Source organism: Equus przewalskii, chromosome 23 (genome assembly GCF_037783145.1).
Source record: "Equus przewalskii isolate Varuska chromosome 23, EquPr2, whole genome shotgun sequence".
Classification (NCBI taxonomy): domain Eukaryota; kingdom Metazoa; phylum Chordata; class Mammalia; order Perissodactyla; family Equidae; genus Equus; species Equus przewalskii.
Genome location: NC_091853.1, coordinates 19,567,188 through 19,855,545, shown reverse-complemented (window position 1 = coordinate 19,855,545; position 288,358 = coordinate 19,567,188). Strand labels below are relative to the sequence as shown.

The 288,358-nt window shown below is 37.4% G+C and overlaps 1 protein-coding gene across 8 annotated transcripts; it reads right to left on the bottom strand.

Annotated features, from left to right (window-relative positions):
- Positions 1–82,716: 82,716 nt before the first annotated feature.
- PLA2G4A (phospholipase A2 group IVA) lies at positions 82,717–232,577 on the bottom strand. Of its 8 annotated transcripts, none has more exons than XM_070591572.1 (21): positions 232,367–232,577; positions 204,621–204,768; positions 204,160–204,231; positions 200,768–200,926; positions 198,756–198,858; positions 186,161–186,242; positions 160,172–160,320; positions 159,139–159,252; positions 148,029–148,066; positions 144,159–144,300; positions 130,524–130,660; positions 123,113–123,335; positions 122,243–122,357; positions 115,987–116,124; positions 115,809–115,901; positions 111,914–111,985; positions 107,000–107,242; positions 102,868–103,052; positions 92,666–92,861; positions 91,068–91,225; positions 82,717–83,320 (listed from the first exon to the last, which is right to left on the bottom strand). In XM_070591572.1, exons 5-21 carry the CDS (start codon positions 198,786–198,788, stop codon positions 83,189–83,191), a joined length of 2,250 nt encoding a protein of 749 aa, XP_070447673.1. In that variant the 5' UTR covers positions 198,789–198,858; positions 200,768–200,926; positions 204,160–204,231; positions 204,621–204,768; positions 232,367–232,577; the 3' UTR covers positions 82,717–83,188. The 8 variants fall into 8 exon arrangements, with proteins under 8 accessions (XP_070447673.1, XP_070447674.1, XP_008532194.1 ...); XM_070591573.1 differs by having other exon boundaries at positions 204,606–204,768; positions 232,367–232,479; XM_008533972.2 differs by lacking the exon at positions 200,768–200,926 and having other exon boundaries at positions 204,606–204,768; positions 232,367–232,479.
- Positions 232,578–288,358: the final 55,781 nt, after the last annotated feature.

Below are 288,358 nucleotides of genomic sequence, written 5' to 3'. Positions count from 1 at the left end.
GACTATATTGATTTGCTCCATATCTTGGATTTCTAATTCATAATTGGCATTTATAATTGGAATTATTTATCCTCTGATTACACTTACAAAACCCCACATTCTCCAAGATTCATCTGCCTTTTGCACAAAAGGCAATATTAATTACGTTGGTGACAAGAGTCAATTTCTACATTTTTCAAGTTTTTGATAATGGCATTAATCTCTGTGGTTCCCCTCATGGATAAGATTTTGCTTTTAGTTTATATTTTGGTAAGGATGAGAAGTTTAAAGGGCTTCCACTTGGTCCTATCTACAATAGTAGCCCTCAATCCACAATTCACAAATCCACGGTGGGCATTCTACCTATTGCCAAAAATGTCACTTCAACTATGCATTCAAGAACTGGGAAAATCACATAGCATGGGTACATGGACCTTTGGACCCACTGTGAGATGTAATCAGACTGAAACTTCATACACTTTTAGTTGGACTGCAATGGTATTTGACATCATCAGGGATTAGCAATTCACAGACATTTATAACATAAAATTATAAATATATATTAAATATAATCAGTTTGATCAATAATAATAAAGGATTTATAATCCTCTAATAGTCTGAGTATTTCCCTTTCCTCAGTGCACAGTCATGCCTGAAGATGAATGCAGATCCCTTTGGGGAAGGATTTGAAGAGGATTTACAGTGTTTACTTATTACAGTGTCCCAGGGACCTTCGTCAAGGATACTCAACTTTCCCTTCATTGAGGTGGGCCTGGGTCTTTGAACAGCCTCATGTCTGGAAACAGTGAGAGAACATGACCCTCTTTTGTGCAGTTGCAGTCTCAAACCAGTCTTTTCTCCCTAGTCCTAGAGTTTTATCAATTATAAGGTAGGCTGCCAATATATTTTATTGTAAAAAATTAGCTATTGCCAAGAACCTCTATAAGCTGAAACTGATTGCCGCCATAGGCCCCTACACAAATATACCTAACAATTAAGCACTGCTATACGGCCTCTGCCTTGGACATTTGGGATCCCATCATCCCCACTGAACAAGAGTGTCCATTATATTCAGTCCTCTTTGGGCTACCCACGTGTCCTACACACATATCCTCTAGGTTTTTTTCCATTATAAGCTGGCAAAATGTTATCATTCTTTTAATGTTAACCCCTTGGGACATTCTGGGATTTACTTCCAATTACAGATCTAGAGGCAAAGATGGATGTTAAGGGTAGATCACAAGGGGAAAGAGCAACTGAGTCCTATAAGATAATTGCTGGCTTTTCAGGCAAGGGAAAGATAGACCCTTCAGAAAGGGGAGGAGGTGCTGCTTCTGAAAGCAAAGGACACTCGGTTGGTTTTAGAGGCTCAAGTTTCTTAGACTCATCTGAGCACTCTCAAATGTCCCCATTCCCATTCCAGTTCTCAAGGTCCCTTTCCTTAAAGGTTGGCACCTGCACTAACATCTGTTGCCAATCTTTTTTACTTCTTCTCCCCAAAGACCCTCGGTACATAGTTGTATATTCTAGGTGTGACAAGTGCCTCTGGTTGTGGTCAAGGTCCCATTCCTTATCAATCAACATCCCAACTTTTATGTAAGAGATCTGGTGAAGTAGTGGGTTTTAATTACATTGCAATTCTATAGCCCACAGGAACAAATTATGGGTCTGATTCTCAGAAGCATCAGTTCCAAATTTATAGGCTACAAGAGATAAGGGGTTCTTTCTGAACCATCAGTAAGGATTTCTGGTTCTCTGACAAAGGATGGAGCTCAGAGTTTAACATACCAAGCCTTTTATTTTCTTTCTATAACTCTCAAGTGACGGCAGAAGCAGCCAACAAACCTTAAACTCCTTGCAATCATCACTTCTAAACTAGTCACAGAAGACAATTGATCTCCTGAAGTCCTTCCTTTAAGAGACAATTTATCCCAGGCCACTACAAGTCATAGATTCTGGGTATTTCATTTTCCTTTGTCTTTTGAGGTCATTTCATGTTTAAGCACAATCCAGTCAATAACAAATCCCAGGTTCCATCTTTGAGGGTTTGTTTTCTATGGTCACTATTCATACTACATGTTATATCTAGACTAGTCAAAAAATGGAACTCACTTTAGATATGTCAAACAGAAAAACATTTAGTGAAGGGAGTTATAAAGGTGTTTGAGAGGATGGGAGAGCAAAAAGGAGAAAGGGGTTACTTAAAGATGAGGATGCAGTCTTACTCCTAAACCATCCTGTGGTACGAACTTCAGAGGGACTGATGTAGTGCTGCTACAGTTAAAACTGCACAACCAGAGTTGAATAGGAACCCGGGAGCCTATGCTACTGCTGAAAAACTACACTCTAAAAGGCGACTGCAGCTGTTGCCTGAGCACCACCGGAAACAAGAAAAAAAAAAAAAAAGCCATTGTCCCCTCTTCCCATCTTCCAGTTTTCCATTAATGCTTCCTGTTGCAGGACCCAAATAGAAGCTAGCTTGCACTTTAGTCTTGGAAACAGAGTTCTGCAGTTTGCAGGCTTCTACATCATCCCTATACCATCCATGGGCAAGACGGTTGGAAACGGAGCTGTTCAACAAGAGAGAAAAGACCAATAAAATGGGAATCCTACTCACATTTGGGAGCTCATTTCCTTCCCCAACCATATCCATGATGCGCATATGCTATAAAGGCCTATCTTCAACTTTCTGACAGTCCTTTTTGCCTGGAGAAAGACAGAATAAATGCTAAGAGAAGAATAGAGTTGGGCAAGTTGTCTGAAAGTATAAGATTCTTCGGTATTTTCCAGGTAATGTAATTGCTATTTAAATGCATGCCTATACACAATTTGGATGCTCTTTATCAACGGCATCAGGGCAATGCTTTACATAAGCACCTTTGATGATGAGGAACATTTCTTGGCTATCCACTGAAGCATATTCTTCTATTAAGTGGTGTTTTGTGACAGAGAAACGAAGCAAAATGGGTGCTATAGATGAACTTTTATAAAGCATAAGCTTCTCCATTGAGGATTTCAGTCAGGCATCCCATATCCTAATAGAGTTAGCCAACCTCAAGATCTGAGAAAACTCACGTCACTTTTTTTGGTGCCCCAAAATGAATAATACCTTGATCGGCCACTTTATATAAATTCTTCATTTCTTTATAGATATAAAAATCTGATTTCTGTGCTGTGATTCAGAGAGTAAATAATTTCAAGGTTTAACTGGAAATCAAATGTCTCTGACTCAGAGTTGCCAGAATTTGCAATCAGTGAGACTCTAGAGACATAAAAATATGTGTGGTACACGATATTAAAAGCATGTCCTGTTCTGATCAGATGAGATCAAATGGACACAAAATCTTCACTCAGGTATCATACGGAGTTTAATTTACCAAAATACATGTAGAATTTGAAAAGCAAAATTACTTTTATTAAAAAAAATCCAATATCCAAAGCTAAAAAATCCTTGTTCGAAAGCACTGTTTCTTCTCCTCTCTCATTTTGTGTGTCAAATTTTTTATAAAATCTCTCTTATTTCCATCACAAATATTTATTAAGTGCCTACTGTATATCTGGCACAGATATAGATACATGAACTACATCATTAAACAAAAACAACAAAGCTCTCTGAACTCTGTCCTTGTGAAATTTATATTCTAACAGAAAGAGATAAAACAAAAATGCATAATAAAGAAATTTTATGATATATTCAAAGGTTACAAGTAATGGAAGAGAGAGAAAAAGTAAAACAATGAAAGAGAAATTAGGAGTATTAAATTTTAAAGTTCACGATTTTAACTAGGGTGAGTCAAAGAAGACTCAAGAGAAATTTAAAAATATTTTAACCAAATGAAAATACAACTTACAAAAATTTGTGGGATGCAGTGAAAGCAGTGCTTAAAGGGAAATTGATAACATTGGATATATGCATTAGGAAAGAAGAAATATCTGAAACCAATAATCTAAGTTTCTATCTTAGGAAAACAAAGAAGAACAAGCTAATCTTAAAGCAGCAGAAGAAAAGAAATAATAAGTATGAGAGCAGAAATCAATGAAATCAAAACAAGAAACCTACAGAGAAAAATCAATAAAACCAAAAACTGCTTCTATGAAAAAAAATCAAGAAAAATGATAAACCTGTAGGCAGGTTAACCAAGAGAAAAAGAGAGAAGCCAGAAATTGCCAATATTAGAAATTAAAGCGGGGTCATCATTACTGATTCAGGGCACATTAAAAGGATAATATATACTTTAAATATATACAATTACACTTGTCAATTATTTCTCAATAAAGTTTTTTTTTTTAAAGGATAATAAAGGAATACCTTGAACAATTCTATGCCTACAAATCTGATAACTTACGTGAAGTGGACCAATTCCTTGAAAGACACAAATTACCAAAATTCACACAAGGAGAAACAGACTATCTAAATAAGCCTATATCTGTTAAAGAAATTGAATCAATAATTAATAAACTTCCAAAAAAAAAAAAAAACCATCAAGCCCAAATGGTTTCACTGAGAAATTCTACCAAACCTTTAAGGAAGAAAACATAGCAATTATCTACGATCTCTCCCAAAACATAGAAGCAAAGAGAGTTTCCCTAATTCATTCTATGAGGCCAGCATTATCCTAATATCAAACTGAACTGTTAGTGACTGAATTTGCTGCTCCTCCAAGGATATTTTTAATTTGAAAATAAAGATTAGATCTCTACTAGTATGACTATTACTCTCTGTGGTACCTGGATGCTTTTGTACCCCTTAATCATGTCACAGAGGTGACCCTGGGCAAAAGGTTGATCTTTGAACTAAAGGTCAGGAAAATATGAAGAATCTTAAGTAATACAGGACAAGACTGATAAAATTAGTTTCTTGACTTTCGTTTGTTAAAAAGGTTTGAAAATCCTTGGTGTATTCTTGATAACATTAGAGGTATCGAGCCTGCATTTCAGCAAAGCCAAAACCTAATATTCGCCTCCATAAACTGGCCTTGCTCTGACCTTCCTCCCCTTCACATCCCCCGTCTCTTCCTTGACCTCCATATCCTGGAAGCTTCCTGTGTGTGGTCTGGCCTGCTACTCCTCCTTCCCTGGTTTCCACTCCATTCTCTCAGTCTTGGTTCTTCTCTTTCTCTCTACCTCTGCTGCCACCCACGGTCTGGCACAGACAACATCATCCAGATGTGTTGTCTTCCCATATCAAACATCCAGATATCTGGATACCATACAATAGACTGAATTTTTAATTTTCTTTCCAAGAGTTTGACTGTGATTCAGACAGAGCCTCGGTATTGTCTGGTTCAGCTCTGGGAATTGTCAAATTATCTACAAACAAGAATAAAACAGACAAGAGGGTGAGGGAATCCAGTGGGTTTAAAGAGATCACCCTAAACTTGACCTTTGCAGTCAGTTTTACCGAGATAAGAAACATGTGCAAAATCTATATCTTCATTCTAAAACATCTTTTGTTTGGAAACCCAACCTTTGAGGGGGTGAGGTCAGGGAACAGTGGGGGAAATTGTTTCTCCTCTGTAATATGCTAAGAGCTTCTATCCCAGAGAGGGGTAGGAGGATAAACTTCTTCTTTAAAAGCCATTAAGCAAATCATTGGAAAAAGCAGAAACTTGGACTGAATGAGACAATGCAATAGAATTCCATATTCTTTGATGACCTGGAAAAATATTGATTCTGAATATAGGCTATGGACCATATCATTTCCATTTGACTTTCCCAAAGATGCTGCTACCAGATATGGTAATTGGAAATGAGATGTTAGAAAAGTCTGATCCAGAAATTTCAGATAAGAAATCATTTACAAATTGAAAACAAACAATCCTAAGAAATGTATGCAAGCTTTATGAACATTGGGTTAATTCAACTCCTTGATATCTATTAAATTTCACAATACAAAGACCCCAAATTTTTATCTCTTTTCTCCCTTCGAAGATCATTTAACCCATATGCCTACAAACAACAAATACACAAAACACTGAAACAATTCTTGATATGAAACTTATGGGGATTTTTGGTTTTACTGGAGCTGGCTGTGGATTGCAGGAATTATAGCCATTTGCAATCTCTAGAAGGTTTTTAATTTTATGTTTTAGGTTCTTGGCCCTTTTACACATAAAATAAGTATTTTAAGTCCAAAGATCAAATATGGCCCTTCTGCTGTATCCAATCTCTATTCTTCGTATAATTCAAATTTTCAAACATGTTTGTAAAATACAGAAAAGAGAATGACAAACTTCACAATGGATTAGTTGTCTTGCAAGTAGCTTAAGGATTCTTTCTACATTTGTTCTATCAGAGTGATTTATTTTGGAAACATCATCTTAGATCTTTTAAATTCTGTATAAACTGAACTGCTTATGTAAATATTTATGATACCAGCACTCAGACATTTTTCCAACCACAGCTTCTAGGGAAGGTGTTATAATTTAATTTGAGGGCAATAACTGGCTCATTTTATTCTTAACATTACAAAAAACGACCACAAGCTACATCCGAAACATTTGAGTTAAGGTGAAGATAGCTGACATGCACCATTTCAAGCATGATTCACTGTCAATAACCATCATCATGCCCATAAATTGGAGGCACCTGCAAAGTCCCTGAACTATATAGGTCTCTTCTTTTCTTTTTTAAAAAGTCTTGGTATTTTTCCATTGTGGTAGAAAAGACAACATAAATTTGCTCTCGTAGCAATTTTTAAGTGTACATTATAGCGTCAACTATATGCACATTATTAGCCAGCAGATCTCTAGAACTTTCTCATCTTGTACACGATTGAAGAATTCCCCAATTCCCCTTCCCTCAGCCCCTGGCAACTTTCATTCTACTTTCCATTTCTATGAGTTTGATGACTTTAGATACCTCATATAAGTGATCATAGGTCTCTTTGTGTGATTTCCTACTATGTCATGACAACATTTAACACGTACCCATTATGGTATAGTTTTATCAACCAGTTATAGTGGGTATGATGGACTGGTTTGCTCAACGTTATTTCTTGCTGGTTGTGTCTTCTTGAACCATAGACGGTGGAAAACTAAAAGTAAGATTTCCCACACTCACAGATGAGTTTTTGGTTCTGCCACTTAAATCTATTCATGTAAGCTTTGGAAGCAGAAGTGAGACCAAAGCCACATTCCTGGTGCTTTTAGAGGTTGTTTGTGGCAAGCAAAGACATGGAGACATAGTTTTTCAGCTATGGCACATCAGAGTCCAGTCATTTTCTTTGTAGGTGTTGAAAGGCAGTTGTGATAGTGCTGGTGGCAACTGGAATCCATGTTTCAGCATTCAGCTGCCAACTTTGTTGAGGTCAAGAGGCAGTTGGAGCAGTAAGGAGAAGAGTTTCCTAAATCCTGGATTGCAACCACAGCAGATCGCTCTTGATCTCACCAGTTCCGGGGGCACCTCCTGATCCCCCAACTTCCTGATTGTGGTAGAGGACAGCTGCTTCACTCGCAGCTCAGTTCAGCTATTTTATTCTAGGAGTCTTTCATAGTCACCCAGCCTAGTGTCCATTCCTCCCACTTTTGCTATAATTTTTTAGGCATCTAATTCTCTGTAGCAAACCACTTTTCACATAAAATTACCAAAGTGTTCCTCATTCCTCCAAATGGCTCTTGGCTGATCCACCAACTGAGAGGATAATTTTGTCTTTTAACTAGATTCCAGTTTCAACGCCCCTCCCTCTGCCTTCAGGTTATCAGATGCCGTTGGCTTTAATCAATGCCAAGCAGAGATGGAAACTCATGATGAGTTGTTTTAATGCTAGTCTCTCCAGATGCATTGATTACATTGCTGCAGCAAAATGATAAACTAGCATTTCAGTATTTATAAATTATAATTTTGAAATATTATATTAATACTTATATTTCATTTTAAAAGTATTCAGAATTCATTTTTTAAAACCAATGAAACTGAAAATGTAATAGATTTTAAATAGAAAGAAACCTTAAGTAAAAATGTAAATGAATGTATGAATAGATATTAAACACATTCTAGTTCTGACTTAACTATTAGATGATTAATACAAAAAAGTATTATTGAAAAATAGCAGACTAAACACTAATATAAGATGAAGACAACATAACGAACAGTGGAAATTTTAACACGAAACACTATTTCAGCTATTTTAAAAATGCAACCTAAAAGACAAAGTACAACAAGCACGCGTGCATTAAGGTATCAGCTATTTTGTGCAAAATATTTTAAGCTTCAATTAAAAATTCTGATTTTTTTGCCTGTAAGTAGAATGTTGAGGAGATAGTATTATGCCAATCCAAACATTTTCTTCCAACTCTTTCGTCTTCAAATAATCCTATCTCTTGTCTAATAATGCTCAAGAATTCTTTTTGAAGACTTATACATCGGGGGGGGGAAGGGACCAGAGACTGAAATCTTTTATCTTGAGAGTAAGATTTTCTTGTTTAAAGAAAGCATTTCTTGTTCATCTATCTCTTCTTTCGTTTCATTGCGTATAGATGGAGATTTTGATTTAGAATTACTTGTACTGGGGCCGGCCCTGTGGCCGAGTGGTTAAGTTCATGCACTCCACTTCGGTAGTCCAGGGTTTCACTGGTTCGGATCCTGGGCGTGAGCATGGCACCGCTCATTAAGCCATGCTGAGGTGGCGTCCCACATGCCACAACCAGAGGCGTTCACAACTAGAATATACAATTACGTACCCGGGGCTTTCTGGGGGAGAAGAAGAAAAAAACGAAGAAGATTGGCAACAGATGTTAGCTTGAGTACCAATCTTTAAAAAAAAAAAAAAAGAATTACCTGTATTGATTTTGATATGATCATATTTCCATTGTTTGAAAAGTCTTCTAACTAAAATAAAATTTATTCTTTCAATCAAAGCTTCACACTACCCTAAGATGGCTGCTTATTTAAAATCATAAAGTTAAGATGTGTCTAAACCTGTGGACTGCATATCATTTTTGTCTTTGCACATATATTTGTGGGGGATCAGAATGGGCCACCCCAAAACATGTCTCTTTGCCTCCATTGTTTTTAAGGACAAAGAAATTCTGAAGGAACCTGTGACCTTCCCCCTAATTGCCTAAAAGAATTTAAGATAGAAGACCTGTCCCAGGATGGCCCACTGCCATAGACCACCCTAGGGATTGGTAACCTGGGAGAGTCCCTGCCAAGCCCATTTTTATCAAAAGATCTCCTTCGGGTCCCATTGTCTATGGACAGCCCAGCAAACACTTATTTAACGAATATTTATATTTCTATCTCCATGTAAATTGCCTTCCTTCCCTGTGAGGACCCAAACCACTAGCCCCAACATCCTCTTTTGTGTTTAGCTGAAGATGATATTTAAGGTGGCAGTTTTAACCATTCTGGTGAGTTACTGAGCTTTCCTGTGCTTTTCCCATCTAGACAGGTTATAAAGTTTTGTTTGATTTTCTCCTGTTACTCTGTCTCGTGTCAATTTAATTCTTAGACCAGCCAGAAGGACCTAGAGGGTAGAGGAATTGTCTTCCTCCCTACATATTTAACAACTAAGTCATTTAATTTCATCTCAAAAAGTAAATTACTAAGATTTCAGAGTTTTAAAAATAACAGTTCATACCCACAAAACTGCGGTTCTCTAAACACGTCTTACATGAGGACTTCATGCCTCCTTGTCCCCCACATGCATTTCCTTGTTCTACCTCCTCATAACCCTCCATTCTACCCTTTACCTTCCCGACTCTCAAAGGATTGTGCTTTCCTTTCCTATTGTAAAATTTCTAAGAAAAGTCGTTATATGATCATTTCTCATCACTCTAAGCACTTTTATCTTCACGTTTCTTTTCTTTTCTTCCTTCCACCCCTCTTTCTTTTCCTTCTTGTCCCAGGGAAAACAATGCTTTTGCTTCTCACCTGCTTCTAATTCTTTCCCTTCCTGCTTCCTGGGAACCTCTTTCCATCAATTCTCCATCCCCCTTCCCAATTTTCCACCATCTCTAACTTCTTTCTCTCTCTTTCCAAATATGTCAGTTCTCTTTATATTTTCAAAATCACCCTTGACCCTGCTATCCCTATCCATCTCTTTTTTTTCTTCCAGAGCAGTACCATGCAGCGGTCTCAAGCAGATACCCTGGTGCTCATCTTTCTGGGTTTGCAACCCTGCTTCACCACCTCTTAACTGTGTGACCTCCACCAAATTACTTAATCTCTGAGTTTAACATGCTAATGATCATATTGTTATTATTAGCTTATTATTATTATTTTCAAAAAGATTAACCATATTTCCCCCTTTCTTTTCTCCTGTGACCTCACTTCCCTACCAGGTATAGAAGGTTTGAAATTTAGAGTCATGACATAGATATGCAAAAATGAGACTCCGTTTTCTTGTAAGTGAATTTAACTTGCTCATGAGCCACATTTCTATCCTGTAGTAGATAACACTGAAGTTAGCCCTTAGGGGCAAAGAAGGAGCAGCTGATTTTAAAGGTTGCTTCTGGTGCATCAAAGCTCAATTTAAGCCTCCTCCATTTTGTGTGTCGAGTTACACCTAAGAGAACAGAAGGAAGCTCCAGGCAGCCCTACTGTCAGCCTACTTGGTGAAAAAGAATGTGGAGCAGATTTAGCCTTAGAATCAGAGACGGAAATCTTTGTCTTTCGGCTCAACCTCAATTTCATTGACAAAGGCAATGAGGTGTAGCCTACAAGGTGATGTTTTTGACCACAGCCTTATATCTGAGAAAATAATTTCCCTGTGCAACTGCTGTGTCTCTCTTTCTGAAGGATGGATGAGAACAGGGAGAGTACTGTGAAGGGTATTTCATTTATTCTGCATTTTTTAGCTGAATGATTACTCTGTAATATTCTCCATCGCATCTTATTTTAACACTCATCTAGAAAAAATATATACATATTTATTAAAACAAAAAACTTAGATTTTTTAATAAATATAACCTTAGGGTATTGTGGTGTAAGGAAGCCTTAGTGTCAAATGCATTCTACACAGTAGCTGTTAGATTGACCCACACCAAGAAAGCAGCAAAACACGATGTTGGAGAGTTAATCCCTGACTGCTCAGCCTTTTCTTACAATGGAGTGTGAAAGGATTAAAGATTGCATCCCTTGGGGTCAGCCAGGTGGGGTAATGGTTAAGTTTGGGCACTCCGCTTCAGCAGCTGGGTTCACCAGTTTGGATCCTGGGCCCAGACCTACATACAGCTCATCAAGCCATGCTGTGGCAGCATCCCACATACAAAATAGAGAAAGATTGGCACAGATGTTAGCTCAGTGACAACCTTCCTCAAGCAAAAAGAGGAAGATTGGCAACAGGTCTTAGTTCAGGGCCAATCTTCCTTACCAAAAAAAAGATTGCCTTCCTCCTAGGCGTTGCTTTTTCTGATGCAAGTCTTGTCTCTCTTGGGATACTGAAGCAATGCCTACAACAACCTGAATTGCAAGAGGAAAGACAGCTTAAATCAGAGAGACCATCCTGATTAGACAAGACTTCTCATAAAATTCATCAAGTCTAAATTAGATTGAGGTTCTACAATGAAAGGGGGAGGTAATTAGACAGATCAAGAGTAGATTACCCCTACTCTAAGGAAAAATGTGCTTTGGGAGTTTCTTTCCTTTTAAAGTCAGCCAGGGGCGAGCCCGGTGGCGCAGTGGTTAAGTGCACACATTCTGCTTCTTGGCGGCCCTGGGTTTGCCGGTTCGGATCCCGGGTGCGGACATGGCACCCCTTGGCACACCATGCTGTGGTAGGCATCCCACATATAAAAAAAGTAGAGGAAGATGGGCACGGATGTTAGCTCAGGGCCAGACTTCCTCAGCAGAAAAGAGGAGGATTGGCAGCAGTTAGCTCAGGGCAATTCTTCCTCAAAAAAATTAAAAATTAAAAAAATTAAAAAAAATTAAAAAGTCAGGGGGCCGGCTCCATGGCCGAGTGGTTAAGTTCGCACACTCCGCTGCGGCAGCCCAGGGTTCAGATCCTGGACGCAGACATGGCACCGCTCGTCAGGCTACCTTGAGACCGGCGTCCCACATCCCACAACTAGAAGGACCTGCAACTAAGATATAAGACTGTGTACAGGGGGGGTTTGGGGAGATAAAGCAGAAAAAAAAAAAAAAAAGATTGGCAACAGTTGTTAGCCCAGGTGCCAATCTTTAAGAAAAAAAAAAATTAAAAAGTCAGCCAAAACTCACCTCCCCTCCCTATTCATTTTTTCCTATTCCTATAGAAAATAGTATTTAGAAATACCAGTTACATAATTATTTGGATGGCCAACTTCCTTGAACAAAAGAATAGCAGCAGGTGCTCAGGCAGGGTGCAGCTGATGCAAGAGCGAAGACATCTGGTCCTCTGGGTCAGTGTGACACAGGACTCAGAAGTGGGGACAGATGCATACCGTGACACCAAGGCAAATTGATGGCCAGCCACTAAGCCACAGCTGACAAAAAACATCATTTGAGAGTTGAGTCGTGATTATTGCATTTTCCTGTAGGCATTTGAAAAGAAACAAATGTGAAATAATCTATTCTTGACAGAAGTTCGGGAAATAAGTGAACTCATGTACTCAAAATACAAATTGCTCCCTTGATTGTTAGAAAAAATATGTGCATTGCAGTAAACATTTCTGTTTATTTCTCTAATGAATGTTCTAATGAAATAGATTTAATAGTATCATAATATATGACACAAATTCTCAAGCTATACATTCATCAAGCCCATGTGTTTATTCATAGAGATCCTAACACATTTTCCATTACAAATAGAAATTGGTAGACCAAGCTTATCCCTGCAGGTATAGCTAACACATGATATGAGAAAGCATAGGCTACTTAATTTTTTAAATATAACGTACACACAGGAAAAGGCACAAATCTTAAGTAAACAGCTCAAAGAATTTTTACAGAAGGAAACACACCCATCCAACTCTCACTCAGATCAAGATACGGAATATTACCAGCATCCCAGGAATCTCCCTTTTGCCATATGCCAGTAACTGCCACTTCAAAGGCAACTGCTCACCTAACTTCTATCACTATGGATTAGTTTTCACTGTTTTTGATCTTTACTGGAATCATACAAAATGCACATACATGTGCTCTTATGTATCTGTCTTCTTTCCCTCAATAGTTTGTAAGATTCATCTGTGGTATCACAGTAGTTTTCATCGTTGTATAACTCCCTTTGGAAATATATCCAAATTTTTTTATCCACCCCATTGATGGAAATTTGAGTTGCTTGGGACTATTATGAACAATGCTTCTCTAAATATTCTGGTACACGTCTTCTGGTGTACATAGCGTTTATCTTGGGAATAAACCCAGGAGTGGAATTGCTGAGTCATAGGTTCTGGGGACTGTCCAACAGTTTTTCAAAGTCTTGTTACAATCTTAAATTTCCACCTGCAGTCTATGAAAGTGCCAATTGTTCTATATCATGGCCAACTCTTGGCATTGTCAGATTTTTAATTTTTTCCTGGTAGATGTTTAGTAGTAACTCATCATGTTTTAACTTACATTTCCCTGATGACTAAAAATCTTTTTAATGTTTATTGGTCATTTAGATATACTCCTTCGGGAAGCTCTAGTCCAAGACTTTTCCCATGTATTAGATTGTCCTGTCTTTCTTTTACTGATTCGTTAGACTTAATCAAATAATCTGGATGAGTCATCTATTGTATATAATTTATTGCAAATATCTTTTTTATTCTGTTTTTTTATTCATTTTCTTCATGGTTATTTTTAATAAAGAGGAATTCTGAATTTTAATTAAATCAAATTTATTAAGCTTTTCTTTTATAGTTATTGCTCTTTGCTTCCTGCTTATCAACTCTTTGCTTAACAAATCTTTGCCTACCAGAAGGTCATAAAGATATTCTCTCTCTTATATTATCTTCTAGAAGCTTTATTACTTTCTATTTCACTTTGAATTTGATTTTTGCGGCTGGTATGAAGTAGGGATCAATGTTCTTTTTTTCCTACATGGATATCTAGTTGATCTAGCACTATTTATACATGAGACCATCTGTTACAGTAATATTTTGTCTTTGATCAGGTGATGAAATACGTACAGATCTGTTTCTGAATTACTCATTCTATCTCATTGACCTGTTTGTCTATCCTTGAGCCAGTACAATACTCTTGATTGTTATAACTTTTAATAAGACTTGATATTTAGTCTAAGTCCTCCAAATTTGTTCAAGATTACCTCTCTATTCTCAGCTTTTTGCTTTTTGATATAAATTGCAGGATCTATTTAACAATCCTCTAAAAAAAAAGCTACTGGAATTTTAATTGAGATTGCATTGAATCTATAGATCCATATAAAGACAAATGATACCATTTTATCCAAGAACATAACATATTGTTCCATGTATTTAGGTCTTTAATTTCTCTCAGCAACGTTTCAGGCCTTCTGTGTTCTTGTATGTCTTTCGTCAGATTTATTCCTAGGTCTTTGGTATTCAAATTTTTCATTTAAAACTTAAATTTATAATTTAAAAATTTCAAACTTCATCTTAAATAGTTCATTACTAATATATAGAAATACTATTGATTTTTGGATATTGATTTTTATATCACTGACCTTTCTAAATTCATTATTAATTCTAATAATTTATCTATAGATTCTTTTGGATTGTCTACGTACATAATCATGACAACTGAAAATGGCAATATTTTTATTTCTTCTTTGACTTTGATTTCCTTTTCTTACTTTATTCAACTGGCTAGGACTTTTATTAAAATGTTGAATAGGAGTTGTGGTAGCAAATAACCTTGTCTTTGATCTCACAAGAAAATCTTTCAACATTTTATTATTAAATTTGAGGTTGCTATAGGTATTTGTAGATATCCTTTATCAGATTGAGGAATATATTTTCTACTCTTAATTTTCAGAAAATTTTATTTGCAATTTATGAGCAATAAGTGTTGTCAAATGTTTTTATGTATGTATTGGGAAGACCACGTGGTTTCACTTATTTATTTTCTTAATGCATTTAATGCATTTGTGGAATAAAATACCTGGATAATGATGTATTATCTTTGTAATATATCAACATATATTATTTGCTAATATTTGATTCAGTATTTTTTCTTCTGTGTTCATGAGATTACCTGGCAATTTCATTTTCTTATAATTTTCCTCTTTTTGAATTTTATCTGTCTTTTATAGTTATTCACGCTGGGAGGTTTGATCTGATCCAACCTACTTTCCATAGCCAAAACCTATAATTAACTCAATATGTTGTCTCTTCCAAAATACCTTTAATCCTAACAAATAGACACTTACTAAGAAATAAATACTATATTTACTTTTTAAAAAAATGTATTTTATTATTATACATGAAAACCCCAATAATAAAATCAAGTAATCTACATAGTTGATTTTTTATTGGATCACAAAGCAGGGAGGAGATATCAATGGATTTGGAATCAGAGTATCTAATTTTGATATACATGTAAGTAATAATTTTCTATTAGTTTATAGTATTAACTATGTTAAACAGAAAATATGATTTCTTAGGATAAAAACACAGTTTGGTTGAATATTTGCTGATCTGTAAATCATAAAGAAAACCAATTGATAGGTCGCAAAACCTCTACCTTAAATTTTCTGTGACTTTCTTGGGGTGACAGGCACTGTTGCAAGAGAAAAATAAATAAATAAATAATAAATGAAATTTTCTATTGCTTATAATTTCTTTGGAGAATAAAAAAAACCATTTGCACATGAAAGAATCTCAAGCAAGTCTTAAAAGCAAGGTAAAATGCAGTAGAAATTAACATATTGCAAATGTAATATAGACAAAAGACTGAGTAATGACATCTTCATAGCTTACAAAGGACTTTCACCTACACTATTTCATTCAATCCTGGCAACAACCTACAGAGCAAGGTATTATCTTCAACACTATTATTGATGAGGAAACTATCACTGACAGAGTCAACAAGTGGTGAGACCTGGGTTCAGACACAGGTCTTCTCATACAGTCACCCTATCGCTCAATATTTAACGAACTTACCAGTGGTGGGCATTAGCTATGACAGGAGGCATAGTGCAAAGAATAAATCTGAAGTAAGCATTGCTCTCATGGAGCTTATGAATCATGAAGGAGGCAGAAAATAAATCAAATGATCACAATACAAAGTGATAACGTCTATGATGGGGGCAGTGTGGGGTCATATGAAAAATGAGAAGGCCAAAATCAGACCTTCAAGACGGATGGTCAGGAAAGTTTTTCTAAAGAAAGAAACCTCTAAGATGAATGAAATAAGACCTAGAGGTGGGAAAGTACAGCCTGTTTGAGGAGCTGCAAGGAGATCATCATGGCTGAAATATAGAATGTAGGGGTCCAGTGGTCACGGATGAGGCTGGACATTTCCAAGTCTGTATTGTTACTCTATTCTATAGAGTTAATAAAAGAGTACTACCAGTTATTGTAAATGTTTAAGAGATTTATAGGAATGCTAGTTAAGCATATTAGATTGTATTAATAGATTGTAGTTCTCAAAGCAGATTTACTTAATTTCTAATTATAAGCTTATTGATAAAAATTCTAAAAGGACCGTCTTAGTCAGATGTTTTGGATGCCCTGCAGAGATTAGTAGAGACCTGCTGGGTTCTCGATACATGTTTGTGATGAGGAATTATCAGAGGTTTTAAATGAGTGCCAGAAGTAGGCGATGGAACCTGTGACACACCCTGGGAGGGCCAGGCGAAGCTCAGAGTCAGAATCACAGGCAAGGTTGAAGCCTGTAGCACATTTCTAGAACACTGCCCTAATCAGTCAACAGGAAGTTAACCAAGCAAGCATTAGAACACAAATTCCGGGAAGCAAAACTGAAGTTGAAAAAATTAAGAACAGACTAGTACACTTGGACCACACAGGAAGGCAGATGTTGAAAGGCTCTCAGACTCGCTGCCTCTTTATTGCAAAGCTGCACAATCCCCAAAGTACCTGGGTAAATCCCTTTGAGAGACTGCTTAGGATTCAAACAAGAATCTGGCCTTTTTCAATCACGAGCTTGCACTTGGAATGTAGATCCCGTCTCTAAGCCACAAAATGTACAAAGGCTTTTTAAGCCATTTTCAGTCATCTTGCCAGCCCAGAGAATTCTTCAGGGAAAATGTGTTCCTGGGAGCAGAAATGCTTCCTTCATTGGGCAGCTGTGGGGATGCATAATGCTGGACGAGATGGGCCACTTTATCCTGAATCTCAGCAAGGTTGAAAACAGGTGGTGAGCAAGCAGTGCCTTGTGGGAGGAGGATAAACTGTTCCTAAGGTAGAGAAAGGAGAGCATCAGCCATGCCCGTGTTATAAATCCTGTTCATTTACTTTACCTCACTGTCTATTATCCATTTCTATTGCTCAATAGTGCTCATTACGATGCTCCAGGTACCTTCCAGGAAATCTGTACCAAACCTTTTCTATCATCCTTCCAGCTTCCCAGCATGAGTGCAATTGTCACTTCAAGATTCATTTTATTCCATTCTGAAGGCTTATTTTAAATGCTACTTCTGGAATTAACTGTGAACTAACTTATTTCTTAGGTTTAGAAAATAAAGCCCATTTGAACAAATACAAATTTTGGATCTATTATTTCAGATCTTAAAGGTTATTTTTCACAAGTCAAGATAATAAATGTTTTCTAAAATTTTAATTCAACCTCACACCCATGACTTGATAAACCTCTCTCATAGTCATGCAATACTTGCTCACATCTTCAAAAGAATCAAGATAGTTCTAAAAGGAAGAGTAAGGCAGTGCAACCTCTGAGATATTGAAAGTTTGGCACCACCTTTTAGTTCCCTTTGTATTGGTTTTCACATTGGGGAGGGTGTACCTGAGTGATAACTAATCAAACCACTATTCAAATTGCTTAATATCATGAATCCAAATTAGCAAAAACTGGAGAGTTGACTTCTCTATAACAACCAGCTGACTGACTTAATTGTTTCATTTTCAAACCTCGTTAAAACTCTTTTGGTGCCTAGAGAGGGATATGTTGAGTGCACATCCATTGGCAGATTACTATCCTTAGGCATAAGTAGTGTGATGTGTGGGGCACTGACAGGCAACTTGAGTTAAATTCTCCAAGAGTGCTGACATAGTTAGCTCCTTAGGTGTCTCCTATCAGATTATTCTGATGTAGATGAAGTGTGGAGGCAGACAGGTCAGATCTAAACCCTGGCTCTGCCACTTACTTGCTATGAAACTTTCATGAACTATTTCACCTGTAGGAGTCTCAGTTACTTCATTTATGAAATAATACTGCTATGGATAATTACCTTCCAGTACTGAGTGGATTAAACGAGATATTTGTGAACGTTCCAACAAAGTATTTGGTACAAAATAGAGAGACAACACATACCATTTTCTCTGTCAATGACTGGAATCTATGTCTTAATCTTTCGTCTTTATGCATTCTCCACCTCCCTTGCCTTAAATGAAACAAGCTTTCCCCAAAGCCATCATCAAATGCTTATTCCTGCTTGTGTCCACAGGGTTGGTAAGAAGAGAGTATTTTCCCAGCTACTTACTAGTTCTTCCAGACTTTACTCTTCTGCCTGCCTTTGAAGAGCTTTCTTTCTATAACTTTATCTTCTCTCTCGTTGTTGATTTATTTCCTTCTCTTATGGTCATATTCAAATATGTCTTATCTTAAAAAAATAACTAACTAAATAAAAAGCATTTCCCTTGATTCTATGCCCCTAATTACCAAAACAATCTCCTTTTTGACTTGAAAGACAAGGATACTCCTTCTTCCAGATCCTGTGCTAAGAGGTGTAAATAAAATAAATGTCAGCATTCTTGCCCTGAGTCTGTTCATGGTACTGGAAATAATGTATCTCTATTATCATATTTAGTACATTATATTGTGGTTCTGTTTCCTCACTTGTAAACAGGAGATAATAATGGTTTATCTCTTGCTCATGCAAATCTGCTGTGGCTCTGGCAACCCTCCACGGATGCCATGGCCAAGGAAGAGAAGGCTTCAGGGTCCTATGGGATGTTTTGATGAACCTGGTCTGCCACTAGCTTTCATCACTTATGTCCATATCCAATTGACCAGAACTAAGACCGATGTCCCCAAGCTAATGACAAGTACAAGGAAGGCTGAAAATGCAGTTTTTATGTGTTCCCAGGAAGAGAAAACAATGGTGAACAGAGAGCATTATCTCTGCTGAATATTATTATTATCATCTCTTTAATTACTATTCTTTAACTAGTATGTAATTTCATCAAGGATATTTACTCAACTTTATTCAACTTTTTTGGGTTTTTTGTTCCTTACACAGTACCCACTACAAAGCAAGCATTCACTAAATGTTTATTAAATGATTGACTGAATGAATGAATGACTCACTGAGAATAAATGAATGCTTGATTGTCTGAAGTCAACTGCTAATGGCTAAGACTAGAATCCTATATTACAAATACTTCTATTGGGAGACAGTTCTCCATGAGTCTCTCATATTTCTACACATCTTGCAAGTGAGTCACTGGATGCCCTTTGTTTTAGAGTTTTGTTTCAAGGATGTTTATCTAGTGAACAGCTTTGGAAGGTAGAGATAGTGTCTCCCTCCAGAGCTAAGAGAAGTTTTGCTCGCAGCCTTGTATGAATGAGAGAGATAACGCTCTGAAGCAAAGGGCAGGCATGACTACTCTTCAAAGTAACAAAAGTAACACCTAACTCAAAAGCAAAGGGAAAGAATGCTCACTGCCCTTTATAAAAGATACAGGTGCCCAAAGCTCAGAATTCCTTTCCTACAATGCAACCACTTTATGTACAAGTGTCATTTGACTCTCTTCCCATCACCCTATTGGAATAAGGCCTTAGGAGATCAGCACAAAGATGAAGATACTCTGGCCACTGCTATGGCTGTGAAAAATAGGTTGGCCTTCATCTCTGACCCAAGAGTCTCGTGTCTTCTGTCAGCATCTGTGAAACTGTGCCAGGCTAACTTGTTAGCTGGTAAGTAGAGTAAAATTTCAGACCCTTCATAGTCCTTGACAACTCCTTCCACTAGAAATTTGCATTGCTTTGTTTTATATTCATTTTGCTTTGAGCTTGCATGATCTTTGTACTCAAAGCTAAAAATCCAGCATCAAAAAAAGTTTGCCAGATCTCTGCTGTTTTGATCCTTGTTTTTCAGATAAATGTAAAGGTAGTTTCCTGTATTTATTTACAAAAAAATATCGATTTTGTTATTGACGTAAAAAAATTGTCATGCTGCTGACAATTATATGTTTTTGAGGTTTACTAAAAGCTGTTCATGTCGTTACTTTCCCTTGCTAAAGTTACAAAGGTTCCTGTTCACAGAAGGGATTAACAGACATGGTGATTAGAATGATCTAACATACAAGAGGATCTGTTAATACACGGCATGGTCCAAGCAGTTTGGAATGATCCAGAATGTCTTTCCGCCTCCCCTTTGTTCCTGTGAACAAAATCTTTGCTACAGTGCAGGTGTGTTCCTGAGATGGTCGTCCTTGAAAGGAACAAGTACTGTGCCAGAAGCCAGCGGAAGTATTTTTCCAATTTCCCATTGGAGAAGTCGAATGGAATGGTAAATCGTTTGTAATGCCAGATCAGAGCCATGCATTAATGCGTGGATTTGTACCATTCCTTATTCTCTGAGACACTCACTAGTTTGTCTCTTGCTACAAGTTGTCCATTGGAGCAGAAGAGTCAAATGAGAATAAATACACATTTCTAAAGGATCGAATGCGTTTTCCATGGGCTGACAGTGATTAATCCTGTCCCTAAGGAGTTCTTCAACATTGATTCTCTGAGAATCGAATAGCACGAAGCCTTTCTCTGTGGTCTCAATAAGAATGAAAGATTCAAGCTGCTACCTGAGAGAGCAGAAGAGGGATAGTATTTCCTTCTCTCAACCACTGGCAAGTGAGGCAAAAAGCACAGCGATTTATGCTACAGTTATTTGTTTGTAACACAGAATTAGTTTCCCTTCCTTAATGGAAGATTTTTAATGGATTCGTCTACTTGTTAATTTCCAGCAATGGCAATGTTGTTTTCCTAAAGGAAATGGAATCAAAACAGCCATAAAACCTAGGATTTGGAGGAGTTCTAGAAAACTTTTTTCTCTTTTCATTTCAAATAAGAAGTATACATCTATAATATCCAAAAAGAGTCTCAGAAGGAAACAGCTAGTTTAATTTTCCACAGATTACATTTCTTATATGGTATAAGAAATCATCTTTTTATCAACATCTTTTGATGCCTCAAGACACCATAACATGAAAAAGATGTTTATAATACACAAATAATAAAGACAAACTGTAGCACTTTATCTCTGCATTTTCTCTTTTACAATTAAGTTAAGACTAACATACGTCTGGTATCCATAAGCATATTGATCTTTCACAGCAAAAACCCTTCGCCAGGTCAGCTACCATCTCCTTCATGTTCTTGCTGTGTAGTTTGGACTGGGCTGCCAGGAAGGCTGCCTAGGGCCTTACCCAGTGCTGGAAGACAATCATAGTTTACGTTACTCAAGGATGTTACCTAGTAAATAGTTGTAAAATCATGTTAAGATGTCTAAGCAAAATGCTTCCACTGGCTTCTGGCACACTGCTTGTTCCATTCAGGGACGAACATCTCAGGAACATACCTGTACCGTAGCAAAGATTTCATTCACTGGGACAAAGAGGGGGCAGAAAGACATCCTGGCACATTCGAAACTGCTTGGAACATGCCCTGTATTAACAGACACTCTTGCCCGTTCGATCATTCTGATCAAAACGTCTGCTAGTGTCTCTTGTGAACAGGAACCTCATACAAATCAAAGTGAGATCCGTGAACTATCCTCTTCACTCTTGTTTGCACAAATCGGCTCTTTGAGAGCTGACTGGAAACAGGGTGTTAGTAAGTGGTGGGGGTTGGGGGAGGGCAATGAGGTCTTCTAAGGCCCAAAAGATATAGACAACTGTTCACTGATTGTTTTTGTTCTTTATAGCTACCACTCAGTACAAGTTATTTTGGAGTCTTCATTTATTTACTTATATAACTAATACATATTTATTGTAGAATGACTAGAACATATACAAAAGTAAAACTATCTGGCACACCCCCCACCCCCACCCTAATCATTTGATTGTCCTACCGGCGCAAATAGTCGCTGCTGTATGTTGGCATAATAAGAGTGTCCTAGTCAGTTTGGGCTGCTATAACAGAATACCATAGACTAGGCAGCTTATAACAGGAATTTACTTCCCAGTTCTGCAGGCTGGAAGTCAGAGATCAGGATGCCAGCATAGTTGGGTTCTAGTAAGAGCTCTCTTCAAGGTTGCAAATGGCCATTTTCTCTTGGATCCTCATGTGGCAGAAAGATCAAGGGAGCTCTCTGGGCTTCTTTTATAAGGGCATTAATCCCATTCATGAGGCTTCCACCCTCATAACCTAATCACCCCAAAGGCCTCACTTCCTAACACCATCATACTGGGGGTTAGGCTTCAATAATGAATTTTAGAGGGACACATTCAGTCCACAGCAAAGAGTAATCCAATCTTTAGTGGTTACAGCTGCATATTCTAAAAAATTTCAGGCCCCACCTGCAAACACATCTCCATACTTACACACTCCTCTGATTTGCCTTCCCCCTTTCTTTCCTCAATTCTCACCATCCTCCACCCACCGATGTCAGGGAAATATTGTCCTGCTGACTGTGTAGGGAGAGTCATTCTCATTGTCATTCTTGCTGTAGCCCCACTGGCTCAGAAGTCTACCCTTCATCACAGATCCAACCTGGAGATGAGAGAACCAGGCTTTTCCTATGTAGTGAAGTGAATGGACAGTCCCCTGTCATTTTTACAAGTTCAAGATTTCCCTCTGTCCAGAGATTTGGTAGAACAGAAGCCTGCCTGTTACGGGTGACTGACATTTAAGAATTTTCTTTCAGCCACAAATACCCTCCTGCTAACTATGGACAGACAGGCACACACCAAGTGATATAGCAACCACTGCGTCCCACAGAGAGTTTGGCTCAAAGCAGATGGTGGTGCTAGACAGAAGAGATGAATTGGTTGAAACTAACCTCCTCTGGTTTTTGGGTTCTAGTCAAGTGAAGCTTGTTTTCCCCTCACAATTCTCACCCTATGCCAGGTAAACGGGCCTGATTCTAAAATATCTGCTTTATGATCCCCATTTTTACTACCCTTTAACACATCTTCATTTCTCACCCCCTACTCCTTAATGGGATATTGTTTTAGTTTGAATACTGAACCAGGAGTTTCTCTCTAGCATGCAAGGCAGGAAATCAATTTGGTTTAGGATAAGCTGAACTAAAGTCAGCACCACCCTCAGGGCTACGCTGTGGCTCTGCATTTTCCATCAAAGCACACGTGACAATGGATTACCTGTTTAATAAATGCCTCCCGGCCAGGCAGCCCAGCTTTTAGCATCACTGATCTCTGATCAAAGACATACACTCATTTCCTCTTTGCTTCTGTCTCTTTGGTTTCCTCTTCAGTTGCCAAAATAACTTCCCTGGTGAAGGTGACTTGTCTTGATGTTTCCTGACGAACCAGCAGTAGCAAAGGTCACACCTTGCCCTGCTCCATCTCATCATAAGCTTTTCCTTGGAGCAGTTCCCATTAGGTTGGCAAAGTTACTATGCCAGGAAGGCAGGAGCCTATGCCAGGGAGTTGTAGTCCGGGACTGAGCCATCTGTCACTTTGGTGCCGGAGTCATTGCAGGGTCCGCATGCTTTTCTCTCCTACTAACATTTGAAAACAGGACAGTCACATTCTATGCTTGAGTATTATTCTAAAAAATAATGCATTCCAGCCTAAATTGGTCTTGTCTTTAGAAAATGTGTGATCTGTTTCTGTTGAGGTCTCAGATAGTCCAAGCATCACCAACACATCTATTTACTACCACAATGTCTTAATTAGGCACATCTGTACACCACCACCCTAAAAACAACCATCAAAACCGGTGGAATATTCAGAGATTTTATATAAGACTCCAAATGCAGCTTTTTCACATGAATACTGAAACAGATTTGGAAACAGACAAGCCCAGGTTCAGATATCAGCTCTGGCACTTATTAGTTCCTCAACTTTGGGCAAGTTTCAGATTCAATTTCTACATCCGTAAAATGGAGATGATGATAACCACTGCTAACAAGCAGTAAGCCCCACTGTGGCCCAAGCACTACGCTAAGTGTTTTATACCCATCATGTCATTTAATCCTCATGACAAGCCTGTGAGTAAGACAGTTATAATACCCAGTTTACAAAGGAGGATGTTGAGGCTCAGAGAGGTTGAGTGTCCTCGCAGAGTTGATGTGAGGATTAATGGGGTGAACCAAAGTGAAGTGCTTCGCACACTGTTTGGCAACAGTTATCGCTGCTGTTGTTGTTGTAATCATCATTATTGATCCCCTTCTCAAAACTGCCCATTTAATACTTTAGTCCAATTGTACACACATGTCTTGGAACACCCCTTACTTCTTGTCATACTCTTTTTCTTCCTCTGTCACAGCCACCCATCTATAATCTTTTCGTTTCCCTCTCCTAATGAAATTTCTCATAACTCATTGGAAGTGAGATGATCAATGTCTGTGAAACACAAAATATAACTTGTATTCTTCAGCTTCATATTCTTAAAGCAAAAGGCACTTTCTCTCTTAATTGAGCATACTGTAAATACTTAAACACTTAAGCTGATGTATTTCGCATTTCTTGATTTATGGATCTACCAGACAAGACTTCACTTAGGCAAAGTTTGCAGTCCCTTGAGTTTTATCATTTATTTTTCTGATTATCCAAATTATACAAAATTTAAGCACTACAGAAGTAATTAACTTTGAAAAGGAAAGTCCTCCCCACCAGAAATCCATCTTCTGGAGATTACCACTGGTAATAGAATATAACATATCATCTCTCTCTGTATTTTTTCTCCATATATGCCAACCTATTATTGATATGATTTATTTATACACAAACATACAGGTATAAACATACCTTATCTTTTTAATGACTGCTTAGCATTCTGTTGTGTGAATATACCTAAAAATACGTAATTCTCATGATTTGCCTCTTAGGAAGTCAAGCATCTCTGAGGGGCACACACACACACACACCCTCACAGATGAAATATCCCCCATAAGTCTATTACAGCTGCTAGGAAACTATATCATTTTTTTTATTATTAAAATATCTTATTTCTGGATGTGTTCTGCTCAAATGCAAGTAACCTGAGACAGTAACTCATTAAGCGACTAACACTTAGAGTTTGGTGCCTGAATAAATTGAGGAAAAAGGAGCAGAAAAGGAAAACGGAAAACGCAGAAGAGAAACCTTTGCCACTCTAGTTGTTTTCTGAGTGGTTGTTTTCACCGGCATTACATTATCTCTTTCATATCGTCATCTCTAAAACAGCAGATGGCACTGTCTACAATCATCTTAGTGCATCACTCAGCAGTTTAGGCCACCTCCATGCTGCTTTGAGGAAATTTTTCTTAGGTGTCATGGTGAATATGTACTGTCTTTTGTAAATGAAAAACCACTACCTGTACACCTAAAACACGTCTGAGTGATCACAGTTCAGAAAGAAGCTATGAAAGGTACTCAAGAAATAAACCCTTTGCCTTGATCTCCAGAGCATCATTCTCTATGCAAATGAGCTGTTGCCAGAGCTCTTTAAAAGCAGCCCAGCTCTATTATTCCACATCCCTTGTCTTAGCAAGGTGGGAAAATGGTGGCAATGTCTCCATTTCAGAAGGTAAAAGAACAGACCAAAGCCGGGTGCTCAAAATTTTCCAGACTGAAGAATCACCCAGGATGCTTTAAAAATTGGATTTCTAGGGGCTGGCCCCGTGGCCGAGTGGTTAAGTTTGCGCAGCCCAGTGTTTCGTTGGTTGAATCCTGGGCATGGACATAGCACTGCTCGTCGAACCACGCTGAGGCAGCATCCCACATGCCACAACTAGAAGGACCCACAACGAAGAATACACAACTATGTACCGGGGGGCTCTGGAGAGAAAAAGGAAAAAAATTAAAAATCTAAAAAAAAAAAAAATTGGATTTCTAGATCCCATCTCTCAAAAATTAGAGCAGAGCCCAGGAATCTGCATTTAATAGGTTGCTCAGGAGACAAGGTAGCTAATTTGTGGACCACTCTCAGAGAATCACCAAGGGGTCTGTGCTTAAAAGGAAATAATACTAATACCCTTCATTAAAACTTATGTGTTGATTTCTGATTCTGCCATGATGGAGTAACTAGAATTAAACCTCCCCCCTGTGTGTAAACACTTGGAAAACTAGAGAAAATACGTTAAAACAACTTTTTTTTTTCCATACAGTGGACAGTGCAGGACTGACACTGCAAGGCTAATTTAGCTGAGGAAAAAAACAAGCAAGATGAACCCTATAATTACCCCAGCTTTCTTCCTGGAAGCTGTTTCTGGATCGCAGTACAAGGTGAGGGATCCTACACAGAAAATAATTGTCTCAATAGCTTGAAGAGATTGAATTACTGAATTTGCAGAGCAGGATACCAGAGAAGGCGGCCTTATCAGGCAAAGTGCTCCCCAAATCTGCACAGTGTTCCCCTTGAATCTGTTGCTGGAGACCAAGTCATGGATGAGTAGGGTAAAGTTCAAGAAGGCGGGACAAAGGATGACTAGGGAGCAGCAAGCTAGGCAATTCCCAGAGCTCACACAAGACTGGGAGAAGTTTGAGTTCTGTACTAAGTGGAGAGCTCTAAGTGAACATGAGACTCAAGAAGTCAGTAGAGACTTAGGAAGAGTTATGTCTTAGTAGTAGGACTAAACTAGCCCTAACGTAAAGCTGTTTCAAACTTGTCCAAACAAAATTTGAAAGCATCAAGTTGATCTCAAATTAACTGAACTGCCTGAACAGTGAAGTCCAATATTCTTTAAAGAAAGACAACAAATTTCAGATCTCAAAAATGTAATGTTTGCAGTGTTCAATATCCAATAAAAAAAAATCACTAGACATGTTAAGAAATAGGAAGATTGTGACCCATACCCAGGAGAAAAATCAGTCAAGAGAAACAGATCCAGCAATGACAGAAATGGTAGAAATAGCAGATAAAGAGATTGAATTATCTATTATAAATATATTTAACTATTTAAAGAAAACATAAACATCATGCAAAGGGATGTGAAAGATATAAAAATAAACCAAATAAAAATTCCGGGGATTAAAAGAATACAAGGAATGAGTTGAAAACGTAATTGGATGGGGAAAACAGCAGATTAGAGACTACAGAAAAATTATTGGTGAACCTGAAGATATAGCAATAGAAAACGCCCAAAATTAAGCACAAAAGAAAAAAGATGCAACAATAAGAACAGAGACTCAGAGACTTATAATACAATATTAAGCAGTCCCAAATACATGACATTGAAGTCCTAGAAAGGGGAGGGGATAAAAATCACTTGCAAAACTGATTCTCCAATTTATGTAGACATTCAAAGGACCTAGTATAGACAAAATAACTTTGAAAAACAATAAAAGGCTTAACTTACCTTATTTCAACACTTATTGCAAAGCTGCATTAATCTGGACAGTATGGTATTAGTATAAGTAGACATATAAAGATTAATGGAACAGAATAGAGTCCAGGAACTGACTGACACTTATACTGTCAACTGATTTTCAACAAAGGTGCCCAGGTAATTCACTAAGGAATGAGAAGTAAGTAGTAGAATGCAAGACTGAGCAGAATGGAGGAGGCTATCAGACCATAATACAGACCTGACAGTCTCTCCCAGCCCAGCACAGAAATCCAGAGCAAAGATTTCTCATTGGTAGAGTTCTCCATTGTGTGGAAACAGCTAGTTCATCTTGCTAAGTCATTGGTTAGAGGTCACTTTAAGAGGAGCATAGCCTTGGCTACCACTGCCTCACTCAACCATTGACCAATGAGTAGCGTTGGAACAAGGTATCCCTTTAGGAAAAAAAAAATTAACCTTGATCCTTACCTCACACCATAAATAAAAATTAAACCAAAATGGATGATAGTGCTAAATGTATAAGGTATAACTAAAAAATTTCTAGAAGAAAATTTTCATAACTTTGGAGAAAGTGAACATTTCTTAGATCACAGGTATCACAAGCCATAAAGGACAACAAGCATAATCAGACTTCATTAAAATTAAAATCTTTTGCTTTCTGAGTGACAGTGTTAAGACGATGAAACTGTTGTTTATCTGGTAAAAGACTTGTATCCAGATCATATAAAAACTTATGCAACTCAGTAATTAGAAAATAAACAGATCAGTTTAAAAATGGGCAAACGATTTGAACAGACACTTCAATAAAGAGATAAATGTCCAATAAAGCACATAAATAGCTGATTAATATCATCATTCATTAGGAGAATTCATATTAAGCCACAAAAGATATCGCTACACTCCTATTAGAGTGGTAAAAATAAAAAGACTAACAGTACAATGTATTGGCAAGCTTTGGAACCACTTTGGAAAACAGATGGTAACTTCCTTTAAACATACACTTACTAAGATCCAGGAATTCCACTCTGATATATTTAACCAAGAGAAATGAAAGCACATGTCCACCCAAATACTTGTGTACAGATGTTCACATCAACTTTTTAAATAATATCCAAAAATTTTAAACGATCCCAATCAATTGGTAAGTGGATAAACTAATAGTAGCATATTAATATAGTAGAATACTATTTAGTAATAAAAAGGAATGAACTGATAGTACAAAAATATGGATAACTCTCAAAATCACTATGCTGTGAAAAGATAGATAAAAAGAACATATTTTTATTAATCCATTTATATGAAATTCTGGAAAAGAAAAAAACTGGTCTGTCATTACAGAAAGCTTACCATGGTTGCCCGGGGTCAGGGCGCAAAAGAATGACTACAAAGGGGCATGAGGGAAAATTTTGGGGTGAAGAAAGTGCTGTGTATCTTGACTGGGATGGTGGTTATATGAGTAGTTATATATTTGTCAAAACTTACCTAATGATATACTTAAAATAAATGCATTTTCATATGTAAATTATACCCCAATAAAATTATTTTTAATGTCATATGTTTGATATGCTTATGTGTTTAAGTGTTACGTTATTTTATCATTATCCTGGGCTCATCTTGTCTTTGTTGTCCATAACTAGATAATCAGGGGCTGCTTTATAACCTGTTTTACAAAGATAAAGATTTTTGTATAACTTTAAATGTTTATTGATAATGACTTTTCTCCAAGCTTTGTAGACCTCTTCACTGTTTCTATATACTTCTCCACAGTGAGATTTACACATAGCACTTATCTCTCCAACCAGCGACCTCATGACCAGTAGGTCTTATCGTCAGAATGTGTTCTTAGGACTGGCCTTCTCTCCCACATCAGTCATAGGCATTAATATGCTTATCACCCTTGCCAACTGGGCGACTTAGCATACTTAAAAGAAGTGCACATTTCTCTGTTTGATAGAGAAGCTGAACATGTTTTCTCCTAGGCTTTCTGAATATTTACAGTCTACTCTTTACATATCAGTCCTCATGTGACTTTAATCAAGATTACCTTAAATTTATCAATTTATTCAGGAAGAATTGTCAGCTTTTCAGCTTTAATCTCTTTAGGTTTCCCATCCAGGAATACGGTATGTCTTTCTTCTCAAGCCTTCTTTTATGTGACTCAAGAATTTTTCATTAGCTTTCTAAATATTTTCTTAAATATTTCCAAGTATTTTATACTTCTTATTACTATTGCACATGGGTTTTTTTTTTTCTATTATACTTTTGAGTTGGTTTTTGTTGAGATGAAGGAAACAATTGTTTTTATGCCATATAAAACTATTGTTTTATATTTACTTTGCAATTATTGATTTTTTTTGCATACCCTAGTTTTCAGTCATATTATTTGTAAATAATAATTTTATCTTCCCCCTCCAATTTTTACACCTCTTATTGATGTTATTTGCTTATAACATTAGCTAGAATTTCCAAAATAATATTAAATAAAAGTGGTAACATCTTTGTCCTGTCTTTGACTATAATGACAAACAATGCCCACAGTGTTTACCAATAAGTAAGTTTTGGCTATTGGCTTGGAGTATATTTTCCTTACCAAAACAACTTAGTGGCTTACAAAGCTGTTTAATCAGGAATTGATGTTTTAGAAATATTGTCAGCACTAAGACAGATAATGTCACCCTCACGCTTAAATTGCTTCAGTGCCCTCCCATTGTACTGAGAAGAAAATCCCAAATTCCTTACCATAGTCTATAAGATCTGAAGTATTCTGTCCCTGACAAGCCTTCCAACCTCTCTCCCTCTGACTCTGACTCATTCACTCTAGTCTGTTCATAGAACATGCCAAATTTGTTCTTACCTCAGGGCCTTTGCACCTACTATTCTATCTTCCTAAAGCAAGTTACCTCCAGATTATTTCATATCTAAATCTTTCTTTTCATTTAGATCTTGTCTCAAATATCCTCTCCTTAGAAACATCCAATACAAAGAAACTTTCCAAACTCTGATCACGCTCTAACATATTATCTAGTTTTATTTAATTAAAGTCACTTGACATAATCTGATATTATCTTATTTACTTGCACTTTTTCCGTCCTACCACCTCCCAATTCATCCCAACTGGAATACAAGCTCCATGAGAATAGTCTTGTCTGGGGTTTGGCAAACATTTTTTAGAGAGGGTCACATAGTAAATTTTGTAGGTAGTGTGGGCCATGTGGGCACTATTGCAACTAGTTAACTCTGCCCTACTGGCATGAAAGAAACCATAGACAATACATAATGAATGGTCAAGTATTGGACTGTGCTCCAGTAAAACTTTAATTAAAAAGCAGGTAGTGGAATAGATTTATCCCATGCACCACAATTTACCAACTCCTGTCTTGCCTGTCTTGCTCTACACTTCGTCTCTAACGCCTAGAAAAATACCTGGTTCTTAGCAGATAAACAATAATATTTATTGGAAGCCTGAAATCTTTTCATAAATTTATATTTTTATACAGTGCCTTACTCCTGCAGAGTCTTATGTGTTCATTTTCTATTTTAATTAAAATATATAATTTTAACCTTTTTTTCTGCTTGAAAATTCTTTTATTCTGAAAAAAAATGCATTTTATATTTCATTTCAATCAAAGTTTTTAAAAAAATGATGCTGCTATGCTAAGAAAATTTGATGAAAGCATTATTTTAAAAGTGTTTAAGCAGAGTCTAGCTGTGCAGAATTGTGTAAAATCACTGATAGAGTATTTTAAAATGAAGACAATAATAATAATTGTTATTATTGTTAACTATTATAATTAAAGCTTAAAATAGTTTATTGTGCTCTTTGTGTTACATCTTGTACTAAGCAATTAAACAAGTCTATCATTTTATTATAATTCATTAAAAGCTCCTAAGAAATAAAAATCAAACTTGATGAATATATCCCAGCGTGGATTTCATATTTTTAAAGTAGGGTATCATCTTTCAGCTATAATCGTTACAAATGTAGTTGAAATGTTCTCTATTCTCATAATTCTTGACGAATAGAAAAAGAAAAGATAAATCAATATGAAAATTAGCTGTCCTATTGCTACTATTTTGTAAACATTAAATATGCTGAAATCAACTAAGTGGTCATCCAACTTAAGACAGATAGACACTGAGTGTGCAGTCTGTGGATTATCCAGGTCCATTATTCCCCACTCCGTCCCTCCCTCCCTTTCTCCTGTCTTTCCTTCCTTCCCTCCTCCCTCACTCTCTCCTTCCTTCCTTCTGTCTCTCTCTATCTCTGTCTCTGTCTCTCTTTCCTCCCCATCCCTCCCTCTTATCTGGTTGCTGGAATTGATCAGAAAATATAAAACATATGAAGATAATACAAGACACCTGTCAACATGTTTACAGTCCTGACAAGATAGTTGATAGACAAAGGACCTAATAAGGCCTGAAAAGAGATTTTGTTTGTGTGCATTCTCATTATCTAATGTGCATTTCCATTACCTAAGCTGATTATTTCCATTTATAGTGAATGAATAATTATGAGTTGGTATCCATTGCCAAAAAGCAAGAAAAGTATGTAGTAGTGTAACAAAATGAGTTTGAAAAACTTAGTGTATTTTGTCAAAAATTTTTTTTATATTTTAATCCTGACAACTATCAAGAGAAAAAAATGCTATTAATAAGCAAAGCTAACCTGGGTAAACATATGTGACAAAGAAACACTGGGTATGAGTCAGATTAGCTAAGACATGAAATTTTTAAAAATTATATGTTTAAAGTAACTAACTTAAAAACATATAATGTAGTTTTTATATAATATTCACATTTATTTTGCAAAATTTTATCTCTAAAATAATTCTTATACACTTATATATGATCAGCAATCCTATTCCTAGGTATTTACCCAAGAAAAACAAAAACTTGATTTTATACAAAAATCTACGTATGAATGTTTATGTTGGCTTTGTCATAATTACCAAAAACTAGAAACAACTAAAATGTCTTTCAACTGGTGAATGATCAATGTATAAAAAAACTGAATTATATACACAAAATAGAGTACTGCTTAGAAATTAAAATAAACAAATTGCTAATACACCCAACAACGTAGATAAATCGCAAATGCATTATGCTAAGTGAAAAAGCCAGATTCAAAATGCTACATACTGTATGTTTCCATTTACGTGGCAAAAATATAGGGGCATAACTTCAGTGCAATCGCAACCAAAATCCTAGCAAGTTATTTCGTAGATACCAACAAACTGACTCTAAAAAGACTCAGAACAACCAACACAATACTGAAGCAGAAGAACTAGTTTGGAGAACTGACACTATCCGACTTCAAGACTTACCATAAAGCTACAGTAATCAAGACAGTGTGGTGCTGGTGAAAGAAGAGACAGATCAATGGAATAGAACAGAGAGCCCAGAAATAGACCCACATAAATATAGTCAACTGATCTTTGACAAAGGAGCAAAGGCAATACTGCAGAGCAAAGACAGTCTCTTCAACAAATGGTTCTGGAATGAGTGGACAATCACATGAAAAGAACTGAATCTAGTCACAGACCTTACATCCTTTACAAAAATTAACTCAAAATGAACCACAGACATAAATGTAAAATGGACAACTATAAAACTCCTAGAAGATAAGATAGGGGAAAACCTAGATGACCTTGGATATGACAATGACTCTTTAGATAAAACGCCAAAGACACAATCCATGAAACAAATAATTTATAGCTGAACTCCACTAAAATTAAAAACTTCTGCCCTGCAAAAGACAATGTGAAGAGAATGAGAAGACAAGCCACAACTGGGAGAAAAATATTTGCAAAAGATACATCTGATAAAGGACTGCTATCCAAAAAGCTACAAAGAATTCTTAAAACTCAACAATAAGAAAACTAACAATCCAATTTTAAAAAGGGCCGAGACCTTAACAGACACCTCACCAAAGAAGATACACAGGTGGAAAATAAGCATATGGAAAGATGTTCTGCATCATGTCATCAAGCAAATGCAAATCAAAACAAGAATGCAAGACTACTACGAACCTGTTAGAATAGCCAAAATCCAGAACATTGACACCACCAAATGACGGCAAGGATGTGGAGCAACAGGAACTCTCATTTGTTGCTGGTGGGAATGCAAAATGATAAAGCCATTTTGGCAGAGAGTTTCGCAGTTTTTCACAAAACAAAACATATTCTTATCATTCAATTCTAGCAATTGAGCTCCTTGGTATTTATTCAAAGGAGCTGAAAACGTATGTCCACACAAAAACTTTCACATGGATATTTATAGCAGCTTTAGTCATAATTGCCAAAACTTGAAACCAACCAAAATGTCCTTCAGTAGGTGAATGGATAAATAAACTGGGAATATTATTTAGCGCTAAAAAGAAATGAGCTATCAAGCCATGAGAACACATAGGGGAAAGTTAAATGCATATTACTAAGTGAAAGAAGCCAATCTGAAAAGGCTACATACTGTATAACTCTTAAGTGTATGACACTCTAGAAAAGGCTAAACTATGGAGACAGTAAAAAAAATCACTGGTGGCCAGGGGTTTGAGGTTTAGGGGGAGGGATGAAGAAGATGAGCATAGACGGGTTTTTAGGGCATTGAAAATACTCTGTATAATACCTTAATGATGGATGCATGCCATTATGTGTCTGTCCAAATGCATAGAACGTACCACGCCAAGAATGAACCATAATGTAAACTATGGACTTTGGGAACTGATGATGTGTCAATGAAGGTTCATCAAATGTAACAAATACATCACTCTAGTGGGGAATGTTTATAATGAGGGAGAGGAAGCTGAGCATGTGTGGGGGGAGGGGGTACATGGAAAATTTCTGCACCTTCCCCTTAATTTTGCTGTTGACCTAAAACTTCTCTATAAAAATGAAGTCTTGATGAAAAAATATATATGTATATATACACACACACATATACACAAATATAACAGATCAGTGATTGTCATGGGTTAGGAGTGGGGAGAGGATGATTACAAAGAAGCAGGAGGAAATTTAGGGGTGAATGGAATTGTTCCACATCTGGACTGTGGTAGTGATTAAATGATCATATGCTTTTATGGGACTCATAGAACCAACACTAGAAAAGAGTGAATTCTACTATGTGTGAATTGTAACTCGATAAAGCAGACTTTAAAAATAGAAGTAGTTAAGGTAATAAAAGTAAGACTGTTTTTTTTCATATATTATTTATAACTTTGAGAATTAGGTTTTGGTTATAAAACATAAATATTGGGAGAACATCAGGAGTTTTCATTTGCGTAATCTCTGGTTTTAATTAACACATTCCTGCAATTTCTAGACTGTTTAGTAACCAGTATCAAATATATTATCCCTACTAATGTCGACTGGCATAAACCTCAGAATATGGTCTATTTAGCTGGGTTCTGAGAAATGAAATGAAAAATGATTTCAAATGTCAATTACAATAAATAAGTGTCGTTGCTTAGTCTTCAACCAAAGATGGATGTTGATTCTTCCCTTTGTGTATTGCCATAGCCCTGACGTAGGGTGTTCGTGAGTTCTCTCAGTGCTTCTGGACCCACATACAACTGACAGCAATTCTCTGCTGTAAAAAGCTCCCCAAAGAGAATTTAGTGGAAAGGAAAGCAGAGAAAACCACTTCCAGCAGTGCTGGTTGCTGGTGCTTTTCCAAGGTCTAGCATTTTTTGAATCAATAATTCCAACCACAATTAAATACCTTGGCCAAAAGAATATATTTTTATTATCTCTGCCACTTGATATAAACACTTTGATTTACAGTTTTATTTTCCAATCTTTGCTAAAAAAGATTGCAATGATTAAAATTGCTCATATTATAAGTTTCATCTTTTAAGTCATAGAGACTCAATATAAGACCAATTTAAGGCTGACTGACAATTTCACGCTATTGAGTGACATTGGTGTCTAAATGTTGTAGAGTCATGGAACCCCCATGATATTTATTTAGGGTCTTCTTTTTACTTACTACTAGATAGTCCTTTTTCTGTTGCCCTGAGCAAAGATGAAGCGCTTTGACGTCATATGTGGTATGTTTTAATTAAGCACACACTGGCTGTGTTGTAAATTTCTTCCAACACCACTAGGGAAAAGAATTTCTGAATAAAATAATCCGTTTCTTCAGAAAAATACACAAAACTGTAATTATGAGATCATGTTTTTAATTCAGTAGATACATTTATCGTCGTTAGCACATTTAAATTGTGATGTATGACCAGGTTTTAGTTGGGTTTTTTTGAGGAACACTAAAGCCGATGATATTTTTAATAAATGACACCAAAGCCAACCTCATAAATGAGCTGAACTAAATATCACTTAAATAGTGAGCAACGCTTGTAGATTGATGGGGCATGTGACAGCAGGAAAATACCACTTGGCTCATAGTAAGAGCCCAGAGGACAAATGGGTATTACCAATGCATCAGGCAAGAACTAGGGCAGTAGCCACTGATATTAGTAGTAGCACAGGCATGGCTTAGACTAAAATTGTGCACAATGCTGTATCACATGAGTACCTAAAAAGATGTCTAAAAATGTAAAATATTGACCCTACATCATGTTCAACAAGAAGCTTCATCATAAGTAGTTTACTTGAGATCCTTTTAGCTCTCAGTTTTGCAGCATATTGTTCATGGCTTTGCATGTTGATTTGCAGTGGCTCCTAGAAACCCAGAGTTCTGCTTTGCTCTTACAAACTGTAAGATGTTGAAAGAAAGCTGCAAAAAAACTCAGATGTTTATACTCTTAGTCCTATTATGTTCCCAGACTCACGCTGTGTGAGATTATAATTTAGGTCAATTTTTGTTCCTTGTTTCAATTTACCCAATGAAAGTTTCATTTTATGATGACAATAAAGAAATGAAAACAAATAGAAAATGGTCACATTTTATGGGCATTTCATACGTCTCATATTTTATAAATAGTCAGTCAGTAAAAATATTCTACAAGAGACTCTAGGATGAGTGTTATAATGTCAAAAAGTTAAAATGACAAAAATAACTAGAAATAGCCATTGGATTGAAGGAAAAGGTGGTCAAGATTTTTTTAAAATACATTTCAATAACATTTTGGTTAATAAATATCAATATTTTAGAATATTCTGATTGAGAATTTTATTCTTTCAGCCACTTCATAAATGTAGCTGATGGTGGTGTATCTTTTACTAAATAAAAAGAAAGCTAGCAAAGATCATGGTGGGCTTATCTTGGAAGGCAATAAAGCATTTACTTGGTGATCTGTGTAAGAATTGGCATGATTTACACTCTAGCAAAATCAAAATGAAACAGCTTTTCCAAACTCTATCTAAAGTCAGGCTTTCAGGATTAGAATTCTGTTGGGTACTGGGACTTCCCAGCAAGGTCTAACAGTTTATTCAAAACATTAACACAGACAGCATGAGGAAGGACTGGAAAATTGTCCACCAGGAAAAAATTGAAATAGGAACCATGCCTGCATCATGGTGGGTGAGGCATATTTCCATATGGTCTTGGCAACCTCCAATCACAATCTGAGCAGAGAATGACCTCCTAGGAGTCCATTTGAAAGCAGTAGCTTTTACCTTCTGTCAGAGGACAGCAAGGGGGAACCTAAAATGGGGGCCAAAGAGACACATTTTCTTGTGAACTTGGCTTAGAACAAAGCTCCAACTTAGGTCTTGGATGCAGGAGGACTGAAAACGAAACAAAAATGTTGCATAGGCCTGGGAATTTGGGTAGTAGAAAGGGAGACTGGCAGTTACCTGCAAGGTGGAAAATAATAAAGGGTGCCTGTGGTGAGCTCTGTCAGCCTCTCTGGGGCAGTTACTTAACTGGTGAGATTCAGTAGACAGCATTTATTCTGTACCAAAACTCATTTTTTATTCTATTTGGTAGATTACAAAGGGCACTATGGTACAATAAAAAGAGTGCAGACTTTGTAGGCAGAAAACTTGGGTTAAATTCCGGGTCTTATACCTACTAATCATGTCAAAAACTTCTAGCTATTCACCAAAACCTCTTTTTCCTGGACTCCCAGCTAAGTTGCACTTTCCAGCTTCTCTCACAGTTAGTCATGTCACATATGACTCAGTTCTAGCAAATAGAATGATGAGACAAGTGATGTTGATGTGATTTTGACAAAACAAAGATGCTCTAGAGTTGCGTCAGAGGGCAATTAGGCACTTGCCATGTGGTCTGTTGTAGGGCATGCCCTACGCACATAAATAAAGACGGAGCGACTCTCACTGCTCTCCTGAACTCTGTGTTCTTATTTAAGGACAAACTGAGTAGATGCTACCAGTCCCTCTTCCCACTATTAATTACTAGAAACAAGAGAATTTTTTTTAATGTACAAATCCATAACACTCAGGAGAAAACAGGAGGGATTTTTACCCATTTTTAGTTCCCTGAAGGCATTCTTGTTTGACCTATGGGATAGAATTAGGGAAGGTCAACATTTCAAACCCTCATACTAGGTAATGACTACTTGGGAAGGGCCGAGTCAAGAGCTTTCTGGTGATTAATTTGGCTACTTTAGTAGAAATAGCCAAGCAGTTCGACTCTCCATCATCGTGTCCACTCTTGGCAAAAGAGTGAGCCACAGAGGTGTCTTCCTCAAGTAGGAACCAAAAATATGTGCAGACAGCTCAGGGGCAGGACAGTCGGTCTCCTGAGAGTTTGGCAACATCTACCAAGTTCAAAGGATCACATAGCCCAGTGCTCAAAGCTTCTCGCTGAGTCCACGGCAGTCAAAAGCTAATGACACAACCACAAAAAAAGGCCTAAACAAATTATAACATTTTGAAAAATGTAATTTAAATACACCTAAATGAATTTTAAATGAATTTTAAAAAAATAAGGTCATAGATAAGGAGAATAAGAGACGTGGAGTGAGAGAAATGTGCTAAGGGGGTCAAAAGGTAAAAAGAAAAAAAAGATCTTGTTCTTCTGCCAAGTCTTTTTGGGGCTCCAATACTTAGTTTCTTCATAATTAAGATGGAAATGTTAATAATAACGAGAGTTCTTACTTATTGAATGTTTACTATGAGCCAGACACTATGCTAGGCACTTCACATGGAAAAAAAAAGGAAAAAGAAAAATAACCAACATATAAATGAATTTCTTTACCACTGATATCAATCAGAAGTCTTCAAAAATTTATCTTCAACAATGTCTACATTTCATGCTTCCTGATTTAAGTCAGTATTTTGTGCAACAGCACAATCTAATAATACAGTTTTATTGGGACTATATCTTGTTGTACAGAGTACAAAAGAATGACTGGCTCTAGAAATTTCAGTGCAATCTGGCCCACAGGTATGCAACCTGCATGCTAAAATTTGGGGGTTATTTCAGGGTTTAGTTAAATTCAAAGTTAACGGATGAAATTTTTTCCAGAATATCATTATTCAGAAAAAATCTAAAGGATATAAAAAAATTATTACTAACCAAGTCAACAATGTGTATTTTAGGAAAACTAAAGTTGATGAAAAGTATCCACAAAATATCAAAAGTAAACATTGCACTTAACATTAGATGAAATAAGGCAGAATTTTTCTCTATCACTTCTTTTATTTTTAGGAAGATTAGCCCTAAGCTAACATCTACTACCAATCCTCCTCTTTTTGCTGAGGAAGACTGGCCCTGAGCTAACATCCGTGCCCATCTTCCTCTGCTTTATACATGGGACGCCTGCCACAGCATGGCTTGACAAGCAGTGTGTACGTCCGCACCTGGGATCCGAATCTGCAAACCCCAGGCCACTGAAGCGGAGTGTGCGAACTTAACTGCTGTGCCACTGGGTTGGCCCCCTCTAATACTTCTTAATGAAAACACTACAACTGAGGATTTTGCCACAGCAATAAGAAAATAAATGAAAAGTATTTTTAAAACTCTCTAAAGTAGAAATTAACTGAAAACATGAGAAAAAATTTTAAGGAAACCATAAAATTATCCAGAATATCAGAAATTATCATCTGAACAAATGAAGAAATTTATTATAATTCTCCATTAGTCGTAAACTTAGTGTAATCCAAATTCAAATTCCAACAGGATTTTTGAAGGACTTTAACTGGCTGATTCAAAATTTCATGTAGAAAGCCTTAAACCATAAGGATATCAAAGACACTTTTGTAAAAGAAGAACAAAAAATTTATCAGAATGTATCTTGGGGCTGGCCCCATGGTGTAGTGGTTAAGTGCGTTCCACTTCGGTGGCCCAAGTTCAGATCCCAGGCATGGTCCTACACCATTCATCAGTCCTTTTGTGGTGGCAACCCACATATAAAGTGGAGTAAGATTGACACAGACGATAGCTCAGGGCTAATCTTCTTTGAGCAAAAAAAGAAAAAGGTTGGCAACAGATGTTAGCTCAGGGCTAGTCTTCCTCAGCAAAAAAAAAAAAAGTATCTAAACATATTAACAACATACAGAAATTAAAACCGTCTAGTATCAAAATAAGAATAGAATAGCATATCAATAAATCAAAACAAAGAATCCAGAAACAAACCTATATATATATGGAGAATTTATAAAAAGAAAATTGGTATTTCAAACCACTAAGGAAATGATACATTATTCAATAAATTGGCTTGGAGCAAATGAGTATTAATTAAAAAAAATAATAAAGTTAAGACCCTACCTCACAGAAATCACAAAAACAAGTTCCAAATTAATTAAAGATATAAGTCTAAAGCAATTTTTAAAGATAATTATGAAAAATATATGTCTGGAATAAGGGAGCTCATCTTAAATAAGATATAAAAACAAAATATTAAAGGACTAATAAATTTGACTACATCAAAATTAAAGCCTTCTCTGTACTAAAAGATGCCATAAATAAATTTCTAACCAAAACAGCAGAAAAGGGAAATATATTTGAAGTTTACATAACAAGCAAAAGTTAGTATCCAGCCTATAAAAATAACTCTTACAAATTAATATTTTAGAGGCACACAAAAATGGGGAAAGAATGTAAACGGGTGATTCCAAAACAGAAACCCAACTAACTAGTAAATGAGAAGACATGCAGCCTCACTAGTCAGGAAGGAAATGGAAATTAAGCTAAGAACGGGATACCATTTTTTAAAACCATCTGATTAGGAAAAAAAAAAAAATGTTGTACTATCAAAAGATGCCAAGCCTAAAGGGAAAAACACCTCCCCAAAATTGCTTGTAGTAAGTTGGGGTAACCACTTTGGAAAGCAATCTTGTGGCATTTGTTGGATTTTTGAAGGCAAATATCCCCTGTCTCCTCTGTCCCAGTCCTAGAGATCTCTAGAAACCTCCTCCCAGAAGCGTGCAAAGAGGCACCTGTGAGGTATGCAGCATCAGTTAAAATTGCTTATTTGAAAAAAAGGAAGTAAGCATATATATGAATAGATTAATGGTAATTATACCAACATATTATATCCATTCTATGAACTTCTAGTGTATTGTAGAAAAAGTTACTTGAACATGAAAATGCACCATATATTATCATTATACCTTTAAAAATCTATACTGGGTACCATTTTGGTATAGCAATATTTATTTTATGCGAATAGATAGAAAGGCCTCTTAGCTTACACAGTGTTCATTGATAATAATCGTTACCTGGAGGAAAGAGCCTGCAAATTAAATGTGATGGTGAAGTAAGACTCGGTTTTATCATAATATTGCATATTTTACAATGAGAATTCATTCACATATTCATTATTAATTATCTAGTAAAATAAAACAAAAATATTTTGGCATGCTTACACTCAGCTGGAATGGGTTTCAGGGGGTATTTATACTAGAAGCTTAGTGCGGTGGATAGAATAACGGTCCCTCCAAAAACGTTCGTGACCTAATCTGTGGACCATGTGAATATATTATCTTACAATGAAAAGGAGACTTTGCAGATGTGTTAATGTAAGAATCGTGAGATGTGGAGATTATCCTGGATTATCTCAGTGGGCACAATGTAATCATAAGGGTCCTTGTAAGAGGGAGACACAAGGGTCAGTCAAAAGGCAACGAGACAATGGAAGTAGAAAGAAAGATTGGAAGATGCTACACTGACTGTTGTCTTTGAAGATGGAGGAAGGGGCCACAAGCTGAGAAATGCAGGCGGCCTCAAGAAACCAGAAAAGGAAAGAAACCAGATTCTCCCCTAGCATCTCCAGGAGGAATGCAGCCCTGCTGATGTATTTTGAACTTCTGACCTTCAGAATTGTAATATAATAAATTCATGTTTATTTTAAGCCTCTAAATTTGTGGCAATCTGTTACAACAGCAATAGGAAACAGTACAGCTACTTATAACAATAATTTGTCTGTTAATAGATAAGCAGACATCAAAAAATGAAAGAGAGGCTACCTTAAGTATTAAATAGCTTCTATTCTATTTCAGACAAAAAGGTGTTAATTTCAGGATGCGTTTAATAAAAGTTTCTGTATACAGAGACAGTAGATCAAGATACAGAGCAAAAGAGTGAATCTGAATTATTAACACCAGCAACTATTTTCATTAAAAAATGCTGTATATCACTTTTTCATTCCTGTCAGGGAAATTTCCAGTGATGGTATCTTTCTTCTGGTTAAATTGTGGAGATAGTTTTTTAGTACTATCCATGAATAAGTGCTCCTCAGTTCCAACAAATGCATATCTTGGTTGCCAGCTTGCTCATCTTTTTATCAGATATGGGTCTTACCTGAGATTTAGAGCAAATCTTTTACAACTCTGCCACAGAGCAGTATCTTGGCCTTCTAGACGGGGTGTGGACAGACAGGGCTACAGAGCATATGGCAGGGGAAAAGTTATCCTTTTGCAGACCACTCTCAGCTGCTTTATCTTCTTAAACAACAGAAGTCAAGTATAATTTTTGAAAAGGGTTTTGTTTTTAGAGCAGTTTAGGGTTCACAGAAAAAGTGAGAAGGATGTACAGAGATATCTCATCTATTTCCTATCCCCACACACACCAGGCTCCCTCATTATCAACATCTCTCACCAGAGCGATACATTTGTTACAAATGATGAACCTACTCATTGTCACCCAAAGTCCACAGCTTACAATAGGGTTCACTCTTAGTGCTGTACCTTCTATGGGTTTGGACAAATATATAGTGACACGTATCCACCTTTATAGTACCATATATATATAGTATTTTTACTGCCTTAAAATTCTTCTATAGCCAGCCCTGGTGATCTAGTGGTTAAGATTTGGGTTCTCATCACCACAGCCTAGGTTTGTTTCCCAGCCAAGGAACCACACCCCGCATCTGTCAGTTACATTGCTGCAGCTGAGTGTTGCTGTGATACTGAAAGCTATGACGCTGGTATTTTGAATACCAGCAGGGTCACCCATGGTGGACAGGTTTCAGCAGAGCTTTCAGACTAAGACAGACTAAGAAGAAGGACATGGCCACCCACTTCCAAAATAATTAGCCATGAAAACCCTATGAATAGCAGCAGAGCATTGTCTGATACAGCGCTGGAAGGTGAGAGGATGTCACAAAAAAGATGGGGCAGGGTTCCGCTCTGCAGTCCACAGGGTCGCTAGGACACAGAATTAACTGGACAGCACTAACAACAACAAAAAATCTTCTATGCTGTGCTTTATTCATTCCTCCTTCCCCTTTAGCCCCTGGCAACCACTAATCTTTTTTACTGTTTCCATAGTTTTGCCAAATACAATTTAAAAAAAAAGATTAATGAAGTGTACCTTTAAAATCTTGTTTGATTTCAGCTTCTGTTAAAATCAGACCGATGAAACAAATTCACCACTTGCATTTTTCCACTGACAGTATTTTTCCACATTGTTGTCTCCCAATTTATTTTCCTTCATCAAAAAGCACTTAAAATACCAATGACCTACTCCAGAACAAGTTCATGGATGAAAGGCCTGACTGGCTACTAATGTATGAGGTTTATAGCTTATCTTTTTTTTTTTTTTAAAAAGCACTATCTTTAAGTCCAAGCATTTCAAAAAGACTACATTTTACAGAATATTTTGGAAAGTCTGGAGTGAGGGATGCTATTTTTGTGAGAGGAGAGAGATGGAGAGAGAAGAGGTTTAAGATAAACTTGACCATCGATGGGGTTAGTCTATTGTCATGAAATTGAAATATAAGACAAATTGCCCTCTTTTACCACTTCTGCTATTAATGTCATCTTTCCAGTTTATAGTGTTCATCAGAAAACTGCTCTGCTGACAGTCTCTCATGCAGAAATTGCACCGAGCACAGAGAGAAAGGGGGAAGTTCATGAGACCAATAGAACGCAGAGTAGTGGTCTGTATAAGCCAAGCCTTGAGGAAGGAAAATTATTTTTTTTTTTTTAAAGATTTTATTTTTTCCTTTTTCTCCCCAAAGCCCCCCAGTACATAGTTGTGTATTCTTTGTTGTGGGTCCTTCTAGTTGTGGCATGTGGGACGCTGCCTCAGCGTGGTTTGATGAGCAGTGCCATGTCCGTGCCCAGGATTCGAACCAACGAAACACTGGGCCGCCTGCAGCGGAGCGCACAGAGTTAACCACTCGGCCACGGGGCCAGCCCTGGAAGGAAAATTATTTTTAAAAAATTTAAACAGACCATATTCTTTTCTATTTTCCAGGCAATTCAATTTAATCATTTTGTTGAGTTCTCTCAAATACTTGAAGTTCTGTTCTCTCTCAATTGTCTCGGCATAAGCAGAAATGGATAGTGTATAGATCAGGGAGACAGAATTTAGAGTCTAGAGCATCAGATTTTGAATTCCATCTCTGTCAGGTCCTAGCTGATGACCTTGGACAGGTTTCATACCATTCTTTGAAACTTTGTTTCCTCATCTGTTAAAATGGAGTGAAAATACCTCCTTCGCTTGGCTGTCATGAGTGTTACATGAGACACAAGGCTCTTCCCATTATGGTGGGCGCATCCTAAGGTCTCACTAGCTGACAGTTGTTACTATGTTGTTTGTATTTTTTAAATCACTATGATGATAGTGAAAATTTGTAGCTAATAAAATCCACCCACTCATTTTAAGCCAATTTCTTCTTGCTTAAATCTCTGCAGAACCAGACTAATACACGCCATGGCATCTACTTAATTATGCTAATAGGCAAGAAGTAATTTAATCCACAAGGCTAGTCAGGTCCACTTATTGAGAGAATTTATTGAAACGAACAGCTATTTTGGATTCAGTGATAAATCTGAAGAAGATATCCTTTATATATCACATTTTCACATTTCTCCAGTAATGGAACACCCACATGGAATTTCTATCAAGACTGCGTAAAAATAAAAAAAAAAGAAAGAAAGAATTTTTATTCTAGGCTTTTCTTTATGAATGCATGGCTATGAAATGTCACGGAAAAATTTATTATTATAAATGCTGTGTGGATTATATTTTACTATTGTTTTGATCTTTAATTTCTCTTCATCTCCTATCAATATTGCATTCTCTTGTATTTTATTTGGAATTTCGTGGTAATACACTGATTTATCTCTATTTTTATCCCATTTACTTTATTGCATATACTAAAATACACTTTTAGTGTTCGCATGGTATAAGTAGGGACGTAATTTTATTGTTTTCCTTGTGGACAGGCAATTGTACCACCACAATTTTTTTTTAATAATCCATCTTCTACTCTCAGTTTCAAAAGTTTTCCTCTCTCAGATATCAAGATTCCACATGTGTGTTAGGCTGTTTCTGGGTTCTCTGCTTTGCTTGTGTTTGTCTATCCCTAGGCCTGTGCAAAACTTAAAAATCAACATAACTTTATGTGTTTGCAAACTGGGAAAACCAACGTCTCTCTGTGGTGGTTTACAGATGGATGCAATATCTTTACTCTCTTCCTATAGAGTGGTAGGACTCCTCCCCTTGAATCTGGGATGACCATAGAAAATTGATTAATCAATAAAATGCAGAAGAAGTATAATTCTGGGACTCCCAAGATTCAGCATAAAAACCTTGCAGCTTCCACTTGGGTCTCTTAAAATTCTGTCCCTTGGATGGCTCCCCCTTGGAACAGCTGCCATATTGAGGGAAAGCCTAGCCATGTAGAGATACCTTGTGTAGACACGCCAGTAGACAGCATAGTTGAGCTTCCAGCCTTCATTCAGCATCAACTTTCAACAATGTGAGCCAGCCCTGATGGACAACCAGCCTAGGTGAGGTGTCAGATGACTGTAACCCTAGGAAACATTTAACTGCAACCACATGAGACAACTCTTAAGCAAAAACCACCTCCCTCAGCCCATTCAACCCACAGAACAATGAAAAATAATAATAAATTATTCTGTTAAGCCAGTAAATTTTGAGGTGGTTTATTGTACATCAATAGATAACCAGGATACTCTTTTCATCTCCTTAATTGTCTTTCCTATTTTTGTTTTTTCTAGTCTTAATAATTAACTTTAGGATCAGCTTGTAATTTCATTTAAAAAAATTAGGACTGTGAGTAGAATTGATGGTAGACATTAATTTGGAGAAAATTAGTGTCTTTATGAAAAGTATTCCTACCCATAAATGTAGTACATTAAGTTTCCATATATTTAGGTTTCAAAAGGTTTTTAATAATGCCTTATTACTTTCTCCATAAGCATCTCACAGTCTATTACTTTTTTGCATGAACCAATATTGGGACACTACTATCCATTAAAGTCCATAGTTTACATTAGAGTTCACTGTTTGTGCTGTGCAGTTGTATGAGTTTTAACAAATGTATAACATGCAATCTCCATTACCGTAAAGTTTCACTGCCCTAAAAAAAGACTATGGATCGAGAAGCTAACATTAAATTCTGTTACTTACGCGACCTTCTATTCACTGAGGCATCTATCCTCAGAGGAGGGCATGAACCTAAGGCGCAGTATGGTAGCAGGTTCCAGGCTAAATACGAGTCTGTGAAGAATTAGTCTCTGTTATCATCCGTTCACTTAATAAGTATGTTTTGAGCATCTACTAGTGAGGCATAGATCTAGGAGCTGGGAATAGAGGAGAGAACGAAACAAAGCCCCTTCTATTGAAAACTCTAGAGACAGGCTATAAACAAATAAGCAAATAAATATATAGGTCATATTCTAATACATACTATTGTCAAAAATAATGCAAGATGGGGTGGATAAGGAGTGCCAGCCTGGTAGTGGGGGTGGAGGAGCCAGAGAAGGCCTTTCCGAAGAGATGATAATGAGCAGAGATCTGAAGGAGTGTGCATGCAGATATCTAGGACCCAGTATTTCCAGCTAGGATGCTTGAACCAACTACAAACATAATATTTCGTGGCTTAGTGATAGTGACTCAGCTTCAACTAAAAATCTTCCAGAAAAAGTAAAACAACATTTCAAATTTATATAATCCATGACTTTAAAAAAATATTTCCAACTTTACAATTCAATGCCAGAACCAAATCACCAAGAATGGCATCTTAGAATGTGTGTAATTTTCCAGTACTTTATGGTGAAACCATCTGCACTGGAGAGTACAAAGAATCAGCTGCAGAGCAAGGCCCAACGAGCTGTTTTATTGTGGGCTGAAGGGACGTGATTGCAAACTGCAACATAAGAAAATGCTTTACTACGGCGCATGGATAAATGACAAACTACAATGGGGACAGGACATTCAGTGGCGGCCTTCCAGAATGGGGTTGTTCCATTGGAGAAGAATCTTCAGACCAAGCAAAGGCAAAAATCTTAAATAGCCTCAGCAGCTTTAGACAGGAGCCACAATCATTCATCAAAAATGGGCCTAACACATATTCAAAAAGAAAAGCCACAGCTGTGCAAACAGCAGCATCTTCTAAAAAGACAATAATACAAAAATGCCCTTTCAAAATGCCCAAGCAAACACGCAAGTTTATTCCATTTCATATGTCTTGGTCATGCACGTGATAGGCATTCAATTCTCAATGCTATAAGGTTCTGCATGATATGAAACGTTATGTCTAAGGTAGAAGGAACAATTTAGCCTTAAAGACCAAGCAGTTTTATAATGGTGAGTCTTGTTTTGAATCATAAAAACCCTGTCTTAATAGTCTCTGCCATCTTCTGGCTTGAGAAGACCTCTGTGTCAGTTTAGCCTCAAGCTTAGATCTCACACTTTTATGGGTTGTGTTTTCAAAGGAATGCTGGTGGCTGCCAACCTATCTGACACATGCTGATCAGGTAACCACACTTCAAGTAATGTGCCAATGCAAAATTTAATGACATGATTGTGAAACTTGCACATGTCTGTACTAGAGACATTTTGATTTTCTGATTTTGTATTTTCTTTCCAGGACTAATAAAATGCTTCGCCTCTTGGTCCTCAGTTTCTCCCTATTCAGTACCACAGAGTCGTGGGCTTCTTGGAAAGGTTGTCCAGCCTAAGGCAAAATAGAAGAGCAATGTCAGTTGTTTCGTGTTTGCTGTGGATTACAAGTTGTTGAAAGTGGCGCCATGTTGTTTAAGGCAAGAGTTATGAGGCAATTTATACAGGACAAGTCATACATTAAATTTTAAAAGTACCAACCACAATGAGCCAGGCCTTGTGCTGGGTAAAGAACAAAGAGAGAGAAAAAAATAGTTCCTCATGTTAGGTTGACTATGTTGATTTAAACAGCTTAATAGATCTAGCTTGTTGGCAATAGTCTAAATGCAAGTTTAGAAAATCGTGTTTTAGAAAACTAGGCCATATTACAGATTAGAATACAATAAGGATGCCAAATTGAAGATGAAGGAAAAGATCAACAGAATAAGGACCTTAGCTAACATACTGTGACGATTACCAATTTTAGATTGAATTATTCTATCAAATTTTTTGTTTTGAGGGAGATTAGCCCTGAGTTAACATCTGCTGCCCATCCTCCTCTTTTTGCTGAGGAAGACTGGCCCTGAGCTAACATCCATGCCCATCTTCCTCTACTTTATATGTGGGATGCCTACCACAGCATGGCTTGCCAAGTGTTTCCATGTCCACACCCGGGATCCGAACCGGTGAACCCCTGGCCACCGAAGTGGAAAGTGTGAACTTAACGGCTGTACCACCAGGCCGGCCCCTATTCTATCAAATTTCACAGCCATATTACATTAAATGATAAGGGAAAGTTGTCACTAGGGCAATCTTCAATGAAATCTAATTTACTACAGACCAAAACATTGTGTTTGAAATTACTGAGTTCCTATAAATTGTCCTAGCATTGTAAGGCCCAGAAATGAATGCGGAAATGGTAGAAAGATGGGGCATAGGACATTTCATCATCTATTGACAACTTGAATGACCTGAGAGAACCAAATAAATCAGTGTTCTTAAAATACTAAGATTTCCCTTCAAACTTAGAGAAGCTGAGCTTCTGAAACAAACAGGATGGGGCATGTCTGAGTGATCAGTTACAGAACACCTTAGATTATTAAAGTCAAGATATCGTTGCACCTGAGGGATCAGTTGACCCTTAAGACGTGCCTGGTCAATCTATTTCAAAATGGATTTTTTTTTTCTCCGTTGAAGATCTTGGTATTATAAAACTCTTTAAACAAAATCTAGTGTGGTTAAGTTCTACAGGACGGGATCCTAATTAAATGTGGAATTTGAGAAAACATACTTCTAAACTAACATTTATTTTCTGACAAAGGAGGAGGACTGAATTTTAACAATACAAACACACACATACCACACCATTCTTTATCTTTCTTTCTTTATTCAATCTATTAACTTGAATTATATTTTTTGGTTTCAAAAATGCTAGCCCATATTTAAAGTGACTTTATAACCCAAGAAGATTAGGGTCATACCAGATGAGTACTGCCGAAGGCTCTATCTAGAACAACTCATTTAATGCTCACAATAACCCTATAATACATTACCATACCAGTCCTGTCAGATGGGTATTCAGTGCATACACACTTGACTTCAAAAGCATGATTACTAATGAGTGCGACAAGGCATGTTAGACTGAGCAGATGACCTCTTGTACACAGCAAGGAGCCTCTACTAGATCATGACATAGCTCTTTAATATTTTTACAGTCCACTACTTGGCGAGGATGACATGTTTCAGCAGTTAATTATTTTCTTGGCTTCCTCTGGAAATGTATAATTTAAGCACTGATATTAAAAACAAATTTAGACCAGGAAAAACCCAGCAATGTGAACAACAGAACAGAACAGTGAGTTGGATGAAGGCAGAGGTTCACCGATGTCTTCCAAATGTTTAGGACGGTACCTGGCTCATACAGAGTAGGTGAGCAGTAAATATTTGTTTGACAAATGAGTAAATGGCAGTACAAGTTCAAATGGTTGCTTGAATGTAAAGGTTTAAATTGCGTATGCATATGTTTGGGGAAAGGGTCCACACTTTTCATCAGATTCTCAAAAGGGTCTGTGAAATGAGTTATAACGCGCTGCTGCAAGATAGGAAGGATTCCTATGTTTTGAGCAGCAAGTGGGACTGGATGGCCTCTAAGGATTTTCTGACTCTAACCTTTGTCCTCAAAATACTTATATCTTTTATAATGTCAGTATGTTTACATCTCATGGTGTATCAACCCTTAAAGCCTGACTTCTAACCGTGAGATTGAAGTTTCTCTTCTTATAAAGGACTAGTAAATTGTCTTGAACCAGAGGGGAGCCCACAGAAATTCCAGAAACCTATCATAGAGAAGACTTCTAACTCTGCTAATATAGGAAGCCCTGCCCTCTTGCCTTTTTTCTGTCAAGGTCAGGCCACCAGAACAGCCTCAGCGGCAATCCATATGTTGTGAATTTCCAGGAATGGGAGTAGCTTTAATGTGTGGCAACCACATTTTCTAGACTATTGTTTCGTGCGACTAATTGCATTATTATGTATACTTTCTAAACACTAGTTAATGCCCAGAGTCTATAAATATTTTTCCAACTCCTGTTTATATAAAAAGTCTCCTACTGATATAAAAATAAAGTCAAATACAGTTATATATTTGACAAATCTTATTTAAAAGAAGGATGGATTTGTGATGATCATAAATTCTAAACCCAAAATTGGGGACACAAAGCCTAAAAAACAATAATTTTGATTTGTGAATGTATTGCTAAAAGACATACAAAATTCTAAAAACAAAACCACATTAAATTACACCTCTAGTATTTGTTTGTTTGTGATATGGTTAACAGGTAAAGAGGAGATATTACAGACTGTTCTTTGTTATATACATAGAGCTTCAAAATTATCTTGTGTGCCTGATTGTGTTTCAATCTTCTATAAAGGCTAAGAAAAGAGGAAATAGCAGGAAGTCAGGAAATGGAGATTTCTCTGAAACTTGGATTGAAAAGAGCCAGAACGATGAGCAAGTGAACAACGAGGAAGGTCTGTGACCTGAGGGATGGTTTCTCTAGATGAGCAAGGATTTCTCTCAGTCCCCTGGTTCTAAGCCCGGTTCCTCCCACATGACTTGCACTGACCTCCACTATATCCTGGTTGATTCCCTTTCCTCTTTCTCCATCTTCCCCACTTTTTTCTTAAGGAAGTTCTTCTAACCTGGTGCAAAGGTCTCTATTCACAGTGCAAACTCGGTACATGCTGTTCCGCTAAACACATTTGATACCATTTTAATCCTATTATGTAGTCAGGCTAAAGTTATTACGAAGCTTGTATTATTCCCACAGTGTGAGACGAGTATTATCCTTAAACTTGGAGCTGCATGAAAGAAAGTCAGGTGAAACTATGATGTCTCTGTGAGTGCCTCATTATCTCAGCCAAGGAAATGAATGTTTTCTGATTATTCTCTACTGTTCTCCAGCATGAAGTCTGGGTTTCATATTTGTCGACACTTTTATAATTGACCTTCAAGCTGGTTGACAGATTTCAACAGTGACGTTTAACACTGAGGAATAAATCCCCCTCCTACCAACACTGTGCTGTTGATGGTTCCCACTCCCCACTCTCTTAGCTCTGTTATTTATTATCATCTCCTAATATAAAGAACTAAAAGTAGATTAATATAATGTTGGCCTATGAACTATATTAGAAGAAAATGTAGCTTGCTTAATATTTTTGGAAAAATGGAGCAAAACACTAAAATAAGAAGTTGCATTTCTAAAATGATACGGTTTAAATCAGATGCTTCTGAGTCTATATTTTGTGTTTACAAATCCTGGCAGATGTGGATCAGTGTCCATCGACAGAGGCTTTTCTATGGCAATAGATTTTGTCATTTTTAAGGAAGCACAAATATAGAAAACAGGTTAAATTTCACTTTTCTTTTTCTAATATCCAGATTCTTCCAATTTCATATGTTCTGCATGTATACACTAAATATATATGCTTGTGTATCATTCTTAACTGCATACGTATATCGAGTCTATATATAAATTTTACACACAGGATTTTAGGATATTTGTTATTTTTAGAGCACTTACAGAAATGTGAGTGCTTAAAACAGTTTAAAACTATCTTGAAAACTATCAAAATGTTACTTAAATATTTGAACTGAAAGAAGTGGTCTTTGAGAACAGCAAAAAGCTGAGGGTCTCTCAATTGTATGTTATTTTGTGCGAATATTCATGAATTTAAGTCATTCCCTATGATCAGAATATCCTGTTGATAAATGTATTCACATGGAAGATAAATTACCCTAAACCTTATTTATATACTTGTTATAATGGACAATTATATTAACTTAAAATAATGAATTAAGATGTTTGATAAAAGCATAGACCATGGCCTCTGTATATTTTGCCAGAAGGAAGCAGAGAGCTGAGGAAAGTACCTGATTTCAAAATTCATCCAAAATGGTCTAAATGTTAAAAAGAAGGAGGAATGTGAGAGACTTGAATGTCATGAGAGAAATTTAAAGTTAACTGGTCCTGTTATAGGTTTTAACTATACAGTTTCAGTAAAAACATTCATTCATCAGTTATGTATTTTGTCTACTCAATGCCAGAGATGATATATATGAAAATACTTTGAAAAATGTATGTGTGTGTTTAAATAGAAATTTTCTGATTATAAAAATGTAAACCTTTTAACAGTTTACCAAAATAAAAACAGTAGAATTTCCTTCCCTGGATACTATTTAAAGCCAAATAAAGAGCTGCCTGGACTCCTTCCTGAGCAGAGTATGATTCTGTACAACTTTTGAGGTTCCTTTTCATTTTGCCATTATATAAAATTTTCTAAGGCTACAAGATTAATATTGGGCTTCTGCAAACTCTCTTGACTTTGGACTTCTATTTCGTTTTCCTTTAGCAAAGCCGAATCCAATCTAGGTAGTAAATGACGGCTTCAGGACTTCAGGGCTTCAAGATTTTCTCCTATTTCTTTACTGTCTGTTGTAAGATCTGTAGCAATGCCTCAGAGAAGGAGGCTGTGAGCTTTGCATGGTACTCCTGGAACAAATGAATCTTGCCTGCTGTCTTTGGTACTCCCTTGATTATTGCTCACATCTTGAATCATGCTTCATTAGAGCATAACATCACAGTGGATACATAACCCTTATCAATTCAGTATGACTGTGATGGACAACCATGTAACCCAAATGTTCATGGGTTCCCTGACCACGATGTGGGGAAGTCTAGCCATTGTGCCCTCCACAGAGACATGTGGTCTCACTAGGTTAATCAGCACAATGCAATTCTCACACATTAACCATCATTTCAATTTGGGTGAGAAAAATTTAGAGAAGAATGACCTACATGACTGTGTGTTTAGTCAGTTCTCTAAGGCCACAACGACTATATAATATTGCCCAAATTAGGACCCTTTTGAGAGTAAAACAGTTGATGGGAGTGAGATTAATAATCACCCTGGGACCAGAGACATATAGACAGGGACAGTCCCAGGAAAACTGGAAGTATGGCTGCCCTACTTTGAACGCAAGCCCTGGTTCAGTGACAGACAGGAAATGCTGTTGGTGGAGGCACAATGTTAGAGATGTTTATCATCTAGTTCTTTACTGAAAAGGAAAACTACTAAGTGGGAAGACATAGAACAAGTGTATCCATCATTTTTCTTGTGCTCTGTAACTCATTCTCTATTTTCACAAGGTATAATATACAGTATTCTTAAAATTTACTTTCATCATCTATTCCTTTTCTATGATTAAGTCATTTGCTCTTATTTAAGTGCTTTGATTTGGGTGAGCCCAATTCTAGCATCTTGCATGAGAAACCAGCCCAAACCTAGTAGCGTAAAACAGCAGCAATCATTTCTTATCTCTTCCAATTCTGGGAGTTGACTGGGCACAGCTAAGCAGTTCTTACTCCATATATTTCTCTCAAGTTGCACTCAGATGGTGTCTGGTACCAGTGTCATCTCAAAGGCTTCCCCCCTGACATGACTGGTACTCATTGCTGACCATCAGCCAGAACCACCTATGCAAGCTCTCCACATGTGGCCTGGGCATCCTCATAGCATGAAGTCTGGGTTCTAAGAGTAAGTGTCCCAAGAAAAAGAGCCAGGAGGAAGTTGTCTCTCCTTTTATGGCCTAGTCTTAAAAGTCACATAGCCATATAGCATCACATTGACACCAGATGATAATAGGCACAAGGATCCACTCAGTCTCAAGGGGAAGGGACATAGGTACCACCTCCTGATAGGGAATCACAAGGTCACATTGTAAGAAAGCATGTGAGTTGGGAGCTATTTTCATGGCCACCTCTGAAAAATACACTAATCTCAGAGGACATCCAAGAGATGCAAGAAGAAAAAGAAGAAGAACTTGAAAAGGCAAGCAGTTCTGAAATAGACTGAACAATGAGTTGCATATTTTTCTTGAATCAAATTCATATTTTGTAACTTTCTCATTCTTTCTAAATGAGTTATTTGAGATGATACTGCTAATGAAATTGTTTCAGTTTATGCAACGTAGTTCTTAAAAAAGGTGCCCAACATTGCATTAGCCCAAACTGTTGTCCAAAAAATGTGGTACTGGTTAGCTCCACACCCAGTGTCCCAGACTGAATTCCAGCCCTCATTTTCTCTCCTCTGAACTCCTGCCACTGTCTCTTAAGTGTTACCCTTACTTCAGTCTTCTGTCTCTGCAATCCATTTTTGACGTTTGAGTTTGCCCATATATCTCAAAACAGAAAATTCAAGTCAGGAAATGTTTTATGAGAAATATCCAGACAATGGAAGTTAAAGTGTTTAGTTTATTGTATAACCAAACCCAAAATGAACTTTTACTTCCCTTTAAGAGGCATTAAATCCAATCAGAAGTTAAACTTGATTCAACACGCTTTTTCATGGCCTGTAATAACTTTCATTTTCACACCTAAAAGGATTACCAACATAAGATCCATTCAAGTTTTCCCATGCATCCAAACCATTAAATTTAATGATGGATTCCAAAACAGGAGATGAGGATGATACCCAGGGAGATTACATAAATTGTAACATCCCTGAGCTTTAAAGAAGATGTACTTGGAAGAGAGACAGATCCCTGAAGGTGGTATATTTCGCCTTTCTCAGGAAAGATCACAGAAATAACACAATAATGTGTTAGAGTCGGACCTCTTTTTGAATTGCTTTAGGGCAAATTTTGATACTAACACCTAATTATAGGTCTCGCAAGAACGTTTGTAATTATTAATTTAGGGGTGCAAAATAGCATCCTTAAATTTATTAGAATTGATCCATTTCTCAGTAATTGGTGTTATCTGAACTGTACTTCAAATCATCAGAGTCTAACTTTTGAAGAATAATCACCTAAAATTATGATCCTCCAAAAGCATTTGCACAAACTATCCATTTTACTTACCATATTAAAAGTTAAGTTCAAAGCTCAGAGTGACAAGCGGCTGGGAGGAAGGGATGATTGATAGGGATGGTGATAGTGACGACAAAATTCTGGAGAAATGGCTTGTGGCATCACGTGGACACACTTGTCTTGATGCTTGAGGTCAGAGGAGGCTCTGGAGGAGAGAGTAGGCTGGAAATCATGGACCCCTCAGACTCAAGAAGCTGAGTGAGAAAATATGGCCTGGAAATGTCTGGCTTGTAAACCTATGATAATTCCAACCCAGTCCTTGAGGATATATGAAAACAGTTTGAAAAATTTTGTCTTAAAGCTAACTGTTCTGCTTCCTAAATCCTGTCTAATTCAATTCAAATTGTTAACTGATGTCATAAATTTTCCAATGCATCATTTTCATTTGCTAGCAGCTTGGAAAGAAACTGCTTGGAAATTAAGTCATAGTGCGTTTTCCCCTAATTATTTCAAAATAAAGGAAAAATCATCATCTAAATGTAAACACCTGGTTAAAAATCTTTCCAGTCTACCAGCATTAATTTAAATAAAAATCTGTAAACCTCGTTTGCTCTTCCCATTACTGTTTCTAATATAATAATGTTTGCAATCTTGTTTCTGAAATAAATCAGTATTCTAGTTATAGGCAGGATAGCGCTGAGAAAAAAAATGTAGGTTAGAATCCCAAATCTACAACTCCCCAGATGTCTGACCTTGGATAAGTTACTTAACCTTTCTGAGTTTCAATTTTCTCACCTATAAAATCAGAATACTATACTATCCTGTAGTACTAGTAGGAGTAGTACTCAAGTGTATAGTAGTACTCAAAAGTGTAACTATTAATACTAGATATTAACGTGGTATCTCACCAAGGGTCACATAAGAATAGAAAGCAACTATATTCTACCCATAAAATCTGGAGAGCTCTGTTCTTGCAGTGGCAAGCAGAAGCCACTGAAATTTGCTATTGTTGTTGTTATCCTATAAATCCAAAAACCCACAACTCCTGTTAACCATTGCCCTATCAGTGAAAATCTCCATATTCAGATATTTTTGATACCAAACGTGTAAGTCCTGAACTCTGTAGGGGAGGAAGACATTTCCTCTATCCAAAGTGGGTTCGTCTGGCTGGAGAACGAATTAAATTCACATGAGACAGAATAGCAAGAGAAAATTAAACAAAGCTTTATGAGGAACCATGGCCCGGGGCCTTTCTTCCTGAAGGAAGAAAGGGCACAGAAGAAGTGGGGTGCACAGAGTGGTTATATACCCCCAAACAGGGTGTTTCACATATGATTGAAATGTCCCTCCCACAATAGTCACAAGATTGCCCTGTGGCACAGCGCTTGATGGACACAGCAGGTAGTGGTCTGCTATCTCAGAGGGCGTAGCAGGAGGCAAGTCTGTTGTCTTGAGCTGGGTGGTCACAGGTGAGCGCAGCAGTCAGTTCCTAGCCTAACAAAAGATGCTTAATCCTGAAGGAAACGCCAGCGTGGGGAGGGGGAGGGAAGTCAGTTACAGGAGGTTACCAGACAAGCACAATAAACAAATGCAGATTTAAGTCCTTGCCTTCCCCATTGATTAAGAGAATTTACAGATGGAGAGTTCCTTTACAATGTAAATGTCTCTTACAAAGGGCAAGTAAATTCTACTTTTCAGTTGCTTTCCTGTCTGCAAAGTAACTAGCCTCAAATAATCATCATGCCAAAGAGACATATCTTGGGGTGGCCAAATCCAGGTCCCCACAATAGACAGCTAATTTTTGACAAAGGGGCCAAGAACATACACAGAAATTAACTCAAAATGTATTAAAAATGTGTAAGACCCGAAACCAAAAAGCTCCTAGAAGAAAACGTAGGCAGAATGCTCTTTGACATCAGTCTTAGCAGTATTTATTGTGCTTGTCTGGTAACCTCCTGTAACTGGCTCCCCCCACCCCCAGCGTCCTCCTTTGTCTTTTGGCTGGATATGATATTTGGGGTGGTGGTTTTGGCCATTTTGGCGAGTTGCTTGGCTTGCCTGAGCCTCTCCCATCTATACATTGACAAATAGAAATGGCAAGCAATAAGGATATATTGGAGTACATGAGGAAGCCATTTGGTGTAAACCTAATTTGGCCTGACCTTGTGTTTCCAGAAGGGCCTGACTGAGGCTGTTGAGCATGCATTGTATATCTGCTTTAGATATTCCCTATGGCAAGAACAAGGGCCCTTGAGATAAGGGTGCAACTTCCCTCCCCCTCCTAAGGTTGGCATTTCTTTAAGGATTAAGCATCTTTCCTTAGGCTAGGAACTGATTGCTGTGCTCAACTGTGATCACCCAGCTCGAGACAATAGACTTGCCTCCTGCTACACCCTCTGAGATAGCAGACCCACTATCTGCTGTGTCCATCAAGTGCTGTGCCACAGGGCAATCTTGTGACTATTGTGGGAGGGACATTTCAATCATATGTGAAACACCCTGTTTGGGGGTATATAACCACTCCGTGCACCCCACTTCTTTGATGCCCTTTCTTCCTTCAGGAAGAAAGGCCCCAGGCCATGGTTCCTCATAAAGCTTTGTTTAATTTTCTCTTGCTATTCTGTCTCATGTAAATTTAATTCATTCCCTGGCCAGACGAACCCACATTAGGTAGAGGAAAAGTCTTCCTCCCCTACGCTATAAACGTGTGGATTTATTTCTAGGATGTCAATTCTGTTTCATTGATCTGCGTGTCTGTTTTGTGCCAGTACCATGCTACTTTGTTATAGTTCTGTAGTATAGTTTGAAATCAAGGAGTGTGACACCTCCAACTTTGTTCTTTTTTCTCAGGATTGCTTTGGCTATTCAGGATCTTTGTTGTTCCATATAAATTTTAGGATTTTTTTGTTCCATTTCTGTGAAAAATCTCACTGGGATTCTGCTAAGCATTGCACTGAATCAGAAGATTGTGTTAGGTAATATGGACATGTTAACTATGGTAATTCTTCTGATCTGTGAACTCAGATCATCTTTCCATTTCTTTGTGTCTTCTTCAATTTCTTTCAACAATGTCTCATAGGTTTTAGTGTAGAGGTCTTTCACTACTTGGTTAAATTTTTTCCTTGGTATTTTATTCTTTCCGTAGCGATTGTAAATGGGATTTTATTCTTGATTTTCTGCTATTTCGTTGTTAGTATATAGAAACACAACTCATTTTTGTATGTCGATTTTGTACCCTGCAACTTTACTGTATTGTTAATTATTTCTAATAGTTTTTTGCTGGATTCTTAAGGGTTTTTTATATATAAAATAACGTCATCCACGAATAGTGATAGTCTTATTTCTTCCCTCCCTATTTAGTACCTTTTATTTTTTTTTCTTGCCTAAGTGCTCTGGTTAGGACTTCCAATACTGTGTTGAATAAGAGTGCTGAAAGTGGGCATCCTTGTCTTGTTCCTCTTCTCAGAGGGATAGCTTTAAATTTTCACTGTTGAGTATGACATTAGCCATGGGTTTGTCATACATGGCCTTTGTTATGTTGAGGTACTTTCCTTCTACACCTATTTTATTCAGAGTTTTTATCATAAATGGATTCTTCATCTTGTCAAATGCTTTCTCTGCATCTGTTGAGATGATTGTGTGATTTTTATTCGTTTTGTTAATATGGTGTATCACAGTGATTGATTTGCAGATGTTGAACCATCCTTGCATCCTTGGAATAAATCTCACTTGATCATGGTATATGATCCTTTTAATGTATTGTTGTATTCAATTTGCTAACATTTTGTTGAGGATTTTTCCATCTATATTCATCAGTGATATTGGCTTGTAATTTTCCTTTTTTTGTGTTGTCTTTATCTGGTTTTGGTATCAGGGTAATGTTGGCCTCATAAAATGAGTTAGGAAGCATTCTTTCCCCTTCAGTTTTTTGGAAAAGATTGAGAGAAATAGGTTTTAAATCTTCTTTGAATGTTTTGTAGAATTCACTAGAGAAGTCATCCGGTCCTGGAATTTTTTTTGGCGGGGGGGTGGGGGGGTTGGATTACTGTTTTAATACTTTTACTAATGATTTGTCTATTCAGATTCTCTGTTTCTTCTTAATTTAGTTTTGGGAGGTTTTATGACTCTAAGAATTTACTAATTTCTTCTAGGTCATCCACTTTGTTGGTATAAAGCTTTTCATAGTATTCTCTTATAATCCTTTGTATTTCTATAGTATCCATTGTAATTTGTCCCCTTTAAATTTTTGATTTTATTTATTTGAGACTTATCTTTTTCTTAGTGAGTGTAACTAATGGTTTGTCTCAAGTTGTTTTTTACACTCTCGGGAATTTAATTACTTCACCTTCTATGTTCTTATTAATAATATATATATTTTTATCTTTGTTTAATTAGTATTTTTTATTATTGTATTTTTATTTTAATTTTGTTTTAATTATTAGTTTACTTGTTGTTATCTCCCAGTAGCCTTTGAATTCCTCAAGGCCAGGAATATATTTATTATTTTATATTCCTAGTACATCACATAATGCTTAGCTCACATTAGGTCCTTAATAAATAAGTAGACAAAGAAAAAAGAAAAAATAGGAGGAGACAGGAGTTTTGTACAAGTAAACAATGTGTAACTACTGACTTTGCAGCACTATAAAAGAAAAGAAACTAATGGTTATAGAGGACCCCTCTGTGGATAAACCATTCAAATACTGCAATACTATTTTAAAACTTAGATAATAATGGAGTTAAGAGGAGTCAATCAGCTGATAGCATCCCGTGTTGCCACTGCATTTGCATGCAAAATCTCAACTTTTTTTCTGTGATTGGATTGTTTCACTTTTAGAAAAAAATTTGTGTGTTGAGAGTTTTTTCCAGAATAACATTTCTCCTGACCCATGCTTGAAAAATGCGATTATCTGAATAAAGCAGAAGAAACAGGTATGTGCTTTTCTTTCTCCTGAGCAAACTTTTAAAAGAATTACTTAAATTTTCGTTTAAGTCAAAAAGGCTGCCCTCACAATGAATTGTTTTATCTCATCTACTAAAACTGACAGTTACAGAATAACCTCTGAAGGCTTTTTTAAAGTTCATACTTATGCCTCTGATCTAAATAGATAAAATTAGACTAAAGGATTTTTAAAACATTACCTGATTTTACGATAGTGTTACCTTCCTAAATCTGGCCTCATGTCTGTTATTACAGCCTTTAAGTTACAGGTTCACAATTTATTTGAGAGTGACTCAGTCTCACCATGTATTTCTAATATTTTATAATGAATAAACAATACATATATTTAACAATAATATATATTGTTATATTTCTAATAGTATACATAAATATTATATATATGTAATGAATCCCACGTGTAACCATAATGAAGATAAATTCTGTATAGTTTTCACTCAATAATATGTCTGAATCATTCTCCTTTTGGGATTTTGGTATTATACATTTAATAAGAAGCTAGAGGACACAGTTTTCTAAGGAATACACAGCTCTTTATCAATGATAAATAAAACTTGCAGGTAATCTTACTTGTGTTAAACAGAATTTTTAATAAGAAACCATTTGCTGAGAACTTCACAACCTCCATAATAGATAGTAATGGGCTCCTTACTCGAAGCAGAAGTCAAAATCAAAATCTTAAGAAATGAATCCTGTCCTCCTGACCATGACTTGTGGCTCTACACTAGATTCTTGTGCCTGAGGGCAGTTGTCACATCTTTTCATCTTTGCACCCAGTGCTTGAACTTAGGAAGTCCTCAAAAAATGTTTACAAAATTGAACTGTATTCAATTGTTACCGTGTATTACATTTTCATTAACAATGGCTTATGGTTGACACCTGGCCAAGTCCTATGGCTAAATATATTTTTAGATATTAAGATTGGTGTCTGACTCCACAGAATTTGAAATCTAGTTGAAGAGAGAAGAGTAGCAATAGATAATACTGATTCAATGAGACAAAAAGAATGATTTTCATCTTACTAATTGTTGTTTTTAAAATGTGAGTATTAGTAGGTTATTTTGAGTTCTAAATGCATCTCTCCTCAATCCCCTCCTCCGCCACCCGCTGTGAGGATGAGTCAATATTTGAAAGGTACTTAAAACAGTATCGAGCATATACTAAGTGTTAGATACAGGATAGCTGATATCACTTATATGACTCATCTTCCTAGAAACTGGAATATGAAAGTCTACAATGCCGACCACTTTTCTGGTGCCAAAGCTTGCAAGAAAAAACTAAATTCCTTGGTTAGAGTAAATTATATATACATAAGAAGTGTTCAGTCTGCAATAGCCTGATAAGCTATCCTTTCACTTTCCACATTTCATCATTTATAGGGCATACTTTTTTCAAATTTTAACATCTTTAAAATTGGCATCTTAGCATCACTGGTGTCTCACCATCACTGTCAGCCATGTTGCAATCATGACATAGTTGTCATCGACTGTGAATCCACAAATGTGGTTATTCTTGGTAATATGATGGAATAACTGCAACCCTTTGATGTTTCAATCAATAAGCCAATTAAGGACCTTTTGAGGAAGGAATATAAACCCTGATCAGTATCTAAAAGCCTTCCTTTGATACATTCTGGTAAGATCAAGAAAGCTCAGCATCAATATTTGCAGCAGTATCTTGGAAGAAAATCTTAGTAACAAGAGTGGACTAACTATTTTAAGAAGTATGTATATCACCAAGTCTTTATGGAATCATATTGTATGAAAAATACAGATCTCATAAATTTTGAGACAAAAAATTGTAAAAATGTGCTGTAAATATGAAGAAGTTTTAGGAATGCCTTAACCAATTATTTTACTTACATTTTTCTCCTTATATGTGCACAAGAGTGATATGTAATAAAAATCTACATTTAAATACGTTTAAAAGACCTCTTTTCATCAGTATGAAATAAAATTATTTTTGGAAAAGCATTTATTTGCAGTGCTTTCCTAGTGAAACAAAAATACTGGCACATCTTACAGATGACGGCATCCTAGAGTTGATGAATTACTGTAATTAGAGCCACGGTCCTCCTCAGTACCTGGAATAAGCGTGCCCACCAAATTCAATGGCCTTCTCAATGGTCAATGTCAGATAATCAAAGAGAAAATTTGCTCCTAACACCTAATAAAAATGAGTTACCAGAAATATCAATTACATATTTAGTAGAATTGACACTATAATTAAGAATATTAATTCTTAAGAATATTCTGAGGATCTGATGTACAGCATGGTTGCTACAGCTCATAACACTGTATGGAAAATAAATAATATAGTGTAGTAAGTCTGGAAATCAAATTCCATCCCGGATTTGTTATTGTTGTCATTGTATTTTTGTTTGTTGAATTTTCTGAACTAATTTTCTAAAGTGTATATTCTTTGTTGTATGAGGCCACTGAAGTCTCTGATCTGTTAGCTTAGTGGTCAATGACTCAACAGAGACGTCCTTAGATGACTGGAACCAAGAAAGCACTCAGTCTTTAAAATAAAGAAAGAAATAAATAATACTGTATTGAATACTTGAAATTTGCTGAGAGAGTAGATCTTAAGCGTTCTCACCAAAAATAAAAAAAAAAGTCAACTATGTCAGGTGATGGATGTGTTTAACTTGATTGTGGTAATCATTTCACAGTGTATGCATATATCAAATTATCACATTGTACACTTTAAATATATCACAATTTTATTTGTTAATTTTTCCTCAATAAAGCTGGGGGGAAAATTCCTACTTTAACCTGCACCTGCCTTCATGGTCTGATGTGTGATCCTAGGGTCTGAGTTGCATCTCGTATCCATCTCTCCACCCAGTATGCACCTTGTATTCTTTACTGCAAACACACTGAACTCATTTCAAGCCCGGGCCTTAATACTAGTTGTTCACTCTGCTTAGGATTTTGTCCCCCACAAATTCCTGCAACTGGCTCCTCCTACTCTTCAAATTCTCAGTTGAAACTATATTTCCTCTGAGAAAATATCCTTGGTCACATGATCCCAAATAACCCTCATCCCACTTCTCTATATCAACTGGGCTTCACGTTTCTGTGTCACTTTCTTCTGTTTGAATTTGTTTGTAAAATGTCTGCTTCTCTCCCCACCCCATGTATGTACTCAGATTGAGTATAACCCCATCTTTCCTGCCGTAACTTGGTTTTAAAATTGTTCTTGGCATCCAATGGGACCTTTTAATTGAATAAATGAATACTCACACCCACTTAATGAGGCAGATGATGGCACACTTGTTTTACAATTGGAAATTCAAGCTTAGAACCCTCGGCTCAAACGCTCAACTGTTAAATAAACAGGATTTCAAATCCAAGTCTGTTGTCTAGAAAACTTTAATCTCCTCCTAGGTTAGGAAATGACTGTCTTTAAGCAACAGTAAATTACGAGGACACACCACACAAATGTATAGTGTGTGTCTGTTAAGATATCTTTAATTCTAGTTGCTTGGTTAGTAGTAAAAATAAAAAGTAATTTTTAAAAGAATACTATAGTTTTTCACGTGATTTCCGTTTAGAACTACTTGCCTGTATACATGTTTGTAGTATTTTCCCTCTCCTGTTTGCTTGGTTAACTTCTACTTGTCCTTCACATCTCAGATTTGCCGCAGTCTCCTCTTGACTTTCTGTTCTGATTCCGCAGACCTGGGCTAAGCGCCCATCTTCTGTTCACCTCGAGCACCATGGAAATGAATCCTCCTGTTACTCTGGACTGTAAGCACTTGTTTACTTGACTGAAGTCCTTGATCACGGATGTTGTGCCAGCACATCCTACTGTGTCTAGCAGATACAGTAAGTGCTCAAAACTTGTTTAACTGAATACACCATAGTCCTTTAATGGGAATGTGAAAACACCCTGTCCACATTATTAGGAAAATAATCACAATCATTCCATCAACAAATATTTCTTATTGTGGGCAGTGAGGTTACAAAAGCAGCCCAGGCAAGCAAGCTCTCTGCCGTCTCAGAACATCCCGACCATCAAAACAAGTACACACACATATAGTGCATTGGGTTAGATGATGGTAAGATTTTTGAAAATATAATCTCAGAGCGGGCAGGCAGTAGTGTGTGGTTGCTACTTTCACAGGGCAGTCACTCTCACTGATGAATGTCATCTGAATGGAGACCTGAAGAGAGCTGGGAGACTAGGATGCAAGTGTCTGATGAAGAACACACTAGGCAGAGAGAAAGGCATGAGGTTGGAGAGGACTTTGATGGATTTCCAAATTTTGTGGCTGGCACGGAACATTCAAGGGGCAAAATGGTAGGAAATGAGGTTAAAGAAGTAGCCTGGTCATGTGATGGCTTTAAACCGTTGGGTATTATTCAGAATGTGACAGAAACCATTAGAGGAGTATCTTTGGGTGAATCATTTCTGCTGAAGCTTGTCTCTTCTATCACATGTTGACTTCTTGCCTTACTAGAGGAGGTCTACGAGCTTTGTCATCTCACCCTGAGGATCATGTTGTATGGACTCCATTGCTCTAGTCAAGTGTAGAGCCCTTAATAACTTATTATACCATTAAAATGCTTAGGGAATGAATGAATTTTTGGGCGTGGCCCAACATATGAGGCCTGCATCGGTCCTAGTCTATTCTTAAATACTACTAGTGATCAGAGAAAGTCTGATCAACTGCATTGTTCACTGTGCATTGCTCACATTGCTTCTTCAATCTGGAATGTGCTTGCCCTGTCTGTGTCCCTTTCTCCTACCACTGGAGTCAGAAGTAATCAGTTTACGCAGTCATCCTTTCGTCCTTCGGGTAGTGAAAACATCAGTGGAGTTGGAGTCAAAATGCCTGGAACTTTAGTTTCAAAGCATGAGTTTTGGAATCAGACAGACCTCAGTTTGCAACAGAACAATTCGTCTTACTTTTTAACTTGTAAAACAGGGATAAAAATATCTACCCTTCAGGAATTTTGTAAGAACTAGGATTATTTGTGTAAAGAATTTATCATGACACCTAGCAGGTAGCAAAACCAAATAATGATTTTAAAATTTCTAATATGTGCTTGAGGATCTGATGAAGTAACTTCACAATCAGCAGGTACTTATTATGCTCGGTCAATGAGCTTCCCACAGTTGGGTTTACAGTAAGGTTATTTGTGCCTGTGTCTTTTCTCACACTAGTGTGTGTATTCCTTGAGATCAGAACTACAAGCATTAATTTTTAAGCCCAGTACCTGACACTCTGTGTCTGGAAAGGGAGATGTTCAATAAACATGCATTGAGAGCATGAGCAACTGGATCTTAGAGATTTCTGCAGGTGGCTCCGGAGCCAGATAATTGCAGGTGGTCCTCCACCATCCGCGAGGACCTCTTCACCTTCTCTGCCCGACTAGGGTATCTCTAGCTTAGATTTCCCAGGAAAGGTGAGTCTTCCAGCTGCTTCACCCGCTAGCAAGCCCACATTGTCTCTCTGTCCAGAGTATTTTAGGCATTCCCAGTACAACTCTCTAGTCTTCTTTCATGTAATTCATTGAGAGTCTCTGGTGGGAAAAAACTTGAACTACTTCTGAGCAACATCTCATTGATGGGGACTTGCGGGTCACATATGGATTTAATGGATTCCAGCAATTTGAATATGGTAAGGTCCTCAATAAATATTATTTGTTGCTTGTGTTCATCTCTTCTCAGTTAAGGCTATCATTTTATTCCTGTTCCTAATAAGTCATATATTCAACATCCTGAGTTATAGCTTATTAGGGCAGAGCACTTCTGGGAACCAAGTCAGCTGGCTGCTATGCTAGATTTCGTGAGGTGTGTTATTTAAGAAATTTGCTGGAGTCTTTTTTTTTTTTTTAGGAAGCTTAGCCCTGAGCTAACTGCCACAAATCCTCCTCTTTGTGCTGAGGAAGACTGGCCCTAAGCTAACATCTGTGCCCATCTTCCTCTACTTTTATATGTGGGATGCCTACCACATCATGGCATGCCAAGTGGTGCCATTTCCATACCCAGGATCTGAATTGGCGAACCGAGGGCCGCCAAAGCAGAATGTGCAAACTTAACCACTGCACCACCCGGCCGGCCCCTGCTGGCATCTTCACGAGTTTTCACTCATTACTAAGTTGCTTTGTGCACACACTCTCTTACACAATCAAAAGCAAAAAGCTACACTGTTTTCTGAATTTGATGTTACAATGTCAAAATAATGTTTTTTACTTTCAATTGTTTGGGATTGCAATGTTAATCTTTATGGAAAGTTGTAATAAATGATTAAGATACGTAGGGCTATGTAAGCAAACACAATGGATTCCTTAGGAATAATATGGCATTACATTTTATAAAGCACAATTTACTGAGAAAATTTGAAATGAAAACCCTGAAGTAAGTAAAGAGTGCCACAGTGTGGTGACAGCAGCTAATCTCAAACTTTTGTCCAAAGATTTTTTTTTTAAAGCTAAAACAGGATTAATTTGTTGATATTAAAATTTCTTCTATATACTGCAAATTAAAATAAATCTTTTAAATTTGTCAATTGTTTACCTTAAACATTCCCCTAAAATAGACACATATGGCAACTAATATTATTAATAATAGGCCAAAAGTCACACTACTGGTAAATGGCTGAGCAGTATTACAATTTATTTATTTTTTTAAAGATTTTGGGTTTTTTTTCCATTTTCTCCCCAAAGCCCCCCTGTACGTAGTTGCATATTCTTCGTTGTGGGTCCTTCTAGTTGTGGCATGTGGGACGCTGCCTCTGCGTGGTTTGATGAGCAGTGCCAAGTCTGCGCCCAGGATTCGAACCAACGAAACACTGGGCCGCCTGCAGCGGAGCGCGTGAACTTAACCACTCGGCTACAGGGCCAGCCCCCTTAAAATTTATTTTTATTTAATATCAGGTCTTATGCTTTTAACAATTTATAATCTAAGTTAAGGCCTCCACAGCCTAAAAGACACCCCCTCTCCCAAGAATTAATGATCCTGGCTTCACTATAGGGTCAACCACACTGCACACATACATTGAAGAGATCGCATTAACGCCGCAAGCAGGACTGATCAGCTTGGATGTACTTCATAGCCATCACATCAAATAGAAGAGACAGATATGAGTATCTTCCTTCTTCAAACAAGGAAAATAAAACTCAAAAGATTTAGGTGCTAATGTTTATATGGCACTTAAGTGACAGAGATAAGACTAAACCCCTTGGCTTCTGGCTCCAGGTCAGGACATCTGGAGATTAGGAGAACACGTGGGGTTAGACGGCAGGAGAGCAGGGCTGCAGGCTGGCTTCTGTCACATGATTAGTTGTCGAATGTTAAGCGAGTCACTTAAATCCATGAGTTTCTAGTTCTTCTTTTGTAAATAAAGAAATTATATTCACCTTGGCTGTCTTTGTAGACTGTCGTATCAATCAAAGGAAATATAGTACATCAAAGAGCTTTTTAGACTGCAAAGTACTACAAATGTTAGTCATTCTTAGCGGGTTTTTTTTTGCTACCATCACAATATAAAAATGCTTCAATGCTTCAAAAGCTTAGTAAAGGAAAGCATAAAAATTGTTTTAAAAAATTCAATAAACACTGTAATGGTAAAGTAAGCTATTCATTCAAAATTAGTGTTTTTGTGCCAGTCTGAATTATGCACAATCATCAGATCCTTATCAGTGGCCTCTCACTTCAGGATGCAATATTCTTGGCCCAGTAAAAACACTCCTCTATAAACATATTACATGCATTAAAACAGACTCTGTAGCTATAGGAGGTGAGTTTTAAGTATAATTTCATAGTAATTCTCATACTGGATAAACTTTCAAAAAACCCAAATGCTACAGACAAATGAGATTGAGATAGCTCACTTCTCCAGGATCTAACGTTCTGACAAATTTAGATAAGCTTGCTTTTTTAAATTGGCTAGAACAGAAGTCCATCTCCTTGAGAAGCAGGTGACATGAATTTCATAAAAGGTTCTTGCAGGTATTGCTAAGGGTATATTTCCTAAACACCACCATTCAGACCCTCTTCAAATTCTGTAACTCATAGTATCTGGTTTTATTCATATCGTTAGTTATTAATCATAAAATGGGTTCAAGTTCTGAAAAAAGATTATTTATCTGTATCTCTTTATATTGCATTATTGCCAGAAAATTAACATAATGACTTTAAGGAAGTTTTTCACTTTCACAAAAAACATAAACAACTCCGGAAGTTTAAAACCCTGTCCTTAAGTTTTCTTTCAGCACTTGAATCGTTATGGGGTGTGGCCAATATTGGAAATGTGTGGAGAGGGTAAAAAAGGCAATTTGATAAATTTTGGATAAATAATATCTTGGTACAATGGGTAGCAGGGTCTACACATAGTTAGATACATTTAGGGTTTATTCAGCAAACAATTATCGGCTTCCTGCACCTGACGGGTCCCTCTGCCTGGTGAACATCCCGGTCCCTGTGCTCAGAAGTTCTCAGCAAGGTGGGGAGATGGATAAATAAGTAAACCACTGGACAAGGGGATGGTGCTATAATGGAAATACAGAGGGTGCAGATGCAGGAAAGAAACACAGCGGAGAGATGGTCTTTTCGCTTAGGATGAAGGGGACGATGAAAGTCTGAGAGCAGGTAACAACCAGAAAAGCTAGGATTTTGAAGAAATTCCACGCCCAAGGAGAAGATATATAGAGGCATGGTTGTGAAAATCTTCGAAATTGGGAAGTGATTCTCTCTGGTGTGTTGGGTAGATCATTCACTTCTAGGTTTTCATTATGCCTTTCTCGTTACTCCATTATATTGCCGTGTCTCTTTAAATTGTTTTGCTGCAGAAAACAAAATGGTGAATGGTTGAATCATTTTTTTAAACATATGTATTACATTATTGGAATCTAATTACATAATATTATGCGCGGATTCCTAATTGTAAGATGTATCCTGAAGCTCTCATTGGAGAAACAGAGCTGTGTCTGCATCAAAACGAACTGAAGACGTGCTGATGTAGAACAATTTTTGGAAGAATGCTTCCCTCTAGTGGTCAAATGGAGAAATTCACTTACATATGAATATGTTCAGTATGTGTCCGTAAAATCTTTTTTTTTTTTTCCTCCCGAATTCCCCCAGTACATAGTTGTATATTTTTTGGCTGTGGGTCCTTCTAGTTGTGGCATGTGGGACAGCCACCTCAGCATGGCCTGATGAGCGGTGCCATGTCCGCGCCCAGGATCCGAACCAGCGAAACCCCGGGCCACCAAAGTGGAGCCAGCAAACTTGACCACTGGGCCCAGGTCAGCCCCCGGTCTGTAAAATCTGAGTTGAGTTTTATACACTGAATAAATATGCTCTTATTCACTAATAGTTAATGACTTCTTATTTACTTTCAGTTACAGGAGGCTCTAACAGTTAAGTCTTACATCTGTCCTCTTGATTCTCAAGGAGGTAACTTTTACAAAGAAAAATATCCCTCAAGGAAGGCCTTGCATTTGTTAAAGCTTTCATGTACCCTATGTCATTTGACGTTCATAGCTGTCTAATGAGAAAATGAAAGCATTTACTATTTTCCCCCTTTGTAGGTGAAGAAAGAGAAGCATAAGAGAGTAAGTTATTCTTCACTTCGTTCAAGGTCACCAGGCAAAGAATTAAGTCAGGACAACTTTAGTTCTAGCATTCTTTCCTCTCGATGCCTTAGAGACTTGTTTTATCATTAATTATCTTGGTAAAGTTACGAATCCTTTATGTGATGTGAATAATACCTATTTTGTAAGTTTGGAATTTGGAATATATAATGTTTTCATGATGTACTAGTCAGCATAGGCTACTTAACGCTGGGGTAACAAACAAGTCCTAAAACCCAGAGTTTTTACACAATTAAGTTGTATTTTTCATCTCGGCTCAGCAGTAGCTCACATCACGTTCACTTGCATTTCACTGGACTAACCCCTGGGGGATGGAAAATGAACAGGTGCAAATGAAAGGTTTGGGGAAGATTACTCTCTGCCACAGAAGACATATTCTGTTTTTTTGGTTTATTAATGGGTGTACAAAGTAAGGCTTTAGGATCACATGGGTTTTCAAAGCGTTACTGTGCTTTTATTTTTACTTCTCTTTTTTTCTGTAAAGAACCTCAAGATGACAGAACTGGATTAATCTTAATCCTTGGTTCATGGCACTTTTATGGATGGTCCGTGTATGGCCCTCTTCTATGCATGGATACATGTCTGTGTGTGTGTATTTAATAATGTAATAGACACCTGTGGACCTAACAGCCAACATGACAGCTCAGACTTTGGCATAATTTACATGTAGCCGTGTGGTCCCCACTCCATCCATCTGCTCCCCAAGATAACCATGTTCCTAAATACTGTGTGCATTTTCTCTCTCCTTTCACTCTCTCTTTCACTCTCCTTTTAATAGAGTTTTATCTTATTAGGTAACGACTTAAACACATGTATTTTTATTTTAGTTGTTTATCTTAATGTTAGCATTCATTCATATTGCTGCATGTCATCCTAGTTCATTTATTGAGTATTGTGTGATAGTCTTTTGTAAGACTATAACACAGTTTTTTCATCCACTCTCCCCGGGGATGAGCATTTGGAATGTTCCCCAATCTTTGCTATTGTAAACACCATTAGACAAACTCCTCGTGTACCAATGGGGCTTTATCTCCCAATAATTCTTCCTTTAGGGTCAAGCTTATATCCTCACTGGTCTCTTGAAAGCACCGTTCTATTTCCTGACCCTGGGCCTCACTCATGCTATTTCCTTCATCAGTAGGCCTCTGCACTTCTTTCTGTGCTCCTAATTCTATATATTGTATGGGACAAAGTGAAGTTTCACCTTCCCTGTGAAATTTTCCATCACCACCATAATTATAGGATTCTTTCTTGCCTCTGAATGTTTAAATTGCATTTTATCCCAAATAATGTTTCGGTAAATATGATAACTAACATTCACTAACTGCCTTCAATATGCCAGGCATGGACTCAAGCTCTTTACATAGATTGTTTCAATTAATTCTCCATACAACATTGTAATGTGGAGATTATTATCATCGCTATCTTCAGTGCATTAATTACACATTAATTATCCTAAGTTTTTGATCCCTGAAGAGACTCACACTACTCAGTTTATCCTCAGGCAAGGATACAATGTGACAACAGCAGGAGAAAGTATGGATTCAAAAGGGTCCCAGAGTCCAGGCACCGGCTTCCTCGTTCTCTCACCACTGAGTGGGGTTGCACAGGATGCACTTTGTTTCCAGGTTTCAAACCACCATCAGCATTTCTGCAAAGCACCTGCATATGAGGAAGCCCAAAGTCTGTTCTTGGGGAGGAATCTCTTACCGTGAACTGGTCACTAGGTATATCCCAGCTACACAAGCAGCCCGACCCCTGAAACTCCCTCATCTCCCAAACTCCACAAAAACCAGATGCAAATCATAACTCCAGTTATTATTACTAAACAATGCTGACAGGCTGATACATCCTGGTCTGGAACAACACCCAGACCCATACAGAATAGCATTCATCTTTAGTTCACAAGCCATATAGCCTTGGCCAAGGGGCCGTAGCTCTGGGATAAGCATGCAGTCAATCCAGCACAGCTGAGATTCACCCAGGCTGTGCACACAGGTAAGGAAATCAGGTTTAGAGAAGTAAAGCATCTTCCCCAAGGTCATACAGCTGCAGAGTGATGGAGCTGGTCTGATGGACTTCAAGCCCTGAGCTAGATTGCCTTCTTATTCAATTATTCTGAGGTATGGCTTGTGCCATCCACAAGATAGTACGTGTTAAGAACAAAAACTGTTTATACACATCTTTGTATTTCTCACAGTATCTAGTACAGTGCTACATGTAAGTAATATGCACCAATAAACAGCTGGCCAGAATCATGAACACATACTCCCTTAGACAGTGGCAAAGCACCTCACAGCATACAAATAAACCAAGTTCAATGTCATCTCTGCGCCTCTGTTCATGCAGTTACTCCAACTTAGAATTTTCTCCTAACTCTACTCTCATAGCCCCACGAACTCACCCCTAAAGGCTCAAGCCCGTACTCATCTCCCTCTTCCCAAAATTTACATGATCACTAGCACATAATTCAGAAATCCTGAAGGTATTTCCTATCTGTTCCTTTTTTTCACTCCACAAAAATATTACGAATTCCTTAAGGACAAGGGTCTTCGCTTCATATGCGTCCTTCAAAAAGTAAATTTATACTGTTAACTATCCATGTGTCATCCCCATATCAATAGTATTGTGCCAATACCTAAAATGTGCTTTCCCAGGTACATGGTCACAAAATATGTGGTGTGACTAGTCTTTTTTTTTTTTTTTAAATGTAGCCTTTGAACACCTCTAATCATTAGGGAAACACAAATTAAAATTCCAAGATCCTACCCCACACCCAGCAGGATGACTACTATCAAAAAACAGAGAAGAGCAAGTGTTGGGGAGAATGTGGAGAAATTGGAACCCTGTGTACTGTTGGCGGGAATGTGAGATGATGCAGCTGCTGTGGAAAACTGTATGACAGTTCCTCAAAAGTTGAAAAATAGAATTTCTATATGATCCAAAAATTATAGTTCTGAGTACATACCCAAAAGGCTTGAAAGCAGGGTCTCAAAAAATAGTTGTACACGGTGTTCATAGCAGCGTTGTTCACAATAGCCAAAAGGTGGAAGCAACCCAAGTGTCCATCAACAGATGAATGGATAAACAAAATGTGGTGTATACATACAATGGAATATTATTCAGCCTTAAAAAGGAAGGAAATTCTGACATGCTGCAACATGGATGAATCTTGAAGACGTGCTGAGTGAAATAAGCCAGTCACAAAAGAACAAATACCATACGATTCCTCTTAATTGAGCTTCCTGGAGTAGTCAAATTCAGAGACAGAAAGTAGAATGATCGATGCCAAGGGCTGAGCAGATGGGGAGCTGTTGTTTAATCGGTACAGAGTTTCAGTTTTGCAAGATGAAGGGTTATGAAAATTGGCCACACGACAACGTGAATGTACCTACCACGACTGAACTGTATGGTTAAAAATGGTTAAATGGTAAATTTTATGTTAAGTGTGTTTCAACACAAGCATTTTTTTTAAGTGTGACCTGACATCCCGTTGGCCACCAACATCATGGAAAAAGAAACCCAGAGACAGTTTACAGCTACAGGGCAAGAGGGTTAAGTTCACTCTTACTAGTATTTCTGGGCTCCTACTCTTTGAGACCTAGGCAGTGACAAGATCTAGCTGGTGTTTATTCAGATATGTGTACCCAGAAAATGGAAAAATCCTCAAGACTCCCTTCTTTCTCTGCGGCTGTCCAAGGGACCCACACTGAATTGCTGCTGAGAAATTCCAACTTTTCTGTGCATAAAGTTACAGTTCTTTTTGCCCGAGACTTTTCATCACAGTAATACAGGATTTTCAGCTGCATTTAGATGGCTGAACACTCAGGAGATGTCCTTACTCCTTTAAGTATGCTGCTTCCTCTGGCTGTGAACAGGACCAAGTTCTCCAGGGGCCAGACCTTGGCATGCTCTTCTTTTTGGTCCAGAGTGTTTGACCTCCTTTCCCTAGAAGGGGTCGGGAAGGGGGAGGGTGCCTCAGGGCTGACACAGTGAAATCTAATAGTCATCTTCAGCAAGTGATGCTCGAGGGCAAAAATGACGAAGGTGTCCCCGAGAGCATACTGAAGTTGACGTAGAATCATACGTTCAAAGTTATACGCACTTGAGAAGCATTTCAGGAGGCAGCGGATTAAGCCATGCCTAGACCAGAAGGAAACAGCCATGTTACTGAGGTCTAGTGAATTAGTAGTGTGTGTTTGCAAATAGCCTGAAGCCGGGAGGAAAGTGCCCACAGGAAGACTTGCATAAAATGCCGTTCAAATGTTCGTGTGTGTAGTCGAGCTATGGGAATGGTTTAGACTAAACAATGACGGAAGATGTTTACTCTCAACACTTCTCTATGCTGATGAAAACTTTCCATTTAATCCAGCTTATCTGTGATTAGAGGGTGAGAATGGAAGAGAGTAGCAAATCTGGCAGGAACCAGAACATGAAAGGAATGTTAGGTATTTTCTTCTAAGTCTGGTAAGAAGCCATTGTTTTTAGCAGTGGGTTCTAACTGAAAAGACAGTGGCTGGAAAGGTAGGCGAATAACCCTGATTTGAAGGCTGGAAGAAGAATGTTTCAAAGAAAACAGAAAAGAAAATGTTCAGCTATGCCAATTAAAACTTTTTAAGTGAATCACTTTAATTATGTATTTTTCTGATGTTTCTTCTTTCTGATTACAAAAGTAACACATACAAATTCACATGGCTATCTGACTTAAAGAAATCCTCCTATCCTTCTATCCCTTTGTCTTCTTTCAAACATTACCAAGAAGCTAATACTTGCTAATGGTTACTATGACTTCATATAGATTTTTTTATAATACAGATGATATACACGTGTGTTTTCATCCATGTAAATATGCAGTTTTTAAGCAATTGGATCTTTTATACATACTATTACCAAATTTGTGTGTGTGTGTGTGTGTGTGTGTGAGGAACACTGGCCCTGAGCTAACATCTGTTGCCCATCTCCCTCTTTTTGCTTGAGGAAGATTGTTGCTGAGCTAACATCTGTGCCAATCTTCCTCTAGTTTGTATGTGGGATGCCACCACAGCACGGCTTGTGTAGGTTCACACCTGGGATCCAAACTTGTGAACCCTGGGCCTCTAAAGTGGAGCACGCAAACTTAATCACTTTGCCACTGGGCTGGCCCTCCAACTTTTCTTTTTGCTTAATAAGAGAAAGATGTTATGGGCCAGCCCAGTGGTGTAGCTGTTAAAAGTTCACATGCAACACTTAGTTTGGATCCCGGGTGCAGACCTACACACAGCTTCACAAGCCATGCTGTGGCAGGCATCCCATACATAAAGTAGAGGAATATGGGCATGGATGTTAGCTCAGGGCCAGTCTTCCTCAGCAAAAAAAAGAGGAGGATTGGCTCAGGGCTAATCTTCCTCAAAAAAAAGAAAGAAAGAAAAAGATCCTAACCAACTTCACATTTCAAAACACATAAACACTTATTCTTTTTAATGGTCTTAGAGAATGTCTAAGGGTCTTCATCTTTGTGTCTTTAAGTTTGTGGCAATCCAGATGATTTTGTCACCCACAGAAATCACAGATGTTTTTGTAACACATCATGGTTGTTGAAGATTTCTAGAAACAATGTTCACACTCACCACTACTCGGAAATTGCTACAGTTATTGGACCACTGCTAGATCTTTTCATTAAATGTGTTAATAAATAAGCACGTATTTGCTTCATAAATTTGTGTCCTTAACATTTTGATAACTTGTTTCAATATAATTGGTTCCTCTGTAATACTGTGCATCTCATCTTATCACTTAGAGCCATTATTCTGTAAATGAGTCCACAGGCATGATTCGACTGCCAAAGGGCTCCGTGAACCTTTAAACCCCTGGAAGGGAGATGTGGGGGTCTCTGGGCAGAGCCAATACACGTAAAGGTGTTCAAAGTAGATAGAAGGCAGCATATGGGTGGCAGGTGAGTCAACCAAAAGGAACTCAGTTAGTAGCTGGAATAACCAATGGGTCCACTTAAGAAAAGGTAAAACTGACTATGAGGTCCTAGCTAAACGCGCCAAAATTTAGGGAAGGGCACCCCGAGAGTGGAGAGGTGGAATGTAGACGGGTGGCTGGCCAGAAGTCTAATTACACTAACTGAGTAGTTACAGCAGGCATTAGGGGGAGGCTGAACTCTGAAGCCTGCAGGTTTTCCAGGGCTAACTAGGGTAGAATAATAGTTCCAGAAACCACTTTTCTTGGATGGTGAATCTCCTAAGAGTCATCATTCAACAAGGGTTTTCTGAGTGGCTATAAGACAGACATGAGGAAGATGAATCTCCTGACCTTTCAGCATATTGAGGATGATGGCTAAGGAAATCAAAGGTTATTTTATAAAGTTTATAGGTGAGGTTTTCCAGGATGTTTTGTGAATACAGAAGACGAGCATATCAATAAATTTGATGGATTAGGAAGGTAGGAATTGCATACAAGAGATATAATTTTTCCACTGCATGCAGCACTCTCTTCTCTTGGCTTTAATGAATACTGACTCCCTGTGGGAACCTGGCCTAACCACCCACACAGCCTCCAGGGTGGAGGCCGCCCAGCCTGCAATCCAGTCTGACACTGGGGCTACAAAGAAGATAGCCCCCACAAGCCATCCCGGCCCCACCCTACAAGGGCAGTCCAGTGACCTGGACCTCTGGGTTCAGTGGGAATATTGCCCATGGGGTATTTTAGGGCTTGTGATTGGCATTCGCCTTGTCCCCCAAAGGTCTGTCCTGTGACCGGGCCTATCCAGATCCTTGCCAAGTTCTAGATCCTTAGCACCCTGAACAGCTCAGCATGGGCATGCACAGCACGCAGCCCTTCAGCTGACCTGGGGAAGCTGAGTATCTGAGGCCTGTGGAGCTACAGCCTGGCCTTAACCACCTGTATATCTCCAGTGAGGAGGGGCTGCTCCTCAAATATGACAATGAGCGGCATCCACAAATTGGCCATGGTCACTCCCTATTTGGACTTGTTGCCTGACAGGGCCCTGGGCTTCTCCAGTGACCAGGACCCCAGGTGTTGATGCAAATAACCATTAATCGGTCTATTGCAAAGGAAGAGAGAATTTTATTCAAGCCTTACTGAGGACTATAGCCCCAGAGTCACAGCCTTCACAAGGGAAGAAAGAGCTCCAGAGGAGAGTGATTTCCAGCACAGTTACACACCATTTCAAAATAAAGATACATTCGTCAAGTATGACAGGGGTACGTTCCTTCGAGGGTTTAAGGAGATGGTTGTTACAGATTAGCACATGCGCAGCATTCCTTCAACATCATCCTGGTGCCCTAGGAAGGGAAGCATTGATCCCTGTCTTCAAAGAGCAAGTAAGTCAAGCTTCCTCGGTTTAAATAAAGTTCAGTCCAAATCAGGTTCAAACCAGAACAGCTTCCCCATAGACTTGAATACATAAAAAATTTTTCTTATATCATGGGTGTCTCTTATTAGATGACCCACACCCAGCCTGCCCTGCCCCATGCTGGCAAGCCAGGCCAGGATCCTCCCGCTGTGCCTTGAGGAGGAGTACGCGTGTTTGTGTAGGTCAGGGCTTGGAATAAGGCAAATCACTTAACTCACATGATGGGTTTCGGCACATGGTAATGGTTAGGACTCTGCCAAAAATCTCTCCTTCCAACGAGTTACTCCATCTAAAATTTCAGCACCATAGATTTCTTTTCAGAGATTAATAAGCATTCTTATCTAAAACGCAAACAGAACTACAGAACTGTATGCTCTGAGTTGGAAAGCACTGTGAAGTCATCTGTCTCCCACTACCTACCTAGCAAATGAATGTCTCCAATTCATATTCTGTGAAGATGTGAATAACCCCGGTGAAAAGGAATATATTCACATCATAGATTTTATTCCACTTTTGAACGATATCATTGGTAGAAACTTCTTCCCTATTTGGAGCCACACAATATCTAATTCCTCTTCCACAAGAAACCTAGCAGTGGTTTTCAATTCCTATGCCAGTTCTAATCATTTGGTATGGCTGACCTGGGGCACTGTGCCTAGCAGAAATCTGAAACCTCATCCAGATTCATCATAAGAAGGATGCTTCAATGGCTATGTCTGTTAGGTATTCTGGAAGGGAGAGTAGCAATGTATAGGATATGTATTTTCATTCCAAACCAAGACTATTTGAAGACAATAGCTTGAAATAGTTCTACCACCTGTGTCTTAAGTGATTCCCACATAAACCCACCTAGCACATAGAAGAATCTTGATAAATGTGTTTTGAGTGGATTCAAGACATTGCTTCTAGCCCTCCATGAGTCATTTTTCCTTGGATATTGTAGACAATGTCTACCTTAAAACCTTGATGCCATACTTCTCCTTGCCCACCACACTATCGGTTGATTAGGTTTCAGTGCAGGGCTCGCCATTTGTTCCTGTTAAATTTCATCTGATAAGATTTAGCTTGTTGTTACATATAAAAAAACTCATCTGTCAAAATCTGAGCTTTTAGGGGTTTATAAACTTAATATGTCAGTAGATTGATGCCAAAAACAAATCCTAAAGTAATATTAAAATGCATCGAAGGATATAGAATCCACGACAAGGAGGTAATAAGCTTACTCCAGTAGAGAAATCACTTGTCTCCTAAATCCTATTTGAAATTTTACTGATCGTTTAAGATTTAACCTAAAAGTCAATTCTCCATGAAAATTTCCCTAATTACCCTACTTTTAATGAATAGCCCTCACAGCAATTTGTATATACAGTTGTCCCTTGGTATCTGTGGGGGGGATTGGTTCCAGGACCCCACCCCCCCCCCTTCAGATACAAAAATCTGAAGATGCTCAAGTCCCTTAGTTGGCCCTCCATATCCACTGGTTCCACATCCGTGATACAGAGGGCCACCTGCACATAATTTAAAACATTTGTTATTTCATGAGTTTTATTTTCTTTCTATCTTTCACTAGTTTGTAAACTCTTTGAAACAAGAATCCGGGTTCATGCATTTTGGTATCTGTCTTAGATGAAGTTAGCTAGAAAAAGAGACTGAGATGAAGGTTGTTGTGTAAGTAATAAGATGGAGTACTCCTTGGTGAGCCAGTAAGGGAGAGAAGAAAGCAGGATAACCCAGGAAGAGAAGCTAGATAAAGGAATGCATTTAGTTGAAATCTCAGCCTGATCCCAGGGAGAATTCTGGAGTGGGAACAGCATCAGAGACTCCTCCCATCTTCAGAGAAGGAAGGCAGCCTTTTGCAGCTCCAGTTAGTCGTTGGTTGAAGGCTTCTCCCCCAGGAGGCAGTCATGACAGCCCAAGCATATCATCAGCTGAGGGCAATTCTCCAGAGAAGGATGCAGCTATGGGCTTTTAGTAGCTAACACTCACAGCAGCTGGGGGATGGGTGCCCTGACCAGGCAAAGGGCATCTGGGAAGACCACCAACAGCGCTTGCTACAGTTTCCCTCCAGAACCAAGAATGACATCTTACTCACATTGGGGTACAATGAGTGTCTACTGATCTGCATTTTTCAAAGAGTTCAACCAAAAGAGCAACTTTTCTATTCACCCAAATTTTTATTATTGGCTATTACTTATTTTTCCCTTACGTTTATGCAGCCAATGGCGGCATTAATTGGATTTGCAATTTTGTATTAAAGTAATAGGAGGAACACAAAAATCACTAGAATATCATAAAGCTCTATCCCTTAAAATATTTGATGAAAGCAATTTTATAGAATCTTTAGCCTGTGATTTATTTCTTTGGCTTTTATTTAATATACAAAAGGTAGGATTTGCCTTGATCAGCTTTAAAAAAAGTTAAAAGAAGAAAACATGGATCTGAAAAAGGAGCCACTCATGTAAACTTCTTTAATTTTCTGAGAATCCTCCAACTGAGATTCCACTGCCAAAAATTTTAAGTAATATTAACATTTTGAAACAGTGCCAAGCTCACAGAAAAGTTGTAGGTAGAATTTGAAGAGATGTTTTTCTTTGGTGAGCCATTTGAAAGTAGCTTGCTAACATGATGTCCCAACACCACAAAATTTTAATGTGTGTTGACTGTAAATAAGGATAATCTTCTAAATAACCACAATACAATAATCAAAATCAGGACATTAACATTAGTACATAACTGCAATCGAGCCCTCAAAACTCATTGAATCCAGTCATCCTGATGACATCCTTTAGCATAAGAATTCAGGTCAGAACCACACGTTACTTCAGTTGTCTTGTCTCTACTCGTCTTCAGTCCAGAACACCTCCTTAGTCTTTCCTGGATTTCCCTGACCTTAACAATTTTGCATATTGCAGACAATTATACTTGGAATTTCCCTCACTTTGAGCTAGCCTGATATTTGTTCATGAATAGATTCGGGTGGTGCACCTTTGACGGGACTATCACGGAAGCGATGCCGTGTTCCTCTCACTGCATCCCTTCAGGTGGCAGGATTTGTTTGTCCTCTTAAGGATGATACTCATTTTGATTACTTAGCCTGACAAGTTTTTCCACTGTAAAGTTACTCTTTTTCCCTTTGTAATTAATAAGTATTTTTGTAAAAGGGCATACTTTAAGATGATGTAAATATCTGCTTCCTTATTAAACTATTAACTTATTTATCTGTTCATCAAGATAGAGTCATGGTTTCCTGTATTATTCAATGAGTCACAATCTGTTACTATCATTATATGTCTTAATGCTCAGTTTCCCCAAAAGAGCCATTGGAGTCTCTTCAAGCTGGATTTGATGTCTTTTTGACATATTCCTGTCATTCTTTGGGCACTTCCTTGCTTTCTGGCAAAATAAAATGGTCATTTTTTACTTTTCTCATCCTAGTCCTGGAATCAGCCACTTCTCCAAGAAGCCTAGGTTTCTTTTAGTAAATAATGGGGTTTAAAAGCCAAGATGTGGGCACCAGGCGTGCTCCTTGCTCCTGGGGTGTTCTGATCCTAGGCCTTCTCACTAACAAACCTAGGGAATATATATATATCTCTCCACGAGTTCATATTGATACTTTCAATTTCAATCCAACACCCCCCCCCCCAGCACCCCGAGAATACATTCTGGTTTTCTTCATTTCCATATTTATAACTCCATTCTCAGTGATAAACCTGGTTTCCGTTATATTTAATGTATTTAATTATTTGATCAATCTCCCTGTGTATAACCCATCTACATTGTCAGTGCCACCCACTTCCTCTGCCCGGGTGCCCTCCTGACACTGCTCAGGTTGTGTCGTCCTACTTGGATTCATTGTGGCTCCATGACCACCACCACCCCTGCCTACCTATCTCTGCCCCACCTAATGGCTCTAAGATCAAATAGTTTAGGAAAGAAAGGGAGGGGAGGGGAAAAAGAAGAAGGAGAGACACTATGGCCAAAAATTTTATGAATTTTTTCAATATTACAACAAAACTATTTGTGTCTAAAATCTCATCTTTCAGAAGAAATGAAATATATTATGTATATATGTATACACACACACGCTAACTTTTATCTTGATTTTTTTATTACTTGCCAAAAAAGTAACCTGAAATTGGTCAGACTGAACATGGATGAAGCAAAGTAGTGCTCGTGTCATGGGCATGAACAGGCCAACAGGAAAGGTGTGCTTATGTCAAAAGGCAAAGAGCTCAGCCCAAGTTACTGGGGCCTGTTGATGGTTTGGGGGAGGACCAAGAGGACATCTCACTTATCAGTCATTCACTGAAACAAAGGAAGAATGAAAAAATAAGTTTATAGGTTTAATTTGCCATCAAGATGTGTTGCCATCAAATTGGCAACATCGAATTAGTCAAGGAGCCTCTGTTACATTGCAGCTACGAAACAAAAAGCATGTGAACAAAGGGAAAGCAAGCGCCCTACAGTGTTCCAACTTTATAGTTACTAGTCTTTAAAACATTCATCTAATTAGTTTTTAAGAAGTGCTACAGATTGTGATATAAAGGCCACAAGGTCAAGGGCATAGGACTGTGGCTGACATTAACTCTGGTAACCTCGGGCAAATCTCTTAACTTCTCTGGTCTTGCTATTTGATAGGGGTATTTTGAAGGACAAATTAAATATAAATACTCTTGCCATGTTTTGAACAAATAAGTGAAAATTAAATTTTTAGACCTCCCACTCTGCTCTGGGTACACTGGTCTCTTCCCTGTTCCTGAAATATGCTTGGTGCTCCACCTCAGAGCTTTTGCACTTGCTGTTCCCTCTGTCAGGAATGCTCTTCCCTTGAATATCCACAGGTCCTGCTCCCTCAGCCCCTTCCCATCTTTACTCTGATGTCACCGTCTTATTACGATCTTCCTCAGGACCCCATTTAAAATTGTACACCCCCCCCCAAACTTCCCACCTCCTCCCTTCCCTTTAATTTTCTCTTAACACTCATCACTAACATTCTGGAAACACGTGTCTTTTTTATTGCTGGTCACCTCCACTAGAATGTAAGGTCCTTAAGGGCAGGCACTCTTGTCAGTTCTGTCCCCTGCTGTATCCCCAGGTCCGACAACATGCCTGATGGCCTGGAGTGGGCACTCATTTGTCACATGCATAAATCAACCAACGAAAGAATGAACTTTTAAGTGTTCCCTTCTTCTTTAATAATGTTTTTTGTCTTTCCTCACAGGTGGAAATATAAATGAAAGAGCAGAGAAAAAAAAGGCAAATGAATAGAGAGCTTAAAGAAAAGTAATTCAAAAACTAAGAATGAGGAAGCCCTTATATTTGTAACGCCAAGTCTGAACTTAGCCGTTCAATGGGAACTGAAGCCACAGCCGTGCAATACAGACAGACTGCGCCTAAAGCAAGACTTGCAGATACAGCCCTTGCCATTCTTCTGGATTTTTCTCTGAGGCGCTCCCTGGTGCATAAACAGTCCAACATAATGTCAGCAAAGTAAAATGTTAAACTAGAAGTGCTAACATTTTTTTCTACGTGCTGAATAAATATACACCATTTGCTCAACAAATTATGTGGACTTTCTCTTTTAAGAAAAATAACCATGATTTAAAATGGCAAGTTCCACATTTGAGTTTAGGATTAAGTACTTCTGTGTTTGAAAGCCATGAATCTGAGAATCTTTCACGGCAACAGTGAAGTCAATATCTCATTAAGAATAATAACAAAAACTCAGTTGCTATCTCATGCTAATTTGCATATAGATTTATTTCATATATGTACGAAATGTATATATAAATAAAAAATAGTGTTGTCTCATGACATGAATAAATCCAGTCAGTGAATAACAGTCACACACAATGCAAAATCTTACTTATCGAGACTGAACTGTTACATATTGTACAAAGGAACCACATTTTTAAAAAGAGGACACATAAGACAGTTGCTGAGGAATGTCTAAAAAATACAGTATATGTCCCCACATTTGCATCAGGAAATTCATACTGACAGAAAATGCAGCTGAGGATATTTTTTATCATCATTTGTCAACCTAACAAACTTCTAAGGGTATTATTCTCATGCAGCTAAAGAACTGCACCTTGGTGTATTAGCCAGTCTCTTATGATCAGTACTAATATCTGTACTGTGCTCTTCAATCCAGTTGTCATGGAATTTCAAACTGCCTCAGCATCAGAAATTGCTGCCCTTTCCAGTACACAAACTATGCTGTGGGTTTGTTTAGAAACTCCTTGTTGAAGAATCTTCTTGCCTCAACATTACTGAGGGAAACAGAGCAACGAGACGGATTCTGCCTTCTATATTCAATGCTTTCAACGATGGCATTCTTAATCACCTGCAAATGGAGGCAAAAGATGGATAATTAGTGGTGCTCCGAACTCATTTAATCATTGGTTTGGTCAAAACAAAACTCCAATTAATATTTTTATCATACTACTCCTTTTGAAATAGAGAAATCTCTGAGTCATGCATGTGTATATTTAATTCAACATCCCACCATTACACTCTTGTTAAGCTTCTATCCAGATACTCTTCCTTTTCCCCCCAGAGAAAGAACTATTCAGGGAGTGTTCCAGACTTTGTGCTGATAAAATTGGGAATAAAATATTTGTAATATGGTAAATTTGTCTTCATTCTGTCCTTCATGGGGGAAGGTGATAAGAGGGAAGAAACAAGTAATGACTAAATCTAGAATTTATGCTCTTTACAGTTAATGGAAAAGTGGAAATGAGGGGCCAGATGGAAATAAAAGACTTTCCCCAAGTCTAATGCAGAGAGAAGTCATTGCTGAAGAATTGACGTACTTCCTCAGCTAAACAGACAGTTATAAAACATGGATGTCCTCTATCTAGAAAACACCATGCTTTGTGATTTTATTGATGATGGCTATATTTTATTCAGAATAATCTTTATATATACTCAAATTAATGGTGACTATAACCTCTAAGAATTGCTATTGCAGTTATATATTGTTTCTGGTAAGAAGTTAACCTGGTTAGGAACTTTTGGGAAGAAGAGAAATTTGGAATTTGGTTGAAGCAGTTGCTGTGGAGCAATGGGAACGAGCTTTGGAAGAGAGGCCTGGGTGGTAATCTTGCCTCTGATGCCATTTTGAAACCCTGTTAAAATCAAGAAGACTCCGTTCCCCAGGACAGGACTACAGGATTTCATCTAATGACCAATGAGATAGAAGTTTCAGGGCACAGAGGCAAGTCACAGGGATATTCCACAGTTCCCTTTATTCTCTATCCCAGGGGTTAAGCAACACGAAAGTATTACACACATGCTTTTCAGCACTCTGCCATGGCTAGGAAAACTTGGCAAGTCTGAGCAGTTTACGACCCCACGGTCCCCTCCCGCCCAGAGCTGGTGTGGCCCCTTGGCCATGGAGATGTGTGCACAAAGGAGTTTTCCCATCTCACATCCCATCTCACTGGGCAAGGCAGGTTCAAGGACTAGAGGAGAGAGGTGTGTGACCTGGGTGGTGCTCACACGCGATTCATACTCTGTGACTTTGTCAGGCCCAATGGGCAGGCCTCTCTACTCTTCAATGCTAACTTTAAACAAGAAGCAGTGATATTCTGGAAAGAGGGATTTATCATAGGAATGTTACGTATTTATCATAGGATTTATCTGCTCTATGATTTTTTTCTTTTATATATATATATATAATTGTCTTCTGGGAAAAATGGGCTCAAATGTTACTGAGTCTTTTAGGTAAAGCAGATTTGCTGACCGCTTTTTTCCCATGAGTAAGGGAAACATAATTAATTCCCTGTGACAGAAGAAGCTTCAGGCCAATGCAGAAGACCTTGATCAACGACCTGGCCAAGGGCTGCCAGGCACAATCACTTCTTGGCTATGTGAGATCAAGGGAAATCAGCTTAAATCCTTGAGCCTGTTTCCTCTTTTTAAAAATGGGAATAGTAATACTAATTTTGGCTTTTGTAGGGATTGGAGATCATTTATATAAAGGACTTTGCACAATGCCTGGCACATAGGGAATATTCCATAAGTAGCATGTACGTATTGTTGTTGTTATTTTTAAACGGAACATACATGAGGAAATTTAGGAACTTTAAATAGATGCGAGGCTATAAAGTTTACTAGAAATAAACACACCATGCATAGCCAATGGTGGGCTTATTAAATGGTAAAAGTCAGCAAATCTATTCTGCTATCAGACGTCTCCTGCTACATCTTCTTTTAATAATCTCCCTGCCTTTCTGGAGATCACGTCAGCAAGTTTATCAGCTGCTTTCTCCTTCACCATAGCAGCGTGAGACACATCAACTCTATTGCAGAGAAGTAACCAAGTAAAATAAAAATCAATGATTTACTTTCCAAACACCAAAAAGTTTTAAAATATAAAAGACCACAGGGGAAATTATACTGATAATAACTGCTGTCCATTCCTTTATAACGAACTCATGAGCCCCAAAACTCAGCAATATCAGTAACATAAACTAGTGGATTTACAATAATTCGGCCTTGGCAGTTGTTTCTAGTAAACAGGTCATTCTTATAAAAGAAAATGAATATTTACATCTGCAACTCTGAAAAACCCAAATCATATGCGATTAGAACGTGCAAGCAGAACCACTAGGTGGCAGAAGAACGCTATGAAACATTAACCTGGTTTTTCAGATTACCGCAGAAAATACCCAAGTGCCGTGATTTCTAATCCTGTGATATAAACAGAAGAGGCTAAACTCAGCACTGTATCGGTCGCTGAATTCAAACCTTCCAGCATGATACACGGTACAACTAGATATATCCAGAAAGGCAAGATGTCAAATTTGAATCTTCCTGTTTTGAAAATTACATTAGTAATCTTAAATAGTGTTTACATCCAATTTCCTCTTTCGTTTCCCCCTGAAATTCACTGAGATTCCACATCCTTTCTGTCACTGCTATCCCTGTAATAGCCCTCATATCGCAACCTTCTCCACCCCCACTGGCCCTCCCTAAATCTGACCTATGTCATCTTCCACTTGCGCCATTCAAGAGCCTCCCAATTGTTGATCCAGATCCCTTCAATCTTGGGCAACAAAAGCAGAGAATAAGAAAAGAAAACATGCAAAATGTGGATCTCCTCCCCTCCAAAAAGGAACAAATTGAGAGATGTGAGATTGTAAGCAATCCACAAGCAAATATTGAGTTCCCACAGTAGAAAATTTTAAGTGAGCCCAAGAGGAAGTTATAGTACATTTTGAGAGAGATAAAAACTACAAATATAGAAGGCTACAAGAAGATATTCTGGTCTAAATTACCGTGAATTTGTTGGCTGTCTGCCTTCCCAAGAAAAATCGAAGTGTCATGAAAGCAGGGACCCTATTAGGCATGTCATTTTTGATCTCAGCACTTAAACCCGGAAGAGGCACAATAAATATTGGTAAAATTAATGAACACACAGGAGGTGCTCATTGGAGGTTGGAATAAACAGGATAAAGTTCAAGTCATGGGGACAATGAGACTTGAGTTGAGTTGAAGGACAGGCAGGATTTTATAAGTGGAGAGGCAAGACTGGGCATTCGCAGTAGAGGGATAATCTTATGAAAAGGCTAAAGATAGAATGTCATGGCATGTGGAGGAAACATCTGGAAACCAGCCTGGCTGGAAAGGGAGCTGTGTTTGGGGAATACTTGGGAATAAAGCTGCTGGAGAGATAGATGGTTCAAAAGTGAGGAAAGAGCAAGAAAAAAACCTGTGGCCCCATCTCAGCTCCTCGCATCACTGTGTGACTTCCAGCAAGCTGCTGAACAACTATGACTCAGTTTCCTCACATATAATAAAAATCTGACCTCATAGGCTAGTTTGAGCATTCGATATTTGAGGGGGATGTGGTTGGCTTACATTAAGCACTCAAAACTTCTCGTCGTTCTTTTTGTTTTGTGCCTTGTTGTATCCTTAGTTCCTAAAATCGTGCCTGGCACAGTAGATACTCAATAAATACGTGTTGAATTAATGAATAAATAAGATGAAGAGAGATTACAGGCAGCATGAAAGGTAGATGAATTTGGGCCTAATACATTAGGCCATGATACATAATAATCCTCTAAATTATTTTTAAAAAGAAAAAAACTTTAACTTGTACTGAGACGCTCTTATCATGATGAAGTATCAATAAATTAAGTACCAGTACTTCTGCATATGTGCTTTTCCTCATTTAACATCTAGTATTTAACACTTTATAGAATTGTTTGAGAAAGAATTTGAAAAGCTCATTATTATGCATCATCGGCATATGCTGAATAAACTGACACATAACAGGTCCTTAGAATATGCCTATCAAGTTAACAAATCAGTGAGTGGGTCTGCATAACAGTACATTTTCCTGTGATAGCTAGATCAACAAGGTGCTGGAAGAGAGATCTCGGAAGGTGTATCTCCTCCAGATCAAAGCAGCGGTTTGTGAGTAGAGCTTGTGGCCACACCACCTGACCAAACATACATTGCATAGAGATTCTACGGGGTCAGGGACTCTGCCTCCAACCAACAGACAGACCTTGTCTCCTGACGCTTCCTCCTATGACATTAAACTCTTGAACAGTTTCAGCCAGTAAGTCAATGACATTTCAAAAATCATCCATGAAAATTTTATTGCATATTTATTTTAGGTGCTGGGCATTGTGATCAGTATCTAGAGGACACAAGGTAAGTAAGACAAGTCATTGCTTTTAAAGGGTTTAAATTTACACCTAAAAGTAGAAGATAATATGACACGGATAATTATTATCATTATCATATTAGCTGCTTCAATTTATTGAGCTTCTCTTGCATGCCAAGCCCTCAAATTATATTATTTTACTTAATCCTCATTCTGAGCCTATAAAATATGTAGCATTGTTCCCCCTTACAAATGAGGAAAGGTTGAAATTTGGAAAGGTTAACCAACATTCCCAAGGTCACCCAGCCAAGAGGCTGAAAGGATTTGAACACCCAGTTTGGTGTGACTCCAAAGCCTGCGCATTTCCCGTATACCTCATGTCCACCAGGCTAAATCACCAAATGTTAGGTTTCTGAAGAAAAAAAAACAAGCCCAAACTCAGGAAATAACTTGTAAAAGCACTGAGGCAATGTTGAGTGAAAAGGAATTTTGGAGGATTGAGTAAGTGCAGAAATGTGGATACTAATGAGAAATGTAGGCTGTTGTCACAGAGCAAGCAGACGCAGAGCAGAGGCTCTCTACAGATGAACCGGAATTTAGTGTCAGCAAAGCAGGCCAGTGAGGCTTTCTGGGCAAAAAGAAGCAACAGAAGCATACAGCTGTCAGAGACACGGGGGCCTTTTCAGAGCAAAAATTTAAGTCAGAATGTGAATTGAGGATGAAAATTTGCCTCAAGCCACAGTAGTCATGGCTACAACGCTGAAAACTGCAGTTTCGTTGTTATTTACTATCACTTACCAAGAAGCTTTGACTCTGATAGAATATGTCTTCTTGGTTAAAAGCAGAGGTGGGAGGGAGTCATCAAGATAGAGGTAAAATGTCAGTGAAACTGGAAGTCTTACCTGGGTATGAGGTGCATATGCACACACGCACACACACACACACATACAACCAAGAGTCATTTGAACACACATCTCAATGGCCATATAATTTAAGAGGAAACCTACATTCATTCATTCAAAAATATTTATTTACTGCCTAGGCTGCCATTACCTGTACAGACTTGTCTATATTCTTAACTCTGGGCATTTGCAAAGGTCTTGAGGTGTTTCCATCAAGGTACAGGACATAGACACGCATAGGTAAGGTTCCATTTATCGAGCAGCATCTGTCTGCAGCCCACTGTTCATACATCTCCTGAGTAAAGATTCCCTATGCCAGCATAACAGGTGCTGTTACACCTGTTTTGGAGATGGGGAAACTGAGGCCCAAAAAGTTTAAGTAGCTGTTCAAAGCTACACAAATGACCCATCTGAGATCTAAACATAATATAAAAGTCCATGACCTTCCTTCCACACGCCGTGCCAGACAGTTTCTTGGAAGCTATTAAGACCAGTTTAATTAAATGGTTTGTGAAAGATCAACATATGATGAGCTGTAAATCATGACAGTTATTTTCGGAATTCAGTCTAGTTTTGTTCAGGCTTTAACTTTTTCATCTATGTGTCAAACAAACTACTTTAAAGAACGTTTATAAAATATATAAATAGAACTACATCATTCTTTATAGCAAATAGCTTAGCAGGTTTTATATAAACCAGAACTGAAAACAATGAGAGAAATGTGGTTAAGTTACATATGTGTGCATATATATATGCACACACACACACACATATATAATATATACATATATATCTATATATACACAGAGATAGCTATACATATGTGTGTGTGTGTATCCTTTTATTTTCCCAAGTCAAACAGGATATTTATCGATTCCTACAATCTATTTTTTTTTCCATTTGAGGACAACTCATCAAGTTTAACATATTTCATCCCAAGGAATATATAGTTTTGAGTTTATTGGCTTCAAACTGAACACACAGGATTACTCTGATATTACCCCTTAGTTCTCTTCTCTTTGAACAGAATGGGGTTCCATAAAACTCAAGTGTACTTTGAGAATGTCTGCTCTCTTCCTATGAATCATAGAGTAAGATGTCGATTTTCTCTTAATATTCTTTAAATTTTCACCATCACCACAGAAACAATGTAGCCTACGGATTTCAGATGTCCATTGTTTGTAAGATAGCAGAAAAAAGGAATAAATATATTTAGGAAATGATATATGCTATAAATTTCAGTAAGCATAATTTACATGAACTATCACATATTATTCACAAATGAAGGCCGATGAGAAAACATTTTAGAGTTGCAGGAACTGAAGCTTATTGGAGAAAATTTCATATGTCCACAAAAATTAAAGACATTGATTAATAAACATATTAGGTTTAACTGTTGTAATTGCACACAATTGATCATCACTAGTCTCAGGCCAAATTAAATAAGCAAGTAAACTAGACGTGCCAGAATTCTATTAGCTCACGAGATCTTATTAAATCTCATATAAACAGAACACTCATTCATACACCGTGTGTTCTTTTGCACCAGTCACACAGTCTCCAAAAAGACTGGCAAATCAGATACGATGCTTTTCCCTCTCCATTTAATTTCTTTCTCTCCTTTTCTTTTATCCTTTTTTTTTCTACCATGAAAAATCCAATTAGGCTAATGAACTTGGGCTTTCGTAGTTGATAACAATTTGTCAGACACTGATTTGGAACCACAAGCCAACATGATTCCAATTACACAACATTGTTTCTAAGTGCTGAGTTAGAGACTAAAGAATTTCACTTAGAGACAAAAATCTTAGCAGTACATACACTACTGACAGGAATGATTGATACTGAAGAGAATGACTTGTTTCTAAAATTTCTAAAGCGTGATTAGGCTCACATGTGTGGTGATGGACTATAATTAGTTTTCGGGTGGTGAACATGACATAATCTACACAGAATTCGAAATATATTACAATGTACACCTGAAAGCTGCATAATGTTATAACCCAAGGTTACTGCAATAAAAAAAATTTTTTTAAGTTAAAAAAATAAACTTTCTAAAGCAAAGTATACTTGATATCTCAAGGGCTAAAATGGAGAGTCTGCTATTTTGGGTGTCATCCCCGAGTTCACAAAAATAAAGACAAGTAAAAGCATGAGTGTATCCACTAAAACTTGTGATATTTTTGCAGATTAATTACACTTCTGGGACATTCACTTTCCTACTCTTATATTTCCTTTTTAACATTTTCCTTCCTATTTATAACTTATTTTACCATATAATGAATACATTAGATACTTTGGGAAAGAAGCTGAGTATTAATCAATTCTTTCATCCAAAACAGTATAAAATGTGGGTTCTGCCAATTTGGAGGCATTACTTTTCTTATTTGTGAATTTTAGAGGGTTCTTCTGGAGATTAAGAAAACAACTCATGAAAAATAAAATGGTGCGGTTTGGGTGGTGGCATTCATAAACCTTATTTGTATTTTAAATTAAGTAAAAAGAGGTATTGCCATGTCCAGGTGATGGGGAAGCATTTGGCATCGTCCATGGTCATAGGAGATACTTACGTCAATGTTGTTCAGGGTGTTGAAGTGCATCAGATCGTGCAGCCGTTTGAACGCTTGATTTGGATATTGAAAGTTGAAGGTTGAAAACGGTGATTCTGGGTCATCAAAAATATCAAAATCAGCTATTTCTTTCTCTTCCTTAGTTTCTCTTGGAACACCTAAATATCAGAAGAGTCTCAAATAGTGTTATTTTGAAAACTACCAAATATCTCTAAAACCCAGGGAATAAAACACACATATAGTCATAAACACAACACTGGGAGCTCCCACAGGGGTCATGTAATCTGTACTATACACTGTTGGCCCCCACTCACATTCCCTGGGTTTGATCATTTCTGTGTGTCCTGACTGGGCAACTTCCAGTTGTCAGTACCTGCACCTCTGTGCCTAAGGACTTTCTAACTCTCTTTGCAACTTTGGGAGGCTGCCTTGCTCACTAGCAGGAGGCTGGAAATTCTGGTAAATAACATTCCACCCCAGGCAGCAGGGAGTTAGGATATAAATACCCCAGCTCCCTTGCCTCTTGCTGTGTGAGTGAGAAGGATGACCCTGGAGCATAGGTTCTATTCCATTTTCTTAGTTTCCCAGTAGAATCAAGTTCTCCTCGTGCTAGAAGCTTACAAACACATCTTTGTTATCTGCCTTTCTTCCCTTTATCACTTTCTCGCTTCCTGTATGTCCTAGTTCAACCAAATAAACTATGTGCACTTGAATCCTCTTCTCAGAATCTGCTTCTGGGGGAATGCAAAGATGATAGAAAATTCTCTAGGTTTCAAGTACTCCACTGTTCAATAACTAAAAATGCCGGCCAATTCTTCCTTCTCTTGTGTTGAGGTATGACTCATGATACCCTCCACGCCTATTGTTCATTTCGCTGTCTTCCTCCGCCATCTAGAAAACATTTCTTTCTTCTTCATAGTCCCCTCTCAAATCTGCCATGACTATTTTTTGTGTCTTTCCTTGAACAACTACATTTTCTGGTCCTAAAATAATATTATTTTAGGACTGCAACACCCTGCCTGTCAACCTCTAGATCTCCTGTTGTTAATTAATATCTTCCAGGATACAGAAGAGTCCAGAGACTCCTCTGGAGGTGGTAAAAAAGAATGACTGTGCCTTGAACCTGAATCTCTTTTTAATGAAATGTAACATGGCAATCTCAAATTACTAGCCATGTTGTACTCCTAGATTACGTTAATCTTGTGGTCAGTTAAAAATCCCAACATTTTTTGTATGATTTCTTCTGAAACAAAGGCTCCCTTACAAGGGTGATATTCAGAATATTTAACAACCCCTAGGACAAGGGCAACAATCAATCAAAACAAGCATAATCAGAGATTCTGGAGTAAAGCCCCAGAGATTTTTATTGAGCTAGTTGCTGATCTTTCAATTTCTAGGTTGTGAAGAACTCAGAGGATCTTGGGGTGAGAAAGAGGGAGAGTACTTGGGGTCTCAGGACAGTAGCTATTTATCAAGGCAAGGGAAGCGCTCATTATTGTAATAGCTGGTACAGCAGTGCCAGTGGGAATCAGCTTAATATCAATCTTGCTCCTTTACGAGCTTCCTGTTCTGTAGACTATGGCTCATTCCCAACGTACCTGGAGCCTTGTACTTCCTGAAGTTGATGTTGGCCAGAACAAAGTGGATGATGGTTGGGCAATCTTTCTCCACATCAGGATTCTTGGGTTTAAAGACATAGCACTCCTTCAGTCCTTCTCTATCAAACACATAAGGATCAATCTTTGGAAAGGGGAGCTTGTTCATTTTAGCCCACTTTTCTGCAAGTAGAAGTTCCTGTGGGAGAGAGAGAGAAAGATGCATTTGGGAATTTTCCGTCTTCATTTGTTCAGCTGGTCTAGCCATCATTCAATATTCATTAGGTGTCTACTATATGCTACCAGGATGCTCCTTGCTAGGATGAATAATGACTTTTTTCTTAAGAAGCTCATCAATCTCAAAAAAATATAAAAGTACTCCATAAACTCCCTATTCTTATGTCAATTCTTGGCACAAGGCTAGCTCCGTAGGAGGCATTTGAAATATTATTGATGAACTGAACTGAATGAAACTATGTTGATGTAATTGCTAGAGAAAAAAAAATATGCTATTGGTTCTAGGCATTTAAAAGCCATGTGAATGTTATTTAACTCTTTGGAGTCGAACACCCTGATGAAGAAGAATGAGGAGCACTTTAGTTTAGTTAGTTTAGTTTAGTTAATGGGAGTGGCAGATTTTATGATTGTTTCTACATATTAGCTCCCTCCCTGGTACGAAGATTCTCCACCCTGACTAGAATAAGAACATACATGGGACAGAATCACACAGCTGATCTGCAGCTGCTGATGTATAACGTGACCAAGAAAAACATGTGTGGTTTTGGCCGCTGAAATTTTAGGTTTGTTTGTTTCTGCAGCAAAACTTGCTAACACAGTGGGTAAGCACACACAGACACACACACAATTAAATTTAAACTAGAGAATACAAATCAAAATGGAGAGGTGCAGGAAATAGAGCTTATTTCTATTTATATGCAGCCTAAGGGGGAGTGGGACAAATAAGAAGCAGGCTGTCACAATCGCAGAGACTCTGGCGCCAGGTTGCCTGAGTTAAAGTTTGAGCTCTTGGGCTGTGGGCGTGTTTCTTAATGTCTCTACACCCACAATCCTCAAATACAAAATAAGGATGACGATAGTAACACATATATCATAAGAATGCTGTTAGAATTAAATAAATTAATATTTGCACAGTATTTAGAACAGCGCCTGTCATGTATCACATGTTATACAAACATTTGATAAATACCATAAAAGAGAGCAAAAGAGATAAAAGGGAAAAATGAGGAAAGAAAAGAGGAAGAAAGAAGAGAGTTAGGAATGTATTAGGGAAATTTGCAGAGAAAGGCAGTTTTGGGGAGATGATCACTATAATCTTAAGTTTTATTAACTACTCTTGTCATCACATTCAATCATTCCATGAGCATCATTAGTTGTGGATCTAGGTTTCATGCTGGGAGGGGGGACATAACAGTGAGTAAAACTCTTGCTGTCCTGGGATTTATAGGCTGACGAGTGAGAGACAGTAACCAAATAATGCTTCAGGTTTAAAACTGTGGTAAATGCTATGAAAACAGTATTTACCACGAGTATTCACCATGGGATTTGGCAGTATACCTGGACTATTTCCTCAGAGTGTGTATTAATTCATTCAAAAATTATTGTTGAATACCAGCTTTGTTCTAGGCATAACAGAGAAGGTTTCCTTGAATCCTTGGAGATTATAAATCAATGAGAGAAATAAATAATAGATATTATAGGGGCCAGCCCAGTGGTGTAGTGGTTAAGTTCACGTGCTTCGCTTCGGCAGCCTGGGGTTCGCCGGTTCGGATGCTGGGCATGGACCTACACACTGCTCATCAAGCCAGGCTGTGGTGGCATCCCACACGGAAGAACTAGAAGGACTTGCAACTAGGGTATACAACTATGTCCTGGGGCTTTGGGGAGAAAAGAAAGAAAAGGAGGAGGAAGATTGGTAACAAATGTTAGCTCAGGGCCAATCTTCCTCACCAAAAATAATAATAATAATAATAAAATAATAGATATTATAGTGCAGTATGATAGAGAATGGATGAATGTGACAGATGGCTTCGTGCCTGGGCTGTGCAGTCTGAAAAGCCCAGCTCAAAAACAGACACCTTACTAGCTGGGTGATCTCAGACAATCTGCTTAAACACCACAGCTCAACGGGGAAGAAACTATTTTGAGGGCTGAGTATGTAGTGATCTTCCCCTAATGGTACCACGGGGACCATAAGTAACAACAACCAAACAAACAAGCAAGCAGGGACCAGGTCATTCACTATCCCTGAAATAGCAGGCTCCCAATCCCATTTCATCTACATTTTACCTGTTTCTTATTTCTCTAGCAACTCATTTTCTACCACTGTTAAATAAAGTTAATACTATTGTCTCCCTCAGGATTGCTGTCAGGATTAAATGAGATAATGTATTTTTAAAAACTCAGTAATTTATATTTAAGAAAACAGTTACTTTAAAATAGCACCTTAAATCTAGAGAAAAACATACTTTTCATTGAACTTTTACTCTTCTTGATGCTTGTGGAACATCATGAATTTTTGCTTGATCAACTCTCAATGCCATTTACAAAGACATAAAAATCTGGGAGAAAAAAGGACTTAATGTATATTAAAGCATTTATTTCATAAACTATTGAGCTAAATATGATTGTTTCACTGAATCCCTTATATATGAATAATTTCTTGTTTGAAACTTGAGAAAACTTTTCTCACTAACTTTTTTTTCTCCCTGTTCAGTTGAATTATTCAGCTTGTTACTTCTTATCTACCACGGTTCACGATTGTTCATTAAAGATTATTCAATATCAAAATAAAACTGAGAGTTCACTCTGCTTCAGTTGCGTGAGAGCAAAGAAAAGAAAGAGCTTTCTAGTGTTTACAAACATGACTCAAGAGTATGACCAACAATGTGTGGATACGGAGAAAGAGGAAAAGGGAATTGCGTGAGTGAAAGACCAAGCTATTTTTAGACAGCTATTTCACGCTGGAATCAGGAAGTGAAGGAAACTTTCCCTTTCCTTATATGATCCTGATATGGAAAAGATTAAAAACTGATGACTGTAAAGACAGTGATTACAGGATGGAAAAACCATCTGCTCACTGATGTCTCATTTCTCTGTAAAGACTGAGAGACAATGACACAGACTATGAGTAGAGCAGACGAGTTTGAAAAGGCTATTTTAGAAGAACGCAGGGAGCGAAAAGATTTCTGCTCCACGAACTATAGCAACATGCCGGAACTGTGCTCTAGTATAACGATCCTTCGCAGCTGTCGTCTGAGACTTTAGATGCTTCAGATTGCCACAGACTAATTCTTGGTAAACTGACACAGTACTAACTAAAATGATTTTCTGTGGAGATAAAAATCTGATAGCATCCTTCAAAGTGATACTTTGTAAGAAGTGTGTGTTCACTTTTGAGTGTTAAAACATCTTGAAGGACAGAAAAACCAATCTAAATAACAGAAATATATTCAGACTATAATGTGAATGGCATATGTATGCCATTTTATTTACTTATATACATATAAAAATATACATTTAAATATATAAACATGTATTAAATATAAAAATCTATTTACTTATATATTTATGTATACATTAGCTTTTCTCTAGAGGAAATGAGTTTTTTTCTTTGTACAAACCTAGGATATATGCTTTCTAAGATGTTTCTCATTATTTAAAACCTATTTTTAGACTGGGGAGAGGTATGATGTAAATAAATTTACAGAATCTTAAAAAAATAATGAAGCAACTAATCTAAGATAAAATGGATAGAAATTACAATTTAGCATTCATTATTTTGCAATTATGATCATTCTCACTTTTAACAAAAAGCATGTGGGTGTTGGATTCAAGAGCTATATAAGGCAATCGGTGTGGAAATAATTTTCTATACATAATAGTGTGTAGAATTTACATAGCACTTTGCAGTTCACATTTCACATTTCACATTTGCAGTTCACTAAGAGGTTACCATAAATTCACAAAAATATGTAAGGAGAAATTAATGACGGATATATCTCCTCATAACAAGACATCTGATCCTCAATGACCAGTACAAGTGTAGTGGGTTGAATGACATGACGGCCCTCCAAAAGATAAATCCATGCCCTACCCCTCCAGGACCTGTGAATGTAGGAAAACTAATTTGGAAAAGGGGTTTTTGCAAAGGTAATTAAGTTAAGGGTCTAAAGATGGTATCATAGTGGATTATCTGGGGAGGGGAGAGGTGGGGGGCCGGTGCATAAATCCAAAGACAAATGTCCTTATAAGAGACAAATATCCTTATAAGAAAACACACACACAGAGGAGAAGACCACATGAAGATGGAGGCCAAGACTGGAGTTATGCAGCCACAAGCCAAGGAAGCCTGGAGCTACCAGAAGCCGGAAAAGGCAAGGAAGAATTCTCCCGTAGAGCCTTTGGAGGGAATGTAGTCTTGAGGACACCTTGATTTGGATTTCCAGCCTCCAGAACTGTGAAAGAATACATTTCTGTTGTTTTAAGCCATAATGTTTGTAGTAATTTGTTATGGCAGCCCTACTAGACTAATACAAGAGGTAAATCTGCAAATGCTACACGTAATAACACGCAGTTCCCTTCACCAGCTATGGCGGATTGAGGCCCACAGAGCTAATACTTGGACTAGTTTGGTCATGATGGTGTGATCCAACCTAAAAATCCTAAGTAAATCATACGCAGAGGTTCTAAAATAAGGATCATGCTCTAAATAAATCAGGTTAGTGTGGAAAAATACAGATTCTTTCTCTGTTATTTGTGGGTTTAAATGGAATTTTGACCTTGAGTAAAATAGAGGGAGATAAAGTTAATTTAGATCTATTACTTCTATCATTTGTGAAGACTGGCTTATTTCAAATTTTCCCTCCTTCTTTCTTCTTTCCTCCTTCCCTCATTTCCTCCTTCTCTCCTTTTCCCCTTCTTTCTTTCTTTTTATTTTTAAAAGTATGAACCCATGGTTCTCACTTCTCGTCATTAAGCATTTTAAAGGGCAATGAAAAACCCAGCTGGATTTATGTCCAATATATAACAACATTATAGAAAATAACAATTTATAGTGTATTTCTAATCTATTGCTCTCCATAAAACTTAGTAAGGTAAAGGAAAAAAAATGTCTAGTAGTAAACTCTGAATTCTCCTATATTCTTTGCTTGTTCCTCACAAGATCCAAAGCTTTTTTTTCCCCCTAAAATCACATCTGTTTATTTTGCAGACTTGAATATGAAGACCCTGACTTATTTTCTTGACCAACATTAAAGACAAACCCTATTAGAATTCTTGGATAGACAATAATGGTAAACTAATTTTGCATGACATATGTCAAAAGAAATTTGGTTTGTCAAAATGAAACACAGAGCTGCTTTTCTTAAACCAATTAATATTATTTAGAATCATGAGGCTCTTTATATCTAGACTATTATTAGGGGATGCGCCCACTAATCTAAAAAATTATTCCAGTATCACTGACATTGATGTCACCAACTTTCAAGGCCAGTTACAATGTAGATACAATATAAACTGTGATTGCCTTTATCAGAATCCATAATATCCATCATTCTGTATGTCCCTGACAAAATTTGAGATTCAACTATATTTACAAATTACTTATACCAATAATTGTGAAATAAAGTTAATGCTCTAATTTTTTGCCCAGCATTTACACTCTACTCTTTTATTATAAATGGCATCCATATTTCAGTCTCTAAATAGAAAAGTTTTCACTATTTAATCACCCTAATAAAATCACATTTCATACATCCAGTTATTCCATTGGAGCTTCTCCCTCCTATCAAAAAATTTCATGTAGATTCCTCATCAATTTTTAAGTCTTACTATATCTAAAATAAGTATTCTATTTCAGCATTGACAGTACATTTTTATCTGTTTAAAAATTATATTTGGGTAACCTTTTAGATCCATACAGAAGTGCATATTTTTATAATGACAGTCATAACAACACTCATAAGTTTAAAAAATCACTTTCAATATTCCAAGTGAGCCTGAAAAGTTCACTGCTCAATTTGAGCTCTTTGAAGTTCTCTTTTGGAGAAAAAGTGAATTATATATAATAGACTGCTGTTTCCTTTGTATTAAGTCTCTGAAAATACAATTCGCTATTTCTAGAGTGATAGGTTTCATGCTATACTAAACCTTTAATAAAAGAGTATATATGCATATGAGGGAGAGAAGTGGAATGGAAGGAATTCACAAAATAATTCTAAAGCACATCCATGAGAATGCACAACTGGAAATGTCTATAGATATATTAAGAATGTATATGTAAATATATGATATATACATATGAGTAGTTATTGTAGACTCTCTAAAATAGTAAAGATATAATAAAGCTACAGTTATTAAAATACAGTGTGGCATTGAGACATGAATTGTCAGATCATCAGATGTACCAATGGAACGCAACAGATATACACAAACCAGATCCCAGTGTTCTATAATAACCATATAGGATATGACAAAGGAAACATCAGAAATAACGTTAAAAAAAGTCTTTGAGAGATTGTGTTATTACACATCCAGTATATTAAATAAGATTAATGAGTTAAAATATTCTAAAAAATATATCATATAAAGAAAAATATCAATCCATATGTAACTGATCTTGATAAGAAGTATGAATTTCAAGAGTAAAACCGATGGAAGAAGTCACTACCTAAATATTTAAAACTTTAAAATCATCAGAAATAAAAATTCCAATACAAATGACTCATTAGATCATGTTTACCAAAATAAGACAAACTTTAATATCCTTAAGATACAAAATAACACATTAACGAATAGCAGCAACACTAATAATCCAATTAAAAGTAGTTTAAAAACATGAATATACAATAAGTACGACAAACTATTTAATCTCATGAGCAAAGGAAGAAAATTCAAGCAAAAATGTGTTTCTTTTTCTTTCTGTTCTATTATAAATTTTTAAACTTTGTTTTTAATATTTTTGTCATGCCAGCAAAGCCATGTAAAAGAAGGGCTCACATATACAATCTGATATAGTAATGTAATTTGGTGCATCTTCTTGGAAAGCAATCTGGAAATATTCGTTAAAAGTCATAAACTAATATATATCTAAGAAGCCAACCTAAAGAAATAGTAAAAAGTGTGATTATAGCTTCATGTTCAAGGATGATCATTATAGAAAAAAGTGACAAGACAGAAATAATCTAAAAGTTGAAACTAGAGCATTGTTAAATAAATTCTTTCATATCCACATAGATATCATGCAGTGTTTATAATTATGTTTTAAAAAATATTTAATGGCATAGGAAAATGCTCACAATATAATTTTAAGTAGAAAAATGTAGAATGCAAAACTATATGACACTGGTGTTGACACACACACACACAGTGAAGAGAGACTATAATACCAAAATATCAGTAGCCATGGTCTACGGATAGAAGAAGCACTTGGTATATATTCCAAACTTCCAAATTTTTTACAATGAGTATATAGTCTTCTTAATTAGAAATGGTGAATGAAAATACATTTACGAAGTACAACAGTTCTTTTTAGAGGGACAAAGTATATTCTAAAACCTTCTTCCAATATCAACTCACTGAGGTAGTGGGTCTCTGATTCATATATAAGATGTTGCCTTTGACATTTTACACTCCCTTTGGTAAAGTGAATGATACAGTTTTTTCACCTCCAGAACTAGCTTGTAAGCTATCTTCTTAGAGTCATCCATTGAGACTCAGCTCCCCACTGCTGCTCATAGGTCATCAATCCTGCTCCTGGTTTTCAGTCACCCGCCCTGGTGCGATACTTCATTACCCTATGCTTGGATTACAGTAAATCCCTCTTGATTTTAATCTTTTGCCCTCCATTTTTCAATTCATCCTACTTTCCACTGTCAGGTTAATCATCCTAAGATTCCAGTTTCATGAAGTCATTTGTCTGCTGGAAACCCTTCAGGATTCTCTATTTCCTAACATCCACTCTTGAATTCTCCCCTAAAGCCCTCCTAAGGGGAGCTTAATATCTGTCACTAGTAAGCAGATCACTCCTGTCCCCAGATGTGCTCATTGTCACATCTGTGCCATTTTCATCCTGTTCCATTAATTTCCATTCTCATCCACTCCAGGAAACACCAATCTATTCTTATATGGATCTCCTATAATACACATACTTACATAAATCCAAGCAGCTATTTAACAATAAGTTTCTAGATTTCCTTCCAAATGACTCTTGTGCATGTAAGCATTTGCCCCCAAACACCTAAAATGTTATGGAGATCAAGAACCTTGTTTTACCACTAACTGCTGCACACAGCACAGAAAAAAGTGCGTGCCCAGTGTGTACAAAGGATGCAGCTTTTTGAAGGGGAAAGTGAAGGAGAAAGAGCTTCGGATTTTCATTCTGGAGCCCTGAAATGAGGTCCAGCTTGACCACTACTTAACTCGCACTTCCCCAGTCAGGTCCTGGGCTTTTCTCTCTTCATCCATTATCTTATTTAATTGTTGACGTGGTAAGATCACTTATCCCACCAATCCTTGTTTTCCTGTCTGAATACCACGAACAGCCTCAAAAAGGATCAAATATGACAGCATTTTTAAAATATGAGGTTCCCTATATATTAAAGAGTTATTACTATAACCCTATTAGTCTTGAGAGCAGTGCAATCATAGTGTAATAGAAAGAAAATTAGATGTCAGAGACCCTGGGTTATCACTGACTCTTCCTGATGGGAAGACCATGGACTGTTTCACTTAATCTCTGTGAGTTTCCATTTCTTAACCTATGAAATGGGGATAATAACTCCACCTCTCTTAAAGCATTTCATTCATTCACCCACAAAAAATGTCCTACATACATTTTGGCAGGCACTTATAAAACAATTAGAACCAAATGATTAAAACAAAACAAACACATACGTACACAAAATACTGTTCTAGTCCCAAAAGAGTTCACAGACAGTGGAAGTGATATATATATAAACAAATACAGATAATACACCATGAAAATCGCTGTATTCACAGAATTTACTAAGTCGTTTGTATTGAAACTATTCCTGTGGAGGTCTAACAGGGTAATATTTGAGATGCATCTAAAGAAAGTTTAAGTTGCTCCAGGCGGAGGGAGCAGTAACATTCACAGTCTCACTAGGGTGAGGCCACAACGCTGCCTAGCAATTTTCCTATGTTGTCTATTCAGAACTTTTCCTCACTTCTTCACAGATGTAGACTATTCTCTGCACACCCCTGGCTGCACTACCTCCATCCTCTCACTCTCAAAAGATGACACTGACTCCCAACTCCTACAAAAGTTAGAAGTCATCATGAGTACTTTTTAAACTGCCCTTCTTCATGCCTAACAACGAACCTCCATCCACAGCCAATTATGTCCCGCTTCTCTCTTGTCCCTACTACTCTCGACCTCTACTTTTGCATCTTCTTTCCACTCCTCAACCCAAAACCTTCCCAGGGATGTGACTCTACCATTTGTGTCATCTCTCCATTTTCCAATGACATCCTCATTAATGACTCCTGGCCATCAGTATTTAAACATGCTCAAGTCTCTTTCATTAACAACCCACCCCTTCGCATACACACAGTTTTCCTGTACCCCACAACTTCTTGCAGAGACAGTCTATCTCCATCTTCCCTGGACAATCTACAGAATTGTGTCCATTTTCTTAACTTCCACTCATCTATCAAATCACTGCAGTATGATTTCTGTGCTCACAACCCTATTGAAACCGCTCTCATCCACTTCACCAAAGATTTCCTTGTTGTTAAATATCCTCAACTGGTTTTCATAACACTGCACATATCCTTGATTTTTGTCCTTTTCCCCTGATTTGTCGTTGAATCTTCAAGATACTATTTTATGTTCCCTTCTCTTCTCACAGTGTATACTCCCCATGCATGGTTTTAATTATCTTTCATCTGCTAACTCCCACAGCTCAGTCTAATTTACTTCCTGACCTTTGGATACATTGTATCATTCCTGTCCTGCTCAGGAGTGTCTGGGTCATGGGGAATCATGTAAAAGTTTCTTTAAGCAAGAGAGTGATTGAATCACATCTGTGTTTTAGAAATATTACTTGCAATAATGTAGAAAATGGGGTAAAGGGATAAGAAATTGAGGTCAAGAAGACTAAGATAGCTACAAGGGAGGCAAAAGAACATGATAGATAATGGAGAGCTACATAAATTCTCCTTACCTTGAATGGAGGACTAGAGTCGCTTGGCCTTGCAGAAAAGTCAAAGGAGATGATGAGATCAACTCCTCTTTGAGGTCTCAGGATCAGCGGGTATGGCAGGTTAAATGTGAGGCCACTATCCACTACATGAATCTTTTTACTTTTGACATCCAGAGGCTCATATATGCGCTCAAACTCATCAGGATCTTTTCAAAGGAAAGAAAGAAAAGAATGAATTAAATAAGTTAACATTATTTAGGATATAAAAATATTTGTTATGTAAATTTGTGAGATAGACTTCCATATGGTGAAGACTTCAAGCTTTGGAGGCAAACAGAGCTGGGCATGAGTTCAGCTTTAGCAATTGTAAATTAATTATTGCCTTTTACTCTTAGTTTCTTCATGTGTAATATCAGGGTAAAAGAATCTATCAAATAAAGTTGCTGTGAGGATTAATTGGGACAAAGCATGGAAAGTACTTAACTCAGGCCCTGATGTAACCATCATAGACCAATTCCTACTGGCCCTATTGTATCCTATTATATTGATAACTAAATATCAAAGTTAAATATGTAATATTCTCATAAAGCAACTCAGTTGTGGATATCTGCAATGGTCATTTTATAAATACATCACACAGATTCATTTACGATGTACAAATATTTGGATTTTTGTGTTTTGAACTCTGGCCTAAATTAACTCATGTCTTGATTTGTTATTGTTATTCCAGACAGTGTGTGTCACAGTAAATAACATAAACACAAAAGTAAACAGGAAAGAAGTCACGTAATTAATAGGCAGTTTCTCCAAAATTAGTTTCTAAATGGATACAGCTATTTTGAGGTAAACAAACAGGGGGAATCTCATTATCTTATTTCTCCTGTTTTCAAAAGATTGCCTGCAAGGTGAAGTAATAGGCACAAAAAGAGTGCACTAATTTTTTCTCATTTTAGGTTGAGGGATTGTTTAAATTCCAAGATGCTCAAACTTTAATCTGTATAAACAAAATCACAACATAGTAAACCAAAATGTAGGATTTTTTTCCAACATAATATCCAGAGAAGATAAAAATCTCCATTTCTTTTGCATGGGGGGGGGTGTGTGCACAAAAATAAAAGAGAAAAAACCTTAATTAATGTTTAATTAAATGATGGTATTTTAACTGTATAATAAAAAGGAGTTTTAATGAAGGCTTTATGAACCAAGATGATCACAGTTTAGGACAAATCTTTTACATTTTCATTTCACACACATGGCTATTCTAAAACTTGGAATTAACCAGAGGGAGATAAACAGGGTTTATCTTGGTAAGGGTCTTGTCTGAAAAAGCGCTAATCAGTTCAGTAAATTCAGTCTAAAATGCAGTCCATTTTTAGCAACATTGGTCTGTAAGTAACAAATTTGAATAAACTCGTCACTGACCTAACAGGATTTTTGACTAAAATCAATATGCCATATATCTTTTTTCAATTGGATAAATACAAAGTGAACGCAATGGAATTTTAATGAGATCAACGCTAAGAAATAAAATTTAAAGTTCTTTCCAAAGATCATTAATTTAAAACAATTTTAGGCTCAACATTTCAAAATACCTCAATGAAAGCAATATTTAGTCTATGTGATACCATATTTTGGGATGACTAAGTTTTCTACTTCCTCATTTTATTTTATGAAAACTGTCCAGGACTCGTCTTTCAAAGGGCACCGAATAAAGAAAGGAAGCAAATAAGGTGACATAGAGCTATTATTCTCCAGACAGGACAGAGAGGACAAATGAAGACTGTGCATCCTCACTGACCTATGGTTCCATCAGGATCAGGGTTCCTGGTTTTTAGTTTTGCTCTACTTTTCTATCATTGTTAACTAAAGTATATAAATTTCTCTATTAATCAAAACTTCGAGGAAAGGTCAAGAAATGATTTTAGTCTTTATGAGGGCAAGGATTCCTCTGTCTTGTTGACTGCTGGATTCCTAGTACCAAACCCATTGTGAGTGCTCAGTAAATACCGTGTGAATGCAAGAACGAACAAAGGAAGGAAGAAAGATAAAAACAAAGAACAATTTGAAAGAAGGTGAGAGTAATGAAAGGGGCACACTTCCAAGGTTACCAAATTTATCTAATAAAAATACAGTATGCCCAGTTTCAGATAAACCACAAATAACTTTTTAGGACAAGTATGTCCCAAATCTTGCAAGGGCCACACTTATACTATGTATATGTTATTTGAAATTCAAATTTAACTGAGCATGCTCTGTTTTATCTGGCAACCCTAACACTTCTGAATCTGCATAAAATATTGCAAAACTACCAGGAAGTTGTTAAAATGTGGAGTGAAGAACACGTGCTGTGCAAACCACAGAAGGAGCTCTGCTGGGTGATGAGACCAAAGTAATAACGTAAAACAGACAATAAATTACACACAAAGGAAACTTCCATTTTTACATCGGCAATGACTAATAAAACCAAGGGTGATGGGGAAAGGAGTGTAACAGAAGAGAAAGTCTTCTGAGTAACGCCAGGAGGCTTGTGTCCCAATTCTAGTTCAGCTGAGCAATTTTAGGCAAAGATGATAACTATCTTCTTTTGATCTTCGTTTTCTATAGACTAAAATAACTAAAGATTCTTTCTAGCTCTCAATGTTCTATGAAGCTAAGCTGTTTCTTTTGTAAAGCCCATCATCATTCATCCATGAAGCCTAAGTTTCTAAAGAAGACACATTTAATTGACACTATAATGGCAATAAGTACCATCATGTGCCACAACACAAGAAAAATGTCACTGATTGCACAGTCAAGTGGTTTTTTTTTGTTTAAATTTGGAAGAATTTAAAAATAGTGACTTTATCACAAATAGACTTTTATTATAGTTAATGTGGAAGGGTTTGGATTGCAGGTCTGTAAACAGACATACCTCATATCCTAGACTTTGATGCTATAAATATAATGTAAAGTAGAGTGAGTTTCTACTCCTGTTGTTTAAACAACAGAGGTAACTCTTGCTTCTGCAATTTCCCTTAAGCTCAAGCAACAAACAGAAATAGCACTACCAAAACAAGAACAAAATCTAAAGTCATGTCTTAATTTTCACAGATATTTTATAGATCCAATGCTTAAACAAAGAGCGGTAGAAAGTTTTCCGGAAAAATCCCATCTAAGTTTTTATAGCATCCTGTCAATGTCCTTAGGCAGAAATGACTGAGAAACGACATTTGAGCAATTAAGGGGAAAATGATTGTATGGTGAAGTAGAAAAATGTAAGATGACAGGATCATTATAACAAAGATGATTACGTACTGATTAGTCACCAATGCAAATTTAACTTTTAATTTGGAACATACATGGAACTGAAGAATAAAGGGAATTATTCTTTGGAATTTGGCTAAATGACAAATCTGAAAGTGAGGGGGTTCTTACCAGGTGACCCTAAGAAAGTTACCCAACCTTTCTGAGAACTGGAGGGACAGATTCAATAGCCTGACGGATGTTGCAGACGGGTGAACTCAACTCCACCCCGATCCCTAGGGTGCACGCATGACTGCACTGCACTTACAAGCCAGGCTGAAGACTACATACACCAGACGCCATCACAGCTCTGGTTCTGCTGAGACCCGACCTTTGCCAAGGAGAAACACCCACAGGAGACTGGACGGAGGAAATGAGACAGAGGCTCTGTTTCTGTTATTTCTACTGCCAAGCACAGTTGTGGGGGCGTTTGTGAGGGTAATTCTGAAGTGTTTTTGGAATCATTCCTGGAAGCTCAGTCTGGAGCTTGCTCCTCCAAGCCTTGGAACAATTTTGTAAACATCTAATTCCCTACTTTAAACTCCTTTCAATTAAACAAGAGTGAAGGTTTCCTGTTTTCTGTGAGTGAATCCTGACCAATACAGAGAAGATCTAAGGTTGTTCTCAATATTGCAATGAAAATTTTCTATGCTGGCGTAACGATGCTATTTGCTATCCAGTATGTTTTTTCTTCCAAAAAACAGTAATTCGAAGCCCTTTACACATTAAATGCATGTGACTATAATTGTATTAATAACAAGTATTAATAATAATTAATGAATAAGTACTAATAATAATTAAAATATTTCTCCCAGACAAGGAATAAAGATTTCCTGAATAAGCTTCCGTGGGTTATATTTTGCGTACTTACCTGCTACAGCTGCATCCAGTTCATCTTCATCCAAGGATTCCTGTGTGGTAAAGTTCCTCAAGGGAGACAGTGGGTACGATGTGTTGAGATTCAAGCCCAGCATGAAGTTGTGCACCTTCCCAGCACGTCCTTCTCTGGTATTGAATAAAGCGGAGTCACTCACCAAGGCCATTAACATACGATGGACCCAACTTGCTTGATTATCATTTTGATAGTCCCTTTCAGCATCTTCATTCTCAGTGCCTAAGGAAAAGGAAAAGATCATTATACAGATTCCAAAATCCATTTAAAACAATCATCTTCTTTGGGCACTTGGGTGTTAAAATTAACAATGAAGCTCTATGGCTTTCCATTTAACAAACGTTTATTTGTATAAATTAATACCGTAAATATTTCAGTTAATCATTTTGGTTCTTACTTTACCCTTTACCTAGACTCAATCTAAAGGTTGTGTTCTTGACCGTGTTACTTGGTCTATTCTTAGATTTCCAGGCAAACTTCTATTTTCTCCTTTCTCCCCTCCCCCAGTCCTTTTCTTTCCTTTTGCTTGGAAGGACATAACACACATAAACACACATACACACAGGGAAAATCCAGAGTAGCTAATCCCATCCTCTTCATTTCTTAAGTTTCCTTCCCTATTCTGTTTAGTAAAAGGCAAGAAATTATGGAAACTGGGAACAGACAACTGAAGGATTCACATATTTGCTGCTCAATAAACACCCTGGGAACAGTCAATTTATTCTTACTTATAAAGTTTGTAGTTTAAAACTGTGTAATGTAAACACATGCTTTAAAATGTTTTAAAATTCAGCAATCTTCCAAAGGAAGCAGTTTTAAATGACTTTTTCCTTAAACCCTATGCACACATCACTACTACTGGAGAGCCGTTTTGTGTAGTTATTTAGAGCATTGGCTCCAGAAGCAGACTGCCTGGATTCCAACCTTCTCTCCAGTGTTTACTAGTTAGTTAACCCTTCTCAGCCTTCACCTCCTCATCAGTAAACCTCATAGGGCCGTCGTGAGGATTAACTGAGGCAGTGCATTCATGTAAAGTTCTTAGAAAAGTGCCCGTCCCATATTAAATTCTTAATAAACACTAGTTATTAGTAGAAATAGTTGTAGCAGCAGGATAATCATCATCATTAATATTACTCACTCATTTTCCAAATCTAAGAACACTGTAAGGTGGAATATAATGCTGCCTGCCTAAGTCCTTTCTGTTCAGATTTCTGGGACCTCTGTATACGAATATACAGGCACACACAAAACTATATCTGTGTGTGTGTCGAGAGAGAAAAGAGAGTTTATGTTCAAACTTCATAATTTCCAATAAATGTTAACCAAGCATAGAGAAAACCATAATAAATGTTTATCTTCACAAAGATTAGCTTAACTGAACTGGGAAAATGAAGAGATCTTTCAGTAACCAATCCAGATGACTACATATTCACAAAAAACAAGTGTACTCTCTTCTACTCCCACACTTCTCTAATGCCAAACATGACAAAGAAAATCTTTCACTAGAACAAATTAGGCTTTAAACTGATTTATATCTCCATTTACACAGGATATGAATAAGATACTCAATTATCTTCCAAAGATTTGGAGCTTCTTTTCTTCATCATCATTATCATCATCATTATTATTGTTATTAAATAAACCCCACTTCTTTACAGTAGAACATCTACTTTCCTTATGACATACTTGGAAATGGCATCACTTGTGGGACAAACCTAGCAGTCAACAATAGATAAATGATATCTATTGTTTATTACCTGTAATACTAATAGTAAATTTTGGTTTGCATAGCCCTTTACAACTTAAAGCTCTTTGCGTGCATTTGCTAATTTGATGATTACAAAAATTCTGTGAGACCAGGTAAAATGATGCCAGCACAGATCTGAAGAAACTAAAGTTGAAAGCGCCTAAAGATCTTCCTCAAAATTACAAGACTAAATTGGGGCTGGCCCCGTGGCCCAGTGGTTAAGTTCGTGCGCTCCGCTGCAGGCGGCCCAGTGTTTCGTTGGTTCGAATCCTGGGTGCGGACATGGCACTGCTCATCAAACCACGCTGAGGCAGCGTCCCACATGCCACAACTAGAAGGACCCACAACGAAGAGTATACAACTATGTACCGGGGGGGCTTTGGGGAGAAAAAGGAAAAAATAAAATCTTTAAAAAAAAAAAGAAATGAAGGGGACTCAAGAGAACAAAAGACAAGCTACAAACTGGGAGAAATTATTTGCAAAAGACACACCTGTTAAAGGACTGTTATTAAAAACATACAAAGAACTCTTAAAACTCAACCGTAAGAAAACAAGTGTCTCAATGAAAAAATGAGCAAAAGACCTTAACACACTCTTCACCATAGAAGACATAGAGATGGCAAGTAAGCATATGAAGAGATGCTCCACATCATATGTCATCAGGGAAATGCAGATTAAAACAACGAGATACCACCACACACCCACTAGAAATGCCAGAATCCAAACCACTGACAACACTGAATGCTGGCAAGGATGTGGGGCAACAGGAACACTCATACATAGCTGGTGGGAATGGAAAATGGCACAGCCACTTTGGAAGTTTCTTACAAAACTAAATTATACTCGTATCATATGATCCAGCAATCATGCTTCTTGGTTTTCATCCAAAGGAGTTGAAAATTTATATCCACACAGAAATCTAACACAGATGTTCACAGCAGCTTTATTCGATTATGAATACAAAACTTGGAAGCAACCAAGATATTCTTCAGCAGGTGAAAGGATAAACAAACTGTGGTACATCGAGACAATGGAACATTATTTAGCACTAAAAAGAAATGAGCTATCAAGCCATGAAAAGATATAGAGGAAACTTAAATGCATATTACTAAGTGAGAAAAGCCAATCCAAAAAGGCTATCTACTTTACGATTCCAAGTATATGACATTCTGGAAAAGGCAAAACTATGGAGACAGTGAAATGATCAGTGGTTACCAGGGGTTGGGGGTGGGTAGCTTGGGAATGAATAGAGTACAGAGGACTTTTAGGGCAGTGAAACTACTCTGTATGATACTGCAATCATGGAAACATGTCAATATATATTTGTGAAAAGCTATAGAATATACAATACCAAGAGTGAACCCTAAAGTTTGGACTTTGGGTGATAATGATGAGTCAGTGTGGGTTCAGGATTGTAACAAAGGTACCACTTTGGTATAGGATGTTGACAGTGAGAGAGGCTATATGTGTGGGGGTGCAGGGAATATATGAGAATTCTCTGTATTTTTTGCTCAATTTTGATATGAATCCAAAACTACCCTAGAAAATAAAGTCTATTTAAAAGGGAAAAAATGAACATTGAGAGGTAATACGAAATCCCCAAAAACATCCTAATTATCATTCCCCAGTCTAGACTGGTACTAAAACTAAAGCAGCCGTATTCAAAGGGTCCTTGAACTTCTCAGCCTTAAGATAATCAGTCAGTACTACAGAAGTGATCGAAGGTACTGATCATCTATAGCAATTTACTTAATAATTGACAAATCATTACTATCTCTACTTGATAATCCCTAAATTGATACATAATTAATTCTAGAAATGCTAGGCATGTTCAAAATTGTAAAAAAAGATCTGAACAACTAAAAAAATTAAGATTAAAATTAAAAATATGAAGAAGCCAGAATAAAGACTCAGTTCCTTCCAGGCCAGGATTCTTTCCTGCCTAACGACTGGGCTGCTCTATCTAACTAGGCAAATCATCAGCTGCATACGGCAGCAGGATAGCAGGCAGATAAAGATTGAAGTCCAGAATGCGCATCACTGGCCAAGCCTTGTGCCTGATCAAGAGCTTTGTCTGCCCAGGAAAGGATTTCCTTTCTTAATAGTCATAAGAAACTGCACACTCGCCAAGCTGTGGGCCTCCGTAGCTGCACTTTTGAGAGAAGGCACCTTTTCTCTAATTTACACAAACTTATCCTATGAGGAAGTAACAGTCCAGCTAGGAAAGGAGAATTTTCATTTTAGTGTTGATTCAGCAAGGATAAAACAGACTCTTCCAATATCTATACCATGGCTGGTGGAATTTGTTAAGTTTTGGACAAGAAAGCATTTAACATCTTCTAAAATCTAGATGATCATATTCAAACTGTAATAGGACGTATGCACTGAGTTATAAAATCTTCTCTTTGTTTGTTTACTTGTTTTGTTTGCTTTTGGACTATTGGGAACATCTGTACAAACAGCTGTGTCAAAATGTAAAATCATTCCTTCTTACCACAGAACATTTGCAACAAACATCCCCAATCCTTGCCTTATCCCTGTGCCAACTCTATCACCGACTATCGTGATTTACATCAGGCTGAAAACTGCTTTGCGAAAATGTGAAAGAAAACATTTATACTACAAAGTAATATGTGCAACAAAAAGGTCTTGATAATTCTACCCTACTTCGCCATTGATCCCTCCCTCGGAGAAGGAGCGTTGGCAATGAGATAAGGCTCAGGAATGAAGTGAGAATACCATTTTTCACACGTTACTTAATAATAAAATTTTAAAAGATGAAATTTTAATATTTAAAACCATGTAAAAATGTTCCCGGATCAGATCAGTTTCCATGCTGAGCAGCCCAGTGCTCTAAATCAGACTTAAAACAAAATTTGATATTTCTACCATCTCCGTTTGTTCTCTAATTGTTCAACTGGGAATATTTTTGAGGTATTAAGAAAAAAAAGAAATAAAGGATATTTGTGTGTTGCATATTTTATTACATACACAGCGTTAGCTCTCTCTTTGAATTGAAAGTTACCATTCTATCACTCTCTGCCTTGAGCAGAGACAACCAGTAGCATCTTGAGTGAGAGAATCAGACGAAACATTCATAGCCTTGCCTAATGGACTTCTGTCAGAGAAGATTCCAGCTTTCTTACCTTTGGGTTCTTGTGATTCATCATCGCTATCTGAGCTATCATTACTCACAATGTGCTTTGCCGTAATATTTTCTGCAGAAAGAAAACAAAACAATTGAAGGATCTCAGGTGCGAAGACTCATAGTGGAATTTCCTATAAGGAAGTAATCTCAGCAAAACCACCGAGTGAGGTCTACTGGATTTACTAGTGTAAATTTAGATCAATTTAGTAAGTTGAAATGTATTAGATTTATTATTTTCAAATTTCTCATTGGAAAACAAAATTTCCCAAGACATGAAAAATTAGTTTAAAATTTATTCATTCATGATTTAAAGGGGAGAATTTTTATATGTTTATTTTAATTTTGACAGGAAGAATAACTTGATTATAAGAAGCTCCTTGTTATACCATAAAAGTCTATTTTTCTTGGGGCTGGCCCCGTGGCCGAGTGGTTAAGTTCGTGCGCTCCGTTGCAGGAGGCCCAGTGTTTCGTTGGTTTGAATCCTGGGCACGGACATGGCACTGCTCATCAAGCCACGCTGAGGCAGCGTCCCACATGCCACAACTAGAAGGACCCACCACGAAGAATATACAACTATGTACCAGGGGGCTTTGGGGAGAAAAAGGAAAAAAATAAAATCTTTAAAAAAAACAAAAGTCTATTTTTCTTCAAGTAAATATGTTTAAGTAGTGGTTATGAAGGAAAATCCAGGGTAAAACCAAAACCTACGGTGGGGGCCAGGGGGGTGAGGCTACAGAACAGTTTCATCAAAATGAATGAAAGCTCCTTATAGAAGTTATCTTTTGATTTTCAATAATAATGAAAATCGTCTGCTAAAATGTTGAGAATTTATGCTTCCTCAGAAGATATTAAGAGAGCAGTTATAAAAACTGAAATAGAACCCATAAATCCTTTAAAAAAAAACAACCAGGAGTAAAATCTAGCATAACTAGTTGTCTTTTTTCAAGTAAGAAGTACCTAAATTATGGGGTACACAGACCATTCTTATAATCATCATTTGCAGAAAAATCAAACTTTCTTTGGACACTTACATGAAACCACATTCTGTATAGTGACCTCTTTTTTCTTATATTAGTCAATAGAATTCTTTTTTAATTTTAAAAAACTGACTCCAAATTTATAATTTTCAGTGATAGAATCATTTTGGGGCTCTACACTCAGAGAAATATAGATATACCATTTGGCTTCCCCATGCATTTATTATACCTACATAAATGTCATGTCCATGAATAATAAAGAGTACACAATGGAAAAATCAATAAATGCTTGAGTCAGTAGGTTGACTTTTTAAATTTTTAGATTTATTTAATTTTACTGTCATGATTACACATACGAAATTCAATAAAAGAAAGTGTTCACTGGCTAATATTATTATTCATTTCATTCCATGACTGTTACAGAAACTAATTTTGTTGTATAGAGGAGAGAGGATGCTAAGAAATGATCCACTCCAGGGGCCATAAGCATTAGGTATGTTTCTGGTCCTATACGTAATTTGGTAGGACAAAATTTTATTTCCTTATGCATTTCTTTTCTTTTTTTTTTTGTCACATTTGATACTCTCATTTAAGAAGACAGTTCACCAAAATATTGTCTTCTTTATAATGAAGTTTCATGATACAAAAAGCTAAATATTCTGAATTTATCTATTTTCCATCACCATAGTATAACATATAGCTTCATCTGTTCAAAAGCATAGACCGCATATATTCAAAACTCCTAGAGAATTTCTTTTAGAGTCAACTGATTGTGGTCCAATTTATCTTAACGTCTTTCTTTAGAAGGGAGAAAAAGAAACAGAAACTATGTTTGAACACCCTTTAAGAGGTAACCTTTTAAAGTCAGCCAGCGGATGAAAGAGTCACCGGGAATCCTCAGAGTTCCCTCAGTCACCTCTCTGGTGTCATTTCTGGAAACCCTTACCTAATCTGAGGTCGCACGTATCCTGCTGACTGGTGGTTCTCGGGGACACAACATTCCCCCTAAGTCTGCCACACAGAACAAGTAAATAAGCTGCCAAACCATGGGCCTCAAAGGGGATGTCTCAGTGCAAAGAATATTCTCAAGACTATTTAGTATAAACATTCTCCTTTTCCTTGGCCTTCGGCCATTGTCTCGCCCACCTTCAACGTGTTGTTTCAGTCCTATTCTCTTCCTGCCTCAGGAGGAAAAAATAACAAACCCTAGGTTTATCTGGATTATTCAACAGAGGAGCACAGGGAAGTGAGCCTCATAATACCTGATACATCTGCTTTTTTTCTCTTTTTTTTTCCTGAAATCTTCACACAATTTAGAGAAGAGTTAGTTATTTCCACAAAATTAAAGTTGAGAACAGGATATTTGTCTGGGATATAACGTTCATTAAAATAAATCAAGCCAGAGCATTTCAGCATTCTACACTTTGTCTTGCAGTGACCCTGAGGAGAATGTGGCTCTGTAATTAAGGTCAGAGTAGGCTCAAGAGACCCACCAACCTTGGCTGCTTACTGACTGACTGATGCTCACACAACAGGAGCAAGTTCAAGTACGAAATGCCTTGTTTTGGTTGCTTTTATTTTTACTTTAAAATCTTCGGCTGTAGTGCAATCATAAGATCACTTCTCTATGACTTATTAAGAACTACCCAAAAATGCAAACAATGCTACTGAAGAAAATATGAAGGACCAAAGGATTGTAGGACTTAATATAACATAATATGTTACAGTAGTAGTCCTTAATATGAGGACTACGCTTGCTATATCAAATAAATAAAATCAGTTCTTGCAAAAGGAGTGGTAACACTACTTTTAAGCCAACTTCTAGTGTATTCATTAATGTTTCAATTGTATTCTTTCATGCATATAAAGCTTAACTAAATCAACCGCCATTTTCTGGAATAATTAAAGGCAGCTTGTCAAAAAAAATTCCATAGTAACTTTTTTTACATGCAAGTAATCTTCAAATGAATTGATTGTTGAAAAAGGCATTTATGATATTTAGTCAGCTCTGTCCTCAAATAGATATGTGATAGCTCACAGACAGAGAAGAGGTAGTAGGCAGTTAGCATACTGCTAATCTACACGACCTTCCTCCCCAGCTCCTGCTGGGCTGGCCCTAAATACAGATTTAACATTCTACTGTTCCTTCCTGCTATGAGTCAAAATAGCCATCATGAAATTTAGTGTTGATTACAATACAGAGGGCAAGGTGTTTGGGAGATACTGAATGTACGTTTTGTTTGCTTTAAGTTTAAAGCCAAAATTTTCACCCAAGAAAACCTATGTTCCTGTGGCTTTCTTCTTACAATGAATGAAAATCACTCGGCCTCAGTTGAGTCTACTTTTTCAAGTTTTGTAAATATTATTTTTAATTTATTATGGACTAATGGATTAGATTTAAAGAAAATCATTACTGTTAGTTTACCACAGTTCGAAATATTTTTCCTTCTTTTTGCTATGAATTAGCTATCAGAAGCTAACAGACTTCTAGTGAGTTAGTATTTAAGGGATAAATAAGCTGCTAAGTATGAATTTACCTTTGTGTCATACTGTGTTTAACGGTTGATGAATCTAATCTTTAAAAAGCTACCATTATTTGATAAAAGAAGTATTCTCAAACACACGTAGTATGTTTAGATGTATAATGACTAAAAAGCAGTGGAGATGCCCTAGTAAAAATTCTTCTTAAGAATCAATGGTTTTTATGAATTTCCAAACATCATTGTCAGAATAATACTTAAGAAGGAATATACATATGATTTCTAGGAAATATTTAGCTTGATTTTCAACCAAATTATTGATAAGTTTAAAACAACTACAATCTTTATGATGATTTAATTTTCTGTGTATACAGACATTAACGAAATGTATCAATGTGGCATAATTATTCTTAATGTAAGCATGTTTTTACAATACCTAATTCTTCCTCCATTGTGGAACCTTTATTTTGTGAGCCAGAAACTCCCAAGACTCTGTTGAACAATATAGAAAAGGCACTGCCCCAGACACCTAAAGTAAAGCAAAAAAGAGAAAATAACTTAGAATGTACCTAGACGTAAAACAGTCAAACTAGTGGTAGATTGTGATCACTTACCCATTAAGAAATGCAAAGGGTTTTCTTCATATTTCTTCACAACTGTTCCCATAAAAAATTTGCTTCCAAATAAGTCTGGAGCCATAAAAGTCCCATATTTAGCCATGCCAATCTCATACGGACTAAATTCAACCCAATCTGAAAGCATTTGAAAAAAACGCAATCCATTAATAGGAAAATACTACAAAGATGTGCACAGCTAAAGATCACATCAGCAACGCCATGATTGTTCTCATTCATTTATTTAAAATATTTTTTAAAAATTAACCAAATGCCTATTATGTATATGGTATTGTATAGAAGTTGGGGGGGAAATGCTAATAAATGAATAAGATGAGAAGACAAAATGATCCCTTCTAATTTGCACAGATTGAATATGCTTTTGCATTTAAAAACTCAAGACATCTATTATAAAGTCCATTTTAATTCTAAAGAATGGAAAATTGAAAACTACTTACTCAGACGTGAAATTCATGAAGGAGATAGAAGGAATTAAATTCTTTCTGATAATGCAAGCAGACTATGAAAATGGAAGAAAGCGTTTTGTAACATTTGTCTTTTCTTCATCTTTCCTTAATTTTGCTTATTAACCATTATCCTAACTCACAAGATTACAATGCAAAATTTTTATGCTAAATGTCTTAAGAAATATATGGTAATAGGGTAGATAGAATAAACTTTCTAAGAGCAGAGGCTCTGGAGCCAGAGCACTGGGTTCAAATCCCATTCTGCTGCTTCCTAACTATACAACCTTGGATAGGTGACTTGTGCTCTTGGTGTTTTAGTTCCCTAATCTGTAAACTGTGAATAAAATCAGTGGATAGTTTGTAGAACCGTTGTGAAGATCTGATGAGTTATGAAACGCAAGGAGCTTAGAAAAGGGCTTTGCACATTTTAATTGCTCAATAAATGGTAGCCACTACTATATTTCATGTATTCCTATTGTTATAACTACATCTAACAATTTGAATTTGAATGTATCCGAAAAGAATTTCTGGTTTCTGACTCCCATTTCCTACACTTGCCACTCTCTCAGCCTTTCTCTTCTTGGTAAAGAGTAACTACTTTTTACATATTCATGCCACTATTCATACGTTAGGATTGCTCCTGATGGTTCCCTTTCCTTTATATCTCACATACAAAAAATCAAGTTCTGTAGGCTCCATCATCAGATATGGCCAGAAACTGGCTACTTATCCATTTGTCCACCATGCCCATACTGGTACAAGCTGACATACTCTCTCAGCCTTGTATCTCCACAATAGTCTTCTAAAACATATCTTCTCTATTCCCCTACTATCTTTCTGATACCCTGTAGCCAGAATGGATTTTTAAAAATATAAATCACAGTGCACTAATGCCAGCTGAAAGCTTTCCAATGGCTTACCGTTAGACTGAAAGTAAAAACATGGCCAACAAGGCTTCATGATGGTCTCGTTCATGCTGTCTGTCTGACCACATGATTTAACCAATCTCCTACCATGTTTTGTCTTGCTTATTCCACTTCAGCCACACAAGCCTTCTTAATATTCCTCAAAGAGGGCAATCTCATTGCCACCTCAGCACCTTTTTGCTTGCTATTCCCTTCTGCGATTATAAGGCTTGCTCCTTCTTAACCTGTAGCTCAAGGTCTTTGTTAACCATCCTCTATAAATTTCCACCTCCATCGACCCCTGCCTTACTCATAACCCTCTGTCCTTTTTTTTTCCACTTCTTCCTTTTCTCCTTTTCTGAAATTATAACATGTGCATAACCCCTTATCCAACAAATCCAAAATCCAAATAACTCCAAAATCCACAAGGATTTTTTGCTCTTCATTTGGTGGTAAAACCTGACCTGAACTCATTTAGCAGAAAAACCAATCTTGAAGTGCTGTGAGGCTTAATCTTTATTTATCTCACTCAATGAGAACATCGATACATTCTATTGGAGAAATCATAAGAACCCAGTGGGGCATTATGTAATATACAGTGTAACTATTTTTTTAAGTTTAAAGTCGAAAATATTCTGAATTCCAAAACATCTGCTCCTAAAGTTTTGGGAAAGGAATTGTGAATATATATTTGTTTACTCAGTGGTAGATCAGAACATTCTACTTTTGTGAAGGAAGTTATGAAACTACAGTTGTGATGAGAACACATTATAATTCATTTCAAGTCAAACCAAATGGCACATATAGTCTTCATCAGAAAGTGGTATGTTTTATAATGATTTACATGGAGTTAGTGAGACATGACTAGCAATGAATCAGACGTTGTTAGGGAAATTTCTATATCACACAAGTAATTTCCTATCTCTGAATTTCACACACCCATCTTGGGTAATGAAGCATAATTTCCTGGTTCCTACTTCTCTAGTAATCTCTTCCTTATTGATGTGGTGGCTCATGCACACAGTAATTACAGACATTCTCAAGAGGCAAGATTTGCTCTCCAATCCTTACTGAAGAACTCACTATAGTAGTATTTGACTATTATTCCTTTGTTGCCGACTTGTGCGCTTCAAATTTGAACCTCTCTGCTGCACCTCTATCTACTCATTCCCAATTTCCTGCTGCACATTTACATTTGGATATACTGCCATCACATCCCACTATACTTGCCTGGAAAGGAACTCATAACCTTTCCTCTCAGTCTAGCTTACCTGTTTCTGTAAATGCTGTCACAGGCCAGAAAAAACTTTTTTTTAACTGAAACCACTCTTTTACCCAATCCATCCATCACCACATCTCACCAGTAACATTTAGGCTTTTCTCATCCATCTTCTCTCTTTCCTGATCAGTATCTCCCTAGTTCCAGGACCTTTTTACAAAATATGACGGTTTCCAGCTGCCTTCCTTCCCAATCTACCCATATGAATCACTAAAATGCTTTTTCCAAGAACACTACTTAAATAATTCATTGCCCTACCCAAAAGCATTAAATATTTCCCATTATGATCGTAATGGAATGAAAACATTTCTGTCTGGAATGCAAATCTTTCTATAACTGGGCACTAATGGTTTTACCAAATATACCACCTACTCTTCACCAGTCCTTATCAAAGCTAGTTTCTTTGTACTGCTCCTCAAAACACACTTTTGGCTTCCCTTCTGAGCATTTTCTCATCCTGTTTCACACAAAGATGACCTTTCACCTCCACTTGATAGATCGTTCCAAGTTCAACTCAAATCTGAGTTCCATCACCTTCATGACATCTCTGATGAGAATATACTAAATCTCTATGATACCTTGCACTTATGCCAGTCCTACACATTTTAGTAGATAATAATATTCTATGTGTACGGCTAATTGATTTTTCATGTTTTATTTTTGTCTTGTTAATGGGATTGTAACTTTCTTGAGGAAGAATTCTATATTTTTTATTCCTATAGTGTCTGTCAAAGAACTTAACGTGCTATAGACTCCATAAGTTATGCTCAGAAAATGCAATTTACTGACCAATGAAAATTTTAAAATAAAAGTTACAAATCCTCTCAGCAACACAGCGAAGTGGAGGAGTCAAAAATACTTAGGAGTTTAAACAACTAACGTTTATTTTTTTTAAACCTTCAAAAGCGGAAAATGTTTAAAACTATTCTAAGAGAGAAGAAAAACATTCTCTGATATTGTTGAAGTAAAGTTGATAAAACTTCTATAAGCTAAGATAATTTGGTTGACTTTTTAAAATATAATTTAGATAATATGTCAACTTTTTTCCCCTGGGTATCCATTTTTAATCTAAGCAAATTTTAAAGGCGTAAAATAGAGCCATGTCTCCATTCTTTTTTTTTTCTCAATAACTCAAGCTACTTGAACCCTGTAACATGCAGCTTTGAATTTCTTATCTGGATACAAGATCCACATAACTAACGTTTGATGGCTTTGTCCAACACTGTTGGAAGAAACAGCTTGAAACTCCTTATCATAGAAATTTAACAATGAAGGTTAATGGTGCATCTCTCATCTCAGTAACAACATTGCAGTTAGGCAGATGGCCCAAATCGGACATATGCAGGTAGAAAGACTCCTAACTGAACATAAAACAGATTTTTCTCACTTGAGATGAATCCAAAATATTCACTCACTGGAATATTATTTATTCTTTAATTATTTTAGTCAGATTTTCTCTTGAGAATGGCTACTGACCAATAGTTCAGAATAAAAAGAGGCAACTGTGAAAATGCCAGAAAAGTTGTAATGATGGTAATAAAACTATTATACTTTTGTCTCTTGATCATCTTCAGCCTTAAGCAAATCTCAGGTGATTGTCTTGATAGCTCTGTAAGATAAGCTTGATGTTTATTAACATCCCTTTTTTTTTTTTTTAATAATGAGGAAAATAAGAATCAGAGAGATTAAGTGACCTGCCCAAGCTATTTCAGCTTAGAAGTAAGACAAGGCTTTCAAATTAGTCTACCGCTTGTTTGACCATATCATGATGCTTCTGGGGTAAAAGCTGGCTTATTTTGCTATGCACAGATTGCTAGTGCTATTTATCAAATCATTTCCAAACATTTCAAGACCTCACAAGACCAGAGCAATGGGAAAGCAAAAACAAAACAAAAACAAAAAAGAAGACATTTCATCATAGCACTAACTTTTCTTCTATGATAAAATCTCAACTCTCCCTATGATCTCCATTACCGCCAAAGTATGGCTCCTTGTTGCTGCTGGGAAGACCATGCTTATCTTATCCTGTTGTGTGCCTTGTTCCCCCAACCAATAATTAAATTTGCCTTTCATATACAAATCCTTTAAGATTTACCTTTATACATATACATATACAAATTTACCTTTAAGATCCAGACCTCTGACTTTCTTACGCAGCTTTCATAGAACACTCTAAATTATTAAGATTTACTGAAACTTAATTTGGGCCTGCCACTCTTTTAAGTATTTTACATACTTTATCTTATTTATTTAGCAAACTACTATGAGGAGAGTTTCAGTCTCATTTAACAGATGAGGAAACTGAGAGAAAAGATGTCATGTAATTTGGTCTAGGGAACAGTGCCGAGTAGCATTCTGTTCCTTTTTGTGCCTTAACTTCTTTAGTAATTATTGTAAATTTCCCAAACAGATTATAAGGCCTTAAAGGACAGGGGCAGTATGCCGTGGTGGGGGAGGGGGGTTCACACTTAGCATCTGGTGTACTACATTCTACATGGTTAGTAATCAGAGAAGGCAATAATTTTATATAAAGTACAAAGGATTTTCAAGACCAATTCTCAGTTCTGCTACTTACTTTCTATGTGGCAATGTGCAAATCACTTAATCTTTCTGAGGTTTTGTTTTTTCTTTTTTGAAGCAGAGCTAAAAATACCTCCCTCCCTGGGTTGTAGTAAAAATTGAATAAGATAATAAACAAGTGACTTCGGAACCATAAGCATGATAAACATTTTAGTCAATGTAATTGATTAAACACTTGTTGAATGAATGAATTCCAGGTGCACCACTTTTTATAAACGATTCAAAATTCCTAACTGAGAGTAGTCAGTTGAGGAAAAAAGTGAGCCTTGGTAAGATTGCAAAAGGATTCTGGATATAAATCTGTTAATTACATGCCATTCACAATGATTTTTTAAGCTTATGATGTGACTGACGTCACTGAGATACTTTCCCTAAAAATACAACGAACCCTACCAGCCACAGTCAGAAATGCTACCACACTGCAGATTAGGACTGGCAGAGGCCCCCAGAAGTATGATGTCACATAATTTAGAGCACCTAAGGAGGGGTGAAGCTACAGAAGAAACAAGTGTTGACGTCTGAGATTTAACAAAACGAAGCATTTAGCTCACCAGCTGCCACAAGTACAGACTAGTACCTTTTAGGTGCTGAATTATAAAAATCAGAAGAGTGCTTTGAATGATAAACATATGTCATATTACCCAATTCAATGAAAATATAAGCAGCAAGCAAAAGTATATGCACCGTCTAAAAGCACTACACACACAATTTTTGTTAAAAGTCTTTGAGAAATGGGTAATTAAAATTGAGTTATTGATTATATTCATGATTTATTTTTTATAGTTTATTTTTGATTTCATTAATTTAAATGAGGATATAGTAGTAACTAGCTTCATGGAACATTCTCTACAACCAGAACATCATCTAGGTTAATATTTTCTTATATTTTCAAATATTTTTATGTTACGGAAAATATAGTACTAAAATCAGCAACTGAAATTGCTTATGACTTTCCTCTAAAGATAATCATTAGAAACCACAGTCTAAAGTTTCCAGGAAATGTTCTGAAAGAGGAAATTACAAACCTGCAAACATCAGCTCTGAAACATCGGGTTTCACATGGAGACAGGTGAAAAGAGGTAACGGGCACTGTGCAGTATTGACCTTTTCCTTCAAACTACTCAAGGTAGTGTTCATTCTCTGTCCACAGAAGAAAGAAAGAAAGAAAGAAATGGTTTTAAATATACAAACAGATACAGATAGAACACTATTTAAAAGAGTACTTCCAATCAAGACACTTAAAATTTTTATAATAAAAAGAAGCCATTAGAAATCTCTGGGTCTTGAATAAACAAGAAAAAGTCAGCTTTATGGAAGTAATTATCTTCATTCTAAAAACAACCATCACGCTAGGGACTATGTCTACAACTGAACCGGAGAACGATTTGGCAACTGTGGCGCCCAGAAAGAATTTAGCCCGCGGATTCCCTGGCACAGACTCTATCTCCCCCGCTTTATCTCAGATGAAATGTCACAATGTGGTCATATGTCAAAAGGATTTGTTCCATGTGATTCACTCCCTTGTCTGACTCTCTCCAGGCAACCCTTATTCTTCCTCTACTATTCAAATACTACTTACCTTCACCTCCTTATCGAAAAAGATTACCATTAGGGGAGAATGAGTGGTTAAGGGTTAAAATGTGTATTTTTCCAAAGAGGAATGGAAAAGTCCTACCCTACACATCAAAATTGATAGACAGAATGAATTAGTAAGCACTAGTTTGAAACGTAGAAGAGTTATGCCTGGCAGGGTGTATGTGCTCAGTGCCACTGTTGATAGGGTAAGTTGAGCCAAGTGACTTTTACAAAATGTATCATATTTTGTTTCATCTAAACTATTATGATATACACGATCTCCTTGTATTAAAAGGATTGTAGATCAAGCCAGAGCTTACATTGTGAATTAGTGTTTCTCCTATTAACATCCCAAAGATATCAGTAAAGGTGACAGGTTGTCCAGAGCTTTTCTTCTTCCACAAAGACTCAACATATCTCTTAATTTTCTGTGGCGTGAGAAGTAAAAGGGGGTTGTAGCTAACATTTTTCATTAGCTCTTTATTAATCTCCTCTGGCCCTTTCTCTGGAAAATCAGGGTGAGAATACAAGGTTGACATGTACCTGTAAAGAAAACAAAAGATAATCAGTCAAAATAAAGGGCCTTACATAGAAGTCTCCAAAGAAAGCAGGCACTCTCTGTGATAAGAAATGGTTGGTTCACTTGATTTTCTGATTAAAGATATTAATCCAATTAAGGAAAGAATGCATCAGTCAGAAAGGAGCTGGTCTACAATGGAAGCAAAGTAAAGGAGAAGGCTCAGAGGAAACACTGGATTTCTCAGGCACAGTCCGGAGGAGAGGAAGCCCTACCGGGCCTGCTGTCCACTGTCCAGTCTCTGGGAAGGGGGATCCCTATCAGACTATTAGAGACTGATAACGCACACATTTGAGTCATGTAAATAAATTGACTTGTCTGGATACAATACCAGCCAAGCAATCTGGTAATCTGACTTTTTAGGATGATTATCCACAGGTAGAAAAGGAGTTGTCTGAACTCCTGTGAGTACCTAATTCTCCTGACAAAGGTGTTTTTTTTTTTTAAATTGTCCCTTGGCCAATTAGACAAAATCCCAGGCCTTACCAATTGTAGGTCTCAGAAATTCTGAGCATACAAATCTGATGGTGAAATCCTGGAGAGGAGTAGATTTTTAAGATAAATACTTTCTTGTGAAGATTCTTGGCCACTAGCCATTTGGCCACTTCTAGTAATGCTGGAAATAACCACGTGTGTTGGTATTTAACATTTAGACAATAAATGTTCAGTTACCACCCTCCTTCCTGCCAACCAATATATCTAGTATTGTAGCTCTCATACTGAATATTAATTATTAGTTTACTTCTCTGTCTCCCTTCATAAGCTGTGATTTCCTGCAGGGAAAACTTTGCTTATCATCTTTAGCTTCAATGACTAGCAAATGCCTGGTATATGGCAAGCACAGTTTTTTGGACTTAGAAAACAAAATAATGAAAGAAAGAAATATTGCACCACTTAATCCAACCAAAGAAAAATACCACATATTTTAATCTCCTGTTTCCTTGACATTCAACCTAAATGCCTATCATTAATGATTTATCTTCCCTTCAGGGAGGAGAGAAAGCTAACTCTTGTTGGGTCCCTGCTATGTTCTAGGTCTGCACTGGTTAATTGCTCATAAACTATTATCTTGAAGACTTGTAACAACTTTCAATTCTTTTTTTTAAAGATGAGAAAAGAGAGGATCGATTAATTTAAATACATGTTCACAGTACGCCAAGTAATAACAGAAGAACTACAATTTAAAATTTGTCCTCTCCCCTGCTGGGCTTTATTTTAAAAAATATTTTAAATAAGATTTCCGTTCTTAGAGACCAAACTATTCCCACTTCACAGGAAATTAGAATTTCTTGTTGGATTCAGAGTTCTTTGAAGACAAATTGAAAATAATTGTAAGTTAACAAATGGGGGGGAATAACAGACCTAAAATGGAATGCACACTCTGTCAAAAAAATGAGAAATTCTGAAGACATCTTTATTACACAAATTGAATTCCTAACATTTCCCACAAACATGTGATAAAGATAAATCAAATAGGCTTCCTCTGAACTCGGGCCTGGTAGAATCACTACATATCTCTAAAAAATACAGCTTAGGAGGGCCGGCCCGGTGGCGCAGTGGTTAAGTTCGCACGTTCCGCTTCTCGGCGGCCCGGGGTCGCTGGTTCGGATCCCGGGTGCGGACATGACACTGCTTGGCAGCCATGCTGTGGTAGGCGTCCCACGTATAAACTAGAGGAAGATGGGCACGGATGTTAGCTCAGAGCCAGGCTTCCTCAGCAAAAAAGAGGAGGACTGGCAGTAGTTAGCTGAGGGGTAATCTTCCTCCAAAAAAAAAAAAAATACAGCTTAGGTTGGTTGAGAGATGCGGAGTTCATCCATTCCCGCAGTTATTCTAAAGTCAACCACATGATTCATCCGGAGCAACAAAGATCTGATTTCCTGGACCTTACCGTACTTTTCAATAAATGCACACATTTCTGTAATGATATTGGTTTATCTTTAAGGACATAAGAAAAATAGGAAAATAAAACACCATTTTGAGCTCCTCAGTGGTCAGTTCTGGACCTATTCAGGATACTCTTCATTCTTTATGAGCACACTAAGTTCTTTCCTGGTCTTATTACCACGAATAATTTCTACCCCCACAGACCATTGACTTGCCCTTAATTTATTAAAAATGTATATTATGTAACTGCACATAGTTTGAATTTTGCGTTAAATTCTAGAAATCTTAAACTCAAGCCTGTGTCTCATACCTTTCAAAGCTATCGGTTATAGCATGAATTTTTAATCTAATTTCTAGTTATATATTTTTCACTTCTATCTTTATTATAAACAAACCAGTTTTACTTTATAATAGGATATATTAAATCCTTTCCTTAATGAAGCTGGGTAAAAATAAAGAAAAGAACCAAACACTTAAATGTCGGTAGAAATCAATTTAGCCACAGAACGATTTTTTTAAAAAGGTAGGCAAAAAGGAAATGATATGATCATTCTGCTATTGGAAGCTGTCATTTCTAACTGCTTAGCAGAATGGTATAATTACTCAGATCTCCTTTACATTATTTAAGACTTCCCGTCTCCATCTATATTTAGCTGCTCTGTAAAGAATCAATTTATGATTCTAACAAGTCCCTCCACCCCATGGATTGCCTCCAGCAAGATCTGAAGCTCTTCTCTTCTCTTGCCTTCCTCTCAATTTTAGCCATTCGACCTAGATTAAGAAAATCCTTCCTCTGGGGTTGGGGAATTGGTCAAAAGCTAGGACTCTGTGCCACAGTTTCAGAGGTAGATGTTTTTAACAGGTCAAAATGTATACGGATGTCAGCCCGATTCTCACTTTTTGTTTCACATAGAATGTAACCTATTGCAGTCCATTTCTGCTTTCCAAAGGTTGAAGTAAACTCACTCACTCAGGGAGTCTCCCTCTCTCCTTTCTCTTTCTTCCCCTATCATGAAGCAGTTGGTTTGAGGATACCAACCCTAGAGACAGAAAGACCTAGAATACCTAAACCATTGGCATTGGGCTAATGTTCTCTGCTTGTCCAGCATTTATGAACCTAGATTCCTTATAACTGACAAATGTGAGTTTGACAGATTTTTCATGCTGTCATTGTGGTGACATCCAAGACTTAAGTTTTGGCTTTGGTGATAGCTAAAGATGGAGTAGTAGACAATGACCAGTTTTCCTTAAATAGCTTTCTTGGTTTCCTTGGTTGCACCAAGGCAGGATTCAGCTATTACTGCCTTCTGTGGACATACTACCATCTAAAGCACACAAACATCACCCCAATTTGCAACTCTAGAGTTACACCTTAATTTTCATTTCTTTACGAATAAATCACTTCCAATTATACCAATCAAGTTTCAAAAGCTAAGTGTCTTACACATAGGAGGGCCTCTAGAAATAATTGGTTAATGAATGAAAGGGTCTTCAATTTATTTCTCTATAAATCTGAAAATATTTGCCTCTACTTTTTCTACATATTTTTTATGAAGGGGTACCTCATTCTCTCCATCTGAATGCATTTTAGGCTAAGTGTGAAATTTTAAAAGCTAAATCATGCCAGAGAACAAGGAATTCTCAGTTTAGTCTCTGCCTCCAAATGACAGTCAATGTTGTAAAGTATCATTACCTGGCCCCCAGTATCTTCAGGGGTAAACATCTAGAATTTCTGTGCTTAAAAAAAGTGACAAAAATGATTCTTATATGCAACTAAAATTTGGAATGATTTGAGAAGACTCAAATTTGTGAAGCAAATATCCTAAAACCCTAAAGAAATCCCCCAAAATACAGTTACTTATGCAAGTCTTCATTTAGCCATTAAACATACGATAAGAGGGAGAGATTCATCAGTGAACAAGACAAGCGTAGTCCCCACCTCAAACGACATATTTTCTCTAAGAAACATCTTGATCTTCTAGCCTGTCACCTCTTATGCAACAACTTCTGTCAAAATTGTTTCATTTTTCAATATTCCAGGAATTCTTCAGACTGTTAAACTGAAAGTTCTCATTCTTGAATTCCATTTCAGTCAGTTTAATGAATTAGGCCCCATTGTCTGCAGATACAGAGCTGCTCTCATTTCTCTTTTGCTGGTAATGTCAGGCAAACACAGCAGTCAATATCCAGTAGCCCCTAATAATACTACAAATGAACAGCTGTACTGAGGAAGAGAGGAGTTCCGAGTAATTAGCAGGATTACTCAGGATTCCTGTCATGATTCTCCTATTTCACTCATGTCAGTTCTCCCAGTTGGTGAATACTTATATTTAATGAATAACAAGTATCATCCAAAAATAATTTCAGAAATAATTACCATAAAAGTAGTAGCAGTTACGAGGGAAGCTTTTGTCCTACATAAAATTCTCTTTTGTGGTCACAGAAAACTTTTTGGGAGGTCCAGGGCTTCTTCAGATATTTCCGTGTTACCTCATTTGTGCCAAGTAATGGTCACGTACCAGTAAAGTATAAAAACTTACATAACACAAGAGTGCAATTTGTTTTTTCAAGTCTTTCCGAATTCCTTTTTTGAACTTTTTCCCTTCTCACCTTTACTTTTCAAGAGAGAACCATTAACATGAATCGTCCTGACCACCTTTTGTTCCATCTCAGGAAGTGTCTTCTCTCCATGGTTAACACCTTCACTTGTCCTGTCTCTGCCTGAACCTTCTATCCACGATCCATCTATTTCTTTATCTACCATCTCTTACTCTAGGTTATTTCCTTCACCTCGGAATTCCACAAAAATGCTTGTCTCTTAAATTCTGAAAACAAAACACAACAAACCCCTCTGCCCTGGGTCCTATATTCCCCTCTTGAAATAATAGACAGATCCTATAGGTTCATTTTCCCACCTTTCTTCCTTTCACCTTCTATTCTCTTCTTATTTGCAATTTCATGATCAAAAGCGCCTCTTATTTGCTTTATCTAGGGATTCTTGGTGAAACCACTAAAGATCTCCAAACTCAGTTGTAAGCTAAGCTTCTCACAGATGTTTCACTCCATTAAAATACCCATGACTTCTCCAAGTACTCTCCACCAGCGACCTCTGGAACTCATCTTTTACTTGATTCTCTTCTCTGACGTCTACTTTACATTCTCCGTTAGGGTGTTCTTTCCTTTTTTGGCCCATTAACTTTGGGGATGTCCTAGACTTCCATGAATTACATTATTGGTGGTAATAACTGACGTGGTAGAAGTTGGTGAAATTACCAAGGGAGGATATGTAGACATAATAGAACAAAAGAGGGGTCCTAGAGGAAAGGAGAAAAGCAGTGAGAGCAGTAAAGACAACACGGGAAAGAGAGCAATCAGAGAGGATGAAATAAAAACAAAAAAGGCATGGGAAGGAGGATTTGAAAGAGGGACAAGTCAACGTGTGAAACGTCTCCACTCCAAACCTCAGCCTTCCTGACTCCCCCAAAAAGTCAAAAAGAATAAGAACTCTAAAAGACACCACTATATCGGCAAATTAGATCGTGCGTGGGTGAAAATTGATTGTAAGGATTTTAGGAGTGAGTGGCCTTTAAGGAAATGGAATAAAGAAGAGAAGCCTAATCTTTGAGGAAATTAGACATGGAAGGATAGAGCAGAAGTTTATGTATATATAAATGTGTGGCCTGCAATATTTAAATGATTGGCCCATAACATTTAAAATTCTCTTAATTACATTTTGCAGAACCTGTTTTCAGAACCCTGAGAGGAGAATGTAAGATGTTGCCCCAAATCTATAACCAAAGCAATGACTGCAGCTCTAATTAAGCCCAAACACATACTATCATACCCCCAAATCAGCACTCGTGGCCTGCTCTTTCTTTAGTAGATGAGTTTAAGAAAGTAAGCTTCTTACAATGTAGTGGTCAGTGATGGACCACAGGGATCTAACAAATAGTGACCATAGAGAAAGAAAACCACCCAAAGAATAACAACAAAATGTTTGAGTAGGTGAATCAATCTAAGGGTCTAACTCTTTCCATCACATCACTCCTTAAACAGGCAGGTACCTGCTCTTTCCTTCAAGGGAAAGAATAATGATGGGCTACACCCTTCTTTCATAAGAGATAAATCATTTTGAGGGTACCTACAAAAAAAGTGTTAACCATAGTTCTAGGATTTGTTTTTCAGCTAAAGAATACATTCAAAATATTTAAGAAACTACAGATTCTTTAAATGTGAATCTCTGTGTAGAATAGTTGTCCAGGAGAAGTTGAAAGACTTCTAGAAGGGGGGATCAAAAGCCTGAGTTTATACGCCTGCTCTGCTAGTGATCTTGACAAATCACTTGGTCTGAGTCAAATTTTTTTGGCTGAAAAATTTAAAAACTCATGTCCCTCTCACAGGATAAGAAGGTACAGAAATTTTTAAATGCTAGACACAGATAAGACAATATTATGATAGATGAGCTTTATTGTGACTAAGTGACTAAAGAGCCTTGCAAGTCAAAATTGGACATTCTGTGATAAAATGGTACTCTTATTTGAGACATCTAAGCAAGGACTAATATTTAATTTTGAATGCTTACGTGAGGTAGGCAAACCAAAAAATATGTAGTAACTTCTTTGAAAATGTTTGATAAATACATTTGTGAAAAGGCAAATCTATGTTGTACAAATATTTTATATACAGATGTTTTAACTCACTATCCAAATTTAGCTGGGCTTACATATATTTAAAGGATTAATTTCATAACAAGTTAGATACAAATCAGTGACATTTATTTCATTTCTGCATTCAAAAGTTGTTTTCCTTCTTCTGTATACTAAAGTATCTTGGATTTCATTTTATTTGCCCCAAAGAAGGAAATGATTACCTAGTAAATCATTCAGACTTAGACACAATCGCTGAAAGATTACAAACCAGCAAATTATAGGAAGATTAAATTAATTATGGGTGGAGTATGTTATTTCACTTCTATGATATTTATATAGAATTATTTCAATTGATCTATTTTTTTTTTAATTTTATGTTTAACTACATTTTAAGTTACAAACAGGCTTAAGGGGGGTAAATTTAGGGTGAGTCCTCATTAGGTAAGAATTTGCCTTAAGAACATTTTTATAAAGTGAATGATTACATCAAGTTGGAACATTTCAGTAATTTGAAGTTAATGTTCAATTTTTTAAATCCCTTTTTCTTTTCTAGTGTTTCAGGTAGATAAATGCTAAGCATTTAGGTTGATAAGACTAGGACTTAAAATGTATACTAACCACGTGGAGCCAGAAAGACCAGCCACATAGGTAGCACAATCCAAGATTCCTGACTCATACAGTGCCTTCATCACCCCGGAGAATCCCACCATGGCTCGGAACCCTCCGCCTGAGCCCAAGATGGCAACCACAGGCACCTGGAATGACAACACACAGAGATCATTTGTAGAGTCAAGTCATAAAATATATTTCCTTTTTAGTTTCAATTTTTATGTTAAATGTTCCACATTTGGAAATAAAGAATTATAAGTTCACGCATACCTTAATAATGTCTCATTTTTAAAAAGGAAAAAATAACGTCTCGTATAAGAAAATAAAGGATGAATGCCTATTGGAAAGCAGACATTATTAAAATAACCAACTAACTCAATTTAATAATGATACCAACAAGAATCATCTTCTATATTTACTCGACCCTTTGCAGTTTTTGGCTTGCTTTTGGGTACACTTTTTAAATTTGATCCTCTCAAAAATCCTGTAAGGTGAGCAAAAGGCATTTGATCATTCTGGAAATGGATGTTCTGAAAGGATGAATTTACTTGCATAAGATCTACTAGCTGCTTATCTGTAGTTAAGCAAGCACCTTGCCTTCTTGGTCCAGAATTCTTACTGTTCCTTTATGCTGATTCATTTAAAAATATATTATTCAGGCCAAAAAAAAAGATTTAACAAGAACTACTAAATTTATTTATTTACTCTTTAATTCATTCAATAAATCTGATTTGGTCTCTATATTTCAGGCAGCATGGGTGGATCCGGGGGATGCAGTTTATTTAGGTGAGGCAGAAATGTAATAATAATTATGACAGCATTAAAAATAGGGCTATATGGAATTCGTTGACCTCATTATCTAGCTGGAACTGTTCTTAGCGTTCGGCAGAAATTGTCTCATTTAATCTTCACAAAATCCCTAGGAGATTTCCATTTTACAGGGGAAAAAACTAAAGTACTTGGAACCAGGACCTTGAGAACTTATTCAAGATCATGCAACCAACAAGAAGCAGAGTCGGGAGTCAAAACCCCAGGCTCCCGGCTCATGCTAGCATGCTAGTATGCCTCACTAAAAGAAAGTGCTACAGGCTGGGAGTACATGAGGTCCAGAAGGCGTGGTCAGTTCCAATCAGAGGAACTGGAGCAGTGGAGAAAGCTTCACAGACAAAGAAGAAATCTGAGCTTGACTTTAAAAATGCACAGTTACTCATTAGGTAGGGACCAGGGCAGGGAAGGAGGCTCTGTGGAAACGGAAGCAGCATGAACCAATGAAGAGTTTTCACAGGGAAACAGAGAAGCACAGGCTGTCTGTAACAGCACTAAAACACAAGAGTGTTTGTTTGGAGAGGGAGAGATGGTCATTTTCCTTGTGGTCCCAGACCATCACTGCCTAAGAGAGCTGGTTGTTTCTCCAGGCCCCAGGGCAGCAGTTCGCAAAGTGTGCACTGCTTTCCAGGTGTCCACAAGATCGAAATTGTTTCTGTAATAACACTAAGATGTTATTTGCTTTTTATCATTCTCATTCTCTCATGAGTGTACAGTGGAGTTTTCCAGAGACCACATGATGTGTGATATAGCAACAGACTGAATTCAAGAGCAGATATGAGACTCTGCTGTCTTCTGTTAAGTCAAACAATAAAGATACTTGTAAAGATGTAAAATAATGCTGCTCTTCTCACTTTTTTTTTGTTTTGGAAAACATAGTTGTTTTCATAAAATATGCTACTTACGTTAATATGAAATGGACTTTAAAATAAATTTTCTCAGCTTTAGTTTTTAATATGGTAAATATTCATAGATATAATCTATATAAACAAAATCTCTTAGAAGTTTCGATATGTTTTAAGAATATAAACTATTTCTGAGACCAAAAAGTTTAAAAACCGCTGCCCTAGGATATCAGGGGTGTGGGAGTGCAATTCAACCTCTTCCAGGAAAATCTGAGCCTGATGAGGACAGGCAGTTGGGGCCGACAAGGGAGGGAAGAGGAGAGAGGGAGCAGATGGATGGAAATATCCTCTGGACAGACAGAAGCTGATGTGGAGGTACAGTCAGATTGCTGGGGAGAAGGAGTGTATTTTGTTTGATATTGTTTTCCGATAATAACAATTATCAAGGAAGAAGTTTCAGATGGAACACTGAGCAATTCATGCAGCAAAAGATATTAGATCATGAAGCAATCCAGAGAGATGAAGCGAACAAAGAAATTCACATGGGTAGAAGAGCGGAACCCGAACTGGGTGGGGATGCTGTGACTGGAGTAGCAGACTTGAGTTATACTAAAATAGTCAGACTGCTATCAGATTTTATTTTCTATATTAGTGACAATCTAATTTGCAGAATAAACCTATGAATCACGGAGTGCATGTGCGTAGAGGTCAAGCACTTTGGACAGTTCTCTCTTATCTCTAATAGTCAGCTTTTCTTTCTCCTGAGTCGTGAATGGCATACGATGACCTCTCCTCCCTTCCACCCCTAAAGCTAAGCTTACGAGGAGAGAAAGAGAATCAAGGTACATTTACAAGCAGAATCTTTAACATTTGGTGTCAGAGCCGATGTTAGGAGTAAGGGGGAAGGAGTATGGTCAGACTGTTAGGGTTTCTGGCTTTGCTCATGATGATGCTGTCATTACCCAGGAGAAGGATCCCAGGGCACAGAGCCAGGCTGAGGGGGACTACTGCTCTCCATCTCAGAAATGCAGAGCACATGACACGAACGCGCTCTGTTCCAAGCACTTGGATCCTGACCCTTGGGGGTCCACTCACCAATATGATAAACACATATATTCATGGAATCATTATTAGAACTACAAGGACCAAAAAGACTGAAGGAGTTCTCTTACGTGTGGAAAAGGAAGTCCGTAGAGGTTAGGTCTTCTTGGTTAGGTCTTAGGACAATGCATAGCAGGACACCTAGGATTAATTTCCTAGCCCAGGGCTCTCTAATGCTGAGTAGCCACAAATTGAAAGACCCTAGGCATCAAATTAGATGAATTGGAGACTTCATTCATGAACACACTCTACCAGTTCAGTACAACGGAGCAATTTAAATGGCTTTGAACCTGGGTATATTTATATGAACAGAATGCTCTCAAACGCAGATTTTAAAACTGTATATAAAGTAAAATATATAAGTTCTTAAAAACTTGTCTGGAGGGGGAAAAAATGCTAAGACAGGACACTAAAGTGGGTGAGTAGCGTATAATATAGTATTAGTTGCACGAGCAGTTGTAAGGAAGGCAGATAAGAAGTTAGAACATAGAGGAGGGATTGGAATTAGGCCTTGAAAGAAGGGTGGAGTTTAAAGGCAATGTAATAATAATAACAGCAAACGTTTATTGTTGCTATGTGCCAAACACTGGGCCTAAGCTCAGGCCAAGAGGGGCATAAGCAGGGAAGGGGATGTGATTTAGAGACCTAAAGACCAGTCTTCTTATTGTAGCAGGAGTACACTAGGGAGGAGGGAAAAATAAAATTATGAAGGGCTTTGAGGGGAAAAAAAAATATTAGGGTTGATATAGGAGGAGGAAGATTGTTTATATTCAAAAATCATTTAGGGGTATCTAAGCCTGTTGATTTGGTTACTTGTAACATTGTATTATTAAAAATAATATTAAACCCAATGCAAATCAGGTAGAGTAAGAAATTTCTTAGCAACAGATTACACTGTTCATTTCAACACACAACCTGCACTGTTGTTCAGAGGGAGATTTAATAAGAGTAGTTGGAAAAATGCAGATTAGATCTTCTTAAATCCTCTAACAACTTCCCAGATGTCCTTCTCCATGTCATACGCCAGTAGCCCAACACATACTTATGGATGTTTATTTTATGTTGTTAGGAATTTTCTGGAAACAGCCATTTATTAAACTGGAATTTATACATTATATAACCCATTGTTTTCCTTATTGCTTTGCAGTAATTCTTGAAGAGGGTTTTCAGGTAAGATTTTTTTTTTTTTTTTTTTTTTTTGCTTTGTCTCCCCAAATCCTCCCAGTACGTAGTTGCATATTTTAGTTGTGGGTCCTTCTAGTTGTGGCATGTGGGATGCCGCCTCACTGTGGCCTGGTGAGCAGTGCCATGTCTGCGCCCAGGATCCAAACCAGTGAAACCCTGGGCTGCTGCAGCGGAGCGCATGAACTTAACCACTTGGCCACGGGGCCAGCCCCCAGGTAAGATTTTTAAGTCAGATTTTTGGCTTGCTATCAGGTGAAAGAAAATGTCAGCTATTTCTACATAAAAACTGAATAATCAAATGATTGAATGACTGTGCAGATTATAATTATCACCTTCATCTATTGCACATAAATTTATCTCATTTTATGCATCATATGATTTAATTTTCACAACTCTAGGAGATATATTACCATTATATTATATATTATTACCTCTATTTTAAAGATAAATTAATTGAAGCACAAAGAAGATAATTTTTCTATTTCCACAAAACTAGAAACTGGTGTCATGTGGATTCAAAGCTCAGTCTGTCGGACTCTAAAACTCTTTTTTCTTTTTAAGTAGTATTTTTACTGTGATGTATTTTGTTTGCTGGTATTACAGTCCCCACAATGGATGTTTGGTTCTAAGCCTTTTTTGTTGTTGTTGAGGAAGATTAGCCCTGAACTAACATCTGTGCCAATCTTCCACCACTTTATATGTGGGTCACCACCAGGGCATGGCTGACAAGTGGGGTAGGTCCATGCCAGGGACCTGAACCTGCAAACATGGGCCACTGAAGGAGAGAACTTAACCACCACTACATGGGGCTGGCCCCTGAACTCCAAAACTCTTAATTCACTATGCACTACTCTGTCTCGGAAAGCTTTCTCTACAACTAACTTTGTAACCTGAGGCAAAGAAAATCTTCTTTGGACTCAGTTTACTTATGGCATAAAAATATTGAGTAGAATTAATGAACTTGAAGATTTTGCTACTAGTAACATTCTAGATTCTATAACACACATAGAATATGAATTATAACTCTCTAAAATGATGCATTTTTATTAACTATAAAAAAAGGAAGAGAAATTAGATATAGTGTCACTGACACTATAATTCATGCTCTTCCTTTTCTCATTGTTCAGAAAGAAAAGAGTAATCTTTACAGAGAGAAACCACTTGATATTTAGCTAAATTATATTTACGATCCACTTGTCACAACAGATAACATCAGCACAATTTTACGCAATAAATGAGGACTAAATTTGGATGTCTTAATAGTTTTCGTCAGTCTGAAACAACTTTCAAAGAAATAACTGGGGAGTTATAAGGTGCAGCTGTTAGTCCTGGCTCTAAATCTAAAAGAATCAACAAAAAAATGTTGCTTATGGTTTTTAGGTTCTATTTAGACCTAATAGCACAGTATTTGTGTATAAATGATATCAATGAATATTTCTCATACTTCTCGCATGTGATTACAGGAAATGAATTTTCATTTACCAAAAACCATGTGTTTTTTATTAAATTATCTTGATATATGGGCTTGCGGATATTATTAATTTCCTCCATTGCAAAAGAGAATTCTGAGGAGCTCGAGGATATTTTTACATTTTTATACATTTTAAGGTCCAAGATTTATATAAAGACTTTTGCCTTCTTGGCTCCGGCATTAGTCAAGGTTCTCCAGAGAAACAGAACCAATAGGAGATATATATATATATATATATATATACATAGAATATATATATTCTATTGGGATATTAAACTATGAGGAGATTATAATAGAATATTAATATATATGGAAAGAGACTTATAAGGAATTGGCTTATGTGATTATGAAGAATGGCAAGTCTAAATCTGCAGTATGGAGGCTGGCCCAGTGGCACAGCAGTTAAGTTCGCACATTCTGCTTTGGCAGCCTGGGATTCATTAGTTCAGATCCCAGGTGTGGACCTATGCACAGTTTGTCAATCCATGCTGTGGCAGGCATCCCACACATAAAGTAGAGGAACATGGACATGGATGTTAGCTCAGGGCCAGACTTCCTCAGCAAAAAAAGGAGGATTGGCAGCAGATGTTAGCTCAGGGCTAATCTTCCTCAAAAAATAAATAAATAAATAAAAATCAATCAATCAATCAATCAATCAATCAATCAATCTGCAGTACGGCCAGGCAGGCAGAGCCCCAGGAGAGCTGATGGTGCAGTTGAAGTCCAAAGGCAATTTGCTGGAGAATTCTCTCTTGCTTGGGAAGATTGGTCTTTTTGTTCTCTTCGGGCCTTCAAGTGATTGGACGAAGCCCACCCACATTATGGACAGCTATCCGCTTACTCACATTTCACTTTTTAATATTTATTTATTTAATTTAAAGATTTAAATATTAATCTCATCAAAAAACATCCTCCAAGTTGACACATAAATTTAACCATCACAAGTCCATCCCTTCTCAACTTGGTACCCACATACTCCCCTTTAAATCATATTTACTCTCCAACTACAGACAATAACAAGGTCATTCTTCTGGCTAACATGATATGACCATCCTGTGTACACCTGGAAATGCACTAATGCTTTTCCAAGAAGAAGCAAAGTCCTTGGATGATGTTTATTCTTCTCCTCAGTATCTCGTAACTTAAATATGAATCTGTTTTTGTGTTTCTGTGCATGTCTACACACATAGACACACACAAACATTCATGACAAACTAAGGCAGAAATACTCACGACAACGACAGTTCTCATTTCTGTAACTGGTCACCTGGTCATAGCTCGCATTTATAAACATCTTCTTCTACTATCCAATCTGTGTTCCTTCGCCCTCAACAAGCACCTCAGCTGGTCATGGTTCTTTTCCTGGTGGGCGGCCCGAGCTTCATTGCTGAAGGGTCTGGGCCCTTAGTAGTCCGCCTGGATTGGGTTCTTGTAGATTTCCATTGACTTTACTCACAGGGCATGGTAATACGAAGAGACACCCTAGGAGATCTCTTGTATTCCAGACATACCTCCATCGTGGAGTAGCAGTCCAATTTCCCTTTGATAGTCATGATCAATCACCCCACCAGCATAGTAGCTCCCTCCTTTGCCTATTGAGTCAGAGGCATGAGAAGCCCAATGTGGCCAGGCAGAGTCTTAACTTCCTCCTTTTGGGACTAAGACCTCTAAACCAGTAGAGTATAAGGTCACGCAGACAAGAAATAAACATTTTGGTAGTGGGTCACTAGGTGTAATAGTAAGTGCTGCCACTCCTACTTCCACTCCTTGATCCCTGGACCCATGAATCCTGGGGAGAAACAGCACCAATATTGGATGTTGATTCAGAGCATAGACTGCCTCTTGGAGAAATGTCTCTCATTTCCCCACTATTCTAATTCCAGATTTTAGTCCCCCAACCAGCTTGGCTCTGCTGTGGTCAGTTACGAGGGGACATAAAAACTGTGAAGTAGCATGTCACTTCGCATAAGAGACTGTAATCTGGAAACTTCATCTGACCAAAAGCTATTTTGGAAAAAGAAAATTCAAAAGAATGGCCTCTGAACAATCCAAATATGTCAATAATCCCCATGTACAAAGTCTTACAGATCTTACTCATAGGAAAGATCTCAGCCCCTTATTCATGGAGAAATTCCACTAATCAGAAACAGTGTTCTAACAACACAAGCTTGCTTATCAAATTTGAATTCCAGAACAATAAACTTAAAGAGAACCAGGTGATCTGAAGAAATTACTTCAAGGGAACATACAGAGCATGGAGAAATGGCAGTTGATTGCAAAGGAAGCAGACATGAGAAACTCAAATCAGTTCAATCTGGGCAAGGAAAGACTTTCATCCCAATGATTAAAATCAATCAATTTTCAAAACTGCTATTACTGAGAATAATTTTTTAAAAAGTCTTAGTACTTAAGAGAATAAACTCTTGGGTTATCAAAAAGTTTAACTATTTGACTAATTCATTATCCAGACAGGAAAGCTAAGTTTTCCTTAAATTTGATAATTATTGCCCTCAAGGTTATGCAACAGAACAGCAACACCCACAAACATGTATAATATCTACTATTTTTATTGAGTAACTATTATGTGCCTTACGCATTGTGCTAGATGCTTTACAAGGATTAGTACTCATCCTTTTACATCAATGAGAGACACTGTCTTCACTTTATGAGTGAAGCACAGACGTGAAGCAATGTGCCAAAATTCATTCCACATCTTAAACTGACATTGAGGTCTTAAACTGGATGCTATCTGTTTGTTGAAAACTGGGAACAAGACAGGCACAAGCTCTGTACTGAGCACGGAGCAGGACTGTTCTCTCTCTGACAAGCTGCCGCAACAGTCCTCTCTTCCATACCTTAAGCCCAAACAGAAAGTGAAGGTCTTGGCAGGGAGCAAGGGAAGTGGGAGCTTAAGGGACCCCTGGCCAAAGAGGAACAGAAAAGTGGGAAAATGGTACCTGTGTTATGGGAATGGGTGGCGCTGTAAACAGCTAAAACGATTATTTCTGCCAAGAGAGAAAAGTCTAGACCAAAACCAAAACTTTAATTCTAGGAATGACTTCCAAAACCATGAATTTAATATTTCTGAAGATCCCACTGAAAAGCATAATTACCTCATTCTCCATCTGTTGCAGACAAGTCCATTTGTATGAACATTAGGCCAAGTTTCATTTTCCCAGAAGACTCCTTTCCACAAAAGGGAGGGTGCCTGCCTAGTGGGTGCGGTAGAAACTTTCCTTTTGAAAAGGAAAACTTAAGAACAAAGGCCAACTGGCCATCTCCACCAATATTTCTCACGTACGTTTCTTTCTTTCTTTTTTTTTTTAAAGATTGGCACCTGAGCTAACAACTGCTGCCTATCTTCCTTTTTTTTCCTTCTTTCTTCTTCTTCTCCCCAAATCCCCCCAGTACATAGCTGTATACTTTAGTTGTGGGTCCTTCAGTCTGTACTGTGTGGGATGCCACCTCAGCATGGCCTGATGAGCGGTGCCATGTCTGTGCCCAGGATCCGAACTGGCGAAACCCTGGGCCACCACAGAGAAGCGCGCGAACTTAACCACTCGGCCACAGGGCTGGCCCCTCTATGTACGTTTCTAATTGAACAATTCAAACTGGGATCTTTTCACCCAAACCTTCTCCTCAGGCTTTGTCTCCTCCCTAACAACCTGACACTGGTGTTCCTCAGTTTTGAGCCCCAGATCTCTCTCTCTAGCTAATTCATCCCCTGGATGCAATGCCAGGCCGCTGCCTAAGTCTGTGCCCTGAAGACTTACTGAGAATCTGCCATGTGCTAGAAGCTATGCTAGCTGCTGGGAATATAAAGGTGAAGAACACAAACACGGCCCTGCTCCTTGTGAAACTTACATTCTTGTGGAGAAAAAAGACATTCGATGAATATTTTTACAAGGATTTTTTAAGTACAATTGTGGTAAATGCTGAGAAGATGATGAGCATATTTGTACCATAAGAGAATATAACTGAGAGATCTAACTTGGGGGAGGGAGGGAGGAGTTGGTGACAGGGAGAGTCTGTGCCAGAAGAAGAGGCACAGGCACTGATTAAAGGATGGGCGGGTGTTAGTGAACCAAAAGGGGAGTGGGGCGAGAGAGGAGTGGGACACAGGAAGCATACTGCAGTGAGAGGAAACAATGCACACAGGAGCGCCAGTTGGGAAAGGGTTCTGTGGAGACATGGAACCAAGAAGTACTTATTTGGTTGTGGGGGGCTGGTAAATTTGGGATGAAGTGCACGAAATGAAGTTGGAGAGAAGCTGTGGGTCCAACATCCTAAGAGCAGTAGAAGAATTTTAAGCTTGGGGTTGATAGAATCAGATTTTCTGTTCAGAGTTAGACATGCTGAGTTTGAGCCATGAAGTCTGAGAAGAAATGAAGTAGGTACAAAGATATTCAGATCTGAAGCTCAGAAGACAGATTCTAGATCGTTGATGTTCATGTGAAAGTTATTAGCACACAGTGTTGGGTGACATCATGAAAGGGAGAGAAAATTCTTTTTTTTTTTTTTTTTAAAGATTGGCACCTGGGCTAACAACTGTTGCCAATCTTACTACTTTACCGCGCCCCCCGCCCCCGACCCGCACAGTTGCATATCTTAATCGCAGGTCCCTCTAGTTGTGGGATATGGGACGCCACCTCAATGTGGCCTGACGAGCGGTGCCATGTCCATGCCCAGGATCCGAACCCTGGGCCGCTGCAGCGGAGCGCGCAAACTTAACCACTCAGCCACGGAGCCGGCCCCGAGAAAATTCTTAAGAAGAGGGCAGAATGAGGAGAAACAGGGCCCAAGGCTGAGTTTTGAAGAACTCTTATATTTAAATAATGCACCGAGGACAAAGGTCTGGTAAAGGGAACCACGGAGGCATGATAAAACCAAAGAGAAGGTAGTAAGTGAAGGGTAGGGAATATTTCTGAAAGTAGGGAGACGTTTGTCATTTGCAGCTGCAGGGTCAGGTAAGACAGGGCCAGAAGATCCTTCGCGTTTATTAGTTAGTCCTGGTGACTAGCAGAGCAGCAGCAGTAGAATGATGAGGGGAGAAGCCTGAGGAAGGTGACGAAGTAGAATGAGATAGGAGATTGTGCAGAAAATTTTGGAGAGGTTCCTCTGTGAAGATAAGGAGAGAAGTAGAGCACAAGGGAGAAGAGAACGTACCTTCCACGGGATGTTTTCTGTTGCTTTTTTCCTCTTTGTATCTGAGTTTAGAACATATTTATATTTTTACAGGAAAAATTCATACAGAAATGGAAGCAGAAATAAATGTGGGGAGGAGCCCTGGGGGTACTGGACAATTGATAGAGTTGGGTTCCCAGTTGGGAACCTTATCTGATGTTGATCTGCATGTGAAAGGAAAGGGCTGTTCCCTCCATTGAACTCAGAGGGGAGTGGCAAAGATAAGCATCACTTATGGAGTACGTCAGTGCCACTGCAGGGAATGAAGGATTTGTCATCCAACGATTCTTATTTTCTTTTTGATTAGGAGGCAAGTCTGTTGTTTGTAAGGGGAGCAGAAGGTGGATTACCGGGAGTGAAGGAAGTAATTGTTACAAATAACTGGAGAGCCACAAATCAGGGAGACACTGAGACTGCAAGACAGGGTCTCCCAGATGAAGCTGAGGGCCAGGAATTTACAGAGGTTTCCATTTCCTGCTTTTTCTTCTAGCAAGCTCATTCCTCAAGGCCTGCCCAATGGTCTTCCCCTCTAAAAGGACTTTCCATTGTAGGGAGGAAATCCTTCTTTGTGAACCTTCTTAAAGTTCCTGGCTAGGTCTGAAAATTAAAGTGACAGAGAGATTAACAGAACAGCATACGAATTTATTTAAGTTTTACCTAACACGGAGCCTTCATAAGGAAATGAAGATCTGAAGGAACAGGGAGACCTGAATCTTTGTATGCTAGGCTTGATGAAGAGTGGGCAGTCGTGTAGAAATATAGGTCAGAGAGTGAGAGCTCAGCATAGTAAAGTGGAGGAAACTCAGCAAGGCCTGTTTGTTCGGATGTGTTTTGAAGATCAGGATGCTCCTGTCCTCCAGGAGCAGGGAGGGCGCCTCACACGTGCGGGTCTTAGGACCTCCCTCACAGAAAAGGTGAGGGAAATTCAGAGAGACTTTCCTGCTTCTGCTGTTTGCTCAAACATCTTCAGCTTAAAATATTCCGTATGCCAAGGTGCCATATCTTGGGGTGGTGTGTCCTGAACCCCACCAGCATCACCTCTACTACAGAGAGAGTGTGTACTTCCATTCACATCTCTTTTTTAAAGACTTAACACATCACTGTTCTATCTGCTTAAATGTCTTTCTCTACAACTAGGCTTTAAAGGCAACACGGAAAGTGACTGCTCAGCATCAACCATTTCAGCTTTGTTCATCTCCAGTTCCTAGCAGTGTCTTAACAAATGGCAAATGACACAAAGGAAAAGAACTTGAAATATTATTTCTCCGCCCCAAGCGTAAAACAATACCAAACAAGTACAGGGACAAAAAGAAAACTGTAGAACTGAGGCTGAAAGGTTTACTATAGATAAAGAAAAAAAAAACCAGAAACAGAAACAAAAAAATCTGCCCAGGAAGCTAGGAACTTCTGAGCAATATGCAGAGAAGGAAGTGCCTTCAAGGACTAATTAACCTGAGACCATAATCAACCATGAGTGATAGCAGGGATCTGTAGAGTGACAAGCAGGATGGAGACCTGAAGAGAAGTCTCTCTTTTTTTAATACAAACTTCAATGGAGGGTTCACTTTTCCCCCTTCCTTTTAGCAAAAATTCCCCATAAGCAACATTTTGTCTTCAAGTCTGCTTCCATAATAACAAAAGCCCCTCCAACTGCAGTAGACTGGCTTTCTACCCTCCCCCCACCTAGAAACACATTTGGAAATCTGCAATCACATGTGGGGCAGGGGTGCCCTGCTGGCTCCCTTACTCAGAATTGATGTCTCATTTCGCCCTTAATTTACAATAATCTTGAATCCCTGGTCTGTGTGTGCATGTATGGGAGTGTATACATATATATATTTACTTATGCATTTAATAAAAATATTATCTTTCGAAATATAATGTTCATTTAAAACATTCAGTTAAACAAAAATCTCAAAGAAATAAGTAAAAAGTTACCTGATATATCACTAAGAAGAAATTTCATTATTATCATTTGATGAGTAACATTGTAATTTATTTTTTTAATTTTTTAAATTGAAGTATAATTGACATATAACATTATATTAGTTTCAAATGTACAATGTAATATTTGATATTTGTATATATTGTGAAATGATCATCACAATAAGTCTAGTTAACATCTATCTCTCCATACACAATTTTTTTTTCTTGTGATAAGGACTTTTAGGATCTACTCTCTTAGCAACTTGCAAATATGCAAATATGTGGTCTTAGCAACTATAGCAGCAAATTATTTTTGTAGATTTCAGATAGAAAGATAGACTAACGGATGGATGGATGGATGGATGGATGGACTGATGGACAAATAAGTAGGTAGGTAGACAGATGATTGATAGAATGGTGAAGGGATAGACAGGCAAAAACTGGATTATACAATACAAGTTATTGGATAATAAATGCCTTTATTTTATTGGAATTGAAGGGAAGTAAAAGAAGTTGAAGTACAATTAAAGGATTGTACTTTCAATATTTGTTCACAGAAATGTTTTAAGATCGCTCTATAATTAGGATTATGAAAAACATTATTTTTAACTACTTGATCAATTTTGGATAATACCTTTTAATACCCTGCTGTGAAATATTAAGAATTTGGAACATTTCCTTTTCTCTCTCCTATCCACATCTATCTATTTTCGTTAACTGTGTTATCATTAGCAAGATTTATAACATTTTCTTCTTGTTCAGTAATGATAATTCCTACAGCTGTTGAATCTTAGTCTATAGTAAAATTAATTCAATGATCCTTTTATATCTGAAGCTAAACTTCTCCTACTAATGAAATGAACGTTTGTGCATAAGTATGCCTATGCTCCTTTTAAAAGCGATATCTGATAAATATTACTAAATATGGGCAGCATTTGTGATGATCTTCCTCAACCAGTTTCCATATAGGAAACACTTACCTTATCTTAAAAAAAAAAAAGAAATATTGCTCAATCTCAATATTTCCATATTTGGGTGAAATTTGGGAGAAAGCACAAACAAAATTCTTATTAAATTGCAATCACATTTGAAAAATTTTCAACTCACATCACGTGTTGAATACAAGCCTTCACTCTTCTTTGGACCCAGGAGTTTCTTCATGTTTTCCTTTATGTTCTCTTTTCTCTGTTGTCTGAAAGCTTTCTCCTGATCACACAGAGCCATGCTAAATCGGAGGTCTGGGGACGAACTGTGTGTAAAACAGATGGGCATGAGCCAATGTCCCAGGTAGCCTTGTTCTACATCAGCCGGTCCCTGCAAGGCCCTGGGAGCTACACTGACACATGCTTACTGCTTCCCTCAAGCCATTACCTAGGAGGGGACCTGAAACAAGAGTATAAAATGATGGCTATCTTAAAGCAGCATGTTCCCAGGCATGTTTTCAGAAAACAAGGACTATCAAGTGTTTTAGAAAAAAATCAATAAGCAAACAAACAAGCCCTGATAAACTGCATATTACTATAGTAAAGACTTTGGGAAGTGCTTCAGAAAAGAAACCTGTTTAGATCTGTTAATTCTGGCACAGAATTTCCCAAATTTACCTGACCAAGCATTCCTTCCCTGACTCTCCAGGCCCCATTCCTCCACAGCACAACACTAATATCCCAGAGTCTGTGCCCTGAGGAGCACACTTGAGAAGTACTCTCTTAATGAATCACCTTGTCTAATGGATGGCCTCCTGTGACAAAGGAAGGAACTTCTAATGGTAGAACTTTGGACAACCACAAATGAGTTTATGACTGGTGGATTTCAGAACCCTTCATTATATACCCTTCCTTTCTAATCACGGCAGCAGCAATCCCTCGGATACCTATACCATGCCAGAAACCACATTAGGTATTACATACGGACCGCTGCAACAGGGGTGGGAGTCAATATCACATGTTATTATACACTATCGTATTACTTTTACAAGTCCATATTATAGAAGGAAAAAACTGAGAGGTTAGAATCACAGAGCAAATGTGATATACTTTCCATTATGCAATGATGCCTCACAAACCACCAGGTCCTAATACTGAATTCTAAAACCAGCTACTGAATTTAAAAATACTAAAAAAAAAAAAAAAAAACCCCGAGCAATTTATGTTGTGATGTGAATAAATGCAAAATGTGGAAAGCAAGAAGATCACTAATAAAATACTGTCTCTTTACCATAAAAGTAAGTCCTTCTCTTCAGTCAATTAAATTTAAGTGATTTCTGTTAATTCAGTGTAATTCTTCCTTTAAAATACAGAACAAGAGAAGAGACTGCAAAGCCCCTCTATAGTGATATTTGATCATTACAAATAACATTTTAATTACTACTTCCCAAAGGACAAATATGGATAACTCACAAAAGAGCAAGTATGATTCATAATAGAAAATAAAAGAATAAATATTTCATTTCAATAGCAAATTTTAAAAATACTCATTATTAAATTAGTAATTTTAAAAAATATTTTAAATATCTATTTTCCAGCACTGGAAAAGGTAAAGTAACATTGTTATTATCATACATTCATTTTGGGAATACAAATTTGCAAAACACTTTGGAAAAGTGATTAGGCAATGAGCACTAAAAATAATTAAAATGTGTAACCCCTTTGACTGAGAAATTCTATTTCTGGATATCTACTTTAAGTAAAGTCACTGTAAATTTTGAAAAGATTACTTAATCATATGATCCAGTAATAAGGAAATGATCATTATATACAGTATATCAAAGCACTGACTACACAGCTATTAAATTAGATTATTATGAAGATTATGTAACAAGGTGGGAAAAGAATAAGAGAGTGAATTAGCCTTTTTTTAAGTCAAGTCTTTTTCTATTATTATTAGTTATTACAATATATTAGGTTGAGTATCTTCTAACCACTTTAAGAAATAAAAATCTTACCTGCACAGTCGGCTCTGTGACTCTCCCTCACTTTTATTTCCTTTTCTGCTCCTCAGAGGAAACTACTACCTTCAACTTGCTCTTTATTATTCCAATGTATTTATTTATAATTTTACAATACATATTATGTCTCTAATTAAGATATAGAATCATTTTACAGGTTTTTAATTTTTTATAAATGCTATTGACTTTTTTATAAATGCTATTGCATGTTTTCTGCAAATTATTTTTTTCCAATGAACATTTTGTTTTTAAGATTTATCTGTGTATATAAATAGAACTAATTCAAACATTTTTACTATTATTGAGTATTTTTATTATGTGGTTATAGAATAACTTACTTATCCATGAACATCGAGGTTGCTTTCAATTTTTTTAACTATTACAAAGAGTACCACTATGACATTTGATGTACACGTGGGAAACTTTCCTATGATATATGATCTTTAGAAAGAACATCTCATTAAATCATCACAATAGATATGCTTATAAAGTACTCTTTTCTATTTTACAAATGAGTAAAAAAGTGATTACAAATCTTTCAACCATTAACATAATTAGCAAGCAGTAGATTTAAATCCAGGACTTCTCATTCTAGAACTCATGTTCCATGTCATGCACTGTGCTGATCATTATCTTACATTAACAGAGCAATCAACATAGATGTTTAGAAGATATCAGTACAAAAGTACCTAAATAAAATTCAAAATATTTGAGCAATTTTAAAAATATAGTAACAAAAGCATGGTTCCTTTATTTCTTCTATGTATTATTTTTAACTCTTCAATTAATTTTCTTTCTTGATTTTATTTTATTTTTAAGGGAAGACATTCCATGGAAAATAAAATTTTTCTTTAAAGAACATTTCTGTTAGAGTCAAGACAAATTAATGCATGAAAATAGAGATTGATTAAAGTTCATTATAAATACATAGCAAATTGCTTCTGGACATATGTACACTATTTAGCTGAGTTTTTGCTACATTTTTTGACAACTGTGCTTTGTTAAAGCCCATTTCTTTTACATAACATGGTCCTACTTACATCAGTGAAGACTATTTCCCATTAAAACAAGCAGCATTATTGTCATGGTCGAATAACAAGAATATTTCTAATCTCATGCCAAAATACACCACTTTAAGCAAGAATCAACGTAATGCAAAATAAAATTCAAAAAGCTGGATTGTCCTTTGATACTTCCTGATATGTATTAAGGAACAATGGTAATTTACGCAATAATTTACGCAACATGTTCCAGGGATCAAAATAAGAGAAAGAAATACCTAAACCCAATGTCATTGTATCCATCACCATTCATTCGGCAAATCACAAGATATGAGGATGTTACACTAACTTATGTGGTGTTTGTGTAAATAAAATGTGTGTACTAGTAACTTTGGTTGAACCCACTTTAACAGGGAAGTTCAAAGAGAGGTTGAGGGAGGTGGGATCTGCTGGATTCAGTTTAGATCAGAGATCAGCTAATTCTCAAGGCAGGGCAGACTCCCCTCAGACTCATCATTTGAAAGTAAATAGATGATTTTCCAACAGTCATTTCTGGAGGCCACTTTGAAAGAGCAACATGTTTCATGGAATTTTACCATTTGTAGTCCTGCTGATCACTATGAATAAAAAGTCTCAATTTTCAGTTTTCCTCCTTTATATGTTCCTATTTCTGTACACTTTTATATTTTTGAATATCTATCTGAATCAACAATGGAAAATAGGCTTAAATAACCAGGTTCATTTCTCTGGAAATAGATATATACTTGAGGGATGTTTCTTTCTAAAAGCCCATATTCTGACATCTATTATTTAACCACCAAACTACTGGAAAATTAAGCAAAGAATATTAGATTTCTTTTGTAATGTTGTACCTATTAGGAGAGAGCTAAAGAAAAGCAAAATGCATTTAATGCTTTTTTTATATTCAAACCTGTCAGAATTATTTCATATATTAAAATTATACTCTTCAACAACTAAAACGTCAGTGGATCACTCACAATATTTTCCATCCAATGAAGTAAGTGCACTTACCAAACTTCAAGAGACATTTCCAGAATCATTTCAGTGACCTAAAACAGACACATTAGTCAGATTAGGTCATAAAATGGATGTGTATTATATATAATGCAAATAGTCAAAATAATTTTTGAGTGCCAGAGTGTTTTTAAACTAAAAAAAAACAAAAACCCTACCTGCAACTAAGATATACAACTATGGACGGGGGGGTTTGGGGAGATAAAGCAGAAAAAAAAAAAAAACCCTAAAACTACAAGTAATGTATCTCCATGAAGACCCTAAATTACAGGTGCATTTCAATAAATAATTTTCTTGCTATTTTCCATCAGACATCTACTTATTAAGTCATTATAGCAAACCTAAGAATCGTCTCTGCATAGCTGTTTTCCTCCTTCACTAAAATGAAGTAGTTCAGTTCCACCATCATTTTTCATGAAACATAAAAATTGCCTGAGATCTAAAAACTACCAAGTCATTGTGTCTATTATTCAGGAGCTGTCCCTGGGCCTCAAAATCAGAGGCTGAAATGGCCGGGAGGTTAAAGAAAACGTGGGTGAAAATTCACACGAGTGCATTTGTGACAAGTGCGAGCTGCAGTAAACTGGAGACAGAACACCTACCCACGGTGGGCAGCAGGACCCAGGGGGAAGCCAACCGTGGGCAGCACAAAAACCTCTGCAAATGGCATGGGACGCTCAGGTTTTTAATGTTTCAGCACTACGTGAGTCAACCAAACTTAGAGATGGACCCCATCCTGCCAATGGGCCAATCTTGGTTTAATAGAAAAGAAAGTGACTAATATCCAGAGAGAAAAAGGGATATTAAAAGGTGTCTTTCCAGAGACTATAAGTAAGTTGTATAGAAAGACCTTTTCAATACTATCCCTGCCATCAGCTACGAATATTCACATAACTCGAGATTGTTATGAGAACCAAATGAGAAAATGTTTTGATGTTTGCTGCACAACTGTAAGATGGTGCTATTATTTTTATCATATCAGTTACCATAATATAGTTCGAGGGAACCTGTTCAATACCTTCAAATAGAACAGAACTAGCATATGCCCCTTACAATGTGAACAGGCTATTTTTAGACCCAACATAAAATGCCATAGATTATATAGGCTGTGTTTTCTTCTGGGTTTCAGGGGATGGAAAAAAACAAACTAGAAGGAGCTTTCTGAAAGGTTAAAATAAGTTCATGGATAATTCTCAGAAAGGTATTGGAATCATCTGTATAAGGATTTGCCTCTCCTAACTGCAAGCTCTGTCTTATGGAGGTTTGTTTTACTAGTTCATTGCACAGTATTTGGCATAAGCAGGTAATCAGAGAATATTTGTTGAATTACTGTGCATATGTGTGCGACCGGGAGCACATCAGACAATCTTTTCCTGTCAAGAAATACCTCACTGCTACAAGAGAGAAAATCATGGGCTGGACCAACCCAAATAGCAGCTCCCATGGAATTCTGTGACCTTTATTCTTCAAAGCAGCATATAAATATTACTTTGAAGTTAATAAAATAATCAAGAATACCAGTACAAATAGAATTATACATGCTCAGATGAATCATAGTTCGGTATGTCAAAAAGGTGATTGGCTTCGAAACAATTAATGTAATTGCTGTCTATTCTACCAATGAAGGTGTTGCTCACATTATGTCTATTCGCAGTTTGAAAATTTCAAATAGTCTTTCCTAAGGAGAGTTGTAAAACAGTTTATAATGAATGAGGTTACTTTGAATATTTAATAAGAAAAACAAGGTATGGGTAAAACCTGGTCTCTTTTTTTCAAAAAAAAAAAAAAAATACACGAAAGCTACTATTAAAATAAGACTAGATTTACTGTTTTTATCTTCAGAGGCCAAAAGCACCATAAGAGAATGGAAACTAAAAGACCAATATCACGACTCAATGTGGAGTTTTCCAACAAATGGAAAGATTTAAATCTGGAATGGGCTTTCTGTTCTAATGTGCCACCTCCTGACAGAAAGTGTTCAGGGAAAAGCTGGTTTCCCATCTGGCAGGGCCCTAAGCAATTTATATATTAAAATAGTCAATGCCTGAATATATCTATTGCCTACTTATCCTGACAACTTAATAACTAAAAGGAAAACCAACTGTACCATGTTTACAGTCCTATTCATCTTCTCTATAATAACAACACTTCTTGGCTAAGACATTCGTGATCCTAGACAGACTGACAGGACTCTTTAAATAAAGGCAAGATGCAAGAAGAGAAGAGAGGATATTTCTGCCATTTGGAATATCATAGACTGTGTTGCCATGGTGCTCGTCACATGGATTGGGACGCTCACTTTCACTTGTTGCCCAAGTGGATCACCCACAACCAGGAGGAAATTTTAAACTCTCCCCCATGCACTATGTTCAGACACGCTATGAAGACTGACATTCACGATCTCTCTGCGCCTCTTACCTGGAACGTGTCATTCAGATAAAATAGCCACAAAAACATGTACTTCCTATGAGGCACTAAACACTTATTGTATACTCCTTCCCACACACTGCACAAAGCTCTCCACTTACAGTCTTTCAGGGTGCTTGTATTATCAAGGCAATTAGAAGAAAAGGTGACTAAATCTCCAGGCTCTCCCCAATCCCATAATACTTAGCTAGAAATCAGAATAAGCGAGAAGAACCCCACCTCTTCTAGGAATTACAAATGTGAGAAGTGGGCTGTAATTTCCACATTCTTGTGGAAAACAACACTCTCTTCTTTGAATTCCACAGTGGAAAGCAATTTTAGAAGCTTATAATGCAAGATGTTTGGTTTGGGGAGGGAGAGGGAAACTAGAGGAGAGAAACTATTTAAAAAAAAAAGCCATTCCAGGGTTAAGTTTGCCCACGCTCTGCTTTGGTGGCCCAGGGTTCGCTGGTTCGGATCCCAGGTACGGACCTACACACTGCTCATAAGTCATGCTGTGGTAGGCGTCCCACATAGAAAATAGAGGAAGATAGGTATAGGTGTTAATCTTCCTCAAAAAAAAAAAAAAGCCATTTCAAACTTAAAAGTAATTTAAAAGTTATCTAATCCACTAATTCCCTTGCAAACTTTCCAGGATCGTTTTGAAATAATAAAGTTAAAGGAACAAGCATAGTGTCTGGCATTAAGGGGGTCCTTTAAAATTATTGTTACAAAAAGATGCACACAGTCAAATAATTTTAAACTTGAGAATCTATCCTATTAGTAAAGAGTCTTCAAACATACTGTGCCTTCTCTTACGAATCTACTCGAGGATTTACAACCTTTACTTTTAATAAGACATTATTTTGAATTCTGATCCCTCTTGTGTCAATTTACTTTTTTTTCTCGGTAGAAATAAACAGGAACTAATAACATGTTGATTTAATAATCATTCACATCTTTCAAGAGAATTACATAATATTTCCTGCTTTATCTGTATTTACCTGACCTGTGTAAGATAAAAAGTAAAATTACATTAAAAAAATTAGGGTCACTTTTGCCATGAGTCATGTTTCTATACAATAAACTCCATCCTGTGAAGAAGGAACCGGATGTAAATCTAACAAGGAAGCAATTCAAAGGCAGAGTGGAAATTACAAACCCGCCAATACAAGGTAGGTCATATCTAAATAAATTTTGCATGTTTAAAATTAAATAAGACACTGATAAAATTATTTTTTAAAGTATATATGATTTCTTTTTTTGATAACACTAAAAATTAACATTTATTTTTTTATTGAGGTATAATTGACATATAATATTTTATTAGTTGTAGGTGTATAACATAATGATTCAATACTTGTATATATTGCAAAACGATCACCACTGTAAGCCTAGTTAAGATATGATTTCTTAATAAAATAAAATTAGCATTTACTACCAGGGATCATTTAATCCACTACCCAAGAATTCAGGCTAATTGTGCCCCCCAAAATATCCCAGACAGTCTGAAAAGACTCAAAAGATAAAAAAATACACAATTTCCCCTTTAGCCATGCTCTGCTCGATCACAGAGTTTTCCTCCTTACATCTGATGGTCTCTCCTTCTTTAATTTAAGGTCCCTTTTCCTTATATGGACATTGGAAATTCTTAAAGAGCTGTGTAATCATTAGCTATCACACAAAAAAACAGACTTCCTACAGCACTGCTATCAAACCAAAATACCAACTCTTTTTCTCCAAATGGGAATCTCTCAGACTCTCCAGTTTTTCTTTTTTAAATTTCACTTAGTTTCGTTATGCCTGTCTGAGTATTTCCCAGGTTTTCTGTCTTTCCCGTAAGTACATTCATTTATCTATTCATCCAAAAACGATTCTAGCACCTAATGTGTGTCAGGCTGGGTGTGACATGGTTCAGATGCTGAACACGTTCTACTCTCTGATGGAATTCAAGTCCAGTCGAGGACCGCAAAGATACAAGAGCATTCTAAAATGCTCTATAATTTACAAGCTAAAAATTGTAGAAGTGCCAAAAATGCTCGCTTATGTTTCCATTGCTAGTATCTCAAAATAAAAATGGATCCCTTCTTAAAGCCAGGAATTGTCTGACCTATGTTTGAACTCCACCCTGCATCAATGTGATGGCATTCACATCTTAGCCAAAGATCTCCCAAATTTCTCACAAAATTATATAGTTCCCTTGTTTTCCCTTCCAAACTCTGCTTCATCTCATTCATTTAGCTAAATTGTAGTCTTTGCCCTCATACTTCAATACATAGTTTTCCAATGAAATCATTCTGATACCAACCTAATTCTGAACTCATCATCAAAACTCTTGTGTATTTTAAGCTTTACCACTCTCTTCCAGAGAACGACCTCATTGACTTCATTCATGTTCAAGTTGCAATCACAAAGAAGCAATAATCAAAGAAAGCAATTGGCCAAAGTTAGATAGCACAGAAGCCTGGAGACATGGTTCTTCTAAAAAAATAACACTAACTCCTAAATAAAGATGGCAAATTAAAACACTGTATGATGTAAAACTTAGAGACTATCTTCCTCAAAGTATTTGCCAAAACAAACTAATTTCATCTAGAGCATAAAGAAGTGTAATCTTTCTCTGCACTACTAAACCTTAGCATTTTCATGATTCTCTTGAAGTAGGCTACTGCTTTTAAACAAAACACACTAAATTCTAAAGATCCTATATCTTTCCACTTTAAAATGGGATACTGTAACTCAAAGCCACACTTGATATATTCAGTAATGGGTGACTAGAACATTTTTGGACTCTGTTGAAACAAATGATTGCTGAATTTATAGGCTCTTCCTATAAATAAATAAGTTCATTTTGGTCAATAAGTTCAAACAAATAAGTCAGCTTAATAATCAATCAAGTCAGCTTCATGAAACACATGACAAATAGTTACATCTGGCCAGTTACAATTATAATGAGAATATCTAACATTTATTTAGTGCTTACCGGGCCAGGCACTGTTCTAAAACTTTCGATGCATTAACTCATTTAACCATAACCACAACTCTAAGAGGTAGGTACTATATACAATCCTGTTTTGCAGATAAGGATACCTGGCAAAGAGAAAAAAATTAACTTGTCCAACATCACACAGTGAATAAGTAGCAGAAGCACGATTCCAACCCAGGCAGTGGCTGGCTGAGTTTGAACCTGAGATTAAAAGCAGCAGGTTCTGCTAGTTTCTCTCGAATGACAACTCTGATGCTCACTAAACTCATGATTGACAAACACAAGCTAAGTTAGATTTTATAAATGTTACCTGAAAAATAAAAAGTGTGGACTTAGCCCTAAGATTGGCTTTCTCCTCAAAAAAAAGTTCTAAAATTGAGTTGAGGGATAAATCAGTCTCAAGAAGAGCTGGATCCACAGCTTTCACCACCACTAGGCAATCATTCCATTCAACTCACTGACACATCAAGGCTGTTGCTAGATTTATTTTCCTCAAGTCACCCTGTACTCCTCAGTACTCATTATTTTCTACTGAAGTAGTCTGCTAAAGCTGAATCAACCTTTTGGTTTTCAATAGCAAACATTTGCTGCGTCTTTTCCTACTAACTTTTTGCTTACTAATATTTCTGAGGAAAAAGTCAAATTGGGTTTTCTCTAAATTCCCCATTACCTGGTCCAAAACCTTACGTGACTCACTGCTGTCTGTAAGATAGCATTCAAATGCCAACGTCTTGAGTTTGAGCTCTATTATGGTCTGATCCCAAGGTACCTGTTCTTCCTTCATGCACGAATGCTCTGCTCCTATCACATCTGTCTAGTCTCTGTTTCCTGAACATGCTTTTCCTTTCTAGTCCCATGACTATGAGCAAAGGCTCAGGCTGTTCTCTCCACTGGAACAGCCTTCCAACCCTTTGGAGATCCAACCACATCCTTCCTTTAAGGACAAGCCTAAGCCATTGATATCCACTGTAACCCACAATGGTCTACTGCAACCCCATCCCCTTGTGCCTCTCTGTCCTCAGCTCTTACCATTCTCCCTGGTACTTTTTCTTTGTGTCCAGCCATACTCTCCTCCCTGCTGTTACTCAACATGTCAGGAAAACTTCTGCTTCAGGATCTTTCTACCCAGAGAGTCTTCTGCCCTCGACACCATCAGAGATACTTTTCTTAGCCATGTTTTGGAACTGCATTTGCAACTCCCTTCACATATATATGTGTACTCCCCTCTCCTCATTCCCTGGTTTATTTAGCACTTATCACTATCACTATCTCACACAAGTATCCTTAACGTATTTATCTTGCTTCTTATCTATCTTACTAAGTAGAATATAAGTTCCACGGGGATAGGGATTCTTGTTTTGTTCACTGCAGGACAGACAGTGCCTAAAGGCTGTCTGCGACACACTGGGTGCTCAATAGTTATTTGTGAAATGAATGAATGAATCATTCCTTCTTATAACTCTCATTGCAATATATATGCACTATTTACTTGGCACTTAAAATTATAATAATGTAAATACTAAGCTCTAGTTAACAATATGCTGAAGTGTTTATGGGTGAAGCATGCTGTTGTCTGTGATTTGTTTTTAAATGCTTCCAAGAACTAAGATGGTTTGAGGATGGATAGTGGGAAAGATATGCGGCAAAGCAAGTAGAGTAAAATGTTAACTGTAGAACCTAGCTGGCAGTTACATGGGTATTCAGTGTACAAATCTTTCAACTTTTTATATGCTTGAGAATTGTGATAATAAAACTTGGGGAAAAAACGTCATGCTTTAGAAAGGCCTTCCCTGATTATATAAATGGTAGTTGCCCACCAACTGTTCTCTATCACATCCTTCTGTTTTATTTTCTTCATAATATTTATCACGAGCTGATGTTGTATTGATTACCCTTTCGCTCTGTTGTCTATTTACCTTCCCCATTATAATACAAGCTCCCTAAGAACCAGAACATCACCTATCATGTCCTCTGCCATTTGTCCATCATCAGGAACGTTGCCTGGCACATAAGTGGTTTAACAAATAACTCCTAAGTATGTAAACCAATGAATAGATGCCTCATGATACTGCTTATTATATTACTTCTCAGTTGATATATGAAGGCCTACTCTTTTCCCAACACATTATTGGTTCCTTGAAAATGGAACTTTTTGTAGCTTTCTTAATGTTTAGCAAAGTTTTAAGTGCACAATAAAAGCTCATTAAAAAATTATCTATTGACAGGTTATGTGATTTTAAAATTATATAACAAAGATTTTTATTATTATTATTTGTTTCCATATCTGTAAAACGGAAGAACTGAAAACTTTTGGGTGAAAATGGTCAAACAATAAGACATTCTTTCTGAATCACGGAATTTTATAAACTAGAAAGGATCTTAGAAATAAGTTAATCAAAACTTCATTTTAGAAAAAAAGAAAATAACACTCAGAGGGAAAGACAACTCAAACCTTCTAGAGAGAGGTCAGTGACAGATAAAATGAGAGTCTGGGTCTCCCAATTCCCACTTCCTAGCGCAAGTAGGTGGGACAGGCACTGGGGAATCTGGCATCTCCATTTGGAGGCTCCTGCTCTTTCTCCAGCTGGCTGCTGGCCGCAGAAATCACTCTATGTTGACTCAGTACTAACTTTTGGATGACAAAATGTTGAAGGGGTTTTTGCTAATCAAGTCCTAAAGCACGCACTCTTCTTTTGTCAAATCCATGTGCTCACTTTACTGTCCCAGATTGCCATAGTCATCTCCAAGAACTGTTTAAAAACTTCTTCCCCCACATGATTCCTTCACAACCTGTTCCCTCTTACAAGCTCTGAACATTGCAGAAAGGAGACCGTCGTCCTCTGAAAGATTCAGAGATTCAGAGATGAGGACAGACTGGATGTGTGCATAGGGCACGTCACGCGATCTGGGGACGACAGGAGGCTCTCCAACTAGCCATCACGCATCTACCTCGCCCCCCACTCCCATCACAGGTCACAACTCAAAGAAATGTTGTTCAGATGAAAACTACAAAGGACTCTTAAGAACAGAGTAATAAAAAAAAAGCTGCTAGGCCAACTGTTTTCTCAGGCACACTTAAAAAAATAATTATGTAAGCTACTTTAAATTCAGGAATGCAGAAGGTCTGTTTTAGAGCCCGAGGGTTACACACCTAACCATAGGAAATGACAGGAGGAGAGGAAATGCATGTTTCCCTACAATATCTTCTTTTATAATCAGTCTTTGTGTCATAGACTGAAAAGCAGAAAAAAACATTATACTTTGGAAAGGCCAATCCATGCTTACAAAACCCTGAGCAAACGTTGATTGAGAACAGGTCCTAGCAACGTGCCATAGGCGAGGTCTGTGGATGTGAGCCTTTGGCCACCTCTAAACTCCTTCCCCCACTACTCACCAACACGGACCTGGCAAGCATGTAACCTGCCCTGCCCCAACTTGCTTCCTTCTTGCAAGACTTGACGCCTTTGCAGTTTCTCCTGCCTAGAATGATCATCACTGCTTCTCTGCCTGCTGAAATCCTATTCTTTTCTCAAGGTAAAACAAGAGCAACATTTACATAGTGCTTAATGTGTACCAGGCACTGTTGTAGGCACATGTATGTATGCATACACCTATGCGTGTATAGTATTTATATGGATTTCTATAATCAATTATTATTACATATTTAATACAAAGTTAATTATATGCCTAAGAAACCTACAACTAACATATAATATGTATTTTCTCTAAATTATATTGAATTATAATTTAATAACTATACTTAAATATATTTTAAATATATTTACATGTAACACACATAGGTATATTTATATATATAAATTATAAAGACTCCCCTTTGAGATATTATCTCCCCTTTGCAGATGAGTAAACTGAGGCACAGAGGATCTAAGTGATTTCCCCATGATGAAACAAGGGACAGAGCTGAGATTTAAACACCAAAGTGCTTGGCTTCAAATGCCAAGGTGTTAACCACTGTGTTCACTGTTCAACCTCTTCAAAGTCCCCTACCGACACAGTCACCCCTGGCCTCCTTTCATGACACGATCTTTCTTTGTTCTGTCTTCCACTGCGCTCTGTACCTCATTGAGACTCATCTCACTGCATGGAGGTTCCTTTTTGTCACATGTCTATAGCTCCTTATGTCCACTTCCCTCTCCAACCCCTACCTCAGTGCTAACCAGATGAAGATAATTGGGGGAACAGCTTCCTGTACCTTGTTCTTCTTTACATTCCCTGTAAAAAACACACTGGCTGATACACAGTGGATTTCAATACACATTTGCAAAAGGAATGAATGAAATAGCTTTAAAAGAGGTCAACAGAAATTTGGGCAGCATATCTCTTGGCACTGGACAGAAGACATGCTTCCTGGAGCAGCCGAGGGGATCACAGGGAGTGTGTGACTAGAGTGTCCTTACGGCACCTGGGTCGCTCTGATGGCATGAACTGGTCAAGTAGCCCTTTGGGCTTAAGTTAGTTTCTAAATAGATATACATTCATTCTGTAAATATAAACTATGTATTAACTCTGTACTTCGGCATGCATAACCAGTTTCCTGACCTATAGGATTGTAGTTTATGGAGGGGTGGGAATGAAAGATTGAACAGCTTAAATGATTCAGTCCCAATGAATTCCACAGATAATTATCATCGAGTTCACAGAAGGAAGAGGACATGTTGGATGGTAACGCTCAGGAAAGGAGGTGAGAGCTAAGAGACAGGCAGGTTTGGGTGAGGAAAGGGATTTCAAAAGTCATTCCAAGGTTGAGAAAAACAGTTTTCCACAACAAGAAGAAACTAATAATTAACCAGCCTTCTGCATGCTGGTCCACCAGTTGTTTACACTTCTCACTGTAAACTACCCAATCTCTTACAAAATTCAAAATCCAATGTTTGCTCTGTATAAATAATTTTTCTAGGGTTTTATTACTCCTAAATAAATTATTGCACTTCAGAAATGCAGCAAATCTAGGAATACAGTTATGCCTCGCCTAACGATAGGAATACATTCTGAGAAATGTGTCCTTAGGTGATTTTGTCGTGTGAACATCATAGAGTGGACTTACACAAACCTAGACGGTACAGACTACTACACAGCTGGGCTATATGGTACCAACCCTATGGGACCACTGTGGTACACGCGGCCTGTCGCTGACGGAAACGTGATGCAGCGTGTGACTGTACAAAGACAACAATAACCTCAAGACCATTTCTGCTGACTTTTCACTGCTTTGGCCCTAATTATGTGAGGATTATTCGAGATGGAAGTATCCCTCCATAGAGGCTTAATTTATTACTACACCTGTAATTTTGGAATAATTTGGATGTCCCAACAGTTTTCTTTGAGTTCACTCATTCGTTCTCTCTCTCTCTGCCCTTCCTCTCAGATTTTACATTTCCCTTATTTTCCCGAATGTTTGCGTTAGACCTCCCAATGGGGTCCAAAGACATTGCTGAATCCCAGTGTTACTATCTAGAGCCACAAAAGGTATTAACGTCTCTGTGGTACTTAGTGTAATACCTCAACCAAAGTTTATAGATATCAGAATAATAAAAGATTAGGAGAAGAAGTAAAAGGAAAATAACATTTTCCCTTTAGAAAACAAAACTTTCTCAAGAATAAATAAATAAACTTTCCCAACATTAAACCCAACTCTCCAGAATAATAGATTTTATCTGACATAAGGTTGAAAAATAACTCTGTTGGGTTGCTTACTTGGTTGAAAATGAAAGGAACCTCTTTCTTCTCTCCCACTTTCATAGACGATATGGGAAATGTTGCTGTCCCCAGAGTTTCATCCATGACATAATTGGCATCCATTAACGTAATCTGGGGAGGAAAAGGTAGAGCACAAGTATAAAATTCCCCTTGGATCTTGAAAATGTAAATTGTCTACCACACTTAAAAAATGAAAGTTCTCAGGGCCGGCCCAGTGGTGTAGTGGTTAAGTTCACATTTTCCGCTTCTCAGCGGCCCAAGGTTCACTGGTTCGGATCCCAGGTGCAGACATGGCACCCCTCGGCAAAAGCCATGCTGTGGTAGGCGTCCCAAGTATAAAAGTAGAGGAAGATGGGCATGGATGTTAGCTCAGGGCCAGTCTTCCTCAGCAAAAAGAGGAGGATTGGCAGTAGGTAGCTCAGGGCTAATGTTCCTTAAAAAAAAAAAAAAAGAAAAGAAAGTTCTCAAATGATATTTAATCATCATTTGAGGTTTTCAGTATTCAACCAGTAACGATACTTTGTCTTTTCTTTCTGAACCACATTCGTTACTAAAATAATAATCAATGTTTTCATTATTATGTTTGCAAAAATAGAACTTTATCCCCTCTCAGGGGAAATGCTATTTTGGAATATGAGAAAGAAATGAATGTACAAAATTCATGCCACTATTTTGGGAAAGATGTATTAAAACTTATTTTAAAGTTAATTGTTTGAACTTTAAGTTAATAAAAAAAGTTGACTTATTTTAAAGTCATATCAAGTAACAATACTTTTATTCTGTTGTACTTGGATCCTCCTCTTTATAACAGAAAATAGGCTTTCTCCAAAGCACATGGGGAGGGTTCTTCCCAGCTCTACCTAACTCCTGCATTGTCCATTGGACACTCACATAACTTGATGTGCGCCATCTCGTCTACCATGTTGCCCAGCTGGACTCTAACTGGGGAAAAGAAGGCAGTAAGGGGACAAACTCAAGCATCAACCTCAAATGAATGATGACCATCTAAGTCTCTATAGGATTCACTTACCTCCAAAACATTTTCCTGATTCGGATCCAAAATAAATTCAAAGGTCTCATTCCACACGGGGTTTATGTTGTTATTGAAGTGTCTTGTTCTCTTCCTGCTGTCAGGGGTTGAGGAGATGAAAAGTTCCACGTAGGGATCTGGAGTGTCAACTATTAAAAGTAAACACATGGGAGAAGGAGGCAAAAATGTGATTCCTAGTTCCTTTTTTTTTTTTATTTTAATTTTTATTTGCATAGCAGTAACATTGGATTATAACATATAACTTTCAGGTGTACATCATAATATATTCTGAATTCTGTGTAGATTACATCATGTTCACCACCCAAAGACTAATTATATCCATCACCACATATATGTGCCTAATTGCCCCTTTCGCCCTCCCCCTCCCCCCTTCCCCTCTGGTAACCATCATTCCAACCTCTGTTGCTATGTGTTTGTTTGTTGTTGTTTTTATCTTCTCCTTATGAGTGAGATCATACGGTATTTGACTTTCTACCTCTGACTTATTTCACTCAGCATAATACCCTCAAGGTCTATCCATGTTGTCACAAACGGCCAGCTTTCATCACTTGTTATGGCTGAGTAGTATTCCATTGTGTCTATATACCACATCTTCTTTTTCCATTCGTCCCTTGACGGGCACCTAGGTTGCTTCCAAGTCTTGGCTATTGTGAATAATGCTGCAATGAACATAGGGGTGCATGTATCTTTTATGTTCTTTGGATAAATACCCAGCAGTAGAACAGCTGGATCATATGGTAGATCTATTCTTAATTTTTTGAGGAATCTCCATACTGTTTTCCATAGTGGCTGTACCAGTTTGAACTCCCACCAGCAGTGTACAAGGGTTCCCTTCTCTCCACATCCTCTCCAACACTTGTTGTTTCCTATCTCGTTAATTACAGCCTTTCTGACCAGAGTGAGGTGATATCTCATTGTAGTTTTGATTTGCATTTCCCTGATAGTTAATGATGTTGAACATGTTTTCATGTACCTGTTGGCAATCCGTATATCTTCTTTGGTGATTCCTAGTTCCTAATTTATTTTTATTAATATGCATTGTCAGGTTATTTTCAATGAGTCTGCAGTAACATATTCAAAATGTCTGAGACAATATAATATATAATATAAGAACATTGTAAATGATATACTTTTTACATATCTTGTCCCTGCCCTTCATAACAGTCCTGGGAGAGAAAATCATTTATTAGGTGTTTTATTCTGTCCATGTAGTCAACCTCTCAGTCCAACTACTAGACAATGAGAGCAATCTCACCCAGCTAACCACAGCGTAACTTTCACTGCAGGACTATCATGGTGACAAGATCATGGGTTCAGGATCATGATGCTTGTCTATATTAGAAAAATTATCATAATTACTTTATTTGCCAAAAAAAGTAATAAAATTCAGTGTGAAATAAATATTGTTTGTAGTTATAAGGTTGCCTTGTATGGTTGTACAGGTTGTGCACTGAACGACTCTAAGGGGGGACATTTACATTAGTAGTCAACATATATTTCTGAATTTATTGTGGCAGTATCAATCAGATGGAAGTGAGTGTTTCAAGAAAGCGATAGCTTTTTGTATTACATATAAAGGCTCACTTGAATCAGGGCATGACATGTGTCCCATTTTAAATACAACAGTCTCCTTAGCAGTGGGAAACATTCTTCCAAGATCTCCCCAGTGGATGCCTGAAACTGCAGATAGTACTTAACCCTATATATAGTTTTCTCCTACACACACATACATATGATAAAGTGTAATTTATAAATTAGGCCCAGTAAGAGATCAACAACAATAACTAGTAATAAAATATAACAATTATGCCAATATACTGTAATAAAAGTTACCATAGATCTTAGCAACCTCGGCGTATGATTTACTTCCTTTCCTTTTAAAGTCTAGAACTTTCACGTCTTCACTTACAGGAAGCACTTTATGGCTTCTCTTTGACATATCTGAATCACTACTCTAGGGCTCTGAGTCCATAATTCAGTCAAATAAGAGCCACTTGAACACAAGCTGCGATAGTGGGACAGCTGATCTGATAACCGAGACAGCTACTAAGTGAATAATGGGCGAGAGGTGTGTACAGCATGGAAACACTCAGATGAGTCACGTCCTGGGGTGGGACAAAGCAGGATGGTATGAGATTTCATCATGCTACTCAGAACAGCATGCAATTTAAAACTTATGAATTGTGGATTTCCAGAATTTTCCATTTAATGTGTTCAGCACATGGTTGACCATGGGGACCTGAAACTGCAAATAAACGGGGATTACCGTAGAAAAAGATAGCTGCAAATAAAGAAACTATTTAAATTTCCTCCCATTGTATATTCACTCAACAACAAGGCAACTGACGCCGAGCAGTAGAAATATTGATCCTCTCTCTTTGGTGGCTCCGTAGAATCCCTCATCTTCTTACAGCATTGTACACACTATATTTTATGGATGAAATTATATGTCTATCTATCTTTTCCAACAAGACTGTCAACAACTTGAGGGCAGGGACCAAGTCTTACTCATCCTTCTATCTTCAGAACAATATTTAAGGTCTCCTAACTTAAGGACTTGACTTTTCTCGTTAACACATCCTTTCCCACGTGGCCATTATAATTCATAACCACAAAAACCAATAATTGAGTAATGACTCTTAGGAACTATTATACACATTAGTCTCATTCAAGTCTCACAACAGCACTATAAGGTAAGTACTTTGTTTTACCGTTGAGGCAACAAGAAACGAGAGATGCTAAGCAACCTGCTCAATATCACACAGCTAGTAAGAATCAGAGCCAGATCTGACTGCAACGATCATTCTCTCAATGACATCATGCTTCTAAGCGCTAAAGATGAGATCATAAGGTATGGAAAGAGGAGCTGCACTTAGAGTTTTGGAGAAGAGGGAGAAGGGAGAGAGAGAGAGAGTGGTGAAGAAGTCCACACAAAAAGACACAAAAACTGAAAACAAAGGAATGGCAAAAAGGATAGTTCTGAAATGACTGGTTTTCAAAGAGAACTTTTTTAAAATAAACTTTGTCCTTCGACAATAGTTATGGTCATCAAATAACGTAATCAGTCCCCTTCATTTTTAAACACTGCTCATAATTCTTCTACGTGGTCATCAGATTTTCTTTTAAGTGTTCTTTTTTGCTGCAAAGTGGGAAGATCTACAAACGAGGTATAAGCATTTGGGATCGTCTTGTATTTAATTTTCCCGCTTGGACCTTATGCATCAAGGAGCTCATGCATTATGAAGCTTATGGTCAAGGGCAGCTGAGTCTCAAAAGTGATCGTGCGATATAAACGCCTAGGGTTCTGGTTAAAAACACAGATCCACAACCCCAAAAGCTCAAAATCAGCAGATCTGTCATGGGACCAAAGATCTGCATTTTTTTTTTTTAAGATTTTATTTTTTTCTTTTTCTCCCCAAAGCCCCCCAGTACATAGTTGTATATTCTTCGTTGTGGGTCCTTCTAGTTGTGGCATGTGGGACGCTGCCTCAGCGTGGTTTGATGAGCAGTGCCATGTCCGCGCCCAGGATTCGAACCAACGAAACACTGGGCTGCCTGCAGCGGAGCGCGCGAACTTAACCACTCGGCCACGGGGCCAGCCCCCAGAGATCTGCATTTTTAAACAAATATTCTAGCTGATAATAAGGTAGGTCATCTTCTGTTCATACTTTTGATATCCTGTTTTAGAGACAAGGAAACAGTTATTGCGATTACACTTATTTATTTATTTTTATGGAGATATAACTGGCGTGTAACATTGTGTAAGTGTAAATGTACCATGCGTTGGTTTGATATATTTATACATTGCAATTTCTAATGCAGTGCTTATATATCTCAACAGGACCATGGAAGACGAACTAGAAAATAAGAAGACTGAGGAGGAAGGATGGTTAGGGAAAATGGGGCAGAGAGAAGGACAGGCTCCAAGGTGATCTATCCACCTCCTCAACCAGGGGATGATTTTTGCTTTTCCTTAACAGTGTTCCTGCCATCCTGCCAGTGCTCAGGGTTGCGAACCAGAAATAAAACTACATATTTAGAATAGCACGTGGTAGAAGATTATAAAGAAACATATTTTTCTTCTTTTGAGTAGAAATAAGCACGTGATTTTAAGGAGAAAATTCAATTGGCACTACACATTAAAATGTACAAAAATGTCGCTTTTCATCATCCCATAGGGCTGGTTCTTTCCCATGACACTAATGCTTTTTCATATTGTTCCCCAAAATGTTAGAAAACACAAAACCAAGCAAAAGCCAATCTAGAAAACACAAAGTATGTGGGAAGGGAGGGCATGCAGATGGTAAACATCATTCATTCATTCAACAAATATTTGAGTACCCACCATACGCCAGGAACTGCCTATCAAGAAGCTGTTTGGCTTTGATAGGGAGCCAAACACGAAACTGCAGATCTGAATTATGGAAGTGAGTCAAATGCTAACAGCCTAATTTTAGAGGCAAGGGAAAATGGGAGACAAGCAGATACACTACACCGTGACTAGTAACTCAGTCACGGAGATAATTACACACAAATAAAGTCAAATCGTAGGTGGGGAAATTGCCTTTGGGGGCTTGATCTTCATTTGAATCTTGAAGAAGAGGAGGGAAAGGTTTCCTTGGGCCAAATAAGAGAGAAAGCAGAAAACGATGTTCCTGGGGAGGAACCAGATAGGAAAAGATTGCAGCAAATTGAAGTGGCATAAATCAATCGGTGGTATCACCATCTTCTGAGCCATTTTGGACTCTCCATGGGTCATATGCTTTGAAAAATTCTAACCCTGACAAAATGATAAAGAAAAATACCACAAAACAAGATGCCAACATTACATTTATATGTTAAATCATCAACAGACCCTTTTTAAAAACTGGAATCCAGTTCAAAGCTTTGTCACTTTAGTTTCTTCTTCTTTTCACTTTTAGATAAAGTCAATATTCTCAAATGTTTGTCAAGAGTGGTAGTTTATCTAGTTTCTTCTCTTGCTTCATTACCAAGAGACTTCAAAATTAAGATGTCAAAGGGTGCTGGACAGGAGAAAACCACTGACAGCTGCAAACTTTGATATTACAATCTGCATCCTTGCTAATCTTTGCAAACTAAGAAACCTTGGTAGGAGTGGTAGACACCGCAGGATGAAAGAACATTTTTAAGAGGCTAGTTTAAAATTGGACTATGATTATCACATATCTCAGCTTACTTTCTTTATATAATCTCTAATCTTCATTAGCATGGTAGTATGTGGAAGCTTTGAAAAAGGAAAGCAGTCCCTTTGACAGCAAAACTTAGTCCAATGCTTTAGAGAAGTTCCTAGATATGCATTAAGGGAAAGAAAAAGTCACATGTAGGAAAAGAAATTTCTTTCTCTTCTGCGTACTTATTTCATGGCTTTGTGAATTCATGCCTGTAGGGTAACTGGGTGTTGAGTCACTGCTTCAGCTTCAACTTGACTCGTTCCAGATAAACAGGTGGTAAAGCAAAGAAGTAATGTGTGGGCCAAGACACTTTCCTACATCTCATCCTTTTATCTAAATCTTGGCGAACAAAAATGTCGGGGGAGTAAGATACAGATCTTTTCTGCTCCCATAAAGATGACATGAAACTACATGCACCAGAAAGAGCTTCAGAATTCCAGGGTTGGAAAACTTTTCATAAACTTCAGTAGTTTCAGGAGTGCCTGCCGAAATTAACAATAGGTCCATCTGTCATTTCAGCTTTGAGCAATATATTATCTGATTGATGATAGGAGCTGGTGGCAGCTTCTAAACTTGAAGCTGTGTTTTAAGATTCTCCGTTTGCTTTTTCATATCCACTTGACTTAGCAGCAACTTAAACCCTTTGCTTTGAATAAAGATGACCCATAACCTGTTACAACTTTTGTGATAAACAGCCAAAAGTCACAAAAGAAAGTTACCCCAAATTCAAGATCAAAATATCACATTCTGAATAGCTACGATCCACTGACAGTGAACTCAAAGCCAGGTTTCTCAAAATGTAGTCCACTAAACCATCTTCACAGAATCATCTGGAGTGCTAACAAGGCAGACACCTTGCATCTTCAGTCAGAGTCTTCAGTGTGGGCTTGGAAATCTGCATTTTTAACAACCTGTGCAGATGATTCTTATGCACACAAGTTACTTTGAAACAAAGTTTAAAGTATAGTATTAGAATGAACTAAGGAATAACGGTGTAATAACATCTACAGAAAAGTAGAAACATTTTGGCATTGAGAAATCAACAGGCTTACTGGCCTTCTGTCATGGAGTCAGTCTACACGTAGAATATGCTAAGTGCAATCCTGTAATTTACATGTTTCTCTCCAGCCATTAAATACATTATCAAGTGGCCACATGGAAACAAATCCAAGAATAAAGTACGTGGGGGTGTGTGAGTTGGCAGTCTATTGAAGGCGATGGACTGATATTCAAGCATTCTGCTTCAGTCACCACCAAAGTAGGAATGCCACAGTAAGACCAAATATTAAATAATTTGTTGAAAGAGATGCCTCTGAATACTATTCTCAGATGTGGTCACTCCTTTGAAACATTTATGATTTAGTGATAATGGTAATTACACAGAGAACTTAAAGCTTTTAAACTTAAAGGTTCAAAAACAAAGGTTTTATGATTGCCAACCTTTTCACTATCCCTGTACTATGCTGGCTGAATTGGTGACGTAAACCCTAGGAAAGTGATGGCTCGCCCCATGAGGAATGTATGAATTTCCACAACAGGTTAGTTCCTTTTTTAACGTAAAGTTTTTGTTGAAGGATAAGATGCATGCAGAAAAGTTAGAAGATTGTAACTGTCCAGTTTGTCGAACTTTCATAAACTGAACTCACCCATGATACCACCACTCAGATCAAGATCTGGAACATTAGCAGCACTCCAGAAGCCACCCCCCTCCCTCCCTCCAGAAGGGTGACTGCTACCCAACCTTCTGTCACCACGGAATAGTTTCCTCTGTTTTTTATCTTTATATAAATAGAATCAGTAACAGTATATACTCCTTGGTCTGGCTTCCTTTGCTCACCATTAAGTTTGTGAGATTCATCCATATTGACATGTGTAGAATAATATATTCACTACTACTGATATAAACTGTTCCACTCCATGAATATTCCATAAAATATTCCATAAAATGTTTTACTGGTATCCATTGCCCTGGTAATGGCCATTTGCATTGCTTCCAGTTTGGGCTATTACCAAGGGTGCTGCTATCAACACTCTTGTACATGGCTTTTGGTGCACACATACGTAGGTTTCTGTTGGGAAATTCCTAAGAATGAAATTACTTGGACATAGAATTGCTATGCCATTGTAAACCCTGATGTTAATAGTCACATGGCAGCACATCCTTCCCAACACTTAATATTGTCAGTCTTGTAATTTTAAACATCTGGTGGACGTGTAATGATATCTCAGTGTGGATTAAATTCACGCGTCCTTGATGACGACATGAGGTTGAGTACTTCTCCATATGTTTTCATTGGTCAGTTGAATATTCTCTTGAGTGAAGGGCATCCTCAAGTCTTTCATCCATTTTTTATCTATTGGGTTACCTGTTTTTTATATTGATTTATAGATTATACATTCTAGATATGAATTCTTTGACAGACACATGTATATTGCAAATTTATTTTCCCAAACTGGGGTTTATCGTGTCACAACTTAAATGATATCTCTCTTTTTTTTTTTTTAAAGATTGGCACCTGAGCTAACAACTGTTGCCAATCCTTTTTTTTTTCTGCTTTTTTCCTCCCCAAATCCCCCCAGCACATAGTTGTGAATTTTTAGTTGTAGGTTTTTCTAGTTGTGTAAATGATACATTTTTTGTTTTTTTTGAGGTAACATTGATTTATAACATTATATAAAGTTGAGGTGTACTTCATTATGTTTTGATTTCTTTGTAGACTACATCATGTTCACCAACAAATTATCATCTGTCACCGTACACATGTACCCTATCATTCCTTTCTACCTTCTCCCGCTCCCCTTCCCTTTTGGCAACCACCAGTCTAACCTTTGTATCTATGTGTTTGTTCATTGTTGTTGTTTTTATCTTCTACTTATGAGTGAAATCATATGATATTTTACTTTCCAACTTACTTCCCTTAACATAATGCCCTCAAGGTCTATCCACGTTGTCGTAATGGCAAAAACATCATTTCATCTTTTTTATGGCTGAGTAGTATTACATTGTGTATATACATCACATCATCTTTATCCATTTATCCATTGATGGGCACTTAAGGTTATTTCCAAGTCTTAACTATTATGAATAATGCTGCAATGAAGATAGGGGTGCAAATATCTTTACACATTCATGTTTTTGTGTTCTTCGGATAAATACCCAGCATGGAATATCTGGATCATATGGTGGTTCTAGTCTTAATTTTTTTGAGAAATCTCCATACTGTTTTCCTCAGGGGCTGCAGTTTACATTCCTACTAGCAGTCTATAAGATTTTCCTTTCCTCTACATCCTCTCCAACACTTGTTATTTCTTGTCTTGTTAATTATAGCCATTCTGATGGGCATGAGGTGATGTCTCATTGTAGTTTTGATTTGTATTTCCCTAATAATTAGTGATGTTGAACATGTTTTCATGTACCTGTCGGCCATCTGTATATCTTCTTGGGAAAAATGTTCAGATCCTTTGCCCATTTTTTATTTGGGGTTTTTGTTGTTGTTGTTGAGCTGTATCAGTTCTTTATATATTTTGGATATTAACCCTTTATGAGATATATGATTTGCAAATATAATCTATCACTTGGTGGGTTGTCTTTTCCTTTTGTTTATGGTTTCCTTTGCTGTGCAGAAGCTTTTTAATTTAACATAGTCCCATTTGTTTATTTTTTGCTTTGTTTCTCTTGCCTGGTGAGACATGATATTGAGAAAGATACCAAGACTGATGTTGCAGAGTGTACTGCCCATGTTTTCTTGTAGAAGTTTTATGGTTTCAGGTCTTATATTCAAGTCTTTGATCCATTTTGAGTTAATTTTTGTGTATGGTGTAAGATAATGGTCTACTTTCATTCTTTTGCATGTTCCTGTCCAGTTTTCCCCACACTATTTATTGAAGAGACTTTCCATTCTCCATCATGTATTCTTGACTCCCTAGTCAAAAATTAGTTGTCCATAGATGTATGGGCTTATTTCTAGGCTCTTGATTCTGTTCACCAATCTGTGTGTCTATTTTTGTGCCAGTACCATGCTGTTTTGATTATTATAGCTTTGTAGTATACTTTGAATTCAAGAAATGTGATACCTACAGCTTTGTTCTTTTTTCTCAGGATTCTTTTGGCTGTTCAGGGCCTTTTGTTGTTCCATATACATTTTAGGATTATTTGTTCTATTTCTGAGAAAAACGTCATTGGGAATTTGATAGGGATTGCATTGAATCTATAGATTCCCTTAGGAAGTACGGACATTTTAACTATGTTTATTCTTCCAATTCATGAGCATGGGACATCTTTCCATTTCTTCGTGTCTTTGATTTCTTTCAACAATGTTTTAGTTTTCAATGTACAGGTCTTTCACTTCTTTGGTTAAATTTATTCCTAAGTATTTTATTCTTTTTGTTGTGATTGTAAATGAGATTATATTCTTAATTTCTCTTTCTGCTATTTCATTGTTAGTATATTGAAATGCAACCAATTTTTACAGGTTGATTTTTTACCCTGCAACTTTATTGTATTCATTTATTATTTCTAATAGGCTTTTGGTAGATTCTTTAGGGTTTTCTATGTATAAAATCATGCCATTTGCAAATAGTGACAGTTTTACTTCTTCCCTTCCAATTTGGATCCCTTTTATTTCTTTTTCTTGACTGATTGCTCTGGTGAGGACTTCCAATGCCATGTTAAATAAGAGTGGCGAAAATGGGTATCCTTGTCTTCTTCCTCTTCTTAAAGGCATAGCTTTCGGTTTTTCACCACTGAATATGACGTTAGCTGTGGGTTTGTCATATATGGCCTTTATTATGTTGAGGTATTTTTCTTCTATACCCATTTTTATTCAGAGTTTTTATCATAAGTGGATGGCGTATCTTGTCAGATGCTTTCTCTGCATTTATTGAGATGATCATGCGATTTTTATTCTTCATTTTGTTAATGTGATGTATCACATTGATTGATTTGTGGATGTTGAACCATCCATGGAATAAATCTCACTTGATCACGGTGTATGATCTCTTTAATGTATTGTTATGTTCTATTTGCTGGTACTTTGTTGAGCATTTTTGCATTTATGTTCATCAGCGATATTGGTGTGTAATTTTCCTTTTTTGTGTTGCCCCTCTCTGGTTTTGGTATCAAGGTAATGTTGGCTTCATAGAACGAGTTAGGATGCTTCCCCTCCTTTTCAATTTTTTGGAAGATTTTGAGAAGGATAAGTTTTAAGTCTTCTTTGAATGGTTTGGTAGAATCCACTGGGGAAGCCATCTGGTCCTGGACTTCTGTTTTTGGGGGAGGTTTTTGATTACTGTTTTGATTTCCTGACTGGTGATCAGTCTATTCAGACTCTCTATTTCTTCTTGATTCAGTTTGGGAATGTTGTATGAGTCTAAGAATTTATCAATTTCTTCTGGATTATCCAATTTGTTTACATATAGCTTTTCATAGTATTCTCACAATCCTTCATATTTCTGTGGTGTCCTAAAGGACGTCTTTTGATAAAAAGAAATGCCTAACTTTAATATAGTCCAATGTATCCATCTGTCTCCTTATGATTCATGCTTTTTGTCTTTTATTTAAGAAAACTTTACCTATTCTAGTGTCATAAAATAGTTTGTATTGATTTCTTCAAAAATCTCATTTGCTTTACCTTTTACCTTTAGATCTAACATTCAATTAGAATTAATTTCTGTATATGGCGTGAGGTAGCTGTTAAATTTTTTCTCATATGTATAGACTCAACAGACTCAGCATCCTTATTGGAAATACTGCTTTTAACCCTTGCGTTACAATATAAACTTTGCATTAATCAAATGGTCATATAAGTCAAGCCTGTTTCTGGACTTCCATTAGTCTATTGGTCCATTAGTCTATTCATTTAAGCTTGTACCAATACCACACTCTCCTAATTATCATAGTTTTATAATAAATCTTGATATCAGGTAGAACAAGCCCTATAACTTTGTTCAACTCCTTTAGGGTTATTTTGGCAGCTATTTTATTTCAGCATTTCAAAGATGTCATTCTATTATCTTATGACTTCTCTCTATTCTGTTGAGGAATTAATTCTCAGTCTTCTGATTTTTTGAATCTGTCTTTTCTTTTCTGGATGTTTTTAGGATTTTTTGTCTCTAGTTTCCAGTAGGTTTACTACACTATGTATAAGATTGATATTCTTTGTATTTATCCTTGGGTTCATAGCATACATATATATCTATAGATATAGATAGCCTGATATATTTTATCAGTTACAGAAAATTCTCAGCTGTTGTATCTTCAAATATTACTTCTGCTCCATTCTCTTTCTCTTCCCCAAAGCATTTTAATCATGCTGAATATCATTGCTTATAGTTTTATTCTATATTTTATTTCCTTTTTTGTTCTCTGTGTCTCAGTCTGGATATTTTCTACTCACCTATTCTGTTCACTAATGCCCTCCCTTCAACTGTGTCCAGACTATGGTAAACCTATCTACTGAGTTTTAAATTTCAGTTACTGTGTTTTCAGTTCTAAATTTTCCATTTGATTCTCTTCTAGATATCTGGTTCCCTGGTAAAATTCTCCATCCTGCCATCTATCTTCTTGAACATACTAATCTCAGTTATTTTAAAGTCCATATGCAATACTTGTGGATCTACTCCTTTTTCTGGATCTTCTTCTTCGATACACCTGGCAATTCCTGACTGAATGCCAGAACTTTTCATGAAAAATTGTGGGAGAGCTGGATCTACCTCCATAGAGGATCTTATTTTCTGGCAGGCAGTGAGAATAGGATGGATCACCTCAAATTAATAAAAATTAAATTGATTTCGATCCTTGTAAGGTTCAATCTACGTCTTGTTCACACCCACTCGAAGCTTCTCACCTGAGAGCCTGGAGGGTGTACTAAGCCCCTTTTCCGTTGGCAGTTCTGATCTCCAATATTTTTTTTCCTCTTAGCACTACAAGACTGCCAATATCTGCTTTGTTTCTCAGGCGTTTTAGGCTTGCTTCTTGTCTGTTGCCCCGCACAGATTAAGGATTTGGCTAGTGCACATGGTGCAGGCACTGACTTTCAGGCTTCTCAATGCTTCCCTTCTCACACGGATTGTTCCCCTCAAATTCCAACAGACTTGGTTCCGAAATCCAGTTTTTATGTTGCAAGTCCTTTGAGATTGCCAAAGCTCTGGTGGATTCTCTGCCTCTTCTCTGCTTGGCTATTTCCCACATCCCTAACACCCCTCACACCTACCTGGATTCAGCAGTGGATTGAGAGGGGAGATGGCTTGAAGAATACGGGGCCTCCTTTTCTGACTTCTGTTCTCTCTGAGATCTTGGTCACTCAAATCTCAGCTGACTCAGCAGCTTTCCAATGCTTCAGACATTTTTAGAAATTAATTTAACCTGTGTTTTCTAAATTGCTCTTAGGAGAAATGAATGCTCTGCTATTAGCTACTTCAGCATAGTCCAATGACCATTTAGTTATAACTTAACCAAACATATACTAATCTCTATTCTTTTTTATTCCCATTCTTTGTATAGCTGTTCAAATATTTTCTCCTCCTTATCTGAAGACACAACTCAGGCTCACACTTCACTGGGAAACCAAAAAGAGAAGATTAGATGTACTCTTTCATTTCCCTATACCTCACAACTTTAAAAATAGATTTAAAATTTAAAAATGTATTTATTCATACTTAAGTTCTTCCCTCATGTCTTAGAAGAAAAAGTATCCATATATTCTTTTCTCAATTCCATAGCATTCCACCTCCATTTATCCCCAATCCAAAATTGAATCTGAAATTATTTGCTTTGTTCTGGCTACTTCCTCTAAACCTATAAACATAAACAAATATTGATCATCCTAAAAAATAAACAAAACGCCATCAATTCTGCCAATTTCTCAAGATCTTTCCTCTGCTCCATCAAAGCTTTTGGAAAAATAAGTGTAGTCTATACTTACTGCTTCTTAATCCCATCATCCCATAACTTTCCAACCTACTGTTTTCTGCCTTCCTCTATTACCATAATCAGTCCAATCTCTCTAACGAAACTTTTTTGCAGCTTTATTAAGATATAATTGACTTACAATATTGTGTAAGTTTAAGGTGCACAACATAATTTGATACACTTGTATATTGCCAAATAATTACCACAGCAGGGTTAGTTAACACCTCCATCACCTCACATAATTACCATTTCTTTGTTGTGGTAAGAACACTTAAGATCTACTGTCTTAGCAACTTTCAAGTATGTAATACAGTACTGTTAACTATAGTCACCATGCTGTACATTACATCCTCAGTACTCATCCACCTTATAACTGGAAGTTTGTACCTTTTGACCAACATCTCCTCATCTTCCCCACTGACCTCTGCCCACCCCCAGCTCCTGGCAATCACCATGCCCCTATCATAACTTCAATGTAAAATTCAATGAGCTTTTTCTCAGTTTTCACTTTATTTGGCATATATGCAACACTCTGTGCAATTATCTCCTTCTTTTGTGCTCAAGATATCATTATGGCATTTTGTGATTCCCTACCTGCCTCTCTAAATGTTTTCTCATTGTACCTTTCCCTAACTTCTCTACCCTCAACTCACCACTAAATTGTGGACTTTCTCTGCATATCTCTTAACGAATCTCTATTGGAATCCTTCAAAAGGAAGTGAGCCCTTTAAAAAATTAATGCTCATGTAGCCAAAACCAGTTTGAAAGGAATTATCACCGTTATTTTATCTAGTTACTATAAGAACACTCAATATGCATCCCTCAGGTCACACAGCACACATCAACCCTGTAGCTTATTTAATCTCAGACCCCTGAGAGCCCATCATCTTCAGGTTTAAAGAGCAGCCATCATGCATTCCTTCATTTCCTCAAGCTTGCAAGGAGGAAGTGATGCAAACGTGACAAAAATGAGATTCTTGATTACATTTTCATACGTAATCAACTGCTGAGTAACACATTTTGAAAGGGTTGCATTTTTTTAACCATTCTGAATCAATTCTGGATTTCCTTTAACCCTCCCTTGGCTCTGGCTTACATGTAAATATCATCGTCTCCCTAATCTACATCTGTGAGACCCACCTCTACTCTGAGGTCTTCAAATTGCTCTTGAATACCTTGAAATACCTCAGACACCTTGCAAATACCTCAACCTCAATATGTAAAAAAAAGCAAATTTATTTTCTTTCCATCTTTCTTTCCCTAAATGCAAGACAAAAGAGAAACAAAGCCAAACAGACCAAATAACTAAAAGTAAAAACATGTCCTTTTTCCTGACTTCCCTATTTTATTTAATGGCGCTATCATTTCTAGCTGTCAGAGGTAGAAACGTGAAAGTTGTTCTCTTTTCCTCACAGCTCCTATATCCAATCTGCCTCCAAGTTTCACTTGTTTCACCAGATGTGCCTCTCACATCTGGCTCCTCAGTTCCTCTCAAAATATCACTGCCCCAGTTCAACTAAGTGTCACCTCTCACCAGGACTATGAACATGACCTCACAGCTGCTTGTTTCCCCACATTTAAGCCACTCTCCATAATGCCACAATTGTCTTTGTGAAATACACTTTTGACCTTCACTGCCTATGAAGGCAGGCCTAAACTTGGTGAGAAAGGCCTACAAGCGTCCTCATCATAGGACCCCAGGTTTCCCTCCAGTCAGTGACCCTCCTCCTTAACACACCGGAACATCACTCTCACAAGTCAACATTTAGGCCATGAAGCATCTCTGGAATCCACACATTTCAAACGTTCCACACAGTCATATTGACGCCAGAAGCATTTGTTCTGTCTAAGAGAACATTCCTTCTCTTTCACTTGTGCCTATCACTATGTTTTCTTTTGACATTTTAGCTGATAACTAAACATTATTCAAGTCGTTGTCCTTGTCCTAAGACTATCCAAGATAAGGGTCAAAAGGCTGTACACTTAAAGGAGGAGTGGAATGAGATGTTCTCTCGAGGCTTCCGTTATCTAGTTCATACATCCCTAGTCAACTACTTGTTCTGTTTTCCTATCCAATAAAATTGGCCACTGCAACCCATGCTCCCGAAGGCCTCATCTGTATACATCTTCATGAAATAAAAATAATTCCACTTAAAGCTTCAACTTGCTAACTTAGGTATTATTTTTCCCATCACATAGGTGAGGAAACTGAGACTCAGAGGCATTTAGTAAGTTGAGCAAGGTCACCTAGAGACAGGATTTTAACCTCGTCTCTGAAGCCAAATTCCCTGCTCTTTCAAATATACCAAGACTAATAACTCTTACCTGCTTTTGTCTCTATTAAAATGTAAACTCCATGATGGCAGAAACCACATCCTTCCTTTCGCTACTGTGTCCAAGAGTCTAGCACAAAGACTGAAACATTGTAGAAACATAATAAACATTACTGAAGGAGTGGATGATGGACTGGCTCTGAGCAGTTCTGCAGAAGAGGTGACCTTTATCATAGACAAAACAATCTCGCCTGTCTAACTTCTTTTTACTCTTGGGTAATATGTCTCAACCTTTCTGGTGCTTCATCCCACCCCATTAATTTGCATTTTAATATGTCAACGTCAGTCCTTTCTTCCAAGTGCATTTGTATTTAACTTTTATTTTCAAGTACTAAATGCAAAAATGAATAAGTAAATCTTTGAATCCAAGCTTGTGTCCCTTAATAACTCCAAAGAAAAGGGTAGAGTGCCAAGGGACTTGTTTTCAGGTAGCAGCCCCCGCTCCCTCCAGAATGAGCTCAAAATTGGAATTTTTATGGCTATGGATGCTGGCGAGGCAGAAGGTGGAAGTGAGTGAAGGATTCAGCGTGGTTTAGCAAAACAAAACTTTGGCCGTGATTCTGTATACATTGGAGTGAGAAGAGCAAAGCCCTTACAACAAAGGCAGCATTTTCTAGGAACTCAAATAATCATGGAATAGCTTTTCCTCATTTGAAATTACAAAGCAGTTTTATTAAGACTATTTTGGAATCCCTTTGTCGGGAGAGTCTCCAGTTTGCACTCCCTGTACTGTTCATTTTCCTTTTTCTCACAGCCTCAGATCTATAATAGCGCATCTCAGGTCACGTGTTTCCTTTTGTAAAGAGACATGAAACTATCAGAGTGTGCCATCGGCCAAACGGACGTCAGGAAGAAAGACCAACAGCACCTACTCACAATTGACTTAGTACGTTAATAAAGCGGGCTGCCATCCGGCATATAGTAAAAATGACATAAAAAATGTTGATATTCATGAGAAAACATCCATTCATGAAAAAACATCCATTCTACATATTAAAACTCCACTTAAGTTATGAAACCCACCTCAATCTCCATTCAGGCTGTAAAGCCTTCTCAGAAACTTGCTGCCAACACTTTGCAAAATCAGTAACATGGCATAATCCACATACACAATTTCGGAGTTATTTAGACCCATTTCATCTTCCCAGCTAGATCTTAAATAGCTCAAAGGCAAAGCTGCTGCACAATAGACTTTGGAGTGAGACAGTTTTGAGTTCCAGCCCCCAAACAAAACAGCTATGTGATTTTGGACTGTTTACTTAATGTCTTTAAATAAATTTTTACATACGTAAAAGTAAAATAAAAACTGCACGTATCTCATAGTGTTACTGAAACGAATAAATGTAGTATAATGTAAAGTCTTAAGAACTCTGTTTAGCATTTTTGTTTATTTATTTAACAAACACTTGGTCTGTGTACACTACGCATCAAGCACCTTTCTAAGCATTTCATAACCTCATTTAATCCTCACAAAAGACCTGTAAGGAAGGTAGAATTATTATTCCCATTAAACAGCTGAGGAAATTGAGACCTACGAAAGTTAAGTAACTTGCTCAAAGTCACTTGGTTAATAAATAGTGGAAGTGAGATTTGAACCCAAGCAAGGCAGTTCCAGTGCCTTGCTCTAACCACTAAGCCATGCTGCCTCTTCAGTATGAAATAGGCACTCAGTAAACTGATCTACCATAAGTATTATGTTTGTTTCTTTTGTGCTTGTTCAAGGCACTGAATGAGCACTAAGTACACAGCAGATGCTTGGCATTTACTGATGAGGACGTTAATAAGGGAGACTTGCCAGAATAAGCACTGGGTTATATTTCTTTAACATTTCTTTAAAGCTAAAATTTCAAAACTGTTATTTTATTTTGCATCTGGAGATTTGGATTACCCAGGTACATCAACTTAAAATAATTTTGTCTACAATTTTATCTAAAGTATTTCATTCAAAATATATTGATACATCGAGTGAGGAGTGAGAACAGAAAAGTGCTTCTAAGGAGTCAGTAAAATTTACAAAAACCCTCAGACTGCACCTCAGCTAAGTATAACTAGTCATTTCTATGCCACTTAATTTTCATTTTTAAAAAAAATTTTAAAATACTAAAATATACTAAAATAACATATATGATAAAGGTTTTCACATAAATGCTTAAACTTTTAAAGTGGCAGAGGTAGTCTGTTTAATGTAAAAACTGCAAGAGCATACTTTTCTTTGGAAACTTAAGAAACATTTAACCTGCTTTTTAATTTAATTCTGTTAGATATTAATCACATCTTTTCAATATAGAAGTGGTATATGAGTTTTGGCAAAGAGAATTTACTTAGCATCTGAAAAGAAGGCTGAGTATCACCCAGTTCTAAAAAATTTTTTAAAATTAAGGTTTTTCCTTCACTTGGTAGAACCTTAGCATGTTAAGGTATATATGTAAAAAATATAAAAGGCATTTTAAGATGAAGAAGCTCCAGTATAATACATGTATAATAAAGAATTAAATGAGTAGGATCCATCACTGAGAGGTCTTGAAATGAAAAAGAGAACCTATGTATTGTGTCCCTATTAGTAATGGTAATGTGCTCTTCATTTGGATAGGAACCTGCTTTTATTGTCTCACAAAAGCATTGCTGCCAAATATACTACTGGAATACAGCTCTGTTGACTTATTAAATAAATGTGGTGAAAATCCACACAAGAATCAACTGATATTATCAGAATATTATAGGACCATATTACTCATGTATTCATCAGATATAAAACACACAAATATATACATATAAACCAAAAAGAAAGATCTAACAAAATCTAAATAGAGAGGAAAAGGGCTAGCTGTACTCATAAAATCATTTGACAACTTAATAAACCACATGACATTCTAAATTAACGAGGAACAGTGGTGCCTTCCTAGCACATTTTATTTTCCTAGTACATAGAAAATACATGATAAGAGATGAGAGACAGAGATGTGTCTGGAACACTTTACTCATCTTGAAATTATCTTACAAGAAAAGCTATTGAGAAATTATTCCATTATACTTAGAATTTTAAAAATCTTAGGTAGATACTCAAAAACATCCCAAAAATATTAATAAGCCAAAACTCATGTTCAATTATAACTTAAAGGCTGATGCTAGGGAAATGTGTGATTCAGAAAAGATATACTTAAGGGTAGCAAGTGGCTATAAGCAAACAGCAGTGCCATTTATAAAAAAAAATATTTGAAACTTCATAACTAATGCAAGAAAAGATTAATTAGACTAATCCAAAGGTGTTATAAAGTTCCTGTACATTGAAACCCAGGAAAATTCTAAATAGCTATGGATTGAAATAGCAGAGGTATTTATAATCTACAAAAAGTAGAATATAAAGTTATTTTAAAAGTCTCTCCCTAGTGAGGTAAAAAAGGAAGCAACATCCAAGAAGAAAGGTATAATTACACATATTTACGTATTCTATTCATTCATCCAAAACTCTCTGAGATCTTATTACTCTGTCAGACTCAAGGCTAAGCAACTACTTTCTACAAAGTCTTACAAGTACATGATTAGACTCCCATGTGACAGTGTCAAACGGAAGTGTGGACAGCTGTCAGGGAAGCACAGAAGTGAACTGTGACCAAGAGCACCAGATAAGACAACGGAAGTGCCACTCTACCATTTATTTCTCTCAAGTTGAAAAAAGAAACATCCAATAATTTGCTCAACACAGAAACTCAGGATGGAAATTTCTGGCCTCCAAGCTGAAAAACTGAAAATTATCCCAGTGCACAGACTACTCAAAAAGAATATTCCTTGGCTCATATAAAGATTATATTTAATAATAAATGTCTTCTTATATTGATATCTGAAATAATTTTAACAATAATAGTTAATACTTATTGAGCACTCACTATGCATCACACACATAAGCGCTTCACATATGTCAACTCAATAAATTTTCACAAAATCTCTGAGATGAGAAAAAGAAGACAGAAAGAGGAAACTTGCCCAAGGATACAGGACTAGTGATCAGCGCTTTCCCTCTGGAGACCATGCTCTTTCCCAATCTGTTCTCCCCCCTTTCTGGAGATCCTAATCACTGTTGAATTCAAGAATGGCTACTAGAGAGGATACTATATTTTCACAGTAATTTCTACATTGCTCTTGCTGCTGACAGAGATTCTCGAAAGATTAAATAGATGATGTTTCTCTACATAAGACCCAACACTCTGCCTCTCACCCCGACATTTAGGAAGGCTGAGTTCTAAGATCCTTTCCTAGGGAATTATTAACATCTTGTGATGAGAGTCACGTCCTTTAAATAGGTTTAATCCTCTGAGCAGTCCTATAAATGAGGGGATTGAGGCTGCTGCTTTGGAGCAACAAGACTGGAGGAAAGAGGGCTACCTTTCCTAAAACTTACATAGGTTTGGATTTTCCTAAGTTTCTATAAGTGTTGGGAAGCCATGCTCCTTGTGCACTGTGCATGGTATAGTGACTACAAGATGGCCATGGAGTCTGGACTCTAAGTACAGCAGTAAGGTCTCTCTGGTGTGGCATGTGATTGCTGGGAAGACCACTCGGAGAGGCATTTGAGTGCCTGCAAAAAGTGGAAGGCTAGGATCCATGAGAACAACATTTAGCAGAAGGTTCGACGCCAATGCCGGCAACCATCGAGGCTTACGGCAGGCCCTACTCCTAATTTACAGGCAACGCTAAGTGTCTAAGTACCATGGGATCTTGCAGAGGAGGAGATCACCCACACACACCTATCTATTTTAGTGAGTGGGGGCTCAGAGTCAAAATTAATGCAATTTAGAAAAATCACCGTAAGGGGAGATTTCATGGACCTGGGTAATGTGGAGAATATCCATTTCACTACACTGTGATGTGTTAACTCTTACAGTAATTATAGGACTGCAAAGACACAAAAAGCAACACAGGGTGACTCAAAAAGAATTGAATATTTGCAAATATTTAGTACTTGACAGCTAGTTTACATATGAATATGTAGTAAAAATCCATTTGTAAAGGAACTTTCATGTTATTTCAAATAATCTTACAGATGCTCCATCTGCATCCCTTATGTCACAAGTCCCACGTCATCCTATTACTGATCTATCCTAGACTGCCCATCTCCACTGAAGGTACAAGTGTTTCTTCTTTCCTCAAGACCACAGGGTGGTACAAACCCAATGTTCTTCATGAATCCCCTAGAAGAAGTCAGATGGTCTAGAACATTTTAAGCCTTCCATTCTGTTTGAATCACCTCATTTTTGTACATAACTTATGTTCTCTGATAATATATGAAAGATAACAACTTAAACTTCTTTTTTGGAGAACAGCCATGTTTTCAATAATAATAAGCATTTATTTAAACTTCATGCTGTCTACATGCCTACATTACAACCCAGGTATGCCACATCTCAACCAAAGCTCTTTGCAGAGGAGAGGAAAATAATATTTCACAATGTTGCAGTGGTGAAAAGCAGAGTACCTCAAGTTACCCTGCCTGGGTTCTTGGATATGTCCCAAATATCACAAAAACACAAATTGTAAGTTGAGGGAGTGTTAAACCATACTAAAATATCTATGGAGGGTATCTTTCTGAACATGAGGGAAAGACGATATTTGGGAATGTGTGTGCATATACAGTACATTCCAAACATTTGAGCATTTAACTTTAAGTATGCACTGTGACCTTTGAGACCATGAAGACATATGCCCTACATTTGTCATTGCTTGCAATCCGGTATGATCATGATTACCATATAAAAAGAACTTCAGAATGTAATTGTGGTACAGCTTTAAGGCATTTGTGTTTATTTCTATCATTCTTCTCAACGATAATATATTGAGTCATGTAATTAATCCTTTATAAGGATTTAAAAAATAAAAAATATTAAGGTGTTCATGGTTATTTCATTAAAGAAAAGTTAAATCAGCAAAACATGAAAACCTTAGAACTTTTCTTCCATTTCAGAATATTTAAAGTCTTCTCTGCACAAAAGCTCAGCGGACTCAGGGTAAGCACACATAAAATAGAGGAAATTGCCTGGACCCTCCCTCCCAAAATGGGGTCCATGGCTCAGCAATGGCTGCATTACTTGTATGTTAGAAATGCAGAATCTCCTCCCCAGACCTACTCAAATAGAATCTGCGTTTTGAACAAGATCCTCCGATGATTCGGGTGGACAATAAAGTTTGAGAAGCACTGTTTGATGAGATTAGCTCAGCCTCAGACCTTCAAATGGCAGAGCCATTTAAAAATTAGGAACTGGATCCAAATCTTACTATGAGTTTATCTAAAATAAAACATCGTTTACCCACAGACACAGACATCACAAAAAATAAAAGCTTGACATTATTAAGAAAACCCTAAAAGAGTACCTTAAGATATTAAGCAATACGATCTTCTAAAAATTGGTTTGAATGCAATGAGTTTATAATTCTCCCAAGTATATTTATTTTTTCTTAAAGCTTAAATGTTGGCATTAAGCTCTGTTTTCTCCTGAATACGTATGGAAGTAGAGCCATCTGCAATCCTACAACCATCCATAGAAGCTCTAATGTTTATGATGCTAATTCTGTAAAGAGAAAGAGTTCAGAGGCCAATGAGACCAGACAAGAATTCTCAGTACATGTACATAATTAGGATATTAAAAATATCTAACATTAGTACAGTATTTATCATTTCAAAAACACTATGGTACTCATTATCTGACTTCATCCTGGGGAATGAAACATGACTCTGTCTAGTTCTGAATTCTGTGACTAGCCTCCATTATCACACATGATCTATGTTTTCCCCAACACTTTTCGAAAGGAGCAGAAATTCAGTGAGGTAGCTACCACATTTGTGCCAGCTATTTCATTTGGTTATAAAATGAGGTTTGTGGTCAGGGATGTGTGTTTTGTTTCATATATGCACAAAGAAAATTATATTACCATCTGAAATTTTAGTCACTTGTGGTCGTTCTGCAAATATATTATCTTCTGTTCACAGAGGAAAGGAACAGGACAGAAGATAGAGTTTAATAAACATCCACCCAACACTTAGCACCTGGCATGATGTTGACATGCTCTTGGTTACATGTTATACTTTCTACAACTTCTTGTAGCTTTAAAAGTGAGAATTATGTTCATATTGCCAAGTTAATGCAAATTGCTTAGTTTAAAAATAAGACAATGGTGAGTCAAGTGCAAATGTGAACTTTAAACTACCTCTTCACATGATGTGAGCATAAGAATGCAGGGGAGAGTTGGCACTGGGGATAAATGATACGTTCAAGCACACTGAGATTAGCAACTATATGTCTGCGAAGAAGCTGTCCCGCTCTTGGCTTGCCCAGTGCTCTTAGATGCAAACAAGGAAATGAGTGAGATGTTGTGATTAAAACATCAGCTCTGACCCCTCAAAAGATACTTCCTGGGGTGCTGCTGATTTTATTATGATATTTTAGTAATGCAGTATGGCATTTCTAAATGAAGCTAGTTAGAAAAGGATCATTTTTCACGGGACAAAGTAAAAAATAGCTATAATTTTAGTATTATCTCAAAAAAAAAAAAGAGCAGATTTAGGTATTTTACCAGGAATCAACTGTTCGATTTGCATGACATCCTTGAGAAAGCTCCCACATGCACAGGCAAAGCTGAAAAACCCAAGAGTGATCTGTCATTCTTCTTTCCCAACATGTAAAACTTTATGGAAATTTGCCTTTTTAAATAAATGCAGACACTATCAACAACGGGAGAGGGTGTAGGCTTCTGTTATCCTGGTCTTCACAGATCTTAGGACATTTTTTATAGTTCTATCGTTGTCTATCCTTAAAAAACTTCTAAATACAAACATCCCAAAGTCAGCTTACTTGGTAATTTGTATAGATCAAGCTCACCAAGCAACATCATCAAAACCCCTCTTAGAAAAGTGACAGCTAATGCCTATACTCTTTTTCACTAGACCCTCCTACAACTTCTCAAACATAAGGTGGGACCAGCCTGGTGGCTTAGTGGTTAAGTTCACGCGCTCTGCTTCAGCAGCCTGAGGTTCGCGAGCTCCGATCCCGGGCACTGTGGCAGCATCCCACATACAAAATAGAGGAAGATTGGCACAGATGTTAGCTCAGTGATAATCTTCCTTAAGCAAAAAGAGGAGAATTGGCAACGGATGTTAGTTCAGAGCCAATCTTTCTCAGCAAATAAAAGAGATGTTTGGTACTGTATGTTGCCCTTTCACATTTTCATACCAACCTTAAGAATGAATTCATTTCCCTAAGACTCTCTCTTGCTCTTTCTTCTTATCTCTTCCTGATTTCCTGAAAACTCATTAAGGTGATATAAAGGCTTGACAACAATTCCCTCCCCCCTAAAATGATTGTGCGATAACTCAAACAAAATAAAATCAAATTACAAACATTGAGTAAAAATTTTAACAGAATGTCATAAGACTGTCCTTTCTCCTATAGTGATTAACCTCCAGTGGCTATTCCTTCCATGGGTCCTTCACTTTAAAATGGAAGCTTCTAGAAATCAAGGGTGTAACTTGTATTGTGTACACTATGGGGACCCAAAACGTACCTGTTCCCTGTTTCATGAGATGAATTAATATCTTATGTTCATTTTTAAGTATTATTATCAAGGTCAACTCAAATAGGTTTAACATGACACTTGTAGCATCACTCTCTTCCCTGTCCTAATTATAATAAATAACCACAGCCAAAGTGCCTGGGGCCTGTGGGGAAAGTAGCTAAGAAATCAGATCCACACCAGTTGAAGGACACTCACAGAGTAAGAGTTTGAACTGCTGTTGGACTCATTTTAAGCACAATAACACTCATTTTCTCCACACAACAGCCTCATACAAAAGGGTTGTTGCTGATTTGTATAAGAGATAACTCTATTTTTAAAAGTCAAATTAGGTCAGTAACTTGCATGCCTGGCAGGTTACTGACATAGCCTTTAGTTGAATTTAGAATGGCTTTTCCAACTAACAGTACGACCTCTTGAGTTGTCAGGTTTGTGCCTTTTCTCAAGGTCCCGGGGGATACCAGTTTTTAAATATACAGCTTCTGACGTGGCTTCTCTTTCACAGAGACTTTCTTCCAGTGAACTCTCACTTACATGACAAAAATGCAAAGAATTATAAAAAGTGAAATAAGAATGACTTAAGAAAAACATTGGCAAAGGAGTGATTCAATGGTTTAGACTGAAGTAGAAGATAAAATTTAGAATGTAAACCCCTAGTCCAGACTAGAATTGAAGAAGTTGTCCTTGTTCCTCTCACCTCTCATGAAAACCACTGCTCATCCCAAACTCTTGCCATTAGATTCTGCCTCCTGTTCCTCTCCTTACTTCTGACTTTTACCAACTTCCTGGACACTTTTCTTCATTCACTGAAGTCTTGAGCACAGAACTCACATTCTTCTTTTTGCAGTATTTAAATTCTCTCTGTTGGCCCATTTTCATCACAATTTCAACAAGCTCAAGTCCCTCCTAGTCTTAAAAAGTATATCCCACATTCACCTCCAATATATTTAATTTTCTATGGCCAGAACATTTTTCAAAATGAAGACCCAATCATGTGATTTGTGACTCAAATGCCATCAAATTGGTCCCACTGCATTTCTGATACTCAGTCTTAGTCTTTGTCATCTTAGTGCTAATCTTCCTTCACTGTCGCTGTCTATTCTCTAACAACACTGGACCTGTTTCAATTCCTCACAAGCACTCTGCTCTCCTCTTGCTTTTGAACATGCTGTTTTCTCTGTCTGACACTTGTCCCTGCTCTCAACACCAAGATTCTCTTTCTTCCAGGACCAGTCTCAATGCCATTTCAGTGGGGAAGCCTTCCCTGTTTCCCAGACTGATAAACTTCAATCTCCATTCTTTCTCCAAAACCTGTTCTGAGGGGTAAATTGCTCATTTGCATATTTTAGCAATAATGTAAAACTTTACCAAATTTATCATAATACCTATCCATCTTTCTTTGTATTCCCACTGCCATGACTCCCAGCCATTTGGGTGGTAAGATTAATCAGGAAAACTGCTTTGTAAAGCATATTGAAGGACACTGCCGACAAGTCAATTCAACATTATCCTTAGACTGTGATTCACGTCAGTTCCAGCTGTCCTACACCAGCTTCTATCACTATTTCCACAGATAATAAACACACTCAAAGGCATAAGAACTAAAGAAACTGCATTTTAAAAAATTCTATAGACACAGTACCTCACAGCGGCAGCTTGTTGGAAGTCTTGACTCAGAACTCTTTCCAAAATAGAATTAAATATAAGTTTTTTGAATTCCAAAGATCTGTATGTCACAAGACAGTCATTTTGTCTGACTCCAAGTTCTCTCAATTAGTGTAAAGTCAAGGTAAAATACTCTTCTGACAGATAAAGGAACATCAGAGAACTGTTCAAAATGTTATCATTCAAAGATCCAGACAGACATAACCACATCTGAAGAAGGGACAGCCCCTGGCTTGTCAAGGAACTCAAGCAACTGAAGAGTAAACCATAATTATGCATTTTCAACAGAAAAGCAAACAAGGACACTTACGCATGTCACCGAAGGCCCCCTTTGTCACTTTGGTGGCACGTAACACCACTACCGTGAACTTGTGGGAATACTGGTGCTCCACCTGGAAATAAAATAATAGTAAATTAAAAATAAGCTTTCAATATAGAATCCAAGTAAATTGTTCTCAGTGTTTTCTTGAGACTAATTAAAAATATTCTAGTTGAAAGGAAGTAATATGCATACCAGAAACATTCTTTGATCCTAAGGCTGTTGCTTTTTTGATCTTCTCCTCTCTCCTACCACAGAATTATTGAGACGTTTCGATCATGCTTTAAAATGTCACTACGGCTTGACTATTAGGACTTCTTTGCTGTCAGGTTTACCAAGCACTTGAGAAAAAATGTAAATCGGGAGTGCCAGCTTTCTAGGAGCACAATCAGGCTTTGTACCGGATGAGGAGGAAGCCCTGGCTTAGAAAGGCGAAGTCAGAGCAAGACGTTCGCATTATTTAAGTTTGTTTGTTTTTCTTGTTACTATTCAATGAAAAGTCTTTTTTTGGCATGACATTTCCAGAGCAGTTTTCAAAATCCTTTGGACCCAAGGCAATAACCAGTAAACGACTTATACTAATTTTAATTCATTTGTTATAAACCATATGCAACAATGTTAAAAGTTTCTATTAGCCTAATAGCTTACATGCACACAATAATCATTAACAAGTAAAAGACTTTATTAAACGCTTCACCTAACTGGAAATTAGTTATCAAACAACTCTGCCCACCAAAACAGAATGGAGAAGCAGGAACTCATATAATTCTCTGAGCAACTGAAAAAAAACTACAGTCTTTATTTAAAACCCAAGCATATTTGTTTCATCTTAGGAAGCGCCCATATTTATAAGCTACCCCTACCTATCTTAACTTTAATACACTTGCTTAACTGGTTAAAAAGTCCATAATTGAATAAAAAGAATCTAAGATACTGACAATACTGAAAAGTGAGTAAAGACAATTTAAAAACAAGGAGGCAGAAAAACACGGTAAAAACATAGACTCATAAGGACCAGCAGTAGTGGGATATAGGATCAAAAGTTATACAGCATTCAACAGTTTCCGAAGATATCACCCTATCAATTTATGTTCAGATTTATAACACGGTGTCAAGAAGAGGTGAAGTCATGAATCATGAGCATACCTTGTTTAAAAAGGCAGAGAAGCATCTAAAATCTTTCAAGATGACTCTTATTCAAGCTTATAGTCAAAGAGAAATATCTTCTATATTCAGAAGAGCTCTGAATAGCCAAAGTTTTATTCTACGTTAAGGAAATTGTCAATCATGAAGAAAACATAAATGCTTTAAAAAAAATGTGTTGCCTTATACTACAAATGAAAGTCACGTGCACTCCCTCCACCTAAAAGGAAAAAAAGACAGAGAGAATCTACTTTCATAGATGGAGATTTCAACAGTCCTTTATCAGAAATGGGAGACTCAGCAGGCAGAAAATCAGTAAGGACATAGTTGAACTCAAAAGCACCATCAATCAACTAGATATAAGTGACCTCTATAGACTACTTCATCCAACAACAGCAGGATACATATTCTTCTTAAGCTCACATGGAATAATCATACAGTGTCTACTCTCAGACCACAGAGGAATTAAACTGAAAATCAGCAATCGAATGATAGCTGGAAAATCATAAAGTGCTTTGAGATTAAACCACACACTTCTAAATAATACATATGCCAAAGAAGAAGTCTCAGGAAAAATTTTAAAATATTTGGAACCAAATAAAAAAGAAACTACAACTTATCAAAATTTTTGGGATGTAGTGAAAGTAGTGCTTCGAGGGAAATTTATAGCATTGAATAATATATATATGAGGTATATGAAAAGAAGAAAAAAGAAAATCAATAATCTAAACATCTACTTTAGTAAATGAGAAAAAGAAAAGCAAATTAAATCCAAAGTAAGCAGAAGAAAAACAGTAAAAATTGGAGCATGAATGAATAAAATTTAACATGGAAAATCAATAGAGAAAATCAATGAAACCAAAAGTTGGATCTTTGAAAAGCCCAATAAAATCAATAAGCCTCTAGCCAGGCTAAATAAGAAAAATAGAGAGAGAACACAAATTACAAATATCATAAGTGAATGAGGGAAGTTTGCAGACCCTACGGACATTAAAAGGATAATAAAGGAGTACTATGAGCAAATAAGCCCACAACTTGATAACTCAGATGAAATGGACCAATTCCTTGAAAGACACAATCTGCCAAAACTCACACAAGTAGAAATAGACAATTTGAATAGGCCCACATCATAAAAAAGAAATTGAATCACTACTTAACTTTCCAGGGGCTGGCCCTGTGGCTGAGTGGTTAAGTTTGCATGCTCTGCTTCAGCAGCCCAGGGTTTCACCAGTTCGGATGCACAGTGCAGACATGGCACCACTCATCAGGTCACGCTGAGGCGGTATCTCACATGCCACAACTAGAAGGACCCACAACTAAAATATATAGCTATGTACTTGGGGGATTTGGGGAGAAAAAGCAGAAAAAAAAAAGATTGGCAACAGTTGTTAGCTCAGGTGCCAATCTTTAAAAAAAAAACTGAACCTTCCAAAACAGAAAACATTAGGCCCAGATGGATTCACTGGTGAATTCTACCAAACGCTTAAGTAAGAAATTACACCAATACTCTCCAGTCTCTTCCAGAAGATAGAAGCAGAGGAAATAGTTCCTATCTCATTCTGTGAAGCCAGCATTAGCCTAATAACAAAAACAAATAGAGGCATTACAAGAAAACTACAGACCAATATCTCTCATAAAGATAGATGTAAAAATTCTCAGCAAATTATTAGCAAATAAAATCCAACAATTTATAAAAGAAATTAGAACCACAATCAAGTGGGATTTATCCAAGGTATGCAAGGCTGGTTCCTCATTCAAAAATCAATTAATGTAATCCATCACATCAACAGGCTAAAGAATAAAAATCACAGGATCATATCAATAGATGCAGAAAAAATATTTGACAAATTTCAACACCTATTCATGATATAAACTCCTGGCAATCTAGGAATAGATAGGAACTTCCTCAACTTGATAAAGAATATCTATAAAAAGCCTACAGCTAATATGATACTTAATGATGTGAAAGTAGAAGCTTTCCCCAAAATATCAGGAACAAGACAAGTATGTCCCCTCTCATCACTTCTTTTCAACATTGTACTAGAAGTCCTAGATAATGCAATAAGACAAGAAGAGGAAATAAAAGATATACAGATTGTGAAGGAAGAAATAAAACTGTTTTTGTTCACAGATGAATGATTGTCTACGTAGAAAACCCAATAGAATTGGTTTTTTAAAACTTTTGGAATTAATAACTGATTATAACAAGGTTGTAGGATATAAGGTTAATATTAAAATGTCAATTTCCTACATACCAATAATGAACAAGTGGGATTTGAAATTAAAAACACAATGCCATTTACATTAGCACCCCTCTAAAAAAATGAAAAAAATGTACAAAGTCTATATGAGGAAAACTATAAAGCTCTGATGAATGAAAGCAATGAAGAACTAAATAAACAGATATTCCATGTCATGGATGGAAGACTGAATACTGCCAAGATATCAGTTCTTCCCAACTTGATCTATAGATTCAATGCAGCCCCAATCAAAATTCCAGCAAGTTTTTTTGTGGATATCGACAAACTGATTCTAAAGTTTATAGGGAAAGGCAAAAGACCCACAACAACCAGCAAAATATTGAAGGAGAACAAAATTGGAAAATTGCCAACATCCAACTTCAAGACTTACTATAAAGCTATAGTAATCAAAACAGTTGGTATTGGTGAAAGAATAGACAAATAGATCAATGGAACAGGATAGAGAGCCTAGAAATAGACTGACACAAATATAGTCAACTCATCTTTGACAGAGGAGAAAAAGCAATACAATGGAGAAAAGATCGTTTTTCAACAAACAGTGCTGGAATAACTAGACATCCACATGCAAAAAACTCCCATTATTCTAGACAAATAATACCTGGGCCTGAAACAGAATAAGTAAATGCTGTTGAAGACCCAACTTAGGGATTAGCTTTCTCCACTAAGAGAACTCCTCGATAATAATTATTATACATAATAGCACGCCCTCCCCAAATCATCTATGCTTTTTCCATATCCTAGAACTTCTAATACCACATAGGTTTTCAAATGCGTAATAACTTCCTTGTAACATAAAAATCATTAGCAATACTCTTATCTATTATTTAACACGATTTTTGAAATGGCTATAAATGTATTCATATGTCAAATATTTATTAACAACATGTTATTAAGTGATATTGTTATTACAAGGATTCATTGAGTATGAACCACATTAGACATTCCACTAGATGCAAATTCTCATTTAATCTTCCCAACAACCATATAAAATAGGTGTTATTATTTATATTTATAGATGAGTAAAGTGAGATTCTGAGAGGCTAACTAATTTTCCAGTATCTCATAGATAGTAAAAATTAAACTTGAATTGGAATCCAGTCTTGCTATCCCAAATATCTTTACTCTTTCTATGTTTCTTTACTTACACAGAGAACAATAATATCAATACCAATACCTTTAATATTTAAAAAAAAGTCTGTTTTCATTTATTAAAGAGGTATAGATAGTTACAATCTTGTCTGCCTATCATATCTGTAGCTGATCTAAAGTCCCACTAGGACTGAGTTCTTTCCTCTAGCATTCAGCTCTCCATTTCAATCTGCTTGGATTTCCACCGGCCTCAGTTCTGTCTTCTTAACCATGATGAATGAAATACTTGCATACAGTTCACAGGAAATAAGGAGCAAATTGACAACTTTCTTGATATTTATAAGTTAATTTTGGAAACACCATAAATCTTCAAATCATGTGTAAATCATTTTCAAAATAGTGTCAAAATCATGCCCACGTCTTTCTAAGAGCTGTAAAGATTAATAAGAGAGTATCTCTAAACTAAGTAGAAATTTTTGGAGAAAAGTACTCAGTTTCAATCAATGATTATCCAAATAGTCTTTTGATAATCCCTTGCCATGTCTCCTGAGGCCAATATCACATATAATTTCAAACTAGTATGGACTGGACTAGCTTCCGACTTGGATAAGAGACTTGTTTATGTCTCAGGGAGGGTGCCAAAGGAAATGATATTATTGAATCCACAGCCAGTGTTCCCCGGAGGAAACTAATGACTTAGCACAATGCTACTTAGTAGTTGGCAAAAAGAGATGCCATATTTCAACTGACATGTCAAATATAAGCTCAATACTCTGACTTAGTCACCAAGATTAAGCCTTGCCTTCATCTTATATTACCTTACCTTGAGTGTCTTTTTTCATCCATAATCCTTTCCATACTGGAAATCCTGACCCTTTTTCTTTTCACAACTACAATTTCCCAATCATTATGAAAACAGCTACTGTATTAAATTCATTCTGGATAATTATATTGGGATCTGTAACTAAAATGATTGGGGGCTGGGAAAAAGAACCAGTCAATTTGTACAAAATCAATTTGATGATTGTCCTAACCTGTTGAAAGCTCTACTGTTACAAAGAACCAAAGAAACAATCATAAAACGAATCTGGTGGAAGAGAAGGTGGATTCTGCATGCAAATATTTTTTTCTCTGTTCAACTGCCATTGCCTAATTTTAACCCTAACTAAAATTAAAGACTGTTAGCATGATAAAGTCTACAAAATCTCGTTATCAAACCCAGAAACTGTGATCATCACAATCAGCAACAGGCAACTTCAAACAGATCTCAGAAATGTTTTAAAAAGAATTGCTGCATTGATATCATACAAGAGTCATGATACTTTTTTATAAGACGCTTATTTTCAGTTTCACTTCCTGGTGTGGAGTTTCATTCTAACGCATTTAAGAGGCACAGGCATTGTGTTCCTATTCTCCCACATTTTTTAAAGAGAGATCAGTTTTTACAACCTACAGTGCTATCTAAACCTGCTTTAAGAATTCTCAGCCCTCCCGCCCACCCGGCGGTGCATGCGGGCGGGCAGTCGGCGAGGGGGCGGGACACGTCGGCGCTGCCACCACCGCGCCGCTTCCTGGGCTGCGTCCCCGCATCGGTCCCGCGGCGCCGCGCGTCCCGGCCCGGCTGAGTTAAGGACTGTGAGGTATGAGTACACCTTTGCCTTCCTGGACAGGCTCATTAGAACACATGAAGTAGCGGGTGCACTTGGAAAGTTTTCCTCACACATTCTCAAAAGACATTTTGGGTGGCAGAGATACTTATTTGGTTTAGAATTAGTAACTTAGGTGATATGTCGTGTTCATTCAAATCTAAGATGTCTTTTCATTGTTGATTTTCGGATGTGAACGTTAAATCTAGTAGATTCAACAGACTTGAAAATATAGATTTATTTACAGGTGCCATTTTGGATGCTTTATCCTTATTTTAAGGGACTTCTTAAAAACCTACTCTTTATCTTACTTGTTCTTTTTATTAAGTAGTAGGTGAAAGATTCACAACTAAAAGGCACAGACAAAAGTCAGAAGAGTATTTACAATAAAGTGCCTTATATTTTCTAGCTCCATTTTCTGCCTTGGTTTCCTCATCAGTAAAATGGCAATTTTAATATCACCAACTACATGGGATTTCTCAAGGGTCCCCCGGTACAAACCCAGACTCCAAAACTAGCATCTCACACAGGGCAATACTGAATGTCAAGTTTGGGGATAACATCACCATCTGTGGAAATCTCTTAAGATGAGGCGATGACCTATCTTGTGGGGATTGTCTAAAGGCACTATTGATTCAGAGTAAAAGAAGGCGTTGGGGAAGTCCACTTGTGATCACTGCAGATTAGATAATCTGGGTTAACACTTCCCACTGAAAATAACTAAAACTGGGTAAAGTTCTACAAAATAAGTAAGAATTTTCCTAAAAGTAACTGTGATGTTTCATTTGTCAACTTGACCGGCCACCAGGTGCTCAGACTAAACGTTACTTCTGGGCGTGTCTGTGAGGGTGTTTCCAGATACGATTAGCTTTTGAATCAGTGGACTCAAGAAAGTAAATCGCCCTTCTCAGTGTGGGTGGACATCGTCCAATCTGTTGAAGGCCTGAATAGAACAAAAGGAGGAATTCGTCCCTTTTTTCCTGTCTCACTGCTTGAGCTGAGACATCTCATTTCATCTTCTGACCTTAGACTGATATGTACACCATTAGCTCCCGGGGTTCTTAAGACTCTGGACTTGGACTGAATTATACTCCTGTCTTTCCTGGGTCTCCAGTCTGCAGTCGGCAGACCGTTGGACTTCTCAGCCTTCATAACCGCATGAGGCAATTCTTCATAATAAATCTCCATACATAGATCAATCTATCTGCTATGGTCTGAATGCCTGTGTCCCCCCAAAATTCATGTGTTGCAGTCCTAACCCTCCAAAGATGATGGTATTAGGATCTGTGACCTTTGGGAGATGCAATCCCTCGTGAATGGATTATAAAAGAGAATCCAGAGATATTCCTTGCCCCTTCCACCTTGTGAGGATGCAGCGGCTATGAACCAGGAAGAGGGCCCTCACCAAATACAACCAGGCTAGTGCCTTGATCTTGGACTTTCCAGCCTCCAGAACTGTGAGCAATAAATTTCCGTTTCTTATAAGCTACCTAGTCTGTGGTATTTTGTTATAGCAGCCTGAATGAATTAAGACATTATCTATCACCTATCTATCTATCTATCCATCTATCCATCCATCCATCCATCCATCTATCTATCTATCTATCTATCTATCTCCTTTTGATTCTGTTTCTCTGGAGAACCTTGACTAATATAGTAACAAAGAAGTAACAAGATAAGAAGGCTTTAACTACCAGGACAGAGATCAAGGATCAAGGAGAGCACAGAAATGCAGGGAGGTGAGCGCAGTTTTGCCAGGAGGCCATTTGCAGATCCAGAAAGGAGGAGGCTGAGAGACTGAGCAGCCCTGAGGGATTCTGAGCCTTCCAAGGATAAGGACCGGAGCAAACCACCCCGCATTTCAAGTTGAAAACTCCATGGACTGCACCATAGGAAGTCATAGCCCTTCCGTGTACTGCCAGTCCATTTTAGCATCATCCAGGCAGCCCAGAAAACAACTAACCTGAAACTGGGATTACATTTGTCCCAGACTGCTAGTTTTCCTAGGAGCCTGACAGAAGCAAATGAAATTCTCCCTGAAAAATTATTCCTACAGGTAATTTTTCATTACGATGTTAAGCAAAATCAAAGATAATTAGGAAGCTGAGGAGGTATGACACCAAGACCACAAACCAGGGCAATGAATTAACAGGCCCAAAAACAGACGGACCCCTCCATAGAGACAGCCATATTGTACTTACAATGTTCAAGGAAATGGAAGTCAGACTTAGGTATGACTACATGGAACTGGAACTCTAAAAACATGGTTGAGAAGATTTAAAAAAGAACCAAGTAGAAATTCAAGAACTGAAAATAAACTGGGTGACCTTCTAGGGATTTCTGATCTATGTTCTGCAGCAAAGAAACAGAACCATGAACATTCCTTTAAATGCGTGCACATCGCCTCAGGTTAGAGGCTGTGGCGGGGAATGGCTGCTGGCAGGGATAGGTTAGAAGCTTATCACTAATTGTCTTCTTCCTCACTTTTCTAGAATTTGTTAGTGCTCACAAAAAATATATTTGCCATAAACTCATTATTAGTTTGTGCACAGTGCTGTGCTTTTGTAATAGTAGTTTTCTCACCTTTATATTTTTGGTTTCCTAGTAGCAGCATCTCACCTGAGATCCCCTGGACATTCCCATCTTATAAAATTTCTAAAGAATGCTTTTGTACACATAACAACTTATTACTTAATGAAGCCCTGTGAGGCAGACACAGGAGGTACTATTCATGCCCTGCTTTCCATATGCAGCAGTTAAAACTCAGAGTTTAAGTGTTCATGAGCACGTAACCGAAGACTGGGGCCGCCACTGGAACACTAGTTCTTTGATTACGTACCCAGTGGGGTTTTTTCCCCCTGTGTTACCGTAATAATCTGAATAATACCTTTATACATTTTGCTAAAATTTCCAGTCATCCTACAACGACATTTTTCAAAGGCCCCTGTATTTTAGCGGGCAGTCATGCTGGCATACTAGTCATGCTAGCATGTGGTTGACTGTCTCTACTGTGAAGACAACCTTACTTTCTGTGGATGTGGGGCAGTGACCCTCCACTGCTAGTAGGTGGTGGGAAGAGGTGTGGCTTTTTTTTAACTCCAAGGAAGTGATTCATATTTTCGGAGTAAAAAGATGGAAATTTTTACGAATATTTTATACTTGATCTATCCTTGTAAAACTGACGTCTCCTTGGTCCAAAAGAATTTCAGTAAATCCTGGAGAAATAAATATCTTCCAGGTTGGAAAGCACCTCACAACTCTGACATATGGAAACTGAATTCTGCCATATATTTATCACCCCATTTTCTACCACATTCTTCTTCTTTTTTTTTTTTTTTTTTGCTGAGGAAGATTTGCCCTGATCTGCCTCTTTGTTTTTATGTGACCAAATGTAACTACTAGGCCACCAGGGCTGGCCCTCTACCACCTTCTTCAAAGCCAGCACCATTAGAAGCAAGAGAACTTTGCTGACTGTAAATTGCTGCATCAGCCCACAGGATTCTCCAACATGTCACTGCATCACAGGCGTGGTGAAAACGAGTCCAGTCTTCTGTGCCCTGAGGCAGCCAAAACTGCGTTGGCCTGTCTGGCACCATTCATTACTAGTTAACAGGCTTCATTTTCCCCATCATTCCTTTTTACTAAAATTGTTCTGTTGAGTGCGCTCCTCACATAGATTTTGAAAAATATCTTGCTGTGAAAACTAGAGCATGGAATTTTGTCCCTGAAACAATTTACACACACACACTTGCATATAGGTTTTTTTCATACACACACAGCAAGAACAAGAAGAATGAACAAAACTATAAAGCTCTCAGGATCCTCTTCATTTAACAGGGCTATAAATGGGAATACTAATTGAGTGTCCACCTCTAAATGCGGGGAAGGCAATGAAAAATGTGGTACGGGTATGTGGTTTTTGTGTGCTTCGGCATATTCAAGTGCCACATAGGTAATTACTATGGCCTCAATATTTAGCTATAGTTCACAAGATTTGCCAAAAAAAGTGACAGCAATGAGTCTTAAACTATCCAGATGCAGTTTGATTTTTAAATCTGCTCTGCCATGTTAAAGAAGAAACTACATAGCCAGCTCACAAGGTGATTTGACACAGCCACGTGGGGACTGCACAGCAGTCAGTACCAACGCTGGTCAGATTAGGTAGACGAGTGAAGGTCATTTGATATGATAACGTCCTTTGAAATGCTTTATGCTCCAAGCATACTGAACTCCCTTCATTACCTTAAATCATGTACTTTCTCACCTACAGACTCCTTCACATATGCTCTTTTCCAATCCAGAAAAGTCATTTTCTCCCTCATCTCCTAACTTCTACTAAACGTTCAGGTCTATGCTTACATGTCACTTCCTCTAGGAATTCCAGAAGGATTCCTGTTATTAGTTGTTCACGTTGCATTTTCCCAGAGTGATCTTCATTATCTCTTATCGGGGCCCTTAATAAACATCATGGTTATTGTGAATAAATTGCTCACTTCTCTGCTAGACATAAGCTCAATTCAGGGACTCTCTTCAATTCACCTTTGTATCCTCAGAGCCTACCGACAGATAGTGGTACACGATGAGCATTCAATAAATAGTGATAAGTGCTCAGAAAAAAAAAAAACTGAAAATAGATTTAGAGGTTCAATATTGTTACCATGTCACCATCATAACATGCTATCATGTTATCATGATCTATAGAATCAGGACAGTACCAATAAAAATCCTGGCAGTTTTGTGTGTGTGTGTGTGTTTGTGAGTGCGTGTGTGTAAATTAATAAATTGATTCTAAAATTTATATGGAGATGCAGAACATAGCCAAAACAATCTTGAAGAAGAAAAAGTTGGAGGATTTACCCTACCGTGTGTAAAGACATGTTTCAAAGCTACAGAAATGAAGGTAGATTGGTCTTGGGGAAAACCAAGACTAATAAACCAAGAGAACAGAACAGAAATCAAGCCAGGTATATGTTGTTGCCTGATTTACAGCAAAGGTGGCACTGCCATTCAGTGAGGACATGACGGTTATCAGTAGACTAGATAAATAGTTTGTGGTATTCAGATAATGAAATACTACATGGCCATGTAAAAGTGTGGAATTCTGTTACTCATAAGACCATGAATAAATCTCACAGATACAATGTTGAATGCAGACATCTACATGAAGGTCAAGAACAGGCAAACTTATCTACAGTAATAAAAGTCAAATATTCGTTAACATTGTGGAGTTTATTGACTTGGAAAGGACAGGAGCAACTCTTCTGGGGTATTTATAATGTTGTGTATTTTCATCTGGATGATGGCTTCACTGGGGGGATACATACATTAAAATCTATCAAGCTGAACACTTAAGATGTGTGCACTTTATATATGTCTACCTCAATTAAAAAAAAAAAAGAGTCAAACATAAAGAGAAGCTGCAAAGAAAACTGAGAAGAAACCAAGAGCAAAGAAACAAGAAACAGGACCAGAGAAATCTGAAACAGAACCAGCGAAAACTGAGAAGAGTTTTAAGAAGAGGGAAATGACCAGCAAAGGTAGGGGTGGAGGTGGAGGGGAAACTAAGAGTCCATCAGATTCAGCACCAAAGAGGCCCTTAATGTGACTTTTTCGAGAAGTAGAAGAGCTGAGTCAGTTCTCAATGATTCAAGCCGTGAATGGAGGGCGGAAGGCACTACAAAGAATTGTAGGATATGAATCCTTGCTACCCAGGCAGGGACACAAAGAGGATGATAGCTAGAGAGGGACGTAGTGGGAGAGAACCATGTTCCATTTTAAGTAAAAATGAGATAGTGGATTATTTCTTAATATTCATAAAAACTATTTCTGGTCCATATAAACCTAACTGGATCTCAAGTTTTGAATTCATCAAAGAAATCTTTCCTCTGTTTTTTTTGATCAGTAGAGAGAATGCATACTTCCCATGGAGTTTAGAAAATTACATACTAAAATTTGAATTACTCAATTCTTTACTAAAAATTAACCACCCATGGAAGAGTTTGTTTAAACATATCTAACTAAGGGAAAGTTTACAGAATTAGTTACCCTGGAAATGCATACCAAAATATAGCCCTCAGACGCAATAGTTCTTTCATCTTCTCTCCACCAATTCACATCAAGGGTATGTTATGCAGGCTGATATTGGTAAGTGATAACTACATTGTTTATTGTTCCATGAAAGTACAGTACTGTTACAGAAGTTTCGGTATTTTTTCCCTACACTTACCTCTTTTCTGGAAACTTACAGTGATAAAAAAAAAAGAGAAATGGGTTAGTTTTATTATATATCATAGTCTATTTGTACCACATTGAGTTCATATGAGTTTCATTAAAAATCCAGGGTTTGTCATAGAGTCTTTACTTTGTAGCAATATCAGCAATCTCATGCACAGAAGTATATATCTGCCCCCTCTCCCAGAAAGAATATATAAACAGTAAATGACTTACTATAATGTGCTGATAAGGATCTATAAATGACATTTTGGTTTCAATTACAGGAAATCTCTTCACACTTCAAAGGTCTTCTCTGGCACTCTTGGTTCTTTAAAACCTACAAAATAAACAATCACAATTGTTAAGCTTCCTCTTCGATGCAGTTCCAAGATTTAAATGACAATGAGTAGAAACCTTAGGAAGTAAGTCTACTCAAGGGGACGAGATAGATGGAGTTCCCTAATTGTTTATATGAGTGGATATACACACAGAACTTAGGGGAAGGGGAAGCATATCTTGATGGTACTGTTTAATTTCCATGTTTATTTATTCTATAATTATTAGGAAACTCCAGGATTTTTTTTTTTTTTTTTTTTTTGGCATTTGCCAAGTATTTTATGAGAAATTCATTGAAATTACGGAAAATTAAAATGATTTTTGTACTGTTTATAATCAAAAAGCCACATGCCATCGTTTGTTTTCTCAATTTGGTCAGTATTACACAAATTCACAGTAAGAAAGGAATATTTTTCATCTTAGCTATTCGCGAAAAATTTAAAAAGTATATTCATGTTCAACTTCAACTTTACTGCTGACATTTTAAAAATGTTTGTTCATTCTAAGGTGCCAGTTTAATTTGGAAGCAGTTAAATAAAAAGTATTTTAATGTAAAGATACCCTCTATACTTTGCTTTTTTCTTCTACAATTACTCCATATTATTTAAAATCCAATAAACTAGTTAATGAACGTCTTTGTTCTTCCATCATAGACTTTTTCCTTGAGACCTAACAACACATACTTATATTTTAGCATTTTATATATCACATCTAATTTGGAACACCTTTTCAAATATCTTTATTATTTATGATTCGTATGTAAATTCTAAAATGTTTTTATTTCAGAATAAATAAAACATTTTAAAGTTTTAAAACCTTTTTCTTTTTAAACATCCCATTTTAAAAATCATAAAAAATGATTCATACTCATTGTCACAAACATGAAGTATAGAAGTGAATAAAGTGTAATGACTATTTTCATTTTCATGTGTACCCTTCCAGACTATTTCAATGTGTATTTACATATTTAGAGTAAAAAGGAAGTGAGAATTTGAGGTTATTTTTAACACAAATGGGATCTTATAATATACCCTTGATTTTTAAAACTCACTTCCTTCATCATTTTTTCCCAAGCAAAAAGGAGTTTATTTATTTATTTATTTTTAAGACTTCATTTTTTAGAGCAGTTTTAGGTTTACAGCAAAATTGAGAGGAAAATACAGAGATTTCCCATATACTACCTGCTCCCACATTATCAGCATCCCTCAGCACAGAGGGACATTTGTTGCAACTGATGAACCTGTATTAGCACATTATCATCACCCAAAGACCATAGTTTACTTTAAGGTTCACTCTTAGTGTTCTACATGCTCTGGGTTTGGACACATGTATAATGACATGGATCCATCACTATAATATCATACAGAGCATGATATCAATGCCTAAAAAATCCTCTGTGCTCTGTCTCTTCATCTCTCCCTATCTCCCAACACCTGGCAACCACCTCTCTTTCCACTGTCTCCATAGTTTTGCCTTTTCCCGAATGTCATATAGTTGGAATCACACAACATGCAGCATTTTCAAACTGGCTTCTTCCACTTAGTAACATGCATTTAAGTTTTCTCTATCCGTGTTCATGGCTTGATAACTCATTTCTTTTTAGCAGTGAATAACATTCTGTTGTCTGGATATATCAGTGTACTCATCCATTCACCTGCTGAAGGACATCTTGGTTCCTTCCAAATTTTGGCAATTGTGAATAAAGCTGCTATAAACATCTATGTGCAAGTTTTTGTGTGGACATAAGTTTTCAACTCCTTTGGGTAAATACCAAGGGGCATGATTACTGGATCATATGGCAAAAGTATGTTTAGCTTTATAAGAAACCACGAAACTGCCTTTCAAAGTGGTTGTACCATTTTGCACTCCTACTGGTGGTATATTACATTTCTGTTGCTCCGCATCCTCACCAGCATCTGATGTTGTCAGTGTTCCAGATCTGGTCCATTCGAATAGGTGTGTAATGGTATCTCATTGTTGTTTTCATTTGCATTTCCCTGATGACATATGATGTGAAGCTTCTTTTCATAAGATTATTTGCCATCTGTATATCTTCTTTGGTGAGGTACCTGTTAAGGTTTTTGGTCCACTTTTTAATTCGGGTTGTTTGTTTTCTTATTGTTGACTTTTAAAAGTTCTTTGTATATTTTGGATAAGAGTTCTTTATCAGAGTATCTTTTGCAAATATTTTCTCCCAGTCTGCCTTCATCAATTTTTAATGTGAGAAATATGACGTGATACTATAAGAGATAAAAATCACCCATTGTCTCCTATTTAAAAATTATATAAAATGAGAATCCCCTTTCTTCATTCTGGTTCATCAAGAATCATTCTTTTTACTGGGAAAATAACTTTTTAAAAATTAAAAAATTTATTTACTTTAATTATTTCTTAGGTTCCCAAAGCTTGATTATTTTTATCTTCTCATAGCGCATTTTCATCAGGATGAAAATGCAGGCAGCATTTTAAATCAAGATGAGGCCAAATCATCATTCTCATTTTATCATAATAAATTACTATAATCTTTGTCATGCATTTGCTTATTTTAAATCTAATTTTAAAAAATTTTGCTGATAACATTAGCCAGTCACTAATTGCCTTAGCTATCACATTTCTGTTATTTTGTTTGGATCTGGCTATTAATGTCAATAACTTTCAAATCTTTACTGCGATATCATCTTTCCAGTGAAGTCTTCCCTAACCATATTATTTAAAATGGCAGAAACCCCACTTTCTCGCTTTATTGCCATCTAACATCTACGATAAAGTTTTCATTGAGTCTTTTTTGTCTCGCTCTCCTTTCCCTTAATTAGAATATAAGCTCCATGAAGGCAGATGTTTTTTGTGTTTTATTCTTTATGATATTTCCAGCTCCTATGTTGGTACATATGGCCAATTAATATATATTTGTTGAATGAATGAACAAATTAATAAATAAGTGAATATATTTATACAAGAACAATTTTCAATACCAGTTATACTAAAACATTTTAACCAAGTAAAAGAAAGTTTATTTACTATTCATCCATAAATAATATTATCCTCATCTCTATCTTCTATGTCATCTCACTTTGTTAATCAAGTCTGGGATGAGTTTCTCTTTTCCTTCTTATCATCTTCCCCTAATTATCCTCATATTACAAACATGATTGTTCACTTACCACCACACTATCCTGTGCCTTTGATTAAGCTCTAAGTATTCTTGCAACTAACTACATTTCACATTAAAGAAACGACAGTATGAGAAGATATAGGCAAAACTACAATAGGATAATTTGTCACTTTGGTATTTGTATTTGAATTTCTAACACAAGAAATATATATCTACATCAGATGATATGATGGTAACTATTTAGCACTTCCTATTATCAGGATTTTCTGAGCGATTTCTATTATATCTTGTTTAATTGTCAGCAATGACGTAATTGACCAGTGTGGCTGTTGTGTTTACGCTCATTAAACTCAAGATATGTCTACATCAGTTCCCAAGGCAGAGTACAGCTCATACTCAAGAGCTGCCAGTGGAATATATTCTTATGGATGATATACTATGCAAACAGCCAGCCTCATTCTCAGTCTAACCATCCAAATTCCCCTTATATCATTACCCCTCAGAAGTAATTTCTTAAGATGAATCCTTCTTTCAAGCACATGATAGAGCTCCCGGTCCTCAGAGCATGAGGCCTGTAATCACTGCAGTAGTAGCAATCCCTGAGAGCTGCATCCTTCCTTTGCAGAAGCTGAATGTCCACACAATTATAGGGCAATGCCAGGGCAGTACTATCAGGGATGCAACGCCTGAGGGAAAATCATGCTATTTTCTTCATTGAAGCAGAATAATTTGATGAAAACACCACTGGATGTGGGATCAGAAAGACCCTGATTCAAACTCCAGTTTCACAGGCCAGTTTACTCTGCCATAAACGTGAATAGCACTAACTTAACTGTTGTAGTAAGGATTAATGAGTTGATTACAGTGAAAGGCACCTCTCCCATAAAAGATACCCAGTGTATTTCTCTTTTACAATCAAGATCACATGGACTGACCACCAATAACTATACATTTACTTTGAAAGATGCACTGTCTGTTGTCATTATTGTTGTGACTGGAAAATTTTGACGGATTCATCATTCAACAAATACCTACAATATACTTTGCACTATGCAAGGCACTAGGGAGCAACTGGTGAACCAGACAGATGTGCATTATGAAATTTTGTGGCCCTATAGACTCTTTACTTGATACTATCCACAGTGGAACCTTGAAATGTAAACAAGATTATGGTATTCTCACCAAAATTGTCCATTTTAAAAACAGTACTAATGACAGTGGCACAGCAGAGGAGCATCTGCTGGAATCCACGGACTTTCAATTCACAAACAGCAGCTTTACTCAAGAGATCTTCTCCCTAATCTGTGGTAGGCCCTGGGAATGCAATGGTGAATAAGGCATAGCTTTTGCCTTCAGTAGGTAATCTAAGAGTGTCAATAAATGCAGCCTGGTCTGGTACTTCATGGTTACATGTTGCTAAAAGTAATATCACTTTCTATGATTAACGTCTACAATTGGAAGGGAATCTTGAAACCTACTCCTCTGGGAAAATATCTTCAGTGATTTACTCTCCCTTTAGGATAAAGTCAGAAATTTTTAACATGGCCTACAGCTGTGGCTTTTGTACCTATTTACTGCAAAGCAAACAGAAAACCTTTTTACATCACAATATATGAATATATATACACACCTATATAAATAAAATGTGGAAGCAAATTTGATATGGCAGTTTTACTAAGAACAATGGACCCTGACCTTTATTCTATTTCATTTGTTTATTTTATTTTATTTATTTTTTTGAGGAAGATTAGCCCTGAGCTAACATCTGCTGCCAATCCTCCTCTTTTTGCTGAGGAAGACTGGCCCTGAGCTAACATCCGTGCCCATCTTCCTCTACTTTATATGTGGGACACCTACCACAGCATGGCTTGCCAAGTGGTGCCATGTCCACACCCGGGATCCGAACTGGCAAACCCCGGGCTGCCAAAGCGGAACATGTGCATTTAACCACTGCGCCACCGGGCTGGCCCCTTCATTTGTTTAAATTTGGTAGCAACCCACTAAATTGATTTCATGACCCACTAATAGAAGTTTGAAAATGCTGGTCTAAAAGACTTCGAGATTGGATTTCTATCTATCTCCTCCACCTTATCCCACCACTTTCTCCTTTTCTTTCTGTGTGTTTCTCTACGGTTTTCTTTCCTTTCTTCAGACGTGTCATACTGTCTTCCACTCAAGGTTGTAACCTACCTCTTCTGTCCATCCATTTATTCAACAAATATTTAAGGCATAACTGCTATGCATCAAGAATTGTTCCAGTGTCTGGAGAGGCAAAAATGAATGAGTTAGATACATTCCCTTTCCTCTTGGAGCTTACATGTCTAGAAGGCAGTCAGAAAACAAGTAATCCAAGAAATGAATGAAACTGTTAGAAATAGAGATGTATAAAATTATGGGAACAAGCAAGAAGCAGAACTAGAGAATAACCTGAGGCCTGGGCTCTGGAAAGAAGCTAACTGCAGAGGGTGAGGAGGCGATGGGTTTAGAATACAGTGCCCCAGGCAGGCATTTTGAAGAACTGAGAGAAGACAAGGGGCTGGCGAATGGTGAACAAAAGCGAAGGTGGCTTATGATACACAGGTTGGAAATATAAGTGCGGTAGATCATGTAGGGCCTTGTAGGCAACTACTGTTCACCTCGATCAAGCTCACCCATGCTTCAGGACTCAGCTTAAATGTCACTCCCATAGGGAAGACTCCATGACCTTCAGAGTATGTTTGGTCTGCCTGTTACTGGTTCCATTTGCCGTTGTAATTCTCCTTCAAACCTTTCGTTCCTCTTGTACAATGTCTGCCTTTCCTGAGAGAATTGAAGATGTATAAAGTCGGTGACCATACTTATCTTGTTCATAGAGTTATCCCTAGTGCCTTGCACAGTGCCTAAAATATAGTAGGTTCAAGATAAATATTTGTTGGATGCCGATATGGATGGCTGCATAGATAAATATTACTCAATGCCGGGGTTATATATGAAGGAAATTCACAGAAAAGTACTGGCACTCTATTTTGATGTCCCTCTTATTCACTCCTAACTATTCTTAATATCAAAAATGTTAAATATCAGTCTCTAGTTAAAAAAGAAGAAGAAGAAAAAGCAGAACAAGTGAAATTCTAGAAGGGTTGAAACTAGCACTAAAATGTTTAGAGGAACTCTGCTGCTGGTGCCCACAGTTAGGTGTCAGCAACTTTATTTCCTGTTCTCATTTCCAGCAACTCCATTCATAATCTCTGTGTTCACCACTTAACTATTAAGCACTATTGTCACTACTGTATCCTGCAGCAAGACCTGGAAAGAGGTTCCCCTGAGTTTAAAGCCAAAAGCAGGAAATATGCTTAAGATAGCTAACTGCTCAGGTCTACTAGCTTAGAAACTACAAGGTAAATAAATGCTAAACAAAATGACTCATAGCATTTAATCCTACAGCAACTCTCTTTTGTTCCTTAAATTCATTCAGTGCCCGCTCTTCTCTACCTTGATCAGAAATTTTCTTTTAACAACTGGATATATTTTTTTTCTTAATGAATTCAGAAGTTAAAATACTAGGCCTATATCTTCATCAAAAATTAAACTTGATGTAGAGTTGAAGTTTGTCTCCTCCCCCAGCTAGAGCCTATAGGGAAGGGTGAGGTCACTGATTTCTCTCCTCTGCCTACAGTCTAAACCTTCCAAACGTGAAACCTCTGATTTTTAACCCCTCATGGTTGGAGAAGGTTGAAGGGGAGAGATAAGGGGGCAAAAATGTTATTACTTCACAGTACTATTGTAAGCTGGCTTTGTGATCTCTGGGCCTGGTACATGTTAAAGATGATTCTTTCTCTCATGGATGCTTTTGTGGATTCTTCTGAGACACTGTATTTTTGAAATGGTCTTCCCTGTACTCTCTGACATGTACCAATGCATCTCTATTCTAACTGGAGTCTTATGCTTTCTTCTACAATCCCAGCGCATCCTGTGGTCCACGTCCATAGGTCTTCTTCTGAGGCTCCTTCACTATATCAAGCAAACCCCTTGTATAGGGTATAAGACGAAAGAGTTCTCTTTAGTCCATGGAGAATACTCATAAGTATATCCTTTCTTCCAATAGACTCTGAGAATGCAATTACTTGCCATATGAAACTCTCTATTCTGCTACATGCATCCCTTTATATGTCTCAAGCATGACTAGATACCAGCCTACTGCAGGAGACACGTATTAACCCCTCTGATAAACTTTCTGAGTAGTCTTCTTAAAGGCCCTTCTCCAATTGAGGCTTAGGAGGTATATTCCTCCTGGATCTCTTCACCAAAGGAAGAAGGGTTCTGCTCCAAGCAATGCTTCCAAAACAAACAAGCAAACAAATAACAACAAGAGCAAAAAACTCTTCCCAAATCTTCCCCACAGCTCTACTCTTCCAATCCTTTAATACTTGTGAAGTATCTTTGGGGTCTCAGAGTTAAATAATGTTCTTATCCGCCAGCTTTTTTCAAAATGTAAAGAGATAGGCTGTATCACAATCCATTTTAGTATTTGATATATTAGGTCTTATATCTTAGGGTCTTGGCCAAAGCTTCCACTTTACAGTTCAAAAAATGGGTGGATCAGGGGCCAGCCTGGTGGCACAGCGGTTAAGTTTACATGTTCTGTTTGGGCGGCCAGGGTTTCACTGGTTGCCTGGGTGTGGACCTGCATACCACTTGGCAAGCCATGCTGTGGCAGGCATCTCACATGTAAAGCAGAGGAAGATGAGCAGGGATGTTAGCTCAGGGCCAGTCTTCCTCAGCAAAAAGAGGAGAATTGGTTGTGGATGTTAGCTCAGGGCTAATCTTCCTCAAAACAAAACAAAAAAGAAAATATGGGTGGATCAACTTCCAAAATGGCAGACTGAGGAAACTGGGAAACGCTCTCTGCAAAAAGCACTAATAAAAGTGGTCAGAGTCATCACAAACAGCAACTTGGATCAAAGACATACAACACATGAAAAGCATTTAATTTTTTTAAAATCTACTAAATTTCAATAAGAATAATGAGTCTGTGACATTTTAGCAGGGGGTTGCTCCTACTCCCTCATCCCTTAGTTCCACAGTGTGGAAGTTCTAACTGGGAAGGCAGGACAGCCCTAAGGATTTCTAGCTCTGCTGTCTTGCTTTTGGGGGTGTAGAGGGGTGTGGATAACTGTATTTGGAGCAAAGCATGGAAAATTCTATGACCAGCAATGTTGTCAAAAACAAGAGAAATGCCGTAGTAAACAATTAGGGCAGCTTAATGCTAGCATAGAATCCATACTGGTTGGGAAAATCAACAAAACAGCAGACCAGCCAGAAATTTAATAGAAAGATCTGGAGAAAGAGACAAGCAGAGTCTTGCTATGGCCCACTTATTCCAGGTGGTCTAGAAGACTGTGTGTATATTCAAGACTGAATAAGAAGAAAGCTATAGAAGAAAGCTGAGAGGTTCTTACCAAGATATTCACTAAATGTGAAGCCTTGTGAATGCAGAAAGTAAAAACTAGGGAGGACTTGTAAATTCTCTGTACCTTGAAAGCATTCCCTAAGCCACAGCAGATTAAACAGCAAAGGGTAGAAGATTTACTTGCTCAAGTGTTTTAGCAAACCTTTGGCCAATCACAGCTGACAGTTAAGCTATGCTGACCCCAGAGACCCTTAGGAAACTAGGCTTAAAAATAAAAACAAGATTAAAAGTAAAAACTGAGATGACATATCATCAGAGGCGGAACACTGTAGGGGAAGACTCCAGAGAATGAGGTGAGGAAAGTCATGAAAACAAAGAGCAATGGCAACCTCCCCAGGGAGAGTATCAGAATCCAGAGTTGCTATAATATATAACCTGAAATTTCCAATTTTTAGCAACAACAATAAAAAAAAAAAACCAGGAAAATGTGAGCCATACACAGGGAAAAAAGCAGTCAATAATTAACTATCTCTGAGGGACTCTAGATTATGAATTTAGCAGACAAATATTTCAAAGCATATGTTCCACAAATGTTCACAGAACTAAAGGAAATAATGCTTAACGAATTAAAGGAAAATATGGCACAATAACATATCAAATAAAGAATAACAATAAAGAGATATAGACATTAGAAAAAAATAACCAAATAGAAATTCCAGAGCTAATAAATAATTGAAATGAAAAATTCACTACAGAGTATCAAAGTAGATTTGAGTTGGCAGAAGAATCAGTGAATTTAAAGATGTATTAATAGAGATTATCCAGTTGGAAGAACAGAAAGAAAAATAAAAAGAATGAAGAAAAATGAACAGCCTCAAAGACTGGGGCACAACATTGAGTAAATTAATGTGCGTGTAATGGGAATCTCAGAGAAGAGGAGAGAGAAAAAAGGAAAGAAAGAATATTTGAAGAAATAATGGCTGAAAATTTCCAGATTTGATTAAAAACATGTCAAAAAAGGGCTCAACCAATTCCAAGTGGGATAAACACAAAGAGATCCAGACTTAGACACATCATAGTCAAGCTCTTGAGAATCCAAGACAAAAAATCTTGGAAGTAGCAAGGGAAAATAGGTTCATTGCATACAAGGTAACCAAAATAAGATTAACAGGTGACTTCTCATCAGAACAATGGAGGCTTGAAGGCAGCAGGATGACATATTCAAAGTGAAGAAAGAACAAAACTGTCAACCAAGAATACTATATCCAAGAAAACTATCCTGTAAAAAAAAGGAGAAATAGAGACATTCCCACAGCAATAAAAACTGAGAAAATTTTTTGCTAGGGGACAAAGCACTACAAGAAATAGTGAAGAAAATTCAGGCTGAAAGGAAGTGACACCAGACAGTAACTCAAATCCACTCAAAGAAACAGCACTGAAAAAGGTAAGTATATAGACAAGTTAAAAATATAGCATAAATGGGGGCTGGCCCCATGGCTGAGTGGTTATGTTAGCGCTCTCCGCTGCAGGCGGCCCAGTGTTTCGTTGGTTCAAATCCTGGGCGCGGACATGGCACTGCTCATCAAACCATGCTGAGGCAGCGTCCCACATACCACAACTAGAAGAACCCACAACGAAGAATATACAACTATGTACCGAGGGGCTTTGGGGAGAAAAAGGAAATAATAAAATCTTTAAAAAAATATATATATAGCATAAATGTATATATTTTTCTCTTCTCTTCGCTAATGTAGAATTTGATTACATAAAATAATAATTATAAAATTGTATTTTGGGATTATTTAAAGATGTAATATATATGAAAATAATAGTACAAAAGAGGGAGGAGGGAATGAGCTATAACAAAGTAAGGAAATAACGCCAGATGGTAACCAAATCCACAGAAAGAAATGAACGATGCAGGCACACCTTGGAGATACTGAGGGTTCGGTTCCAGACCACTGCGATGAAGCAAATACCATAAGAAAGTGAGTCATCACAGAAATTTTTTGGATTCCCAGTGCATATAAAAGTTGCATTTACACTATACTGTAGTCTATTAAATGTGCAATAGCATTTTGTCTAAGAAAACAATGTACATACTTTAATTAAAAAATACTTTATTTCTAAAAAATGCTAACCATCATCTGAGCCATTAGCTAGTCCAAATATTTTTGCTGGTTGAGGGTCTTGCGAAAAATGCAATATCTGTGAAGTGCAATAAAGTGAAGCACCGTGAAACAAGGTATGCTTGTACCACAAATGGTAAATATGTAGGTCAATATAAAATATTCTATGAATATAGTTTTTCTCCTCTCTGAGTTTCTTTAAAGGACATAGAACATATAAAGTAATAAATTACAATTCTGTATTATTGCCTTTATAACATATATCAATGATATATATGATAATAGCACAAAGGAGTGTGAAGAGATTGAAACTAAATTAGAGCAAAATTTCTATATTGTACTGGAATTACGTTATTATTGACATAAAGTAGATTGTAATAAAGTAAGGTGCACCTAAAAATAATTCCCAGAGCAACCACTAAGAAAATCATTCAAAAATATAGTTAAAACATCAACAAAGAACCAAAATGGCCCACTGGAAAAGATCTACTTAACACAAGAAGCTGAGGAACAAAAAAGAAATAAACATAGAAAACAGAAAGCAAAATGGCAGATGGAAATCCAACCACAACTATAACAACATTAAATGCGAGTGGATTTAACACTCCAATCAAAAGGCAGAGGATGTCAGACTGGATAAAATCTAATACATACAAAAGACTAAAGAAATCCAAATAAGATTTATAGTTTAATTAATAGCATTATCCCAATGTCAGTTTCTCGGTTTCGATAATGTACTACAGTTATGTAAGATATTATTTTGGAGAAATCTGGGTAAAGGGTATATGGGAACTTTCTGTAATATTTTTGCAATTATCTTAAATTATTTCAAAATAAAAAAGTTATGTAAAAAGTCCAATACAGGTGGATAGATGTAATTTATATGTACAATTTTCATCCCAAACTAATGTTTGAAAGAAGTAACAAAGCAGTCATATGGTAAAATTATTGGATACGGTTCATTTTCTTCAGGATAAAAACTTTAGTCATTAGTGTCAGACAGTGACAGTGTTTTCAACTCCAGTTACAAATAGGCACCCATTCATCCTCTTTTCTCCCTAAACTGGTAATAGTAGCAGTAGATAATTTACGTTTCTGTGGAATTAAGGGATTTCTGTCCAGCTAGCCAGATTAAAAACTAGACAAATGGTTTTGTCCCATAATTAGTTAGCTCAGTCCTGGAAACCTCACAGCAATTAGGTTGCACAACCACTGTCATGAATGCTTATAAAACAGGAGTTTTTTTGTTTTTGTTTTTTTATTACTAAGCTGAATAACCTAGTCTTGGTGATTGTACCCCATCTTTTAAGTCTGAAGCAAGAGATATGAAGCTGATAATTTCTTTTTTTAACTTCTTTCGTTTTTTTTTTTTGGCTGCCCTGTAATCAGAAACTTCCTGAACACTAATGAGAGGGAAATGTAGATACTCTTCAACACACATGTCTGTAAGCAACACAACTGCTGACTTTCAACAAATGCTTAATAGTGTGTGGCACGTCCAACACTCTTTTAGTCACATTGTCAGGGCAAGATGGACTTTCCTGGGAAGAGTGAATAAGAACCAAAAACACAGACCAGGGTGTTTGGTCAACTCCTTTCCCTGCATAGAGTGATAGGACAACAGGAAAAGAAGAGGCTATTATTAGGTTTGCGGCATCTGGAGGAAAGAAGGCTAGCAACGCAAAGGATCCTTTTCTCTTTCCCTCCATTCCATTGTGTCACAGAGCAGAGGAGGTGATAAAAGGCTCAGCAACGAAGCAGTGCAGGCTTCCCTACTGGAGGCAGACTGATGTAAGTCCAAGCCTGTCTCCTCCTTTCTCTGACTGTGTCATCTTGATCCTCAATTTCCTTATCTGTACAATGGGGAAATGGCCCCCACACCTCACAGAGGCAGTGGGAGGATGAAATGAGAAAATGCATGTCAACCATTGAGCATAGTACCTAGCAGGTCGTAAATATACAAAATTATCATTTGTTATTATTACTGTTTATGAAATGGATGCTTTTCTCCAAACTACTTCAACTTCCTGAGACTTATTCGGCCTTTTGGAGATTTCTCAGAAATTCAAGTAGGCAAATTTGTTAGCACCCTTTATAAAGATTGTGGACTTTTTCATACTCAACAAGGAGTTTTAATAGAGATTAAGAAGTACTGTTGTTTCTGATCTATTAAAATAATCAAAAAAAATACTGCAGCCCTGATTTGTCTGCTTCCAAATTCAAAGCTTTCTCCATTATGCTGGATATAGAAAGATGTTCTAAAAGCATAAAGGGCAGTGTATTATTGTTTCCAACTTCATCATTCTTACGTAGATATATAGTTACTAAGGCATTACTAAAGTTTTAAGTTCTTAAATTATTTTGCTAGTGGTTTTTTAAAACCTACGCTGAGCAAAAGAAAGTAGGTTTTTTAAAACCAATAGGCACAGAGGAATGAAAAAACAACAGGAATTAAGAGAGGTAAATGAACTAACTGCTTCATATTAGAAATGCCTTTCAAGCCACACTCTTAGTAGAGAAAACAGAAGAGAAATTCCCGTTCCCAAGGAAATCAAACAGCATGCCAGCAGATACAAAGACACAGATTCATTAATAGACTAGGTCTATTTCTCAAGCCAGGACCCCAACAGTATGAAACCTGCCTCTCATGTCCCACAGTAAGATGCCTGGTCCCTGTGGCTGATATCCATGCCATTCCTTTTTTTTGAGGAACATTGTTCCTGAGCTAACATCTGTGCCAATCTTGCTCTATTTTGCATGTGGGACACAGCCACGGCATGGCTCACTGAGTGGTACGTAGGTCTGCGCCTGGGATCGGAACCTGTGAACCCCAGGCCGCCAAAGCAGAGTGTGTGGACTTAACCACTACACCACCAGGCCAGCCTCACGCTATTCCTTTTGAGTTGACTTTTTGCACTCTGTTTTTATTCCTAGGTCTCTAGCCCTGCTTCTTTATCTCTTGAATGTGTATTATTTGAAAACTCATTATTTAAACAGACAAGAATACATGAAATATCTGCTAGAGTTTCAGAGAAAAGAAAGATTCAAGGGGTTTAAAAAATAGAAAAGACTTAATGGAAAAGGTAAACAATCTAGCCGATATTTGAAACCATGAAACGGCTTAGATGTACAGAAAGGAGAAATGGAAACACTTCCACTAGGAAGAGGTCAAGAACAGTAAGCTGCAGCCATGTTGGAGATGCTCCATCCCACCTCAGGTTCTCACTGGTGCTGCCCGTGAGACCTCACACCTTCTCTAGAGGATAGTCTCTGTCTATCCTTCAGGGTTCTGTATAAACTCACTCTCTGAATTAAACCATCTCTTAATCTATCCCCTCAGTTAGGACCCTTATATTTCTCCTTGATATCTCTTACCACAATGTTATATACTATATTGACAGTGTATGCCTCTCTTGGCTGTGAGCAACATGAGGGATTTCTGTTTCCTTCTCCTTGCATTCTTGTTGGGCCCCAAGTGATCATTCAGTTACTATTGACTAAGGATGAATGAACAAACTTGGGAATTTGTATGGAATAGTGGGGAAAACGGGCCAGACCATAGATGAGGTCTTGTGTTGAGAAATAATCGAGGGGAATTAGAGCCTATTTATAGAACCTACAATAACAAACTGGAAGATAACTTGGCAATTGCTAATTTGTATACTACTTAATTTTAAAAGTTCACATTTGTTAAACATTTCCCAGAGGCCAGATACTGTGCTAAGTGATGTATATACACCATCACATTTCATTTTTATAATAAGAGAGGGATTGTTGTTGTCATTTTAGAGATACAAAGCAGGTTTAGAAAGGTTAAGCAACTTGTCTGACAGCTCACACTGGGGCAGATTATCTCCCAGCCACGCTCTGCAAGAGAATACTCTCTCCCAGAAAGAGAAGAAACTTCCCCCAGGTCATCGGGGTTAACAGAGACTGAGCTGGCCCTAGAATCCTGACCCTCTGCCTCATAGCAAATTCTTTCTTTCTACATCATTCTGCCACTCTGCAAAAGCCCCTAAAGGACAGGCAGAGAGAGGTAGCATGACGGAAGTGATACTTCGTATGAGTTTGCTAGGGCTACTGTACTACCCCACCACAGCCTAGGTGGCTTAAGCAATAGAAACTTATTTTCTCACAATTCTAGAAGCTGGATGGAAGTCTAAGATCAAGGTGTTGGCAGGTGGGGTTTCTTCTGAGGCCTCTCTCCCTGGCTGGCAGATGGCCGCCTTCTCCCTGTGTTTTCGCATGGCCTTGTGTCTGTACCACGCTCCCCTGAGGTCCCTTTCTGTGTCCAAATTCCTCTTCTTATAAGGACACCAGTCCGCTTCGGATAGAGCCTACCCTAAGGGCCTCATTTGAACTCTGCCATCTCTTTAAAGGCCCTGTCTCCAAATACAGCCACATTCTGAGGTACTGGGGGTTGGGGCGTCAACATATGAATGGAGAAGGAACACAATTCAGTCTATAACACACTTCAGTAATATAAACAGAGCAGATAAACAAAGAAGCAGACAACTGTTAGTAGACAAAGTGGGTGCTTGAGGCGAGAGGGACAACCAGCCAGAGGTCCAGATGTGATATGATAGGCACCCAAACTAGGAATATCAAAGTGATAAATAAGAGAGAGTACATCGTCTTTTAGATGGGACAGACTCCTTCCTCTGGTTATTTAAAAAGCACGCACACACACGCACACACACACACACATTCTACATAACTGAAACATACATCATCAGTTTCTTTCACCACTTCACAATTGGGAAGGACTAACCCACGGAACCTGCCTATTTAAGGGCTAGGAAACTGGCTGGCCCAGTTTCACACTCTGCATTACAAACAAAGCAAGAATGTCTTCTTGCTCCCGAGCCAGTTTTCTTTTCTTGACCATCTGGTTTGCTGTTATTTTCCATTGTTTCACTTTGTGGCGGCCAAACACACGTGGCCATTCTGGCTATATTTTAAGGTCACGAAATTTAGAATTGGAAGAAATATTCACCCTCGCCACCTAGACAGAACTTCATTGTGCAAATGTATAAGCTGAGGCCTGAAGATGTAAACAAATCTAGCCAAGTTACCCAACTAGGAAAACAGTTGAACACATCCCTTCACTCAATCAGGTACTCTTTCTTTACACCCTACCAGCATCTCTTTCTCTCCATCCTCCCTCACACAAATTCAGGCTAAAAACAAAATATGGCCAAAATAAAAACAACATATATACAAATTTTAGTAAGACCAACATTTGAACTTGCCAAGTTATTTGGTGATGCAGCGTAGGCTCAAGTTACAAATTTGAGGGAAATGAATAACTGAATTTCTTTTATGTCTGGTAAAATAAAAAGCTTAATGAGAGTCACTTTCATCTTTTATACGTTTTTAGGTTTGAATCATAGTATGTTTACTGACAAATATGAGACGGATTGTTTAAAAATCCCTCTTCTCACACAGACCATCATGGAATAACATCACATCGACAAGTGCCAACTATCTTATGCTCATTTGCAGAAAATGTAGAATGTTCTAGCTTCTGCCTAAAAGAAACTGATAACGGTGATTCACTCAGTCTTAACACTTTTTAAATATACCTAACAATGTGGCACAAAGTGCTAGGAAAAGGAGCACGTTTTGAAAAGCACATTACCTCTAGTCCTCTCTCTCCAGACCAGACGATTTGCAAATATGCTCCCCTAGAGAGTATCTGTATTTTGTTGAGGGTTCCACTCCCTCCTTAATTGCTGCCTTTTTTGATGACGTACTCAAGATTGCCACAGGAGGGAAAGCCGTATCTTTTTTTCTAAAGTAAACAGTCCAGGGAAAACCCCCAGGAAAACCGTCATACTGGATTAACTGTTTCATGAGAGCCATTTTATTACTGGATGAAGTTATCAACGTTTTGAGTTTGTTTTGCTTTTCGACTAACACAATAACTATTTCAAGCAGCTAGTGAGGTTGATCTTGTAGTTAAAATGTGGATGTTGACTATGATCTTTAAGCGGGAAAAACTGACAGAAAAATACAGCAGGAGTTGTGGAAAATCTGAGGCGCTGTACACTCATCCATTTCAGGCGTTATTGGGAAACTAAACACGGTAGGGACCATTCTACAGTCCTGGATTGTGTAACGTGTAATAGGAATTAAAGCGCTCCATTCTTTCTTCAGGTTGTAAGAAGTTTTTAGATACTTCTAGACACTTTTTAGAAGCTTCTAGACACTGTGAGTGGTAATGCGCTTTTGTAATGAAGAGGAAACAGAGTCTTTTGCAGGATTAAGAGCTCTGTACATAAAAAGCATGCTTTTGAGGGGCCAGCCTCATGGTTAACTTCACACACTCTGCTTCAGTGGGCTGAGGTTTCACCAAATTGGATCCTGGGCCTGGGCGCAGACCTAGCACTGCTTGTCAGGCCATGTTGAAGTGGTGTCCCACATGCCACAACTAAAAGGACCCATGGCTAAAATATACAACTATGTACCAAGGGGCTTTGGGGAGAAGAAGGAAAAGTAAAATTTTAAAAGTATATATATATATATATATATATATTTATGGAAACTATGCATTTGAGAGGAGTGTTCTCAGGAGTTCTTAATCTTTGTTGTGTCATGGACCCCTCTGGGAGTCCGGCAGTATGACCTTATAAGATAAAAATACTGGATTATAAAGTAAACCAGTTATATTGAAATTTACGAAGTCCATGCAGTCTGGCAGAGCCCTAATTACACACCCTTCGGAGCCCTGAAGCACACTTTTCTCTCTCTACTTCTGTGGAGTATGTCTATATAGTTCTAAAGGTCAATATAAAATTTTTGAGGATAGAGGAATTTACAGCACAATAAACAGTAAGATAACAGAAATCTAAGTTCTTTTTCTCCTATCCACCTCTGCTAGTACCACAATGAACATGTAAGCACAACCTGAATATTTAGGTGTCACATATAATAAACACAGGCCAAAATAAACTAGAAACACTGTCATTTGCTCCAAAATATGAAACTTACATTTCTTTAACCTTTGCCCAACAAGCTGGAGAACTGTGCCAAGGACATTAAGAAAATCTCTAAGAATGTTTCAGTGGAGCTTTGCTGATGAGATATAATGCCGTGATGCATTTTGTGAAAATATGAAATTAACAAAAACAACATGATCCTCTCCCCTTCATTTTGGACAGGAAGAAGTTAGATGACCATACCTACATCAGAGCCTAACAAATATGGGCAGAACCAGGAATGACGTACAGAATGACTTTCCAGTTCACGACATAAGGAAAGGAGGAAAGGAAGACAAAAAAGAACGTTCTGAGCACCAGGCAGTGCATCTGGGAAATGTCTGAGACCGACGCCAGCTCCAGTCTACCTGACCACAAAGAGCTTACCTTCCTCACCACGTTCCCCGGCTTGCCCCGCAGACTCCTTGCTTCCGTTCACGGAAGCTCTCAGCCATCATCAGTGTAAAACTGAAGCACTTTAACGTTAAGAGGACTTACGAAAAATGGTTAAGGAATTAAACTTTGAGGAAAGATGCAAGTGAATATTTCAATAAGATTATTTTAGATCTTGAAAAAAATATCATTTTGATTATGGTCACCAGCTGTTCTCTAAAGCTCTAAGGATTGAAAAAGAAAACGAAATTACTTAGCTGCAAAACGAAGGATTTATGTCAGATTGAAGAAAGAACAGCCTGACAGCAGAGCTGTAAAAGAAAGACCCTCTTTTTTGATGGCCAACTATTATTACTAAATGTTTTAACCATCTTTACATTGTAGAGCTGCAATGGTTCAAATTCTATAAAGCATTATCTTGAAAGAGCACTAGTGTACCCTCAGGAACCTGGAGAAGTGAGCAAAAGTTGAGAAAAGCTGAGGGGTATGATGCAAACCAGACAGAGAAATTGAGCTAGGCATACCATAAAGGCAGACAAGGTAACGGGTAAACAATCAGAACTCAAAACAAGAACAATTCTACCAAGTGAGACGAAGAAAAAGGGCCCAGACTGAAGGCTCCTGGAACATGTAAAGGCACTGAGATTCACTGAAGTGTGGAACCGGGCCTAGCAACTGGCTAGGTAAGGAATCCAACAAGAGTTTGAAAGGAACAAAGACTCACTTCCTGCCTTCTAAATGCTGGAAATCCAGCCAATTTGTGCCTATTCCCGACTAGTTAATAATTACCTTAGATAAAAGGCTCCGTATTCTACAAGCTCACGAATTTCTATGCATTTTTGTTTTGGGTGTTTTGTTTTTGTCTTGCTTTTTTGCTTAGTGTATTGGTGGTTCATTTTAAAAATATCCAAATTGTCTTTCTTTCTTTAAAAACTCCCACTCTAGAAGAACTCAACCATTCCAGCTTCTCTGGGTTTGCTCCTAGCATTTAAACATAGCTGGAGAAAAACCACATAACCTGGCAGACTGGTTTTATTTTAGGTTCACACTCTCAAAACTCAATACGACACAGCATCTTTCCAAGCATCTCTGGTGAACTTGCATTCCCACTCCAGAAAATGACTTTCTTTTCCTTCTCAAGTCTCTCACCCCACCCCCACCCCCACTCTTAGTTGGTGACCTCATCTCCCTTCACTGAGAAGACAGAAAGTACCAGAGGGAAGTTCTTCATCTTCCCACGACCATCTGCAAACTCCTCCGCATCAGCACTTGGGTTCTCCATCTCCTTGTCTCAAAGGAGGCAGAATTCTTCCTCCTGTTACAGACCGGGCCCCACACGTGGCTCTCTGGACACGAAATCCCTCTCTCCTCCACAAGGATTTCACCCTTTTGGCCAGGCCTTTTTCTTCTGAGTCACTGAACTTTCCTTTCTACTGGATAATCTGATTGGCAAAACTGTTACAGTCTCCCTCTACTCCATTTTCCTTTTCCCTTCGTGTCTCCATTTTTTGCCGTGTGTCACTGACAGATTTCTCTAAATGGCCATTTGCTCGCACTGTATCCACGTGCTCAGAGTTCTCACCTCCCATCCACTTGCCATCTCACCTCCACTTCCTTCTCACTCCAAGAGCACTAACAAGCTCCAAGTTTTCAAACGTCATCACCTTTCCATCCTCTGTTTCTCTAGAACCACTTTCCCTCCTTTGCTCCCATGACATCGCCCTAATCCCTGGTTTTCCATCTAATGTCTTGGTTGCTTCTTGGCAGGCTCATTTGCAAATGCTGTGCTTTGCCTGGAGCCCCCATCTTGAGCCACTCCATTCTCACTCCAGCCACCTCCCACACATGACTTCTCTTCTCCCACCTCTCAGCTTAAATTTTACCTCTCAGTGAAACCTTCCCATCCTTCACAACCCCAGGTTATTCTCTACTATTGAAGTCTGTTTGCTTCCTGCATTACCTCTTTATTGTTTGCTTAATTATTCTCTCCTCCAAGAGGGAATTAACCATACTTGCTTTATTCACCCAGGTATGCCCTAAAAGTTCACACTGTCTAACATACAGTCAGTATTAATTAAAACCTAATAGATTGGGAAAGGAATAAACGCACATAGCCCAATGACCAACAACGCCTGGTTGATATTAGCATCTGCATTCTTTTGACCCAGCAGGTAAAATTCTTAAGTGAAAAATCGAGTACAGTGGCCAGCCTGGTGGCATAGTGGTTAAGTTCATGCACTCTGCTTTGGTGACCCGGGGTTCACAGGTTCAGATCCCAGGCACAGACCTACACACCACTCATCAAGCCATGCTGTGGCCACATCCCACATACAAAATAGAAGAAGATCGGCACAGATGTTAGCTCAGGGACAATCTTCCTCAAGCAAAAAGAGGAGGATTGGCAATGGAGGTTGGCTTAGGGCCCATCTTCCTCACCAGAGAAGAAAAAGAGAGTACAGACTATCTAAATTGCCTCCTATTATATTTGTTCTTTTTCTTAGTATTAAAAAGATACATTTTTCCTACTATTTTCCCAGGTATGCTCTATATATTAATAAATTAGTATCTAGAAATTATGTTCCTCACAGAACATTAAAATTTATACAAGAGTATTCTTTTCATTGTGACAATAGCTCATAAGGTATTAATCATCAAGCCAATTTGTTGATCTAAAACATAATTTAAACAGATAGTAAGAATTCCTGCAAACACTGAACGAGTCTCACAAAATTGATTCTTTCTTTCATGGCTTTTCATTGACAACAGAGGCATCTTTAGTGAAAAGGATAAGAAACAAAAATTCCATGTAAGTATTGCGAACTTTTATATATTTTAAATATAAATTCCTGGTTGCTGCTGCCTCAAAAAATAAGCACCAAGTAGCTTCACAATATTTTACAATTAAATCCCAATATTTGGCAATTAAGTGTTAATTAACCAAGAAATCTCCTTAAATTAGAATTTTTGCTGTGAGAAATCTTCCTAAAATACATTAGTGACATCTTCTTAGAATCAAGGATACAACAATCCTTTGTTTTATCCGCACGTGAATTCCCATTGTACATTGAAAGTAGCGGTTTAGAAGACTGTGCCATGAACGTCAGTGATGCTCCAGAGTTATGTCTTTGAAATCTAAGTTTATGACCTCAACCAATTTTAAATTCATCTGGCTCTTCTTCATGACAATTGAACGGAAAGGACGTCAATACCTGTTTTCTAGAAAATTGCTTTTCTATAAATTCTGACATAATTGCTCTAAATTACTTTTCTCAATACTTTCATAATATTGCATCAAATAATGTAAAAGTCCACAAAATTAGTTTTGTTTTGATAAATAAAAAATGAGAGCCTGAAGAAAACTGAAACAGACCATTTGTCTACCCCCAGACTCTCTCAAGCAGACATTGTCTCGTCTACAATTACAGATCCAAGAATTCAGCAAGAATACCTCCTTCCATAAGGGGTCTGACATCCCAGTTGTACTGCACTCGACTTGCTAATTTTGTTAAAGTTGTGGGCATTAAAGCACAGGACAAATAGGAAGTATGTCAATTTACTGACTGAAATTTGAAGCCATTTGCTGACCTAACATTTCTAGCAGCACAGTGGCATCCAGCAGTCAAACTTGACCTACTATGTATTATTTATTATAAAGCTATAGATATGTATATGAAGCCATTTTATAACTAAAGTCAGTGTTTAGCCCTGAAAAAGAGTATTTTGTTTACCATAAGCTATTAGATTGTTTGGAAAGGTAAAATAATGATTTTTTTCTATAAATGATAAATCCAAGGTCAGAGTAGCCATTTTGATAAAAATACTTTATGCCAACTACCAAGATTAATAAAAGCCATAGGTTCCATAGGTCGTGTTTAGAACATTTGAAGAGAATGTTCTATTATCAAATGGAAGCAAAACCTCTGGTAAAATGAGTACTTCTTATGCAACTCATAATGTGTCTATTTTGGGATAAGATGTCATATACTTTACTTTTTTAAAGTGGCATATAGCTATATAAAATGCTAAATAGTTCTAAAACAAGAAATTCTAAATTGTACACTTTTTTGATCATTCTTAATTGTTTGTGCAAACTTCCTCTATTATGTCAACCACTAATTCAGTTATAAGAACAGAACAAATTAAGTTAATATGAAAACACGCATTGGGCTGTGTACTTTCTGGTTCTTCATCCTATAATTTTTTTTTTTTTTTAAAGATTTTATTTTTTCCTTTTTCTCCCCAAAGCCCCCCGGTACATAGTTGTATATTCTTTGTTGTGGGTTCTTCTAGTTGTGGCATGTGGGACGCTGCCTCAGCGTGGTTCGACGAGCAGTGTCATGTCCGCGCCCAGGATTCGAACCAACGAAACACTGGGCCGCCTGCAGCGGAGCGCGCGAACTTAACCGCTCAGCCACGGGGCCAGCCCCTCATCCTATAATTTTTATGATGTTAACATAAACAGGAAGCGGTTGACAGCCTTAAATTACACACATCAAAACTGACAATCAAATTAATCAACTGAAGCATACAAAATGCATGAAAATGGAAACCATAAGACATGGACATTAAACAAGCCATTTGACTTTTCACATCTGTAAAATGTGAATGCCTGCTCTGCTAACTTGCATGGTTATTGTGGGAAATGAAGTTGTTAAACAATCTCTTCATAAGCCACAAAATGCGATGACCATGAAAGATATCATTGGCCTTCTGATATTTTTTCAAGCTAGGTAATCAGAAAACAAATTGTAAATTAAATAATAACAAAATGAAAAACTAAACAGCATAAGCTGAGTATTATAAATACCTCAGTTTTCTGTACTACAGAATACTGAAATTACACATATTATGGACGTTTGTTTTCTAATTCAAAACATACTGTTACCTAAAATACCTAAATTTCCCTGCAGACTCCAGACATCAAGCAAATGACTAGGAAGATTAAGGAAAAGAAGCAGCTGATTCACAACTGCATGTGCTAAGAGAATGGGAAGAAAAATGAGCGCAACTCAGCCTATCAGCCTGTCATCTTAAACCCCATGGTTGTTAAACTCTGATAAGAGTCACTTGTAGGTGTTGGCTGAGTTTCTTTCAAGTCATTCGAATTTATTAAATAAGTAATTGGATTGGTGATGCTGCTTTACAAATCTGCTTATGGTGAGTGCTGAAATATTTACACTTATTTTATATTTGCATAATGGAGAAATAGTATTATGAAAGAATGTTGTAAGGGTAGACTAAGAATCAGAGAGAATAAAAAACTAAAAACCACATAGCAAGAGTAGCAAAAATTCAGTGCACCTCTTTTTTCTTAGGCAGGTGATGGTATCAAAAGACCAGAACAATATTTACTGTCTTCTTTGGAACGAACTCTAGAACCAACCTTTTGGTTCCCCCAAATGTCACCACCCTAATTGTCAAGGAGTAGAGATGAAGAGTTGGCTAAAACTAAAATTCATTTTCTCTAAGTTATTTCTTGACAAACGTGAACCCTGCTTTTCTTATAAAACCTTTAGAATGAGTCATCATATAACCCTTGGCCTCACTTCCATCTTCTCTACGTTAAGGAAGTTTGGATGTCCCTGGACCTATGGGAGACTCTACAAGCGTTCCAGCCCTCTTCTCTCAACTCTCTTTGACTTCTCTAATTTTACAAAATATGAAAGTCGATGAGAATAAAAATGACTTGCTTCCGTTTCTCTCTGCATCTCACACATTTTTAAAGAGAGGATTTCAGGAAACAACAAGAACAATCTTCCAAAACTGAGAAAAGTAATATTTGCAGAATTTCCATTTCCAGTTCAAAATTTAGCCTTTAATGTTAAGACCTGTAACACTCGTTAAAATTACTGAGACCTCAAAGGGCCTTTGATTATGTGAGTTACACCCATTAATCTTCACTATATTAGAAATTAAAACTGAAAAAAAAATTTTAAATCACATTGAAAGAGGCAATTCACATAGACATATAAGTGGCCACTACAGAAATTGTTCAACCTTATTTCTGAAAGAAACACAAATTTAAACGAGATACCACTTTTATGTAATAATTGTCCAAGTTCTGGGATTTGTTGTTGTTTGTTCTGTTTGAATGATAACCCAGTGTCAGCTTTGGGAAATTCTACTCTCTTACACTGCTTATAAATGGATACAATCTTTCTCAAGAGCAAAATGGCAAAAATAATAACTAGCATTCCATGCCATTTTGCTAAATATCTTTAGGAATCCTCCAAATATTCAATTATTATTATTATTACTCCAATTTTACATTTGAGAAAACACTCTTTTGATAAATCAATTGTCTTATGATCTCACAACTTGTAAATAGTAGAAGTTTTGTCAGAACGTGGAAAATACACTTTTAAGAATCTATCCAAAGGAAGTAGACAAAAATATGCACAAACATTTATATAAGAAATCTTAGCTGAAACACTATTCATAATAGTGGAAAACTGTAATCCAGCTAAATATCCAACAATTTATAATCGACCAATATGACATATCCATAAACTAAAAACTACACTGTGAGGAGAACTATGCTGTTGCTCACAAGTAGACTGCCATCATTTGCACAGTGCCTGACACATAGTAGGGACTCGATAGTATTTGCTTAAGATATGAATAAATACAAAATAATGCACAAGTATTTTAAAAAAACCATGTTTTGGGAAAGGGGCGGAGCAAAATGGCGGGGTGAGCTGACCCGGGACTCTCTCCCCTCCAAACTACAACAAAGGACTGGAAAAAAACCCCTGAATTTCAGCTAATAAACCTAATGCCAGGACTCACAGACCTACAGTATCAAAAGACAGAGGATGGAGACCCTGTTGCCGGCCTCAGAGGAGCTGGAACAGGGTAGGAGAGAACTTCGCTCCCTCACCTAGAGTCTGGGATCGCTGTGCAGTGCGGAAGGAGCGGGGGAGGGGCCAAGCGACTGGGAGATCATCTAGGACTCCCGCCGCCGGTACAGTGGAAACCCACTGACAGGGGAAAGCTTCCCTGCATGAGGACCCCATAAACCCAGGGCCCCGGGAGACCCCGAGAACAGAACTGATCTGAATCCAGATTGGCTCACAGAAAAACCGCCCCTCCCTCCTGGAAAAGCGCACTGGGTGCCGCCATCTTGCCCGAAGGCGGAGAGCTCAGAATGCGTGGCTCTCAACCCCCCATCTAGTGGCGACAGGCTGTAACTTCAACCAAATTCTACCACCATGCGAAAAAACCGCTCCTCTACCATCCAGCAATTTATAAAAGCCCCAGACCAGAAGGAAAACAATAAAAACACAGAATTAAGTCCTGAGGACTTGGAAATAGGTAAACTAAGTGAAAATGAGTTCAGAGCAGCTGTAATAAAAAAACTCAATGAGGTAGAAAGAAAGATAGAGAAACAAGCCAATGAGTTCTGGAGTTACTTCACAAAAGAGATTGAAATTATAAGGAAGAATCAAACAGAATTACTAGAGATGAAAAACACAATGGACCAGATAAAACAGAATACGGATTCCCTGAATGCCTGGGTAGACTCCACAGAAGAGCAAATTAGCATAATTGAAGATAGACAGGCTGAATGGCTCCAGACAGAGGAAGAAAGAGAACTAAGGATTAAAAGAAATGAGGAAACTATTAGAGAGATAGCAGATTCAATGAGGAGAAAGAATTTAAGGATCATAGGAATTCCTGAGAACGTGGAAAAGGAAAATGGAACAGAAAGTGTGCTTAATGAAATTATAGAAGAGAACTTCCCAAATCTAGGGATTGAGGGAGAAATGTGTGTAGAGGAAGCTTTCAGATCTCCTAGATTTGTCAACGTAACAAGACCTACTGCAAGGCATATAGTAGTACAAATGGCAAAAATGAAAGACAAAGAAAGAATACTCAGGGCAGCAAGACAGAAGAAAATAACGTACAAAGGAGCTCCTATCAGACTTTCAGCGGATTTCTCTACAGAAACCTTACAAGCTAGGGGAGAATGGAGTGACATATTCAAAACTTTAAAAGATAAAAATCTTCAGCCAAGAATACTCTATCCAGCAAGAATATCCTGCAGATATGAGGGAGAAATTAAATCTTTTCCTGACAAACAAAAGTTAAGGGAATTTGTAACCAAAAGTCCTCCACTATAAGAAATCCTCAAGAAGGCTCTCATACCTGAAAAAAGAAAAAAGGGAGAAAGGGGTCACAAACCACAGAGTAGGGAGACAGATAAATAGAACCAGAATAGGATAGCAAATATCCAACTATAGCATTAGGATAAAGGTAAGGAAACTACCAAAGCAAAGATGATCTTATCACTCTAACTACAAACTCATAACACAAGTTGGAATAAGAAATGAAAATAGTAATTTAGGAGGGGAAGAGCAAAGGGACTAAATCAGTCTAGGCCAAGTAAGTAAGAGACCACCAGAGAACAGACTATCTTATACACGAGATTCTAAATACAAACTTCAGGGTAGCCACTAAACTAAAAAACAGAACAGAGCCACAAAACATAAATAAGGAAAAATCTAAGAAACCCAGCATATGAAATTGCAGTATCAAATGGGTAGGATAAAGCACACAGGAAGAGAAAAGCAGGAAAGCCAGATAATGAGCAAGAGATTGACAGCTTTAAGTCAACATGCATCAATAATCACTCGCAATGTAAATGGATTGAACTCTCCAATAAAAAGACACAGAGTGGCAAAATGGATTAAAGAACAAGATCCAACAATTTGTTGCCTCCAGAAAACACATCTCAGCCCCAAGGACAAATACAGGCTCAGAGTGAAGGGGTGGAGGACAATACTTCAAGCTAATAGCAAGGGGAAAAAAAGCAGGTGTTGCAATTCTTATATCAGACAAAGTAGATTTCAAAATAAGACAGGTAAAGACAGACACAGAGGGACAATATATAATGATCAAAAGGACACTTCATCAAGAAGAAATAACGCTTATAAGTATCTATGCACCAACATGGGAGCACCAAGGTTCATAAAGCAACTATTAACAGACCTAAAGGAAGATGTTAAAAACAACACAATAATAGTAGGGGACCTCAACACCCCACTCACATCAATGGACAGATCATCCAGACAGAAAATCAACAAGGAAATAGTGGAACTAAATGAAAAACTAAAACAATTGGACTTAATAGACATATATAGATCACTTCATCCTAAAAAAGCAGAATACACATTCTTCTCAAGTGCACATGGAACATTCTCAAGGATAGACCATATGTTGGGAAACAAGGCAAGCCTCCACAAATTTAAAAAAATTGAAATAATAACAAGCATCTTCTCTTATCATAATGCTATAAGGCTAGAAATTAATTACAAGAAAAAAGCTGAGAAAGGCACAAAGATGTGGAGACTAAACAATACACTACTGAACAAGCAATGGATCATTGAAGAAATCAAAAAATACCTGGAAACAAATGAAAATGATAACATGCCATACCAACTCATATGGTATACAGCAAAAGCTGTATTAAGAGGAAAATTCATTGCAATACAGGCACATCTTAACAAACAAGAAAAATCCCAAATAAGCAATCTTAAACTACACCTAACTGAACTAGAGAAAGAAGAACAAATAAAGCCCAAAGTCAGCAGGAGAGAAATAATAAAACTCAGAGCAGAAATAAATACTATTGAAACAAAAAAGGCAGTAGAAAGGATCAATGAAATAAAGAGCTGGTTCTTTGAGAAGATAAATAAAATTGACAAACCACTAGCCAGACTTACAAAGAAAAAAAGGGAGGAAGCTCAAATAAACAAAATCAGAAATGAAAGAGGAGAAATAACAACAGACTCTGCAGAAATACAACAGATTATAAGAGAATACTACGAAAAACTCTATGCTAACAGAATGGATAACCTAGAGGAAATGGATAAATTTTTGGACTCCTACAATCTCCCCAAGCTCACTCAAGAAGAAGCAGACAATTTTAACAGACCAATCACAAGGAAAGAGATTGAAGCAGCAATCAAAAACATCCCAAAGAATAAAACCCCAGGACCAGATGGCTTCCCTGGAGAATTTTACCAAACTTTCAGAGAGGATTTAATATCTATCCTTTTCCAGCTATTCGAAAAAATTAGGGAGGATGGAACACTTCCTAACACATTCTATGAGGCCAACATCATGCTGATACCAAAGCCTGACAAGAACACCACGAAAAAAGAGAACTACAGGCCAATATCACTGATGAACATAGATGAAAAAATTCTAAACAAAATTTTGGCAACCAGAATTCACCAATTCATCAAAAGGATCATACATCATGATCAAGTGGGATTCATACCAGGGACACAGGGATGGTTCAACATCTGCAAATCAATCAACGTGATACACCACATCAACAAACGGAGGAATAAAAACCACATGATCATCTCAATAGATGCAGAGAAAGCATTTGACAAGATCCAACAGCTATTTATGATAAAAACTCTGAACAAAATGGGCATAGAAGGAAACTACCTCAACATAATAAACGCCATATATGACAAACCCACAGCCAACATTATACTCAATGGGCAAAAACTGAGCACCATCCCCATGAAAACAGGAACGAGACAAGGATGCCCTCTATCACCACTCTTATTTAACATAGTACTGGAGGTCCTGGCCAGAGCAATCAGGCAAGAAAATGGAATAAAAGGAATCCAAATAGGGAGGGAAGAAGTGAAACTCTCGCTGTTTGCAGATGACATGATCTTATATACAGAAAACTCCAAAAAATCCATTGGAAAACTCTTAGAAGTAATCAACAACTACAGCAAAGTTGCAGGGTATAAAATCAATTTGCATAAATCAGTAGCATTTCTATATTCTAATAACGAACTAACAGAAAAAGAACTCAAGAACACAATACCATTCACAATCGCAACAAAAAGAATTAAATACCTCAGGGAAAATTTAACTAAGGAAGTGAAGGACCTATATAATGAAAATTACAGGCTTTTCTGAGAGAATTGGATGACGACATAAGGAGATGGAAAGACATTCCATGTACGTGGATTGTAAGAATAAACATAGTTAAAATGTCTGTTCTACCTAAAGAAATCTACAGATTCAATGCTATCCCAATCAGAATCCCAATGACATTCTTTACAGAATTAGAACAAAGAATCCTAAAATTTATACGGGGCAACAAAAGACCCCGAATTGCTAAAGCAATCCTGAGAAAAAAGAACAAAACTGGAGGCATCACAATCCCTGACTTCAAAACATACTACAAAGCTACAGTAATCAAAACAGCATGGTACTCGCACAAAAACAGGTGCACAGATCAATGGAACAGAATTGAAAGCCCAGAAATAAAACCACATATCTATGGACAGCTTATCTTTGACAAAGGAGCTGAGAGCATACAATGGAGAAAAGAAAGTCTTTTCAACAAATGGTGCTGGGAAAACTGGAAAGCCCTATGTAAAAGAATGAAAATTGACCATTCTTTTTTACCATTCAACAAAATAAACTCAAAATGGATCAAAGACCTAAAGGTGAGACCTGAAACCATAAGGCTTCTAGAAGAAAACGTAGGCAGTACACTCTTTGACATCAGTATTAAAAGGACATTTTTGGACACCATGTCTTCTCAGAGAAGGGAAACAATACAAAGAATAAACAAATGGGACTTCATCAGACTAAAGAGCTTCTTCAAGGCAAATGAAAACAGGATTGAAACAAAAAAAACCCCACTAACTGGGAAAAAATATTTGCAAGTCATATATCTGACAAAGGCTTAATATCCATAATATATAAAGAACTCTCACAACTCAACAACAAAAAATCAAACAACCTGATCAAAAAATGGGCTGGAGACATGAACAGACATTTCTCCAAAGATATACGGATGGCCAATAGGCACATGAAAAGATGCTCATCATCACTGATCATCAGGGAAATGCAAATCGAAACCACACTAAGATATCACCTTACACCCATTAGAATGACAAAAATATCTAAATCTAATAGTAACAAATGTTGGAGGGGTTGTGGAGACAATGGAACCCTCATACACTGCTGGTGGGAATGCAAACTGGTGCAGCCACTATGGAAAACAGTATGGAGATTCCTCAAAAAATTAAAAAGAGAACTACCGTATGATCCAGCCATTCCACTACTGGGTATCTATCCAAAGAGCTTGAAGTCAGCAATTCCGAAAGTCCTATGCACCCCAATGTTCATTGCAGCATTATTTACAATAGCCAAGACATGGAAGCAACCTAAGTGCCCATCAACAGATGAATGGATAAAGAAGATGTGGTACATATATACAATGGAATACTACTCAGCTGTAAAACAGAACAAAATCATTCCATTTGCAATAACATGGATGGACCTTGAGGGAATTATGTTAAGTGAAATAAGCCAGTTAGAGAAGGACAATCTCTGTATGACACCACTCATATGAGGAATTTAAAAATGTGGACAAAGAGAACAGATTAGTGGCTACCAGGAGAAAGGTGGGGTCGGGGGTGGGCACAAAGGGTGAAGTGGCGCACCTACAACACGAATGACAAACATTAATGTACAACTGAAATTACACAAGATTGCAACCTATCATTAACTCAATTTTAAAAAACCATGTTTTAACAGAAAATTTCATGATCAAGGGCAAAGAGTGTTATAAAACACGATGAACAGCGTGTTAAACTAATTAAATAAGGCCATTTGACTGAGGCAGCTCTCATGCCATGGCGGCCTACAGAAGCAAACCAAACTCTAAGCCTGTAAATGCCTCAAGGTTACAAAATTGAAATCAATCACAACAAGCACAAACAGTAAACTAGGCTTTAAGCGATAGTCAATCAATAATTTCCTTACTTTCCTTCTGCCTTTTCTCTAGAAGCTTTTCCCTGAGCTTCTGTTGGTTAAGTCAGTTTTTTATCTTTTTTTTTGAGGAAGATTAGCCCTGAGCTAACATCTGTGTCCATCCTCCTCCTCCTCTTATGTGGGACACCTGCCACAGAATGGCTTGACAAGCAGCGCAGAGGTCCGCGCCCAGGATCCGAACTAGCAAACCCCTGGTTGCCAAGCGGAGCACGCAAACTTAACTGCTACACCTCTAGGCTGGCCCCTCAGTTTATTTTTTAACAAGTATGATCACAATTTTGCAAAATCTACATGAGAGTGTATGTATCGAAAAGTGTCTAGAAGTATAAACAGATCTATATACATGAATTCCTTGTCTTTTTGTCTGTGTGCTCATGCATGCCAAGTATTCAATAAATATGTGTTGATTGAATAAATGAATGAATAACATTTTTAAAGTAGTTACTCCTTGGGGGAGATTATAGGCAATTTTTTTTTCCATTTCTTCTTTGCAATTTTCTATATTTAACAAAATTTAAAGTGTGAGCATGAATTATCTTCATAATAAGCAAGAATATTATAAAACAATTATGCTGGAAATATGGTTGGAAGTTTTGGAAGAAAAGCAGCAAATATAGACATCCCACAACCCAATCCAAAATCACTTGCATTGTATTTTTCCTATTATGTTTTACTTATTGCATTCAACAATAAAAAATAGCAGATGTTGCAGAGAAGTGGCAAGCTTAGTATTGTACAGCCAATTATTACTGAGGTTGAGTCCAGAATCTAGGTCACTTGGTTTCCAGGCAAGTAATTTGTTCAATTACACCAAATTGCTTGGAGTTCCAGAACACCAGTGAATAAGTGACCATATGGGCCCTGCAATATCCACTCTTAGGCAGTTCTTTACTTACAAGTAAAATGATTTGTTAATTAATTATTTAATATTATCAGAAAACTCCCAAGTTCTAAGACACTCTGCATTTTCCTGTGACAAGAATGGTTCTGGGGGGGTGGGGGGGGGGGCGGTTGTGAACTTCCTGAAGATATTTCCAAATTTGTGCATGTTGGAGGAGCTTGTTATTCTGGGGAGAGGTCCACAGCTTTTATAAGATTTGCAAAAGGGTCTGTGATGAAAAAAAAGGTTGAGAGTAACTAAAGTGATAAAATCTGCAAGCAAAAGGAGAAAAAAAAAAAACTGATGATAAACAAAAGGCATAGCAGGGAAAGAGGAACCACAGCTAATTCTGTCTTCCTCTTTCTTATTCCTGGAACATATCTTTTAATATGTAAATGACTTGGTTTTATGACTTTGCTTTCTAAGCAGTGACACTAGAAATGATACCGACAGGTTAAAAACACAGGCCAAATTATTTCTATAGAATGAACTGTATCTGATATTAAGAAATCTATTTAATAATTTTCCTTTTCCTAATTAAATAAAAATGCAAAATATTTCAAAAGTGACTTACAGTGTTAAAAAGAAGCAGTTTCTTGTCTCATTAAATGTGCTTCCCCTACAGGAAGTTTGTAAAGCTACTTTGAGCAAGTGCAGAGTAAACGTTTCTCTATGCATTTCACAATTATTGCTTAATTTAAAATTTAACTCTTCCTCCACATAAGGAAAGAAGAAAATAACCTGCTTCTCACCCCAACATCAAACTTGATTAAAGCCTAGGCACCTCTGGAATATAATTTAAAAACTCTTAATAGGGTTTGTTTCACTCCCATCCCCTGTATCTCTTGGGCTAGAACAAACAGCAACAAAACAAAACACAAATTCTCCTTGAACCCAAAGGGATATATATGCAAATACCATAACTTAGAATTGACCCCATTCAAACGGTACACCCTAGCACTCTCCCAACCACTTGGGCAGAATCAATGCTTACATCATCAGCCGGTATGAGGAGCACTTCTTGTCCTAATTTTTGAGGTGAAAAATCATTATTTTTGAGACTGAAATAATTACAAGTTGTACGAGACAGATATGCTAAGCCACTCCTGTTTCAAATCTAAATGCCCTTTAAACTGGTTCTAAAACAAAATGATTAGAATAGTATTCACACTCAAAATTAATCTTTCTTATTTGATCAAATCTTTTCCAGTATCTCGCTTTCAGCTCTGTTCTCCTGGCATGTCAAACAACTTAGTGGAAGGGCAAATCAGAATACCGCTCGGTTGACAATTTTTTAAGTGTCTTTTCTTTTCACATAACACTGCAACACATTAAACAAGCAGGAATGCTTTGTACAAGTAACCGAGATGTCTTTTTTTGAAAATTAAAACTTAAATGAGCCAACAAATGCCGCCGCTAAAGATCGCTAGGGCTGTCACACAGCACGCGGCTGAAGGATGGGGATGGTAACCACTGGGCGGCGTCACGCGGAGCACTGGTACGCGCCACCTCGCAGGCTTTGGGGATGTTCGCTGTCTTTCGGGGGGCTGCAAGTGGAGGAAACACCTTATCGTTGACTCCACAGTGCACTGAGACATTGGAAAGCATACTGGTATTTGTTAGGAAGAAATTAAGTTCCCTGATCTGTGTCTCATTTCAAAAGACAGAGGACATGCAGACTTTTCAAAGCCGTGAAATACTAGTTTTCCCTCCGTCCTTTCTTCCTTCCAAGTAAGATACAAACTAAAAGCTAAGGAGGGTGGGAGAGAGGGTGGAGCGGGGGAAGAGTAAATATATTGCTTACAGTTCCCAGAGTTACATGAGATTCTTCAGGCTTCTTTATGCCTCTAGCTTTCAGTCGGGATCCTTTTTCAGCCCGGGACCACAGAGAAGTTACTGTCTTATCCTTGGTAGGAGGGGCTAAAACGTGGCTGGTTTCCTTTAGTCTTTGCAGATGTTTTAAGGTGGAATTAAAGAGGAAGAACCAGAAAGCACTGTTTCGGAGAAGCTGATACCTTAAACGTAAACGTTTACTTGTCAGACCCAGAAGTTTGAAATCAGAAAACGTGCTTAAGTAATAAGTGAGTTAAGAATCCTAAGTTCCACGGATGCTAGTGTGTGAGTGTGTGTCTGGAATTACTTTTTGTCCTTAAGAAGTTATTGCTTCCTCTTTTTTTCCAAACAAGTAAGAACTAAATTGAAAAGATGAATAACCTAGAGCATTGCTTAAAAAGGCAAAATTTATAGCAAACCCAAAATATAAAATGTGCACATTTTGAAGATGAACAATATAAGAGCACTTTAAAAATCAAATCTGTTCAATATCACCCCTCCCCAAGACAAAGCATCTGAGTTGATACCCATTTGTTGGTAAATTTAAGAGTAAAGGCATACCAAAGAATGCAATACACATGTTGAGATTTCGGGGGAAAAATCAAATCAGGTTGAATTATAAATTTGCTATGTAAATTCAAGTATCTGGTATCACTGTAGTAAAGAAGTTATACTGTTTAAATTTATCCAAATTCAATAGGAATAGATTATTTTCTTTAAAGATTGACGTATTCATTTAGTATACCTTGTTTTCAAACCCAAGATCCTCTATTTTCGCCTTGAATCAAATATTGAGTGTACTCTCCTAGCTCTCATAAAATTTTCAAAGAACATCATTTCAGCAGACCCCGTCATTACGTCTTCTGGATTATTTGCTTTCTGTAGCCCAAGATTCAACTCCTTTTTGTTTTGCTTTTCTCCCCAAATTCACTCTGATATATTGTAAAGCTCTCCCTCCTAAGAAAGGTCTGTAGTGTCTCACGGGGGTCTTGCAGGTGGAGTGTGCTAAATAGAGGAGCAGAGAGCACACTGTTCTTGTTTGCCTTTTTCCCCAGGTGCAAGTGGTGAAAGAAAGAATGCGTTGTTAGGGCATGTTCATCCTAAGACCCTGATGAAGAAAGACTCCCTTCGAAAAGCCGCTTCACACAGCTCTAGTCAATTTGATAATAAAAAGGGGTAGCTCACAATATTTGGAGAGGTTATCTGACAGTGTGTCATATATTAAAGGTAAGAAAAAATTGTAATTAAATGCTTTTAAAGAAAACTTCAGCGTATGTTACTGCTAGGGTTAAAATATATGGGGGTATGTTTGCCTTTTTCCAGCCTGACTAAATCAGGCTGACATCGCCATTCTTACAGTGAATAAAGGCTGCTGCCGGTGTGTCTCCCTCTCTGGAATTGATGTAGACCACTTCCCATTGCCCCATTCTGTCGTTCTGTGGCCTCCAAGCCCACATTCTGTTCAGTTTGGCTCCTTACCTGTGACCTCATTGCTCACATAGACCCCTAGATGGATGGTACCAGTTCAGATTTACTGTCTTGACTTTGTCCTATTTCCTCCAAAAATATTTCCAACATTAACCTACTAGTTCCAAGAACCACTGCCTCCCCTTTAGGGAAGAGAGACTCTGCCTTCACAGCCTGCCTCAGTCTGTAGGATCAGTCAGGTCGAAGACCCCTCTTTTTCTCGGCCTGTCCATCAATGAAATCAGTTAGGGGAAGGAATATGTGTGAGACCCATCTGAACTGAGCAGTATTGTAGCAGCCTCTTTCATTCCAATCCCACCTTTTGCATTATTGCCAGTCAATGAGTTTCACATCATTTGCCATTAATTATCAATATCTTAAAAAATTTAGACCAAGAATAATAAGCTAATTTTAGCACTGGATAAGTAAGCAAAAGGAAGAGCCTCAAAACCGCCCAGATTAGCAAATAAGGAAGTACCTCCGTGTCAAAACCCATGGCTCAAAAAGCAGAAAAGAAAAACTTGATGTTTTCACAATCTGTTTTTCTTTCTTTATATGCAATTGCTTTCTATTCTCTTTTTTACTTCCACCTCACCCATCCTGTACTCTAACTGTATGAAAATGATTTGTCTCCCATGAACTTGGATGTGAGGAATGAGATATGATTTGGTAGTTAAATTCGTACCTCCAATGAAAATAATTAGCCAGCATGAGATGCTAAGAAAGAGTTGAACAAGGAAATCTAATTCAGATTGCAGATAGAAACAGGAGATTTTCAGTGGCCACCAATTCACCAATTTGCTTATAATAATATATCCCTCTTGTCCGCTTCTAGGCTTGAGTACTCTGGTGCATAATGAAATTTTTATAATAAAATTATACATTGGTATTCTTACTATTGATCTGTGAATATAATTAATATGAGTCATTCTTTTCTTTATCTATTAACAAAATCAAGTTAGTGAGACACCTGAATCAAAGAAAATGGAAGTAGTTCTCACCTGTGAATTTTTTTGGCCTCCAGCTAATTGACCCTCATCTTTCATTCAGACTAACAGAGACTATTCCTCTTGCACAACTTCCCCTTAAATTCCACTGATGTGGTGCTACTCACCCTGCAAGGCTTAGCTCAATTCCTACTTTATCTGGAAAGTTTTTCTACTCACTTCCCTTTCCTGCGTAATTGATCTTTCCATTTCAGTGAGAACGCTCATTAGAGCACTGATCAGTTTGTATTCTACTTGACTACACATGAAAAAATATCTGATGCTCCATGATGGCAGGAGACAGCCTTCTCCATTTTAGTAAAACCTCTTCCCACCCAAAGTCCATAACACATTAGGAGCTCACAGGCTATTTTTTATTTGTTATCCATGATATGGAGTTCAAAAATATCTTAAACCTGACACCTGAATATCTCTCTACTTGCCACTGCCATTTCCAACATTACTAAAGAAGAGAAAGTTTATTATTTTTTTAATTATTTTTTTGTATGTGAGGAAGATTGGCCCTGGGCTAATACCTGTACCAATCTTCCTCTGTTTTATATGTGGGATGTCACCACAGCATGGTTTGATGAGTAGTGTGTAGGTCTGCGCCCAGGATCCAAACCTGCAAACCCCAGGCCACTGAAGCAGAGCAAATGAACTTAACCACTATGCCACTGCGCTGGCCCCAGAAAGTTTGGTTTTTTTATGTCTTTACGTACACACTAATAAAATACCTGGTAATAATCAGCTAATTAGAGGTAAAGGGGAAATGGACACTCATTAAAATAAATCTACAATTAATTTAAAAATTAGATGTCATGATGAAAGCACAGATCTAGGGAGAGGGTATTTATGAACAATAAGAACTATATTTTAGTTAGTAGTTATCACCTGTAATTTTAATGTGCATTTACTATATCCATGTATTTGCATCAATACTTTGACCTGAAAAATGGGACCATTAGGGGCTGGCCCAGTGGCGTAGTGGTTAAGTTCACATGCTGCACTTAAGCGGCCCATGGTTTGCAGGTTCAGATCCCGGGTATGGACCTGAACACTACTCATCAAGCCAGGCTGTGGCAGCATCCCACATACAAAAAAAAAAAGAGGAAGATTGGCAGAGATGTTAGCTCAGGGTCAATCTTCCTCACCAAAACAAAAAAAAATGGGAGCGAGAATTTCCTCTTAATTATTCTTTTTTTAATTGAACATATTAAGCAGATTATTACTACTTTATTAAACTTTTTCCTCCTCAACATCTTTTTTTAAATATACTAAAAAGATTATAATAAATAAAGCACTGGTAATATCACTGTTACTCCTTAAATAGAGCCTTTAATGGGCCAGGTACTTTGTATTACCACTACATTTGCAGTATCATTAACCAATATATTCATGAAATTAGGTATTATTATCTTTATTTAGAAGCCTAATATTATTTAAGCACATAAATTTAGTGGTGAAGCCAAGATTTCAGCCCAAGTCTGTCTGACTCTAAAGTTTACAGTTTTCCCGTGTACCGTACCATCTCTTATAGCAAGTTTTGTTTGACTATCTTTTCAGCTGTGTTCCAAGTCAGCCAAGTCCCTGACTGCACTGGTAGTAGTGAAGCCACTGGGAAAAGATGGAACCCCGTAAGCACCAGGCTGGGAACCTTCCACTATTCTCTTCCTCCCCAGCCATGGTCACTGTCTTGCCCCGCCTCCCCATCCCAATGCCTTTCTTCATCTTCTGGTTTCTATATTCAAAATTTTTATATCTACATTTCCCTTTTTATTTTACTGTCAAAATATTAATTTATGCCTTTGGATTACTATTACTGACAAATACTATCATACAGGCTTCACTGCCGCTTCTCCTTCCCTGTTAAAATCATCCTTGGCTTCATTCCCAGATAAACTTTCCTACAAGTCAGAACATTCCACGGCCACACTCATACCATGCCATTTTCTCCACTGCCTATTGACTACTACTATACCTTAAAATACTTAAATATACTTTAAAATTATTTTTCTTTTGAAGACAAAATAGATGTGAAAATTAAATCAGGATCCCTTCAGATTTTCAACAAATTACAAATTTATATTGTACGAATGGAAAGAATCATACTGTCAACAATTAATATGACAATACACAGTAGAAAGTTTTGATGACAAACAAACCATATTCAGGAACGTTTGACAAAGCCAAGTTGTCCTAATTCCTTTACCTACTTGTGGCAATAATTTTGCACGTTTTTTTCTGTTCTCCAAGATCCCTCTAAATTTGCTAAAGCAAGTGCATGTCTAGTTTCAGCAATTCTTTCAAAATGGGCATGAGCCCAGATACACAGCTCAGAAACTGACTCGCAGGCACTTTCCAGAGTTTTAAAAATTCTTATGCTCTTGGAATTTAAACGTACTGACCACCATGAGAGGGGCTGAGTCCACGTCCTTTGCTTTGAGGGTAGTCCTGCGTAGGAAGAGTTACTGCTAAGTGAGAGTTCAGAGTTCCTCAAGTAACTGAGCTCTGATAGATGTCAGTCGAGCGTTTTCATGAGAGGACTAAGATTATCCCAGCATTCCTGTATTTAGGTTTATAAAACCAGTGACTAAGCATCTTCAAAAGCACTTGTGCTATTTGATTTTTCAAATACATTGTCAGGCTCAACAATTTCTCTTTGGAAAATCTGTCTTCCTTCATTCCCTATATATATGTCATCTTTCTCTGGTTGGAAACACAACAAAGAAAAACAAGGAACTCTTAATCTTCACCTAAATAACAAAGATAGTCACATACCAGAATTTAATTTTATTACATTTATGATCTAGCCTTAAATTCCAATTTGTCCCGAATTTATTTTTTAAGGTGAAGTAACAGTTGAGAGAATTCCCAAGAGTTGCTTTGAAAAGAACAAAAAAACCCATTCGCCCTTATCAAATTCGTTCCAAATTAGCAAAATGATCCAACTGTTTTACTCACATAGATGCGACCATTAAGGAAAACATTGTTGACACAATGAATTTAAATACTTCTTAGTTAATACCCTACTAAGATAGTTTTACTTTACTGGAAGTAGCAGACTGGCTCAAGAAATGAATTAAAAATAAAATATCGGACTAATATCCTAAACAGTTGTATGTCCATTCTTGCTTTTAAGTTGCTATGGTTAAAGATTAAACACCACAATATCAGATAATATTTTAATTTATCACTAAAATAGGAAGAAAGAAGAGAGTATGACTATTTTGTTATAAATAATGGTTCTAGAAAAATAATCTCTCTTTCATTTGGCTCTCTTGATATTTCTATTTTCCCTGACAGCCATTATGATATTTGTAATAAATGCATGGTTTAAGCTGTATATGGTCATTTATTTTGGAACGTTCCACCAACCCTTACACAGGATTCTCTTTGTATATAATATATATTTAATAAATAGCATCTATTCACCCAATAAATAGGATTCATTCATTTGATGACTTATTCACAATGATTTTTAAATGTCTATGCTAGGAGATCCTTTAAAAAATTTGTGACACACTTGGGGAGGCAAAAATTAAACACAGCAAGCACAGGTTACTACTGATATGCTCATTGCCCAAGTCACTTCACTTCCTGGAAGAAGCTTTTCTGTTGCTTCTGTGCCAAGATTGGTTCCTGAGAACTCTTGAAAACACAACCCAACTTTACCAAGGCCTCCATGCACCTATTTCCCAGAAGTCTTGCCTATTTACCATGTGCCCACCATATTGTTAGACACTGGATAGAGAGCAACCTGGATAGACAAGATCCATATTTTCATGGAGCTTGCATCCTAGTAGACAGAGAAGGCTAGGAATAAGATAAACAAGATAGTGACTTTTTTTTTTAAAAAACCAACATGTTCAGGAAAGGCAACTCTGAGCAGGCAACATGTTAATTGAGGCTTAAAAGAGCAAAATAAGTCAATCAGCCATGAAACTGAGTGTGGGGGCAATGTTCCAGACAGAAGAACCAGCAAGTACAAGTACAGAAACTGTGTTGACACCGGAAATACGAAAAATGCACATGACTGAAGGTCATTTTAAGTGTCTTGAACAGGAAGAGCTAGAGGGAGGAAAGAGACAAGGAAGCACTAAATTAAATCTGAAATCTAAATGGGGCCATAAAACTGGGACTGGAATTTGGTGGGTAGTTACCATAAATTTAAGCAGCAAACGCAAAGGCAGGAATTAATGGCTGGGGAGGGAGTGCAAAGGCAATCCTAGGAGAAAAAGTTTGTGGGGAGAGCAGTAGGAGGTAACTTTAGAAATGTACCCTGGAGGTCGGGCTTTAAAAATTCTTGAATAACAAATGGAAGAATTTCGACACTTTCCGGTGATGAATAAGAAATTTTCCATCTTTCCAAGGTGATAATCGTTGGCTTCACTGTTTGTTTTTATTTTCGTAGTTGCTTGTTTGTCGGAAATGAGCATCAGTTTCTTGGATCTTAGCGGGGGAATGACCTTATTAAACTGGTATTCATAAAGATAGCCTAGGGCTGGCCCATGGTATAGTGGTTAAGTTCGCGTGCTCTGCTTCAGTGGCCCAGGGTTCGTGTGTTCAGATCCCCAGCGGTGACCTGCACACCGCTCATCAAGCCGTGCTGTGGTGGCATCCCACATACAAAGCAGAGGAAGATTGGCACAGATGTTAGCTCAGGGACAATCTTCCTCACCCCCCCAAAAAAAAGAAATGAAAGAAAGAAAGATAGCAGGATAGACTGAAGAATGAAGACAGTGATGTGGGGAGGGAGAAAACCAAAGTGATTGTTGTGACAAGAAGGTATAGTACACGCTCCATCAGGGAGGAGGTTTATCAGGATGGAAAAGATGGAAATAGAGGGTTGAGACAATTTGACAGAAGTCAACTGCAGGAATAAAACCAGACCACATGGTAGGAGAAGATAATTTGTAGAAGATTGCTGATTCAGAGACTCAACTTAGAGTCAGGGACTTCATGTCTTATACATAGTAAGTATTTATTTTATTGAGATTTAAGATTTAATCTTCTTGCTGCTTACCTCATGAATTTACGTCTAAACAAGTCAGTCAGTTTATTCTTGGAAGAAGTCAATTGGTATCAGTTTTGCTATCTCAAAGTCGTGAAAAACAATTTGGGGGAAAAAACAAGAGATTTGAAATTATAAAATGTTTCCTCTGCTTTTAAGTCCCCAGGGAGGCAGACATGTGTGCTTAGGGAAGAAAGTCTTCCCATTGTATGGGAGTCATCCGCTGGAGCTGTGTGTGACCTCTAGGACGAACAGGAGGTCCTGACAGCATTGCCCCATCCTATATTGTTATCATTCCACTGAATGCAGAGTAGATGATTTACCCATGACCGCACATCACAGTCAGAGTTCACACCAAATCTTTGACCTCAAAATACATATCTTTTTCTATAGCCATTTCTCATTGCCTATTCACAGATAAATTAATTGAGCCTTAGAAGTGAAAGAAAAAGCCTCCAAGTAAACAGGAAATGGGAAAGAAAGTTTAGAGTAGTTATATACGCATGCTTTATTTCCTGATAACTTTTATTGTTTTTTAAAAAAACTTATGTTAGAAAGGTAACAAGCTCTTTGTTAAACATGTTGAAAATTCACGGCCATCCTTTTGTGTTTAGTTCTCATGGCTATGAGTATTTTTTCCTTCTCCATTCCAAATCATGACTTTGTGTTCCATTGACAAAGAATCTTCTAAGTTTTATGATTACTAAAGCAGCCAGTCCAAAGCATGGAGAAGATTACTGCCCTTGACCCCCGCTTCCTGCCATCACCCCGCCCAATATTGTTTGCAAAGCTCCAGTTCTTACAGGGAATTATGAAAGGGAATAAACATGGAGACAAGGTGGAAAGGATCCAGGAGATCTTTTCATTTACAGAGTATTGGCAACCCCCATCCCTCAGATCAGGAGCAGCAAGACTTTTCAGGAATGGCTACCTGGCCACATGGTAGAAGATCATTTGTATAAGACTTATGATTCGGAGACTTCATGTAAAGGTAGGGACTTTAGTGCCTTATACATAGTAGATAATGCATATTATTACATAGTCATATATAAGTAATACATATACATATTAAGTATGCATTTAATAATATTTATTAAGATTGAATCTTCAAATTGCCACTTACTTCATGAATTAATACCTGAACAAGGAAGCCAGTCTATTCTTAGTGGGAAACAGTTTTGCCACATAAAAATTTGAAAAACAATTTGAGGAGGAATGAAGAGATTTAGGATTACAACATGCACAGTGCCCATGGTAGCATTGGACTGTATCTGCAGGAGTTCTCAGGACTCAAGCTAGGTGCAGAGGCAAGAGGACAGCTCTTAAACTCCACAGCATGATGTAGCCTGGGCATGGGTTTATCACTGGTAACTGGAATATACCAAAACCTGAGGATTCTATGTAAATGTTTGGAACTTTACAAGATCCATAGGACACTTGCACAAACTTGGAGAATTTTTAAGTGGAAAGGAGTTTCAATAATTTTTGAAATTAAATTTCCTAGCCAGTTGGGGGATAGGAGCAGTTTAACTTTGACTTAGGAAAATAAGAGAAATGTGACATTTCTTACATCTTGTGTTATAGAAGTCGTAGCCACTGTACCTAGTTATATAGACAAAAAGAGAATAAAAATCAGACATCCTACCACCTAGAGATAACAATGGTTAGTATTTGCTGTATATCATTCTGGTTTTTTATTTCATGCAGGTACATCTGATTTATAAGATCATTATACTGTATACACTGTTTTGTATATTGTGTATTGTGTATTTGTGTATTGTGTATTGTATTGTGTCTATCTTTCCCTATTCACAGCATGTTGGAAATATTTTTCCATGCCGATAAAATATATTAATGGCTGTATAATATTACAACATATCGGTACACTATAATTTATTAAGGGGTAACTTTTTTTTAACATATATTCTTTCCAAGTTTTTCACTATTACAAACAGGACTTTGATAAACATTTTTGTAACTAAATCTCAGTTCAAATCCACAATTAATTGAAGAGGCAAGTGTTGATGTGTGAAGTAAGGGAGCAGTTAACATTTGTATGTCTCCTCGTGGAAAACAGTCTGGATGGAGAACATCTTGGCATCCAAAGGGATGTAGGTTGAAAGGGAAGATTGGATATGAGAAGAGAAGAATAAACATGAAAGAGGAATGGCAACCACTATACTGAGGGTCTAGAAAACATATTTATATGATTTCACTGAATTTTCAACTGCACTACGGCAAGTATGATCCACATTTCATAAATGAGAAACTAAGGTACATGTTGATTAAATTACCCAAAGTAAGTTAGTGAGTGTTAAAGCAGAGATCCAAACTCAAGTCTTTCTGATTTCAAAGCCTATGGCTTTTTTTTTTTTTCCAGTTTTTTTTTTTTTTTTTTACATATACAACTTAAGTTTAACCAATATCATGATTTTGCATAAGCAGGACTTTACCTAATCACAATAGTATTCATTCTGCTCTAAAATAGGTAAGGAATGATAAAGAAAGTGAGAAATTCAAGATTCTGGAAAAACTCTTTTTGGTATTTTAGTGGGAGATATGCTAGCGTTACTCTTCTCCAGGCTAAAACTAAACTCACAGACCGTCTTAAGCGTTCCCTATATAAAGATGAAAATCATGTTTTCTTGTTGTAAGCTCTCTTTCACCAGATGAACTATTTTAATTAAGAATAAAGTGAAAAAGAAGCCATTACTCATCAACTTTTCTCATCTCCTATTACTTCTCTTCACCCTCTTATTTGTAAAAACAAAAATTAATGTCTACTGTATGAAACAAACCACTGGATCTTTATTTTCTAAATATTTCAATCTCAATTAATATATATGTAGCTATTTTATTTTATGTGTATGTTCCTTAAAAAATACCACAAGTCAGGGAAGTCTTAAAATAGGGGGTTTTCGGTTTCTGTTCCTATTCTGAGGTTACTTTTCAGCATTCTTAAATGAAAGCATGATGACTCATCAGAATTGTGTTATTTCTTCCAGGGATACATTTACAAACCTAGCGGCCATCAAGCAAAGGAATATTCTCTGAGAAACATCTGCCCTCATCCAATGAGTAAGCAACTAACGCTGCTTTCTCAGTAAGAGAGGTTAAGCTTCCTTCTAGTCGATCCTAAAAAGGCACAGCTGAGGAGTTAGGATGTCTTTCAAACTCTTACGTGAGCTTGGATATGGTTGGTTCACAGGTAAGGGCGGTACATGTTCATCCTGTCTCTGCGATAGGGAGAGCTGAGCTTACAAAATTCAGACTCTGGGCCATTGTGGATGTGACAAAATGGTACAACTTTGCGGACAAACTAGAAAAATAAGGAAAATCATATGCATAAAAGTGTTATTAACTGTCTTTTTAGAGGAATCAGAAGGTTTACCATTTATTGTGAGATTATATCCTTAAATTTTGATGTTAAAATGGCATTTCAAATTTTTGTTTGAGTTTTTTTGGGGGGCTGGGGGGAGAAAAGAGAAGTGATTTCCAGATCTCTGCAATCCAAAAGTCTGGGAACTGTGGTTTAGAGAGTTTCCGGAAAGGCTAGGGAACTTTGCTCTCTTAAAACCTTCCCACACTACAAATGTTTGCAATCTTGCACTGAGTGTTGTCATCAAGAAGGAAGACTTCCCCAGGCTGCAAGATAATGCAATAAATCTTTACCTCAAACTTCCCCTTGCTCTTTCTTCAGTTAATACAAGCCACCTTATTGCCTGGATTCAGAGCAAGTAGACACATTTTCCGAGAACCACATATAGATGTATGTTCCCCACTTTCACTCATTTCCCTTCCAAAGCTTTATCTGGTAGCAGCCAACATGATCATGCCCACATCAGTACACAAATCTTCTTTTGTCACTTCCCTTCAATGACTCCCCGCTTCCTTTGGGATGCTACCTACTCTCTTTGACATGGTCTCAAAATATCTTGACTCAAGTAAGTCTCATCTGCTTCTCTTTACCCCGGAGCTAAATAGACTTTGTTCAATTCCAAGAATGTCTCATACTCTTGACTGTCTAGTTACCTTCCCACATCATCCATTCCTTTCCCAACATCTCTCCCTGGCTAACACCTACTTTCCTTCAATTTTCAACTGAAAGATTACTTTCTCCTGAAAGATTTGACCAGGCCGACACTCCCTTTTCTCTGCCCAAACAAAATCAGCCTTCTCCCCTTTTCCTCCCATTGCACCTGCAAGTCTCCACAAACATTTCCAGGCCTTTCAAATCAAAAACACACTTAGCAGGTACAAAGCTTGGGGCAGATCTCTAATTCTATACTTATTTTTAAATGTATTTGTTCACCCGGCAAAGGTCACTTTCTTATTTTGAAATAAGAAGAGGAAAGGAAAAGGAGTGGCAAATAAAGGAAGGAAACTGCTTCAAGTCACAAGAATTTCATAAATTTAGAAAGGACAATGACCCTCAAAATCACCTAAGAAAACTCTTGCCAACTTAAAGATGAGGAACCGAGACATGAATTGTGCACTGATTTCCATTCATCCATTCCATGATTCTTAAGTGGACCATTAGGATATCTAACGAATGTAGTGATTTTAAGCAGCATTTAGCACGTTCCTCAAATTAGATGACAACCCGAACTCCCTAGTGCTCTTAAGATCCATGGGCTCATAATCCTAGAGTTATATTCGAATGACTCTCTCCTTGTTATCCCACATCTAGTAAGACTTTAAATTCTGTCCTTATTTCCTGCTACACATCTCCTAAATTATTTTTTCTTTCTTTTCTGTTTCTAGTGCCAGAAGTCTAACTCTAATCTGCAACTGGAAGACTGTGATAAACTCCTAACTAATATCTCTATAAATCAGCCAGTACAAAGTAGCCAAAATAGCGAGAATAATGATCTTGAAGATCATTTCCATCACAGCATATTGTGTTCTATCCTGTCACTCAAAATCTTCAATGGTTCTAATAAATCAAAAAAGTTTGTAGCAATCAGGAACAGTCTGCCCCCTGGCAGGAAACTTTCCTTCTTGCATAGATATCTGTGAGTACAACATCATCCATGCTGTGGTCCTGGGCAAACTGGATGGGATCCGTGCAGTCATGGAAAGAATCCGGCATTGCTTGCCAGCCTTGCCCGTCACTAGGTGGATGACCTTGCTGCTGCTCTTTGTCGGTTCTGAGCTGCAGTTTATCCGTTTCTAAAGGGCTGATGGTTTCACTCTCCACCACATTGACTTGCTGTGAAAATGAACAGACACGATGCCATAAAGCAACGGGCATGTATTAGACGTACTTGTACATTTTAACTAGTAGTATTTTATATATTTACCCTGTCTAATTTCACAAAGGATTTGAGAAAGCCATCATCTACTCATTCTTCCATTCATTTATTCAATCAAAAAACATATGTTGAGCACTTCCTTTTACCAGATGCTACATTAGTTACTTCGGATATAAATAAGACATAATCTTTCACCCTGAAAAACCTCATAAGGTAGCAAAATATAGAAATACAAATATAAAGCAATGTGACTAGGCAGGAATAGTAATCCACTGTGTATTAGGGGATCCCTGAGCAAGGACTCCTAAACTCTACCGAGATTTGGGAGGTGGGTAAAGGAACATAGGACAGCTGATTTCAACCAAGAGGCAGAGACGAACGAAACTTATGAAGTCAAAGAGAGGAAACAGAAGGCAGTCACAGGGGGACGGCTAGATTACTATAACAATTATTATGGTTATTATTATTGTAAAGACCTATACCAGAAAACACTGCCTCAGATCCAAGCTAACTTCTGGTTCCTTACTTGAAACTAACTGCATTGAATTTTAACTTTGCCCCATTTATCCATGACTGAATCCCACACCTGTGCCCACACCAGGCCCCTGGACACCTTCTCTCTGAGCTAGTTCTCAGCTTCTATATACCTCAGAATTGTGGTTTAAGTTCCTGAGATCCTTCCTCACAGGATGCTTACCCAGCTTGCTTGCTTAGCCACTTGTTTCTTGTCTACTCCATCTTGACCACATTGGCCTCCCAGGGTCTGGCTTTAGTCTGTCTGCTGGGAATTGCTCCACCAGACTATGCTCATCCCAGCCACACATCCCTCAGTGTATGTGTGTGGCTCCTTCTTGACTTCAGGTCTTTGTTTAAATGTTGCATCTTCAAAGAGTCCTCCCTATTCACCTCCCTTCCTTGCCACTAAATTTAAAACAACAACCTAGTCTCTCTTCCATATTATTCATTTTAATTTCTGCATTGCAATTTATTATCTGGTAATTTTCTCATCTGTTTATTTGTTTGTTATATGTTTGTTTCTGACTCCTTCCACTAATATGTAAGTTCCATAAGGTTTGAGGCCTCATCTGTTTTGTTCCCTATGGCACCTACAGTGCCTAGAATATTTCTTGGAACACAGTCAATTACCTACAAACATTAGATTAATGAATGAGTAGGTGAATGAATGAATGAATATCTCTATTCTGCCAGTTGACTATTAATTTCTACTCCCCAGACTCTCAGAGACACTAGACTCCTCTGCTGTCAACAGATTCCTAGCTCTAACCTCTTATGATCTGCCCCACTGCTTGCCACACAAGCCCCTAAATCCACATGAGCCTATAAGTCAAAGTTACCCATTATCTTCCCCATCTCAACCCTGAAGTCATGCTTTATTAATTAGTAATTTGACTCCTGTACTTTAGCCAACAACATTTAATTGTCACCCTTCAATCAAACTCACTAATATTTGTCCTTGTGCCCTAACTCAAGTCATTACCTAGACTTAGCTATAGGACAAGAATTTATTTCCATCATCACCTTCAGCTTCTGGTTAAAAACTACTCTCAAAGTGTTCTCTAATCACCTCCAAAAGAGAGTCCGCTGTAGTTTCATCCTTTATTAGTTTTTCAAGCTGACCATATTGCAATATCACTGAACATATGTATTTATTTTTCCCTTGCTACAAGTGTTTTAAACCAGTTTTCATCATTTATCTCGGGTTTTTATCCTTATATTTACCTTCCATCACAGTTTCATGATTTCTCCTCAGGAGATAAAAAGTAAAGACTTTCAAATAAAATTGTACCCCAATTATTCCTGACATTATACAATTTTGTTTGTTGTTGCGACTATTTAGAGTGGCTGAAATTTCACCAAATCCAAAATCTCTTCACTGCAATCATTCTTTTAATGTATCACCAAAACTCTTTCTTCTCTCCTCACCCACCACGACAGTGAGCTCCTTGAGGGCAGAAACCCAGTCTCATTCATCTACGAATCCCTAATAGCCAGCACTTTACTTGGCATATAGCAGGTGTTCAATAAAATTTCACTGAACACCACAATCTGTTAATCATCTTCCCAAAGGTTGTTGTGGTGCACAGTTCATATCTTTCACTCCAGCAGCAGCTCTGAATGTGAGTCTGATGTGCTGGTTCTCCTGCTCAGGCTTCTGTGCAGTTGTCACAAAGTTCCACTGCACTTGCTCAATGGGTCAAGTGCAGATGGCTGTGCTTGTGGGCCCTGTGCTTCTGGACCAAAAGATAAAGGGTGCACCATTCTTCGTCACTCCCTTTCACAGAAAATCCTTCCTTTCCTCAATGGGAGAAAAAATTACATTTATAATATTTTAGGTGCTTTTTCAATGTATCTGATTTATAGCTTAGTAATTTATTTTCCTATATTGCGTAGAAGGCAAAAAGAACCCCAGACTTAGAAGAATCAGTTGTACGTTTGTGGCAAAGAGAAGGGGTGAAAAGTAATGTTACTGAGTAGGACGCCAACCCAGGCAGGGCTTAGGAACAAAGGAAACAAAGGAGGGATTCACTTCAATCACATAAGAGACTGAAGGTGAGAAGTAGGTAAGGCTCCAAGGCAGAAAGGGATTAGTAACATCTTTTACTTGAGGCAGAGCCAGCAAACTATTAACTTGGAGCTCGTTATGTTTCCCTTGATTTGGTTCCAGAGTCTGAAGCAGAGCCAAGCACTGCACACAGAGTCAAGTAGGTCCAGATGTAAAGGTGGGAGAAAGGCAGTGAAAAGGAGACAGACAGAACATTATCCTCCTTGGTGCACTCTCTGGTTTCATCATACTCATTTAACCCCTCTGTTTATGAGGCTTATTTGTGCTCTCTCTCTCTTCCCACATCCGCACACATGTATGGTGCTATGCTCCTTTTCTTACCAGCTGTTGCAGCCTATTCTTAACCTTGAATGTTCTTGTTGGATTAGGATTTAACTTTAGTTATAGTATGCAGTAACTCAAGTCAGCATTTGGTTATTAGAAATTTAATAGCATTTCTTATATTTCTAGAAGCACTGAAAATTTATTAATCTTACACTGGTTTCCTTAGAGTACCACAGTTTTGCATATAAGCTGCTAATCCTTCTCTTGGTTAAATTTCAGGAGCTCTTCTATATAGATGACTTCAGCTTTAATCTCTTTAATAAGTTATTTTGTTTAAGAGGTAAGCTACCTTCCCAGAATTTAGCTAAACTTATTTTCTATTATAATTTTATTTTTCATGTTGATTCATGCTTAAGTCTACTCTTTTTTAATTCATTTCTTCCCTACAGAATTTTGACCTCATTCTCCCTTGAGGAGCTATAAATTATTTATCTTGGAATCTTTTTAAAATTCTTGCGGTTCAAAAGATTTCAGTAGTAAGACTATTTTCGTCACTATGAGACAATCCCTCAACCAAAGAAGCATTAATCCTTGTATTGCTAACCTCCCACCCCATATTTTTTTTCTTAGCAAAACAAAACTTTACTTGTGGTTTGCCACAGCCTAATTTCTCTTTTTGTAAAAATTCATTTTTACATTCAAATCTTTATTACATATTAGTTACCAAGCGGGAATTCAAAAGTAAAGAATGACTAACACTTCCCCTCCAAAACCTTATACCCTAATTGGGGGTATAAAAATAATACGCACATGAAACAAAAGCAGTAATAATATTAGTAGTAAAAATAAACACTTATGGAGCTTTTCCATTTTCAAGGGACATTCTCTTCTTTGATATTACAATGATCCTGTGAGATGGATGTTATTATCCCCCACTTGAGAAAACCAAATACAAACAGTTGGAATGACTTCTCCAAATTCCCTGAACCGTAACTGGAGTTTGAAACTGGTCTTCTATCTCTAAGGCCTATTGATTACCACAATGCCTCCCAACAATGAAAAAATAGTACGTTATTCTGTGCCTCAGGTCACCATATTACCAGGCATTAGGATTTGAGACACAGAGGAAACACTCTAATCATATTACTCATTGATATTTTTATTTCTAAATGCTGTAAGAAAGGGAAAAGTATTTCAAAGAAAAGTTGGGACTTGAACTTTGGGCAAGGAGTTAGAATGGAACCTGTAACTAAAAAAGGGAGGGGACATTCCTGTGTGTAGGGTAACATAAGTAAAGCTCTTGTTTCCTCAACAGTCATATCTTGTGCAGGGTGGTGGGAAAGCTTTATTACCTGAAATAGTGGGCTCATGATGAACTGTAGAGGAAGATGTTCTAAATATGTAGTCTGGGGACGAATAATAGTGTTGAATGTCCCCAAATGCTGGACTGAGAAACTTTATTTTACAGGTAATGGTGAGCCTCTGGAGGGTTTTATGCTCAGAAGTGGCAGGATCAAATTACGGCTTTTATCAGATTTTTTAATCGGCCTAGAAGCAGAGAGCTCACCTAAGAAGCTGCTGTAGAGATCCAGGCATTAGGCGATGACCACCTGGACTCAAGGAGAGCAATGGAGATGGAGAAGAAAGGAACAAATGTGAAACAACTTTAAAAAGAAGAGACAGTACACCTGGGCAGCAGATTAGAAATAAAGTAAAGCAAGAGTCAAAGACCACAGCGAGATTTCAAGCCTGGGTAAAGGCACTAATTAGAACAAAGGAAGACTGCAGCAAAGCGACTCTGGCTTGTAGAGTGGAGAAGGACATCTAAGAAATAACCACTATGAAGCTAGCAGCCATTGACATGGTCTCAAGCACATTTTTTAAAAACTTTTGAACTTACTGAGACCCATTCTCTCTTCACTGGCATCTCCAATTCCAAAGATAAGAATATCATTTGGGGCACTTTTTAAGATTATAACCACCCTCATATTGACAAGAACAGTAAACAGCAGCTTGACAATTTTTCAGTTGAAAACAAATCATATGTAAGCTCTCAAAAACATTTTATTCATTAATTAGTAGATACTTTTAGTCACAAAAAATGGTTCCTTTTTCCTTATTTCAAAGCAAATAATTTCTAGAATCATGTCTGATTACCATATTGTTATTATATTCCAGTTCATTTTATGCGCAGAGTTATAGTCCTCATCCTATCTTCTAGAGTCCTAGACTGAAGAGATTATATGGTGTGAAGGAGCCGCACATGGACATTTACTCTACACCAGTGCTTCTTAAAACTTTTTGGTCTCAGGAACCCTTTATGCTCTTAAAAATTATTGAGGACTCAAGAGAGCTTTTGATTATAGGCTTTATAGCTGTTGACATCTACTGCATTTGATATCAAAACAGAAATGTTTAAAACAATTATCTATAAATTCATTTTAAAATAACAATAATAGATCCATTATACATTAATATATATACATTTATTTTAATGAAAAGTAACATTTTCCAACCAAAAAAGTTTAGCGAGAAGAGTGGCATTATTGGACATTTTTGCAAATTTCTTTAATGTCTGGCTGAAGAGAAGATAGCTGAATTCATACTGCTTCTATGGTCAATCTATTGAAATGCATTATTTCAGTTAAAGGATATGGAGAAAATCCAGCCTCGCACAGACATGCCATTGGAAAAAGGAATATCTTAATAGCCTTTTAAAAAGATTATCTTTGATAGCCCAGAAGTGGTAGTCATAACAAGTGGTAGTTTCTTAAACGTGCATTGAAATGTGGAATCTGAAACCAAATCTCAATAAACTTCTTGTACTCTTTTATATTCAAATCCATTGATCTATCTTACACTTGAATAGATCTTTTATCTATGCATGATTTTGTAGCAAAATATGTTTCTCTTTTGGAAAATATTGGTTAATTGAGTCACACAACTCTAAAATGTTGACACATTTCATCGCAGAAAGTGAAACTGCATTTGTCGATATTACTACCAGTCTCATCAGAAAAATCTTTAACTATTTGGAAGCTGTCAAGCTCACAGTCGTGGATATGTTTTCCAAAATTTGAATTTTCACATGAAACTTCAAATATTATTATTGGCAACAAACACTGTTAGCTGTTTCCCTTTAAGCGACAGGCTCACTCCATTCATTTTTGAGAAAATGAATGCCAGATTAAAGTCTAAATAACCATAATTTGTCTATCAGTTGTTCTTTCAATTAAAAATGGTATTTCATGAAAAATGTGAATAGTTTAGCTCACAATTCAAACAATTGCACACATACTTTTACTCAAGACACCATCATACTGTGGGCTGTAGCAGAAGTGTTTTATGTATTCTTCTCCTTGCATGACACAGCATATTAAAAAAATATATGCTCAAGAGTTGAGATTTAATAAAATTACTAATTTTTACTGCTTCATAAAGGGCATTCTTAAGTGACACTGACTTTTTTTTTTAACTGAGATTGCATGACGGTAAAAGATTCAGACTGTAATACTGGTACCAGTACTCATAGTGAAGAGTACAATGACTTCTAGTAGTGGTTAAATAAATAATAGGCAAATAATACCTTAGTACTTTTTTTATGTTTACCAGTTTATCATAAAGAATATGATTAAGGATACATATGAACAGCTAGGTGAAGAGATACATAAGGCAAGGTCTGGAAAGGTCGCAAGAGCAGAAACTTCTGCCCTGTGGAGTTGGGGTATGTCACCCTCCCAGTAGGTGGATGTTTTCACCCACCTGGGAGCTCCCTGAATCCCATACTGCTGGGGTTTTTATGGAGGCTTCGTCACATAGGCATGATCAATTATTAAGAGAGCCATTTCCTGGCTCTCTTCCCGCTCTGGATAATGGGGGATGAGGTTGAAAATTCTAAGCTTCTCATCAGGGCTTGGTCTTCCTGGTGACCAGCCCCCCCATCTAGGAGCCCACAAAGAGTTGCCTCATTAGAACAAAAGACACTCCTATCACCTAAGAAATTACTAGGTTCTCTAGGAGCTCTGTGCCAAGAACTGGGGTCAAAGACTAAATGGTAAAACAAAAGACACTCCTAGCACCTCTATTAGAAGGATTTTAGGAGCCCTGTGTCAGGAACCAAGGACAGACATATATCTCTATCTCTATCTCTTGATCTGTCTATCACCTAACTTTCTTATTACTTCACAGGGTGTTTGTCTCAGTTCAGGCTTGTTTACACTTTATCTGCTAAGGCACCATAACAGTCTGGCTAACATGACTAAGTCGGTGTCTGGGCCTCTGACCCGACTCACACTGAGTCCTTAGAATAAATTGCTAGAGCTCCAGTGGGGAAGGGTTGCTGTGAGCGTCCTCTAGCCACAGCGGGTTCCACTGGGGAATTCACATCAGTAAGTGGACTGGTGCCTGGACAGATTCATGGGATCCAACTTCAGCTGGGCCCAAAACACTCAGAGGCATTTTCAACAAATTTGTTAACATTGCATGAGTCAACTTTAATTTTATGGAACAAAACAAAAGCTCAGAATTCTCAGTCTCCACAATCTAAAAAGAGAATCATGGGTCAAGTGATGCCCCTTAGATATTGTAGCTGGCAGGTCCAGATCATGTTATTCTGATGTTTAATATGTTTGATTTGGAAGGACATCTTTGGGTTTGAGAGAGAAGAGAACATAAAAAAAATTCGTTTCCCTACATGACAAACTATTTGTGCAAAGTGGCTGACGTATGTGAACATTAAGGAATCTCTCTTCTTGGGAACCAAGAATTCTTTCATTTTTTTTCTGTTTATTTTTCTGGTTCTTTTAAAAATTTTATTGAGGTCACATTGGTTTATAACATAGTGTAAAATTCAGGTGTACCTCATTATATTTTGGCTTCTGTAGATTGCATTGTATTATCCACCAAAAATCTAGTTTCTATCCATCAGCATACATATGTGCTCCTTTACGCTTTTCACACTCCTCCCACCCCATTCCCCTTTGGTAACCACCTATCAGTTCTCTATATCTATGTGTTTGCTAACCTTCCACATAGGAGGGAAATCATATGGTATTTGTCTTTCTCTGTCTGACTTATTTCGCTTAGCATTATACCCTTGAGGTCCATCCATGTTTTTACAAATGGAATGATTTTGCCTTTTTTAGGGCTGAGTAGCATTCCATTCTATATGTATGGTACTTGTTTATTCATTCATCTGTTGATGGGCACTTAGGTTTTTTCCAAGTCTTGACTATTGTGAATAATGCTGCAATGAACACAGGGGTGCGTATATCTTTTTGAATTAGTGTTTTCATATTCTTTGGATAAATACCCAGAAGTGGAAGGAATATCTGGATTGTATGGTATTTCTATTTTTAATTTTTTGAGAAATTTCCACACGATTTTCCATGGTGGCTGCACTAGTTTGCATTCCCACCAGCAGTGTTTGAAGTTTCCCTTTTCTCCACTTCCTCTCCAAGACTTATTATTTCTTATCCTTTTCATAATAGCCATTCTGACAGATATGAGGTAATATCTCATTGTATTATTTATTTACTTATTGTTTTGCATAAATTACAAATGTGTCCTTAAGCTACCTTGCTGAATATTAGGTGTCCCATGAATGAGCCTAGCTGATCATGGTGACATCTGGTTGGTGCAGATATATTTTGAGCACTCACTGGTCTGTATGACATTTTTGTTTTGAAGATTGACCCTGAGCTAACATCTGTTGCCACTCTTCCTCTTTGTTTTTTTTCTCCAAAGCTCCAGTACATAGTTCTATATCCTAGTTGTAAGTCCTTCTAGTTCTTCCATGTGGGACGTCACCACAGCCTGGCTTGGTGAGCTGTGCTAGGTCCACACCCAGGATCTGAACCAGCAAACCCGGGGCTGCCAAAGTGAAGCACAAACTTAACCACTATGCCACTGGGCCAGCCCCCTCATTGTAGTCTTGATTTGCATTTCCCTAATAATTAGTGATGTTGAACATCTTCTCATGTACCTGTTGGCTATCTGCATATTTTCTTTGGAAAAATATATGTTCATGTCCTCTGCTCATTTTTTGATTGGGTTGTTTGTTTTGTTATTGTTGAGTTCTGTGAGTTCTTTATATATTTTGGAAATTAACCCCTTGTCAGATATATGATCTGCAAATATTTTGTCCCAGTTGGTGGGTTTTCTTTTCATTTTGTTGATGGTTTCTTTTTCTGTGTAGAGCTTTTTAGTTTGATATAGTTCCACTTGTTTATTTTTGTTGTTTCCCTTGCCTAAAGAGATATACTCAAAAAGATACTGGTAAGACTGATGTCAAAGAGAATAATATCTATGTTTTCTTCTAAAAGTTTTATGGTTTCATGTCTTACATTCAAGTCTTTGATCCATTTTGAGTTAATTTTTGTGTATGCTGTAAGATAATGGTCTACTTTCATTCTTTTGTATGTGGCTGTCCAGTTTGCCCAACACCATTTATTCAAGAGACTTTCCTTTCTCGTGGCTCCTTTGTTGAATATTAGTGGTCCATAGATATGTGGTTTTATTTTTGGGCTCTCAATTCTATTCCATTGATCTCTGTGTCTGTTTTTCTGCCAGTTCCATGCTGCTCTGATTACGACAGCTTTGTAGTATATTTTGAAAACAGGGAGTGCGATACCTCCAGCTTTGATCTTTTTTCTCGGGATAACTTTTGTTATTCAGTCCTTTCTTGTTCCACATAAATTTTAGGATTCTTTGTTCTATTTCTATGAAAAATGCCATTGGGATTCTGATTAAGATTACATTGAATTTGCAGATTGCTTTAGGTAATATGGGCTTGTTAACTATGTTTGTTATTCCAGTCCATTATTAGTCATTATTAGTGTATAGAAATGCAACTGATTTTTCATGTTGATTTTGTACCCTGTGAATTTACTGTACTCATTTATTATTTCTAATAGTGCTTTGTGGATTCTTTATGGTTTTCTATAGAAAGAATCATGTTATCTGCAAATACTGACGGTTTTACTTCTTCCTTTCCAATTTGGATCCCTTTTATTTCTTTTTCTTGCCTGATTGCTCTGGCTAGGACTTCCAACACTATGTTGAATGAGTGGTGAAAGTGAGCATCCTTGTCTTGCTCCTGTTCTTAGAAGAATAACTTTCAGTTTTTCTCCATTGAGAATGACATTGGCTGTGGGTTTGTCACATATGGCCTTTGTCACATTGAAGTACTTTCCTTCTACACCCACTTTATTGAGAGTTTTTATCATAAACAGATGTTGAATCTTGTCAGATACTTTCTCTGTGTCTACTGGGATGATCATGTGATTTTTCTTCTTCATTGTGTTAATGTGGTGTATCACATTGATTGATTTGCAGATGCTGAACCATCCCTGCATCCCTGGAATAAATCTCACTTGACTGTGTATCACCCTTTTAATATATTGGTGTATTCAACTTGCTAATATTTTGTTGAGGGTTTTTGCATCTATGTTCATCAGCAATATTGGCCTTTTCCTTTTTTGTGTTGTAATTTTCTTTTTTGTGTTGTCTTTGGTTTTGGTGTCAGAATAATATTGGACTTGTAAAATGAGTTAGGAAACATCCCATCCTCTTCAATTTTTTGGAAGAGTTTGAGAAGGATAGGTATTAAATCTTCTTTGAATGTTTAGTGGAATTCACCAGAGAAGTCATCTGGTCCTGGACCTTTGTTTTTTGGGAGGTTTTCGGTTACTCTTTCAATCTCTTTACTTGTGATTGGTCTATTCAGATTCTCTCTTTCTTCTTGATTCAGTTTTTGGAGGTTATATGATTCTGAGAATTTATCCATTTCTAGTAGGTTATCCAATTTGTTGGCATATAGCTTTTCATAGTATTCTCTTATAATCCTTTGTAATTCTCTGGAATCTCTTGTAATTTCTCCTCTTTCATTTCTGGTTTTATTTATTTGCACCTTCTCTCTTTTTTTCTTAGTGATTCCATCTAAAGGCTTATCAATTTTCTTTTTGCAAAGAACCAGCTTAGTTTCATTGATCCTTTTTATTTTCTGTTTAGTCTCTATTTCATTTATTTCTACTCTGATTTTTATTATTTTCTTCCTTTTACTGACTTTTGGCTTTGTTTGTTCTTCTTTTTCTGGTTCTTTTAGGTATAGTGTTAGGTTGTTTATTTGAGATTTTTCTTATTTCTTCTGGTAGGCTTGTATCGCAATATACTTCCCTCTTAGTAGTGCTTTTGCTGCATCCCATAAGTTTTGGTATGTTGTATTCTCATTTTCATTTGTCTGCAGGTATTTTTTTATTTCTCCTTTGATTTCTTCATTGATCCAATAGTTGTTCAGTAGCATATTGTTGATCTAAACATATTTCTGACTTTTCCAGCTTTCATCTTGTGGTTGACTTCTTGTTTCATACCACTGTGGTTGGAAAAGATGCTTGATGTGATTTCAGCCATCTTAAATTTATTGAGGCTTGTTTTGTTTCCCAATATATGGTCTATCTTTGAGAATGTTCCATGTGCACTTGAGAAGAATATGTATTCTTCTGCTTTCAGATGGAATGTTCTGTATCTATCTATTAAGTCCATCTGACCTAGTTTTTCATTTAGTTCCACTATTTTCTTGTTGACTTTCTGTCTGGATGATCTATCCATTGATGTAAGTGGGATATTGAGGTCTCCTACTATTATTGTGTTGCTCTTAATTTCTCCCTTTAGGTCTGTTAATAGTTGTTTTATATACTTTGGTGCTCCTGTGTTAGGTATATGTATATTCAGAACTGTTATGTCCTCTTGGTGGAATGTCCCTTTTATTGTTATATGCTGCCCCTCTTTGTCTCTCATTGCCTTTTTTATCTTGAAGTCTGCTTTGTCTGATGTAAGTATGGCAACATCTGCTTTCTTTTGCTTGCCATTTGCTTGCAGTATTGTCTTCCATCCCTTCACTCTGAGCCTGTCTGTCTTTAGAGCTGAGATGTGTTTCCTGGAGGCAGAAAATTGTTGGGTCTTGTATTTTAATACATCCAGGCACTTTATGTCTTTTGGTTGGAGTATTCAATCCCAGTACCTTTAGAGTATCTCTGTTTTCTGACATTTTATCTCTGTTTTCTGGTTGTTCTCTATCTCCTTCATTTCTCTTTCCATGTACTTCTGACTGCCATTTCAGTTTGGTGATTTTCTATAATGGTTTTCTCAGTTTTCTCTTTATTTATCATTTGTATCTCTGTTCTGGTATTTTGCTTAGTGGTTACCATGAGGTTTGTAAAAACATCTCGTAGACAGGATAGTCCATTTTCTGATAGCTTCTTATCTCCATGAGCCTAAGTAGGTTCCATCCCTTTCCTCCTCCCTGTCTAACTTAGTGTTGTCACAAATTATTCCTTTTTGTGTTATGAGTTTGTGACTGAATTGAAGTGGTTATAGTCATTTTTGATACTTTCCTTCCCTTTAGCCTTTGTGTTATATTTAAGTGTTTGTTAACTATTATGATATAGAGTTGCAATTTTCTGATTCTGTCTGTCTATTTATCACCTTGCTTAAGCTTTGTAAACTTTGCCTTTTTGGTTCAGGTGGAAGGGCTCCTTTCAACATTTCTTGTAAGGCAGATCTAGTGGCAGTGAACTCCCTCAGCTTTTGTTTGTCTGGCAAAGCTTTTACTTCTCCTTCATATCTGAAGGATAACTTTGCTAGATAAAGTATTCTTGGCTGATAGTTTTTGTCTTTCAATATTTCGATTGTATCATTGCACTCTCTCCTAGCCTGTAGAGTTTCTTCTCAGAAATCTGCTGATAGCATGATAAGGGTTCCTTTGTAAGTTATTTTCTTCTCTTTGGCCATCCTTAATATTCTTTCTTTGGCATTAACTTTTGACCATTTAACTCTTGACTTTTGGCTTTTGACAGTATCAAGTATAGTGATACTATACTGGAACAATGGCTTTTTGTGTTGAGATAGTTAGGAGTTATATTAACTTCATGTATTTGTATATTGAGTTCGTTCCCCAGGTTTGGGAAGTTCTCAGCTATTATTTCTTTGAATAAGCTCTCTGCTCATTTCTCTTTCTCGGATACCTATTATCCTTACATTGCTTTTCCTAAATGAGTTGGCTATTTCTCATAGAATTTATTCTTTTAAAATCTTAGTTCTTTCTTCTCCTCTACTTGAATCATTTCTGGATTTCTATTTCTATCTTTGAGCCTGCTAATTATCTCCTCCATATGGTCTGCCCTATTTCCAATGCTTTCTACTTTATTTTTCATCTCGTTAACTGTGTTCTTCATCTCCAGGATTTCTGGGGGTTCTTTTGTTTTTGTTTAGAGTTTCTATCTCTTTGGTGAAATACCCCTTCTGTTGATTAATTTTATTCCTAAGCTCATTGAACTCTCTCTCTGAGTTTTCTTGTAACTCATTGAGGTCCTTCTTGATGGCTATTTTGAATTCTCTGTCAGTTAGATTGTAATCTTTCATGACCTCAAGTTTGACTTCTGGAGAGATGTCATTTCCTTTCTGTTCTGCTGTGTCACTGTAGTTCTTCATGGTGCCTGATGAGCTGATCCTCTGCTGGTGCATTTGTGGCAGTAAACACCATTCTGATTTGGGTAAGGCTTTGGCTACTTTGATTCTGAGCTGCTTCTGGTTGTATTTGAGAGCCTGCACTTTTTCACCCTTCACTGCCTCTGCCAGAGGCATTGTCAGTGCCCTCCTTGTGCTGCTTGTGCCTCTGAGATGGCTGGTGCCTTGCTGCTTACAATGCTGCTGCAGTCTCAGGTGTCACCACTGGGGCCACCAGGCTGCGAGCACTTCTGCTGCTTCTGGGGTCACCTGGATCTTGTGTTCCCTCACTGGCTTTCCATGGCTTCTCCACAGGTTTGGATGCTGCTGCCCCGTGCACCACCTGTAATGCTGTTCTTCAGTTATCTGGGGGTGCTGCCAGGAGTACTGGGTTCATAGGTATTGTTGTAGCTGCCAAGGGACTGGGGTATTGTATGCAGCCCTTGCTGCTGATAGAGTCAGTGTCAGCGGTGCCACCACAGGGTGCTGGTTCATGGGATCTGCTGTGGCTCCTGAAGCCTCAGGTCACAGGTGCCACCTGCCACTGCTGGGAGAGGGGCAAGGGCTAAACTGGAGGTGCTGTTGCTGCTCCTGCAGCCTCTGGTTGCTGGCCTGCGCTGGTGTACTTTTTGAAACTTCAAATCAGAGCACTACCACCTCTGCTGATGGTATCCATGTTTTAGATGCAGCCCTTGCTTCTGGAAAGACCAGCACCACTGCTTGGAGAGGGGCTGGGGGCTGGGTTGCCAACACCAGTATATGTCCTGAAGCCTCAGGATGTGTGCGCCACCCACCATCACTGGGCAGGGTAGTGGCTAAGCCATGAGTGTAGTTGCTGTTCCTGTAGCCTCTGGTCACTGGCATGTGCCAGTGTGCTTTTTGAAACCTCAGGTCAGGGCACACCACCCTTGCCAGGAAAATCTACATATTGGATCCTATCTTCACTGCTGGAAAGACTGGCACCACTGCCAGGGGTGGGGAGAGGGCACTGGGTTGCCAGTACCACTCTGTGTCCTGAAGCTTCAGGACTCGTGTGCCACCTGCCACTGCTCGGGATGTGGGGGAAAGGAGTTAAACTGCAAGTGCCATGTCTGCACCTGCAGCCCCTGGCTGCCAGCACACATGCTAGGGTTCTCCTTGAAACCTCAGGTCAGGACACCACCACCCCTGCCAGGAACATCCATGTTTTGGATTGCCACCACTAAGGGAGAAGAGAGAGCATGCTCTCCTAGTTCCATTGCCCCCTGAATGTCCAGTCCACCCACCTTCAGATGTATAGATGCATGGACCTGTCAGGTGTTCAGGTGTGCTTTTCAGGGAGTCCTTTGTTGGGTGCTGGATGTCCCACTGGTTGTAACTTAGAGGGGAAAGACAAGGGAACAACTCATTCTGCCATGAAGCTGACATCACTTTCCAATACCTTAGTATTATTATGAAAATATTTTCCTTGTGGATCTCCTGATAGGATTTTGGGGACCCCCAGATATCCATGTACCACATTCTAAATACTGTTGTTGTAGAGCATTTGGATAATAGCTAACGTTTATGTGTAGCCGCCCCTGACACAGGAAGGGTTAATAATCACTGGAAAAGGCTTGCCAACAAACTGTGACCCAGAGGTGAGAAGGCCGGTTAGCCAATGATGGGTAAGACCTCCAAGGGGGGGCAACCTAAGCCAGGCAGCGGCCGCTCGGGGGCACAGATGGAGAAACGATATCGATATCGGGAGCAGGAGGGACCGTTGCCTAAGAGACCTTGCCTGCTCCGAGATAAAAATATAGGAGCACAGCAATAACATGATAATATCAAAACAGAGGTCAAGGGAGGGCTCCTTGAGAAATCATTAAGAATTCTTGGCATTCGCTAATTACTTCATCCTGAACATCTGTGTATGTTTAACAGCTGTAAGCTATGTATATATTGAAACGCTGGTTATAATAAACTCAGAGTGGCCATCAGCCCTCTCTGCATCTATCCTGATGTGTACATTGGATTGCGACACCGACATTATGGACTTTTCCTATGTGCCAGGTCCTATTCTAAGCACTGAGTTACTTTCAATCTGAGTTTAACATCTTTTTTACCTTAATGAGAAAGGTAAAAGTGCCAGAGTGGAAGACAAGGATAGACTATAATGTCGTGAAAATAGTTTTTGACAGGATACTTTGAGCAAATGTTCTCAGTAACTTGAGATCTAAAGTATATGCTTTTAAATGATATGCACTGGTAAACTATCATAAAGTCAACATTTTTGTGGGACTGTGAATATTGAAATTTCCCCAGTTCTTCACACTAATTCTTCTAATTGGCAAAGGAATTAACCAGAGATTTTAGAGAAAATTAGCCACTTTAGAAAGATCTAGTCCCTATGTTCAAGAAGTTTATGTAAGACTAGAATTAATTTCCAGTTCCAGCTTTGCTATTTTCTTTAAGTGTTGCATAATGCAAATCATTAACTTTACTGGGCTTTAGAGAACTAAAGGTCGAATTCTAAAGTACCTAAAATGACCTCAGGTCTGTGCCCATTAAAAGAAAACCCAGAGCTGGCTCAAATGCTAATCCAAGCGTTATTCAGAAGGACTGTTGGGGTCAGACGTTCCCCTGTGGAAGTGGCTAGTAAGTGGACCTATCGAACCCACACTTTTAGGTATTGGAAACTAGAAAAGATTTTTAGATCTGAACCAATCACACTCATTTAGATGGTCTAACCAATAAACAAAAAAATAACAAACAAAAAACTAGTTTCTCTAGATTTAGCACTATATCGTTTTCTCTATCTTATTTACTAAAGTTGGTTTCTGTATCTGTAATATTGGTCTAATAAAATTGGCCCGAATAATTTAGGATTATCCAGAGCTGGCAACACAGTGTAATTCCAAGACAGCACAGTCATGGCTAGAACTAATTAAATTATTGGACAGTTTTGGTGTCATGGAATCTAAGAGTAAAGGATAAAAATGTGCAAGGGTCTAAAACCAATTTCTAAGCTCTCCTGCAATTAGCAATTTTCATTGTAATCTAGAATGAAGAAACATAATGTGTCATCAAGCATCATAATGACTGAAGGGGGAAGGCCTGGAGGTTTGGCCTTTCAAGTACATGTTGAAGGGTAATGACACACATTCTCCCGCAGGTCAGTAGGGGGTGTTACATCACCAGCTTTATTGTTGTCAACCAATAAGCCCCTATAGTTGCAAAAGAGATCTTCAAATGAGCAAAGCATTCAAATGAAATTCATCCACGACCACTGTGACTCGTCTTTCCTCATTTCCTTCCGTTCATTTAACGTTTTGTTTTGATTTTCAGAACTATCTTCCTAGACGTCTGTCGAAAATTACCATATTCTCACATAAATAAATTAGATTCCTGAACCTAATTCCAACATGTGTGTATGGAGACTTCCCCACACCAACAAGCACTTCTCAGACACCCTGCTCAATTTTGACACTATGTGACGTGATCTACCAGGAAATAGAATCAGATTCCACCCGTGAAGAGCTCAGTCCCACAAGACGGCCCTCCACTTCAGATGCCAATCACAAGCCCAGTGCTTCTGACTGATCAGCTACAAACTGCAGGTTTCAATGACTCCCTCTAACTTAGGATGCCAATCGCAAGTCCAGGTTGTTACCTGTAATTTTGACTGACTGGCTATAAATCAGAGGTTCCCAGGACCTTCTCCTTGAGTTCAACTAATTTGCTAGAATGGCTCACAGAACTCAGGAAAACCCATTTTTTCACTAGATTATTATAAAGGATACTAAAGAACATGAATCAATAGTCAAATGAAGAGCTACATTGAGCAAAATCCCAAACAAAGGCGCTCCCGTCCTCATGGAGCTTGAGGTTGGCATGGTGCCATGTGGAGGTGTTCTGGGTCCTCAATGTGGAACCTCCCAACCTCCTCCTTTTGAGTTTTTATGGAGACTTCGGTACATAGGCATGATTGATTAACTCATTGGCCAACCTCTAGCCCTTATCCCCTCCCTAGAAATCAGGCGATGGGACTGAAGGTTCCAATCCTTTATTCATGGTTGGTTCCCCCAGCAACTAGCTCCCATCCTTAGGTACTTTGCAAAAGTCACTTCATTAACATAAACCCAGTTATGGTGGGAATAGCTTGCTATGAATAAAAAGACACTCATTTCGCCTTTATGGCTGTGAAGCTTTTCCAGGAACTGGGGACATGAGATGAAATACTATAACAAAAGATGTTCCCATTGCTCTTATTGCTCAGGAAATTCCAAGAGTTTTGGGAGCTGTGAGCCAGGAACTGTGGGTGAAGAGCAAATGTGTATGAGAAATATATTCTGATCATCTGAATGACCAAATAAATATATTCCTTATAAATCACAATGTCATAATAAATATATTTAAAATTCTTAGCTTATATTTAAAACGTCATTATTTATTTGTCACTGTCACAAAAATCAACTTATTTAAAAATATGATTGAATCAAGTTTCTCTTGCTTTGCAAAAGAAACAGAAAAAAAAAATCAGCTCAGGAAAAACCATAGAATTTCTCAAGTAATAAGGAGCATTACAGAGTGTAATGATAAAGGAAATTTAAGAAAAGTAGTTAAGTTACTAACAAACAGGCAAAGTTTTTCTCTATGAAATTCAAATCAAGCATTAAGAGATATAGTTTATACTACAGTGTTGCATCCTTTAATGACAGGAATACATTCTGAGAAATGCATGGTTAGGTGATTTCATCATTGTGTGAACATCGTAGAGTGAACTGACACAAACCTCCATGGTACAGCTACTAAACACCTAAGCTATATGGTAGAGTTTATTGCTCCTAGGCTACAAACCTGTACAGCGTGTTACTGTACTCAATACGGTAGGCAATTATAACACAATGGTAAGTATTTGTGTATCTAAACATAGAAAAGTAAAAATATGGTATAAAAGATAAAAAATGGTACACCTGTATAGGGCACTTGCCACAAATAGAGCTTGCAGGACTGGAAGCTGCTCTGGGGGAGTCAGTGAGTGAGTGGGGAGTGAAAGTGAAGGCCTGGGACATTACTGTCCGCTACTGGAGACTTTATCAACACTGTACACTTAGGTGACACTAAATTTATTTAAAAATATTTTTCTTTCTTCAGTCATAAATTAACGTTAGCTTACTGTAACTTTTTTACCTCGTAAACTTCTAAATTTTTTTAAACTTTTGACTCTTGTAATAACGCAGCTTAAAACACAAACTCGTGGTACAGATGTACAAAAATAATTTCTTTATATTCTTATTCTATAAACTTTTTCCTCTTTTTAATTTTTTAATTTTTTTCACTTTTTAAACTTTTTTTGTTAAAAACTAAGACACATACATGCACATTAGGCTAGGCCTACACAGGGTCAAGATCATCAATGTCACTGTCTTCCATCACCATGTCTTAAACCACAAGAATGTCTTCAGGAGCAATAACATGCATGGAGCTGTCATCTCCTATGATAACAATGCCTTCTTCTGGAATTTCTCCTGAAGAAAGATCTGCCTGAGGCTCCTGTTGAAGAGGTGTCATTCTTTTCAGAAATATGTCCTTGGTGGTTTGCTTGGTTTGTTTCTTTTTTTCACTGGAGGTTTGCTTGTAAGCAGATAATACACCATGAACATCCCTTTCTATTAATGAAAACCTTTTGGTATTGGGGTCCACATTTTCAAACTTTTTAAGGAGCTTCTTGAAGTCTGAAAAAGCTTCTGCTACACCCTTCACTGTGAATTTTCTTGGCCCTTCTTTTTTTCCTCCTAAGCTTCCTTTTATTTTGCCTCTTCTTCAGCTATGCATTTCTGTTCCAATTCCAACAACTCCTCATCAGTCAATTCCTCAGGAACCACTTCTAGGAGCTCCTCAAGGTCATCCTCATCCACATCCAGGTTAAAGCTGTTTGCCATCTCCACCACAGCCTTGATTTTTTCAACCTCCTCATCCTTGGGAAATCTTTTGAAGTCATGGACTAACTTCTGGAGTGTCTTCTTCTAGATACCATTCAAAAACTCCTTGCTCACATCACCCCAAGCCCAAGCAAGGTTCTTAATGCAGTCATAGATGTTGTCATCCTTCCAGAATTGCATCAGTGTCTTCTCAGTGTCTTCCTCAGTTGCAGCAATAGCCTGGGCAAAAGTCAGTGCTCAGGCAGTAGGCTTTAAAAGCTCCTATGACTCCTTGATCATTGGTTGGATCAAAGAGGTGGTGTTTGGAGGGAGAAACTCTGCTTTGATATTGGGATGAAGATCACCAATAAAAGGAAGATGCCTAGGAGCACCATCAACAATAAGCAAAATCTTGAAAGGTATATTATTCTCCAAACAATATTTCTCCATTTTGCTGGAGTAGCAATTCAGAAGGGCACCTTGGAAGAGGGGCTGGGTCCTCCATGACTTCTTATTCCTCCTGTAGCACACTGGCAGTGTGTGCTTTTGCTATGCTTGAAGGTCCTAGGATTCTCACTGTCCCAGATCACAAAGGGTTTCAATTTGTAGCCTGCAACTTGGCCTTCAAGCAAGACTATTATTCTGTCTTTAAAAGCCCAAAACCTGGCATTGACTTGGCCTTCTTACGGATGAAAGTACTTTCAGACATCTGTTTCCAGAATAGGGAGGTTTCATCCATATTGACTACGTGCTCTGGCACGTAATTTTCCGTGACCATCAGCTTACCTAGAATTTCCAAATATTCTTCAGTTGCCTTCACATCAGCATTCACAGACTCACCACTCACTTTCACATTGTGTAATGAATAACAATTCTTGAATCGTTTAAACTACCCAGGGCTGGCAGTAAATTCAACATCGTAATAAGATCCAGCCTTTTCTTTCAACATCGCAAATAAACTTTTTGCTTTGTTTTGATCTTCATGGTGCTGAGAGGGATACACTTCTGTGCCTGGTCTTCAATCCAGGTCATTAGGTGTTTCTCCATGTCTAATGAAGGCCCTTCTCAGATTTTTGTTTGTCTCATTGCCTTCAATGAAGTAGATCCTTTAACAGCTTCCATCACTTTATTCTTTTTCTTCAAGATTATACCTATGACGGACTGGGATATGTCTGACTGACAAGCAATAATCATCACTGATTTTCCACCTTTGTAGTCCTTAACCACTTTTAATTTTATTTCCAGGTCAGTGAACCTATGTGGTCTCTTATTGGCAACATTAGCAGTGAATTTTGTGTGCTTAGGTGTCATGATGAACAAAAAACATGAGATTAAATCAAGCACAGGAGAAAGGGATAAAATCAAGAGATGTGGTAAACACAAGATTTATGAAGCTGCTACCAGCTTAACACAGCATACTGTTTTAAAGTAAAGGTTTTCTGGAAGTAGGAAGAGCGCTCTCTAAAGTAATGATAAAAAGTGCAGTATAGTAAATACATAAATCAGTAACATAGTCGTTTATTATTATTATCAAGGATTATGTACTATACATAACTGTATGTGCTATACTTTCATACAATTGGCAGCACAGTAGGTTTGTTTATGCCAGCATCACCACAAACACATAAGTAATGCATTGCACTGTGACATTATGATGCTACGACATCACTAGGTGACAGGAATTTTCAGCTCCATTATAATCTTTTTTTTTTAGGATTGACCCTGAGCTAACATTTGTTGCCAATCTTCTTTTTTTATTTTCTCCCCAAAGCCCCAGTACATAGTTGTATATACTAGTTGTGATATGTTCTAGTTCTTCTATGTGAGATGCCACCACAGCATGGCTTGATGAGCAGTGTGTAGGTTGATGCTCAAGATCAGAACTGGTGAACCCTGGGCTGCCTAAGAGGAACATGTGAACTTAAGCACTTGGCCATATGGCTGGCCCCTCCATTATAATCTATGAGACCACCATCGGATATGAGATACATCACTGACCAAAAGATAACTATGTAGCACATGACCATACGTAGTTGCATACTGGCCTGACATGTGGAAAGTTGGGAAAGGCTCACACAACCAGGGCAAGTATACCAAGGTTCTCCAGTTGCCCTGGGACAACAGAGGCAGTGGTGAGGTAAAGTGTGAGGAGCACAAGGCTGCAGGAGATTTTTCCATTTTAATTGTAAAAAAAACCTGAGAATAAATTTAGAACGCTTAACTGGAGGTAAATGTAAGAGGAAACACCTTGCAATTTGTTTTTTTAAACCTGAAAAAAAAAGTGGAGAAAAAAACACTGTGTGAAGGAGAATAGCAGGGGAGAAGCCTACACTCTTCCCATTCTTTTTGTACCAGTGGAAACTGGGAAGCTGGGCTTGTGCGTTCTGTGTAATTTTCCATGCCTCGGATCTGGACACTTGTTCTCATCTATTACCAACTTTCCCAGATGATTGCAACTCAATCCATTTTAGCAACTCACATGCTTAAGAGGATGTAGAAAGTAAGCTAATTACCTGATGTCTTTTGCATTAATAGATAAACATAGCTTCAACCCATTCATGACTGACTTTGATTGTGGAAGCGGTTTTCACCAACTTGGTTGTTTTACTCCTCAAGTGAGCCAAGTTATCTGGATTCAGGGGACAGATTAGGACAATTCATGAACTCTTGGATAAAGGTTAATGCTTCCAAAGGAAAGGAATGTACAAATATGGAACAAAGTTGTTTTTTTTTTGTTTAACCTAACTTTGCATCCAATAATTCACCTGAATACACATAGCCACATAAGCAATATATATTTTCTAGCTATTCAACAGAGATAACAAGACCTGAAAGACCATGGCAGTTTAAATATTAAGTGCCTGGTGACATTTCAATGACAAATTGATTCATTATATGTTGTCAAAGAAGTTTCACGTAATGAGCAATTTATGTTCACATTGCTGGAAGTTATTTCAAAGCATTTATATTGCACTATAAATCTCCAGTCTTCTTTGTGTTCAATGTGGATACTGGTTAGAAAAATAACTGGGGGTTGAGGGGAGTAGATAATCAAGAGGTAGTAGTGTGAAAAGTCTTATATGCCCTTCAGAAAATACGTAATAACCGTGTCCTGCCTTGAAACAGCATAGTTCATTAGGTTTCTGAATACTCTATTCAGTCATTTCAAAGCCTGTCCGCAGTTAAAGAGTAACAACATAATTATTTCCCTTTCCCCAAGGGAATTACCAAATTGCAATATCCTGTTATGGGGACCCAGGCCTCTGACACGCATACTGAATAGTACAACCTCATTCACTCAGAATAATTGTGGTATGTGCGGCTCCATTGTTCTGAACGGGGTCTCTGGTGTGCTTTCATAAGTACTTCAACTTATAGACTATTTTGAAAAAAATTTGGCTTGATTTTTTCAGTACATTTTATAATGCACCAAGATATCAGTGAGTTCTGATTCTCATAGTTCAGACCATGGTTTAAGCAATATTGTCTCAGAAGAACCAGACACAAATTGATTTTTTTTTTCTCCAGGAAATAATGGCAAAAGGCAAAAAGAGAAGCTGTCGAATTTGAAGGTCAGATTTTGTTTTGAGGATCTCAAACCTCTCCATTGTTATCCCCTCTCGGCACGACCATCCCCTTTTCCTTCTGATGCCCACTGGGACCTCATTTTCTAATCACACGACTCGACAAAGAAAGAGGAATAAGCCTGAAAATAAGTAAATTAAGACAAGCACTCATTCACATCACCTCTTAACTTCTACAAGTGACCAATTTAATAAACAGATGGCCCCCAGGAAAGTAATTGTAGGCAATAAAAAGCCGAATGCAAAGGAACTGAGATGAAAGAAGTCAAAGATTGCACGAAAGTTGTATCTGGGCCAATGCCTTCCTCTTCCCTATCTGCCCCTGCTATCTCTTCTGCCCCAAGGACTTCCAAAATCTGCTCTCATTTTGAAACATTCTCATCCCTGATCTACGTGACCTTGAATAATCATACTTTCTGATTTACAGAATATTGCAGTATTCCACAGGAGAAGTCGTTAGGAGCTGGACCAAGTGGTAGCAGTGGGAATAAAGAAATGGCCAACACAGGGCACCTGCCTCTACCAGTATGGTCCCACTCATTGGAAAAATGTTGCCCTTACCCAACCAGTGCATGCCACACACTCAGAATAGCAGCTTCTTCCTAAGGGCAAGGAGAGATAACACAGAGGCATAGAAATGTTACTTTCAAAACCTCCCTCAGTGAGGACAGCTCAAGGCAATGTGAGCAGAGACCGAAACCCATCAAAAGAGACATTCTCTAAAACTACTGATCAGGAATGCCTGGTCTGCACATTCCTGAATTGGAAGATATCCTGAAAACTCTTATTCTCTCGAGTAGGTCAATAGCAATGGTCTTGGCTACTTGCTCATGACAATTCTTCTTTCACATAGAAGAAGAGAAGCATTGCAAATTGCCCTCCGTTGCACTAATATTTCTGTCAGAGAAGAGAAGACGCCTACCTCTCAGAACCCCAAACAAGAAAGAAAATTTGTAACTGGTTGGAAAAGAAAGAATCTTTCCAACAAAAAAAGCAACCTCACAGGCAGAGAGCCAAGGAACCAGTGGGGGTGATGTTTGATAATTATTCTTAATTTTATCTCGAGTAAAATATAAAAGAGACAAGGGTGAAAACTATTTTTGTTTGAGATCTTTTTCTCGGAGTTCTTAATATTTTGTTGCCTTTTTAAAAAAGCAAATAAATTTCCTTTGAGTTCAATAAAGAGAAGAGAGTCTCTCCTGAGCTTTTGCCAAATATTCCACTAAAAAGTAGATTTAGAATACATCACAAGTATTCTTTTGGTCTACTACGACCAAGCAAAGAATTAAAAGAAAATACAAGATACATTAGCATCTTTTAGCATTTTGCAATCAAAGTCATGTAGGTACTTTATTTAGGCATTTCTTGTGTGTGTTTCCATGATTTGGCTGTAATAAATTCCTCTCCAAGTTTTTTATTATATTAATAGCACAATAAAAGGAAGAAAACAAGTTGGTTGACTATGTGCGTCCAACCTCGTTGATCACTGATCACTGACATGCTTTTAGTTAACTTTAACTTCAGAGATTTAATTCTTTGCTGTTGTTGCATGTGCTGTGTTTCATAATTTTTCTCATTGATTTATATTCGTTTTTATTTTATGCCATTATTCAACAGTGGGCTTGTGCAGACCCTGGAAAGCAACCAAAAACAAGTTGCAATAAGTAACTTAATGTTTTATAGTTTATTAATTTTTATATTAAAATAGAACGTTTGATATTTGGTCATCTCAGATGCAAGTATCTATGTTTATTACCCATATATGTAATATATATGACAAATAAAAATGGCAAGCAATAGGCTATATCGGAGAATATGAGGAAGCCATTTTGTGTAAACCTAATTAGGCCTGACTTTGTCTTTCCAAAAGCGCCTGACTGTGGCCATTGAGCATGCATTGTATATCTGCTTTAGACATTCACTATGGCAAGAGCAAAGGCCCTTGAGATAAAGGTGCAACTTCCCTCCCCCTCCCAACGTTGGCATTTCTTTAAGGATTAAGCATCTTTCCTTAGGCTAGAAACTGATTGCTGCGCTCACCTGTGACCACCCAGCTCGAGACAATAGACTTGCCTCCTGCTACGCCCTCTGAGATAGCAGACCCACTACCTGCTGTGTCCATCAAGCGCTATGCTGACAGGGCAACCTTGCGACTATTGTGGGAGGGACATTTCAATCATATGTAAAACGTCCTGTATGGGGGTATATAACCACTCTGTATACCTCACTTCCTTGGTACCCTTTCTTCCTTCGGGAAGAAAGGCCCCAGGCCATGGTCCTCAGATTTCAGCTCAGAATAAACTCACCCAAATTTTCATTTATAGATTGGTTATGGATTATTTTCGTCAACATATATAATATACATAGTTATGTCTTTATATACTATAATATTTAAATTTTTGATTTTTGTAAGGTTTAATAAAATCACCTTACATCTTATAAAAATAATATATTTTAAAATACTAATCAAATAAAATTAATTTGATAATCTTCAAGGTCTGGAGTGTTCAGGCAACCACTCCAAAGTATCAAATATCTTTCAAATCTCTAAAAAACGAAGTTAATGCAATAGGACTCAGAAGTTTATTCTTTGCTGACAGTTTCTAATCCTATCTTGAAACAGATAGTGTCTGCTTTAAGCCAGAGTTAAGGAGGAAAGAGGTTTGTAAGGTAGAGGAAGGTAAGATACGACATCTTGTCGAAATTTCACCACAGTAAAGCTATGCATCCAGATATCTCCCATCGAAATACCATCAGTCAAAAAAGTACAAGTTAAAAGTCATTGATTAGGTAAAATTTTGTCTGGCAGGAACAAGTAAAACATGAGAAATATTGTTTTAAAAAATATATTTGAATTGAACACAATGAGTGTGATGACATTTTCATACTGGTCAGCTTAGAGGGAATGGTGTGAACCCAGGAATTAGATGGCTGCAATCCAACGACAAACTTGGAGGGAGCTAGAGGATGTGAAAGAGGATCAGGGGAATGCGATGGTGGCAGCTTAAATCGTAGCCCAAATCTCCTTAGCCTAAAAGACATTTCCATCATTATCTAATCAGTTATGGAAACAGAAACAAAGGATAAGAACTCTGGTTCTCTGATTGTGATTGCCCTTCATAATAAACAATCTGCTCAAAACGTCCTGTAATTTTTAAGTGGGAAACATGTTTCACCCCAAATTATCTACAAGGTCAGACTTGTGAGATCTTTGTACAGAGTGTATCTGCATTTGTTTTATCAGTGGAGTTAGCAAGGAGACTGATCTTAAATCGGAGGTCCTGGAATATCGAAATCTCTAAATGAAAAAATGATTAAAAGATTTGTTCTTTATAAGAGAGGTAGAGCCCTGGTTTGAGGCAAGATTACCTGTGAAGCGTGTCTCCAGTCATCCAAGCCTCTCCTTGCTCTTCCTCATCTGTGGTGCCTTCTCTGATCTGGCTTCCTCACCACTCCCATAGATCGTTGTTTATCATCTAGTGGTGAAACACTCCTCTTAGGAAATTATCTGATTCCTACAGACACACTAAAGAGTATTTGAAGGATTAGGTGTTATAAATGACCATTCCTAGAAGTCTCTGCATCAAGAAATGGAAACTTTAATATAAAGAAAAGAAATACCAAGGGTGACGTTTCAAGCATTGTTTAGGTGAAAGGGTTTGGGGACCAGTAGAGCAGTGACCGAGTGGAAGAAATACTAAGTGGTGGCTCCTGATTGCATTGCACAGAGATGACTACTAACACAGTACACATCGCCGCTATTCTTTATGTTGCATTCTTCTTAGTTATCAAAACTAGCTGCATGATGCTATGAAAAGAGCTTTGGATTAAGAGTGAAGAAGCCTGACACGTTGTGCTAGTTCTGTCTCACCCTATTTGTAAGATCCAGGCCAAATTATTCATTACTTTATTCCCATAGCACCTTCAAGTTCTTTTAGCTGTTAAAAAAATGTAGAAATTGAGATAACGTAAGCTTTATAAAATAAGAGAATCCTTCCAAAATAATAAACATTAAAGTTTAACAAACACTATACTAGTACTTCTTGCCTGAATTAAAATTTTGGCTTCCTAGACTGACCCTGCAGAATTTCCTACTGTTGAACACTGTCAAGAGTTCCATTTGTAAAGCCAAATGTGATCATTTAAAATGAGTTATGATTTCCTACTCAAACTCCCACGAAGGCTCTGGGCTGATAAAGAATCATTTGAAAGGGACTATTTCTCTTCCCAAGGGACTTAGAACTTAACAAAGATGAATAAGGTAGGTAAATATTTACTGATGTTTTGGAAACCAGAAAGCAAATGGAGCTTAGAGAGTGGACAGACAGCGTGAGCATGATAGTAACCTGACTCTTAAGGTTTTTGAGATGCTTGACCTATTGGATTTTCTGTTTGTTTGCTTGGCTTTATTTGAGGAATTCTAATTTTCTACTCAGGGATCTGTTGCCTATTTGTGATTATAAAATTTCTTTAGTAAATGACAACAAACCTTGACTACTCTATAAAAAGTTTATAATACAAGGAAAAAGTGTAGAAAAACACAAATACATAGAAACACACCTGACCCAAGCACAAACTCATAAATGACTAAAGTTCTAGAGTGCATCGTAAAAATGCTTGATGATCAGAAGAGGAAATAATTAGCAAGTTGAGAACAGAAGCTGAAGAAATTGTCTACTGCAATGACTGAAGCGACTGAGCAAAGAGGGACAAGTGTGACCAGGCTTTATGAAGAAGTTGGGTATTAATTTGGGATATTTTTATTTTATTCTTACATCCTCACAGGAAAGTCCAGGAAATTTGTTATTAATTTGTAAATTATTATAGTTAGTCTTGTACTTATTTTAATAAGATACTCATTGTAATAAGCAGGGGTGTTTTTCTCTTTATAAGATTTAGTAAGCTAAAAGTCTTCCCCTCGTTAACTTTTCAAGCTATCAAAAATTCCAAGCTCCAGACCTCTATAACCAGCTCTCTACTGGACATCTCCACTTATACATCTTAAAGGTACCTCGAACTCAATGTAACCAATACTTAAAATCATAACCTTTGGCTCATACCTGATCCTCTCCTGGTGTCACCTCTCCGAGTGAATGGCATATGCATATGATTGTCATCCTTGACATCTTATCCTTTGACATCTCCATTATCAGATCCATTGATATTACCTTTAAAATATCCTTTAAATCTATGTACATCCCCCCATTGTCACTACCCCTAACCCAAACGACAGTCTCCTAGAGCAGCCTTCTGATCTGGTTTTCCCATACAACCCCTGCACCTTACAATTGACTCTCCCATGTAGCAGTCTGTGTGAGTTGACTAAAATACAAACCTCATCATGTTATCTCTCCCCTTAACACATTTCTCTTAAGATAAAGAAGAGACTCCTTAACATGTCCTACAAGGCTCTGACTGACCTAACCCCAGATCACCTCAGCCCCAGCCACCTTGCCTTCTAATTTCTTCTGCACAGTCTTTATCCAAACTTACTGGCTTCTTTCCGATTCTGAATATTCCATGATCCTTATACCACAGACCCATTCCACATACTGTTCCTTCTGCCTGGAACAGCCCTCGCATGCCCTTTTATCTAAAAACTTTTATTTTTACTTCAAGTTATCCAAATATCTCTTCCTCAGGAAATCCTACTCTGATTGACAAATTAGATCAGATCCCTACATCTTTCATGGCACTTATCACTATTTTTAGTTTGTGTACTTACATGTTCATTGTCTACCTCCCACACAATAGGGTTCAGGAGGGCGGACAATGTCTGTTTTTGCTCGCCCTTTGCTTGAGCACTCAGCCCAGGGATTAGCAAGTATTGTGTTCTCAAGTGCATTGTGGAATGAATGAATAAATGAATGGAGGGATGAAAGATCAGTGTCTTCAGATGTCAAATGCCTAATGTCATTAAACTAATCTGTTACAGAGTTTTATCAGTTCCTAGGAAGAAAGAGATCCTGAGAGGATGACATTTGGCACAATGGTATAGAGAAGAATAGAAAGTGAATAACACAGAGAATATGTACACCTACTTTTGCTATTCAGAATGTATTTCTCTTTCTGAAGAGTAGCCTCTCAGTTGGAGAATTTATTTTCCTCCACTGAGTGTGTTTTTGTGGAATGTACATCTGGGAGGCTGATTGTCCATCTCTGATTGATTCTGGGAATGTTGTCTATCTTTCCAATAAATTTCTCCCTGTTTAATTTAACGAGAATCTGCTTCTTTTTCTTGCAATGAAGAACTCTGATGCTGACAGGAAGGTCAATGCACCAGGATGCTCTGGAAGTCTGGGAAAGAACGTGAGGTCATCCAAACAACATCTGTTGTTGGGGATATGAAGATGAACTAAACATGATTCCTATTCTTGAGAGACAGTTTTTAAAGGGAGACAAGAACCTGCAGATATCTGCCACCCTAGGGATAAGAGAGAAGTAGGGGAAAAGAAGGATAACATTGAAGGAACTATGAACATTGCCTAAGGGTCATTAAAGGTGTTGTTCCAGAAGTAGTAATGTTTTGAAAAGCAGAAAGATATAAGCTCACTGGACAATAAAGTGACAATATATATTATTTACTTCAACTTTTCAATTGTGTCTAGAGCGACTCTCTCTTTTAGAAATTACACATTTTTTTATAGCAGTTGTTTATTGCATAAATATGGAGAATGTGGGTCAGCAGGAAATCAGTCCTATGTTCCAGCAGGCCATAATTGTGAGTGGAGATAATATTTTAAATGCAATGTCTTTGTTTGTAAATCATATATCTGATAAGGGACTTTTATCCAAACTATATAGAGAACTCTTACCATCCAATAATAAAAAGTCAAATAATCCAATTTAAAAACCAGTAAAAGATTTGAATAGACATTTCTCCAGAGAATGACCAATAAGTTCATGAAAAGATGCTCAAAATCATTAGTTATTAGGGTGATGCAAATCAAAATGACGATAAGATACCACTTCACACACAGCTGGATGACTCTAATCAAAATGGTAGACAATAACAAGTATTGGCAAGGATGTGGAGACATCAGTACTCTCATACACTGCTGGTGGAAATGTAAAACGTTGTAGTCACTTTGGAAAACAGTTTGGCACTTCCTCAAAATGTTAAACATAGAGTTACCATATTACCAGCAATTTCACTAAGAGGTATCTACCCAGGAGAAATAAAAACATATGTTCACAAAAAGACTCGTACATGAATAGTCACAGCAGTTTTATTCATTAAAGCCCCAAAGTGGAAATAAGCCAAATGCTGATCAACTCATAATGGATATACAAAATGTGGCATATCAATACAATGGAATACTCTGTGGCAATAAAAAGGAATGAAGTACTACATGCTACAACATGGATGAATCTTGAAAATATGTTAAGTGAAAGAAGCTGGTCACAAAAGACCACAACTTGTGTGATTCCATTTATATGAAATGTCCAGAACAGGAAAATCCATAGGGACCAAAATTAGATTAGTGGTTCCAGAGGCTGGAGGGAGGAGCAAAATGGAGAGTGACTACAAATGGGTATGAGGTTTCTTATGGGGGTGCTTAAAACATTCTAAAATTAGATTGTAATAATTGTTGCACGTCTCTGGGATGGTATTAAAAATCACTGATATACACACTTTAAAGGGGTGAATTTTCTGGTGTATGAATTATATCTCAAAAAACTGTTATAAAATAAATACAACGTACTAATAAAAGTAAACCTAATAATATGCACAAAATGCAGAGGGTGGCATGGACTGGGGAAAGGAGCGGAACGGAAAAGACTTCATGGGAGAGATGATGTCAAATCTGTGAATAACTTGTCTCTCACCCAACCTTACCTGTCTACACATTGGGAGTCAGTTCCATCAGGCTTTGGCTGTCCAGATACATAAATATTAAACAATAACAACTGTATTTAGTTTTGAATGGAAAACATGTTCAGGAACTCTCAAGCATATAAATCTCGAGAGATTATGCTTCAGGCAAATCCAGCCTCCACAGCCAGCTCGCTAATAGAGGCCATGACTGCAGTGCAGCTACACATGAGTTTATCCAATGATGTATTTTTTTTCTCCTCAAAGACTCGTAAGAACAAGAGTTGTCAGGAGACAAGAACCCCTCAAACATTTTATTCCCACAGGATGTTGAATGAGTAGATGTTAGAACCCACTTCACTTATCTGGTTGTTCACTGAGTAACCAAAACAACTCGGGTCTCCAAATGTTTGCTCACATACTAAAAACCTAAACAGTTCTAAGCAGCACACTAAAGATAGGAAGTGCCTCCTGGAAACCGTTGTAAATACTCAGCACTTTGGTACCATATTCAAACTTCCTCAGTAAGAAAAAGTGGTTTCTTATCAATGCATATACTCAGAAATTATAGCAAGAAATTTTCAAATTCCTTATCTTCTCTCTATAGACTATATCTGTGTAAAACAAAATGAAAAAAACGTTTTAGACCGTATGTCCCAGAGTTCACATATACCATTAACTCAGGGCACAGTTTTTATGGCACTACTGGTTACTTATTAGCAGTATTTCGTCAATCTCATATAATGAGTAAATAATAACACGGAAAATAATTCAAAACACAATAGGATACTAAAGTAGAATTTTTATTGTAACCTAGGAAACTGAAAGCTTGCCAATCATGTCTGCTTGTTTACCCCTGAATCAAAGAGAGAGTGACAAGAATGAATTGTTGTAACAAAAACCTGCACCACAAATTATACGTAAGTCTTATGACCTTAAAATTTCAGGCAGAAGAAATGTCACATCAAACACTAGTGTGACCACAGAAGTATAGTAATCTATGGACCAGGAAGAAACGTATTTTAGCGAACTCAGTGACCAATCCCTGGATAATATTGGAAAATCCTGTTTTGTAACATAGTAGAAGTGTATTGAGTCAGAGTTGAGGTTAGCCTATAATAACAGACTAGTAAAATCAGAGAGCAATATGCACAAACGAGGTAATCCTCACATTTCCACTGACTCACTAGCGTAAACTGTATCTTGCCCTCCAGCGTGGTGTCAGTCATTCTCTGCTCTCCGTAGATCTCCCACTGGATGAGAATAGGGGAGAATTTAAGATCCTGAAGGCTTTGGGGTGGTGAGGGGCAAGAGATGGCCGATACAACAGTCTGCCTGCCTGGTAGACTATCCAAAGAAAAATTATCTTATATTGTGAATGCTAATTTCTTACTAGTATTTGCTTTGGCCATTCAAACAAAAATTATTGAGGTCCAATAGACCTTAAGGGTACACTATCAACAGTTTTGATAAATGGATAAACTCACATAACTTATACTCTATCAAAATATAGAACATTTTCATGGCCCCAGAAAATTCCCTTATGTCTCTTTCTAGTCAATCTCTTCCTGCCCAGAGATAGCTTTGTTCTGATTTCCATCACCATCATAAATTAGTTTTTCTTATTCTACAATTTCATATACATACGTATTTCTTTATGTCAGGATTCTTTCACTCGGTATAATGCTGTTGTATGCATCTATAATTTATTCCTTTTTATAGCTGAGTGTTGCTCCAGTGTATATTTGCTTATTCATTCTTCCATTAATGGAAATCTAGACTGTTTGCAAGCTTGGTCTATTATAAATAAAGCTGCTATGAATGTTCTTGTACAAATTTTTTAGACATATATTTTTATTTCTCTTGAATAAAAACCTCAAAATGGACTTGCTGGATCATAAGGTAGAAGTATGTTTAAATTTTTCAAAAACTACCAAATAGTTTCCCAAAATAGTTGTATCATCTTACACCCCCAGCAACAACATATGAGAATTCTAGTTGCTTTACACTTTCATCAACATTTGATTATAAGTCTTTTCATTTTAGCCTTTCAAGTGGCTATGCAGTGATTTCATATGTTAGTTTTAATTTCATTTTTCTAATGATTAAGGACATTGAACACATTTTCATGTGTCTATTGGCCATTCATAGATCTTTCTTTATGAAGTTTCTGTTTCAGTCTTTTATTCATTTTTATATTGAGTTGGTTATCTTTTTATTATTGAAATGTAGGCATGCTTTGTAGATTCTGAATACCAGTCCTTTTCTCAAATATATGTGTTGCAAGGATTTTTCTCTGTCAATGGCTTGTGTATTCATTTTCTTAGTGATGTTTCTTTTTTTTTTTTTTTTTAAAGATTTTATTTTTTCCTTTTTCTCCCCAAAGCCCCCGGTACATAGTTGTATATTCTTCATTGTGGGTCCTTCTAGTTGTGGCATGTGGGACACTGCCTCAGCGTGGTCTGATGAGCAGTGCCATGTCCACGCCCAGGATTCGAACCAACGAAACACTGGGCCGCCTGCAGCGGAGTGCGCGAACTTAACCACTCGGCCATGGGGCCAGCCCCCTTAGTGATGTTTCTTGATGAGCAGAAGTTTTAAATTTTAACATTCAATTTGTCATTTTTTCCTTTTAAGTTTAGCTTTATTTCTGTTTCATTTCTAGGAAATATTTGCCCAGCACAAACTTGCAAATATATCCTTCTATGTTTTCTTCCAGAAGCTTCATAGTTCTGCCTTTTGCATTTAGGCCTATCATTCATCTCAAATTAATATTTGTGTATGACTTGAGGTAGAGGTCAAGACTCTTTTATTTTGTCCATATAGATGTCCACTGGTTCTAGCATCAATTATTAAAAAATAAGAAACTTTACTTAAAAATATTGTTTTGTTTTTTGAAGGTCATTTGAATTTCTATATAAATTTTACAATTATCTTGTCAACTTCTACCTTAAAAAGTCTGCTAAGATTGTGATCGCAAAGAATTGCCAGATTAATTTGGGGACAATCAAACACTTAACAATGTTGAATCTTATAATTCATGAACATGATATGTGTCTTCACATATTTAAGGTTTTCTTTAAGTTATCTCACATTTAATGGTTTTTTTTTTTAAAGATTGGCACCTGAGCTAACATCTGTTGCCAATCTTCTTCTTTTCTTTTTCCTCTTCTCCCCGAAGTCCCCCAGTACATAGTCGTATACTGTAGTTGTGGTCCTTCTGGTTGTGGCATGTGGGGCGCTGACTCAGCGTGGCCTGATGAGCGGTGCCATCTCTGCGCCCGGGATCTGAACTGGCAAAACCATGGGCTGCCACAGCGGAGCACACGAACTTAACCACTCAGCCACCGGGCCGGCCCCAATATATAATATTTTTTGATGTAGAGCTTTTTACACAAATCCTGTAAAATTTATTCCTAAGTATTTTATGTTTTGAGATGTTATCATAAATGTTATTTTTATTCTTATTTTCAAATTTTGTGAATACAAAAATATAATTTATTTCTGTAAATTGGCTTTAATACTAAAACATTGCTAAATTTACCTATAAGTTCTGGTAGACTTTATATAGATTACTTAGAAATTTCTACAAGTACAATTATGTCATCTGCAAATAAAAGTAGCTTTATTGTTTCATTTTTTATCTGTATGTCTTTTATTTCATTTTCTCGCCATATTGTGCTAGATAGCACGTCTACTACAATTTTGAACAGAAGTTTTAAATGGGGACATCTTATTAGAGAATAAGAAGACAAATCATATACTGAAAGAAAATATTTGCAGAAGACCTATCTGATAAAGGACTGCTATCCAAAATATACAAAGTCCCCTAAAACACAACAATGGGGCCAGCTGGGTGGCGCAGCAGTTAAGTGTGCAAGTTCCACTTTGGCAGCCCGGTGTTTGCTGGTTCAGATCCCGGGTGTGGACATGGCACCGCTTGTCAAGCCATGCTGGTAGGCGTCCCACATATAAAGTAGAGGAAGATGGGTACGGATGGTAGCTCAGGGCCAGACTTCCTCAGCAAAAAGAGGAGGATTGGCAGCTACCTGAACAGATACCAGCAAAGAAGATATACAGATGGAAAATAAGCATACCAAAAGATGCTCAATATCAAATATCATTAGGGAATTGCACATTAAAACCATGAAATATCACTATACATCTATTAAAATGGTGAAAATTCAAAATACTGACCACTCCAAACTCTGCTGAAGATGTAGAACAACAGGAATTCTTATTCATGTTAGTAGGAAGGCAAAATGGGGCAGCCACTTTGGAAGACAGTTTGGCAGTGTCTTACAAAACTAATATGATCCAGCAACCACACTCCTTGGTAGTTACCAAAATGAATCGAAAACTTAGGTCCATATGAAAATCTGCACAATGTTTACAGGAGCTTTAGTTATAGTTGCCAAAACTTGTAACCAAGCAAGATGTCCTTCAGGAGGTGAAGGGGTAAACAAATTGTGATACAATGAAATATTATTCAGCGCTAAAAAGAAATAAGCTACGAAGCCATGAAAAGACATGGAGGAAACTTACATGCGTATTATTAAGTGAAAGAAATGCGTTACCTCTGCTGGTATAATAAAAGTCACCATTTGTTTAGTTTCAACTATTTTCAGCCCCAAAAGTATTTTAATTATGTAAATCTTGAGGGCATATTAAAGTTACACAGAAGAAAGTTGCCGCCTATGAAAAGGAATGGGTCAGACAATTATTGTTCACACACATGAGAAATTAACATTGCATTGAACCTTCTTGTAATGTTGGCATTTCTATGTTTTCTACACAATTGAGTCCCAATTAAAATTATTTTCTAAAGAAACGAAGAGACCACATAACCAGAGACATTACCTGTATTTAAGGAGCAATTTTCAAAGCACTCCAACTCAGAGAGGCAGTGTCTTAACCAAATCACACAGAAAGGAAGTTGCAGACCTGGCGCTCAAACTCAGGAGTTCTGATTTTAAATCTAGTGCTATTTCCTACGCAATAAGCACAGGTAGAAGACTTTGTCTATTAGATGCTGTACTTTTATATATCCAACATCATCTCTAAGCTTTGGCATATCATACACTAATACTCTTAATCTGCTTTTCAAATGCTGCCTTATTTCTCACAACACATTAAGAATCTATATAAAGAAGGAGTAATTAAAATTTATACATAAAAATGATCAATGACAAACCAGAATATGTTTACAGCATATAGTATGAAAGGTTGCTATCAATAATATGTAGAGAACTCATATTTTATGACAAAGAAATCACTCAATAGAAAAAGAGTAAAAGCTATTAACAAGAATTTTTTTCAGAAGAAGATTGACAAATGAACCATAATCTTTTTTTTTTTTAAAGATTGGCACCTGAGCTAACATCTGTTATCTTTTTCCCCTACTCTTTGCCTTTCAAGATATAAATTTGCCTCAAAGTATTGCTTTAGCTATATTCCACAAGTTTTGCTTTATATTATCCTCATTAAATTCAGTTTAATATTTTCTTTAATTTCCATTATCTTTTCTTCTTTGACTCGTGGTTCATTTAGAAGTTAATTTCCAAATATATGGAGATTACAAAATAGTTATTATTAGCTATATCAATAGCTTAATATGAGATCAGAGGATGTGTTTTGGTATTTGAATTTTCTTGAGACCCTTTTTATGACCTAGACTATAGAAGATCTTTTAAATGTTTTATGTGTACTTAAAAAGCATGTATTATTCAGCAATTGCTGTGTGCAGTGTTCCATACTTGTTCATTAGGTAATTTTTAACTTCCTACTAAACAGAATCTTATAAATTTAAGATTCTATTCAAATCTTCTATATCTTTACTGATTTCTTTGTGTACATGTTTGCTCTGCCAATTACTGAGAGAAGTGTGTTAAAATCTTCCACTATGGTCATGGATTTTTTTGTTTCTCCTTATAGTTGTGACTATGTTTGCTTTATCTTTTTTGAGGTTGTAATTTTACTTGCATAAAAATCAAAAATTGTTAATTTTTTCTGGTTAATCAAACCAGGAAATTCATTTTAATCATTTAATCAAATGAACTTCCTTAGTCTCTAGTAATGTTTTTGCTTAAAATTTTATCTGGTGTAATATTAATATAGCTATATGTGCTTTATTTTGATTGTTGTTTGCATGACACACAATTGATTAGAAAATATTTGTAGGATATATACCTAAGAGTTACTTAGTTAACTTAAAAATAACTTCTAAACCATTGACAAAAGGCAAGTTACACCTTTGACATGGAACAAAGTTCGCAATAGGTTATTGAACAAGGAGAATACCAAATACAATAAATAGTGTATTCTCTTGTGTGTGTGGGAGGGTTGTGTGTGTGTATGTGCTCATAGTGAGCATATGCATCAGGGTAAAGATACACATCCAGTTGTTTCGGGTAGTTTGTCCTAAGTAATGGAATGTTGGTGATTTTTTTCTTTTTTTTCTCCATACTTTCTAATTTTCTAAAATGAGATTCCAGTTTTTGTTTAAAAAGTTAAGGAGGGGCCAGCCCCGTGGCCAAGGGTTTAGTTCATGCACTCCACTTCAGAGGCCCAGGGTTTCACTGGTTTGGATCCTGGGCATGAACCAAGTACTGCCCATCAAGCCATGCTGAGGCGGTGTCCCACATAGCACGACCAGAAGGACCTACAACTTGAATATACAGCTATGTACTGGGGGGCTTTGGGGAGAAGAACAAAAGTAAAAAAAAAAACAGATTGGCAACAGATGTTAGCTCAGGTGCCAAACTTTATAGAAAAAGAAATTAAGGGAAATAGAACAGTGTCAAATGCATAAAGAGAAACCAAGTTATATCTGGACTGGAGAGAATCAGTGACTTCGGCAATGCTAATGTCTTCAATATCCTTAAAAAGAATAGTTTTACTAGAGAATTTGAAGCTGAGGTTAGATTATAATGGATTTCAGAGTAGGAGACACAATTTCTTTTTTAATTGGCTGTGAAGGATATGAAAAAAATATATAAATAATGTGTGAATGAAAAGGCAGGGTCTGATTTTATTTTTGTTTAGATTGAGAGAAACGTTAGCATGTTGCTGCATGAAGGAGAAGAAAGAAGGTGGAAACAGAAGGCAATTCTTTAAGCAAGACAGAGGGGGGCCTCAAGAGCACAAGGCAGTGAGTGGGCTGAGTTTGTTTAAGAAGCAGAAACTGGGCAGAAAAGGTAAGGGTTCCATTCTGGAAGTTCCTTTCAAACGAAGACATAATAAACCTATTACTCTAAGTCTGCAGGGGAGAGGCAGGCAAGACTAGTTTCAACCTGTTGAACGTCTGTTCTTTTCCTGAGAACAAAGACAGGGTTTCCCAAAAGACAGGAGCTTGTTAAAGGAATTAGAAAAATCTAGGGCATATCTTGTTTTCTTATCTGAATCATTGGACCGTTCCAACTGTCTTTTGTAACTACACTCAGGGTCACTAACACTATAATCTTAAGTCAAAGATAAAGCAGAAATGCTTTCTTTCAGCCTAGCCTAGAATGGAAATGGGCATTAATTATTAAATGATTATATAAGCAATTACCCTTAGATTTACACCCAAAGGTAGCCATTTAAAATGATGTATTTATAATATTTAGCTGATTTTGTGACATTTTGTTTCAAAAAGCTGTGACTAAAAGCCTGGAACTTTATGGAGGGAAACAAGGGGAGGGAAGGAACCAAAAGACATTGAGTATTCAGTGCTGGGTGTATTATAATAACTCTCTGACATTTATATGTTATAGACAATGAAATTGAACCTAAAGTGATAAAGGTAGTTACCGAAGCTCACAGCTAATACGTAGCAGTGCTGGAATTTCAGTCTAGGGATCCATACAGTTTCCACTATGCCAGTCTGACTACAAATGCGAATTTCCAACAGATAAAACACTAATTGCTTAGAGCTCAGTCTACCAGAATTGTGAAGCCAACTGATGAATCCTTAGAGAAGATGAGTGAAGAAAAATGGCAAAATGGGAGAAGTACTAGTTTCTACTGAAGAAAGCTGGCCACTGGCCTCAAGTTGGCCACATACATTCTACGTGGCCTCGAGAAACTCATTGCTCTCTGGATCTCAGCTTCCTTATCTGAAAAATGGGGGACTTTAACTAAACGACTTCTAAGATTCCTTTCTATCTCCCAACTGCAGGACATCACTGCACCTGCTCTCTGCATTGAGGGCTCAACCTGTTTTCTAGAATGTTATTGTGGTCCCTAAGATTCCTCAAGACAGAGGGCTTACTCACAGGGAACAGAAAGCAAGAACATGATGCAGTCCATCAGGTCAGAGTTCTGGCTCCAAAGAGCCTTAAGTAGCCAGCATGAAAACCTAACCACTAACTTCTGTTAGGAATTGTATTTGGTAGCACGGACTCCCTTTTCTGTGTTAAAGGATTTTCACTGCATAGCTTCTATCCTATTTTTGGTTATGTGTTCTGTGGCAATTCTCTTAAGAGATTGTAATGTAAATAACACATTTTTAATCATAAGGCAGTTATGAAACATATATTACAGCAAATGTGGTCTAAAATACAGTAAGAAGCTTTCAAGAAAGCACATATTGTGGACTTATGATGAGTATACACATGTACATCGAATCAGAGAACATCATAACTGCAAAAGACAATGGATCACCTAGTCCACATCTCTCACATGTCAAGTGAGGTCTTCAGTGCAGTCCCAGCTGACTTTCAGTGCAACAAGACTTCTAGAAACTCTGGCTGTGACTATTTGCAAGGGCCTGCCACTGCAGGGCAGATAAAGCAGGAAGAAATTACACAGAAGACCAAGCACTGTGAGAACATCGTCTCTTTGGCTCAATCAACAGTGGGTCTAAAGAGAATTTTAAGAGTGCCCAGGACATGTGAGAGCAGAATCGACTCTCAATGCAGAGAGTTGCTTTGGTTCTCCCAAGATGAAATATTTCCTTCCTCTTTTCCAAATGTGCTCCCCAAAGTTCCTGGTTTCTCTTAGTTTTAGTTCAAATCTGCATGTATTCCAATAATTTTCCAAATTCTATATTTTCTACCCATATGGAATAATATAAGAAAGAGTGTTCAAATAAGAGAAATCTTGTGCATGGAAGTTGATTTACTCCCTGCATCACTCAAATCTTGCCAATGGTAGTTATGCTTTTGCTCATTGTTGAGCTTAGCTTAGTCGCTGCTAGATGCCTCTGTGAATTACAGTAATGAAGTTCGTGACATGCTTGGCTGCTAATTTTTACAAATTCACATAACAAACACTGATAGAATAGAAGAATATTGCAAATTATCTAGTCTATTCTGATCTCTTTTTTTTAAAACAGATATGACTCATATTTTGAAATGTGGCCAGTTATAGTATGGATAACTGGCAGGATATAGCATTCTTTGAATAGCTCAGAACTGTAGTTTTACCCATAAGCTTGAGTGAGGCAAGCAGGAAGTTCACCTACATAGGCAGAAAATAATACTGAAATATGTGGCAAGAGAAAATAGGAGGTAATTGAAAGGCAAGCATTAGGAAGACAGAATATAGTATCAATTATGGGAGAAAAGGCTGTCATTTCACTATCTGACAGAGCTGGATATCCAAAGGAGGAAGTACAACTTGGAAGTTCATTGAGGGAGAATAATGTACTCTATTTATTTTGTCAGGTTCAGGTGAAAGGCACTAGTCCAGAGAGAACTGGAAAGACCAAAGGAGGTTCTTGGCTACAAAATGATTTCAATACTTGCAAAGTGATCAGCATGAGAACACAATGGAGCCAGCTCACAGAAAGTGTGTAGAAGCCCATTATGGAGAATGGGAAACCAGAGGGGAGAGGAACACCAGCAGAAAGGCTGACTTACTGCAGAGTCGGAGATGAGCAGACCATTTCTTCAGTCCCCCCCACCTACAATGAGGATGAAATTGAGATTCGCATGGTTTTGGCTTTGTGGAAAGGACAAGAAAACAGAGAGACTATAACTGAGGCACAGAAAGTTAGAGCAAGTTGCCAAGAAATAAAGCAGCACAAGAAGTACCTGTGCCCAGACTCCATCTCTAATACTCTTTAGGAAAAAAAACAACTCACAAAGCTTTCATCTGGTTTATAAATATAATTTGTGTGTGTGTGTGTGTGTGTGTGTGTGTGTGTGTGTGTGTGAGGAAGATTGGCCCTGAGCTAACATCTGTGCCAATATTCCTCTATTTTCTATGTGGGATACCACCACAGCAAGGCTTGATGAGCAGAATGTAGGCCTGCCCTCAGGATCCAAACCCCTGAACCCCCGGGCCACTGGAGTGGAGTGTGCAAACTTAACCACTATGCTACCAGGCAGGCCCCTATAAGTGTAATGTTTTACTTTGGAAAGTAATGATCCATTGTATTTTTATAACTAAGAATGTAATAAATTTGATGAAAGCTTTCTGTGTATCTACTTTTCAAAAAGGCAACAGTATCATAACAGATTGTAGCTTCATCTGATCTGAAAAAAGGTGATACTTCTTTCAGAATAGAAAAAAAATAAATGATACATATATCCTACTTTAATACTGTACAAGAGAAGCACAGTGATTTCACACAATTCATTTGTGAACATAAAGAGGTATGTTTGATCTACTTAGACCAACAGGATGCTGCCTGTTCTTTGCAAGTTCTCTTCTACCCATTTATTTAAGTATTCTGAGTGGTTACTATGTGTCAAGCACTGTTCTAGATGCTTGCAATACAGTCGTGAGCAAAACAGATAAAGATCTTTGCTCTTGTGGAGCTTTCATTTGAGTGGGGAAAGACAGACAATAACCATAGGTATAATTTTTTTTAGTATGTTAGAAGATAATCAGTGCTGTGGGAAAAATTAAAACTGAGTGAGATAGGGGTGATCTAGAGTGTGACGTGGGGGTTGCACTTTAAAAAAGGATCCTGTGACAACATGGATGGACCTTGAGGCTATTATGCTAAGTGAAATAAGTCAGACAGAAAAAGACACATACCAGATGATTTCCCTCATATGTGGAAGATAAACAAACAAACAAACACATAGATAAGAAGAACAGATTGGTGGTTACCAGAGGGGAAGGAGATGGGGGAGGGCGAAAGGGGTAAAGGGGCACATATGTATGGTGATAGATGGAAACTAGACTTCTGGTGGTGAACACAATTCAGTCTATGCAGAAGCTGAAATAGAATAAAGTACACCTGAAATTTACACAATATTATAAACCAATGTGACCTCAGTAAGATAATTTAAAAAAAATAAAATTAAGTTTAAAAAAACAATGAAAAGGGATCCTCAGGGTAATCTCAACTAAATTCAATCACAAAGATTTGAGTGAAGGTTTAAAAGAAGTGAGGGAGCTGGCCACAAACATTTAAGGGGGAATGTCTGGTATGTTCCAGGAACATAAATGGGGCCACTGTGACTGGCAGAGGGAGAGGGAAGAGGAAGGGAAAGAGGCCGGGAGAATAATAGAAGAGAAGAATTTGTTTCTAAAGTAATTTACATAACTGAGAATGTAATTCACATGGACCTAAATCTCTGGAAAGATCACCTCCCAAAAAGCAGCAGTTGTACATAAATAGACATGTACCATAGTCTTCCAGCACTCAGATAAATGTAACATTGGCTCAAATAAGAATTTTAAGTTTATGTTTTAGGTTAGAAAGCTATTTGGGAAAGCGGGGAGGGGAAGTGCATTTAACTGTCATAAACAGCTTAGTTCAGTAAGAGAGATGAAAATCTACCGACTTGTCTATCTATATTTAGTCCTTGAAGGCAAGGAAGGAAGTCCCTTCCCGGCCCATTGCAGGAGATTATAAAAAAACAAGAGTGCTAGATCTGAAGCAGTTTGAATGAAACCAGGATGAAACAACCTGCATCTATCTTATGCCCCAAAGACCAAAATATCAATTCCAAGAATAAGAAAATAAGGAAAATGTCAGTTGCTAGAAACAGACTTAGCTCCTAGTAAGTGGGCGAGTAGCTACACATGCAATGCTGGCTTAGTCATTAGGTGGCTTCCTTCTGCTGCTTCTCTTTGCTTAGAGTAAGCTTGATAACTTTAATTGGAATTTAATAAATGTCAACAATAAAAATGATAAATTTATTTAGAAATATTGGGGTTTATGTAAATACACACATATCGACTTGCCAACTGTGAAGAAAACAACAACAACAAAATCAATCTTAACTCCACTGAGTATTCAATACTGGGAAAAATCTTGAAGGTCTTCCTTAACAGAAAGCAATTTTCAATTAACAACTTTACTGAGCATTTTACAGGCATTAGCTCATTGATTCTGCACAACAGTCCTGTGAGGTGGGAACGATCACCGTCCCAGTTTTAAGAGATGAGGGAACTAAAGCACAGAGAATTTGAGTAACTTGCCCAAAGTCACACAGAGATAAAAGGTAGGACTGGGACTTGCACTCTAGTGTCAGCGTGTCAGAGCTGGGCTCTACCAATACCCCATACAGCCTTTCCAATGGGCATTGTGTGCTGACCATATGCTTACACACTGTACCAAATACTTTTGATCCATTATCGAATCTAATCCTCTTAACAAACTTTGAAACTCTGAAGCAGATACTATTATTATATCCATTTTTATGGATAAATTAACTTGCCTAAAC

What these genes read in the sequence shown, in the direction of transcription:
- PLA2G4A (XM_070591572.1), bottom strand. Translation starts at nt 198,788, where the DNA reads ATGTCATTTATAGATCCTTATCAGCACATTATA. An exon ending in TTCCTTTCATTTTCAACCAA is followed by an intron (nt 148,067 to 159,138) that starts GTAAGCAACCCA and finishes TGTCTGTTTTAG; the next exon opens with GTCACTGAAATGATTCTGGA. An exon ending in TTCAGAGCTGATGTTTGCAG is followed by an intron (nt 116,125 to 122,242) that starts GTTTGTAATTTC and finishes AAATGCTTTCAG; the next exon opens with ATTGGGTTGAATTTAGTCCG.